This window comes from Cupressus sempervirens, chromosome 3 (assembly GCF_028749045.1).
Source record: "Cupressus sempervirens isolate cs-2001-9-10 chromosome 3, ASM2874904v1, whole genome shotgun sequence".
Taxonomy (NCBI): Eukaryota; Viridiplantae; Streptophyta; class Pinopsida; order Cupressales; family Cupressaceae; genus Cupressus; species Cupressus sempervirens.
The window spans coordinates 389,496,147-389,784,504 of record NC_143120.1 but is presented as its reverse complement, the minus strand read 5'-3'; the positions used below and the strand labels follow the sequence as shown (position 1 = coordinate 389,784,504).

At 35.5% G+C, this 288,358-nt stretch overlaps 1 protein-coding gene across 25 annotated transcripts; it reads left to right on the top strand.

Annotated features, from left to right (window-relative positions):
* The first annotated feature begins 130,143 nt into the window (after positions 1-130,143).
* On the top strand, positions 130,144-260,303 carry CNX2 (cofactor of nitrate reductase and xanthine dehydrogenase 2). Of its 25 annotated transcripts, none has more exons than XR_016362270.1 (10): positions 130,156-131,131; positions 157,484-157,588; positions 179,360-179,995; positions 180,200-180,367; positions 181,171-181,362; positions 197,390-197,461; positions 198,420-198,488; positions 226,332-226,433; positions 235,422-235,493; positions 259,912-260,303. XR_016362270.1 is itself a non-coding variant. In XM_089819957.1 (10 exons), the coding sequence occupies exons 3-9, from the start codon at positions 157,493-157,495 to the stop codon at positions 226,413-226,415; spliced, it is 1,317 nt and encodes a 438-aa protein (XP_089676083.1). In that variant the 5' UTR covers positions 130,156-130,927; positions 131,081-131,131; positions 157,484-157,492; the 3' UTR covers positions 226,416-226,433; positions 235,422-235,642. The 25 variants fall into 25 exon arrangements, 17 of the variants coding, with proteins under 17 accessions (XP_089676095.1, XP_089676097.1, XP_089676099.1 ...); XR_016362269.1 differs by having other exon boundaries at positions 259,878-260,303; XR_016362271.1 differs by lacking the exon at positions 259,912-260,303 and adding an exon at positions 255,916-256,378.
* The last annotated feature ends 28,055 nt before the right edge of the window (positions 260,304-288,358 follow it).

Genomic DNA, 288,358 nt, shown 5'->3' with positions numbered 1-288,358 from the left:
TGTTCGGTTCTATGATAGAAATCCTGACAATAAGAGAATCGTGATAAACTACATTATTCCCAAGATGAGTCAAAAATTATGATGCTTATTATGTTATTTTGTGATCAAGTATAATTAGCTGATAGAATATATAATTGTCCTAGTATGTGTCAGTAGTCAGATAATTTATATCTTGTTGATGAGCACATTGTTGATGCTAACATTATTATATGGATGATTAGTTCCTACCTCACTAAGAGGGAGTGTTGAAGAATAGTTTTAGTCAGATCTGATTATTTAACATCAATAGATATATAGGTCACATATAAATATGTATACATACATCTAGACACACACACACACACACAAATACATGTGATGTTATTAGTGATATTAAATATACATACGATTTGAGCTAAATGAAGATCTCCTTAATAATCCATAGCAATACCTGAATTGGGTCTCATACTTACTATGATAAAATCTCATCAACGAACCCTTGATACTATGCAATCTCATTAATGATGATATCCACCATTGTTTAGATAAATTTCCATCATTTCATATTAGTGTATGCTCAAGGTTTATGATCGAGCTTCCATAATATGTATTACACCTAAGTAAAGGATATTATTCATATGAAGTGTTTCCCTTAGTTTATCAGGCATTAACAATAAACCAATCTTGTTATGGACAGTCATGTCCATGTAGGGACATGACCCTATGTGAAAAATGCCATGTAAAGTCATGTCTCTACGTTGACATGAATCATGACATCTTATTTATATTGATCAAGTTTCTTGAGAAAACATATCAAATGAAGTACATATTACTATCTCTTGCATCTGCGATATAATTGGTCATACTTTAGTTCATCACTATCAACTATTTATAGTAGATCATTCAAGAAATAGTGTGTGTAGATAATTCTAATCATTCCCATACCCATATCACAATATAAGTATTGTGAAGAGCAATAATAACGCGCATATATATCATAGAGATAAACATACGTTTCAGTCCTTCTATCATAAGATGTCATATTCCTTAACATATTTTATTATTTATTTTGTTTGCCTCTGCTATGGGGTAGAAGCAAGAAGTTGGGTATCAATTCCACAAAAGTCCGTGGATTGGTTCATGCTCTTTTAGAAACGGGTACCCATTTTTTAAAAATAGACACTCATATTAGGCTCGGGTGCCCGATCCAAAATTCAAAAAATGGGCACCAATTTTTTTAAAAATTGGTTGCCCATTTTTTATTTAAAAAAAATGGGTACCCATTTTTGAATTTTTTATATTTTATTTGATTTTTTTAAAAAAGCAGGTACCTATTTTTAAAAAGTAAAAAATGCATTTTCAATGTCGATTTTACTTTTTCAAAATGGGCACCCATTTTTTGAATTTCAAATAATGGGTGCCCATTTGTTACAACATGGGGCGGGATTTTTTCCTCCTACCTTAGATTTTGGTTTGGGATAGGCTTGGTGAGACCAAGCCTATGCCTTGACCTCTCAAGATTTGACTAAGGCATTGAACTGATGAATTCATGCCTTGCCATAGCTTTTAGAGGGTCTTTCCTATCAATTCTTTTTAAGAAACAAAAACCCATTAGATTTCTCATTTTTTTGATTTCAAAAATATAGATTTTATGGTGTTATGATTGTATTTACTATTTTTGTATTTCTTTAATCAAAGGTGGTACCTAAATGTAAAATAAGCGAGGTTCACTAAAACTTTAATAACTTTTTTATTTTATATTTTTTCTTAAATTAATTTATATTTCATCAATCTACATAGAATTCTTTTGTAGTTAAAAAAAAAAGAAGTTTTAAAAAAAGTGAAATTTTGATCAAATTATGGTGTCCGTACACAAGAAGTTTTAAAAACTTAGCTTTATAGCTAATAAAAATTAATAATAAAACAATTGTTGAACAACAAATTAAGAAAAAATATTATCATCAATATTTGGTGTGTTAGTTAACTTCCTTTAAAAGGATTTACAAATAAATATTTATTTGTGTCAAATTATGGTGTCCATACACGAGTGTGGTATGGTCCTGAAATAGACATTTTGAAAAAGTGCTTTTTAAAGATCCATACCAAAAAAATCTATCATATGGGTAAACAAATAAATTACATATTCAAAAAGTAGATTCCAAACACTATAATTTTTATTTTAGAAGTTTTTTTTATCTTCAATCTCTAAATGCCTCAAATTTTGACATCAATTGACAATAAATTTCAAAACTAGGAGAAACACTTCCACTTTTTGTCCAAAAGTGAGACCCAACTTCTTGCACTTACCCTATGCTTAGTTTAGTTTCTTGGATTATTATAATATCTAAATTAAATATTTAAGTATCTTTTAAGTAGTCTTTGTTTGTTAGGGGTGTTAATGTCCCTAACATTCAAAGTAATGACTTTCATTGCTCCTTGGGAAAGTATCACCCCTTCCTTGCATGAAACAATTATGTGAGTTTAGCCTGGTTTTATTCTTCCCTAGCTTTGCATCTGAGCTCCATAAATGACTTCCTACCTCTTTTAAAAAAAAAATTATATCTCTTGACAACTCTTGGTATTTCCAACCCTTCCTTTGTAGTTGCCAAGCCAAGTTGGCACCTTGCTAATTCTTTCTATGTAGGGATGGCTTCCCTTGAATCACCTAATGATACTTAATTGAACTTGGTAGGAAAACAGGTAAGAAGATTTTCTTTTTTACATAAATAGAACTTTAATTTAAGGTGATTCACTGATATTATGAAGGTAATGCAGCTTGAAAGGAAAAATTCACAATTGAAACCGTACACAAAAACCTTTTTGCAGAGTGGTTTTACTAACTTTTGGTGCATGTAATGCAAAAAGTTTCAGATGTTTAAAAGAATGAAACTAGATTCACAACTTTTAAACTTACTTGCACACATGTCACAATGCTCAACATAAAAGCCACTTCTCACATGCCTCTTAACCATCAAAATTCAAGTAAAGGACCCTGAATATCACAATGACTTAGAAGCTGAAACTTATAAATGACAAGGACAAGATGAATAAATCCAAAAAGGATCACTATTGCATATTAATCACAAGGAGCAAAGTGCTCAGAACTGCATCATACAATAGGTAATGAGCTACAAACAATACTATCTCTACAAGGAGAAAGAACTAAGTCCAAGGAGGTAGAATCCAAGACTATTTGCAATGAGATAGAATGCAAGAACTAATTGGAAAAATGCCAAGGAAAATGGAATATATAGGCTTGAATGCCAAATCTGCATATTTCCCAAAATTTGGAATCACATCTACCACCTCCACAAAACCTAGGAATGAAAAGGGAAACTGGTACCTACTAAAATCTAAAAATCTGCATAAGTTAACTCAACTTGTTAATCATGTTGTTAGAACCTGACGGCTGGATATCCCACATAATTAGCTAATGACATAAGAAAAGTGTAGATTTCCCCATTAAAACCTTCCTCATTTAATCAAACACCAACCCCTAAATCTTTGCATTAAAATGACATATAAATAAAATGATTTATATGACATCATTTTATTAAATGTTTACAATTATGACTAATGCAAAAAAATAAAAAGAACCCTCCCATCACGTCCACCCCCACCTGCCCCAAGATCAACTAACACTTATTACATTATCCTTGACCTTATAATTCCACGAGGAAACAAAAACCCCTCCTTGCATTAAAAAGCATCAACATTATGATATACCCCCACTTTTTTATCAAGGCATATTTAACACTTAAGAAAAACATCCCCATACCACATTCACATGAGACCCTCACTATATTGAAACCCCCTCAAACATTTTAATGCACTTCACTTTTTCATATTTTAAATGGTATTAAAAATACCACCCCTCTCTAACATTCAATGCATTATCTTTTGCTAAAAAGATTTCCCTCTTTGGCACGACATCAAACTTGGGCAAAAGTCGATGACAACAAATGAAAACATGATTCCCTATCTCGTACCATGAACATTCAATTTTCTAACCTGCAGATGCTTTTGGGAGTTTCATATTGGAAACAACAATCTTCAATGAAGGATTCCTTGTTCTCACTTCTCCATTTGCTCGCTTGTTTTTGCAGAATACACGAGAAATATTTATGGTTGTGAGGGTCGATACGCATTTCTTATACTTATGAACGGCTATGTAACTGCGAGCCTGTACATATGCTTGTTTTGATTCATGCATGTTTTAGATTCAGGATCTCATAGTCGCGGCTCTGTATTTGCCTCTTTATGTGTTGATTCATGTTTGCCTTCATTGTATTTGATACTTTGCTAATGGATGACTTTGTTTGTTTACATCATTTCTTGGATATTCTTAACACTTATGGCCTTAATAATTGCCAGGGCATCGCCCTTCGTTAAAGTATGGTAACATTTTTTGGTATGAGAGGCCGCTATCTATACATGCATGTGATGCCTGAATGAATGAGAGTACTCATTGATTAAATGTTTTCTACTCATGCATTTGGAGGAGCTTACATTTGCTAGAATGGTTATATATGGATAAGAGCGTGCTAGCTACTAATGATCGCAAGCTTATAATGCTGATGCATGTGATGAGTTGGGCTGCTCATGGCCCAATCTGTACTTGACTTTTCCATTCTTGTATGAGTTTTGCTATGGAAACTTACAACCCTTTGCAATGGATTAGGGCACCATTCCTTGTTGCTGCATGTTCAGGTATGGGCCGTGGGCGTGAGAGATTTAATTCTTCTTGTTTTCATTCCATGGCATTGGATGTATTGAGGGGGGTTTGAGTTCTTCCACCTTACAACCTTCATGATGGTATCCTCATGTTTCTTCTTACATGCACAACCCTATTCTGCTTTGATTTCTTGCTGGAATAATAGTGGGGATGTACTTTGTGTTTCAATCTTCATGCCATGCTTGAACTTGGGGGTGTATTTAGTATCATGCATTAATGTAGTTGTTGTCCATGAACCATCTCTTTCATATGCATTTGGAAAAGGGGCTTCTATAGCTCTGTATCTTCCAGTCATGTACTCCGTTTGATTGTATGCTTGTGATTGTGACATGGTTACTGCCCGTAATACATTTCTTCTTCAAATGTATATGAGGGGTTTTCGAATGCACGGTACAACCATGTTTTATATCCAGGCTCTCTCTCTTTTCTATATGAATTTTATGAATCTTTTACATGTATCAATCATCAATCACTTGATGCTTTACATTTACTTGTAACTCCATTGCTATATTTGAATACTTGATATGCTTTTTCATTGTTGGAACTTACTTGTTTTCTTTTCATCATATGGGGCTACATGTATGTGATGGGTTGTTAAATTCTTGGAGGGTAGCAATGCACTTGCTACACCATTATCCAATGTCATTACTTAGCTTGTTGGTCACGCTTTTCTAAATGAAGTGTCATACATGCTCTCTTTTTATATGCTTACATATAAATGCTTATGGCTGCTTGATGTTGATTGATGCATTTTGTATGATGTTTCATTTGTAGATGCATAATATTTAAGACGTTTGAATACTTCATTAATGATCAAAGTTAGGCCCATTGTTATGTTTCAATAGCTAGATTTTCCCATACATTTGCAAGCCATTTGATGACAGAGCACATGTGATTTATGATCATGTACCTATGCATGTGTTTTTCATTTGCTTTTGCAATCTTGGAATGCATGATATTGTATTTGCATAACGTGTATTCAAGATTGCAAGAGATGATTGTAGCTTGTTTATTGATGTATCTTGCATATGTACACGATCATACCTTCTCTGTGATGTGTTCCTCTTGATGCCAAATCTACACTTGCACTTCTCATTGCCATATTCCTGATTGTGTATGTGGACTTATAATTTCCTCTTGTAGCACTTAGCTCATGACAATGTAGCTCCTATCACTTATGAATATCTTGTTTGATGTTGCATTAGCTCTCTACAGTCTAACCCTCTTGGCCTACTATACTTTTGCTTCCAAATTTCTATTATTAGGGTTAACACGACACAAATAACAATTACATGCAAATATATCCAATATCAGAAAATAATAAATCACAGAAAAGTGAACACAAGACACATATTTAACGTGGTTCACCCAATCCCTAGGCTACATCCACCAAACAATGAGTACACTATTTTTATTATCTAGTGATGCAACTCTGGGTATTTGTAAAAAAATAATTATCCTTCTGTGGGTGTCCCAATTCTTCGATGAAGAACTGAAGCCATATCATCTCCTTAGTTGTCTCTTTAGTAGCAACATACATTGCCTTTGTAGTGGATAAAGCATTTACTTTCTGTAATTGAGAAATCCAACTAAATGTTGACCCACCAATAGTAAATACATATCTTGTAGTACTCTGTTTAATATCAAAATCCCTTGCCAAATATGAGTTAACATAGCCTTGAAAATCAGCAGTAGAGCCCCTAAAATGCAAATATTTATTGGATGTCCCTCTCAAATATCTGAGAACCTTTTGACTACATTCCAATGCCTAATTCTAGGATGACTCATATACCTGCTAACAACTCCCACGATATGAGCAATATCTAGCCTAGTACATACCATAGCACACACTAAAGTTTCTACAACTAAAGCATAAGGTACCTTGGACACTTTATCCTCCTCTTTTTGTATCTTTGGACACATCTCCTTAGTCAATTTCAAATGACTAAGTAAAGGTGTGTTGATAACTTTGATACTCTCCATAAAGAAATGTTACAACACTTTCTCAATATAATCACCTTGAGATAATATCAATATTTTGTTCTTCATATCTCTACAAAAATTTCATACCAAGGATTTGTTTTACTACCCCCAAATCCTTCATGGCAAATGAATGTGCTAACCATTATTTCAACCCCTTAATGTGATCCATGTTAGACCTAGCTACAAGCATATCATCAATATATACACATAAAATAATATAGTTATAATCATCTAGCCTCTTAAAATAAACACAATGATCTAAATGATACTTAGTGTAGCGATGCTCATTCATAAAACTATCAAATTTAAGATCCCATTTGCTGCAGTTTTTGTTTCAAGACATATAAACTTTTCTTCAACCTGCACACTAAGCTCTCTTTATCTTTGACCTCAAATCTCTATGGTTGTTCCATATAGATTTATTCATCCAAATTAAATCAAGAAAAGTTATTTTAACATCAAGGTGCTCCAAATCCAAATATTTAGTAGCCACAATACTTAAAATAGTGTGAATAGAAGCCATTTTAACAACATGCGAAAATATCTCATCAAAATCAATTCTCTTTTTCTGTGCAAATCCTTTTACAACTAACCTGACTTGAAATTTTTTCTTATCTCCATCCTCTTCTTTCAATCTATAAACTTATTTATTTTGTAAAGCCCTTTTACTTGCAGGTAACTTACATAAATCTCAAGTTTTATTTTTCAGCAAAGAATCTATTTCTCCTGTCATTGCAAACTTCTATTGAATCTTTGTATCCACCTACACAAGTTCATCATAAAATTCAGGTTCACTAGCATCTATTAATAAAGTAAAATACAAAGATGGAGAAAATCTTTCTAGAGGTCTACTTAGCCTTTTTGATTGTCTAACATTCACTGGGGTGTGTGGTATTTGTTGTTGCAATTGTTGCGGAGCATGAGAGACTGTGTGAACATCATCTTTTAGAGTATCATCCAACACTACATAATCATTTTCTTTCTTGTAGATCTTTATGCAACACTTTCTCATTGAATATGACATCCCTACTTCTTACAATTTTATCATTTTCAAAAGTCCCAAAACCTATAACCAAATTTATCAATGCCATTTTATGCAAATACACATTTCTTTGATTTAGCTTTCATCTTGGTTCTATTTTGAAGATCTATATGTACAAATGCTTCACAACTAAAGGTTCTAAGACAAGAATAATTTACATTCTTACCAGTCTATGCTTCTTTTGGAATACCATAGCCCAAAAAAGTAGAGGAGTCTCTATTAATCAAATATACAATAATATTGACAACCTCCATCCACATGTTTAAGTGTAGCCCAACATGCAACCTCATACTCCTTGTACGCTCCATTATTATCATATTCATGCATTCAACCACTCAATTCTTCCGTGGAGTCCGTGGAATAGTTTTATGTCTACGAATACCATTAGTGAAACAATAATTTTCAAATTATTTGTTGCAATATCCACTACCATTATTAGATCTAAGACATTTTAGCTTTTTATCAGTGTCATTCTCAACCAAGTATTTTCATTTCTTAAAAGCTTGAAATACATCATATTTTTATCCAAGGAAATACACCAATATTTTTTTAATTGCATCATCAGTAAATGTAACATAATAATTAGAGCCAACAAGGGAAGATACCTGAATTGATTCTCATACATCTATATGCACAAGCTCTAATTTCTCATCTTTCTTTTCCTTCCCACTCTTCACAAAACTCACTCTCTTTTGTTTCCATAGATACAACTTTCACATAAATCAATATTGACACATTTCAGACATAAAATTTTCTCTGAATGAAGCAATTTCATACCTTTCTCACTCATGTACTTAAGTCTATTGTACCATAAGGTTGTATCAAAATTTACAACATATGTTTGTTCTTCCCACTCAATTGCAACAACAATTTCTTAACATTCACTTTTCTCTGAAACAATTAAAGTAGAAGGAACAATATGACCTGTACAAAGATATAAGGTGTCTACTTTCACACCTTTTGCTACTACAAGAGAACTTTTTAAAACCTTCCAATTCTTATCATTGAAAGTAACTGTGCAACCCTCATCACCTAGTTGCCTTGTTGAAATTAAATGCCTACTCAGCCTTCGAACATGTCGTACCTCTTTTAGTAGCCAATGATTCTCATTCTATAACTTAATCTTAATTCTTCATTTTTCAACAATTTGACAGGGTTCATTATCCCCTAAATAAACAAGCCCAAAATCCCCTTGGACATAATCAATAAAATAACCTCTATGGGGTGTAGCATGAAATGAAGCCCTTGAATCTAAAACCCACGAATCATCAATATTTTCTAAGGAAAGAAGAAAAACATCCTCTTTGAATTTGTTACTTACAACATTTGCCTTCTTTTTCCTTGTTTTTTGTCTCCTTTATTGCCTGCCTTGCCTTATAATAGTAGGCATTTACAGATATCTCCACCTTAAGTAAAAAGGTCTGCCCCTAGGTGAGGTGCTGTCTCCTCTATCGCTTGTGTCTTTGCTTCTGGAACTCGGTAACCTGTGCATGCAGGGGTATTGTTCTTTCGAGTCCAACAATCTTTTTTCTTGCACCCTAGTTTCCCATAGTACTGACAATCTCTTGATCCTTTGGATTGAGATCTCTTTTCCTTTGATTTTCCTCTTGATTTTCCATGATTTCTGGAATTATTTTCTCTAATTCATTCTGCCTCTATTTTGTGTGTTCAAGCACTTCCTGATATAGATCCACCTAAGGTTTTTATACAAGTTTCCTCACTCTGAATAATACCAATCACATCATTAAATTTTAGTGTGTTAGATCCAGAAACAAAATTACTCACATTCATTACCAAGTCATTCCAAATTTTAGGCAAAGAACACAAAATCAAGAGAGCTCTAATTTCTTCATCAAAATTAATATTTATAGAAGATAAGTGACTAATAACCATATCAAACTTATTTAAATGATCAACAATAGATTCACCTTCTTTCATTTTCATATTAAATAAATTCTTTCATGATAAATACCTTGTTTGAAGCGGAGGGCTTTTCATACAACCTTGCTAGGGTTTGCATCAACTCTTCAGTTGTCTTTTCTTTAGTAATATTAAATGTCACCAATTGCACTAGACATACATAAATACTTTCAAGTGCCTTTGTGTTTAAAATATCCCAACCCTCATTCGTCATAGTTGTCAGTTTCTTGGATTTTCCCTCCAATGACTACCATAAATCATTGTGATAAAGATAGTCCTCCATTTGTAATTTCCATAGTTGAAAGTTCTGTCCATTAACATTTTCAACCTTTAGCTTACTGTTGTCTTCCATTCTTCCACTCAATTGTGAGACCTTCCTACAAATGATAATTGAAACAACCTCACTTTGATACCACTTGTTAGGATTAACAATTACATGCAAATAAAATCAATATAAAAAAAAAAATCGTATAGAAGAGAACAAAAGACATAAAGATTTAACATGGTTCACCCAATCCTTGGGCTATATCCACTAAACAATGAGTCCAATATTTTTATTATTTAGTGATTACAACCTGATTACAATATGTAATCCCTTATAGCTCAATACCAACACAAGAAGCTACAATCGCATCATACATCATAAAATCCCTAACCCTAAGCTATATTATACAAGTTTTTTGTTGGTTACAAAATTAGGGTTGGAATAAGCCAACCAATAGAAAAATATAACTCTCAATGCTATTTACAATAGCAAATTAAGTTCTGGCTTCAGGGGTGTTCCCCTTGACCCCACCCTATATCATGATAGGGAGTGCACATGGGGTCACCTACCCCAAGACCTTGCAAGGGGCGCTGCCCTAGGAACCTGCAAGGGGCATTGCCCCTTGACCCCTAGAGCTTGGGGGTATTGCCCGCAAATTTCAATAGTAAAATCTTCAGGGGGGGATTGCACCAAATGAAGTGGGGAAAAATTAACCTTCAAATATTATTAGGCTCCACATTGCAACAACCATTTGGCCTCCATTATGATTATGGATTGTGATTGCAATAGTGCTACTCCTTGGTGTTAAAGTGATTCCGGTAACTCCTAGTGTTGGAGCTACCAATATCCCTTATAGAACTAAAGTGTAGTACTGATAGAGACCTTGGCACTATCCATAGGTGTTCTTTCCCAGATAATCATCAATCCCAAGGGGAGCTTTAAGGGGCCACCCCTTGGGGTTTTTTTGTATTAAGTATAGAAGGATAAAAAAAGTACAAAAATGAATGGAATCAGTTCAGAGGAGGCCAAGCCTCACCAAAATATGAAAGGAATTACATTTCAACCAAGCAAAAGAGAGAAGAGAAAGAGGGGAAACTAATGGAGAACATCAACATAAGTATCCATCCATGTTGTCCAACCTAGATTTCCTTCCATCCAAACTAGGTTTTTTGATCTTGAATCTGTTTCAGCATATAAATCATCTCAGTAGTGAAGCTTTGAGGTGTTCTCTTGATCTCCTTTCTAATGGATTGAATGGTCTGATTAAAGAGCTTGACATTATCCAAATGTTGTCTCCAAATGTGTCCATCCTTAAGCTCGTTTGCAAAGAAGGTAGCATATCCATCCTTAAGAAGCCTTTTGAACTTGGACTTATTGGTTCTCATCATGATTTGGACCTGTGAAATTTTTTTTAAAATAAGTGAGACTTCGAAAAGACTCAGTGAGCAACCTAGGTTTATTTTGGAACCTTTCTTCATTTCTGCATTTCCAAATTTGCCATAAAATGTTAGCTGAGAGAATATTCCAAAATATGTTAACATCCTTTTTAGCGTTGCAGATAAAACTAGTAGTAATCTCAAAAATAGTAAAGGAAGTAGGAATAGAGATACCAAACATAAGCCAAATTTCTTTAGCAAAAGTGCATTCAAATAAAATATGCCTACCTATTTCAGGGACCTTGCAAATGTTGCAGTAATCAACAGTAGAGAAAGAGTTCCTAATAGGAAGCTTGTTGAGAATAAGCAACCATTTAAAACATTTAATTTTTGGATCAATAGAGCTTTTCCACAGATAATCAAACTTTTTCATCCAAGCATGTTTGTCTAAATCAATATAGAAAATCTTATTAATATGACTTAAGATGTCTTCATTATGATTAATAACTTTGTATATATATTTAGCTTTGATATTAAGAAGAGCAATACCACTAGGCCATTTAATTTTCTGATAACTGTCAGAATCAACATAACATATAGTAGGGATGTTTTTACTAGCTTTAGCAATCATATTATAAGTCCTCTTATGAACATTTGGAAGGTTAAATTTGGCTTTTAACTCCTCCCACTTAATAAGAGAATCTTTCTCAAATATATCAACAAACTGTTTGATACCATTATTAGCCCAAATTTTGGCAGAACAACATTGAGTAAGAGCAAGGGGTTTATTTCCTAGCTTAAGGTTCCACCAAATGGACCTTTCACCATGAAACATATTTTTACCAAAAAAATCCTTATTGGTGATAAGCTGCCTAACATAGTCCCAAGCTTTCCAAATAGACTTAAAAATAGTAGAGCCTTGAACTATGGTAGGGAACTCACCACAAATAAGGTCAGCAAGGGGGAGGTTCTTCCAAAACTTAGCCTTTTTAGGATAACCTCTTCCAATATTATTACGGATCAGAACCTTCCAAGGTTCCTCACCCTCCAAAGCATGAAAGATCCATTTGGAGGCCAAAGCTATGCCACTTAACTTAAGGTCCTTAAGACCTAGACCCCCAAGCAGCTTGTCAGTGTGGCACCAAGTCCAGTTTACGGAGTGAGTTTTCTTATTACCTTTTCCATCAGACCACAAATAATTTCTAATGGCTTTCTGAATTTCAAGAACTTGATAATCATTAAACATCCAGGCAGAGGCATAGTAAATATTATAGGAAGAAAGGATTTTTTGATACACTTGAATTCTGCCTGCAAGAGAAAGGGATCTATTGTGCCATTTGTTAAGCTTGTTGTGGATTTTATCCTTGACCCATCTCCACATTTCTTTTAATGAAGGGTCAACTGAAAAGGGAATAGCAAGGTACTTAAGAATCTTTGAGGGGCCACCCCATTGAAAACCAAATTTCTCAAACCAAATTGGGGGGTGGGTATTCCACCTAAGACAAATAGATTTAGACTGGGATAATCGAGCTCCAGATATTTTGCAAAAGAAGTTGAGTTTTCTAATCATAGCATCAAAGTTTGACTCAGAGGCTTCAAAGAAGATGGCAGTATCATCAGCAAACTGACAGTTAATAAGGTCATTATTATCTGGGAGAGTGATACCTTTAACAATAGGGGAGAGGGTATTGTCTCTAAGAATATAATAAAGAGCCTCAGAGGAGATAACAAATAGGGCTGGAGCTAGGGGACATCCTTGTCTAATCGATCTACCTAGGGGGAAGGGAGCTGATAGGAATCCATTGACATCAACCTGGGCATAAGCATCTTTGAGGAGCATTTTAACAACATTACAAAAAAAGGGGGGAAATTCGAAAGCATCCAACATCATGATAATTAAGTTCCACTCAATTCTGTCATAGGCCTTTTCAAAATCTAAAAGGAACATAGCAACATCTTGATTAGTATAATTAGCCCAGTTAAGAGCTTCCCAACTAGTAATCAAATTTTCTAGAATAAACCTTCCTTTAACAAAGCCAGTTTGAGAGTGGCAAATGAACTTAGGAAGAATCTTCTCTAGCCTACGAGCCATAACCTTGGCAAGAATTTTATAGGAAAGATTTAGCAGGGTTATGGGACGCCAATTTTTAATGAGGGATTTATCCCCTTCTTTGAGGATAAGTTTAATAATGCCAGAATTAATGTTCCTACCCAATGTACCAATATCAATAGCTTCATTGTACAAATCAACAAGAGCATTGCATATCCATTTTCTATTAGCCTTATAGAATTCAGCAGGGAGCCCATCTGGACTAGGGGCCTTATCATTCTTAAAAGAATTAATGGAAAGCTCAATTTCTTCAATAGTTAAGGGTTGCTCAAGGAGAGAGGCATCATTATTCAAGATCCTATTGGGGATAAGGCCTCTACACTAGTCATGAAGAATATTAGCTTCCTGGGAATCCTCAGAAGTGAAAAGATTACCATAAAAGTGGGAAAATTCATTTTTAATGGAGTCCACATCAGTGTTCATCTCATTATTAATTAATAATTGATCAATATTTTACTTAGCATGCTTTTGTTTAATCAGATTAAAGAAAAACTTACTACATCTATCCCCAAACTGGAGCCAGTGGGCTCTAGATCTAATCTTCACCCCCATGGTCTTAAGTTGCTGATGGTTTCGGAGAGCATGTTTAGCATTAGCCAACTGAAGACAGAGATGGGGATCATCAACTTTATTTTGAATATCCATCTCAGCAGAATAGAGATTGCTATTTAACCGAGACTCGGTAGATCTAAAATCTTTGGCTTTCTTTTGACCCACAGTCATGAGTAATTTTTGCCAAGCAGCCACATTCATCTTCCATCTATTGATGTGAGAGAGGGAGGGGTATTGCAAATTATTAATAAGCCTTATTATGGAAATATCAGCAAGGATATCTTCATCTTTCAGAAGATTGGTGTTAAGAAAAAATTTATGGTAATCTTGTTTATTGTGGGCTTGGAAGGAGCCAAGGCTAATAGAGATAGAGATAGGATGATGGTTTGAAAGGGTAGAAGGGAAGATATTCACATTTCTATTATGCTCATTAGGAAGAACAGAGAAGAAGTTACTACTGAGATAAAAATGATCAAGCCTGGAATAGATCCTGGCTTGACCTTTTTGAAAGTTACACCACGTGAACCAGAGGCCTGAGTTAGAGTTTATGTTTCCACTTAAAGGATCAAACAAGGATTTAGAGATCTTGAAGTTATACCAAGCCTTTCTTTCTTGTTCTTTCTAGGAGAAAGGAAGACCTCCCATTTTGTCCTCTTGGTTTTCAATCATATTAAAATCACCTCCAAAGACCCATGGTATATCAGGAAAAAAACTAAGCCAAGACCAGAAAGAAGCTCTTTCAGAATAATCATTAGAAGCATAAATAGCACATATACCAAATTGCCTATTATTGATTTCCAAAATTAACCAAAGAGCTCTATTACAGGGAGAGATGCCATGGCATTTAATCCGAGGACCCCATTTTGGGCTAAGTAATATAACCACACCTCCTCTTCCATGAGGGTGGTTAGTGTGAAATTTCACCGCATCCTTCCAGATAAAATTAAGGTTGGATTCCAAACAGAATCCAGTGGCTTTAACCTCCTGTAACATAATTAAATCTAAATTCTTTATACCACTAATAAAGTTTCTAACAACATATTTCCTGTCAGGACATTCAAGTCCTCTGATATTCCATGTGATGCAATTCATTGAGAAAGATTTTTGGTAATGGGTGCTTCCAACTCCATGTTATCTTCCAAAGATGGAGTGTTAAAGGAATCAACATTACTATAAACTTTATTACTTATACCTTTGTTTTTAGAACCAGGTGGTCTCCCTTTCTTCTTTGAAATGGGGATATCCTCACTTTCCGATAAGAGAGGGGAGATATTTTCCAGCATTGAAAGCTGGTTTTTAGCCCTAGTGGAAGTAGCTGGTATAACTTCCACATAATAATCATCAGAAATTTCTTGGAATCTAATGACAGGGGGTTTCATCATAGAGAGGGAATTTAAAGCTAGAGATTCAGAGGTAGGAGGCTTGATAGACTCCTGCACATGAACAACTCTATTGTCTGTAGAAGGAGGACAACCTGGCTCCTTAGGAGGAGCATTGTTTTTACTCGACTGATTCTTCCTTTTCTTAGTAACAGTTTGAAACCCATCTGTATCCACAATGCAAGTAACAGAAGAAACTTGCAAAGATGGGGATGGCTTAGTGATAGAGGGGGAAGAATGTGAATTAACAACTGGAGGAGGTGATGAGGTGGGATTCATGGTAGTGGAGTCGATGATAATGGGGGCGGAAGGGGTATTCGAGGGAGCATCCATAGTTTTAGGGTTTTGGGGAGGTTTATTCTTAATAAGTGGGCACTCTCTTCTAAGATGCCCCTCTTTTTTGTAGAGGAAACATGCATTTAGTCCTCCCAAAGTTTAAACGGGGCAAGAAATAGTTCTTCATCCATAATGCAAATGGTGACCTCTTTAGGAATATCATTGCCAGGTTTTAGAGCTAGAAGAATTCTGGCGTCTAGGTGAGGAACCAGTCTTGATGAATTATCCATGCGCAGGAATCTGCCTAGGGGTTCCACAAGTTGTGGGATGAATTTCCAAATAAAAGGAGGAATTTTTTTTATAATGACCCATTTGGGGGCCAAAAGAGCAATAATTTCTTCAAGATTAGCTTCAGCACTCCAAGCCAAAGCTCAGAAAGTGGTATTACCCACATTCCAGAACTCTTTTTTAAGAACTGCCAATAGAGAATCAGGGTTTTTGAAAAACAAGACAAATAGACCTCTTTGAATCTAACGGCAAAAAGAGATTTGGTAGCCAAGCTTAAAATTCTAGAAATTATAAAATCATTCGTCTAAAAATTTCCTTGCAGGAACTTTGTCTAATTCAATCGCAGAGAAAAAGATGGTGGTATTTCTTAGACGTTCTTTTTCATTCTTAATCTCAGTCAACATTTCATGGTTAGGAAAAATATGAAACATAGAAGGGTCCCCAAGCTACTTACCGTTCACGAAGACTTCAACATGGGGAGATTTGGTAAAACAAGCACCAGAGCCCACCGTAGGAGCCGAGCCTAAAACTGCCTCAAGGAAGGATTTAGGTTTACTACCGGCGGTTTCATTGCCACTGGTAGCATTGCTACCATTATTATTAGTGTCTTCCAAACTAATTGTGGCATTAAAGGAAAAATTTGGCATAGAAGAAATAAATTCAGAATTAAAACCAGATTCTTTGGGAGAGGAATGTTCACACATTGGGCCATCCTTACTTGACAGTGAATGCTCAACCTTACCTTCCATTTCTGCCACCTTACCATCTCCCCGATCACTGAGAAAGTAGGTGCCACCAGCCAGCTTCTCCGTTTGATCTTGGTCAGACATATAGAGGAGTATTGGGATCCATTCCCTCAAGATTTATCGACATTCGTTTTGAAGGGAAACAATAGGAACTATTAGGAAAATCATACACTCGGCTATGAAACACACACTGCCAAAATTCGCACTAGTTCAGAATGTCGTCTTCCTGAAAAATTCACACCGCAGTTTTTTTCTTTTCTAATCTAGGGCATTATTGCATTGGAAAGCAATATACAACATCTTCTATACCTGCATATGGAAAAAATAAGTTAGATAAAACATTGTACTGCCTCCTTTTGCATCATTCTTTAATTTACTTACACATGTCTTGAGTATAGCCAGATGGGTATTTGATGCTTTAAGGATGAATAAATGTGTGCATGATTGTAAGATCATTTGCAGGATATCAAACATTGCTTAGGTCTTCTGGATTGACCCCCTCCTAGCCTTCTCTTCCTAAAACCCATGTAGAATCAGAGGCAAGCTAGGTGTTGGAAGGATGTGGGAGTCAAAGGAAAAAGATCAACATATGTATGCTCTATTTCAAACAATATCTAGTACCTTGAATCTCTCTTATGTTAATGTATGCATGTCTTTATCTTGAGAGCATTTAGTATGTTGTTGGTTATGCTCACTGCCTATGTGTTTTATTGATTATAATCACATGCACCTTCTAGTATATGTTAGTTTGTGGTGACTGATTAGGGAAGTACTATACATCATTTAGATAATTATGTTTACTTTAAGAGGTTGGACGATGACAGCTATTATTTTATGTTTGTATGTTGATGACATGCTTGTAGCTAGGTCTAACATGGATCACATTAAGGGGTTGAAATGCTAATTAGCACATGCATTTTCTATGAAGGATTTGGGGGAAGCAAAACAAATCCTTAGTATAAAAATTTGTAGAGATATAAAGAACAAGAAATTGACTTTATCTTAGACTGATTATATTGAGAAGGTGTTGTAATGTTTCTCTATGGAGAATGTTAAAGTTGTCAGCACACCTTTACTTGGTCATTTGAAGTTGACTAAGGAGATGTGTCCAAAGACACAAGAAAAGGATGATAAGATGTCCAAGGTACCTTATGCTTTAGTTATAGGAAGCTTTATGTATGCCATGATATGTACTAGGCCAGATATTGCACACACAGTGGGAGTTGTTAGCAGGTATATGAGTCATCAAGGAATTAAGCATTGGAATGTAGTAAAATAGATTCTCGGATATTTGAGAGGAACATCCAGTAAGTGTTTACACTTTGGGGGATCTACTACTAATTTACAGGGATATGTTGACTCATATTGGGTAGGGGATATTGATACCAAGAAGAGTACTATAGGTTATGTATTTACTATTGGTGGGGTAGCAGTGAGCTAGGTTTCTAGGTTATAGAAGGTTAATGCTTTATCCACTACAGATGCAAAGTATGTTGCTGCTATGGAGGTAGCCAAGGAGATGATATGGCTTCAGTTCTTCTTGGAAGAATTAGGACACCCTTAGAGGGATAATTATTTGTTTACAAATAGCCAGAGTGTCATTCATCTTGCGAAGAATTTTGCTCTGCATTTAAAGACAAAACACATTTAGTTGCAGTACCATTTCATTTGGTTAGTTTTGGATGATGAGCAGTTAAAGTTGGACAAGATACATATAGATGAAAATCGAGTAGATATGTTTATATAGGTAGTGACAAGGGAGAAGTTGAACTCCTTTTTAGCTTTGGTTGGTCTTCTAGACTAAACAAAATAAAAGAACAATAGAGTCCAAGGTGGTTTGAAGTGGGAGCCCCATGTGGTAGTATTATTGCTAGAGGATCAATCTCCAAGTGGGAGATTATTCTAGGGTGGAGTCTGATTAGTCCCCAAGTGGGAGATTGTTAGTTTGTGGTGACTAATCAGGGAAGTACTATACATACTTCATAAATTCTTTGGGGTTCGGGGGACATCATCATTTTGGGAGACTTTAATGCATGGACTAGAGACCTACAACCTCTCCTTAATGATTGTAAGTTTGATCCCATGTGTACGCCTACTTCTAATCTAGGTTCTGTGGGTTTGCACTAGCTCTCTGAGGATTGTCAAGGGCCCTTCACTTGGTATGGTTATAATTTGCTACAACTTTGTGAGTCCTCAGACTTAGTGATCCTGAATGAGCTCTCTTGCTTTCTCGGCTCCAAGCTCTTCACTTGTTGGCCCCATGGTGGTGGTGTTAGCATTGTAGACTATGTTCTCTCCACTGCCTCCTACATCCCTTTCATTTGTCACTTTACCATCTCTCACCTTCCTCTAGCCGACCATTCCCTCCTTAGCATCACCCTTCGGGGGTGGGGGGGGGGGGGCTAACACCTTCTCTTCCTTGCTCCTCTACTTCTTCTTGCCCCCTCTTCTAGCGGCCTCCCCCCTCTCCTCCCCCCCCATGCTCCCACTTCATTTTGCTTCATCGATGGTGACGTGAAGCTTTTCATCCACCACCTTAGACGACTTCTCCCCTAGGATCCCTTTTCTAAGTTTGGGGATGTCACCTCTATGTTCTACTCACTTGTGTCCACCTTGTGGGAGTCTACCCTTCTCTCCATTCCCCACTACACCTCCTCACTCACCCCTCACCTCACTTGCAGATCTTGCCTCATGAACTAGTGGTTCAATGAGGACTACAAATCCTTTCACCACATGCTTCACCCTACTCCACCCAGTTCTTCCTCCTCTTCTTCTCAGTTGAGGCTCGACTACTATCGCTTTCTTCACCAAAAGAAATGGAAGTTCATTTTTTTGTAATTTAGATCCCTTTATGCCACACTCTTCCAGTCTCCGAAGCTCTTTTGGCATGTCATGTTTCCTTACCTACCCCCCACCCCACCTCCCTCCACTCTAGACCATCACTCCCTTGCCTCCCACACCTCCACCCTCTATGATATTCCTATCCAACCCCCTCTCCATCTCATCCCCCCCACCTATTGTCACATCTTCTCCTTCTCCCACATTAGAGAGGCAATTAGAGTTATGAACGATAAAAAAACACTGGATGAGGAAGGGTTCCAAGCTAAATTCTTCAAGTTGGGTTTCTTTGTCCTGGGTCCCTTTCTTACAGTGCTCTTTAATTGAGGTTTGTGTTAGCTTCCCCAACTCTTGGTCATGACATATTATCTATCTTATCCATAAGTGTAGGCCATTTTTCAACCCTAGGAAATATAGGACCATCATGTTTGGGCATACCTTCGCCAAACTCTATGCGATTGTGTTGAATGATATCCTATCTAGAGAGCTTGATCAATGACATTTCCAAGCTAGGGTTCAAACTGAGTTTTGTACAGATTTTCAAACCACTGATCATATTTTGACCTTGTAGGCCATCATAGAGGAGGTTTGCCACCACTTGGTGAAAGTTTATTGCTATTTTGTTGACTTTTGCAAAGCCTTCGACTATGTTCCTCGGGCAGCTCTCTTTTAACATCTTAGAGACATTTAGATCTCCAGGATTTTCCTTACAGCTATTATAAGGTTATACAAGTGTGTTGTGGGAAGATTAAAGACTCCACATGGATTCTCCAACCCTATCCAAAGCACTATCGGGGTGAAACAAGACTGTCCTCTCTCCCTCACTCTCTTTGGCATCTACATCAACAAGCTTGAGGCATTTCTCTATGATTTCTCACTCTCTAGTGATGGTTGTTACTTACATCAGGTGTTGATCTCCATTCTCCTATTCACTAATGATGTGATTCTCCTATCATCTTCCCCCAATGGTCTTCAGTGACTACTTGATGGCTTGGCCTCTTTCTGCGACTCATGTAAGCTAGTTGTAAATCTAGGCAAGACTTGAGTCATGGTCTTCAATTGTTTGAAGACCTCAAACCTCCATTTTTACTTTTATGGTACCGAGATCAAGATTTCATCTTCATATACATACTTGGGGGTTAAGTTTTTTGGACCTCAATTTAGCTTGAGACCAGCCATGCAGACTCGAGTCAACAAGGGGCTCAACTCCCTCACTATTCTTGATTGATAATGCATTTGACACCACTTCTAGGAAACTATGACTAAGATGTCGCTTCTTGACTCCTTGGTCAAGTCAATTTGTTTCTATGACTACTGTTTGGGGCCCATCCCTCTTGGAGTTTGACTGGGCCTCTGTTGAGAGAGTCCAAACTCTTTTCCTTCGATGCATTATCATATATCACCGGTCCACACCTCACAACATCATTCTGGTAGAGTTTGGAGCTCACCCTTTTAGATTGGTGACCATCTTTGATTTAGTTTGGCTTCTTCACCAACTTTGGAGCTTCGTTGATTCCCCCAATGGTAGTCACAAATATTCCTACTTGGCTTACTATTCCTCTAAGGAGGTTGCGGGTTTAGACTCTAGTCACATGTCTTGTTGCTAGTATGCCCAGGTCTCTATCCTCTTGGGCTCAATTGGTATTAGTATGGATCATCTTCCCCCCTTTTAGTTTTCTCTAGATGCTCCAACCCACCTTCTTCCACCTCAATGGGAGTTGAATGAGTATGTTAGAATTGACATCTATAGACAATATGCTATTACGACCTAGAGGAATCCCCCTGGTGGGCTCTATCTACATATGGCATTGTATGTTGAGCACTTCCTTGATATCCAAGACAAGATCATCCTACACCCCTGGTACCTCACTTGTTGTTGGAATCACACTCTTTGCATCTCCTTGGGATCTTTTAGAGTGGGATCTCACCAGCTATGTATTCAAACTGATCACCATATCGGTAGGGAGGACAAGATCTATTGGCTTGTCACCTTAGGGAGGTTGAGACTGAGTCTCACTTTATCTTTCATCGCCCCATTTACTATGAGATCTAGGGGAGATTCTACTATTTGTTCAGAGAGTGCTAGTCTCTTCCCTCATTTTTCAGTTAAATTGATCAACACTATCTTACACTCTACCTTCAGGAGACCATGTGGCTTGCACACTCTACAACTCTAACTTTACTTGACACTAACTCCTATGTAGCTCATCACCTCCTTTTTCAGTCCTGTGGTTCTTTCTCGAGGATTGAAGTGATCTCTCTACACTATCTTGATTCACACTAGATCTGTGAGACCCCGCAGAGATCACACTCAACAACATCTCTCTACTACTACTACTACTAATACTTCATGTAGGCCTCAGAGGTGACCTTCCAAAGCACTTGGTTGTTTTAATGTACACCTTTCCATTCTTGACTACTTTCCTATGATGAGTTCTTAGCTATTGCCCTTCCTTCTCTTGGTTCTTTTGTTGTTTTGCTTTCACGCTCTTTCTGTGGACACCGTTTGGTGCTCCCCCTTGCTGACATTTTCCCTTTGTATTTTTTCTAGTCCCTTAGACCCTTGTTGGTATCCTATTGGAAATTAATAAATTTATCTTATCTTATCTTATCTTATCTTCCAACCTATTAACTACCTCAAGGATTGACCATTTCCCTTTTTGTAACTTTTTGTGTAACATTGTAATTTTTGCAAAGTTGCATTTTTGTAATTTATCCACCTTTTTTGCACTTGTCCATATCTTCAACTTATAACTTGTATAAACCTATACCATCTTAATTTGAAAAGAATTTGATTATGACCATTTAGAACCTATTTAATGCAATTTAATGCTAAATCTACATTTAGGATGCATTTGCATATCTCCTTTACACTTTTCTTAAATGGGATCTAGGTAGGACCTAATATGTCATCCTTGGAATTCCTATCCTATAATGCAAAACTTGAGGTGGGATCTATTTACTAAGGTACTCCCCTTTCCATCCTCCTAATCATCTTAACTCCTTTTGCATACCAAAATAGGATTTCCTCAAAATCTGCACATAATTTTTGAGTTTTGTGACTTATTCTGGGATGTTGAGGAAGTCCCAAGAACTATTCCACCTAATTAGCAAGGATGTAGTGTGTTCCTAATCAATCAAAGATGCAATGCATCCCTACTATACCAATTAAGGATGTAGTGCAGTGTTGCTTGTGTCCCATTTTGGGTTCTCCCTTTTGGGCTTGACATTAGGGGTTGACCTAAGCTTTATTTCTTGCCCAACCAGCCAGTGGGAGAAATTTAATCTAGAATTTGTCATGTCCGCTATTTTGTATCCTAATCATTTAAATAAATTATATAACACATAATAATAAATCTTAGTATAGAACAAATATATAAAGAAATAAAGAAAACAAAATAAAAATAAAAGAATAACATACCACTAATATATTATACAATAATGGCATATTATAAAGAAGAATTAATAAAATAAATAATAGTATAATTATAACATAGATAAGATGATGAACATATAAATAATAATATCATCATTAATATAATATTAATAAGAAGTATATTTAATACTTGATCAATATATCACAATCTATAATCAATAAACATAAAAGTGATTATTTATATATAAAATGATGGATTAAAGTGTAGTAATTATTTTCTAATACAAATCATACATATACTAATATAATTACTCATTTTAAATATAAAAAATAAGAAATATATTAATTAACATATATCTTATACTTTTAACAAAAAGACATGTCTAAAAGTCACAATTTTTGGGCTAATATTTAGAGGCAATTACCAAACTAGAAAATGATATAATGGGATTGAATAGAAGAATGGAGAGGAAATATTGACTAAGTCAGGGTCATTACAATTGGTATCAAAGCATGTTCCTGGCAGCCTAAGGGAACTAAAATGAAAAAAAAAAAGAAAAGAAAAAAGCATTCTAATCAATAGTGATAATCAACCGAAAAAGTTAATACTAAATGTAAAGTATATATATCTCTAAAGACTATCACTTGAACCAAGCTCTCACTGATTGGAAGATTTAAGAAGGATTAATCAATCATGTATAGATTCTTGAATTTCATATTTGGTTTATTGAATGGAGTCATTAATGTATAGACACATAAATCACACCTAAAGGAAGACACCTGTATTGTGATTTCATTGTAAAACTACAAGACATAATGATATCTTCCAATATCAAAGATATTTACAATAATACAAATCAATAATAATGCCACCGCTGGTGTAGTTCAAAATCGCACTATCATTATAGAAATATCTATGAAGGTCAAAGAGTATCTAGGGAATTACATTACCTTTAATAAAAAGAAAACAAGAAATGAGCATTGGGGAGAAAAGGTGTGAATAGTATTTTGAAGACATAGCCAAAGAATTTAATAAAAAGAAGATTATAAATGTCGTCTTATCATGCATACAAAAAAATGGAAGACCTATTTTTTAAAAAAAGGCATGTCCAATGGTATACACTTGCATTATATATGATATAAATCAGGCAAAGCAAATCTAAGTCCAACTAAATTACATTACCAAAGTGGATATATCATGTGGAATGAACGAAGAATATATTAGAGAGTGATTACTTGACATACATTACAGTAGGAGAGAAGATACTTTACTATGAACACCAACAGTTCGGGAACAAAATTTAAAATCTAAAAAAATGGTTTAAATAGGAATCAACATCGATGGAATAAAAGAGAAATGAATTTAAGAAACCAAAAAAATTGTGTGGGTGTGTGATCATATTGATGACCAGTATCATTTGAACATGACAAATGGTATTGTACCAAAAAGTTCACATCAAGTATGTGGAGGAAAAAAATTCAATTTTATTAAGAAGGTATCAAAGACAAATACATAATTTTTATTAAGGATATTGAACTCCAATTGATAAGATTGGGAGCAAGCATTGGCGAGTGCAAGTATTTAGGCATCTAATAAGAGGAGATAGCAACACTAAGGATTAGACAGATCGATGTTGATGATATAGAAACAACTAAAGTAATGAAAGTTACGAATTGATCCTATCTATAATTGTGGAGTTTTTATGAGATGAGCAATCCATATTAACAATGGGCAACATGATTACAAGGAAGAAAAGAAACAATGTTAAGAGAGCATTCAAAATAATGACAAACCAATTCAATCTGGATGTAATATTGGCACCATGGAGTACATGGAACCCTACAAAAGCAACATGGAAATAAGCTTGCCCAACTATTGATGTCAGGGACAACAAGATAGAGACTGGGTATTAATTCTTGATGGGTATGTATGTTGTCTACCAATGATGGACCTAAAGAAATGATAATAAAAGAGGGGATTAAGATAAAATATGTAAGGACATCGACTGATATAAGGAATCCTCCATTAATAAACTCTTATCATATATGAAAAAGGAGACCCAAAAATCTAATGGATATGGTAGTAATATGAAGATAATATTATAAGGATAGTTTGAAATCAATTCTCCACAGTCATTCATATACAACAAAAATAATGGAAGGGCCAATAAGAGACTAAAGGAAATTTTGATGAAGGATTTGATTGGGGCAAGTGTCAAGGTCATCCACTATGACTAGGTAGTAACAATAATATTATTATTGTTAAAATGGCAAGCACTTTCAATTAACACTTCCTTTAAAGTCCCATAGTAGATGGGGCCCATGACTAAAAGCATAAGGTTTGTTCGTGACTTAATGAGGTAAGTGTATTTTTCTTATATTTTATGAGATGTTACTTGTTAGTGATTTGTTTGAAATAAATACATCAATTTTACTAATTTTAATTTATATTTATATTTTAGAAATGTATGATGATTTATCAATAAATTTATTAATGATTGGAATAATATATCTGATATATTGCACATCATATATATATATCTCTGTGTGTGTATGTGTGTGGGCAATAATATTGTGTGTGACATATCTAAACTAATCTTTTTTCCTAAGTTGAAAGACAAAACTATAAGCGAAGTGGATATAAATCCCTTCTGGGTCTAAGAAGGGACATTATTCAAAATAGGTGTTTTTAATTCATGATGGATAGGGAGTGTTCATAGGGGGAGGAGTAAATCGGTCGTGTTGGGGCAAGAGAATCCCAATATGGATAAAAATCTGAGGGAGCCCCAAGCCGAGCGTGTCCAAACTCAAGAAGTAGTAATTGTACTATCCACATCAAAATTAAACATGTTCCTAGTGGGTAGGGAGTGTGCATAGGGGGAGGAGTAAATCAGTCATGTTGGGGCAAGAGAATCCCAATATGGATTAAAATCTGTTGGAGCCCCAAGTGAGCGTGTCCAAACTCAAGCAATAGTAAATCTACCATCCACTATGGAATTATACATCCTATTATAGTACTAGTTATAAAAAAATTGTTAAAAATATGCATCTTCAAGAACTTTTGATTTTGAGATAGGAAAAAGGAGCACGACATTTACAATCAAAGTGGTAAAACATTTCCTTACCTTTTATTATTTCAATTTGTAAGCAAGATTCTAACATGTATATTATGTGTCTACATCGTGTCTTCATGCATCATTATGTTTGCTTTGTGTCTTCTTCATGTCTTCACACATTCATGTGTCTACCTCATGTTTGTATTGTGTCTTAATGCATTAATGTGTCTACTTTGTGTCTTCATTCATATGTTCTTTCATTTGTTACTAACATGTGTACTTTGCAAATGTTTAACACATATGTAACAAAAGAGAATGAATTCAAGCTATGAATTGCTTGAGGACAAGCAAATTCAAAAAGGGAGGACTATCATATCCCCTATTTTGTATCCTAATCATTTAAATAAATTAAATAAGACATAATAATAAATCTTACTATAGAAAAAATATATAAAGAAATAAAGAAAACAAAAATAAAACAAAAGAATAACATACCACTAACATATTATACAATAATGACATATTATAAAGAAGAATTAATAAAATAAATAATAGTATAATTATAACATAGATTAGAGGGTGAACATATAAATAATAATATCATCATTCATATAAAATATGATATATTAATATAATATTAATAAGAAGTATATTAAATACTTGATCAATATATCACAATCTATAATCAATAAACATAAAAGTGAATATTTATACATAAAATGATGGACTAAAGTGTAGTAATTATTTTCTAATACAAATCTCACATATACTAATATAATTACTCATTTTAAATATAAAAAATAAGAAACATATTAATTAATATATGTCTTATACTTTTAACAAAAAGACATGTCTAAAAGTCACAATTTTTGGGCTGATATTTAGAGGCAATCATCAAACTAGAAAAAGATATAATGGGATTGAATAGAAGAATGGAGAGAAAATAATGACTAAGTCAGGGTCATTACAAAATCCTTTATAAGAACTCTAAATTGCTTTATTTGGTATATGTTAGGATGATATGTGACCATGCCCAAGCAAGAAAGAGAAAGAAAATGTATGCACATACTTCATGTGGACATCCCAATTTGTCTTAGTACATTTGCTAGGTGAAAGCAAGGGGGATTGGAAACATCCTTCAAAGAAAGAGAGTTCTTCATTTCTCCATTCCACTTTATCATTCAAGCATTAAAGGCTCAATCATGGAGTAGAAAATATAGATTATGAGTATGGCTTAGAGTAATTTATCCTTGGGGGCTTGGCTTGCTTTCTGGATTATCCTCAAATCTATGCATTATAGCTTCATTATCATTCAAGTTCAAAAATCATGCTAGGGTTTGGATCTAGGGATTTAGATATTGGCATTGCACATTCAAAGCTCGTACATGAGCATCACACACATTAAAATTGGTTCAATTACTATATGTACAAGTGGGAAACCACCAAAATGATGGGCTAACTAGGGGAAACCCCTATATAGCCACCCCAAACACCTATTGTTTAGATATCAATAGATTTTGCAAGGTAGAATAAAGTACAATTTTGGATACTCTTTTTGCATAACTTTAGAAGTGTGAAATCATATTCATATTTAGAAATAGTCTATCAGGGTCGTATGTCTTTCCTTCTTAATAAAAATTCTCCTCTACTTAGAAAAGTCAACTTTTCCAGAAGGACAAAAGATTTCAAGGTTTCATATATTTCATGGTTTTAGGCATAGATCCAACTCTGTTCGTCAATGGGAGAAGCACAAAATGCAAAAATTAATGTACAATCATTTAGATCCTTCTTCAAGATAACTACCTTAGTCACTCTTGTTAATTTAGTAATTTTTACTTTACTTTTCATTCTCATTCATAGGATTAAAAGAAATTTACATGAATTTCAAGGACATAGTACATTATTTTACCCCTCTTCATAACCGTTAGATCTTGGTTTGAGTTGGTACTTTTTTATCATTTGGATTTCATTAACCTACTAAGATTTAGTATCCTTGAGGATCGATTGTAAATAATCATTCTCCTTGATCATATCCTCTTGAATTGTGAGGATATGTGATAAATAATAGGGTTCAGTCGCTTGATTCACATTCCCCCTACACATTTTTGGTGAACTCCCCTGCGACAACTCTTCCTTTTATGTTATTAGATTTAATATTAAATTTGGTTTTGGATTAGGTATTTCATGCATTTTAAATTCAATTTCTTATATGTTCTTGTATTATTTATATAATTTTTTAAAAAAATATCATATAAAAAAAGAAAATGAAAAAAATGCATTGGTCATTTACTTTACTTTCAAGATGCTTGATTTCTTCTATGATTACTTTGATGGTAGTTTTGTTGTACATAGTACTTTATATGAGGACTTTTCTTGTAAAGATGATATGTTGGATTAGGTTTTTGATTATCCTATTCCACTTGCTTCCACATCTCTTTCAACAAACCTCTATGATAAGTTATGTGCATGGCTTCCTATATCCACAATAGTTTGTTCCATTGATGCACCTCATGCACACTATGAAAAAACCTTCGATGACTATTAAGGGTTCTCCTACAATTACTATTGAAGGTAAACCTAAAGACCCTTTGAACTATTTTTTAATCTAGATTTTATTTCTCATGCTTATCGCACTTGGAATAATCCCCAACTTATTGTTCCAATTTCTTCTCAACACGTACTTCCTTGAGCGCCTCAATTCATGACTACTTTCTTTAAGGAGTATGACATGGTGGAATAATTGTGAGATACTCCCACTAGTATTTCTCTTTGAGAATTGCTTCAAACTTCACCTACCTACCATGAAGCTTTGTAGAAGGCTATATCAACTCTTCTTGCTCCTCCACCTAACGTAGATACTATTAATTCCTTTTTGGAATGTATGTATATTGTGCCATCCATTCCTCCTATTTTATTCATTGAAGATGATCTTCCTCCTCCTAAAATTTAAAACAAGTATGATTCTCTCATGGCAGTTGTGTCTATTAATAGGAATCCTAGAAATTATACTTTAATTGATAAGGATTTAGGAATGAAGTTTGCAACATGGATATGTTAAAAGCTATGCAATTTGATCTTTCCACTACTCAGCCTAGTCATATTCCTATTAATAGATTTGATAATATTGCTAAACACACTTTGGGTATTATTACATTACTCATTAAAGTTTATCCTATGATCTTGGATACGCCTATGCATTTTATGCTTGGACCATTGAATTATAACCTTCTTTTAGGAAAACCTTGGTTGCATTGTATGCATGTTGTTCCTTCTACTCTTCATTGAAAGATGCATCATGTTCACAATAATATCATGTATACTCTTCATGTTGATGATGCACTTAATCCTTGTTTAAATATGGATAATGCTCAAATTTCTTCTACAGAAGAGCCTAAGACACTTAAAACTTAAGATAAGCCTACAATGAATGAAAATCTTTCTTCTCTTTCTAAAGATGATTGGGATATACTAGATTTTAATTTTGGATCTAGTGGAGGATATAAGGTGTCGAATTTAAATTTTATGAAAAACCAAACTAATCATGAAAATAAAGCATTTACTCTTCTTTCAAGTGAATTGAAAAAAACCTTTTTACCTACTTCTACTAAGGAAATTGTAGAGATTATCAAGCCTGGTTACTACAACATATAGACTTACAAAGCACCTTTAACTCTTAAAAGCATGGTTGAATGTTATGGTCCTAGTTAACTGAAGAAATCTAGATTTAATGGTCAAGGTTACAAAAAATTTGAATAATGTATACAACTTCAATTGGATGGTAGATTTCCTGGACACATATATAGGTTAGGATTTATTCCTTATAAACAACCTTCACTATTCTCTTTGAATGATAACCATATTTATAGTGGACCTTTAAAACTAATTAATTGTGATCTTCTAGATCTTAAAATAAAAATGGAAATGGATCTTTTTTGGATGATGATGCTCTAATGAAATTTCTAGGGGTTTATGATAATATTTCTTCTTTTTATCATAAGAAGTGATGACCACACTTCTTAAATGTTAATGGTTAATTTGGGTAAAACATCTCTTTTGATAACACATATGATGATAATTTACCAATTAAAGATTCCACACAAAGTAATTTTCTTATAATAGACATCATTGATGTTCAAATGGATTTGGATGATTCTAAAAAAGTGATTAAAATTGAAAAATGTTTGACTCAAGAAGAACGTTAACAATTTAGTGCTCTCTTGATCAAATTCAAAGATATTTTTGCATGGGCTTATTTTGATATGTCTGGCATTGATCCTAAAATTGTGAAGCATAATATTGTCCTTGCATCAAGTGCTAAACCTATTAAGAAAATGATTCTTAAAATGAATCCAAGTATTGCTCTTCTAGTTAAAGTGGAGATTGAAAAACTTCTAGATGCTAACTTTGTCCGCTTTATTGATTATTCTACTTGGATATCAAATATTGTTGTTGTTTCTAAGGGAGAAAATAAGGTTAAGATGTGTACTGACTTTTGAGATTTAATAAAGCTTCATTGAAAGATGATTTTTCCTTGCCTAATATTAACATAATAATGGATCTTTCATGGAAGGATTTTCTACTTATAATTAGATATTTATTCCCCTAGAGGATCAATATAAAACAACATTAATTATACTTTGGAGAACCTTTTGTTGGGTCATGATGCCTTTTGGATTAAAGAATGTGGGTGTGACATTTAAACGGGTTATGACTCTTATATTTCATGATTACATACATAAGATGTGTATGATCCTTGAATATTATGATGATGATATTCTTGCTAAATCCATCAAATGTGATGAATAAATTTCTATTCTTAGGAAAACCTTTGAACGGATTTGTAGCTATAATATTTACTTAAATCCCCGCAAGTGTTCCTTTAGGGTAGACAATGAGAAATTATTAGGATTTATTATTTATAATTGAGGTATTGAATTGGACAGTGAAAAGATAGAGTTTGTTGTCAACATGCCTCCATAGAAGAATATATCAAAGCTTTGTAGTTTGCAAGGGAAGATTCAAGCTATCAAAAAATTTATTTCAAACTTAGCTGACAAGAATATTCCATACACTTCCTTGCTTAGAAATGATTCTACTTTCTCTTGGAATGATGAATGTAAGCAATCATTTGAATTGTTTAAGGACTAACTTGCTAATCTTCCTATCTTGAAGCATGCACAACCTAATAAACATTTTTATCCTTATACACTGGCTTCTCCTAAAACTTAAGCATCATTCTTGTTCAAAATGATGATAATAGCAAAGAGCATAATGTCTACTACATTAGGTGTACTTTAATGGACTATGAGACATGATGCATGGAGATAGAGAAGAAATGTCTTTCTTTAGTTTTTGTATGTCATAAACTTAGAAATTATCTCCTTAATGCACAAGTCAATGTCATCATCAAAATTTGATCATTTAAAGAATCTATTTTCTAAAACTAGCCTATCTAGATGTCTTGAAAAATGGGTCATGCTTTTGATAGAGTTTGATTTGAAATTTATCTGTCAAAAAGCAACCAAAGTGCAAGCCTTGACTGACCACTTAGTTAAGGTTCCTTTATCATACACAGTTATTACTCTTATTGATTTTCCTAACATAGAAATACTACTTGTGAGTAAAGATACAAGGGAAATGTACTTTGATGGATCTAGGTGTAATACTAGGGCTAGTGTAGGTGTCATCTTAGTTTCTTCTTGTAAGAAATTGATTCCTCTTTCTTTTAATATTGCTTTCAATGCACAAATAATGTTGTAGAATGAGACTCTTATTGTTGGATTATGAGCAACCTTATCCCTTCAAATCAAGCACTTGGAATTTTTTAGTGATTCATAATTGATTGCACAAAATATAAGGTCTATCAAGCTAAGAATGATCACATGACAAGGAATTGTTGTGGTTTCACAACACAAATCCCATTTCAAAGTAAAAATAGGGACCCCCCCTCTTTTTTTCTTTGAGTTGTAGTAGCCCACTCTTCATAATAGGGCATCTTCAAAGGCACCTTAGAGATTGTGTTTGTTAGAGTCTAGGTTTAGAGAGTCTAACACTCTACCCTCATCCAATTTCAGCAGTCAAAAAAGCACTAGTACATTTGAGACCATTATTGGACGAAATTTTGACCCAATTTTTGACCAAACTTCGACCAAATTTGACCAACCCATTGGTCAGAAATTTTTTGGTTAAAATTTTTACCAACCTACTGGTTGGTCAAAATTTTGACCAATATGTTGGTCAAAAAACCTCCATAGCCATGGTGCAAGTTCTGCTAGGAATTGGTCGAAATTGCAACCAATGAAGGTAGAAAATTTTGACCAATGAAGGTAGAAATTTCGACCAATGAAGAAAGAAATTTTTGACCAATAAAGGTAGAAATTTTGATCAATAAAGGTAGAAATTTTGACCAATGAAGGAAGAAAATTTTGACCAATAAAGGTAGACATTTTGACCAATAAAGGTAGAAATTTTGACCAATGAACGTCAAAAATTTTGACCAATGAAGGTAGAAATTTTGACCAATGAAGGTAGAAACTTCTACCAACACCTGGGTGTAAATTTTTTTTCAGGCATTCTATAAAACAACTCACATGCCTTGTGTATGATATGACATTTTGCATGCATCTTGCACTCTCTCATCCGACTGGTAGACATGCATACAAAGTCAACAATATTAGATTTCCACAATCCATTTGTAATGCAAGTTTGTTTTGGATTTGATTGTGTTTGTTTTTTAGCACCATGGTTTCAGATCACTCTCCGTAATCCATCATTAGCCAGATGAGAGAGTGCAAGATGCATGCAAAATGTCATATCATACGCAAAGCATGTGAATTGTTTCATAGAATGCCTAAAAAAAATGGACAGTAGCTAATCAAACTGTTGTAAACACCAACAGTAACTAATATGCTTCTTCATTAATATGCCCAATACAATAAGTGAACTTGGCAACTATGCACAACAAGTTATATGCTAAAAGGAAATCATCTAGGAGATACAGAATTTGAACAACCATATGTTAAGATTTTACAATTTGTATCACTTGCCTAAGTCTGATTGTTGAGAATAAGTTCGTCATCCTCCCTGCAATATGCTTTGATGGCTTGCACATCCACAAAAGTCCCAACATCTCAAATTTGTAGAATATGAATTGTTTGGTAGCAAATGGACATGATTGACAATAAATCATCATATAAAAAGACTCTAATGTTGTGATCCAGATGAATAAAGTCATTTCAAAAAGTTCGTACATCCATGACTTCCCCATCTGTTAACCTTCAAACAATGCCAAAGTAGGTTAGTACGAATTTTCCTAGATTGCAACAGGAAAATTCAATCATGGTTATTGTGACTGAATAGAGATATATCCTTGGGTAATCATGAAAAGAGAAATATTGATTGGAAGAAATCAGAGAAAAGGCAAATACCATCAATAATAAAAAAGAACTAACCAAAGAAACACCTATCATATCACAGGCTTTATATCACAGACTCAAAAATCATAACAAATGAAGGGTAAAGTCCAACTTTACAGGCAGGCAAGATATGCACCTAACTAAAGACGGGGATTGATAAATATGCTAAAAATATATATCACAAATAGTATTTTAATTGCTATAAGTGATTATAAATCAAATGATGCATTTGTGAAGTGGAATCGAGAATTGTTTAGTCATATTTCGGTTCTCATAAATTATAATCTGACCTAGGTAGTGTTATGGTAGGCAAGTTTTCTAATATTTACCTTGTCAAAGAAAAATAATAAGAGTTTCTACTACACACTTTGGTATTTAAATAAATCTAGAAGTGCACTACATCCATTAACAAGTGGCTTAGCTATAAATATATTGTGTGGCATTGCCTATATTGAGAAAACCACAACAATCAAAGTACACCGGCAAACCATAAGTAAATCAGAAAATTAAGTATTTATATCACAAATAAATTGTTTGGAGAATAGATCATAAATAATTTTGGAAATAGGAGAGAGACATTACAAATTATAAGAATTACTAGTCAAGACTTTATCATTGACAAAATTTATCTATTACTCAGAGAAGTATTTAACAGTGAAACACTACAGAAGACTAGAAACATTTCAATAACTTCACCTGTATAACTACAACTCCCCCAGATAGGTTAGCAATCCTTTCATTCAATTTTTCTTTCTCGTAATCTTGTTCAGAAACCTGGAAATAAAGAAAATATTCAATTGTCAAATACATTCTACAAGCTAGGTTGACAATAGCACAATTCTCTAATGAGTTATTCTTCGCCAATATATTGATATGATAAAAAAAAGACAGAGTGTTAACCATGATGAGATACTAGGTGCAGACAAAGGAGAAATAACATAAAGAATAAAACTAAAGTGCTCTAATTACAAAGCATAAGACCGATAGTCCATGTTAAGGCCCGAAGAACACACACACAAAGACAAGAAGGCATACCTCAATCATGCTCCTAATTTGTTTAACTCTTCTCTCAATAGCCTCCTGAGTCATTCCATCACTAACTATTGTTGTTGAATCTTTTGTCAGCACTATCTTGGCAGCAGTTCCCAAAACCTCATTCCCAACAGTGTCAAGGCCAACCTCACTTCATCTCTAATGACAATGTATGCATTAAAATACATGGTTTAGATTATAGTTGTCTATATTATTGAATAACATACTTATTTTAAATGTTTTAAAACTGGAAGATTATACATATGTGTGTGTGTAATAACAAGTGTTATATTTAGTCTTCAACCCACTAGACAGTCATTAAATAACATCTAATGAATACACTCTAAGTTCATAGCCTCTATATGTAACATAAATCATATATAATTTATTCCTATACAAAAATCTAAGCTTTGGTTGTATAGTATATGTCACATATTTTATTTCTGTCCAAAAATGCAATTTAGATAACAACATAGGTTATTGTTTCATATCCTCTAGGTTGTTGGAAAACAGTAACAATATCTAGGTCTCAATAGGGTGAAAGCTTGATTGTCATTTGTATTATAGCACATAGGGCTATAGTGTACTACCTTAAAATGGCCATGTCTCCTTGCATATCTAAGTAGATAATTAGGTTGCATTATAGGGCCTCTGAAATGGCAGCCAAAATCATTAAAATTAAGGCACAATCTTAAACTATACTTGGTTGTAATCCCCTATCCTATCACAAAACCCACTAATAAGCCTTCGTTGTAAGACCCAACACATTACTATTTGATGTTGAGCTAGAGAGACTGAAGGATTTAAGCTCTAATATGTTTTCATCTAGTCACGATTTTGCCATGATCAAAGCATAGTTTTTATGTTTCTTTTCAATTTTTTAATATAAATGCTTCAGGCCTTCTAAATCTTATTGAACTTTTCATGCACATGTAACTAAGCCTTAAGATACATCTCTAGTTCTTGGATCTCTTTTCCCATTAAGAGCCTTTATACAAACTCAGGATGCTACTTTTAGACTCCCATACAAAAACTTGTAGAATCTTCCCCAAGCAAATCCTTGATGTTCAAATTATAAACATTCAAGTAGAGGGAGGAGGGAGACCTCTAATCTCATTTATAGCAAGGAAATAATGAATTGGGAAGACTGTGGAATGCTAGAGTATTAGAAATAAACACGAGGACTGAAACTCAAATTTGGCATTGACAATCAAGAAAGCAATTTTCATATACCCAATTTATAAGGAAAAAATGTTGTGAAGACAATAAACCACGTTACCATCCTTAACATTGATGGTACCATACAAATATTTTGGTAAGGTACATCAATTGATCTAATTAGTTTATATGATCAAGCTTCACATTTCCAAAATTTGCAATAGCTAGCATTTCACGTAGATTTAAATATTTTGCAAAGGTTACCTCACGAAGACATCAATGATTCCAAAATTTACACAAATTTAGATTTTTTTTAGGGTTACATTACGAAGATGTCAACAATTACAAGTAATATAAAAAAAAGACATCAACAATTCTAAAATTTGCAACAACTAGCAATTCACAAATGTTTCGCTACCTTTCAAAGGATTCATTTATATTTTGATTTAACGTAGTTTTAATTCATTTGCAGTGGTTTTTCATTTTAATCATATTACATTGACTAACTGAATTGTAAGTTTCTTCATTGTTATGTATTCAGGCAATTGTTTTGTATAATCCCTTGGGATGGAAGTGCAATGAAGTGATCAAAATTTTGATAATTTTTTATTCCTAAGGGATTCGCTTCTTTAAATACTAGATTCTAGATCTATGTCGGTTGAGATCATTACATTCACACGTACGTCTTAAAAATGAAATCTGAATAAAATGTGGAAGATTTAGAAGCTTTAGTCTCTAGTGACCATAGATGGATTGGATACCAAAAGGGCTTGTAGCTCAATGGTAGATCATCCCAGCATCAAATTGGTGGTCCTCAGTTTGACTCCTGGCTGGTACACAGAAAATTTTACCCTGGTATCAAAGCCAAGGTAAACTAGACCAAGGCTAGGATAGGAGCCCCAAGCGCTTGTAGTTTGGATGAAAGGGAATGTAGGAAACACTTGAACCATAGATGGACTAGTAAACAAGAGAGCTAGTAGTACAATGATAGAGCAACCCAACAACAAATAGATGGTCCCAAGTTTGATTCCTAGCTAGCCAATGAATTTCTTTATCACTAATCTAGTTGAATTGTCTTTCTTAGCTTTATCCCTAAAACTTGAGTTAACAAAAGTATGACTTTTTTATTTTACTTGAATTGGGTCATTCTTTATTCGATACCAATATTATCCTAAGATTGCAAGTCATATATCCACTCTTAAGAATGTTCTTATTGTTCTAGACTTTTAGTATATCCTAATAAGCCTAAAGGCTGGACAATGCATAGTGCAAAAATTGTACGTTTGAGACAAATCATCACTTTAGAAAGCTTAAATAATAGTTCTTTTGTCCCATAGGCTATCTTTGTTCTTGTGGATATTTAAAAACTTATATTCAATTGTGTAAACTACAAAAGTTCTCAAGTCTCTAAAAGAGCCCTCAAAATACTATAATATTTCTAGACCTTATATTTTGAATTTACTTAGCAGGTTTTTATGTCTACCATCGTCTACCACTTATCTTTGTTACCTATGATTATAAAGTTGCTCAACAATACTTGTTTCATAGCCTAGGTTGGCATGGCAGTGTCTTTGAGGGAACTCCATGTAGGAATTGAAGAGAGAAAGATAGTACAATAATTTTTGTGAACGACACAAACATAGATCAACAAAGGGTTTAAATTGTAAACAATCTTCTCCCTTGAATTACACAAGAAGAATGCCACCCCCAAAACCTTGATTAGTAAGAATGGAAAAGAATAAATATTTTAACCTCCGCTACACTTCCTTAACAAAAATAGGCTAGCATGAAAGAGAAGCATAACCAATGGGCTACAAAATCTAGAACATTAGTAAAGTAGTTCAAATTAGCAACTGTAATCTTATAGAATTGAGAAAGTATTTTACTTCTAAGCTTTAACCACATAATCATCTACAACACAATGGAAAACATACTTCGAAGCTTAAAGCTCCTATGCATAAGGATTTTGTATGAAGCATAATGCCTTAGGTGCTTGAGCTTCTTGCTTTTAATAAAATGCAGATGAGTGATTGTGTTGTGCAAGGAAATTCTAAAAATTAAATGCATCACAAAAGCGTCTAGATGACCCATAAGTTTGGAGTATATTTAAAGCAAGAGTATGTTATAGATTGTACCTAGGTAAATTTGGGTCTATTTTGTAGGTCCTAGCCAAATCCACAAGAGAACTATGTCAGTACCCAGTCTGTGTACAAACTGGTCCTGGATCTAGGCTGTAATATGAGTGAATCGGTAACACAATTTTTAGACTCCATGAAGCCTTGCACACTAGAAATGCATGTTTAAACATTTGTTGATTCAAGTTGTATACAGGAGATGCATGTTTTGTTTCATATATCTATTGGATTTTCTCTTTTCCTGGGAGAATTCTCTGTTTGATGATTCTGCTAATAATGATGACCATGACAATAGCATCTACAAAATTCCTCTTACTGCTTTGTCTTCCATTTCAGTTCTTCTATTTCCAACTTTACTTGATACGAAATTTATAGTTGATATGGTTTGGACACATTTGATCAATCCTAATGAACTAAAAGTGAGAGCTAAGATGATAAGTAAAATATTGCCAACCAAAGTAAAACGTTAGAAACAAAGAATCAAAGATGATGATACATCATGTTGCTTTTAATGGAATATATTAATAGCTGCAATGATCAATAGAAAAGCAACAATCAATTTTTTTTGTATCAATGGCAATTCCATGTTTTGAAATTTTCATTGATATGCTTCAAATGGTAGCAACAGTGTTGCCTTGATATTAAAAGTTGGTATCATGTCTAAGCATGTATTCTTATTTTAGATGTATACACTGCTTTAAACACTAGATATGGGAAATCTTTTCTACACAAAACAAAATGAAGCTTCGCTCAAAAATGAAATCTTTTCTAATTTTGTTGCAGGCATATGAGAGTATGATGGAGATTCCTAGTGTGGGGAAGATGACAATGATTAGCAAGAGTCATGTTCTAGAAGGAGCTTGTTATTGCTTCTTGATTCTACTTATTTGGTTGATGAGTACTACACCTAAAAAGAAAAGGATAAGATATAGGAATAAGGTAGGAGTTTTGAAGTTCAGAGAGCCTACTAGGTAGATGGAAAAGAAGGGTCACACAACAACATTATGCAAGGGTACAAAAGCATGGAGTTCAAGGAACTTGGAAGGCATGGAGTGTCAAGAAGACAAGTATGCAGTAGGGATGAAGTTGAGAGCTTTTCAAGCACATGAAAATGTTTTTCCTAATGTTTATTGAGTAGGTACATAGTTTCCCAGGGATTGGGAAACATTTGAAGTCAGGGAGTTTGGTGCAGGGGCACCCAATGGACACATGAACATACAGCGTACACCAGGAGTCATGAAGGAGATCATGAAGGTACAAGGGCAATCAATGCCTAATGAAGACATGTCAAGTCATTTGATGAAGGATTATGGCTATTGAAGCCATCAAAATGTAAGGAACTTCATAAAGTTGTCAAATTGTAATGTATTGCCAAGAATGGGAAAAATGGCATAAGTGAGGTGTCAAGAGTCAATCCATATAACGTAATGAGTCATTTGAAATCCCAGAACTTCCTAGGATGGGTTATAGGTTGCATAAGAATTTCTAGAAACACAATGTAATGGAAAAAGTTCAATATGCTGTAAAATTGTCAACATTGACGATGTAAGCCAAATATGGCACCCTAGAGGAAATTAAGGATAAAGGTGGAGTCTTTAGGTCACTTAGGTGTCATAAAGCCATTTAGATACAATAATACATGTTGCCAAAGTCTTAAGCCAAGAAAGTGGCTAAGAGAAAACAAACAAATTGTGACTAAAGGAAAAGAGTTACAAAAACTGTTGTTTACTGTCATGTGACAGTTATAAGGGACTTTGGTCGATGGGAGTTAGTTTGTGGATAGTTAGAGGGCAAGAGGTATTTAAAAAGAATGCATTTTGGATGTATGAAATAGTGGTGGTCGAGGAGAAAGTAGTTTGAAAGAAAGAATAAATAAAATCTCTATCATTTATGTTTTATTTTTGACTGTCATAACAGTGCTGTCCATTATTGTTTGTTTCAAAGTATTTACTAGTTTCTTTGCATGAAAATTTTGGTGTTTTGTAAGATTTTAAGGTTGATAGAAGGCTATCAATCATTTATTAAAAGTATCTTTAGCATTGGAGTCAAATATATTGTAAAATTCTTATTGAAACAGTGTTGAACAATTATGTCATAAACACGTGACAACAACATTGCAGTTTTGTAAACAAATGAAGTGAGGCCTCTCCCACTGTCTGTTTAGTATTATAACTTGTGGGGGAGGAGTCCAATTTTTTAATATTAATTTCTACTATGGAATAAGTGCAGGTTTATAAGAAGACAAAGAGAAGAATAAACTCACAGAGCAATGCGACTGATGAACAAATAGTGAAGGTGCATTTACAAGGCACCACATGGTGGATAAGATAAACTGAGGGTTGGAGTAGATGAATATTGATTGGAAACATTTGAGTGATTAAATTTTAAGGTTTTTGAACCATTAGAAAGGTCTTGTAAGTCTAGGAAGGGCCTTTTCTAGGAAGCCCTAGGCTAGAAACCCTTAAAATGAGGGTTTGATGAAAAAGTGTCTAGTAATTCATGGAGGGTCAAAAAAATTGAGGAATCCTACTATGTAAGAGATGCCCTAAGATTGTGTCAAGGTTTGGAGTGTTGGGTATGAGTGCAAAGAGTAGTTTCTTTGGCTACTGATCTGTAAAATCTGAGGCGAACATACTTGGTATAGTTCAGAGGAAGTATAAAGTATTGTTGATTCGAGATTTTTGTTGGGTTGTTTAAAAAGAACATTGTGGTTTTTGAGGATTTAGAATCTAGAGTACAACATTGTAGGCAGAGGTAGAATAGGTGCATTTGAAGTTTTTCTAAAGCATGTATAATGGAGTACTTAATGGTGCATCCATAAATCAAGTATATGTTAAAAATATCAAGTTTAAAAACTCTTATTTTGCAATGAACATTCTCTCAAGTATAACTATGGATCAATTCATATTAAGAGACTTCATACTAATTTATAGCATAAAGGATAGCAAATGATTTGATGTATTAATATTCTCTAATCTATTTTATCATGGCATTCTAATACAACTAGTATTTAAAAAGAAAAAAATGTATGCTAACCTCATCATCTTCATCTCTTCATTTTCTTTCTTTGATCTCTTCTTTTAGTTTCTTTAGTATTCCATTCCATCAGGGTTGTGCCTGTATTTCCAATGAACAATTTTCAACATCATTCACTCAAAATTTCACACATGTGACTCACAATGTCAAGTTACAAAACTAAAACTATAATCAAAATGGGAGGAGCAGAGATTGGAAATCTCTCTAAATGAAGAATCCAATAAGTGGGATGGAGGTATTACATCTCTTTCCAATTTAATTATGCAAACCTTTGAGTGCCGTAAAGACCCATTAATACTATGCCAAGATTTTATGTCAAAGTAGGGTATGGGATGGAATAGGGTGACCCTATTTTGATAGGCTTATTTAACACAGTATTAAAAATATAAAGCCAATGTGTAAACACAAGATTATATAGAGGAGAAAGAACTATTTCAACATATAAAGCACAAAACAATAATAGGTCAAACACAATACGTGGCTTAGATAATAGAAGAAAGAGCTATTTAAACTTATAGAGGACAAAATGATAATAGTTCATACACAATGCCTAAATTATGAAAAGAACTTGTCTAGAGTCATGAGATATACTTGATTGGTCACTATAAGTTTTCACTATCAAAAATTTAACCATGAACCAAGGATATTGAATATCATGTAGAGTATCAATATCAGGGCATTTTTAGTCAAAGTGTTTTTTAAAAAATCTTGTAGTTGCAAATGTGGGGTGATAGCTACCTTATTTCCTATGTAGAAATTACCAATTTATTACCTTGATGTCTATATGTAGGAAAGAATACTAGTGCCCACTTCAAAATCCACTTGTACACATGGAATAATAGGGGAAGAAACTATAGTCTTGGTTTTTATCTAAGCATAGATCACTCCAATTCCTTGGGCATTGTAGACACTAAGTGTTGTAGTAGTGCTTGGCTTTTGTGTTCTAGTTTGGAAGCACAGAACAAATTTACCTTTTGCTAAATTAGCATTAAGAGAGTTTGTTTTGCAAGTCCTGCAAATTTATTACTTCCTATGAGAACCATTACTTCATTCAAGGTGAAAGTTAGCAATAAATGTTAGAAGTCATACCTAGCTTGTGAGGCAAAAACATCCCTAGAAGCAATGCCTTCTACATAAACAAGGTTATATGACTTCCTGATGTGCTTTTTGGTATACAATGCTTGACCCTATTGGACAAAATATGCCTTATAGTAATGCCATCAACCTTTAACTTACTAAATCAATAGAGAAAGAAAAATGGTGTAAAATTAAATTGTGTACAAGTTTTTTGTATCAATCTTTCAAATTAGATTTGATGATTCATCATCGGGATATTATGAATCACAGAGTGGGGTACAAAAATTTTGTACACAATTTAATCCAGAGATAACTTTCTCTATACAATCTAGATTGTGGAAATCTCTTATTATTGATACTAAGTATGAATGATCCAACTATATTAAACATCTTACACAATTTGCTAAATAGAGAAGAATGGGTTTTTAACCTTGAAGGTTCGATTGTTTCCAAGAGTCAATGCAGTAAGGAAACTTCTATCAATTGTGCTTGCTACTACTCTAACTAACTAGGGAGTTGTATTTGTAACTATATCCAAGTAAGGTCCAGACATGCTAACAAGAGTGAGCACTATTTTGAGCTATGATATTGCTCAATTATGGTAGAAAAAATAAACCTTTGTCTATTCACAAAAAATTTTGATTATCTTCTCTTCCACACAAACTTCTAGATGCATTAATGAATTTTCATTATCAGACACTAATGACACACAACTTTGTTAAACAAAATCAGATTGCACACAGCTGTTAAATATTAAGAACTTTCAGTGATGCAAAAATATTTGAAGAAAGTTAGAAGAAAAATCAATATTTCAAAGAATAGAAAATCTAATATGAAATTGGATATTATAGTAGAAAGCAAACAAAATCTCCATAATATTTACCAGTATTTAAAGTTTAAACAGAGCCACAACTACCATGAGTTAGTAACAAAAAATTTGGATACAATTTTTACTGGCATTACTACTTTAGATACATACATAAGATATTTTAGGAGATTCTATGGATCTCAGAGAATAGAAAATTAAATGCTCCACTTTTGATGAAAAAAATGACTTTATATGTTGCACAAGAATTATGTGTTGGATGTTTCTATGGATGGTAAAGTAAATGTTCCATTTTAAATTTCCTTGCAGAAAAAGTTAACTAAAAAAGATTTTATTTTCTTACTATGTAGAGCAATTGATATCAAGGACTTACAGAATAGTCATCCAAGGATTGTGAACCACTTTGTTAATTTGAGCATCTCTGTATCCCCTGCTGTAGGTGGACTTGATCTTTGGCAAGCTTATTTTGACTATATCTTTTATTTTTAACAATACCAATATTTTTAACTTGGCCTAGCCCCATCCTATTAGATGCTTGATCCATGTCACTTTGCCAGTAATGAATAAGAATAGCATGTTTATTAAAGATAAATCACTTGAGCTAGAAATTGTATCCATCTTTATGAATCTAAAATATGACATAGCAAAAAGTGGAATAGTTCTGATGGAGAAATATTATGAATGAGCCAACTTCAGCATCAAATGCCTAAATAACAATCAAAGAATACCTCAAATTCATAATATTTGCAACAATATAGAGACCTTCCTCTTTGTTCACTATCTACATTAGCCATTTGATTAGATGTATTTTGAGAATTAATGGAATGGTTCTGAGACATTGAATATCCTCTCCTCTGCCCACATACAGCCTCAAATTGATAGTTATTGACATCATTAGGTCTAATACAAGACAATGATTGCCCTCTTCTATCACTTGAGTCCACCTTGCTTTTCTCTATGACTCTAGAGGCTTCTTCTAGTACTGTGGATCCTCTAAAAAGGGGATTAACTATCGTATTTCCAAAATCCATTTGGCCATTCATAAAAATGTCTATTGATGAGGAGGATTGAGAATAGTTATTTGAAGCATCATTGCTCCTTGATCTCCTATGGGCTCCATTTTGAGAAGAATCTTATTTTCTTTTGTCTATTGTAGCTGCACTCTTGTCTTGTGACCCAGTCAAAGATCTTTTAGAAGTTGATTTAAATGCTGCCACAATCATCACTAGTTTGAGCACATGCCAACCTAATTGAAAAGAAACAACACATATAATATTAGCTTACACATAAAATTTGGTAATTCCCCAAAAAGGAGAATAACTAGAATAATAAAACAAGTGTAGGTCCATTTATCCAGGGCAGTGGATCTTAAAACAACCACTCCTACAATCCACCACTCAAAAAAGCCTAATTAGAATTTTAGTAAATATCTAAATAATGGGTCTATTTCTTCTATAAATGCAATACTTTAGGTTGGACAAGTAAGATGGAAATTTTATACCAATAGCTTTGTATCAAATTAATTTTAAACTACTCTCTAAAATGTAAAATATGGAGAAGAAAAATCACAAATTTAGCATGGCTCAGTTAGATTAAATCATGATCCTGCACCACCATAACATTATGGTGTCTTAAAGAAAATATAAATAATATTGCTCACATTGATCCTGTAGTTCACTCTCTTTCTTGGAGAAAAGCTCTGACTATCAACTAGAAATTGACCAGCTTGTTGATGTGATGCATGTAGTTTCACTTATGGTGCATAATTCAAAAAGAAAATACTAATGTCAGGAAATGTGTTATTATAAAACTAAAATGTGATGAATGTGTGTAGATGTGAAAACTGTGAGTGAGGTTGTTATTGTGTAAGTTTTGGGTGATTGAATGCAAGATTTATATTTCTCCAGGATTTATATTTTTTTGCCACTATTGATAATCAATTTGTTAAACATTGACATGACTAGAAATACAATTGTTCACAATAGCTAGTTTATGGAGCCTAGTAATTATAATTTATAATTTAAATTGTAATCAATTTATCAGAACTACTCTTCCTTTAAGTGAGGCTTAATTTTGCTTGAGACAATATACTCCTATTTTCCTTATTTGGAATATGTGTGACAGTGAACAATACCAATATGTGTGATAGGGAATGACAATTTGTAATGTTGCCTGCTAGTAGTCAGCATAACAATAAAAAGACAAAGTATAAATTACTTTATATGTTACATAAATAGTTGTTATATAATGCTTATTTCATTATAAACATATATCATATATCTACATATTAAATCATTCTTATAATTGAATATTAGATCATTCGTAAATATAGGATAGGATATCCAGATATATAAATTAAAACATTTAGATATATAATTCAAATATATACTGTACAGACACACACAAGACTAAATAGTAAGTAATTCTTAGTCCCACCAGGAGTAAGATATAGCATTTGGTAAATCAACATTACTCATAGATATGCTACAGAAGTAATCTGTTGTTAGACAATGCTTGCCGACATTGTAAATACTTTGTTTCCTTACTTATCTCTTTGTGTACTCTTCTTCCCATTGATTAGAGTACCAATTCTATTAATATATGTAGTCCTTTGATCAGTACAGTATATATGTAAGTGATATTCTATGGTCTTTTATTGATTTCCTGATATATGTGTTCTGACTTCTAATCCTTTGATAAGTACTCAAGTATATTTTCTAATCCATAGTTCTTCCAAATATATATCTTATATTCCCCTATTCTTCCATCAAATGCCCATATTCCTCCCTTCTTATTCCTATTGTCTATCTTTATTATTATTGATATCTTTTATGAGCCATATGCTTTTAAATGACCTTTTCTTTGAAAATCCATGTCTGTCCATTTAGTAATTGCAGCCTTCACTCAGAATAATTGTTAGTATTCACTTAGCAAAAAATGTCCCTCTATTCACAAATTCATTTCCTGTAAAGAGTGAATAGAGAAAGGAATAGTGGGTGACTGATGAACAAACTAATAGGAAGATATATATTTCACATCCCTCCTATATATCTTTATAGGATTACAAGAATATTATATTAATTAATCAGTTTACTGATTTATATATAAATTTTTTATATAACATGATTTTGGGTTGCACATATTACACACATGTCATTGGTTGTCCAATGGGGAGTGTAGATTATCCAAAACATCCAATGCTATCGTTGTCAACTCCATGACAAATTCCTCTACTTCGGGTCTGTCCTACCAAACTCTAGCCCACTTGAAGCATTCAAACATGGTTGTTAAGCCTTGGAGAACCTTCCATAACATTTTAAATGATGGACACCCATAATTTTTTATTAACAACATTTTGAGCTCCTAGACCTACAACATTTTCTCCTTCACACTCTCCATGCTTTCTTTTTTGCAGATGCAAACAAATTTGTACTGTTCTTGCAACAACAACACCAAATAAATCTCAAATGCTTCAAATGTATGAGGATCACATGGATGCAATGAGTTCTAAGTGGACTATTTTTAATCACAAGAGATGAGCTCTTTTAAACCACTACTCTTGCAATTGTTTCAAGATCGGTACTAATTAAACATCACATGATTTGACATGATGAAAAATACCACCTAGTTGTTAATGAAGGAACTGAGAAGATCTATGATCAATGGTTCAGAAGGCACATAACTTGTTGAAGGTTTTGCAAATGGCATGGAAAGCTAAGAAGGCTTAATCTTGGGCAAAACTTTATGGTCAAGGAAAGCTGGATCATCACGGAATTGAGTAGGCAGACCTTCTAGGAAGTTGCAATACTTCAACCTTGTAAGTGTCACCTCAATGCAATGGGTACTAAAAAAACAATTTAAGTTGACTGAAATGGTTGTTATGAATTCAAATTGTAAGCATCACCTCAATGCATTGGGTATTAAACAAACAATTCAAGTTGATGAGTATGGGTTTTTATGAACCACAACTCATAAAATATGCATTAAGTCCATACCTGTTGTTTACAGTGAGTATGGGTTTTTTCTTAAGAACATACCTATTGTTTATAGTCAGTAAGTTTCTATATCCTCTAAGAAATTTGAAGCAATGAGCCAAAGTCACACGGTTGAAGATGATCGTTGTCCCCTCAAAGTGCCACCATTTGATAAATTGTTGCATTGAAATATGATCTAGAAAGGGCCTTTTCACATAGTATGTTGGCACTATTTGGCAATCATTGATCATGTGGTTATTGCAAAGAGGCTAATGACCAAACATGGAATCATGGAGATAGTGCATGGATGTACAAAGAAAATGCAAGAAACATCAAAGAGATTGTTAACCATTTAATGGCCTTAGTAAAGACAAAGCTTGGCACTTGAAATGCATAGTGCAATGGGATTAGTAAGATATCAATTTTTTTGATAGAATGCCCAAAACAAAGCTTGGAATGTTGATTGATGGACATGCATATAGGAAAGCATGATATGTAATGTTTTATGTCAAAAATGGCTTTGACTCTATTGGCTCAATGCATGAGATACACTTGCAACTTCTCTACACAATTAGCTTGCTATGAAATGTTTTAATCCAGATGGTCAAAACATGTACAAAGAACATGAATTGTTTGACTAAAGGCATTCATGAAATTGGTGTCAATGGGTCTCTATTAAAGGCAAAGAAAGGATACCAATTCATTTTAAAAAGTCCCAAATATCATACTTCCATCACAATTCAATTATGAAATATAACATGCAACACCATGTCTAATTAGATTGCTTCCATAACTCACAAGTTATAACTTTATTCCCTCTAGTTTCATAAAATGATCTGCCCTGAAGAATTCAGTTATTTTGCCAAACACCCAACTGCTCTCATTGCCCATTGCAGGAACAGATTCACATGCCTCTTGTTTTGTTGTTGAAGAAGCATGATTGGTATTGAAGAGTCATTGAGCTTCTTGCATGGTGTACAAATAGATTGAAAAAGATTGCTTATAACATAGTATAATCATGACAACTCCTTTCAAACTTCTAGAAACTCTTTTCTATCTCCTTTCAACCATCAAAAATTTCTTGATGAGGACAATGCTTTTCCCAAGGTGATGGAGATATTAGGACCCTATTATTCTATCCTTCTATATATAAAGAGCTGAAGCACTTGTCACATGCTTAAACTAAAAATTAGTTTACATTACTCCCTTAAAGCCTATATATTTTCCAATTATTGGAGGTTGCCTTCTTGATGTGGTTTGCAATTTCACTAATTTTTAATATATTTAGAAGAAATATCATAGCAATTTAAGCTATGTATGTCAGTATTAGGGTTCAATTTAGGGCTACCCCAAACTCCTGCACTCATGCTGTGAAGGATCTTCACACAGCTACACTCGAGAATTCAAATGCACTAGTTAAATTGTTAAAGATAATGATGGACATCAAGCTGTTGATGTGATAAAAGAAAATACCAAGTGTCTATTTATTTTCCAATTATTGGAGGTAGCCTTCTTGACATGGTCTACAATTTTGTGGATTTTTGCATTTATTCAAAAGAATGTCATAAAAATTTAAGAGATGTATGCTTTTATTAGGGTGTGATTTAGGGTAGCAGCTATGTGGCCACCAAAATAGGTAATTCATATGAATGGACTATAGAAAATGTATATAGAATATTGCGATTTAAGGCTACACACAAATCCTACACTCGCACTGTGAGGGATCTTTAGAGGGCTAAAATTATTAATTTAATAGTAATAATAGTTTAACAAATTAGTTGTTTAAGGTAATGATGTACATTAAGCTGTTGATGTGATAAAAGAAAATGCAAGTGTTGATGTAAAAAAGGTTGCTATCTATTATCCAGGATCCTTCTTTAGAAAACTACTTCTAAGATGTGTTTCTTAGTGCATGTTTTAGGTAGTGTGCAGCTTAAGTGAATAATGTGCAGGTTCCATGTGTAATTTGAAAAATAACATTGGAAAAAACAAAATAAATATGTGCCATTTACCTGTTGAATACTTATCTTGTCGATCTGCACCTGTGCATATGCTCTATCTTTTGCCAAAGCAGTAATGTCACTGTAACATGTGTATGCAAGGTTTTTAGTCAAAAATGCAAAATTTTTCAAAATAAAAATAATAAGAACAAATCATTTAAGTACTCTGCTCCTAACACACTGGCACAACTAACACCACTTTGTCATGCATTTCCAAATCAATCACTAATAATTAAAATATTAATAAGTAAAAAGTGTACTATGCGATAAGTATAAACACTGATGGAATCTCATTTGTAAAAATGATTCCAATGAATGGATACAACTTCACTAGTACAATACTTTTTCAATATAGATTACCTTCTGGAATAGATATCCACTAGTGAAAAAAATTTGTCGACAATTGGGATTGCACTTACTTGAGTTGCAATAGTAGAGAAGTTGTTAGATTTTAGGAAAGCTATCATCATCTAAGAGCATTGCACTTGTATTTGAAAGTTTCATCTAGGATAGCAGAGGCCATAGTCAGACTTTTGCATGAGACCAATCAAAGTTTGCATATTCCAAAGTACTTAGCAACAAATTGTGTCCCTTGATCATGATCCTTCAATAAGGATTTCATCTCCACTTTATTTTCACAAATTCATACTTGAGACTCATTGTTGGATTTTAAATGGATCCAAATAACCTATCTCTATAGCTGATTAAGCCCCAAACTGTTTAATATATTTTTTAGCAAAATTAAGACACCTATAGTGCATGAGAATTATGAACATATGATAGCAACTTGCAAAAAGTTCCATCTGAAAAAACACATACTACAAATAATGCATCATGTCATCACCTACATTAAGATGAATAACATATTCAATGATAATAAACTAGACTCCTGATAGTAAAGAAATTTCAAAAATAAAATTCAAAAAAGATGTATCATGATCAAGAAGAATAAGAAGAAATGAGAATCATAGTAAAGTTATTTGACACAATAAAATAAATCATTGAATGATTGGATCACGTACAAAAAAAGGAAACCTAGCATTGTGAAGCTCAAGCTCCTATTAAAATCTCACAGTAAAATATATAATTACTTAGCCTAAGAATCAATACTCACCAACTTTAGAATATAGATTTTCCAATGCAGTATAGTTCATAGTTTACCTAAATTACATTCATCATTTTGAAATTTTATCATCCCATGAAAATTTCCAGTGCATGGAGCTCTTCAGGAAAGTGATCCAGAACAACACCACAAACCAATGTAATATCCAAAGAAATTGGTGGAACAACTGCAAGCATGGAAGAGTAGCTTAGAGAGTCTAGATAAACAAAGATGATGAAATGGACTTAAACATGCTGCCAAATGTGTGATTGAACTAGGCTAATATGCCAAATTTTGTAATTACTGATGAAAGTTCCTTTCCCCATGCACACAAGAAGGGTGATAGCCAAATGTGAGATGTTAAGTTAGACAACATGCAGTATAAGAAGTCTATGCAGTTCAAAAGAATCCTTCGGTGAATGTTGATTCCAGCTATAATCTAAAGTTTACCATTTTCATTAAAAACCAGTATTCCATGTTTGGCTTGTGGCTCATTGTACAAAAATGGGGTTAGTGATAGAAGATTTCACCATAGATTCTAAGCTACAAATGCTTTTTTTTTTATACTAGTTCAAATTATAACATAGGTAGAATGATTAAGTACTATGGTGGTCAATTAAGGGCTACTTCAGCAAAGACCATTCTGGCTAGAGCTTGATAAGGTAATAAATGAAGCATTGTGTGTGGAAATATAGAAGATTCAGTTGCATATTCAGCTAAAACATGATAACTTGTTATTGGACCGAGGATGAAAGAGATAACTTCAGTGTTAAATCAAGGAAAAGTTGAGTGGGTGAAGAATTTTGTCATCATTGGGGAAAGGAACATAGTTGTAATAGAAGAGGTGCAAGCAGCAATGAATGATGGTTTCCAGAAAATAGCAATACTATATGGTAACAGATAGAAGATTACATGGCTTTATTGAGTCTTGTACATCAACAGAGTATTGGTACAATTAAGGGACCTGCCATTGAAGGTTATCAAATCCATTTAGAAACAAAATAATAGCAACTAAACTACTCAAGAGTCAGCTCATACCATTAATAAAATTAATCAAAGAAACTCACATCATTCATAAGGTAAAGAAATCCTTATTTGCAAATCTATAGAGAATATGCAAGCCCAGATGAAAATTTAATGGTATATCTCATAATTTTTTCATATTCATAAAACCCCAAGAAGAATGCTTAGAATGGTAATCACATTGCATTTTTTTCCAAAAAACCAGAAAGCAAAAATAAAGATGTAACTTACAATAGTAGAACTCTTGATTTGGCATTGAAAATATTAGAGATCTCATTGCATACAGTTCACAACAAGCTCACACCAAGGGTTGCATAGAGATCATAATAAGCATGGCATCCATGACTGGAAAGAACCCAACAAAATATGGTGTCCAATGAGAAAAGCCGGGCGAATTTGTCCTCACGGGAATGAAGTCCCAATTTTTCTCCCACTTGTGCTCACGCAAATTTGAAGTCCCAATTTTTCTCCCGCCTATGCTCATACCTTTAGGATTGCCCACGAATTAATGAAAGTTTTTCTTTTTTACCATTGTGTGAATGAATGAAACTTTTCTCTTTTTTACATGTAAGCCCCGTGTTGGTCGAAATTTTGACCAACACGGGGCTTACATGTAAAAAAAAGAAAATTTTACCTTAACATTCCGACCAACCTAAACTTATTTAGTTGATGGTTGAAAATTGAGGTTAAATGTAGTGGTGGTGCACAACCCAAATCCCATGACTATAAATAGGGCATTCCCCCCTATAATCTTCTCATTTGACTCTATAGAGCTCTTGATTGCACACCATCACACCTTGTTAGGTTCACAGTCTTCATTGTCTCTATTGCTCCCCACACTCATTCAACTAAGGTAAATAACTAGTGCACACTTACGCACCCCTTGCACCTACAAAGATATGCTAGTGCACTTACTCTATAAGTCCCATCTCCTTATCCTCTCACCAAGGTACATTTCCAAGGTTTTCAGTTGTGTATCTACACATGTGTGCAACTACACAACATGCACATATGAATAGTACCATCCCCTCAACTGAAAAAACTGTGCAGTTGCATACCCTTTGCACTTGTGCAGGTGCACATGTGTGTATTTTCTGCTTTTCCATAGTTTTTTGGTTGTTTAATCAGTTTTGTGTTAGTTTTTCAAAGTCATTAAGCATATTTTAGGCTTTGAAGCAACATAATACTGACTCGTGTCTTCTGTGTAGTTAATCATGGCTCCATCATCATCTACACCATTGAGGATTACACCCAAACCAATAATGTTCAAATACCAAGAAGTCACATTTTGTCAACCTTCATTTTGAGATTAAGGACATTGAACTCAAGCATATAGATTGGAATGCCTTCTTGGTGTTATGCAAAAAACCTTATGAGAGGTCAGAAATGATCATGACCCTCATTCGAAGTGGAATTGTCAATGTTGTATCCCACCTATTTTTAGTGTAGTCCTCAAAATTGATCATGACCTTTGCTAACAATTATAGTCCTGATGAAAAGATTGTGAAGAGCATCATCGAAGAGATTATCCTTGATATCCAGTCAATGAACATAGAAAAGTTGTTTCACTTGCCTGTGGTCAATCAATACTATGATATCACATATGAAGGTGTAGATAGATGGTACAGAGAAACCTGGGAACATGTTGATGAAATAGTGTAAAAGAGGTATATGATTACTCAGACCCCACATAATAGGAGACCTAACAAGGTTGATATGACCAAATGATACATGTTCATAAATATTGGCTATTGCATCATGCTTTTGAGTAGAGTAATGAGTTTTCCAATGGCTAGTCATTTGGAGACCTTGATGGTCCACTTCCTTGAGAATATCTAGACAAGGGAAAACATGATAGATTGGGGGACCATCATCAACAACACCCTACATGACCACTTGATCTCGTTCCATAAGGACCCATGCTTCTATATGACTTAATACATGGTTTATTTGTTAGTTTCTCATCCACTAGTGTATCTTGGACTCACAAGAAGAAGAAATTTAAAAGATGTCAATGCTTGGCCACATATAGTGAATGATGTTTTCATAAGGCATCACTGAGTACATGATAGTGAACAATGCTTTCATACTCAAAATAATTCAATTCATAGAAGGAGATTATGTGAAAATATTATCAGTGGAGGTGGTAGCTCAAGTAAAATCAATGGATGGATATTTCATCTATTTCAGTACTTTTACATATATGCAAGTAGCCAAAAGCTTACTTCACCCAAAGAATTTTCCCCAATACCCATATGATAGGCTTGTATTCTTGGATATTGCTTGACATTTGGCCTCAACATATGATAGGGCTAGGAAGAAGCACCAAAAACATGGGTATGACCAAGCATTGGCATCTTTTATATTTCCCCTTCTTGTGAAAGATACCCTTTGGAGGAGTACCCCTATTTTGATAATACAGGGATGTTTCAACACGTAGCAGGAAGGGAGTTTATTTCAGATGTGACCATTGAGGACCATTGATTGAATTGTGTTGATGATTATGATGTAATGATTAAGAATTATTGTAGAATGAATTTTTCATTTGCAAAAAAGGTCTTGAACATTCCAATACGTCTCAAAGTTTGGAACAAAGATACCCTAGATGTTTTGGATCCTCTTTACAATAGGGACAAGATTTTTTAATGACTAATCATGAACACTGAGGTAGATAGAAAATACTATGATGACATCTTACACAAGGCACGACATGTGATCAATCTTACCAAAGAATGGGTTTGTAACCCCTTCTAACTAGACCCTCTACCCAATGTACCTACATCACAAGCACCTACTAGGGTAAAGAATGGAAAGGGGACTAAGGTAACCAAACCTACTTGTGAGGTGAAACCTTCAGTTAGACCTGAAATGATCTACTAGCATGAGAGGGACGTAGCCTACATTGAAAGAGAAGAGAAGGATAGGGGTAAGAGGAAGAAGAAGGCAATTGTAGTAGAACAAGATTCACAACCTCATGAGAAACCAATTGAAGTAGAATATGCCCCTTCAATCTTGATAAGGATAAGGACACTGATAGTGGTTACAAGAGTCAAAAGGAAGAAATTGAAGAAGACTACAATGCCACCTTCTATCACAGATATTACCAGAAGATTTGGAGGAAAAAGAGATATAAGTCATACCCCTAAAGAAGAGGACACGGTCTAGTCAGGAAATTGAGGAGAAAAAGAGGAGAGGTGCCACATAGATACCTTGACTATTAAGGACTAGCCCATCTAGATTGATGATATTATGGATCACGAAAAGGAAGGATGGAATGAGTAAACAATGGGGAGCATATGAGATATGTTTGATCTATCTAATTTTGAGATCACACCTTGAGGAACATAGCTGGAGAAGGAGAAATAAGGGACACATCACACCAAGAGCTTCCAAGAAATGACTGGAATAATATACCTCTTGTCTCGCAAATCCCAATAGGCAGAGCAAGAAATGGTACAAGTGATCCCTCTAATGATGGAAGAGTTGGACCAAGATATGGCAAGGGGAGATATACATACTACTCATACAAAGGAGGGTCCACAAGAATGTGCAAATGGTATGATAGAAGAACAAGCTCCTCCCATGGTGCAACCATTGTCCTCTATCCCTACAATGACATTAATCACATCTACTGGAAACATGCTGAGGCCAGAGAAAATTTGGTGAGTGGGGATAAAGGAAAGGATTTAGCAGTTACCATTTTCCCTTCGACCATCGAAGATATATCTTCTATAGGAACAACTCCGACATGGATAACAAGAGTTGTACAAACCCATTGAAGAAAATACATTTAGATGGAGGAAGAAGGGATGTCAATTTTGACACAAGTAGTGACAACCCCCATGGAGCCGCATAGAATGGCCTTTATCTTGAAGAATAAGCAAGATGATATGGTAGACACAAATTGTTAGTCCTCTACCACATGTCAATCCTAAGACCATCACTCCTCAAGATTTGAGATATAGGAGGCACTGCTGGTCAACTTGGGAACACCAACCAAGGACATCGCTAAAGTCTTGACAACTCTTGGGTTGGAACATGTGTTACAATAGTTGGATAGCGGAGAGTAGGAACTCTAAGTCTTGAGGAAAGAAAACAAAGTTTTGAAAGATTTATAAAGAGAGATAGTAGGTCTTCTTGATCCAGATCATCCAAAGATTGTATTAGCGGCTACCCTCAAAAAATCAGCTCCAGTCCTAGGACCTACTAACTCATTTTTGGATGCATGCCAAAGATGGTGCCCCAATTTTCAAGAGAAAAGGTTGGAGATAATACAAGCTAACATGCACATTCTGCATAGTATATAGAAGAATATGAATAGTCTCACAATAGTGGTCAACTAAGAATTTGGTCTACTAGAAGAAGTATCCACCTAGACAATAGACTTGGAAGTCCTAATAACTATAAAGTCTCAAAAGTATCGAATGTCATTGAATGTATATTTGGGAGAAGAGATAGAAAAGATTGACGATTGGATTGATAATATTCAATCAGGAAATAGGATCATGTTGGGCTATACAAAGACATTCAAGACATGCAGGCCAAGGCCCAAGAATAGATTTTGGAAGCAGACAAGTTGTATAGTGCATCAAGCCTATAGATTTTTCAAGATGACTCTAGGACTCAATTATGTTTATCAGAGATGGTAGAACAAAAATTTTATGCTTTGTTCGAAGAAATATCCTCCAAGGATGATGTGCAAAGAGTATTTATAATTGAAGGGATATTAAAGGAGCTGGATTCCAAGATGGATTTGTAAAGGTTAGCCAAGAGGTTTGGAATTGTCATAGAGAGATAAGAAGCAAATATAAGGCCCTTAGCCTACCAAAACCTCAAGAAATTGCCTCTGTCATCCAAAATTTCAAAGATACACATCCAAACATCAGTTTGGGAGGAGGTCCAAAAGACCTAGATGCTAGAAGTTAAAGGTTCAAGAGTTCAAGAAATCCTTCCAATTTTGATTGTGTCACCCCCAAAGGTTCACATGTGTACATTTTTTCATTTTGAAGTTTTGATGAAGAAGTCAAATTTATTCCTCGAGGTCCATAGGTGTGCAACTTCATAGGTGAGCATATGTGATGATAATGGAAGCCTTGTGGTGGCACTGATAGTTTCAATTTTTGGACACTTTCATGCATCGAAAGTGCATATTGGTAGCAATTTAATTGGTAGAAATTCCTAGAGAAGGTCGAGCTTACATTTTTAGAAGTTTGAGTGACTTCCAGATCATCTTATTACTTCTTTCTTCTTATCTCATTATTTTAGTTCAGTTTTAAGGCCATGTAAAGATCATGCACCAATTAATTGATAACAACAAGTGTGCAGACCTCTTTAGCACCTAGTTAGGAGTCTATTTATACATAATTTTCTAAAGATTAGTGATTTTAGCATGCTTTTTGAAAGAGAAAAGCCCTAGATCCTAAATTTGCATTATGGATGGGGTTTCTTATAAATACATGAATGTAACATGTATTCAAGGCCGATATTTTGATGCAACAAAGTATACTATTGGTGCTCTCATTCTGTGTGTAGAATTATTGTTGGAGTGTGTTTCTTTTTGTGAATTTGCATTGATGAATAGTAGTGGAGCCAATAATTTTATTGTTTTGTGATGCTTGTGTGATTAATTACTTTTGGGTGTTTGTCATCTGTTAAAAAATTCCTCTGTTGTGACAAACTGGATAAAGGATTATACTATTGTGCTTGCATATCATTTTGTCTCGTGTGTGTGCACTTCTCGTGGTTACATGATTTGATAAATAATGAAATAGCATTTATTTTTATTAAAGTTCCCTTTGACAATTGCATCAGTGGAGTTGAGGAAATGTTGATCTTGATTGCATTTGGTTTCTTCTAAATTCTTTTGATAATTTAATTTGCAGATGTGTTTTTGCTTTGACTTATGTCTATAGGAATTTCATTTTCAGCAATTTATTTTAAATTATCCATACTCTATCTCTGTTATTTTCTTTTGAAAACCAGATTAAAATAGGAATTCATATAGTTGCATTGTTAGAAAGTGCATTTATCATAAATCTAGAAAAATACAAAAACGTATTAGTTTGTGTTCGCGTCTTATCTTGTCTTGCGAAATTTACATATCCCAACAAAGGCCTCCTTATGAACATTTAGATTTTTCTTTGGCTAAGCAATTCAATAGGTTGAAAAATAACCATCAAGAACCATGGAGTTGGTTATCAATCATCTTTTCAATAGAGAAATTTGTAAGGATTTTTGTCATTAGCATCGTGCAAAATGAACGCTCAATAGGTATTAGGAACTAGCTCTTGATTTATTGTCTAAATTTTCATCCTATAATATCCATTTGGTACCTAGAAAGGACAATAGACATGTTTATGTTATGGCTAGTGATGCATCTCTATTATGCCTTGAGGATAATAAGAATTTTTAATTCACTATTCACACTCTCCGATAGCCTATTGTTTCTAAGAATGGTTCCTTGGTAGCTCAATGTTTTAATTGACATTTCAATGAGTGGTTTTCTAATATATTTTAGTGTCTAAAGGTTGTAATTTGTTTTTAATCCGCCTCTTGTAATGCTTATATTTGTGTCATAAAATTAGTGCATGATATCATTTTGGCTAACACTCTTTATAAAATGTCTTACAAGTGTCATCTATTAAGATGTCTTGAAAATAGTGAAATCTCGATATTTTAACAAAAAGATCATGTAGGATCCTATGGAGGGAATTTTGGTGGAAAATCATTGGTGAACAAGTTGTTGAGAATGTGATACTATTGACAAACAATGGAACAAGATTCTTTTGCCTTTTTCAAAAGATGTCTATAGTGTTAACAACATGGTAATCTTATTCATGCTCATTGTAATGTTCCCGACCTCCACTGCTAAATGAATCAACTGAATAATTATGTGTATGCCTTGCCAGAAGATGCCGTACGGATGGTGTACAGTGTAGGTGTCAGGAATGGATACTAGGAATCTATATGGAAGGAATTTGGATGGCCCGTATAGTGAAATTACTAGGTTGTATAGTGAGGGAAGTGTTGTGTAGTATGGAGGAGATTGCCAGGCTGTATGGCGAAGAGGAGCAGCTATACGGTGACAAGTAGATGTCGTACGATGAATGAGGAGACATAATTACAACAGTTGTACAGTGGTGTTTGGTGACCATAGGGATTATATAGAGGTCATACAATAGTGAGCCATATAGTGAAGGGCATAAACCGTACAATGCTAGGGATGGTGGAAGGATGGATGTCGTACAGTGAGAGGCAAGTGTTCGTACGGTGACAGGAGAGAGTGAGTACAGAAAGGAAAATGTAGAGGGGTTTGGAAGTGAGATACAATGAGCCAAAAATAGACACGCTTGCATGAATAGCAATAATGTTCTCGCACACAAATAGAGCACCAAAATTGTCAGATCCCAAGTGAAGCTGTACACAACAGAATACAAGTGATCACCTTTGCTAGATATACCAATAAATGCCAGAGCAAGTATAGAAAAACAATCATAGATTGATATAGATATAAATATTTGCAAATAATGATGGCACTCCAATTTTCCAAACTTGAGCTGAGTGATACATAGATGGAATAGGGTGAGGGAGGAATCCCACCGAAACTGCATGAGCCAAATAGGGAAGGTCTTTCACTTCCAAAATGGCGAACAACAGAGAATCCCAATTAAAATTTGCAGTATAAGAGAAATAATCCAAATCCTACCTAAGACTTCCTACAAGCCGTGCATAAATACCCATTGGGAAACCATTTCGAGGGTGTACAAAGTTAGCCGATGGTGACACAAACTTCGAACACAAAACTGAAATGGGTTCGAGATAAAATAAATCAATTGGAACCCCTAAATACAAACATTAATAACTTGGGCCCAAATTAATTAAAATTGGGAACATTAAAAATCCTTGCTGCCCAAAAATTGCTTTCCCTCAAGCAATTTGTAACTCTTAGATCCCAAATCGTGCACTGACGCAGATAGCCATATCTACTAGAAATGCCATGCTTCTTTAGGATCACATGAGCACAATTGAATTCAACTGAGGTTAGTAGACCACCATCAGGATTCTGATGCACCACTCTGATATAAATGTTGTTGTATCCTGAGTCACCGGGATCCCAAGGATGCCAATCATAACATATATCAATGTCATCATGTTCATCAATTTCTTCAGGTATGGTTATACACATAGATGTCAATGTTGGTACAAACCCAACAATTCTAACTGTAGATAAAACCTTAGCAGCACACAAAACCCTAGTTGAAACCTTGACGATGGATAGAACCTTGGTAATGATCAATGTCTCAACGATTGTAGCTGCACTAGCAGACACACAATGATGACATGGATGACCACGATGATGATGACGGGCACAAGCTCAACGATGAACACAAACTTGGTGTTGGTGACCAACACAGACTTGGTGTCGATGACAAGCACAAACTCAACATCAGTGATAGACATAAACTTGACGATTGATACAGACATGAACTCAGCGTCGGTGATGGACAAGACAATGTCAGACACCATAGTGACAAACACGAAAGTGACGAACACCACCTTGATGGACACCAACTTGATAGACATGATGGTGACGAACATAATGGTGATGGACATGACAATGATAAATACAATGGTGATGGACATGGAATTGGCGTCAGTGATGGACACCAACTTGGCAGACATGATGGTGACAAACATGGACCTTAGCAATAGACACCGCTTCTATGATGGACACAACTTTGGCAACTAATAAAGCTTCTTCAAGGGATAGTGTGTTGGTGACAGGCACAACCTCGGGCATAGCATGATCCATCCATGTCTTTACAAGATTGATGCAAGCAACCTCTTCATTTTTTTGGTGTTCTCCCCATGTTGGTGTAGTAGAAAGATTTAATAAATCCTCCTAGAGCGGCCTTGTAATCACATCTTCATTCTCCTCATGTAAAGCATCACCCTTATCATTTTCATCCATTTTTCCCCACTTGTACAAATGAGATATTATTTTTTCTTCATAATGCTTGAAAACATTACTGACCAATCTACATGTGGCTATAGAGGGGATACATTCAAGATTATGAACAACCCATAACATAGATGTGATGGGTTGGGATATTTCATCCATCTCCTCAATGCATGAAATCATAAGGCTCTCCATAGCAACTGAAACCTTAGTATCATGATCTTCCTTGATGGTGACCAAGAAGTGATGAAACATATCATGGACCAAATTTTGCAATTCGAGATCTAAGAGAAGATTACTTACTTTAACATTTGCACAATTCTCCAATATTGTAGATCTCCTACCAAAAGGGTCACTACTGAAGTCATGAAGACTCTAAAAGTTGTCAACTATCAATTAAAATATCTCTCTATCATGGTGTTATCATCATATGGTGCTTCAGGAGCCAAAATTCTCAAGACCTTGCTCAGGAATGTTGCAACTGCCAATCTTTTATCCTTGTCATGGTGTCTCAAAAGCCTAAGTTGAATGAAGGCATCCTTAATCGGCAAGAGGATTCTTCGTATAAATCTTGAAGGTAATTGGTTCACCTGACACAAACATACTTCCAATATATCTAATGGAAGATCAACACCTTCACTAAGCTCTTTGCCAATCCCTTGTAGTGTGTTCAACCACCACTCTCTGTTGCTACTTGGTGCCATAGTGCTATGCCAATCCCAAAATCTCTCAATCATCCCAGCAGGCTAGCAATATCACTAGCTCTGATACCACTATAATGTTCCTAACCTCCACTGGTAAACGAATCAACCGAATAATTGTGTGTTTTCCCTGCCAGAAGATTTCATACAGATGGTGTATGGTGTAGGTGTGAGGAATGGATGCTAGGAATCTGTACGGAAGGAATTTGGATGACCTATATAGTGAAATTACTAGGCTGTATGGTGAGGGAAATATTGTGCAATATGGAGGAGATTTCCAGGCCATACAAGGAAGAGGAGCACGTGTACGATGACAGGTAGATGCCATACGGTGAATGAGGAGACATAATTATAGCAGCCCTATGGTGGTGTTTGGTGACCGTATAGATGATCTAGAGGCGATTCGATAGTGAGCCATACAGTGAAGGGCATAAACTATACAATGCTAGGGATGGTGGAAGGATGGATGTTGTACGGTGAGGGGAAAGTGTCTGTATGGTGATAGGAGGGAGGGAGTATGGCAAGGAAATTTTTAAGGGGTTTGGCAGTGAGATACAATGAGCTGAAAATAGACACACTTGTGTGAATACCAATAATGTTCCCACACATGGATAGTGCACCAAAATTACCGGATCCCAAGTGAAGCCATACACAACGAAATACAAGTGATCGCCTTCACCAAAGATACCAATAAATGCCAGAGCAAGTATAGAATAAAAATCATAGATTGATATAGCTATAAATATTTACAAATAATGATGGCACTCCAATTTTCCATATTTGAACTGAGTGATAAATAGACGGAATAGGGTGAGGGAGGAATCCCACTGAAACTGTGCAAGCCAAATAGGGAAGGTCTTTCACTTCTGAAATGGTGAACAATAGAGAATCCCAATTAGAATTCACAATACAAGAGAAATAATCCAAATCCTACCTAAGACTTCCTACAAGCCATGCATAAATACTTGTCGGGAAACAATTCTGAGGGTGTACAAAGTTAGCCAACAGCGACACAAACTTTGAACACAAAAATAAAATGGGTCCGAGATAAACTAAATCAATCAAAACCTCTAAATACAAACATTAATAACTTAGGCCCAAATTAATTAAAATTGAGAACATTACACTCCTTCTACTATGCTTCACACTAAGGTGACCTCCTATCCATTTAGTGTTTGGGGTTTAGATATGATTAGCATGCTTTCACCTCCTTCCTCACAAGGACACGCATACATCTTGGCATCCACCAATTTCTTTACAAAGGTTGTCCCTCTTTGTTCTACTACAATTGATGTTATTTGTGAATTTATACTTCTCATCTCTTACTTTGTTATTCCTTCCACCATGATTTTTAATGTTGGCACTTCTCTAAAAAATAAGGAAGTTTAGAATTTTATAGAGAAATATTGAATTCATCAACATTTCTCTACACCTTATTATCCTTAATCTAACGGGTAAGTTGAAGCATCTGATAAGGTCATTGAGAAAATACTATATATGCAAAATAGATAATAAACATGAAAAGGATTCACATACTCAATTAACATATGCTTTGTGGGCTTACAAGGCTGGTGTTTGTGCTCCTATAGGAACTTCTCCATTTAATCGTGTTTATGATGCTAATGTTATTATGTCTTTAGAATTAAAGATTCCTTCCCTCTCAAGACCTTTCCATAGGATTATTCGTAAGAAAATTTTTAGGAAATAATGTTTACAAGAATAAGAAATTTTAGATGAAAAATGAATTAATGTATTGGAACATATAAGAGTCTATCATAGTCTCTTCAAAAGCGATATAATAACAAATTGCTTGAATTTTTTTTCCTATGGATGATCTTGTTCTTTATTAAAATTAAAGTAATGTAAATAGTTTACCCAATAAAAAAGGAAAATTCAATCCTGATTGATTAGATCCATTTTTGGTTACTGAAGTCTATGGTTCAAGTTCTTATAGGATTGCTAATATGGATGGTGCTCCTCTTAAGGAACCTATTAATATTATTCATCTTATTCATTATTATGTTTAATCTTTCTTTTCTTCTCTTGTGCTTATGTTTCTCCTAATAGAACATTTTATTGGGTTTTATTAGTGTGTAATGCTTATTTCATTCAAATGTTACTTTAGAAACATTAATACTCTCTTTTCTATTGTTTTTTAATGCAACTAATTAATCATTAATCATAAGAATAGAAATGTTTCTCATAAATGTATATATATAAAATCATCATAAAAAATTCTCATGCATGAAGGCATCATAAAAAATATGCCTTTAGTATGTCATTATATCTCTCTCTCTCTCTTAATCTTAATCTCTCAATGCTCTATCAAGTGATGAATCATAGATCTCTCTGATCTATGGTGTGAGGAAGATGGTCATTGTGATGAAATGTTGCAAGAATGGTTCTTAGATGAGCTGTGCTCATATAAATTCTCTTGTGCCACTTGTAACTTGATCTCCAACTCCACTATGCATCACTCGAATCTATCGTCATTCTCTTATCTCAATCTCAACTCTAGAGTGGTAAAAGAAAAAATATCAGCATGCCTTCCTGGATCTCTCTATCTTCTAACCTCATCCCAATGGGTGGATGGTATCCTTAAAGATATAGTTAGCTACTCCAACAAATCACTCACAAAGCTCCTCCATCCTCTTTCTAACAATGCAATCAAAGCATATTCTATCATTATTATATTCTTCTTTCTCTAGTTTTTAATCTACATTAGTAATTTTCTCATAATATATCACTTGTTTCTCCCTTCAAGTACTCTACATTTCTCTTTGGTGACAAGGTTAGGGACATGGAATGGTACTCACTCCATGTACTTACTGCCTCAATTTTAGGAGTGATGTATCACTCTGCGAGTGTGGCCTCCATGCTCAAAGTGGTCTAGTAGGAATATTAGACACTAGCTCATCATCCAAAACATGGCCTCCTAGGGGCATTTCCTCTTATTTCTCTCCCAATGTCTCCTTTATTGGGGGTTGTGTCTCTCATCTCCTCTCTCCTCTAACATAGGGATCTCCTCATCTATCACCTAATCATCTGAATGATCCTCATCCTTTCCCACTCCCTCATCCTCTTCTTTGTTAGCTCCTCTCTAAGCTTTGTAGAAGGGACCCAGATCACCTATGGGATAGTCTGGTGGGAAGATGGGTCTCACTCCCTTTGTCATCTAGTAGTGGATGTACTCTTCAATGTAACCAAAATACTCATTTTCTGGAATAGGAGCATCCTCTGCCTCCTTTAGGGCTCGTTTGGTTCATGGAAGATGACAGGAATTGGCTTTTTCAAAATCAAGATTTGATTTTTTCAATGTTTGTTTCAAAATTGACAAAATGGAATTAGAATACTAGACTTCTAATTTTGTCTCAAAACTAGGTATTCTGACTTCCTACTAGCAAGTAGGAATTGAAAATCAAAATCTGGCTATGTTTTTTGAGGAGTGTAAAAATAATAGATTGGACTACTTTTTTGAAATTTGTCTACAACTCCAAGCTTATAAATAAAAATGTGTCATCACTCTCATCTTCCAAGTGAAACAAATGGTTCAAGTGAAATCCCAAAAATAGGAATGAAGATTTTCAAAACCTTGATTTGGCTAAATCAAGATTTGTAGAAATCTTGATTTCTACAATTCCATGAACCAAACAAACCCTTATATCATTGGGGATGATCTTGACTACTATAGGCCTACATTTAGCTCCATGTCTCTATATATATCTAGTGGGATGCATATTCCATGGCATTGTAGTTAGAACATGTAGTTGTATGCCAAACTATCTTAGTACTAAATCATTGTAGTACAACATCATAACATGAGTCTATCATCCCTATAGGAATCGCATCCTCTCTAAGTATCTCATCTGATATGTTGTCTTAGCACTAGTAAATTTGGACCTATTTTTCGACGAGCGTTGGTCGATATTTCGACAACCAATGCTCGAAAATTAGCGTCGGTATAATTTCATCAAAATTTTAACATAATCTAGGGCTATCGATATATCGATGGAAAACCCCATCAAAAATGGTCCCAATCTCTGTTAAGGGGCGATGTTAGACCACTAGTAGGAAACGTCGAAAGTTTGACAATTATGAAATTGTTAGTAATGACAGTACTCATCAAAATATTGACATTTAGGAAATTATTACCGACAATCTTTCCATGCTCTTGACAGTAGGTCATGTCAAAATATCGATGATGAGGAGATTGTTATCAATGAGTTTGTCATGCCATCAATGACAGGTATCATCAAAATAGTGAGTAGTATTCATCAAAATTTTGATGACAACCATAGCTTTAAAAAAAAATAATGACAAAATTTGAAAGAAGGATCTCTCCCAAGGCTTCTCTCTGAGAACATTCTTATCAAAGTGCACCATGACCTCTAATTTCTTGGGCCTTCATGACAAAGCATACTTTGGTAGATTCTTCTAGCCTAGCCCTTGTTAAGACTTGTGTGACCATTCCCACAAGGAGAAGACCCTGGAAACTATTGGAGCTGCCAACATCCCCAATACCTTGAAGGCTTCATTCCATGAAGAGAGAGAGATCTAATGGAATTCATGAAGTGGTATACTGAGCTAGAAGTTAAGGGGTTGAATCAAGATACAACACATTTACCACATAAACCAACCTGGGTTGATTTTCATGGTTCATGTTAGTGCATCATTTTGTTTCCTGAATGTAGCTAGATACGTGTAGTTGATAACTGAATAGTTTGATATGTTATTTTTAAATTATACTTGATAAATTATATAAAATGGAACTTCATTTTTAGTAAGCAAGTATCTATTCACCCTGTTATTTTCAAAAAACATGCACATATTGCAAGTTAATTTCTTTTACCAAAGAAAACTAAGATTTCTATGAAAGAGTAAGTGAAACAAACATTCTAAGAAGCAACACATGACTCACCACACACATTCTTTGATATATAGATTAAAGACAAGTTTACGTGCAATGATGGTGCTTTCAACATTTTTATGGGGAGAGTGATCGATCCCTATAATTTTACAAAAGTGGTCCAACCGTGTTGGACAAATCAAAGTTGGAGCATCTCAATCTAATATAATGGCAATAATGCATGTGAAAGACAATAATGACATGATACAAAAATAAGTTATAACTAAAATGTTTTTAATAAGGAAATTAAAACCACTAATGTTTCAATCAAATCATAAATTAAAAAAAGGGATTTTTAGTGTAGTAACAAACCTCAAGTATCAATATTGTCAAACTCAGGCACTCTAGCTTAAGTTTATCGGTTGTGTTGCTTGGTACCCTACAACCAAATACAATGAAATCATGATCAATTAGTGTTATAACAACAACTTTAAGAAGACTAATATCAGTGTGTTACCAATATTGTTGCAATTAGCAGAGATTGATTTTAGTGAGTGAAGGCATGACACATTTCAACAAAGGAAACAAAACATTACTTTTAATAACATCAAAATGTAGAATGTAGCAATAGTCAAAAAAAGGAACTCAACGATAAAATGTAAATAGTGAAGAATCATTTTTTGTAGCCACTTAAACATCCATATGTCATTGGTTTCTCTCCCTCCCATCCAAAATTAGATTCGACCACTCTGAATTGAGAATGTGCATGGAATAACGTTCCATATGCATCGACATTAGGTGGAGCTGAAAAAATGCAACATGTTTACATTAATGACTTGTATAAAAAATACAAGCATGTTACATTTTTTAGCTCCACCTGATGTCCTATGCATATCAATTGAGATTGCATATTGAACTAGGGCCTCCTTCTACATTGCCTCAAACCGAGACAGATGAAACAAATTAATCCAAAATATAGATTTATGGAACAAGTGATATTTAATAATGACCCAAATTGTAAAACCATTAGCAATGATATGTAATAATGACCCAAATTGTAAAACCATTGGCTTGAGTTGCATATATAAGTCATCATGGTCAAACTGATCAAGGGGGTAAGGGTAGATAGAATTTGGTGTTCTTAGGTGTTCGAAACATTTTCAAGTCATATTGCACCTATTATATGATGTCTGAAATGGTTTGGGTGTAATTCGATGCAAAATGCAAAAAGTTTTCAATGTTGCTTGACAATATTGTCAACATCTAAATGCAATCTCCTTAAAAATGCAATTGGGTCTGAGAAGCAACACATGACTCACCACACATTCTTTGATATATTGACTAAAGACAAGATTACATGCAATGATGGTGCTCTCAACATTTTTATGGGGAGTGTGATCGATCCTTGTCATTTTAAAAAAGTGATCTAAAGTAACTATGGTCATTAGAGCTATTCGAATGAAGTTTGAATAAAAAACATGTCAAAATTTTCAAGGTTACCAATATGGGCAAATAGGCCTAACAGGGTGTATCATCTTAAAATGGAAACACTTCCATGTTAAGAGTGTTTAGCCCTCCAAGTAATTTGTCCGGGGTTATGTTAAAGACCTTAGATGGATCTTTGATGGATATGGTTGTTTTCCCCTGTTCTGCTTCTCTCTCTCTCTCTCTCTCTCTCTCTCTCTCTCTCTCTCTATCTATGTTAATTTTCTCTATAAAACTGAGGACTTTGAATTTTTGGGTCAAGGATGACCTTTTAGGTCAAGGTCGACCTCGACCCTAACCTAGGTCATAGATGACCTCAACCCTGACCTAGGGTAGGGTCGACCTCGTCCCTGATCCTAGGTCCAATTTTTAATTTCTATATTTTTGGGATATTGGGCTTCAGAAAGTTCCATTTTCCTGCTTCCAGGTTGGTTTTTTTGAGTTTTAGAATGGTACACTCTGAAATTGTAATTAATTTATGTCCATTTCTAAGGGTTAAAGTTAATTGAGATTTAATGCTCCTATGTTGGCCTTCTCTAGAATTTTGTGCCCTAGATCTCTATATAAGGAAGCCTTCTTCCCTCATTTTGATTATCCACTATCTATGAGCAAAGTTATTATCTACTTTTTATGAAGAACATCTACAATCCATTATCAAGCATCCATTTTTAAGTGAGAAAGCATTTTATCATTCAAGCATCCAAGTTTTCCATTGAAGATCAAGGATTGAAGCATTCAACCCTTTGAAGGGATTTGGTTCAAGCATTCAAGATTCATCATTTAAAATCCTAGATCTATCCATCATGGTGGTGTGATCTTCCTTCAAGATCCTTTGTTCATCTTCAAGATCTATTCATTCTTCTATCAAGGTGGATTCCAAGCATACAATCATGGAGATTTTGATTTACATTTGCTAATGTTATGTTGAAGCTTTCATATCAACATACTTGTTTATATTTCAAATGCAATTGCTATTTATTGAATATCATAGCTTCATTGTTAGATTTATTTCTACTACTTGCTAGCATTCCTTATTTCAATTCCATTATTAGGGTTGATTCCAAACTGGGTTTTGACCAAGGCAAACCCCTCATCCAAACAAAAAAACCATTTTTCTTGTAGATACAGGTGTGGAACTACGAATTAAAGTGCAAATTTGGATACTCTTTTTGTTGAACTTGCGAGATCCATAAACATAATTTTCGTCAGAGCTGTATAGGTCAAGGTCAACTTTTTGCAGCACAATTGTGCCCCTCTATCTAGGTCAAGGTCAACTTACATTCAAAAGCATAAATGTTTTCTAGGTTTTCTCCATCTCGACATTTCAAGTCTAGAACAAGTTGTAGAATTCTCTGAAACTGAACATAGAGATCAGAAATCAACATTTTCCAGATTTTCCCTACTTTGAGGTTAATATTTGTCTTCTATTCATTTCAGACTTCAAATACTTACTTTTCCACAACCAAAGATTATAGGATCTTCTCCTTTCTCCCTATTCTCCATTGTTTGATACATTTGTGCATTGATCACTTCCTTGTGGCTAATCAATTTGGATCATTGCTTTTGGGAATTCCGGTTGAGAATAGGTCCTATTTTCTTTCTATTCACAAGAGCTAATAGATGGGTTCAAGGATATCTTTAGATTTTAGTTGATGTTTGAGTCTAAAGGGGTAATAAGAGGCTATTTGATGTAATGGAATAAGAAATACATGTTAAAGTTGCAAAAATGGTGTAAGTTGTCAAATTCACAACATAAGGGATTAAGAAATAAAAGTAGTCTATTCTATTTATAGGGTAGTTACAAAGGTGGAGGTTGGTTTCAGTAGATTGTATTGGTCTATAAAAGTTGTCAAAGCCAAATGATAAGTGTAATGTTTGAATGAGTTTTGAGCATCAATTAAGGGCAAGTTTCTACATATTTATATGTTTTGACTGATATAACAATGCTTTAAAATGGTTCTTTCATGGTTGATCTGTTAGTACCTAAATCATATTTGTTTGTGGATGAAAGCATGGTGAATGCCCCTGAATGGTATTTTTTTTGTAGAGAAACAATTGTCAAGGGTTCTGGAGTCCTAGTTTGTGGAATTAGGACACATTTGAAGGATGAAGTTGTGATAAGAAGAAAGGGATGACAATCAATAAATTGTTATGTGATCGGTACTTAGGTGTGATAAGAGATTGATGGAAAACCAATATGTGGAGCATGGTGGTTGGAAAAAGTTGTCTGTGATAGGCTATAACCATTAATAGGTCTTAATAGAGTCATTAAGTGATTGGATGATTAATTAAAAGACTTGGTGTTGGTTTAATCAATTTAGTGGTTTAAGAGGATATGTTTGATGTGAGAAGTTGTATGCCACCGAAATAATTAAAGAATCCATCCTTGTACATGGGATAAATGTGTTGAACCACTATGCTTTGCATCATGGTGGTATCAGAGCAAGGGATTAGATCCTTGCAAGATGGTGAAGGTTAAGAGGAAGTATAGGAAAGATAAAGATGGGTTTGATAAAATTAGAAAGAAATATGCTTGAAGCATGCAAAGCATTGAAGGGATCATTGAGTAATGGAAGGAAGAAAAGAGAGCAAGATAAAAAGAGGAAAAAATTATGTGAGAAAAGGAGGTAGAGCGATGCTATTGAGAAAGAAATGGATAGTGAGGCTTGATGACATGGAGAGGAAGACGGGGTTGAAGCAACAAAAGGATGTACAACTTGAAAATGAGCTAGTTCAAGATGTTTAAGTAGTGATGGATGGTGAAGAAGATGAAGAACCTAGTGTTGAAGAGGTTCAAGGTGTTGAAGTAGATGTGGAAGACAAAGGTGCTAGTGAGGAAAATAAGGAAGTAAGTCCTACAAGGCTTAAGTATGATGAGTTAGTGGTGCTTGGGATAATGATGAGTCCTTTGAGTGAGGAGAAGGGTATGGAGGATAATGATGTGACCGTGATGGTGAAAAAAGACTTACAATGCCAAAAGGAATGACATAAGGTAAGTGACAATATGGTAGAAGAAATGATCTCAATAAAAAGGATGCAATGGTGTTGGTGATGGGTCATGAGAAGATCATGGAGGTTATTTATGTTCCAAGAATAGAGATTGAATATGTTGTTGTTACCAAGGCAAAAGAGTGTCTTTGGGTGGCATACTTAGTGAGTTTATAGATGTATGCAATTGGGATGATGAAAATGAAGATATTTGACCAGATGAAGAGAAGTGAGTAGGATGGAGTGTTCACAATACCAAGGAAGAATCTTCCCAAGCTATCTTCCCCCTAAAATTCCTTTGCATGTATACAATCTCACAATAGAATATTATCTTTAGGTAGTGAGATTGGCTATTTTTATATAAAGTTGAGAAAAGTGTGTTAGATGGAGTTTGGTGATGACCAAAGGAGTGCATTAGATACATCTACATTAGCATGGAAGAAATGGTAGTCTCCTATTATTCCATGAAGTTTAATGAGATGAACCCTCACATTGGATGGAAATGATGTTTAAGTTGTTTTGAGTCCTTGCGTAGAAAAGACTTTATCATACCATCTTGACCAGGATAGTGAAAGTCATAATAATATATTGATTCATTAAATGTCAGATATGTATGGTTGAGAAAAAAACATTGTGATTGACCTTGAAGTGCATTGAGGTTATTTATTTGGTTTGATGTGTGCACTGGGAAGGTTTGGTCCTTTCATGTGCCACTATTATGTCACAATCATAGTATGACATTCAAATCAGATTGTGATAGAAATGGTGAAGCTTCCATTGGGAGTTTGTTCATAAATCCTTTGTATTCAACAAATGAGTTTGATCCATCTAATCCTATTAATAAGGTGTTGTGAAGATTTAGTGAAGCTTTATTCAAGTGTCAATTTGGTGAGGCATTTGGGAAGAATTGATGGGACCATTTATTGTTGTTTAGTTTTGATAAGTTTAGTTTAAGCTTCACTTGGTTTCAAGAATCCTTTCATATTCTCTACATAACAAGGTCAACCATGTGAAGGTGGAAGCTCATTTGCCTCTCCCACCTATAATCACTCTAAATTCCCCATTAACAACTAAGTAAATATTACATTCATTCATTTTAGAAGTATATCATTGAATCATTATAATCACATAACATTCATTAACACAACATACAATTAATTAATCCCTCTTCTAGACAAGGAGAAGAAGGGTGGTCTGCATCAGGACTGAGATAGCAAGCATGACCTTTCTAACTTCATCAATGGATTGGCTTTTCTAGATCTGGACCTATTGGGAGGTGACTTCACTTGGTCCAATAAATGCTTAGGCAAGGATTGCATTCAAGTTAGACTGGATAGAGCTCTCATTTCTCCTGATTGGCTGCAGTCCTCCTCTTGCAAGTTAGCTCTTTTGCCTAGAGTTGGGTCTAACCACTCCCCCATCTCTCTCTCAATTGTTCCTTTTGATCCTTGTAGACCTCCTCCCTTCTGTTTTGAGAAAATGTGGACCTCCCACCTTGACCTTTTAGAAAGAATTAAGGTCTGGTGGAGCATAGATGTGGAAGGCACTGTAATGTTCAGGGTGGCTAGAAAAATTAGTAATGTTAAAAGGATGGTAAAAGCTTGGAATAAGCCAGATTTTGATCATTTATTCTCTCTTAAAGAGGATCTCTATGCTAATCTCTCTTCTATCCAATCCTCCATTCAGGAAAATGGGTATGATGCCTTGAATAGGGAAGAAGAGCTGTCCATCCTATCTAATTTACATGACATCATTAGCAAAGAGGAAAAGTTCTGGAGGCAAAGATCTAGAATCAATTGGCTCAAGGAAGGAGACAAGAACACAAAGTTCTTCCATTTATCCACTCTTAAGCATAGAGCTAATAACAAGATTTCTGGCCTGAAGAAAGATCAGGGTGTGCTGACTAAGGAAGAAGATATTTCACTTGAAGCTATTTCTTTTTTCTCCTCCCTACTATCTTGGGATCCTTTACTCTCTAAAGTGGACCAGGATGACATTGTCTCTTGTATCCCTCAGATCCTCCAACCACACCATAATAATCTACTCTGGGCCGTTCCTTCTGATTTTGAAGTTAGAGAAGCTTTTTTTTCTCTTTCAGTAGATAAATCGCCTGGACCTGATGGTATTCCCACCTTCTTTTTCCAAATGTATTGGCCTGTCATTATGAAGGATGTCATAAAGGTGGTTCAGGAGTTCTTTGGAGCCAAAAGTATTCTGAAGGAAATTAACTCTACATTCTTAGTTCTTATTTCCAAAGTGCTAGGAGCTAATACTCTAGACAAGTTTAAACCCATCAATTTATGCAACTCGTTTTATAAGATCATCTCGAAGGTGCTCACTTTGAGGTTCCTTAAGCTTCTCCACTTGATCATTTCTTAGCAACAATCTAGTTTTGTCCCAAGCAGACATATTTTAGATTCGATTATCATGGTGCATGAAGTGATTCACTCTATGGAAGCTAGAAAGAGAGAAGGGATGCTACTCAAACTAGACATGTCCAAAGCTTACGATCAGGTGGATTGATCTTTTTTGGATTTGGTGTTGAAGGCTTTTGGCTTTGATGTCAAATCATGTAAGCTAATCTCCCAACTAGTCACCACCCCCTCTCTAGCTATTTTAGTGAATGGGTCCCCCTCTGATTTCTTCAAACCTACTAGAGGCCTACGTCAGGGGGATCCTCTATCACTTATACTCTTTATTATACTGGCAAAATGCATTGGCAGACTCATGGAGAAGAAAAAGAAAGAAGGGAGGATCAAAGGTTTTAAACCTTCTTCCAAATGCACCCCCTTTACGCATCAAAAATTTGTTGATGATACTATTATGGGTGGAGAGGCCTCGGTCAAGGAGGCCAAGGCTATGAAAGAAACTTTGGACACCTATTCTAGAGGGTCGGGGAAGCTCATCAATTGGGACAAAAGCTCTATTTTCTTTATCAATACTCTAAAGGAAAGATAGAAGAGAATCTCTGGAATCCTGGGATGTCAGGTGGGGAAGCTTCCTTCTACCTACCTTGGTCTCCCCTTGGGAACAACCCCATCTGAATCCTTCTGGAGTGGTATCATGGAAAGGTTCAGTAAGAAGCTGGCTAGTTGGAAAGGAGCCATTCTTAGCCAAGCTGGAAAATGTCAACTAGTTAAATCCATCCTCCAAAACTTGCCGATATATGCTCTGAGCCTTTTTACCATACCAGTGAAATATGTCGAGAGGATGGAGAAAATCCAAAGGGATTTTTTATGGATGGGAATTGAAAGGAATAAAATGTACCCCCTCGTTGCTTGGGACAAAGTTTGCCTCCCTAAGAAGAAAGGAGGTTTGGGAATCAGGAAGCTCACTCACCTCAATAAGGTCCTCCTGGCAAAGCAAATTTGGCACATCTTTAGTAGCATGGGGGAATGGAGAGACACTATGGTAAATAAGTATATAAAAAGGCCCTCTATTTAGTTCACCCTATTCAATGAGGATATCCCAAGAGGCTCTGTTATTTGGAATGGTTTCTTAAAAGCCAGGGACTTGGCTAACTCAAAAGTCTCCTGGAAGCTGGGTAATGGGGAGAACATCTTGTTTTGGTCTGACTGTTGGCTTTCTCAGGGCCCCCTTATGAATATCCCCAGCTATGGATCATGGGCTAATGATTGCATCAACCTTTGTGGGCACAAAGTCAACAATTACAGGACCAAACAAGGATGGAAGGACCTTTCCATTATCTTAGAGGACCTCAAACCAATCATGATCATGCTTAATTCCTTATCCCTTAGCAATAATAAGGATGAATTGGTTTAGAGGGATACTGCCAATGGGCTCTATTCGGTAGCCTCTGGGTACTCTGCTTTATGAAGCTTAAAAGAGTCTCCCCCTTGGTTGAGGGCTTGGTTCTCGGGCCTCACGCTAAAAGTCAACATGTTTTTTTGGTTGGCTCTCCAGGACAAAACTCTCACCTAAGAAAATCTCATCAAAAGAGGTCATATCATGCCTAGCAGATGTGTTTTGTGCAAAGAAGAGTCAGAGATAGGTAACCATATGTTCATTCATTGTTCTTACTCCAGGACAGTTTGGGGCTCCCTCACCCAGGACTCAGGCCACAGCTGGTGCTTTCCTTCCAACCTTCTGGAATTTTTTTGTCAATGGCATGGCATGTTCAATGGGTCTACATTGTCGAAATTTAGCTCCTGGTTCCTACCCCATTTTTGTTGGAACATATGGAAGGAGAGAAACAATAAGATTTTCAGAGATAGGGAGGAGCCGACTTTAGTTGTTGGGAGGAAGATCTTTAGTAACATAAAGGATAATTTTTCTGTGAGGAAGGAAGGAGTTTTTGAGATGGGAGGTAGGAAAAAGGAGAAGGTAAAAGACAGAGTGAGGACAAGACAGGAAACCAAGTGGCTCCTCCCCCTGAAGGCTGGCTCAAAGCCAACTTCGACGGAGCCTCCAAGGGCAACCCTAGATGCTCGGGTAGTGGATGTGTGATAAGGAATGAAAATGGAGATAGTATTGCGGCTTTTTTTCTCCCATTGGGATTCCAAACAAATCATTTTGCGAAAGCCAACATCGCGTGCAATGTAGTAAAACTGGCTTTTGAAATTGGGGTTACCAATTTATGGTTCGAAGGGGACTCAAATAACATTATAAAGTGCATCAATGGCAATTTGTATCCATCATGGATGATTGCAAATCTTATTGATGAGACTAGAGTGACCCTCGCCAAATTTAATAGATTCCACATCACCCATACTTTCTGGGAAGCAAACCTGGTTGTCGACAGGTTTGCAAATATAGGGGTCGGCACAGACCAAAAAATGACTTGGCTTCTCAAAACTTGTTTGCCGATGGACGTTAAAAGTCTGATCGACTTGGATAAAATCCAAGGAAGTATGGAGAAAATCAAGTTTTAATTATGAATATGAAGGTGTTATGAAATAAGGGTACTTTTCATAATAGAAGCATGGGAAATCATAAATGCAGTAATCTATTATTGATTAATTGACATGCTTTGTGGGTTGTTTATCGCAATCGCTTCTGGGGTAACAACAGGGTTATTTTTCTCTATTCTTTGCTCACTCTCAGAGGTCCATTTCTATCACAGAGTGAAGAGCACATGAGTAAAGTGGGTGTGTAGTATACGGAAATGGTAGGTGAGAGATGTAGAAAGGAGCTGGTGGGAGATTTTGAGAAATGGAGAAGTAGGCCGAAAGTGTGGGAAAAGCTTGAAGAGGGTGGGGTTACCAATTCTATCATGAAGCTGCATGGATTCGATCAAGAGGTGACCAAAAGTATGGTGGGGTCCTGGAAGGATGGCAGGGTCAAGGAATGGTATCTACTTTTGGATAATGGAGGAGGAAATTGCGGCTATCACCGAAATCCCTATCGAGGGTTTTAAATTCTTCAGGGATAAGAAGCTCTCGACCAATGCAGTTAGGGACTTTGTGGAGAGAGAAGCAATTGAAGGCGTTGAAAAAGATTGACACCTACTATGTCCCCGACTTCATGAAGAAGTGGTGGAGGTATGTTCTGAAAGCTGTTATCGAGTACATTACTTTGGACCCTAGGTTTGATAGAGCTCGTAACCACCACTTTGTCATTTTGAATCATTTTCGAAATAATGCCAAAATTTTCTTCCCATATTATCTATTAACCTCTATGAGCAAGGTGGTGGACAACTTCAAAAAGAAGCCCATCACAAACTCGGCTCCGCACGAGGGGCTACTGTTGCTTATCCACGAGCACTTCAAGGCTCAGACTATAAGCATCGTCCCCCCTCAAATAGAGAATGTGGATTTTGGTAGTTCTAGTTACTCCTCTGACTCAGATGAAATATAGAGCCTCAGCTTTGAGAAAGGAGGGATCTCTTCTTTGAGGAAAGTAGTGACTTACCATGTTAAAAAATCACCCTCCCCCATAACCCTTAGCAAAAAAATCCCTAGGGATCTCGAGCAAAAGCCTCCTAAGAAGGCTGAGGAGGGAGACATCGATGATGAGGAGGAACCAAAGTTTGAGGAGGTGGTTAAGGAGACGCAGGAGGAAACTAAGGAGGAAAGTGGAAGGAAGAAATGCAAGAGGGAGAGTTTGGAGGAAGTGCGCTCTCAATTTGAGGAGGCGTATGTGCTGCCCCGTTTTCCTGTCCATCTCCATCCTGAGGAGCAAAAAGAGGAGAAAGCTGGGTATGCAGAAGGGGAAGTGCAGACCAATGATAGGAGGAAAGCATGGATCAACTTCAATGTCAAGACTTCCAAGATGGGCATCTTCAGGGAGGTCATGAATCCCCAAATCCTCGTGGAAAATCAAGAAGAACAGCGGCTGGAAGAACTCATTGATCTGGCGATTGTGGCTATTTTGGACAGAGCCAGGGAGATAAGGATGAACCTCTTGAATAATGCTCGTAACAGTATGATTGATAATTTTCATTCAATCAAATGGCTTTTCCACAAGCTCGAGGAGGTCAAAGATCAGGTGAAACATATTGAGGCAACAAGGAAAGGGATGGATGCTAACAGGAGGACGATTTTGGCTAATAGGCTGAGTCTGGTAGAAAAAAGGATACATAACTTGGAAAACTACAATCACAACCTTGCAAATCAAATGTTCTCCTTGCTAAGCTCCATCAACAACAACATCATCTCTCTTATGGGCTGGATCAAAGATAGAGAAATGCACAAAGATGAGGAAGGTAAAGACAGGGATAAAGCTTAAACAGAGGATGACTCTGAAAAGGACAACTCCATTCTTGATCAGGACCAGGGGAATCAAAGGGTGCAATAGATGGAAGCAGAGGAGAATCAACTGGCCTTTGAGGCTGCTCAGATCTAGAGCGAAAGAACGAGGAATAAATCTCGCTTGTTCTTTTGCTTTTCATTGTCTTTTGGCTTTTTGTTTTGGCTTTAGACCATGGCTTTGCTTGTCTTTTTTTCCTGGTCTTTTCTTAGAACTCTTCTTTTTGGTTGGACTTAATGCTTATTATCAACCTTTTATTGTATTAACTATTGGGTTTCAGGTTCCCTGTAAAACCTGTTTATCTAATCAAAAACATACAATTAATTAATAGATATAAACATTCATTAATAATTCATGAACACATCAATCATTATATTAACATAACATTCATTAACAAGTATAAACATTTATCAACAATTCATGAACACATCAATCATTATAATCACATAACAATATTATATAGCATGACATAAAATTCATTAATAAGCACCATTCATAAAAAATTCATCATCTAACAAGGTTTTTAACATTCATTTCTTCTTTTATTTTTTATTTTTATGAAGATAAAGGCTAATAGGCACATCATGACTATCTTTGGCATTCTGCTATGGCTCTTGTGGTTCTAATCTTATGACATGAGGCTTCCTCTTCTTTTTTCAAGGACAAGGTTGATGTGTCCTTGCAAAAAGAAATAAATAGGTTTAATTCTAAACATTTTTTAAAATGTTATAAGTGTTTCGTTAATCTAAAAAACATAACAGGGATTTTTTCTTTACTTGATAGTGCTACATCATCTACTATCACATTTTTTTCAGCCACAACCTCAACGTGCTCAACACTAACATCACACTCTGCATACTAAAAAATTATTACATAAAGGTTACACCAATTGCAATTTTATTAATAATTACATAATTAATTTTTAATAGAAATTGAATATGTATATGTATCATTGTGATGCACATCAAGGCCTTCGTCATGTGTAGGATTTGTGTCTTTGTCATCATGAGTAGGATCTATGACGAGAGTAGAAGGCTACAGTGAAATGTCATGCACATTGTTATCATTCTTTGAAATTAACATCAAATAGATTATTTCTCATGAAGTTCTCAATTTTTGTTATTATTCATTAGGTCTATTTACTTGTGTGTGAACCAGTGCACCAAAATCTTCTACATCTCTTTGGCCACTAGAATCTGTGTGGTGGTGGGCAACCACTACTTTATAGCCTTGCTTGAAGCCAATTTGTTTGTCCTCTTCTGTGGATGCTAGATTAAATTTAACATCCTACATTAATATTGTCAATATTGAAAGTATTGCTTATTTTTAATTTAATATAAACAAAATTGATATGAAATTTCATTTACTGCTACTTGCAAGGTGTGAGTGAATTTTCATAAATCCACTAGAGCCAAGATGGTGTTGACTAACCTTCTCTTTCCTAGCTTGTGTAGCCGTTGATGTGTCTTGTAGCTTGTATATGTAAACTTTGAAATATGTCAGATTACATAAATATAAAGATCACTAATTTGTGCATAATTACATTAATACTACCACATACCCATTTTTTTCGAGTGGTGGGTTAATTCCTTTATCTCTTAGCCTTATTTCTTCTGCATCTTCAATGATTTCATTCCACTCCAGCTCTGGATCTATAGGAGGATGGTCATACCTTGGGTTGAGCTTTAGAGCTCTTTTGTATTGGTATCTCACAATCTTTAGATGTTTCCAAGCTTTTTTGAGAATTTGGACTCTGTTCACAATATTTTGACCAAAGAGCTCCTACATTATTTTTATGAGTTGATCTTTTAATTCAAGGCCTTGCTCATTTCCACCTTTTAACAAAAAAAAAAATCATTAGATAAAAAAATTAGTTTAAGCTATGTACCTTGAATATATTACAACAACTGGATGAATGGAAAAAAGTAGCAACCAATTATATCAAGCTACGTACCTTTTAGATAATGTGGCCCCAAGTATCTTCAATGTTAAATCATAAAAAGTTTCATAAAAAAAGATTGTATCCTGCAAAATCATCACGGGATCATTAGTCAAAAATAAGTTATGAAAAAGTAAACTACAATTACACTCTAAATAATTTCAATTTTAAAATACTTGGAAGCTTAGGCAACTTTAAGGGAATCATATCTTTCTCGTCCATCAACAATGATACCTCCAACGATCTAGTAGAAATAACACGAGTTGCTCTAATAAAGGCTGGTAAATTATCACTAGTACTGGTATTTGTTCTATTAGCATGTGAAGGTGTACCTGTCCCTAGACAAAGCTAATCAATGTCATACTATGATCAAACAAACATGAAAGTACAAATCAAATCATATTTAAGACATAATCTAGCATAAAAAGGATTTACCAGCTCTAGTTGTAGTAGGTGTGGATGTTTGCATGCTCCTTATTTCTAATCCTACAGTCAGAAATCTTGGAGTGCTAGCCAACCTAATGGAAGGAGGTGTATGAACATCATTAGCACCTAAAAAATAATCATATATATACAATGTATTGTCTTTTTAGAATATAGATTGCAAAAACATCACAACAGTAATATAAAACTATCAATAATAATCATGAAGAAAATAATGTCCCTTCTGATAATTGAAAATTAAAATCACATACTTGTAGGAGCTACACTGGTACCCTCGTCAGGTGGAACAACTCGATGAGGTCTCAAAAATTGTTGTAACAAAATATATATATTTTGGTTCATGATCCATAAATTAGTATAAAACATAAAGCTTTATTGAACTATTGTCCCAGCAAAATATTCATTGTTGCTTACTTTTAGACAATGTGCTCTATGACACAATTCATTTCTTGTGGCCTCTTTCTCTTATGTTGGATTTAGATCCATCACAAGCTAACAAATTTGTAGATTGATGCTCTTGAGGCTCTTTTTACACATGCTTATAGGATCACTAGTATATGCGATGTCATCGTCGCATATTATTGTGCCCACCATAACAACTATTTGCTCTTGTGTAATTTGTCATTTTCCCTTTTGCCTAAGCATCAAATTGTGACAAAAACATCAGTAAAAACAATCAAAACAAGTCTAGAACCTTAACGAAAATAACATAATAATATGACATTTTGTAAAATTACAATTGCACAATTTTTTATGCAAAAGGTTTACCTATGTTGGAGAGGGTTGGGAGAAACATCCTTGCCTTTGTCATCTGATGGATCAGTCATGTCACCCTATGACAAAGAATATATATATAAAAACATCAACATAATGAAAGTAATAGTCGACTTAGCAAAAAAACTTATTAAGAAAATGGTATATTTTATATTGGAGTTCTAATCAGATTTAATTAGTTTAAATATTACATACATAGTACTTACAAGTCTCATGCTAGTAACTTTCTTTATATCTATGAGATTCAAATTGTAATCTATTAGCAGCTCTTCCCCTAAACTTATTGATTTTATTGCGCATACAAAAACATGATTTCCCTCATGTGCCTCGAAAATACAATTGGGTCACTTATTAGTTGACCTAGGACCCACACTATTTATAAAACTTGCAATGTTTCGTATTGGTTTTGGCCTTCCACCAATGTACACAGTACGTGTTTTACTTTGATCATTTGCTTTCCATTATAGATAATTTTCTAATAGTGCATACCTACGCATACTTTGATCTTAGTGTCATCCACCTTTTTTATGCAAAATTTACAGCCATTGTAGTACATAGCTTTTTGGTGCTTGACCTATTATTTTTCAAACATATCAAAATTATGCATTCATCTGTGATTTCCTATTAAACAAATGGGTCATGATAGATTTACTTATATGTAACTTTCCACCTCTTAAACTATTTGCTAGATCAATTACCATTGACGTAACATTGGGATTTCCATTACAATGAGCTTCTTTAACCAATAAGGCAACACCTTCCCATGTTAATGAGCAACCATTTTGTTCAGATCGTTCAATCCATACCATTACCCAATCAAGATTGTTTTCAATACACAAATGGAGTGCATCCCACTCACGAGAAACGATATAAAATAAATAGACCAATCAGAAACAACTTGTATTGATGATGAATAAGAATTAATTAACTATAATAACATCTTATAATTATCTCTCACCTTCCTCAATCTACCTTTCCCTATCAAGTACTCCCTTTCAAATCTGTTAATGGAGTTGGAATCCCAAATACGATCTAAATGGAGCTTTGATGCAAACTTGGGAAGATATTTAGTAATATACACCATGGTCTGGTAGAACATATATCCCTCGATCATGGAACCCTCAGGACATGCTTTTTGTTGAACCAAGCCATTCAATAATTTTAAGTGCCTCTCAACTATTCTCATTGACCTTGTTGGTACAAGTCCACACAATTCAATCTCCTCGATTAGATGTATGAGGTAGTGTTCTTGTGCATTGAAAAAGTTGAAGGTAGACACTTTTGCATGTCACACAAAAGCTGAGGAATTTTGGTCTTCCAATTCTTTATGTCTTTTTTATCAATTTTGTTAGATGACAACAACCTAGAAGATATTCATCACACAAAAACATATTAACAAGACTCTACAAAAAATTATACAAAAAAATATTGAAAAAGAAGAGCAAGATGCAAAAATAATATCTATACAACAAATCTAACAAATAACATTTCTAACCTCATGTATTTCCCAAGATCATAAATAACATGTTTGACACTTATGTTATCGAAGTTGTGTGGGAGAGATAGAGGTAGAACATACTGCAATAATTAATAAAATGATCTTTTCAATATATTATAAAATAAAACAATCAAAAGTACATGATGTTTTACAAATTTATTGTAAATAGAGAAGAACATCACTTACCTTGATGAATGTATGCCAATCATGCATTTTCAACCTTGACCCAAAATCACCTTTCTTTGATATAAGACTGCTTATGTTTGTAGCAAATCCTATGGGAAATTTAGTTTTTTTATGGCTTCAAATATGGTATCAGTTTGTTGCTTCATTAATAACCAAGGAATGACACTCATATTAATCCGGTTTCCATTGCTATTTGATTCAAGGAAAAAATTCAATGCATGATTGGATTCATCAATGTCATTACAAATTTTGACCAATTTTTCTTTGTCACACCTTCCATCCAATATTTTCTATAGTGTCTCTGTTATATTCTTACAATATGCATAGCATCAAACAAATGCATGATTGGGAGGTTTTCATAGTACGAAAGCCTACTAAATTATCTAGGATAGCTTTTAAGTCCTTTTGGAAGTTGCTCATCAATGCATCGATGACCTTCACAAACATCAATTACAACATTACTAAAAAAAAAACAATATCCAAATTTTAACAGAAAAAACCTGCATAAGATGGAATGACAATTCATTCTTTTATATTCCAACTTCCACATGTGAGGTGTTATTATTCACGGCTTTGATGTATCTTCTTTCCCATTGAAAATATGTTTTTCGGTAATTTGATACTTATGATTTTTGTGGAGAAAGTGTCTATGCTCGTCAAACACCTACTTTCTTAAACTTTTTGAATGATGAGATTTCATCTTCGACCACAAATTATACATGAAAAATTTCCCTTTGTCTAAAGACCTACAAGATCGTGTATAATTGGACGACATGTGTACTAGAAGATTCATATTTCAATTATCACATACAACTTAAACATACAACAAAAATGTATTAGTCCAGAGGCATCATATATTGTCCATACAAGCATTGCATAGAATTGAAATTGTCTTTCACCAATTGGTCTATAGATGTCGTACATAGTGACCCCATTTCATCACTCCAACAACTCACAATCAAGGACTGAATATACATTCATATCTTTCACTTGGTACTTACCTAGGTGAATGAACATAAACAAAACATAATTATTATGGCCATTTTGATATTGTGTTTATAAATTAATTTAGATGACCATTAAATGGAAAAATACCTAGTCCAATCATTGCCAACATTATGTGCTCCCTCTTTATGGACATCCAAGGAGGAATGTTATTGTTAAAAAAAAAAATTGACTAGACTGAGTAAACAAATCTCATCTCTCCAAAAGGATTGACACTGTCTACTGGCAATGAAAGCTTCAGATTATGAGGTTCTTCTTTAGATACTGGCCACCTATCTTCTATGTCCTTAAATGCAGAATCATACACAAGCATTCACATAATGTCATCTTGGCTTCTATTGTGTGCATGGTAATCCATAAATTGTGTCAAGCTAGTGCACCTAAATAATCATTGTAGACGTGGAATAATGTGAATGTACTAAAGAACCTTGCGAGACACCTTTTGGTTATTTGATATGATAGATATCTAGTAATGTGACAATCAGGGCATTATATTGCAAATTTACGTTGTTTATGATATATAATATGATCATTGAGACATGCATGTATTGTTTGATACTCCATTGCAATATCTTTCATAATGGTCAATAATTCTCATTAAGAGTGAGGCAGAATGTTTGATGGTGGTAAAAAACACTCACCTATCAACATATCAAAAAAAAAATTGTTAATATACAAAACATTAATGGTACACTAGCATAGAAGATGACAAAAATGACACTATACCTTAGCATACATGAGATTGCTACATTGGATATACCATTCATAACCTTGAAGTTTACCAACAACAATACAACAGAGAGAAGTGTTGTTTGGGAGCCTTGGTATAGGGGCTTGTATGCCTTTTCAATTATAGTTATATCAAGGTTCTCTTCATCATCATCATTAAATGTGTGACTATCATTATCTTCATTATCTTCATTAGTTGTGCCAGTAACATCATCTTCGATCTTGTTCTCTGGCACATTATTAGCTACGCCAATACCAACATCTTCAATTATGTTCTCTACCTCAAGATCATCTTCTTCTATGGGGGTATTACCTTCTACTTCGATATTCACATCTCCATGTTCGACCAGTTTGAAACCCATATTCACCAAAGGACAAAAATTCATTCCCCCTTCAATGTGATCATGTTGCCTACAATGTCTCTAAGTTGTTGTGATTAGAATTCTTTGATTCTATAAGCCCTTGTATTTTTTGCTAGGATAATAATATTTTCCATCACCTTTTCTTTTGAATTGAGACCACAATCTAACAATTGTCACCTTATTTTGTTATGGGTTCATATTGTTACTTGTGGACTTTCTTCACAGGAAAATATTCGGGCTATAAAATTATATTAAATATAAACATACAAGCATTAGTAGTATCTTGTATATAATTAAAAATAATAAAATAATAAAATATTACTATCTCTTCAGTAAGGGTGGCATATAAACAAATCAAATGAATTATACAATACATACATACATACATACATACATACATACATACATACATACATACATACATACATACATACATACATACATACATACATACATACATACATACATACATACATACATACATACATACATACATACATACATATATATATATATATATATATATATATATATATATATATATATATATATATATATATATATATATATATATATATATATATATATATAAGAAAAGTGGTGCCTAAAATGCAATTATAATTCATACATTCCCATTATATATCAATAAAATTACATGATCACTTTTTAGCATTGGGCGTAACCAACACAAATCTATGTTTATGGTGATTGATACATTCCCCATGTTTTTGAGCTGCCCAAAAGAAATACATAAATCACATGAAGTTTTCATGAATGCAGTGAAAGATCCATTTGAATTAGTTTGAAGTGAGAGAGAGAAGAAAAGGAAAGGATAAAGTGAGGATTAATGTCTCCCTAGACATCTATGCTTGTATCCCAAAGCTTAAATTTCAAGCCCACAATTTTTCTTTATCTGCCATTTTTGTTGTTTTAATTCTAGCAAGCACTATTCTTCAACATAATTATTGATGCATTCTATGTGATATTTCCAGCATATCAAATAGGAACACTATTACAATTTTCAAATCCTTGAAGTGAAATGAAGAGCAACAAATTATCTTCATTTGTGGACATAACTTTAGTGAATTCACAATGCCAAAATCTGACAAGGAGCTCCATTCTTTATTTTTGAAGGATGTCTATTATTCCACATCGTCCATATCCATGTTTTGAACTTTGTATTCATATTTCAACATTTTTTCAAGTGATTGGCATGCTTATATTTTACCAACATTGCCTTGACTGATGACTTCAAAGCTTCATTTGGTTGAATGATTGTCCTCATGTGTTCTCCATACTTGATGCCAATGATAAGTATTATCAAAGATGTAATGTGTACAATATTGTTATATTATTAAATCACATGAATTGATCATCTACACTGAGAAAATTATGATGAACATGAGCTTCATGTACAATTTTACATTTTTGCATGCAAGTGGCATCCCCAACTTAGGCACCTAGTAAAAGATCTTTTAGTGTTTCGAGTATGCAGTCTTCATTGATTATTGTGTGGGCATTCACAACCATCTTCAAAAAACTCCTTTAATTGCACTATTTTTAATAACATGATACCCATTTTTAACTGAGTAAGGCCCTGAGGGAGAAGGGGTCCATATAAGTTAATCCTAGGAGTCCTTAAAGTGAATAGGTATATGTTGAAGAATCTTTGTAAGTCTAGTTTTCTAATTTTTTGGGGTGGGATTAAATGATAAATCTTTCCATGATTCTTGTGGAAAGCTATTGGTATTGATGATATTAAAGTTCTTCTTTACATTAGTCCCCCATATAGTTGACAAAACCTCCATGGTCTAAACTAGAGAATTTATCATTCTGAGAGGAGGGATATTAATCCAAAAATTGCTCCAAAAATCAACTTTTGCACCATCATAAATTATCTATGTAAGAAAGGTAAGAAAAACCTTTCTCGCATTTCAGCATGAAGTTTCACATATGCTAACCACGAAGGGGATTAGAAATGAATAATATTCTTTCCTGATTATTGTCATCCAAATATTTATTTTTAAGGATTGCAGCTCACCTAGAGTGAGGATGGAAAAACATTTTCATACTAGTTTGGCACCTAAGGCCAAGTTTTTGCACTCAATTTTGTGAACTCCAACACCCCCAATGTCTTAGCCACACAAAATTTTTGCTATGCTAAAAGGTGATTCTTTTCTTAGGATTGTTTGATCCCATTCCAAAGAAAACATTACATTTTTGGTTGAACAGATGCCAAAGCACCCTTAGAAAGTGAAAGGGAAGACATAATATAGCTAGGAATGCTAGCCAAAACTAATTTTATCATAAGGATTATGCCTACAAGCAATAACCAAGTATTTTTCCAAGATGAGGCTCTATTTTGAATTGATTTGAGGATGGGATACCAAAATGATCCATTATTTTTGCTCATGAATAGTAGAATTGCTAGATATGTACTTGGGAAAGTTTCAATCATAAACCTCAAACACTATAAAATGTTTGATTCAATCAGTAAAGGACAGTTCATGAAGAAAATTCTAGATTTATCCACATTTATTTTATGTCTCGAACTAAGGAAGACACAATATATATATATATATATGGGAGAGGTTCATTCTTAAACCCTCAACACTTTGAAATGTCTGATTCAATCAGCAAAGGAAAATTTGTGGGGTCAACCCCCTTGTTAGGTTACTTTAATTATCAAAACAATTATGTAAGTGGAGATCGTATTCTATAAAGTCATGTTAAAAGCAACGACTTGACTGAAGAATATGATCAAGGATTTTGTAGCTAACTTCATGGAATGTCGACTACTAATATGTTAGAGGACAAGTCAAATGAAACAAAGTCTAACTCATAAAAAAATAGTAATTAAGTTTTTTAGAGAAAATAAAGCCAATTATTATCTTTAAGGCCAACTTTGAAGATAACTAATTTATATTGAAGAACATCAATTAGTTATTGGAAAGGCATGTCTTTTATTAGAAATATCTATTCTAAATGTTGTATCGCTTTAGTTGATATGAGGAGACAAAAGGGAGATTAACATTGGAATTTAAAAGGAGATGCATAGATTTATTCTTGTCCACATTTAGATGGCTCTGCATGAGTAGAAGATAGTAAGCCTGGAAGTACATAATCTCAAGATGTAAATCCGGAAAAACTACTTATTTCTTGAAATTGTGTTGTATGCATATTTCTTTGTACTATACAAATACTCCATGTTGACCACCTGGAAAATGTCATTTGTCTTTTGAGATTAGTTGTTGCATCCTTGATTTTCTAAAAATGTCATTTTCAAGGTACAAATTTTAAAGAAAATGTCATTTGTTTGTTGAAATTAAGTTATTTCATCCTCCATTTTCTAAATATATCATTTTCAAGGTACAACTTTTAACAATTCAATGCAATTATTTAAGGCAAAATCAAAGGCACACAATTATATTAAATTCTTGAAGACTACCTCAAAAAATATTGTATAGCTCATCTATATTTGTATATCATGTATATAATTTAAGTGTTAATTTAGTTTCATTTAGATCTCAAGGTACTTCCCTCCTAATTTGAAATAGTGATTTTTTGTACACTATCATGTCTTGTGTTGTCTTGTGAAAGACAAATTAAAACACTTGGTTTAGAAATCATGCAAACATGCCACCAACTGACAATATTAATTAGTAGGTCTTGGTAGTTTTTATAGGTCACATTAATCTACACTAACATGTCAAGGAAACCCTCATGATACTCAAATAATAATAATAAAAAGCATTCTTATGAATGTTAAGTATTGCATTAAGGGATTATTGTATGTATGATTGTGTGCTCAAAATGAGAGAAGAAAATTCTTGTGACAAGAATGAATTGCGATAGCTCAGAAAATCCATGAAAGACAAACAAACACACAAATTTTTTTTTTTGTTTACAGATTGATCTTACACCTAAAGTGCTCTTGCATCACCTTCCTACAACCACAATTTGAGAGCATTCTTAGTAAAACTCTCATCAATAACCAGGATAAGATTTTTATCCAACTAATTTATGTTTGGAAGAGTGGCAATTACCCTCTTATCTCTGAAAGAATGTAACCAACCCTTGATATGATTAGACTGGATGAAAAAGTTTTCCAAAATTATCACACGAAATATTCTTGATTTTGTGGGTAACACAGAAAAAATTTGTGGAACCTAGGGAGCTCCATGTTACAGTGGGTATCTTATCCAAGCTAAATGATTTTCTTGATTTTTTTTCCATTTTACACACTCAAATTATAGGTTTTTAGCCTCTCATGTTCTATCTTGCTCAAAATTACCTTGACGTATTATCTAGACAATTGGCAAGGCTCTTAAACTTTTCATAGAAATTGTTTATCAGCCACGCTCTTCCAGATTCCTTTTAATAAATTGTTAGTAGGCTTATGTTTCCTTCTTCAATGATCATGTTGGGGGATGTATCTCATATTTTTGATACCTAATTTCTATGACATCACAAAGAGGAGGAATCCCACTAGCTCACAAGAATGCTTAGATAAGCCAATTTTTCATATTGATTCTTGCTCCTATTTATCAAATTATAAATAACTTTACTTTGTTGTGAAATAATGTTGTCCACTCCATGATTGACTAGTTGTCTAAATCCTACATGGAAACTAAGAACTCAAGATATATATATAGTTTCATCATCTTGGACAAAAATACAACATCACAAGGATCAGGTATACCTTCATATTTTAAATACATTTACATGAGCATTTTAGGTTTCCCCAAGCATATTATTTTCCACAAAGGTTCCATATTCTATATAAAAAGCATGTTTTATTGATCTGTCACAACATGAATTTCTATCAAAAAAATTGCACAATCATGCATTCTAGAGTAGTTAATATCATGTTTGGATTCCACCCAAGTCCATTGGAGTTGGAGGTAATATTGGTGATCCAATGTTGCAATATTTGGTGTCATGTTATTGCAATAATTATATTAGCGCAATAATAATCAATAAATTTGGGTGTTATTTAAGCCACACACCTATAACATTGTGTATATAAAACCCTTACTTTTCCTTTGGGTTTTCTTCCTTTTCCTGCATTCACAGTAGAGACATGGCTGATAACACAAACAATCAGTACCATGTTAACACAAACAATCAAAATTTGATGGTTTTTATTCACCTTCAATGATGCTAAGCAGTGTTTTCCCCTTCAACCCTCCCGCGCGCCTGCACTTTGCTACGTGAAAATAAAATAAAGCTTCACTTTTCTTTTCTTTTCTTTATATCCCAACAACATCAAATTTTTGACAAAAGCACTTAAGTTTCATTGAAATTTTGATTTTTTCGGGATCATTTAAAAAAAAAGGGAATTTGACAAGCCAAATTGGCCTGCCATCAAAGATTTAGGTCGAAAATAGGACCCAAATGTACTAGTGTAGGCAACTCCACCATATGGAGGAATGGTCTTTATACTATCTTATCTCCTCACATCTAATCAAATCTCACTTTCCAATACAATATGTCTTTGAATTGTCATATCTCTGCTAGGGCATACAACTAAACTCTTAGAAGGCTTTTCTCTAATGCAACTGGAGCTCCTACTAATCTAGTGCATGAAAAGTGCTCAAATAACCACACCTATAAGAGTGTACACACTTTCAATTTGTCTCTTTGATCGATGCTAATTCTTCTAAACTCTAAATACAGAATTGCTAGCATACTCCTTCCCCATGCAATCACTTCTCACTCTATCTCAACTAGTCATACCAAATGAGTAAAGGGTGTCACAAACACCATCCCCTTACTATTTTCAATCATGACACATCTTAATACACAACATATACATCATATAATAAATGGATTATGACCCACTATGATGTGGCAAAGATCGATGTGGTCTACCCTAGATCTCATCTAAGATTTGATGCCCCACACAATACTCCTCTTTTGCATACATCTCCTTTACCTCCCAACTTGCATGTGGCCTTACTTAAATCCCTCTAATATGAAGACAAAGTATCCAATGCACATCCTCTAAGATCGCCTAATCTCTCCAATCAGAAGATGGAATATACAGGTATCATCATGCCACCTCTCTATCAAGGCTAGAACCATGTCTTAGCATAATCTCATGTAAGTTAGTTGACCAACCCAATATAAGCCCACATCTCTTAGTAATGGATGTCATCCTCATCCATACTCTATATGATCTCTCAGATGAGTGCATTACCTATAAAATGGGATGCTCCCAAAGAGACACTAGCTCCCGTAATTCACACTAGATCAACTTTTCCCTAATTAGGGTCAAATTTACTTATCAGGGTCAACTTCCCCAAGCAAGATTGAGTTTCCTAACTAGGCTCAACATTTTCCTAAATTGAGTAACTAGAATCCTAGGTAAAAATCTTACATTCATAAAAAAAGATCAAAATATCATGCATAAAAGGTAAAAAAATATGCAAATCAAGGTGTACTACACTAGTTCATTATATGTCATGACCTCTCCCAAAACCTCCATTTGCATAGGCTCCAACTCCTTCTTTATCATCTTCAAGACTTCTCTTCAAATCTTCCAATCTATAAAGGTAATAAATGAATGGTTAGCATCCCTATTTATAACTTTTGGAGGAAAATTAGAGTTACAATTAGGGTTTCTCCCTTTTATGCATTTAGAATAGGCATTCATTATTTTCATCATAACTTGAGCTACATAACTCTAATTTTCTCACTGTCATAGGTGTTGGAATCATGATTTGGTTACCCTCCCTTTAAATCTATTTTGGTGAAGTTTTGATAACTTCCTTATTAGTTTTAAAAGTACTTTTCATCAATTTATATATCTAATTCATAGGGATAGCTATATGACCTTGTTCCACCTTTCCTAAAAGAGCAAGCCAAAACAAGGGGGCATATGGGCACCCATAAAACTCATATAATCACTCTTAGTAATCTCTAGATGATTTTGGGTTTCTCACTAATATATATTTTAAAGGGTGTGGGTATTAATAATGTCTTATTGAATCTTAACATTGTGGACTTTGTTATATAATTTTTCTTCAAGTAAAACATTTCTTCGCTTTAGCTTGCATATTCATGTAGTGTCATATCCAACTTAATTGGGGGATAAATGTACCATCTTAAATTGGAAGCACTTAAATTTATGACTTTTTAGCACCTATTTAATGTAATTTAATGTTGAATTTGTATTTATGATGCATTTGCATATCTCCCTTACAATTTTCTTAAATGGTATCTAGGTAGGACCTAATATGTCCTCCTTGGTATCCCTATGGTATAACACAAAAATCAGTATAGGATCTATTTTCTTAGGTCCTCACCTTTTTCTCCTTTCGATCATCTTAACTCCTTTTTTGCATCAAAATAGGGTTTCCTCAAAATTTGCAGATGATTTCTAAGTTTTGTGACCTATTCTAGGATTTTGAGGTAGTCTCAGGGGCTACTACAGCTAATTAGCAAGGATGTGGTGCATCCCTTCTCAACCAGAGATATAGTGCATCCTTGTTGGACCAATTAGGGATGTAGTGTGTCCTCGCTTAGGTCCTCCCTTTTAGACCCAACATTGGGGGTTGATATGAGGCTTTATTTCTTGTATGGTCAGTGGTGGGAGAAAGTTAATCTAGAATCCTTTATAATAACCCTCAATCACTTCTCTTGACATATGGTATGATGATATATGAGTACGCCCAAGCAATCACGAAAGCAAACATACACATCCTTCATGTGGACAAGCCATTGTGGACATCCCAATTTTTCTTAGTACATTTGCAAGGTGAAAGCAAGGAGGCTTGAAACATCCTCTAGAGAAAGAGAGTTCTTCATTCATCCATTCCACTCTATCATTCAAGAATTCAAGGTTTAATCGTGGAGTATCAAGTACTAATTATGAGTATGAATTAGAATACTTTATCCTTGGTAGTTTGGTATGCTTTCTAGGTCATCCTCAAATTTATGCATTGAAGTTCAAAAATCATGTTAGGTTTGGATATAGGGATTTAGATCTTACTATTGCACATTCAAAGCTCATACATGAGTATCACACACATCACAATTGATTCAATGACTATCACCGAAGGTGGAAACCACCAAAATGAGGGGTTAATTAAGGCAAACCCCTACATAGCCACCCAAAAATGATATCTTCAAATGCCAACAGATTTTAGAAGACATAATAAAGTACATGTTTGTATACCCTTTTCGTAAAAATTTGAAAGTGTGAAATTAGATTCTTATTTAGACAAAATCTATCAAGGTCATATTTCTTCCCTACTTAGTGAAAAGTTACCTCTACTCAGAAAAATTGACTCTCCCAGAAGGACAACATGTTTACAGTTTTTGTATATTTGACAATATTAGTATTATGTGCAAGAAAACCCACTCCTAGTTTTCATTAGGTATATTAAAAGAGCTTCATTTGTAGGAATACCGTAAAAAATCCAAAGCCCAAACCAAAAACAAATATCCCAATTTGAATTCAATAGCAGTTAATGCAAGGAATAACAAAGTTTTAAATCTGCAAGCTAAATTTATAAATTTACAAAAAAGCTTCATAATTCAAACATATATGAAGCTAAGTTTTTTTTAATGGAAGCAAAGTTTTTAATATGCAAAGAAGCTTCATTTTTCAAATAGGAAACAAGTCTACATCTTTCAATAAAGAGAAATGTATGAAATAATAGTCATGTTAATCTCATAAATCTCTAGATTTTCCTCCAAAATGATAGCCATATCCATGGTAAAAGAACCCAGAAAGAAAAACGAAGAAATCATGTATTAAAAGGGAGGAGATATGTAGCAAACGGAGAATCACATTTTTTGAAGAGAAAACAAGTAAAGCTTCAAGTTCATCAAATAAAGACAATTTGTAGTTGAGGCATAAAGACCCACATATCTCTATAGGTGGCGGCCAAGATAGCAGATAAGCGTAAGTCATAGTAAAAATGACTCTAATACTAGAAAAATGAGCTAGATAAACTCTAGAAGAGGCTGAATCACTTCAACAAAAGGCTCTCAAATGGTGTATAAGAAGCCACAATTTCAACTCAAACTTCAAAAAATATCATCACAATGGCAGCTAATGAAACCCATTAAGGAATTATGAAGAGTATTGAATTAAATGCCAAAAAAAATGTGCTTTGGAAAATGTAGAAGATGTCTCCATAACCAGTGGCTAGGGTTTCATCGCTAAGACTTCCTCTTATCTTCTTCCAATTTGACATTGTCAAATGCCCAAAAAATACCTTTGCTTTGACCTTTTATTTGTTACTCAATTGTATTACAATTTTTGGTTGGTTACGAGATTTATGTGCTTGGAGGGAAATATTTTACCTTCTGTGAATATAGTGATATATGACTCTATTTAAGTTATGTATTTTTATCTTAATAAATATGTTATTATTTGTTGTATTTCAAAATGTCTAATTACTAATACTTGGTGATTCATAAATCAACTAATTAATAGTAAATATTAATACAAAAAATAATAGTCACGAGGAAGATTTGAATTTTGAATTCAAATTAAAGTAATTAGGTCATTTATTGATTAAGTGTTTTAAGGGATGGTGTTCCTTATTTCCAAAGCTTGGGGGTTTGGAGTTGGTTTCAAAATTGTAAGTTTGAGACTTTTAATAAGTTGCTAGTAGTGGCATCTTATAGTAACCATGTGTCCTAGAGGTTGTAATAGACCTTAGCTCTTCCATGATAATTTTTGAGTCATTTTATGAGTGATTTTTGGTGTTTTGGAGTTCTCTTGAAGTTTTCATCAAAGACACTTGGTGGATGAAGAGTTTTAGACGATTGCGACATGTATTTGGAGCTCCTAAAGTCTTTTTCTTAATAGTTTTCTTTGATATCCGACCTGCACTCCCTGAGTTTTAGGGAAGGTTGTTGAGTTTGATTGTTGATATGTAGTTCTCATTTTGAATGAGGAGTTTAGTTTTTGGGAGAGCAGATTTATGCATCTGTGACATATTTTTCCTTGGGATTTCTCTTCATTTTTTGAATTATTCATGTGATGATATATTTTTCTTTTGGCCTTTGAGAATAATACAGTTTCTTGGACACATTGTTGGAGAGATATCTGGTTGGATACTTCATGATTGATGCTACTTCATGTGTTTTGTTCAAAAAACCTTTTGGTAATGTCTCATTTCTACATCTTCCACAATTAATCTATGTTATTCATAGGTCATGAGTTGTGCACTTAGGTGATGTATTTGGATGTGATTAATTTCCTTTTGTAATATCCATTTTGAGCCTCCTCATTGAAATTCTTATATGCAAAACAAAGAGTGTGTCTAGTGTATATTTGTCGATGATGTTCATCATGTGAAGATATATCATTGATCTGCATTGTTTATTTGTTATATCACCTATTTTTTGCATTTTCTTCAAGTTTTCCATTAAAGGTTATTTCTTATTCCTTATTCCATCAAGTTTATAGTTTTCCACTAGGATAGGTGAAATGTCAAGTTAATACCATATAGGAGTCGGCCTAGAACCCAAAGGTTCTATCATTTCGTAGTTTACCCATAGAATCTTGATTGTTCCAATGTTACTCCAAAATTGTTGAAGTTTTAGGACCATGGCATTTGGGTGCAAATTTTGGAGTAAACAGTTATTTTGGTTTTAGATTAGAAGCATCAATAACTCCATCATTTACTATGTTCTTATTTTTCTTCCAAAACTTTGATTTATCATTATAGTTGTTGGGAAGATGCTTTATTTTCTTTATAAAGTTTAATTTCACCCTTTCTTACCATTACATCCTCAATTTAATGGAACTCTCAACGATATTGTCAAACATAGGGGACGTTGTAGTTGAAGACCATAATTCATCTCAAGAATTGAATTATTCGCAAAGATATCCATATTTTCATTATTATGTATAAGTCTAGGATATGCAATTAATATGTCTCCATCTTTGTAAGAATGTGACACAGTATTCTCCATTTCATTGTTTTGTATTGCATAGATCAAGCATTATAACATAATGTTGAATGTTGTAGGAATATCATTGAATGAAATACTTCACTAACTCTTCAAAGGATTTTGTGCAAAGTGCTAACTTCAAAAATTGTTCCATAACATGTCTTCTCAATGTTGTAGGGAAAAGCTTCTTTAAATAGGTTTGTTCATGCATGAACTCCATGTTGAGAGTACACAATTATCTGACATGGTCTTGAGGATCTAAGTTTTCATGTATTTATCATACTTAGGAATCTCAATGCTATATGCAAATGTGGCATATGTAAATCCGTATCAAAATAGAAAGGATATATATTGTCAAATGAATACTTCTAATAAGGTATATCATTTTCTTTCTTAATATCTTTGATCTCTATTGAATAATATTGAATTGTTTTACAAGGAGTGAGAAATATGTTTCAATTTCTTCTTCTCAGAGTTGCTCGACATCATAGCCTTTAGGGAGTTTAACTCCTAGAGAAGTGAGATGTAAGAAATATTTTTCCTTTTTAGCATTTATTATCCTATCCATGATTCATTGGAATCATTTATCTTGTTGACATTTTTGAACTTAATCTTCAGTGATCTCACCCCTCACTAATAGAACTATCATTGGAGTGATTACTTTGATTGCTTTGGTTGTTAGATTGTCTTATTCTTAACATGTTGGGATTGTTTTTATTTCCTTGTTAAAATAAAGGATTAACACACAATGATTCTCCTTGATGTTGATTTCTCTTTGTTCAAACAATGAAATTGTCTCAATACTAATTAATACTCTACTCAATTGGTGATTTATGTAATGATATGATTGTGTGCAAATATTTGTCCAAAAATGGATTATTGATGAAAGGATTGATTGATGTTGATAAATAAAGATTTGGATAGTGGTTTTGATCTTCCTTGATAGAACCCTATACAAGCAAGTGATTTAGATTAATAAAACAAAAAAAAAAGTGCACAAGAATGATTGAGTTAACAAAAGGACCAATTGATCAAATGTGATGACAACAAAGAAATAATATCAAATTCCACATTTTGTGATGATTTAGGTCAAAAGAGTTCCAAGAAGAGTATTAGAATTGATGGCATGAAGAAATAGAAGTTTTTTTGGCCCTTTTTGTGAACATTTGTCTATAACATACTGAACTTTATCATCTTTTAAGTATAGTATTTTGAACTTTTAATGTATAAGGTATGGATTTATGGCATAAGAATGATAATCATAATTATATCTAAAAAGGGTTCATTTTGTGGTAAAAATATTTCTTCATGAATGTTTGATATGGGTAGATCTTCCTACAGCCAAAGAGATTGCAAAAATTGTTAGTTGAATAATTAATATTTTTTCTTTATAAATTAATAAATATAAATAAATGTTTGTGGGAAGTTTTGTGTGCATTAAATGTTGATCGCAAGAATACAAGCCAAGCTGGAGTTAATCAAACACAATTGTGAAGGATTAACACTGAGGCATTGATGGTATTAAAGAGAAACATTATGATACCGTTGTAGCTGGAGACTTGATGGAAAAGTTAGAAGGGACCTGTTTTAATGAATAACAAGAGGGACCTGATAAAGCGGCTGAGCGAGAAAGCAAGCATCAAAGAAATTGGTTAAACATGCAAAGTACGATACCTGGATTCCTGGAAGTTGTTTAAGTTAGATAATAGAGTAGATCTAGCATCTCCTATGCTCTATATTTGTGGGAATTTAAGGAGATAACTAATGTCTTTATGATTACATGCTTGCATAGGTCTTAAACTGTAACTGACTATCCTTCATGAGGAAGTCATAATTGTAGGAGTTTTTTATTTTCCTTCCTTTTAAATAAGATCTCATCTGTATCTACGAGGTTAGGTAGTAAGCAGATTGATAGAAGTGATAGACATCTTGTTGTTTTTCCAAGTTATTGTAATACTGCATATTTGAATGAATACATGACTTTTCTGAGTTTCTATACTTTCTTCTGAGTTGATCTTTCCTTCATTCTTTTGTGGGGGCCCATGTGGAAGGTGGAGTTTACTTTAGTAATTAGGAGTTAGACTTAGTTTCCAAAGTTAAGTTTAGAACTTTGTCTAAGTTAAAGTTTAGAACTGTTGTCCCTGCAGCCACTAGAAACAGAACCAGTCACTATTCCTGTACCAGTAGGTGCATAGATGTATGGTTAAATAATTAGAATTTCCTTCCAAGCATTTGATAGTTATATTTCCTTTGGATAAACTAGATTTCCTTAATGGTTATTTCATTCAAGGTAGTAGTGACTTTTAGCGAAAACTAGAGCATATACTTTGCAGACATCATCTCAAGTTCATGCTCTCGGATTAACATTTAATGAAGATCAACATAGTACTTTGGTACTAAGGGATGCCCAATCTTGTATCTAAAAAGGTGTTATCTTGGCTTGAAATTTTTGGCATCATTTTCGGGGATGGTGTCAGTCTACTATTCACTATTGAGTCACTTACTTAGTTTCATTTTTAGTATTTTGCATGCATAGGAGAAGAGACCACTTTGGAAGATTTCTTCCCAACTTGAATCAGGAAGATCCTTTTTATCCTGACCTTGAAGAAAGAGAAGAAAGAGAAGAAGAAGAAGAACTATTTGAAAATGTATTTGTAGAAGTACTAGATCAAGTGCAATCACCAACCACATATGAAGAATCCTTCCATTTGAATAATCTTTTTGCTAAGCCAGAATATCAAGATAATCCATTAGCTCTAGTCATTTATCAGTCACCACTAGGACATCCATAAATGGCAATAGCTCAACCTACCATTCCCTTTCCAATCCCTACTTAGCAGGGTAACCAAAATCTAAAGAACATACCCTCAGCTACCCTGCCCAAGTTCTATGGCCTTATTACTGAAGATCCAGAAACCTTTCTCTTTGAGTTTGACATTCTTTGTCAAAATTATGACTGCAAAACCAATTCTCATAAATTGAAATTGTTTCCATCAACTCTCAAAGAAGCTGCTTTAAGATGGTTCATGAGTCTAGGTGCCAATGTTGTGACAGATTGGCCAACTATGAGTAACCTGTTCCTTAATAAATATAAGGAATATTGCAAAGGCCATGACTTAAAAGGAGATGACATTTTTAAGATGTCACAAAAGGAGGATGAGACTCTAGAGGACTATGTTGCCCAGTTCATGTTTAACTTGTAGTGCAACACGTAGCATCAGCTGAACGAGGAGTCCCAAAAGCATCTCTTTTTGAAAGGAGTGCATGACAGGAGTATGGAAGCCTTAGACTTAATGGTTGGAGGTGACATTACACAAAGATGTGAGCTAAAATATGAAACATGTGCTTGAATTATTCTAGAGCAACAATAAAAAAAGGACGAGGTTTGAGGGACTTACTCCAAAAAACTCCTAGTGTTGGAGTATCTAACACAAAACTGTCAAACCTCCTATCGGATTTCAAGCAAGACATCATTAATGATGTTGCTACACAACTAAACACCATGTAAGCATGAGGGAAGAAGGAGGATGTTGATATTATGTTAGCAAAATATTGCCCCCATTACAGAGAGAAGAAACACAACTACTGATGCAAGCCTATTGCTAGTTTGGAATCACAGCATGTGCCTACTAAATTCAAGGCAATTGATGAAGACGGGGAAGTCCTCTATGTTAATCAATGAAGGTCATGGGCTCCAAGATCAGGTATTCCTCAAGACCCACTCCATAATTATGGTGGTAATAGTCAATGGAAACAACAGCATGGCAATTATAATAATTGGCAGCAATCTAACCAAGGTTGGCAAGAGCCTAACCAAGGGTGACAACAACCTAACCAAGGTTGGCAGCAACCTTACCAAGGGTGGCAACAACCTAATCAAGGGTGGCAACAACCTCAACAAGGTTGGCAGCAACCCCAGAATTGGCAACAGTAACAACATCAACCAGCCTTGACTTAGCCCCCTCAACAATAAGCCTTAATGCCTCTTTTAGCCAACACAACCCCTCCAAAATAGCCACAGGTACTTGCACAACTTGCACCTAATAGTGCAAAACCTTCAGCCCAACAACAAAACTATTCCATCACCTTGAATGACATTCATCTACGATCTGAAACAATGCTTGCATCACCTTAGGAGCCCATTATAACAGAAGTAGATGATACAAATGTTGAGTTAGTTCAAGAACCTACCACCATTGTCTCTCCTGCAGCCAAGAAAGCACCATTTTTTAGTAGGTTAATAGAGAAAATTTTTCCAAATGGAAATCAAGCTGCACTAGATTTTCTTGAACAACTCAAGCAAATGACGATAAGAATTCCCTTGCTCGATGCAATAAAGGTAGTACCCATATATTCAAAAGCCATCAAAGAAGCTTGTATTAAAAATCCAGGAAGGAAAAAGAAAGATCCAAAGACTATCCATGTCCTTGGCCAACTTTCTGATCTTATGCTTGATAACCTCAAGATGCTTAAGTATGCAAACCCTAGAAGCCTAGTAGTAACCCTTTCCATTCAATGAGTGCAAGTGCAGAATTTCTTAATAGACCTAGGAGCATCCATTAATGTAATGACCAAGGAAGTTGTGTCCAAATTAAATATCATTGGTCTCCGACAAACACCAACAATATTGTAGTTAGCAAATAGTTCTACCATCATTCCTGATGGTATGTTAGAAGATGTGACTGTCACACTACATTCATGGGATTATCTAGTTGATTTTGTAGTACTCTTTCCAAAAACAAGTACTGGGGGATATCCTATCATTCTAGGATGACCATGGTTAGCAACAGTAGATGCTTATATTGCATGTTGATAAGGGAAGATGACTATTTCAGATGGGACGAACACTAAAAACTTAACCTTGTATTCTCATACTCAGCCTTTGTTGTAGGATGACCAAGTTGTTTGGCCAAATATGGGTGACTCTGATATGGACATAGATTCTATTAAACAATTGATGATGATCTCACAGGACTCATTTGTAAGCATTAAATAAGAGGATGATGTCATTTCTTCTATCATATTGAATGAGTATGGAACACAACTTGAGACATCTTCTAAACAGGATTGTGTTTTAGAAAGCATTCTACCTTTACCCTCTGAACTTCATTATTCTAAGTCTGCACAGCTTCTACATTCACTCCTGCCACATGAGATAGACTCACAACCAATTGCTCAGATTTCAATGGCTAAGAAAGTAGTCAAAACAACAATCATCCCAAGGAGAGAATTAAACTTAAGCAAGTCCCTGTCTCAGGTACAACATCACAATATCATGCATATGTTACAAAAGCACCAAGATGCTTTTTCTTGGGAGTATACATATATGAAAGGTTTGGACCCCATACTCTATACTCATAGGATTTATATAATTGTAAATCTATGAGACAACCTCAGTGTAGGATAAATCTAGCATTAAGGGATACTGTCAAAAATGAACTACAAAAGTTACTCAATGTTGGCTTCATATATCCCATTTCAGATAGTCAATGGGTTTCACCATTGGTTATTGTTCCCAAGAAAGGGAGAAAATGGTGAGTCTACATAGATTATAGAGAACTTAACTCAGCTACAAGGAAGGGTCATTTTCCATTGTCTTTTATTGATCAAGTTCTTGACAATCTTGCAGGAAAGAAGTACTTTTCATTCTTGGATGGGTTCAGTGGCTACAATCAAATCCATATAGCACCAAAGGATTAGGACAAGACCACATTCACATGTCCATGGGGAACATTTTCTTATGTTGTCCTACCATTTAGTTTGTGTAATGCACCTACAACTTTCCAAAGAGTTGTTATTAGCATTTTTTCTGACATATCTATAGATTATTTGGAAGTGTATATGGATGACTTCACCACATATGGGTAGACATTTGAAGAAGCCAAGGAGAACTTGGACAAGGTTTTACAAAGATGCAAAGACTAAAACTTGTCTTTAAACAATGAAAAGTTTTTTATAATGACGCAAGAAGGAGTGGTGCTGGGACACTTTATTTCCCCCAAAGGAATTGAAGTAGATCCAGCAAAAATAGAAGTCATACGCACATTGGTTGTACCAGCTACATTGAAATAAGTTAGGAGTTTTCTAGGACATGTAGGGTACTATCAGCATTTTATCAAAAAAATTAGTCAAATTGCAGCACCCCTATATAAATTTCTTCAAAAAGATGCAGAGTTTGTATGGGATCTTGATTGTACAAAGGCTTTCCTATATCTTAAAGAAGTCCTCTCAACAGCACCAGTGCTCAAAGGACCAAATTGGGAGTTACCTTTTCACATACATATTGATGCTTTAGATCATGCCATTGGAGTAGTACTTGGCCAAAAGATAGATTTAGTAGAACATGCAATTTACTAAATCAGCAAGAATCTTCAAGGAGCTGAGTATAGCTACACTGTAACAGAGAAAGAATTGCTTGCTATAATTTATGCTTTGAATAAGTTCAAACATTATATTACAGGGTACCAAATATTTGTACATACAAATCACTCAGCTATCAAATATCTGATGAACAAACCTGCAATCTCTAGATGATTGGCTCAATGGTTGTTACTAATGCAAGAATTTTAAATTACCATTATTGAAAAACTAGGTAAAGAAAATGTTGTACCTAATTTCTTGTCTCGTCTTCAAACACCTAATGATCCTGCAGCCATAGAAGATAGCTTTCTCGGTGAACATCTCTTTCTTTAATCAGCACAAAATCCTTAGTATGTTGACATTTCCAACTACCTAACCACTAGTAAAATGCCCCCACATTTCTCTACAAAAGAAAAATGGTTGTTGGTAGAAAAGAGTTTTAACTTTTCATGGATCTCAGGGTTCATGTTTTATACTGGACCAGATCAGGTGACACGAAGATGTCTTAGAGAGGATGAAACTTATGATGTTCTTCGTGCTTGTCATGATGAACCCTATGGTGGCCACTTTGCTAACAAAAGGACTGTATTGAAGATTTTAAATATAGGTTATTATTGGCCCACACTTTACAAGGATGCAGCTCAATATACCAAAATATGTGACAAATATCAAAGAATGGGTCGACCAACAAAAATAGATGAAATGCCCATGCAACCACAGATAGTAGTAGCACCATTTGATAAATGGGGGAATTGATTTTGTTGGCCCTATTGAACCACCATCAAAAATAAAGAGTTACATCCTAGTTTGCACTAATTATGTTACTAAATGGGCCGAAACAAAACCCATGAAGCATCCTCGTGACAATAATGTTGCAAAGTTTTTGTACGAATGTATCTTTACCATATTCAGTGTTCCAAGAGAATTACAATCAGATCAAGGGCCTTAGTTTACATCTAACTTGATAACTACACTCATGGAGGAGTACAAAATTTGGCATGGAAAATCTTCTCTGTATCATCCATAGGCCAATGGATAGGTTGAAGTGACAAATCGAGAGTTGGAAAATATACTCACTAAAATAGTATCCTTGCATCAGAAAGATTGGGTAGCTCAACTTCCTGAAGCCTTATGGGCATACAGAACAACATGAAAATCCACTACTAGGTTTACACCTTTTGAGCTCCTATATGGGAAGACAATTGTTATGCCCATTGAATTTGAACATAAGACTCTGCAGACAACTTTGGAACTTGATATTGTAGACACCTAAATTTGATTACACCGCTTTGGTAATCTAATTTAGCCATCTCTAAAGGCATCATTAATTAAATTCTTATTTAATTAATCCTTTGCCATCCCTAGCTGATTAATTTAATTAATCATCTATAGTCCTAATTGATAAATCAAATAACCTATTATTTATCAATTAAATCCTATTCTTCTATCTAATTCCAAAAATCCCCATTTATTAAATAAATCTATTTGATAAATAAAATCCTCAAATCCAAAAACTCCTAACTTATCCCTAATCCTCCATTCAGCCTAATCCACCCCATCCACCCATACTAACCAAGCTTAGCCACTAACTCACCCTCCCTCATTAATGCCATCCACTTGCACATCTCTAACATCTCTAATCTAATCCTAAACCCAAGCCTAATCCACCCCCTAATGTTGTCACATTCCCTAAACAAGTTTAAGACATTCCTAAACCAAACCAAAGTCTCCCCTCAAAAAACCCAACCACCAAGTCATGAGTGCTCTTACAAACCATAAAAGACTCTTACAAGCCCACTCATGACTCTTACATCCATCTTCCACACTCTTCCCTCTTCCACACTCATTCCTCTTACATCTATCTTACATACTCAACCCCACTCATCATGCCTTTAACCAACCCTTTACCCTACCCTCTCACACTCATCCTCCTTGTGACAAGTGTCACCTTCCCATTGGTGCTAAACAAGCACAATCCATGTGCTCTCCTTTGAGTGCATCCTAGCCCTCCTTAAGCCTTCATCTCCCCTTGCATCTTATCTCTCCATCCCTCAAGCCCTTAGCCTATAAATTGAATCCCCTCCCAAGGCATTTCAATCACAATCTTTGAGCTAAAGTTATCATGCCCTTTTGAGAGCCAAAATCCATACTCATAACCTTATAATGCCAAATTGAGAGCTCAAAAAGCTACCAATTTTCCATTTACCCATCTCCATTTAAGCCATTTGAGCATTTGAGCATACATCCCCAATCTACACATAGGCACATCTCAAAAACAAGAGAACAATCTCATTGAGAGAGCCTATCCATGGCTCACATTCTCATTTGAGTTTGTCTTCTCTTTGTCTCTCTTATATGTTATGTTAGTTTAATGTGTAAATGCTTTCATTGAATTAGTATTTCTAGCATATTAGATTAGTGTATACAGATATTACCCTTCTTGCAGCACAACAGGATTGCATTTTGCATCTCAATGAGTTGGATGAATGGCAGAAGTTAGCTCTTCATAATACAGAATTAATGTAGCGTCAAAGAAGCAATGGCATGATAGATTCATTAAAGATAGAAAATTCTCGGTTAGTGATTGGGTTCTCTTGTTTGACTCACAATATCAGCATCATCGAGGCAAATTTTAGACTCGATGGCTTGGTCCATATGAAATCATTGCAATTTTTAACAATGGAGCAGTTCAACTGTCAACAATTGATCCAATCAAATTTAAACTCCTGGTTATTGGGCATTGACTGAAGTTATATCATAAACTAGCAACCCGGGAGGAATTTCTTCAACAATTCAATACAACATAAACATCTCTTCCTGTAGCCACTCTGTCTGAGTCTTCCACTCAGACGCCTGTAGCCCCTTGAATTTATTTCAAGCCCTTCGTAATAAAAATTTTGCATTCATGTAAAATTCATTTCTTTTCCACCTCATTCCATCCCATCTTCTTGTCTTTCCATCATCATGCTATCTTATCTTCTTTCTATCATACGATACTACTTGGACCATCCTTCCTATCACGCTTCAGGTCGGTTACACTTGACCCCTTTGCATTTATTTAATTTATTATTTATTTAGAAAAGCATGTTATTTCAATTTTCAGAATTTGCAATCTTTAAGGTCTGGTGGGACCTAGTCTCTGATAGGTTGGGGGGAGGGAAAATCGAAATCATAAATGCAAATCAAGGTAAATCTTAAGTTGGCATGTAGGATGTATGAGGTAGGGTCATCTTAGTAATGAGCTGGTGCTCCTTTGTACTTCTGAAGTGTGTGAAATAATAATAAAAAAGCCAACCATTAAATTATGATTTCACAAGCACATAACCCCTCATTAATATGGCATATGTTTTGGGCATGATCTTTATCCTCATTATGTTTTGGTGATTAAAATGTCGTCATGAAGTATTGAAGGATGTGTGAAGTGCAGAAGGATGTGATGTTTGGAAAGTGTTGAAGTATTTTAAAAGCTTTTGTTTCCTTTTCGAAACGCTATTGTTGAAACTCCTGTAGCCATCTCTGCCCACACTCTCAATCACTTACAGTGAATTTGCCAGTTATAGCATTTTTTTTTGGAAATTTTAAAAAAAAGAAAGCATGGGTGGAGAACCTCAGTGGCATGAACCAGTAGATCACAGAGTCTTATTGGCAAACCCAGCAACATGTAGCTTGTTTCAACAACAGGGTTGGTTGGCTTACTATCTTAGTTTAAAGCGGTTTGATTAGGAAATTGCGCTCCAATTTCATCATACACTAAGGGATGGATATGCAAGTATTAAGGGTATTTAGATAGAGTTATTAGAGGAGGTGGTGGCAGAAGTTTCTCGTTTGCCTACAAATGGAGAATGATGGACAGAGGACATGGATGCACGACAAGCAAAAGAGCAATTCTTAGTACATGGAGATCCTTAGTTGGAGGAAAATAAAAAGCAAGGTACATTATGGTTATCTCTCCCTCTTCAATTTATCCACCCTACTAAATTTATCATAAGATATTTTACCTATGAGGGGAGGTATTCCTATTTGCATGTTGTTCATTTTAAAATTTTGAGTGGTTTGCGGCATGGTGATTATCCTATAAATCTCGCGAGTTTCCTTTATAATATTATTAAAAGGCAAGCTACCTATGTACAGCAAGGCAAAACCCAATCGATATCTCACCATTGCTTAATTAGGGCCATAGTTGAAAGGGAATTGACTAGGTAGCACTTGGGAACACGGGAGGATTTTGTAAAACTGAAGACAATGGGACCCCAAATGGGTGGACCTAAAGGGAAAGGAATGGGGAAAAGAAAGAAAATTTCTGCAGAATCAAGAAAGTAGTATATAAAATGGCTCAAGAAGTTTCGGCTTCTGCGTTCGCACCCAAAACTGCAAAAAGAAAAATTTCGCTTGCAGAAGCCTCAGCCCCTAAAAAGAGAAAATCACACACAATTACTGCAGAGGAAGGTTCAGAAGAAGTATCCCCAGTATCAAAAGAACCTGCACCCAACCTTAACAAAGGGAAATTTGTTGATAAAGGTAAGCAACCAATCTCTACCCCACGACAAGTTACTAGATTGTGTGGGGTGGACTTGAAAAAGGAACCTTCCATTCCACCTATTAATTCAGAAGCTCCAGTACTTACACTTGTGCAGTCTTCAAAGCCTACAACCCATACTCCTGAACATGAAAGTGATCTTGAGAAAATTCTTGCAAAGCCAAATAGTCCTATTAACATTGATAGTGACACAGAGTCCTTGGAGAAAATAGTGTCTAGGTTTGAATAGCCAATGGAGGAAATTGATAACTTACCAGCAAAGGAATATCCATCCATTACACAAGAAATGGTTCAAGAATTTGTTGAAATATTTCAAGTTAAAATGGCTATTGTGCCCTATCTTGCGACCGTTGTGCCTTCAGAAAAAGTTGATAGTCCTATTGCTCATTTACCTCCTCAAGATGATAGCATTGTTTCCCATCAAAGTGATAGCTTTGTTGAACACCACCATTCTTAGGACGACAACACTACTGTTGGTCTAAGTGTCAACCTTTTTATCCACCATCATCCTGAGCACCACCTTGAAGATAATAGACCTATTGTCCATCGGGCATACACCACCAGACATTTCTACCCCATTAACAGCCAGCTTTAGTTTACACCAATAGTTTCAATGGGAAAAAGAAAATTGGGACTTAGAAAGGAAACAATTTCTTAGTACTATCAAGGAACAAGCACAACAAATTGAAGAGAAAGATAGTGAAATTATGGTCCTGTAGCAATGTGTCACGAAGGTGACAGAGGTCATTCTAGAGCTTGTAAATTGTAGGTCACCATCTCCAGTTTATAAATTGTTCCTAAAAGAGCAAATATTAATTTTCAATTGTCTTGAATTACTCAGGGGTTGAACCCTTCTTTGCACACTCCCCAGGAATTTTATGAAACATTCAAATTAGTCCCGATGGCTCTATAGAATCTCCTCTATGAGTTATATGTTCATAATCTTGTTGTTACAGATGATAAGGATTGGAATTCTTTGTTATATGTGGGAGATGTACAGTTTAGAGCAGTTATGTCATGGATGCAAAATGAGATCAGTCAAGAGAATCAGGCCGCTCATTATAGGGAAAAGGAAATGTTTGAACCATTATACATTCGGCCTAAGGTGCAAAACACTCACAGGGTATTCTTCGATTGGCTTTCTATTGACAACAATCAAAGTGCTGCTGCTAAAATTCATCTTGTACGAGAACATACATTTTTGGATTGGGAGTAGCATTGCTCTGCAATTGCCCCTGATGCCATATGAGCCTCCACTCAAAGATGGATCCAATTATCAGGAGATCTAAAAACAAGGGAGTTGCACTCTCCTCAAAATCTAGAGTTGGCCATTAGCAGGATGCCCAGGTATATGATGCTAGGTAGAAGTTAGAAAAGTTATTGGGTTCCTCTTCATTTCCAACCACCAATACTCTTGCATCCTATGCTTGGAAAGTATGATTCATTTGCTAAATATAACATGGTTATTGAAGAATAGAAATGGGAAAGGTTGAAACAGAATCATGGATATTTTAATTACAGAGCTCATGAATCAGGGGAGAAGATCACCAATAATCTTAGGTTGCAGATAAGGATCAGAAACCTATAGATGCTGAAGGGACCAACATCAGGATGGTTGGGGTGAAAAATGATGGCACAAAGAAATAGAAGTCTTTTCGGCCCTTTTTGTGAACATTTGTCTATAACATACCAAACTTTATCATCTTTTAAGTATAGTATTTTGAACTTTTGATGTATAAGGTATGGATATATGGCATAAGAATGATAATTGGAATTATATCTAAAAAGGTTTTATTTTGTGGTAAAAATCTTTCTTCATGAATGTTTGATATGGGTAGATCTTCCTGCAGCTGAAGAGGTTGTAAAAATTGTTAGTTGAATAATTAATGCTTTTTCTTTATAAATTAATAAATATAAATAAATGTTTGTGGGAAGTTTTGTGTGCATTAAATGTTGATTGTAGGAATACAATCCGAGCTGGAGTTAATAAAAAACAACTGTGAAGGATTAACATTGAGGCATTGATGGTATTAAAGAGAAAAATTATGACACTGTTGCAGTTGGAGACTTGGTAGCAAAGTCAGAAGGGACCTGTTTTAATGAATAACAAGAGGGACCTGATAAAGCAGCTGAGTGGGAAAGAAAGCATCAAAGCAATTGGTTAAACATGCAAAGCATGATACTTGGATTCCTGGAAGCTATTTAAGTCAGATAATAGAGTAGATCTAGCATCTCCTATGCTCTATATTTGTGGGAATTTAAGGAGATAACTAATGTCTTTACGATTGCATGCTTGCACAAGTCTTAAATTGTAACTGACTATCCTTCATGAGGAAGTCATAATTGTAGGAGTTTTTTATTTTCCTTCCTTTTAAATAAGACCTCATCTATATCTATGAGGTTAGGTAGTAAGCAGATTGATAGAAGTGATAGACATCTTGTTGTTTTTCCAAGTTATTGTAATACTGCATATTTGAATGAATACATGACTTTTCTGAGTTTCTATACTTTCGTTTGAGTTGATCTTTCCTTCATTCTTCCGTGGGGGCCCATGCGGAAGGTAGAGTTTACTTTAGTAATTAGGAGTTAGACTTAGTTTCCTAAGTTAAGTTTAGAAGTGTTGTCCCTGCAGCCACTGGAAATAGAACCAGTCATTGTTCCTGTAGCAGTAGGTGCATAGATGTATGGTTAAATAATTAGAATTTCCTTCCAAGCATTTGATAGTTATCTTTCCTTTGGATAAACTAGATTTCCTTAATGGTTATTTCATTCAAGGTAGTAGTGACTTTTAGCGAAAACTAGAGCATATACTTTGCAAAAATCATCTAAAGTTCACGCTCTCGGATTGACATTTACTGAAGATCAACATAGTACTTTGGTAGTAAGGGATGCCCAATATTGTATCTAAAAAGGTGTTATATTGGCTTGATAGGAATCAGTGATCAAATCAACAAAGAATTGTCTAGAAGACCCAACTCTCCTCGATTTAAATCACAATAGGTGACCTAATGTAACATTTTGTGACTCAGGATAGACATTGTGTGAATTAGAAATTAGTTGTGACCCAAAATAGAAAAGGTGCAAATCAATGTTGTGAACATGACATGGGCAAGATAAAATGTGAGCTTCTAACAAGGTTTAACCAAACAAGTAGGATGTGACTCTAAATGAACAAGATGTAAGTTTGTGACTTGTATAGGGGTTTATCATTGTTTGAAAGGTTGAATTTTGATTTTTTGAAGTGTTTCCAATATATTTTAAAGTGTGTCAGAATGGTTTAAGGTGAATTTTAATAAGAAAACACATCCAATACATGTAATTAATGAAATTTATGTATACACTAACCCTATAGAAACCTACATAGCTTGAAAACCTTTGCTCACAAACTTAGGCACATCTAAAGAGCTAATCAAAATATGACCATTGAAGTCCACACCATGGGTCAATCAATGTCATATTATCTATGTGAAAACATTCAGGGATACATAATATGGCAAGTGTCTTGAAGAAGTTACTATATTACTTGCAAAAATATTATTCAACTTTCATATTATCTAGGTACCTTGATACACTAATAGCTTGTAGTATGGGGTTTTGTTTGAAAACATCTTATGATTCCAATATAAGGAAACATAGTTGTGCAAGCATAATTAGGACTATAATCCTATGAAACTAGAAAAAAGATACTTTCATCCTCCAAGACTTCAATCTCAAGAAGACTTTTGATTATAATGGGTTGGATATGTTAGTGTAGTTTTTTATTTTTCCTATTTTGATAGGTTTTTCCTACACTTTTAATAATCTCGCTTAGGTTAATAAAGCATGTCTTATTAGGTGAATGGTTGTGAGGTGTCACCTTCCTACATGTGAGCATCCATTAGCTATCTTGGGAAGATACTTTGCTATCTTTAGTCCAATAGATGGTTGCTCCTCATTGGTTGGTGTTGCCACCTCCTCCCTCTTCCTAGCCTATATAAGCATGCTACCTGGCTTGTATTTGTATCTCTTGTTTTTGCATCCTCTTAATGCTATTTTGCTTCTAGCATTTGCATTACTCTCTTGGAGACTAACTCTATGATGCTATTTTGATTTTGTATCATTTGCATTCATAGTTTAGATATTTACTCTTTGCACTAGTTTTCTGGGTTATTAATCTTTTCAGATTCTAACATGGTATCAGAGCTTTTCTATGTGCAAGAGTAGATTTTAGTTTCCTTATTTGAGAGATTTGGGAGGGGCAAATAAACTTTATTGTAGTTTTTTGAAAAACGAAGTATGCTCTTCTCTTGCATCTTTGGATGATCCTGAGAATCAGAAAAGCTTTGACAAAAACAGTTTTTCTCTGGGGTTTCAATCTCAAATCTGACAACCAACTTGCATATTTGGAGTTTTCAATCAGTTTTGCAGGTTCCAGCATGCCATTGATGGACTTAAGAAGCTGATCCAGCATTTGCATGTCATATTTTGGTTGCTGGGGTCGTTTATTTATTTTTGGAGCCATTTTTTACTGTTAAAGGCGTCTGATTTACACTAGGGCAACATCTTCTGTACATCAGCAAGAAAAATGCTTTCTGGGTTTTGTTTGCAGCCCCGAAAAACCATCTGGGTATCTTTTAGATTTTGCATGCAAGCTGTATATTTTTCAAAATCGAGCATGCAAAGCTACAGCCATACCCCTCTCCGTTGGCAGTCGCAGATTTGAATGCAGTTTTCAAATGTCTCGTTCTTGCTCATACGGACTCCGATTTTGATGATTCTTGTTATGAACTTGGCTATTTTTTTGTGCTCTATCCACTAGTGGAGTTTGTTTTTGATTTTTATGCATGAATTCTTCAAAAATTTCAGATTCTCAGCCGTGACTGTGCATAGTTCTCGTTTTGGAAACTTCGGAGGATCATAACTTTCTCATACGACCTCGTATCGAGGTGATTATTTTTTTGAAAGTGCATGATTTTTTGAGTAGATCACATTGGTGCTATTTGTTTCCTTGATTATTGTGCCCAAGTTTCACTTCTAGCATATGCTCTTCATGAAGGTTTGTAATGCATTGAAATCAAGACCACTAAGTAATTCTTTCTAGTGGTAGTTGTAAATGCACTAAAATAAAGTGCCAAATCATATTTCTTTGAGGGGGGGTTCTTTGATTGAGTAAAGAGGGGGGGGCATTGTCGTGGCTGGGTTCTCTTCTTTTTAGCATTTCTTCTGTGCATTTATTCATCATGGATCAAACAAATATGCCCATCCTAACTCCATACAATTAATTTGAGTGGAAATCATGCATGAAAATTCACTTAAAGAAAGCTGGATTAAATAGGATAACTATGGGACTTGAAATTGAACCTACTAAAGATGAAGACAAGCCTAAGTGGTTTAACAAATGTGATGAGGCATATGGAACATTGTGTTTGTCTATTTCTCCTGACTTGCTATTTCACATTGAGTCTTTGGATACACCAAATGAAGTATGGACAAAGCTAGAGACACTATTTGGCACACAAGATTCAATGAGGGGTCATATGTTGGAAAATGAATTAATTAGTTTGAGTCCAGGCAATTTCAACACAATCCAAGATTTATTCACCAAATTGAAATCACTAAGGCTGCAGTTAAAACAATGTGGAATTGAAAAGAAAGATGAACAACTGATTCTTAGTATTCTCTCTAAGCTAAGTTCAGAATATTCTGTGTTTGTTTCTACCTTCTATGCTACTAAGGGTGCACTTGGTACTCAATTCACCATGCCATCTTTAGATGATTTTCCTGTCAATCTCACTCAAGAACAGGACAAGCTAATCCAGATGGGCATTCTTAAGTCCTTTAAGTCACATGCCTTGGCTGCTAACCAAGGCACAAAAGAACAACAAGGACAAAGTAGTAACAACAATAGTAAGGACAAGAAACAAAAGAATAGCGAGGAGAAGAAGGATCAGATGTCAGTTTCTTCAAAAGCAACTATTGATACACCATCTTCCAAGGGTGATAAGCCTAAGAAAGAAAAGGTCAAATGTGCCTATTGTAAAAGACCTGGTCATGATGAACATAAATGTTTGCAGAAACAACTTGTTCACTTGACATACATTCTTGAGAAGAATAATATCAGTGTTCCTAAGTCTATCAAACAAAGTTCTAATGAAGGGTCTAACAAAGAAAAAGAAAACAGCAAGGGGAAAGGAAAGGGCAAGGCTTTTTTTGCAGTTGATTCCTCACCATCCACTTGGGTTCTGGATTCGGGTGCTTCACACCAAATGGCTTCATCTAAGGAAGAACTTGCATCCTTGGAGCCGTGTACTATGCCTTCTATTTCGATGGGTGATAACACTCTTGTTGAGGTGTGTGGGAGAGGGTCTGTTGATGTGGGGGATGGTAGATTCCATGATGTTCCTTATGTACCCTCATTGTCAACTAATCTCCAATCGGTACACCAGATCACTCACACAGGTTTAGGCAAGCAGGTTGAGTTCACTCCTGATTCAGTGGAGATATGTGAGTTGCACAATGATTCTACAGTTGCAGTTGGGAGAGCAGATCATCAGTCACGACTCTATATGTTTTCTCACTTTGTTCCTGATCCTCCTTTGACTGTTTCACTCACTCATTTTAATGATGTGAGCAGATTATGGCATGAGTGGTTTGGCCATCTTAACTTCCACTACTTGCATCAGCTTAACCAGCAAAGCATGGTCACAGGGTTGCCTTCTACTTTGACATTGGAGTCACTTGGAATACATGATAGATCTTATGATGGGTCAGATTCACTTGAGCAGTCTTCTACCTCCACTTTTGATGCAGAGAGTGATTCAGAGGACTCACCTCCTTCCTCTCCTAGTCATCATTTACAGGTTGATGATTCTCCTCTAGATTCTCCATCTTTCGGTCCACTTTGGGCTAGACAGACCTTGCATTTTACAGGTGATTGGGTTGGGGATCCATCAGACACCAAGCAGACTCGTTCACAATTCCAGGATGCTCTACATATCTTCATTGCTACTGCCTCAAATCCACAATCCTTTCATGAGGCTTCTGGTATTTTTGAGTGGGATATAGCTATGCAGGAAGAGTATAGTTCCTTGATGAGGAACCACACTTGGGATCTTGTCCTTTTTCCTAAGGGAAGAAAACTTGTTCGATGCAAGTGGATCTACCGGACAAAATTTGCAAGCTTTGCTGGAGGTGCGGGATGCTACATCTTTTGGGGGGGCCTCTTCCTCTCACTTGGAGTCCTAATCTTCTTTGGGGAGTCTCTTTTCTCTCTCTTTTGGGGGAATTTTATGTACATGGGTACCTCATCAGGCTTGACTTGCCGAGACCCATTTCTACATTCACCTAAGCTTCGCTTATGGGGGGGTGTTAGTGTAGTTTTTTATTTTTCCTATTTTGATAGGTTTTTCCTACACTTTTAATAATCTCGCTTAGGTTAATAAAGCATGTCTTATTAGGTGAATGGTTGTGAGGTGTCACCTTCCTACATGTGAGCATCCATTAGCTATCTTGGGAAGATACTTTGCTATCTTTAGTCCAATAGATGGTTGCTCCTCATTGGTTGGTGTTGCCACCTCCTCCCTCTTCCTAGCCTATATAAGCATGCTACCTGGCTTGTATTTGTATCTCTTGTTTTTGCATCCTCTTAATGCTATTTTGCTTCTAGCATTTGCATTACTCTCTTGGAGACTAACTCTATGATGCTATTTTGATTTTGTATCATTTGCATTCATAGTTTAGATATTTACTCTTTGCACTAGTTTTCTGGGTTATTAATCTTTTCAGATTCTAACAGGATAGTCAACTTTGCTTGTTCCCACTTGGGCCATTCCCATGATATTTATTCCTCAATGGTAGCCCCGCTACTAGGTGAATGTGAAAAAGAGACAAAGAAAGATTAAATTATGGATTACTAATTTTCCTTCTAGGAAAATATAATACTCTCCTACTTTAACATTCCCCCCAATACATCATGGACACATGTTCATTTAATAGATCCATTTCTAATGCTCAATTCAACAAGTTTAGTTTTCTAATTTTCTTGATAGACAAGAGAATACTTCCCTATTGATGAGTTAAACACCAAATGAACCTTCATTAAGTGCCTAAGAAATTGATTAAGTGAAACACATGGTTTGTTTGCATTCCTTTAGACAATATATAAATAATTTATTAATAGTTTTGAGTAAGTTTCTTCAACAAAAATCCTAACTAAAATGATGTTAAGCTGACAAAAAAACTAAATTGTTAGTTTAAAACATCAAATGCCAATAAAAAACATAAAACTAATTATCTATTCCAAAATTCTACCCTGTGCAAATAAAATTACTTACTGAATGTAACTCAATTTCCCATGTGTGACCCAATTTGAACTAAATGCAACTCCTTTCTTGAATGCGAACCCTAATCAATTAAATGCAAATAAATTTGAATTGAAAATAGAATGTGATCCAAAGTAAATATAATGTCACCCTCTTTCTCAAATAAAGCTCACATTTACATACAGAGCATGAAAAACATAGAATTTATGAGAAATTGAGATGGAAATTCAGGGCTATGCCCTACAATGGGTATCAAAAATGTGAGTGTGAAATTGTTATTTGTAAAGTTGCACACAACACATTAATGAGACATTAATTTCAAGTGTTAGGACTCAAAATAAATCAAATAAAGTAAATAACCAATAAATAACATCTCATTGCTTCCTAGTTGTGAGTATTCAATTGATCAGTATAATTTCTCTCACAATACATATTTAATATAATCGAATAGACAATCACAATATGAATGCATCTAAATGAACTTGGTATAATTAGTTTACATTGACAAAATTATACTAAGAACTATGTAGTTGCTATGATAAGAATGCTAAAGTTGTTGGGATAGCATGTACTTGTAAAAAATTAGCATATGAAATGCTTTGATTAGGTGTTGATTTGTAGATTTCCAAATTTGAAAATTGGAGGGAAATGCTTTGAATTTGAATTCAAATTTAATGGTTGAGAACCTTCTAGTGAAACAAATAGTCAAGATTCAAAGTTGTCATCAGCAATCTTGTTCCTTAAAGCTCATTACAGGAAATTAAGTTGTTTGTCCTTTAGTGTTTGAGTTGGTTGATAGGAAAAATAATTAATTTCTACTATTTAAGTGATTTATGTCTCTTTATAACTTAAATAGCTAGGATTGATAATGAATAAATGCCTTTGATAATTGATCATTGATTAGTAATTGGTTGATTATTTATATAATTGGATGGTTTGAGGTCAATTACATAATGAAGATTGATATTCCCTTTATTTGGTACCTTTCATAGGATTTTATCATAAGATTTAGGACTAATTAATTTGACTAAACCAATTTTAGGTGATTACATATGTAAGGGGTAATGATAAATAAAAATTTCATCATCCTATTTATCGCACAATATAATCTCATCACATTGAAGCACTTTTTTCAAGATTGATGTAACAAACACTATTACCTAGGGGCTACCTAGGAAAAATACTACCCCATTAATAATAATTAATGCCCTCTTGGATGACACTTTTACCATTGTGGAAAATTAAAAATCAATCCTGTATTCAAATTAAAAATATTTTGATTTGTTCCCCACTCTTGATCAATAGTTAACTAGTAAGGGTTGTGAGTTACCAAATAGCCTAAACCACAAAGAAATAAAGCTTATTTTTAAAATGGGGTGTTATATGACACCTCCCTTGGATTTTGAACACTCTCCACTCAAGAAAGTTTAATCATTAAATATGATATAAAAAGGGTTCCACTAACACCTCAATCCCTCCAAGTTGTAGTGATTTGTAGTAAGAGATTTTGTAGCTGAGTTTCCCTCCTTATTAACATGGTTGACAAAAAAGGAATCAAATCCCTCCAAGAACTTGTGAACATCACCTAGGACAACTTCAAAAATATTTGATCTTGGATAACCCTTCTTAAACATCAATGATAAGCTTGGAATACTCTTCAATTGCAAGCTCTCTAACTATAATGGAGAATGCAACTTGAGTCCCCTAGGAAGACCCATTCCCTCTACTTGTTTGTTTATATATCTATGCAAAGCACCACTATAGGTTGCAAAAAACTTCCCAAAGTCATTTCTAATCACTCCTCCCATATCAAACCAATCCCAAGATTTATTTGTTGTACCATCACAGCTTAGTTTGGACCACACCATGAATGGGTCAAAATGTCCAAAGGAATCCTAGAAATCTCAATTCTTTGCAATTTCATAATCACAAAGAAAGGGACAAATGTGTGGAAAAGGCCTCTTAGGGACAATTTACTAACAACATCTTTTGGAAAATACGAAATACTACATTCGACAAACATTCCTTTTCATGGAAGATCTTATTGTTTAAAATTGCCTAGTTTAGTTGTGGAGTAATTTTCCATCATAATTGTCTATAGGGAACCTGCCAAGCACTTTCTATTATTTAGGGGTGTATAAAGTGGTCAAGGCCGGCATCAAGGAGCCTTGTTTGACAAGGGACACAAGTGTCGAAGTTCCTGCCTATAGGGAAATGGTTTTGCAATTAGATATATTGAAAATAAAATTTAGTTAGCAATTCAATGCAAACTCAAATTGAGTCAACCTTGTAGTTAGTACATTTTTCATGTTGCCATGTATAAAATGTTAGTGTACCTACTATTTTGATGTCTTTGAATCTAATTTTGATATGCAATACAATTTAAGAGTTGACATCTATTATTTGGTTGAGTTAAAATTTTGCAAAGATTTTAAATTTATAAATAAGAAATATCTATTTATTTGATGTCTTATCAACTTTGGTAGATTACATTAATATTGATATCTACACATTTTGAATTTGATGAAGAAAATAGAACCAATAACATGAAAATTAAAGAGAAATAAGTAAAGATTTATATAAATTTGAGGTATGTCCTTTCATGTTAAAGATATCGTTCATTGAAAAATGAGGTATGTTGTTATAGATGAAAAAAGATTAAAAAATGAGGCATGTCTTTTTAATTATAAATATGATAGCATATATAAATTTAAATTTATTGATGTCTATCAAATCTTCAATTAAGCAAATCTTTAATATAAAATATATTTTCTAAACATAAATAAAATTTTACCAAAGCTTTAAGAAATACAAATTTATATTTTTTGATTTATGAAATATTAATCAAGAATATAATTTGTACTGTTATTATTTAAAATAATTTAAAGAAAATGATTAACTTAAAATTATATGAAAGTTATTTCTTTAGAAACTTTTGAATTCAAGCTAGTTAATTTTAGATAGCAACAATTAAAATAAACTCTTTGCATAACTAGTTTACAAGAAGATTGCTATATATTATTTGACTCCGTTGTAATTTAAGTTCCCCTCTAGCTACATCAAAAAATGAACCAACAAGATTAATTGGATTTGATAAATAAAATAGTTTCCTCAATTATACTTAAGCATAGCAAACGTTGACATAGGTTAAACTTATTAACATTCTAACTATTGGACTTTGTAATTGTTAGAACTAGAACAATAACTGTTCTAACTTTTGTTTTTAAATTTTAATAATTCAAGTATATCTTATTCACATTTTAAATTGTTTATGCTTCTTACCTTTCTAACCTTTACAAATATAGAATTTTGTATACAAGCCCTACTAACACATGCATTATGGGTATGATGTGTGGCATTGTGTAAGAAGCTTCACCTGTCTTGTCATAACTTGTACACTTTGCATTCAAATTGTTACACAGAAAGACTACAAAATTTGCCTAGGTCTTTGAATCAGTGCAACAAATAGTGGCAAAATACTCTAAAATGATAACATTCAATTCAAGCTCTAAAATACTCGGTCAGGGGACATTATAGTTGACCTGTTATTTATTGGTTTCTTGCTCAATGTTGAATATGATGAGCTAGCTACAGTCCTACATGGCTTGTCATTTTGTTAACTACAACCAAGTTAACAGCTTCTGAGAGATTGTATAGAGTGGCACTATATAAAAGATTGTACAACATACATAGACATTCGTAGCCAACACAAAGAATAAGGACCAAGACTCTTCAAGGGGGCCATTTTACTTATGCGGATTCACAACAAAAGAGACAGGTTGGAGAAATCACATAAGACTGACTAGGAGTTTTATGTGGGTCCCTTAGACTTATGACCTAATGGATGTCATTAAAAATATTTCATTCATTCATTCAGAGGCCACAAGTCCACATTTCTTGAAACCTGGAGGCATTTTGTCAAATAGTCTACGTACCCTATTTGTGCTTCCACTTTTCACATGTTACATACATGCAAATGCAAACCTCCTATAAGAAAACAACTATGTAGAAAAGTAGTGTCGTGTGTTGAAAATAGAAACCACGTGAGCAAAGAAAGAGTGGTCTATTTCAACACTGGAGAGAGCACACATAAATGATTTCAGCAATACCATGATGGTGTTTGTTGTCTATGCTTAAGCCCAAATTTGACATATAATTCATGCTACTTTGGATTTTTGCAGCAGGTGGTGCATGCACATTTTGAAAAGAACTTGAAAATGTTAAACTTTTTATTCCCAATTCTTTAGATTGCAGATGTCGCTCATTAAAATTATTTTCTTCATTTATTCATAAGATGCTCTGTTTTGGTACGGGTTGTCTGAGGTTGTTCTCTTAATAACTAACTTATTCTTTCTATTTTAGTGGATAATATTCATGGTGTGCCTCAACTTTAAAGCTAAATTATTTTACCCTATTCTATAATAGGCGAAGAATTTTAATTGCTGAAAATCAACAAGCTAAGAAATAAAATAGCATTGCCTCGTTCAATATATATAATTCATCTTTGCAATTATAAGCCTCTTCATTTTGTTAATGAGTTAGGAGGCGGAAATCACAGGTCATGTTTAATTCTATTTGTTTGGCAAAGTGTTGTAGAAGATGCTGAGAGGATGGATTCCAATCAATAGTTGGAATTGAAGTGAGTGAAGAAAACGACAAAGATAAAACTCAGTTTCTTAGATTGTGTTTGACCCTGGGTTTTGCAAATCAATGTGTGCAGAAATTGTATGAGTACCTTTTGAAACCACAAAAATCTATGTAAAGACACTATCATTACCCCTATGAAGACCGCAACAATTTATGGCAGTAATCTTTTCGGGATCACTTTCTGTCAAGACTAAATTCTACCACAAACACAACACCCTGCCTTATCTACTTTGGTATTAAATTTGTTTGTTTTTTGGTGCATGCTTTCCAAAGAGAAAATATGTTTTACTATGCCACTTCTATTTTAGGGCCTTTAATCAACCCTAGCACACCAATTCAAAGGCACACAAAAATCTTGAATACTTTTATTGGGCTCTGTATGATTATATAGAAACAATTGAAGAGATTTTTAGGGAGATTTTGTACTGGGTTTGTGAAAATTAGATATGTAATTAAAAACAAGTGATTAAAAACAAATAGTAATTTTTTTTCTAATATCAATTCTTTTGAAATTTCTATTATAGTAGTAATGGAAGGAATCAGGCGGATTGGAGGAGTAACAATAGGGGAAATTTCAAAGGAGTGGGAACGGGACAAATTTCAGAGGAAGAAAAGAAAATAATAATAGTAGAAAGGTGGAAGTGCATGGCATGAAATATTCTTTCCTTATTGGAAGGCCCATCATTAGATGAAGGATCAAATGTATGAAGTTGACAAAGTTTTGGCCATTTCTAATCTTAGGGTAGTCCTTGTAGTGGTTTCCACAGTCAACATAGAGTCGTGAATAAGCTGGTATGCTTCACTGCACATGCCAAATCACGAGATTTTAGATTTGAGTAACTACCTAAAATGCACAAATAAGAATAGAAGGACATGAAAAATGCAGGCTACCAAGATGAGTCGATGGAAACTTCATTGTTGGTGTTTGAATTGACATAGCATGCCTTGAATATGAATATATGAATTAGGTGCATCATCTCCTTTCATAAGCTTAGAGGAAAAGAGGAGAACAAAGCCTCAATTTGAAATCTCTTAGAAAACATACCTGCAAAAATCATAATCATTAAAAAAATTACCTCATGTAGCAAGCCTACTAATCTTCATAACCCAACAAACTTAAAAAAAAACCTCACTTCAACTCATGGTTTGTGCGCTCTGTTTCAAAATAGAGGTTGGATAACCTACAAATTCATTACCAAATTCGTAATGAAGACATTGTAGTAGATAAGGCGGTGAAGTAAAATTCGATAAAAGAAAAATCAGAGAACAATCTAGATGAATGCAAAAGGACAAGCCAAGTTGTCACATTTAATCCAAAAGGACAAGAACATTAACTGTAAAAGCACATAAGATTTTTTAATTTTTATCTAATTTTTTCTCTAAAATTTGATTTTCCTCATTGCCTTTATTGGTAGGAGCCAATAGACATTTAAATTAATAGATATTTTGAAATTAATTTTTTAAAAAAATAATAAACTATAGAAAAAAATCTATAAATATGTATTAGTTCTTGAATTTTGTTGGTTCAAAATAATTAATTCTAGAACTAAATGATTCCAATAGTTTTCCTATCGGAGGCAGGAACTAATAAGACCTTTGTCTCATTCAACTCATCGATAGCATTAGTGGACTGGTTAGGGAGTAGACCTTTTGCCTTTTGAATACTAAGGGGTAAGAGGATTGTCCTTTTGTTGATGATCGACCAACTGTGTGGGACGGGGCCATGTTTTGATGCTATAGCTAGAGCTACATTGATTAGAGTTGCCATCTCCTGCATCCCATCATTTAGACAAAGATGCATACTATCCCCCTTATCCCCTATAGATCCTTTCTAATAATAGGGGTAGGGTCGTCCCCATGCCTTTTTGCTCACCATGCAATGAAACCGAGGAGGGTCGATAATACTCAAGCAGGGGTAAGTAGGCATATGCATTTGGGTCCATTTGGTATTCACCGATAGCCTACTATTCTAAGGATGACACCGTCTACCGTGCAACATATATGCACCACTATGCACCACTATTCAAGGAAAATCTAAAAGACTTTTGAATATTTAACACTGGCTATAGGTGCATATAAGTTGCCTCATAGCCATTGGCTTCTAAGGAAAGGAGGGGGAGGGGGACCATCACAAGCAAAAGAAGGAAATCATAAAATCAAAGGAGATCCCTTCCTAATTAAAGGAAACTTGTTGAACATCCATATTCATCACCCATTTGATCTACAAACAAATGTAGTACTATCTACCACAAATTACTTGGAAAGGTGTAGTGTATGAGCAAATAGTTAGTTGACTCTTTGTTCTATTCCTAGAGGACCCAATGGTTTTATAACTAGAACCAATATTTGATGATATTGTTCCCATTAAGAATATTGTGATGCATCACCATAATAAGTTGATCTTAGAGCTTAGTTTCATGTTCAATAAATAGTGGACTTTTCCTAGTTCAATTTTTTATTAGACATGCTATTACACCAATTTTCTTTATGTCTAGAAAGGTTCCAAGCAACCTTATCAATAACGGACTTATTGAGATGAGAGATTCCCAAGGAACATCCAGACCTCGTATAGATTTTTGCCAAAAAATAGAGTCCCATTTAACCAAATCCATAAAATTATGTCCCATTTAACTAAATCCATTTGCTTTTTCTCTTCCATTCCAGCCCAAAGGAAGCTTCTCTGAATTATATCTAGTTTATCAGGCCAATTATTAAAGATTCTAAAGAGTGTAAGGAGGTAAATAGGGTTCCCTTATAGGCACTTGGCATTTTCATATTCTAGCTTTGAGCCCATCTACAAGCTATTGTAGGACCACATGGGTAGGGTAGAAGTAAGGAACACCTCGAGAAGTTTCTTCTCACTTATCATACATATAAATTTTCTCCTAAACTCTTTGCCAACATGATAAATAGGTAAGGGGATAGATGCCCCACCCACCCACCCTACCCCACCCCCTGCCAACCTGATATCTCTCATAGCCCAAAAAACAACCTTTAGGGACAATATTAACTATGACATATAATTGACAATGATTACACATTCCTTCATCAAAATAATCATGTTCTAATCAAAAGAAAATATTTCAAGCACTTTGATGAGGAAATCCCATTTGACTCTATTATAAGAATTATATATGTCCACTATGAGATCCATCATTGGAAACCTGCATTTTTGCATGGAGTGGAAGACTTCACGAGTAACAATAGATGCATCGAGAAATTTTCTCTCAAGGACAAAGCCATTTTGGTTGTGACTAATAAGGTTGTCAAGTAATGGTTTAATCTTATTGATAGAGACTTTAAATAAGGTTTTATAGACCATATTACAAAGGCTTACAGACATAAAATCATGGAGATCAAATAATTCCTAGATTATAGGAATCAAGGAAATGAAAGATAAATTCAATTATTTTAGAAAATTGTATGTTCTAAAGATGTACAGTGATCATAATCATATCAGGATCCACTTTATCTTAGAATTCCTGAAATAAAGCAATAAAAACCATCTAGTTTTTGGGTCTTCAAATAATTTATAGAAAAGGTATTACTCTTCACTTCCTTCATTATGATTCTTCTCGTGAGTTATGCATTGTTAGTGCTAGAAATAACTCCTTAAAGGTAATCCATCAAATTTTCTTCTAAAGTAGTGTTAATAGTATTTATATTGTTGTCGAAGGCCTTACATAATAAATTTGAAGCTAGGAGATCTAGCTTCAAATAATCCATAATAACCCCATAATGTTCATCTCTAAGGCTAAGAATGGTGTTTGTTTGCTTATGGGTAAAGCTAAGTAATGAAAAATGGTTGAGGTTTTGTCCCCTTTTTAACAATTAGACTCTAGACCTTTTGTTTCCAAAATATTTACTCCCTCTGTAGAATGCTTTTCCAGTTAGCCCTCAAGGCTTCCTATACTAAATGTGTAGTTACTAAGGGGCCACTTCTCGCCATTTTCTACTAGATATAAGTCAACTTCATGCTATTTTTTTTTTCCTCAAAGATGTTCCCAAATGTGATAACATTCCATCCCTTTACCTTTCTTATAATATTTAATTTTTTAATAAAAAAAGTATAAGGGTTTCTATCACTTGTGAGTCCTACCACTTTTTCTTACAAGAATGTAAATCACAATGAGTGTTTTGCATGCTTTTGTAGAAAAACGGACTACATCCATTCTGTATCTTATTTTTCTAGTCCAACAAGAGTGAATTATGTTCAAATGCTATTTAAGGAAAAACCATTCTTATGATTAGACTAGAGGAACAAATATAACATAAAATCAATATCAACCAAACTTATCTTGCTAATGTATTTTGATAAGTCCACAATATTATCTATATACTCTTTAAGGTTTCCATCATTTTTGAGGGGCACAGTGGGAAGTTCATGTCACTTGAAAAGATCTAATCAGAGGTGCAAGTTTTAATGTAAGAAATGTAATCTCGTTCCACACCTTTATAATATCAGTGCATGAGTTGGGTGCATAAACATTAACCATGTACCAAACCAAGCCTTTAGAGTTAAACATGGTAACCAAAACAATTTGATTATAAAATATCAAAGCCCCTTTAACACTTTTTGAATACTACATGATAATAATACCACTAGAGGTACTACTGGATTCTATTTATACAAAGTTGTGATCTAATTCACACAAAACCCTCACAAGGGTGCTAAAAGAGGACTCTATCATCTTTACCTCCCAAAGGAGAAAAATATCAATATCATTTTCTAGAATACAATTTGTAAGGGCCAATTATTTTTAGGCACCATTCAAATTTCTTATGTTCTTTGAAAGAAACCTCATTGCTTCATTCTTGTTGCACAATATAGGGTCCTCTACCTACCATTGACAATTTCCTTGTTAGTCTCCACTTGCCTTGTGACACACTGTGACATTGACCAACCTTTTTGTCAGTGTTGATATTCATAATCTTGCTTTTATATTTATTTTTGTGGATCATACATCCATTAATGCCCATCATTGTACTAGTAGACAATCTTTGTAATAAGAATTTCTTGCTCATTAGTGGGGGGCGAGAAATGGTTTATGTGAATTATTGTCATCCTTAGAGGAGACATATGTAATCTTTATTTGGGGAAAGGTATTTCTCCCTCCTCTAAAGCATTGGTCTAGTCTAAAGAACTTGTTAGAATCTTCCCTTGATTAACTTATATTAGAGTAGCCTAATCTAAAGAACTTGCTAGATTCATTTCTTATATTTCTTGAGGATTTGTAGTAGCTCAAGAAGCCCATCTACGAAGGGATATTCATCAATATCATAACCTAACCTCACACCCTCTAACAATGCACTAACCCTTAGAGGGGAGGTAAATATCCCCTTTATGTTTTGCTGCTCCTGTTTAGGGGCCTTGTATTCGAAAATCACATGATGCAATTCTGTTACACCTTTGATAAGAACCTGTGGCATTCTATTATACTAATGCAAGTGTCCACTTCCCCAGTTTAGATTGCAAATTAATAAAATTAGGCAGAGTTTACTAATGACAACATTAACACAAAAACTAATTTGGACTTCACTTTGGTAACATCATTCATTGAAATGTATAGTTATTGAATGTGTTGCTAATCTCATTAAATATTTGTTCCTCACAAAATTTGAGTGGGAGATTTGACATTTGAACCCACATAGGTGTTGTTCAACTTAAATCAACCGAAGGGTTGAAGCCTAATTTCCATTGACAAAGAAAAAGGAGATGTTTTTCATAAGTTTGTGAATTAGATACACATAAGTCACATCCTTTGCTATCATAAATTTAAATAAAAATAAGGCCTCAAACATTGCATTAGCTGCAGCACTTTCTTTAAGCTTCCATCTCTAAGAGACCCACTTTCTAACCATGTCAATGGTTGGTAAAAAAGAGAACCAACCAAACAAATTGTTGTTTGTGGAAGGGATGATGTGATCAACCACAACACGAGGAACTCTGACAACCCTTCCCTCCCATATTTGTGCACCCTTTGATACTACCTCAACATCCACCTCCCATTGATAGACACCCTGTTGGACTTGTTTCCATGACTTAGCTAGATCACTGCTCTAGATCTTTGCTTGATTCCTCTTGACCATAATTGTGTCTAAGACAACACAACCATCCTTGGACAACTTACCATCTTCAATGTCGGTGTCGTGCCTCCCACGGGAGCTAGATCTCAAATAATGGGATTATTGGGCTCCTCTTGCACAAGTTTTACAACTGATGGTGGGCGCTTCATAATGTAAATTTGCTCCCATCATTATTGCCCACTATGAAAATATAGAGCGAGAGGAAACAAACCTATGTTAAATCAGTTTGATCTCTATTGGGATGCAATTTTTGTGTGAGTCTTGATGAGAGTGAGTTCTTAATCAAACAATAATTTTTTTGGCTCTCCATGAGATACAAATCTTTAATTACACTTGTTAAGAAAGATTACAAATGAGATTGAACTCCTTAGTATAGTATTTTTTTCTTCTCCCAAGCACTTTACCCTAATAATACTTGTTAAATTTACTTAAAACAAAAGCTATTACCTCTTTGTTATCTATAAGACACACATTTAAATATATATTTCATTTAGTAGTCCATGATGTTTTGTTCATCCAAGTCTTCTTGTTCAAATTATCACTTGACCATATACTTATTTCTATATATTCAATTCTTCTTAGGTAATCTATAAGATATATCAATTGCTTCAACAAAAAGTGTCCCATTTCACTTGATGAGATATCATAATTAATTCTTTTCACTTTGAAATAGAAATGATATTAATCTAAAAGTCACATCAATAAAGTACAATGGGAAACATCAAAAGACTAAATAAACTTGAATAATTTCACATACCAAAATTTAATATCTACATCTATTATGAAGTGCGTACAATGCTTTCCATTTCCCATAAATCTCTTTTACTTGCCACACATTTAAGTTATTGTACTTGCTGCAGGCTAGGCAAGATACTATTGTATTGACGTGTCCACAATTAATGAACTATTTTGAACGAATGAGAACTAAGTATTTTAAAGTAATTAAATTTTTTCTAAAGTTAAGATTTTTTAAATTAAAATAATATATTAAACAAATAATTTATTAAAGATATGACTGGTTGAATTCTTTTGGTGTTATAGGACTTTTTTTGGGAACTGACAACAAATTTCCATAAGAAAGTACTACTAATAGTTTAAAACTTATAACTATATCATTGAATTCCACTTTTGTTGGAACAAAAATAATAGTTTAAAAGGTATATGTGTGATTATTGTGCATACATTAAAGATTCTCTTCATAGTTTCCGATTTTGAAGGAGCTAAGTTGAGTTGATTTCGACTAGAATCCATGAAACTTTTAGTTTGCATGTTTATTTGAGAAATTTATAAATTGATTTGAATTTTTTAAAATAATAAAACTTAATTAACAAATAATAATCATTTCAATTCTAATTTGAAAACAAGGGCTTTGCAAGAGCTAGAGTCCCTGCCTTTTGGTGAAAAAATAGATGATTGTTTTAGTGATTGATTTGTCAAATTTTGTATTAATCATATATGTGTTTTAAAATATTAATTCGTAAGTATGTAATTAGAACATAATGTACAAATATATAGTGTGGATAAGATCCAAAGCATTTCTTGAAAACAATTTTATGGCAACAAAATTAATACTAGTTATTGTAAATAAATTTATTTTAAGATAGACAATAATAAAATAATTGTATATACTAATTTCAATATATATTCGTAGTTGAAATTTTTGGAGAAATTAATGTTGAATAGAAAAGGCAAGTTATGTTGTGTGCAAAATAATAATAATTATATTTGTCTGTTAAGCAAAATTAATATTTCATTGCAAAATAGAATCCAATAAATAAACAACATTTATTATAATGTTTGAACTTGGAAGAAATCTGAATTTTTTATTTGAAATAAAATCAACAATATTGAAAGGAATATGCAATGTAGGCCATAATATTTTAAGGATATTAGCAACAATATTCTCCATTTGTCAAGAGGGAAAATAGTAAAGAAATGCATTAAAACACCTCCATATGTTTCCTAAAATGAAGAGCAAATTTTTTTTAGTAGTGTATTGGTAAATCCCAAAACAATTAGACAAAAAATAGTTAAGACCATTATTGTTGCTTGTGCTCAGATAAAATAAATAAAATGAGGGACTTTTATATAATATTTTTGAAGGCATTGTTAACATCTAAACATGAGGCTACAAACCTTTAAAAAATTAATATCTACTTGAAAATCATTGTGGAAAGAATAGAAAAAGAAGAAACACCATGAACAATTATTTCAACATAAATGAACAATTTTTTGAAATAAACATAAAAAAGAAATATTAAATGCTTTCAATTAAGGTCATATAGCCAGTTAACTACACTAAAACATACACTATTGCGATGACCTGAAAAATGTAACCAAAACTAACTATTTATCAGCTATAGCCAAGGAAATTCATTATTACTAAACAAATACTATGAGTCAGTGAGAAGACAAGACTAGATAGTACATTACCCATTGCAATAAAATAGTAAGAGTTTGTAAACAAGAAGAAGAAGTTATTGTGCGTGTAAAACAAAAATAACTTACATCACCCATTGTAATAAAATAGTAAGAGTTTGTTAAAAAAGAAAAGTTATTGTGTGTGTAAAACAAAAATAACTTAAAGGGTATGTGACAAATTATTTTAGCAAGTACTATTTATTAAAAAGGAAAATATTTTGAAAGGAATGTTTTGACTATTTCACAAAACAATTATCAAGTTGAATGGGCAATATGATTATTGCGAATTGAATAATGCTGAAAAAAAATCTTTTGAAAAATTATTATGGGTGGTGCTGTATATGTTGAGGAAGATTGATGATAATAATGAAATAAAATGTAACATTGTGTCTGACAAACCAAGTTCTTTGAATCATAGTCTAATATAAATAATATAGCTCAAGATTTATTTATCCGAGTATTCTAAATGTTCCAGAAATCATTGCATAGTACATTGCATGAAATACCAGTATTCTAGCTATTGTAAGGGCCAATTGTTTCCAAACAATGAGGCAAGATTTAGAGAAATCATGATAACAGACTAGGAGGAATATCAAATATAGTTACAAGAGCAGGAGACAATCCTAACAATCCAAAAGCCTCCCCCACCATTAATAATCGAGGCATCAGAGTGATCATAACTGGCAACACTATTGGCATGGCTAGAATCCACAATATTATAGTTCTTCACAACTTTCAAATAAATATGCAAGTCTCATCATTCTTGCTCTCAAAAATTCCTCTTCTCATGCAAAAATGCCACATCATAAGAAGATGCATTTCATAGACAACAATTTGAGCCTTAAAAATATGGATTTTTATAGATGTTTAATACTTATCTCCTTTCGTGTTTAAGTTATTTCTGAAATCCACAAGAAAATGATTGGCACTGTGAAGGTATTTGGTTCTATTGGGGTTACTAAAAAAGATTTACTCAATGTCTTTCATGGAGTCTACAAAGATTTTTCTACATTATGTTAAAACACTTAGATTACACGGCTACAAAAAACTTATTTGTTCAGAGACATGTATCTAACTTTGTCGAAAAAAATCAGTGCCTCTAACATTTTCTATACCTTGATGGAGGGTTTCAAATGAGCTCCGTATCATAATATTGTATGAGAACTGAAAAAATCTTTGCGCCTTTGAAAATATCTTCTGCATTATTTAAATGCTCCCTAGACTGCCAATTTGGCTAACGAGATCATCTACTTTCACATCTTCCAAACTCAAATATTTTCTAAAGAACTCTCAACCTTTGCATCATTTCTTTCAATAACTTCTTCAATTTATTTCTTAATCAGAAGGCCTTTATGATGACTAGGTGGAAAGATGAACTATTCAAACTAGACCTAAGAATAAGGGCTTTCATTTTTAATCAACTTTCCATCACTTCCATTCTCATCTTCATCTTTGCATCCATATTCTTGAAGCATTTTTGTCCTAGGGCATGCAACAAAAGTTGATGTAGCATGTGGAAAAATTTCCTATTCGTGACCATGACTCTTACTCAACTCTTGCTTAATCCATCAGACCTTTTTTCTTACTAAACCATGTTTTGATCTTTTAGAGAAAAGATATTTGAATACACCAATTTGTCCCTCAAAATTTCACATGTAACAATCAATCTAAAAATTTGAAGGCAAAAAAAGATTAATTAAATAGTAGAAAGAAATTATGAAATTTACTATAAGATCGGCCAAACACTAGAATAATCATTGTGGAAAAAAAGCCCTATCTTTAAAAAATATTTCCTTTAAAAAGAGATGCCAAAGAATATGTACCTGGCTAAGGAGGAGAATGGATACGTGGCCAAGGAGGAGCTTCACATTGACTAGTAGCACAAATTGAAAGTTAGTTACTACAAATATAAAAATGCCCAGAACATAGAAAATTACGGAAAGAAGAAGAATGAAGATGTTTGGAGTCTTCCATACAATAACAAAAACTATGTAATATCAATTTCATAATGAGAGTAGACATCCTCTGCTAAACTATAATGTTGAACACCATTTTTATCCAAGGAGTGCATAACATACCACTCTGACTTGGGGTTTTCATTACTTGAAGAATATGAACTCTGTATAACTCTATTTTGATGTGTTCTTCAGAATGGAATCTCTGCAACAAATACAAACCCTTTATAAAAATATATAAGGCTGTTGCAATACAATACAAATCCAATATTGATGTGATATGAACAAAAAAATTTCAAATAATATAAAAGGCAAGAAAGCCATAAGGCAGAATGAGCCATAGAATATAATGGAGAAAATGGAGAAAAACAACTACATTGGTTTTACTTATCTCCAACCCAACCCAAAAGAACACCAAAGCTTCGTGAGTATTCTAGAAAGCAAGTATGAAATATAAATCTAATGTTAAAATAAATTTTTTATCATAGTATATATAATATTTTAATCAGCACAAATCTTATATAGTTAAATTCTATTCATATGTATCATATATACTATTATAAATAAATTATAATATGAAAATATAAATATTTTAATAATAATAATATATAATAGTGTTTCTTAAAATATTATATAATATAAGTATAGATAATATTAAAAAAAATATTTTAGTTGAATGAAAAAAATTAATTCTTAAAAATAGAATATTGAAAGTATAAACATCTAAACTAACTTACAAATAAAAATATTTAACTTCAATCTTGTGCATGTAAGACAAAACTATTCACCAAATCATATCATCAAAAAATATTTAATAAAAACTATGAAGTTAAAAAACTTGCATCTAACTATGCATTTTATAATTAAATTTCAAAATGATAAATTTAAACTCATAAAAACAATAAGTTTTAATCACGAGTTAGGGCATGAAATGCAATGCACAATAATAATGCATATATGGTTGCTCAATAAAATGCATATATGACGGAAGTTTAATGAATATAATGCAACCACTAAGGCCAAATTAAATGCCAAAGCACTTTCCTTTCACATAGCAATAAAAGAATTTCAATAGATTTTTAAAAATGTTTAAACCACTAGCAAAAATAGTAATAACCAATAAAATTAAAAAATAGCATTTAAGTGTGAAATATATATATATACAATTTTTTTGATAGATAAACGGTAGAAGCTTAGGTTATTTATTATTATTATTAAGATTAATTATTATTATGTATTAATCGCAAGTAGATTCGAACCTAAGACCTCCTTGATGAATTTACCAATGCATTGTGGGCTCTTGTTTAGTGAAAAATATATATTTTAATGATAATATTGACAGACATTTAACATTTGATAATGTTTTCAGATTTTTGAAAAAAAATAAATAATATAAATAGGACAAAAACTATAATCTCGTGTAGGAACTAATAATAAAAATAAATTATCTGTGCCAATCTTTCTCATCTTCTTTTAAAACTAAATATAACATTTTTTTTTCAAATCAAACTTGAATATTATCTAATATCTGGAAAAAATTTCTGTGTCCATCTTCTTTATAAACAATAATTTACTTATTAAAAAGCTTGAAGCGAATTCCATCACGATTCTCACTTATTAAAAAAAAAAGATTGAAGCGAATTCCATCACGATTCTCGCAAAGAATGGAAGCCTTCTTTGGCATTGGACGCACATTTCCAGAGATAATTGTGAGAAACAACCGCGGGAGGAATATGGAAGGCGAGGGTAGAACGAAGAAAAGCTGAGATAAGTCAAATCACACTCAGCAAGTTATAGCAATTATAAAAACTCATATGCATTAGGAATCACTGTTGACACCTTATGTTCAACTCACCGAACGACGGAGTCCAATCAGCAAATATAAACATTCCAGTCTGCGATAATAATAACTTGGGCAAGTACAGCATCAACAACGGATAGAGTTCCCAGTCAGCGTTCATTCCTTCTTGAGGGTAGAGAGAACTAGAAAGGAAGGAAGGAGAACGAGTAACCGAACTACGAAATCCTCTAGACGGCATTCACCTTAAAATCTGTGGATTGATATTTTATTCCGTCTCTGGGCATGAGGGAAAACTCCTGGACTGATTATTTTCAACATTAAACAACAATACTTGGACCTACGTGGCAGGACAAGGTATTATTCAAAAAGCACGAACGCGTCTAGAGAAGGCAAACTGTAAGCGTGGCGATTAACATTTGCTGTGAGAAGATATCTATAAAATTTAGGGCCCGTTTAGCGAATTAAGCAGTGAAGGATCATTAACACATCCAATCAGCCAATCAATTTGCACAAAGGAGCCAATTAATATCCAGGGCGGAATAATCAGAAGCAAATAAATATTGGCAGCGGACAAAGGTATAAGAGGCGCCAGAAAAATCTCCATTTCTGCAATTACTGGAGGCAAAGTGTTTCATTTTCACTCATTGTGAATTCAATCTGAAACAAAACCTCATTTCTGAGTGGGGAAGAGGCAAACTGATCCCGTACGGGGGTTACTGTTATGTGCAGTTTCTAACTAGGAAATCCATCTTGAAACAAAATCAGAGCGCACTCTTAAAGGTTTGTGCCTGCAGTTTGTGCAAAAATAATTCGGGCACGCATTCTTATTTCTAACTACTTTGAATTAAAAAATTTAAGCCATTAAATTGATGTTTTTCTAATCTGGGATTAGTATTTATGTCTGAACAGTAACATTTTTTAAAATCTGAGCCAAGATCCCATAGATATGAACTTCTCTTCTCACGTTGTGTAAAATCCTTTTGTTTGCCCTAAAAATAATGTTATTTAATCAGAATAGTAAGGGCTTAGAATTAACTTGGTATGGAAATAAGTATCAAATTCTTTGATAATTAGTGAAGGCGAAAATGAATCCTAGGATCTCTGCGTTTTGTTCAATCTATGCGAACCGGGTGGCCAGAGAAAAAAATGATAGACAATGTTTTATCTTTTGGCGCACAAAATATGCCCTCCCCTTTTACTGCAAATCGATTCCAGATTTGGTTCCTTGGTTTCTGAACCAGCAAAGAAGGAATTTGATGATGAGGGTTGGATTACTATAAAATCTAAATGATCCAGATGACAAAAAGCAATGCTAAATCACCCAAAAAATCGAATTCCTTCCCACCCTTATCCTCAGAACTCACGTAGGTCAAAACTGCCATCCACAAGAAGATTGGGATTGACCCTATCTAGACATTGTTTGGATCCTAATCCTTTCATTCCACTGAAAGATCCAGTTCTGAGATTGCCCTTGCCTAATATCAAATAAGATCCCATAGCCAAACAGGCTAGGAAGGAAATCCCAACAAGCCAAAAAGAAGCGGTCGTCCCTAGTCTAGAGGTGACTAACAGGGAGGAATTCCTCACTCTAGATCTTTGAGGTTATGAAGTGGAATATACCCAGCAACAATGCCAGAAGTACAAATTCTGTGCAAGATGGACAAGAATAGGTACCGAGGTAGAATCTAGTGTGAGATGGTTGAAAGAATCTTATGGTAAGATTTTAGAAGTATCTATCTTGGAAAATAATTTTAGTTATATAGATTGTTGTAGCTCCAGTTTGGAAAAAGATTTTAAAAAAAAAAATGCCTTAGTTTAAAAACAAAGTCTTTTAGAGTCCTTGATTGACAGCCTTTCTTTAACCCAAACAACCTAGGCTCCTTCATGATAGATTGTGTTATTAGTTTGCCTAATCTCCCTATTGAACCACTAACATAATAGACTCTTAAATTGATAGGTAACAAGATAGGGAAATATGTAGGTTTTTTAGAAACTGAATTAAGATTCTCCAATCCAATTATCATAGTCAGTATGGATGCCAACATCTGTAAACCTAAGCCTTTAAAGATCTACATAAGGGAAGATCACTCATGATTGAACTGAGATTCGTGGAAGGATCTTTCATAGAGGACCTTGCATCAACTTCTCCAATCTTAAATTGAAGCTCTTCTTTTCGTTATCCTCCTCCGGACACATAGATTATCCTTAATAACGAAAAGGGAGGCTTTGACATTGTGGAATCCCCTGTAGGGGATGATTTGGAAGAGGGAGAAATAAGAGAAGTTGCTCTCTCACTCCCCTCAGTTATACGGGGAACAATTATCTTTGCAGATTAGGGAGGGGAGGCTTTAGGATTCATGATGAATGCCCCCATTTCAGCCCAGCCGGAGTTATAGATAGCTATAGACAAAATAAGGGCTGAGGAAAGTTACAAGCAAGATCTTGGCGAAAACGTGGGGTTAGAAACCATTAAGATAGTGGTTAGGGAATCCAAAAGGGATAAGCCTTCGGAAGACATAGCAATGATACTTAATAAGGAAGAAAGAGGCTCCAATATTGAAACAAGTCAAAGGAGAGAGGAAAAGGATTACAGAGGAGGGGATAACCTAGATAATGACAGATATCCAAGATGACACGTTATGTCCACCAAGCCCTTCAAATGGAGGAACCTGATAACCAAGCTAGAGTGGAGGAACAGGTTAGGATCATTTCTGAGCATTTATGTGAGTTTGTAGTTAATGAACTAATGAATGAATTTTTGGATGAAATTTGTGATGAGGAAAAAATACTGAGACAAAAGGAATTGTTGATCAAGGAAATTCTGGAAGGTGATGATCCGATGGAGAAAGTGGTAGTGGAACAACTGATAGCAGAACTAGATGATTAGGAACTAAATGATCAGAAACAAATGGGGATAGCCATGAATCAACCAAGTAAGAATAACCTCAATTGTGCAAAAACAAATAAAAGGAGGGGAAGAAAATCCTTGCAAGAATTGAGAATGAAAGATGGATGTGCTCATGGTCAATCCAAATTAACCAATATCTTTAATGCAAGGAAGAGAAAGATCCTTCCCAAGTTGCCATGAATGTCCTAACTTGTAATGTTAGAGGTTTAAACATCCGTAACAAGTAGCGGGTCTTAAAACGCTGCATATCAAAAACAAAATCAGAACTCATTTTATTACAAGAAATGAAGCTAGATAGGAATGATTTAGAGGGTTTAAAAAAGAAGCTAGGATTTAGGGAGATATGGGGATCTCCAACAAGGGGAGCCTCAAGAGGTTCAGTTATCATATGGGACCCGGGGTTTTTGACTATAACATCTTTAGAAGATCATTAAAATTGGAGTTGTGGCTTAGTAAGAAGTTCTCAAATGAAGTTGAGCTTTATGATTTTTAATGTGTATGGCCATAGTCAAATATGGAAAAAACTAGAGTCTGGAAAGAGATTGAAGAAAAATTAACCATTTATAAAGGAGAGATTCAATCATAGGAGGGGATTTCAGTACTATAACTAAGGAATTAGAAAAATGGGCGGAACTTAGAACCTCCCTAAAGCAGTAGTAGACTTAAACGAGTGGATTAACAGAAATGGACTAATAGATATTGCTACTTGTAGAGATAGCTACACTAGGAATAATAGGAGAAAATGATTCAACTTTATTGCAGAGAAACTGGACAGATTTCTTTTAAATGGGCATATGACAGAACTACCCTTTATTCTAGAATTAGAAGTGAAACCCATCTCAAGTTCAGATCACTACCTAGTTGAATTATGCATCATAGAGGATAAAAAGCCAGACAATTGTACTTTCAAATTTGAACAAATGTGGTTTAACGATGAGGGCTTTCTAAAGATGATAGAGAAATGGTGGAACAAAATTGAGTTATTTGGGTCTAAACTTTACCAAGTGGTTAACAAACTAAAAGTTATTAAGCAAAGGCTCAAAGTGTGGAATTCTGAACAGTTTGGGAATATCTTTGAAAACAAGGAAGGATTGGAAGAAGAACTGGAGAATCTAAATAAGGAGGTGATGAAAGACAGAAGTACCTAATGAAGGCAGAAGTACCTAATGAAGGATTATGAAGACATCTTAACTAAAGAGGAATTGCTTTGGAGGCAAAAATCAAGAGAAACATGGCCATATGCAAAAGATAGAAACACAATTCTTTCACAACAGTACAAAACAACGTAGAATAGCTAATAGAGTCACTTCCATTCAAAATAAGGATGGGGTAAAATTGGAGGAACCCGACGATATTGCAAAAGAGGCAGTAAAAGACTTTGAAGAAATCTTCAATAATAATGGTAAATAGAACCTAGGGGTATAAGAAAGCGTCATTAAGAACATTCCAAAGATAATATCCAAAGAACAAAATAAAGCACAGTTGGAAAAATTTACCTTTGAGGAAGTTAGTTTGACTCTTAAGCAAATAAATCCAGATAAATCTCCAGAGTCAGATGGGTTTTTGGCTTGTTTCTCTCAAAAATGTTGGAACTTCATAGGGGTGGAAGTAACACAGGCTTTAGAAGTACAAAATTTGGGAAAACTCCTCAGGGAGGTGAATAATACATTTATCACCTTTATCCCGAAAAAGGAGAAATCAAAGACCTTTAATGATTTTCGTCCTATAGCTCTTTGCAATGCTCTCTATAAAATATTTTATTGCAATGAGAATACAAAAGCTTCCTCGAAATCTGGTTAGCGAGGAACAAATAGGATTTGTACAGGGCAGATTTATCTTTGATGGAGTAATTATTGCCCAAGAGGCCATACATACCGTTCAAAACAACAAAGAGCCTAGTATGTTAATTAAGCTAGATATTAAGAAGGCATGTGATAGAGTGGATTGGGGATTTTTGAGGAAATGCCTCGAAGCTTTTAGGTTCACAAAACAATAGGTGAATTTGATCTTTGAATGCATTTCCTCCCCTAAATTATCAATATTGGTAAATGGATCACCCAAAGGCTTTTTTGGAATAAGCAAGGGACTTAGATAGGGGGATCCAATATCCTGTTTTCTTTTCATCTTAATGGCAGAAACATTAGGAAGATTAATAAATAATGCTAGGTATGAGAAAACTATTCAAGGAATAAGGATTACTAGTGATCTAGATCTGACAACCCCCCAACAGTTTGTTGATGACACTATGTTATATGGACAAACAACCGTAAAGGAGGCAATTTCATATAAAACAATATTAAGTCAATATACCAATGCTTTAGGTCAAGAGATTAACATCAAGAAGTCAGACATCTTCTTTAATACCCATCCTAATCTAGAGCAGCAAATATGCCAAATTTTGAATTTCAAAAGAGGAAATTTACCTTGTATACCTGGGTCTACCTTCAGACAAAAAGGCATGTTCGACAAAATTATGGGACCAAATAACATAAAATATCAAAAGAAAAATGGATTCCTGGAATGGAAAATGGCTCTCTTCTGCAGGTATAGCAACGATGATACAATTTGTCCTTTCAATACAACCTATTTATCAATCATCTTCTATTGATCTCTTGGGAAAAATAGGGAAGAAATCAATAGACTCCTTAGAACTTTCTTTTGGCAGGGAACAAGGGAAAAGAAAAATATTTCCCTATTAGCTTGGGACAAGGTATTTTGACAAAAAGACAAGGGAGGTGTAGGGATCAGGGACATCAAAGTCCAAGGTAAAGCTTTAGGAGCTAAACTAGTATGGAGAATGTTTCGGAATCCACACCTCAAGTGGGCAAAGATCCTAATAAAGAAATATCTGAGCAATTCTGATCCAAACAGCATATTTAAGGAGAAATCACCACCTAGAGGATCGAGAATTTGGAACTTTATGATGGATTGTAGATCCTCCATGCAGGATAGACTAACTTGAAACCCAGGGATGGGGGAAGAAGCTCTCTTTTGGGAAGACTCTTAGGTAGGATATTGTGCTATGGAAAAGGATGACAATTTAGCCCAATCAAAGTTGACAATTGAAGCTAGATGGGGAAAAGGAGTAAAGATTATGTGACTTTTGAGGATGGAGGAAAAGGTTGGAAATGGAAGGATTTTAAGAACATGAACCTCCCACTTAAGGAAGTAGAAGATCTAAAAAGAATCTTGTTGAACAAGAAAGTAACTTCCAATTTTGGTAAGTACAAATTGATGTGGGATGGAAGCAAGAGCGAGGAATACAACTTGAAGGAGGGGTACAAATCACTCAGGTCTCTCCAGATGAGCACAAAGGAATCCCTTCCTACAACATTATGTTGGAATAAAGCTTGTTTGCCTAAGGCAGGATTTTTGCATGGTTAGTTTTAAATAGGAAGGTCCTTACCTCAGAAAGATTTCCTAGATCCAATGAGTGCTAAGTGTTCCATCTATTGTCATGAGAGATGGATTCATGTTGAATCACTACTCATGAAACATGGGTCATCGAGTTTGACTCAAAATCACACAGTTAAATCCTGATATTCACATCACAATTTGACTAGCTGTGGAAATCATCTCCTACTTATCAATTGATGAGCTTAAGGGGCTTTCTAATGTATGGTTCATAAGGCACAACACTTGGTGAAGGTTTTGCAAATGGGGTTGCAAGCTTTGGGTTTAACTGTGGAGGAAACTCCGTAGTTAAGCGCACTCAGGCTGGAGTAGTACTGGGATGGGTGACCTCCCGGGAAGTCCCGGTGCTTCACCCCTGTGTGCATCACCTAGATCCAATGAGTGCTAAGTGTTCCATCTATTGTCATGAGAGATGGATTCATGTTGAATCACTACTCATGAAACATGGGTCATCGAGTTTGACTCAAAATCACACAGTTAAATCCTGATATTCACATCACAATTTGACTAGCTGTGGAAATCATCTCCTACTTATCAAGATTTAAGCAAATGGGATACCAAGGGCCTAATAGATGTCCTTTATACGAAAATGAGGAAGAATCCATTGGCCACCTTTTTTTGTAGTGCCCATATTCTATTCAATGCTAGAAATGGATCTGTTCACAATTGGGGTGGGTATTAGCATTTCCAAGAACTATAATGGATATGCTTCATGCATGGCCCCTTCTTCAAAAGGATAGTATTTATAGCTCTTTATGGATATCTACACCTTCCATGGTCCTATGGGAAATATGTTTTTAAGAATATCATATTGAAATGATCTCTCTATATGCTTGAGAGCATAATGTGTTCAATAACAATCCTCCTTAGTTAAGAGAGTGTTAATGTTGTAGCTTTAGTCAGATTGAATTAACCTAGAGTTAAACTTCTATAGTTATTGGTTAATCATCTATTAGACAAACTCTCATATATATATATATATATATATATTAATGCTAATATTGTATAATTGATGATTAATTTATAAATTACTATCAAGACATGTCTCTTCTACACATATTTATATAGCATTCAAATCTGCATTTGGAACACATAGAAATATGGTAATTTTATTACATTTGCAGTGTAAAGTGCCTTGACAATTTTTGAAGTTTTATCCCTGTTTTTCTGCCTTAGGGATTTTGTCAAACACTTCCCTTGCAGCCTCAGTTTGCTGTTGTTTGTTGTTTTGCTATGAGTTTTGAATGCCAATGATATTGATGAATACAAATGATTGCAAAATAACTAATTAGAAATCAAAGTGATATGCAACTTCTTTTTATTATTTTCCAAATGCAAATACATGAAATTCTAATCTAAAATGCACATCTACAGCCAAGAGGTATTTTCACAAACACTTGGCATGCATGCTATGAATGACTATGCAATGAGACATTTTTACAAACATTTGGCATACAAACTGTATAGCTGAATTAAGTTGATTTTCCTTCAATACTTCAATGTATACAATGACTGAATACTTTGGTAACAAAAAGACATATATTACTTGTCAAATGTATCCATCTACAATTGCCAAATGTAAATACCAAAAGAACTTGGAATAAGTAGCTGAGATGACATGCTTTTTGGCCTTTTTTTTTCGGATTTGCTTTTTTGGACTGCTTTTTCGGATCTGCTTTTTTGGACTGCTTTTTCGGCTTTTCTTTTTCGCTTTGCTTTTTCGGACTGCTTTTTCGGATCTACTTTTTCGGCTTTGCTTTTTCGGATCCGCTGTGAAAACTGAAACCTTTCTCCTTGCCAACTGATGTCAAAAATTAGATGCACGGGCTGAACAAAATCACTGAATATTATCTCCCAATTAATCACAAATGAATTGGCTGAATACCAATTCCTCCACTCTTAACTAGGGTTGATATCTCACAACTGAAATTGGCACCTTAGAGTCTTCAAACCCTCAGGCAAGCATGCAAGCACTAAGGCTCTCAGCACAATAGATGAATATGCAACTCAAGATGTGTAAAATGACCCCCCAAAGGATCCTTATAAAGATTTCACAAGCAACTCCAAGAAGCTTCTAGAGGAACCCAACACTTTATTCTTTTAAGTGACTTTTTGATATTTTATTATGTTAGTCACTTTAATATTAAATCAATTAAATATAAAGTTACTTTTTAATATTTAATTGTTTAGTAACCTTATAAGTAATTAATTTAATATATCTTTTCCCCGTTATTTCTTCCTTTTTAGCCTCTGGGGAAAATAAAGGCCAAAATAAAATAAGTAGCTGGTGCCTGTAAAAAAGGGGACATTATAGTCCTCCCTTCCCGAAATTGCTTGTCCTCAAGAAATTGCAAACTTGGGTGCTATAAAATCTGCTCATTCTCCCATGTGGCGTCCTCTGCAGGCAGATCCTTCCATCTCACCAAGTACTCCTTAATCACTCTGTTCCGCAATTTCCTCTCTCTGACATCAATGAACTCTTCAGGCACCAAAACCAAATGTCCCTCCTCATCAAGTGGTGGAAGATCCATGGAAGAGATAACCTGCTGACCTAATGCCTTCTTGAGGCATGAAACATGAAATACATTATGAATCTTGCTGCTCGCAGGTAGCTCTAACTCATATGCTACCTCTCCAATCCTCCAGGTAATCCTGTATGGACCGTAGAACCTTGGTCTTAGTTTCTCTGCTCCACTCTTTTTAAGAGAGGACTGTCTATAGGGCTGCAATTGTAGATATACCATATCACCAATCTCAAAGCTGCGCTCGACCCTGTGTTTATCAGCATAAGTCTTTTGCTGATTCTGTGCCATTATCAGATTATCCTTGAGTGCCTTCAATAAATCTTGGCTTTCTTGAATCCAATCTTTTGCTTTAAGTGCCCTACTCTCACCAAAAGCCATCTCCACAAATGAAGGTGCATCATACCCGTACAAGGCTCTGAAAGGACTCATTCCAATGGACATATGGTGTGTGTTATTGTAACAATACTCTCCTAAATGCAACCACCTGATCCAAGCCCGTTGTTGTCCTGCCACATAATTACGCAAGTACCCCTCAACCCACTTATTAACAATTTTTGTTTGCCCATCAGTTTTAGAGTGATAACTGGTACTGGGTGTCAACTTAGTACTTGTCAGTCTAAATAGCTCCTGCCAAAAAGCACTCATAAACCTGCTATCCCTGTCATTGACTATGTTCTTAGGTAGCCCATGCAATCCAAAGATCTCCCTGAAAAATAGCTCAGCCACCTGTGAAGCCCTGTACTCTGTCGGAATAGCAAAGAAATGTGCGTATTTTGTGAGCCGGTCTACCACAACAAAGATGCTGTCTCTCCCCTGTACCTTGGGTAGGCCTATGATGAAGTCCATCGAAATGCTCTCCCACTTCCGCTCAAGAATGGGCAAAGGTTGAAGTAACCCAGTTGGATGTGTATGCTCGAACTTATTCTGCTGGTAAGTCACGCACTCCTTCACATGCTTCAACACATCATCCTTGAGGCCTTCCCATGAAAACCTCTCTCTAATTTGTTTATAAGTTTTGAAGTAGCCCTGATGGCTTGCTAGGGGTGTATCATGGCAAGATTGTAGTATTTTATCCTTCAATTTTGATTCTGGTACCAGGTAGATCCTATCCTTGTAGTAAATCACATCATCAACTATCGTGTACCTGTCATCCCGAATCAATCCATCCATCAACTCACAAGCAAATGTATTCTTGGAGTACTCCACCAGTAAGATGGATTTCCAATCTGCCGAAATCTCAGAGAGTGAGCAAGCTGAAGGCCTCCTGGAGAGGGCATTTGCAACAATGTTCTTCTTCCCCTTAACATACTCTATGTCGAAATCATATGCCTGTATCCTGCTAACCCACTTCTGCTGTCTCTCGTTCAAGTCCTTATGCTCTAAGAAGTGTCTGAGACTGTTATGATCTGTCCTCACCACAAATTTACCCCCAACTAGATACTGTCTGAACTTCGCCAAGGCATGCATAATGGCGAGCATCTCCTTATCATAGATGGAGTATAGTCTCTCAGCTCCCCTCAACTTACGACTCTCAAAGGCGATAGGGTGTTGATTTTGCATCAATACTGCACCAATACCTTCCCCTGAAGCATCACACTCTAGAATGAAAGGTTGCGTGAAATCAGCGAGTGCCAACACTAGACAATTGCTCATCACCTCCTTGAGCTTATCAAAAGCTCGCTGCGCCTCTACTGTCCAACAAAATGCACCCTTCTTGGTCAAATCTGTCAAAGGTGCCCCCAACTGTGAGAACCCCTTAACAAAACGCCTGTAGTAACTGCACAGTCCGAAGAAGCCCCGTAGCTCTGTAAGTGACCGTGGTGTGGGCCAATCTAGAATAGCCTGTATTTTCTCTTGGTGCACTTGGACACCCTCTGTACTGATCACGTGTCCCAAATAAAGAATCTCTCTAAGGCCGAACTCACATTTCGAAGCTTTAGCGTACAAGGACTGCTCCTCCCTAATGGTAAGGATCTCATCAAGCTGCTGCAAGTGTTTTTTCCAAGTTTTACTGTATATGAGCAAATCATCAAAGAATACCAAGAGGAACTTATGCAACTGTTTGTTGAAGATATGATTCATACAAGACTGGAATGTGGCAGGTGCGTTAGTTAATCCAAATGGCATCACCAAGAACTCATAGTGCCCATAGTGGCATCGGAAAGCAATCTTGTGCACATCTTGTTCCCTCATTCTAATCTGATGGTAACCCGATCGAGGATCAATCTTTGAAAAATATACTGCCCCATGTAACTCATCCAATAACTCATCGATCCTAGGTATTGGGTACCTGTTCTCGATTGTTTTCTTATTGAGGGCTAGGTAATCTATACACATTCTCATGGTCCCATCTTTCTTCTTCACCAGGACCACTGAAGAAGCGAAAGGGCTGGAGCTAGGACGAATGTGTCCCATATCAAGCAATTCCTTGATTGCTTTCTTGATCTCATCCTTAAATTTCTTAGGATGGCAATAAGGGGTAGTAATCACTAGCTTGGCCCCTTCTTCCAACTCAATAGTATGCTCGAAGCCTCTGTCCGGTGGCCTCCCTGGGGGTATCTCACTAAAAACCTTGTCATGTTTGCCCAATAGCTCCTTGATGTCAATGTGGACTGACTGTCCTGAATTTGTAGATTCCTTAGGAGTGATCACACACTCTGCTGCCCAAACTATGTCATCATGCCTGAAAATACTCTCCATACATCTAGCTAAAACAATATTAGGTGCTTTAGATGCCATACCTCTAAGCACCACTCTACGCCCATCAGCATCTTTGAACTTGAGTTCCATGGTTTGGAAGTTCTGTGAGTACTTCCCTAATGACTGCAACCATTGGACCCCAAGTATGGCATGGATGTCACCCAAGTCAACCACATAGAAATCATCTGTAACTGTATGGTTGCCCATCATAATAGACAACTATGGAATCCACTGAGTACAAGCTATCTTACGCCCATCAGCCACCATCACACTGAATCCCTCAAAATCCTCTAGAGGAATTTGTCGCTTGTTCACCAATGATGCATCAATGAAATTATGAGTAGCTCCATTGTTAATCAATATTGCTATCTGATGACCCTGTAGGACCCCACGAACTTTGAAAGAGTTGAACTTAGGAGCACTGGAGATAGAAGCAATGATCTCATCATGATTTTTCCCATCTGAACCGTTATTGTCTTCTCTTTGAGGTTCCTCTTCCTCAGAATTGCTCTCATCATCTGATATCACCTCAACTAAGTGAGCCTTGCCTTTCCCTAGGCAACGGTGTCCACTAGACCATTTCTCCTTGCAATGATAGCAAATCCCCTTGACACTCCTGTCTATAGGCTTCATCAAAGTTCTCCTTATTACTTTTTTTCTGGAATGGCTTCTTCCCCTTATCCTTATGGGATGTGAAAGGCTTGCTAGGAGCCCTAATGCTAGATGTAGAATATTCCATGTCTCTAGTCTTCATGATAGCATCCTAGAGAGAATCTGGTTTGAAGGCCTTAACCCAACCACAAAGAGGCTCTGTCAATCCCTCAATGAAGAGCATAACCAACCGCTGTTCTGAAATATCTGTCACCATAACTGCCAACCGTTGGAACTCTGTGATGTAAGCATCCACTGAATTAGTCTTCCTGAGTTGTGCTAACTCCCTAAAGTGGAGTTCAGGATCCTTACGATCAAACCTGTCAATGAGCTTCTGGGTGAATTCCAAATATGAAGTAATGTTGGCATGCCCCAAGGTGACAAGTCCATGGTACCACCATTCATGTGCTTCACCTTCCAAATGGAGTGTGGCGTACTGGATAGCCTCTGTTTCCATCATAGGATTGAGCTGCAAATATGTGTCGAGCTTCTGAACCCAAGCTCTAGCTGTACCTTTGTTACTTCCATCAAATGATGGTAAGGTTAGTTTTCCCATCTTACGCTACAAGTCTTGATTTTGCACTCCCCGTTGATTGTTTCTTGGTCTATTTCTCAATTTAAGACCACAAAAGTCTACTAGTGACATGGCAACCTTGAAATCATCACCTAGAGAGTTGTACTCCTTCAAATAATCACCATAACCCTCTTCTCTTACTTGCTGGTCGTGATTTGCAGCACCTTGTTCTCTCAAAAATGTAGGCATAAGAGGCCTAGGAGTAGCTCTACTTGCTGTTCTAGCACTGCTTTGAGTTGTGTCATTGTTTTCTTGACCCCTATTGTGTCCATTTTGCGCATTAGTCCTGCTATGGTTCCTATCATTTCCATTGTTTCTGTTATCTACCAGCTGTCCAAGGATAAGTGATAGTTCTTCTCTTCCTCTTGCCATTTCATCTCTCAACTCCTGTTGCCCTCTTGCAAGAGCATTAAGCATTTGCTAGGTATTGCTTTCTTCCATGATTTCTGAAGACTTAAGCCCTTTCTTACCTTGTTATAGAATTTATCCAAAGGATTTATGAATGGAACATTTGGAAACCCTTCACTCATAACCCGTACAGGATGGCAGGAACTTTAGCTTTGATACCACTGTAAAGTGCCTTGACAATTTTTGAAGTTTTATCCCTATTTTTCTGCCTTAGAAATTTTGTCAAACACTTCCCTTGCAGCCTCAGTTTGCTGATGTTTTTTGTTTTCCTATGATTTTTGAATGCCGATGATATTGATGAATACAAATGATTGCAAAATAACTAATTAGAAATCAAAGTGATATGCAACTTCTTTTTATTATTTTCCAAATGCAAGTAGATGAAATTCTAATGTAAAATGCACACCTACAGCCAAGAGGTATTTTCACAAACACTTGGCATGCATGCTATGAATGACTATGCAATGAGACGTTTTTACAAACATTTGGCATACAAACTGAATAGCTGAATTAAGTTGATTTCCCTTCAATACTTCAATGTTTACAATGATTGAATACTTTGGTAACAAAAAGACATATATTACTTGTCAAATGTATCCATCTACAATTGCCAAATGTAAATACCAAAAGAACCTGGAATAAGTAGCTGAGATGACATGCTTTTTGGCTTTGCTTTTTTCGGATTTGCTTTTTCGGATTGCTTTTTCGGATCTGCTTTTTCGCTTTGCTTTTTCAGATCCACTGCAAAAACTGAAACCTTTCTCCTTGCCAACTGATGTCAAAAATTAGATGCACGGGCTGAACAAAAATCACTGAATATTATCTCCCAATTAATCACAAATGAATTGGCTGAATACCAATTCCTCCACTCCCAACTAGGGTTGATATCTCACAACCGAAATTGGCACCTTAAAGTCTTCAAACCCTCAGGCAAGTATGCAAGCACTAAGGCTCTCAGCACAATAGATGAATATGCAACTCAAGATGTGTAAAATGACCCCACAAAGGCTCCTTATAAAGATTTGACAAGCAACTCCAAGAAGCTTCTAGAGGAATTCAACACTTTATTCTTTTAAGTGACTTTTTGATATTTTATTATGTTAGTCACTTTAATATTAAATCAATTAAATATAAAGTTACTATTTAATATTTTATTGTTTAGTAACCTTATAAGTAATTAATTTAATATATCTTTTCCCCGTTATTTCTTCCTTTTTAGCCTCTGGGGAAAATAAAGGCCAAAATAAAATAAGTAGCTGGTGCCTGTCAAAAAGGGGACATTACATGCAGTGACCCTATCCCTCAACAGTTGGAGGTTCCAAGGGGAATCTACATCATCAGAGCAAAGTGGGGACTCTAGTAGCAGAGGAGGCTACAGAGGTAAGGGACCTAATGGACGAGGAAGGTCTGGAGGATCAGGTAGGGGATCCCACTTCTCAACTATGAAGTGTTACAACTGCAATTAGCTAAGACATCTTGCCTATAGATGCCTTGAGAAGGCTTCTACATCCGACATTTTTTATTGAGTTTTGATCAATGATGGTGAACTTTGAAGAAGATTTGGGAGTCTTTTTCGCAATACCCTTTTTGCCTAGGCCTTAACAAACACAATTTTTCCAAACCTGCTCTATCTTAGAAAACTGTGTCAACTGTATCAACCTTTGAAAACAGAATAACTGACTTTATTGCTCATAATGGTTGGGAATGAGTATTTTCGTGTGGTTCTAATACGTATGACCATATTGAAATTTAAGCCTTATTGTGTATGGTTTATTATTGAATATTGTTTCAGTTCTCCATGGGTTTTGAAATGCATGTCGGACTTAACAGGGGCTGTTAAAAACACCATTAGGGATGTCTTTATACTTCCGATGAAAACTAGTGCCAATAAATATTTGTAATACTACAACATAGAGAATGTTTCATTCAGTAAATTAGCGATTATAGGCTATAGATTAATGAAATTTGGCCTCCATTAAGGGGCTACTGCTAGTTGTATTTCACCCTAGAGGATCCCAAACAAAAATATTTTTAAGGACATGTAGTAGTGGAAGGCAGAGGCTTTGCTGCAACTGCTAGCTTGCATATGAATAAATTTTCTAACAAAAGATTGTCAAATGTGCTTCACATCGACAATTAGCTCACCAAAATGTAACAATAATGAGTAACACCCTACCTCACTTTGATAAGTGAATGGATATATAATTGGGGTAAATTTAATATAAAAAAGCTGTTATGATTTTTTTTAAAGAACCGTGATGATAAAATTCGGCTACATAAAAAAATAATCATAAACTTTTTTCTCATCTTATTAGTAAAATGAACCCTGTGTTAAACTGACTAAAATGGTCATCAATAGGCTATTCGACAATTTATAAATATATGGAATAATACTTGCTGAAAGGTCAATTCGGGATAGTCATTTGAAAATAACTTATAACCACCAAAGAAAAGATGTATAACACAAATGTGCATACCCACATCTCTTTGTTGTTAATTAGTCGTCGACTCAAGTTTTGCATGACCATAGTTTTTTGTTCTATGTAGAGCTTTGGAAAATAGAACTAAAATTAACATTGCTGAAACCTCGTCACTGTAAACACACAAAATGTACTTCTAGAATGAAAGTTGAACACCTTTTGAAGATTAAAGAAATGTCGCAGTGTGTAACACTTCTAAACTAGGGAATATGAATGAGAGAAATAGTGAATTAATCTTTTGAATTTAAATAGTAAAAATTGGAAACATATTCCAATTTACATAAAGCAAACTAACCTGCAGCAAGCCATAATCCAAAGTAACTTATAATCGACAATCGTTTCTATTTCCCAAACAAGAAGGATCGGTGTTTGCTTCGAAGCTCTGTTGGTATCGTACAAGAATTCGGTTTGTTAAACGGTGAAAAAACATAGAGCCAATTTAATATTGAAGGCGAAAGGTGGCTGGTTAATTTAGAATATAATGGAACCTCTAAATTGACTTGACCAATTATCATATTTTCAAAACTTCGGAGCCAAAAGGACGTGTGTTGTAAGGTCAAGTTACTACAATTTACACATTTTAGAGAGAATGGAAATTCAGAGGGTTTAAAGACCGAAAATTACATGAAATTATAAAAAGCTTAGGATTAATTGAGTTTATTGCTAGTAGAAATTATTTTTTAAAGAGCAGGCAATACATTATTTTGAAGTTGGAGTATTTTTTTTTTCAGGTTTGACTTCAATAATAATAAGTGCCATGTAGTGGGTGTACTTGTCATTATTGATTAGTGTTTTGGAATTATTATGAATAATAATTGAAGGTTGTAGATGTTCAATAGTGTTTTGAAACTTTCTATGGTTGTAATAACTAGAACTTGTTTGGCGTTTAATCAATAAATAAATAGATATTAATATTGTTTACAAACTATTAGGGGTCAAGACAAGAAAATATGATTCAAGTTTAAAATGAATAATGATACGTTCCTTTTTCATAATTTAATAGCTTTTTGGATATAGATAAGCTGTTGGAGAACTAGACACCTAACATCTCCATGTGTATGTGTAGTGCAAAGTATTGCAAATTGGATTTTGGTTATACATTTTTTAATGAAAAAAATAAAAATAATAATTTGCTTATTATTATTAGTTGTTATTAATTTGTAGAGCACCAAAACAAAACACTCATATTATATAAATATAAAAAATTAATTTAAAATATTTTCATTAAAAAATATACAACCAAAATCTAATATCATAATTTAAAAATAAAATTTATGAAGTATGAAATAATGTGATTTAAACTCATATTATCTATTTTTTTGATCGGTAAGACTCATATTATCTATTACCTTTTTTTGTCAAAACATATTAGTTTTCTATCTTCATTATAAAAAATAATTTAATGTATTATAATTTCTAGAACACCATAAAACCCTCAGATTAAAATAAATAAATTAAAATTCAACTTAAAAAAATGTTCATTAAAATTGAAGCATCCTGGCATTTCCGAAATGTTAGGATCTGACTGACTGACCCCCTTTTTTCTTGCAACATCTTGGCATTTCCGAAATGTCCGAGGAAAATTTTCAATTTTTGGGGATGTCCCATACCTGTCACCCTATCCTGAAGATGTCCTTGTTCTAGAAACTCTGGGTTTTTGGGCAGGAATGTGTCCCTGTGTAACATATATTAATAGGATTACAATCAGATATAGGTTCCCCATTTCAAAAATAGAAGATCTTATGGATTGTTTAGGAGGTGCACAATACTTCCCTAAGATTGATGTCAAAAGTGGTTACCACTAGATCATAATCAAGTAAGGGGATGAGTGGAAGACAACATTTAAAACCACTGGAGGCCTTTATGAATGGCTTGTCATGCCATTTGGGTTCACTAATGCCCCTCTTATATTTAGGAGGCTTATGAATGAGGTCTTAAAAGACTACATTGGTAAATCTGTAGTAGCATACTTAGATGATATCTTGATTTTTAGCAAAACTAGAGAAGAACACCTAAGGCATTTGAATATTGTGTTGAAGAAGTTATCTGATGGAAAGCTAATTTATTTTTGCTTTGTGGTATCCAAGGGACACTTGAAGATGGACCCCTCTAAAGTGGAGGCAATTCTGAATTGGCCACTTCCCAAGTCTGCAAGTGATGTGAGCAGCTTCCATGGCTTAGCTACTTTCTATAGGAAGTTCATCAAGAACTTGAGTGAGATAGGCTCACCAATCTTAGACACAATAAAAGGAGGAATGAAAACTAAATTTAAGTGGACTGAGGCTTCTTCAGGGGTTTGAAAGGTTGAAGCACAAAGTGGCAGCACAATCAGTATTGGTGTTACCTAGCGTTGACAAGCTATTCGCCACAGAATGTGATGCAAGCAATGTGGCAGTGGGGTGCAGTTCTTAGTCAAGAGGGCAGACCAATAGCCTTCTTTAGTGAAAGGCTTAATAATGCAAAGAGGAGATACTCCTCATATGATTTGGAGCTCTATGCACTGGTACAAGCACCAAGGAAGTGGAGGCTTTATCTTCTACCTATGGAATTTGTAGTCTATACAAACAATCAGGCTCTCATCTTTTTGAATTCGCAATACACGCTCAATCACAGGCATATGAAATGGGTGGAATACCTGTAGGCTTACACATTTACAATTGAACACAAAAAGGCCAAACCAATTAGGTTGTTGATGCAATGAGCAGGAGAGTGTTGACTGTTCAGGAAATTCAATTGAAGAGTATTGGAATAGACAACTTCAAGGACCTGTATAAGGAAGATGAGGACTTTTTTTGCAGCATGTAAGTTATGTGCATCTTTTGAGAACCACTTTCACAATGATTGTTCTGATTATACCTTGCAGAATGGCTTGGTTTTCAACGATAGGAAACTATGTGAGTCTAAAGGATCTATGAGGTAAAATATAATTCAAGAGAAGCATAATGGTAGTTGTGGGGGATATTTTGGTCCTAAGAAAGCATTGGAATTAGTACAGATATTATTACTGGCCTAAAGTATAGATGGATGTCAGGAGGTATGTGGAGAGTTGTACTGTTTGCCAGAGAGCCAATAGGACATCTATTAATGCAGGATTCTGTCAGCCCTTACCCCTTCCCAATAGGCCTTTGGGAATGTGTTAGTATGAATTTTATAGTTGGTTTACCCAAGATAAAGAATGGTTATGACAGTGTGTATGTTGCTGTTGACAGCTTTAGTAAAACAACACATTTCATTCCATGTAAGGTAACTAATGATGCTTCCCAAATTGTAAACTTGTTTTTCAAAGAGGTCATAAGGATCTGTGGATTGCCCATCAGTATAGTCTCAGATAGAGATTCAAAATTTGTTCATCATTTTTGGAATACCTTGTAAAAAAGGCTTGGAACCAATATGTCTTTTGGGTCTGCATACCATCCCCAAATATATGGCCAAACTGAAGTAGTCGACAAAATTCTAGGGAATCTTCTTAGGTGTCTAATGGAAGAATATGGTCAATCATGGGATGAAGTTATCCATCAGGTAGAGTTTCCTTACAATGATACAGTGAATAGAAGCACAAGGAATCTGTCTAGAGAACAGATTCTAATTGCATGTGCTAGTAATTGGGATTCTTGTTGAGGAATTTCTTGATTTTTGTTTGTTGATTCCGCTAAGTTAATTCCCTATGGATGATAATTTGATGAAAACTTCAATGTTACTCCATATTAAGAAGCCCAATTAGAAGATTTTAGAGATGAGAATGCAAGACCATTATCACATACTAGAGCATAATGACATCTAATTCTAGTGAAACATTTTCTTCAAGAAATTTAATTACAACATTAGTTGTGCAAAGTTGTAAGGCTGAGCTTTTGACACCTTGTGCAATAGTCAGTAGTGGTTAAGACGTACCTGTACTGCACAAAGGAAGGTGGATTGATCATACAACTACAAATAAAGTCCAAACCCCACTTAGCAAAGGGTTGTACTTCAATAATGGGTTGCAGGTGTGACATGCTTTTACGTGTTAATATGCATCTTTGAATTGTGTAGGTAGTAGTATCCCACTCTTGAGATTTGGTGAGCTATGACCATACCGCTTCTGAATCTAGTGTGAAAGTGTTCCATGATCTTTCTCGCTTCTTCCCTTTCAACACAAATTCTGGAGCCATGTATTGTTTACTCTTCATTTGTAACACTCACCTCTGCATGGGATTCAAATAAGACAAGCACTTATTATTTAACAGATAATAGATGGTGTCATCATACCACTCGCCTGTGGATACCTAATCCAATAAATAAGTTCGTTGTACTAAACCGAGTCTTGTGTCAATTGTCTCAGTTAGGGCTTGTCCATAGACTAACTTCATTAGCTATTTTTCAATGTCGTACTCTTGGATGGTGATCATCCACTTTCCTTTTCTTTCCCCCAATTCATTCAACATCAATAGTGTCTTTACCGCTACATAAGGGACTATAACATGTACCTTGCTTTTCAAAATGTGGTGCCTGAATTTCTTTATGGCCTTCACCTAAGCATAAGTACCTCAAGCTTTGCATCTTCCAATGATGCACTCAGGAATGCAACTGGATTTTAATCCTTTTAATCTATTCTTTGAGTGAGGATTGCTGCACGTGTGTTCTAAGGAAAGGAGCACAGGAAGAAAGGTCTAGAATAATTGGGATTGACGATTACCGGAGCATTTTCAATGGCTTGCTTAATTTGTTTGAATGCTTTTTTTGCTGGAGGCAACCAATCTACTTTGCACCCTTTTTTCAGCATTTCAATCAATAGCTTGACTATCTTAGCAAATTGAGTTATGAACTTCCTCACAAAGTTGATTTTGCCAAAGAGTGACCTCAGTTCCTTTTGACTTGCAGGAAGACCTATTCTTGAAATAGCTTCAATGCGACTTGGGTCAATTCAAATTCCACATTTTGAAACTGCATGTCCTAAAAGTTTTTCTTCAGTGACAGTGAACATGCATTTATTTGGATTGGCAGGTATCCCATATCTTCTGCATCTTTGAAAGGTCTTTTTTAAGTCACTTACATGATCCTCTCTTCTTTTTCAAAATACTGTAAGATCATCCATTTATACAATGATGCATTTCCCAACTAAATCACAAAAGACAATATCCATGGCCCTCTGGAAAGTAATTCCAACATTGATTAAGCTGAAAGGCATTTGTTTGTTGGCAAATGTCCCCACTTGATTTTGAATGCTGTCTTCAATCTATCTTCTTCTTCCGCCATCACTTCATCTTATCTTGAATACCATCCCTTAACAATTTGCAACACTTCAACCAGTGATAGTAATGGGTAATAATCCTTTTCTGAAGCTTTGTTAAGGTTAGAGAAGTCCACAAATAATCTTATTTTTCCTTCCTTTTTTCTTACCAGAACTAAATTGGTGATCCACGTTGAGTGCCTCACTGAAATAGAAAGATGATCCTTGCTGGAAGCAGCTTCTTTACTTCCTGATATATTGATGGTTCTAGCAACAGATTGATTGAAGTCTTCCTTTGTCGAAAAGTTTTACGTTTGGGCTTGAGTGGGATTGTACGTGTGATGAGAATGTGTCATAATTCTTCAAATCTTCATATCCCCGTGCTATCAGCTCTGGAAATTACCTTAGTTCTTTTAAGGATAACCTCCTTCTCTTCTGGTATTAGACTTTCACAACGAAAACATTCTTAACTTGTTTGTCTATTCCCAAGTTCATTGTTTCACATTTGCTTCCTTCAATTACTTGGTATCTAAGAGCACTTGACCTATCAGGGTTATAAACTCTTTCTAGTTCTGCTATACCTTGGGGAATGGTGTTTGTATTTAAATTCATGATTCCTTCAATGTCAAATTCAACTTCTTTTAATTCTTCCTCACCAAGCACATCTGAATTTGTGAGAAAGTCAAGAATATGCTTATCGTCCTCGAACACTTGGAAATTGTGACATTGTCTGGTTTAGAAGGTATTGACGTCAACTCTATTGTGAATTTCTTTACACAATCCATGGCAAGAGGTTCCAACAGACTAGCCGCTTTTGCTAATGAATTTGCCACTGGTTTCTTAGATTGGTACGCTTGTTTGATATTGAATGCATTTAAACTCTTGACAAGGTCCCACACTCTATTATGGTAATGAGTCAACCTTTTATCATGGCATACATATTGTTTTCTTACCTGCCACACTACTATGTCTGAATCAATGAACATGCAAGATCTTGGCACCTTTTTGGATAGCAAGTGGTAGTCCATGAACTAGTGATTCATATTAAGTGAAATTATTGGTGCACAGAAACTGCAATCTGTGTGCACCCAAGTAGGTTTCTCCAGTTAGACTGATCAGCTTGAGGCCTGCTCCATTTCCTTTCTTTGACTTTGATCCATCAAATCACTGCATCCAGATTTCATCAATTGCTTGCGAATTGGGGGATTGAGTTTGTGATTCTGCAACTTCTTTCTTATACTTTTCTCAGGAACCTTGATTTTGATCTTGTATAATTCTTTCACATTCTGGTTCTAATGCCATCTCCTTTGAAGAGTTCCAGCATTCTCGATTTCTTGAACATTCTCCATCGTTGGTGCTTGTGGAATCATTTTGGTTACATGTTCTATTACAATTTTGCACATTGCACATGAGAATTCAGAGTGGAAGGCATTATGGATTCTGCCCCAATTGGGTAGCAGTAAATTTCGAATGCAAGTTTCTTTACCGAATTCAACTTCTTATTTCATGCTTTTTATAAACTTGAAATTTTCTTACTTTTCTATTTTGTACTGTCTTTCACGAGTTTGTACATACTAATGTTTAATACACTCTATTGATATTCATTTATAAACAAAGGAGGGGAATACTCCTTAAATATAGATTATAGGCAAAGTTTCTAAAATAGAAATGAAAGACCAAAAAGAAACATTCTAAATAAGAATGAACTACAAAAGGAAAGATCTTAACATTACATAATTACTTTAAAACCCTTTTTTAATGGTCATTCTACTTGTTGGTTCCCAAAATCGCAGATTGGAAATCCAAGACCCTGCCACTTTTTCAATAGGATTCCGCAATCAGTTTTGGCCAGTGAACGAGAATCACCTCGATTCCCCTGCACTTCAAGCTCTGCTACACCTAGGCGGGTAGACCTTCTCCTCGAACCTAATCACTTGGTTCGAAGTTTTTCTAAAGCGGATTTAAGCTTTGCGAGTTCTCTAGTTGGCAAGGTCCTTGAACTCGAGTAAAATGAAATTGAATGTTAAGTGTTTGAATTGTATAAGATTTGTTTATAATGAATTTGATGCTTATAGGAAGGAATATATAGATATTCTAACTTCAATAATAGAAAGACCAGTGCTTCTGCTCATCCAGGCAATAGAATCAACTTCAGTGAATTTTTACGTACAACTTTATAAAGTTCTTATGCACTTATACTGTCAACAATTAAATAATCGAGATGCGACAGATCAAATATGTATGCAATCTTAAATTAGTCCAGATTGAACTCTAACTCTTCTGGTAGGGAGACAAATTGGACATAGATACGGAAACAATTCGATATTTCGCTATATCTATGATGATCACATTTAATATGCTAAATGACCTTGTCCATTTATCTGATATTTAAATTATGTATAGAATTTTGAAAAATAATTACAAAAGACGATTCATCTGCAGTTTAATTCTCCATGCCATTTAGAAATAAACAAAGGACTTTTTATTTTATTATTAAAATAAAATAATTGAATTTATATTACAAAGTCATATTAAAATCCTCATCCCTCCGTACAAGTAATATAAAATACTTTTTTCAAAATATGAATGTTCAATGTTGAATGTGTCTTTATCTACTTCTCTTGTAAATGATGGTCTATTTATATCTTGAAAACTAAAGAAGTGTGACCCTTTAAATTAAATGTCATCTCTTTTCAAAAGTAAATCACATTTCCTTTAATAGTAATTATGTCTTAAAATAATCAATAATTACATCCCTTTCCTAAACATTATACTTTGGCTTATGTTTCAAATTGCCATTGATTAACTCCTGAATTCTTTCACAATCCTGAATATCTCGCAATTACCAAAATTTCTTTAAGTCTGTATTCTCCGTTAATTCCTAACTTAACGTGAATGCTATTTTATCACCATATGGTCATGACTGATCGATGGAAACTTGGAAAACTTGTTCTCAAAGATCCTTCCAATACCTTTATTCGCTTTGTGCATATTTGGTGGCGTTGACAAGTTTGACGTGGGTACATGGTGTCTCCATCTGGGTTATGTATTCCTATTAATATCTGTGTATGGTGGAGATGCCACCGTTTGAATCTTCCGTCTTTCCTCTCAATGACGGCAATATACAACTGACAGTCAGAGATCGGTTTTAGTGTATTTCCCCGCACCTGTGGCTTTAAATTGCAATCGATAAGGTGTGAAGACATCATCATCATGCGCTCCATACCTCCACAAGTCCGTTCTGTCTGGAGTATTTGACACCCGAATTCAAACCTTAGCATCGTTATTCATTCTGAACTGCACCCATACGTGATGGTTAATAAGAGTCTCTTAGGTATATATCTTGTATTTTCATTAGTCCCATGATACTTCTTATGAATTTGGAGGTTGACTGGAATCTATATTCTGTATCGTTTCTTCAGACTATGCCATCAAATCTTCCAGCTGTTCCTTTTGTCTTTCATCAGGCATTGGATGAATGATTCTCCAAAAGAGTTCTGCTCACTTGATATATGATATGTGTTTGCCATGATTACATCTTTCTAAAGGGAGCAATATATCCTTGGGTTCCAAATGTTTAGACTTTCGATGTTTTTCCATAGTTGTGTAGAGAGCTGAATGTGTACTTCTGTCTCAGCTTAGGATAGGAGAGTGCTAAACATTTCTGTTTCTGTCCATTTCATTTTCCAGATTATAATCTGCAACCACAACATTGTTCAGAAACTATTTGTATGTCAATCTGTAATTTGGGAAGGTATTGAGAAGTCTTCAAGTCTCCAGGAATTGATAGTGCATATGTGTGAAGCCAAGGAACCCTTTAATTTCCTTGTGTTCTGATTTGTACAGTAGTAATAAAGGATGTAACATTCATGCTCAATAATGATATGACTGTGAATGGAAATATTGATTTTCAACCCAATTATTTGTGCATTGCTTTCTTTTATTTACAGTTCCATATATATATGGCCTATAAAATGCAAACCACTATTATATTCCATATATTTAAAAATGGAAACTCAAAAAATTAGAGTTCCATCACTACTACCTACCCAACAAAAGATTGCCATAATGTGCAAGTCATTTGACCGTGAATACATAGAAGGCTGCTTCCTTCTCTTAAGAACGCTCTCGACATGAGCTTGCTGCTGAGACCCTCCTTGTGATGCAAAACTTCTGGATATGACCAAGTCTATAATATCCAACATGAATTTGGGTAACAAAGCTATCCCTCCCACTATCCAGAGATACGAAAATCAAGATCAATTGCTCAAAAAACTTAGCAGTCCTGGAAGAACACATTTTTGAAAAAAAATGCCGATAGTAACCACTAAACACCTATAATATTGTAAAAAATAGTCAATTTTTTTGCAGAACACATTAGCGAGGTACAACCCAAAGATCATCTGCAATAAACTACGATTTTTGTGAAAAAAATCATACAAACCCCACAAAATACCACATTCTTTGGGAAATTCACGCAAAACCTTACAATGAATGTTGTGGAAAAAAATCAGAAAACCTTTCATGAAAAAATAGTAAACCCTGAATGATTTTTTGTGGAAAAAATCAGAAACCTTTCATGATTTTTTTTGTAGAAAAATATAAATAATCCTCGATTTTTGTGGGCAAAAAACCACTCCATGATTTTTTCTGGAAAAAAAAAAAACCCTCTGCGTTTTTGACTTTCTTTATTTTTGCGGAAAAAAATTAGAAGCCCCTCCATGACATTTTTGTGAAAAAAATCAGAAAGCCCTTCATGATTTTTTTTGAAAAAAATCAGAAAACACTCCATGATTTAGAAAACACAATTTTTTAAAGAATCATGAAAAACACCTAAGAACTGAAAATTTCTTTCACCGCGGCCAAAGCCCTTCATCAAGCAGTAAAAACCTATTAACAAAAAAACTTCACACAATTTTTTAGAAAAAAATGTCAGAAGTATTCATTAAAAAAAAACCCTAAAAAAACTCCTTTAGAAACCCTTGATCTGAGAAATCGTTAACTCAGAAAACCCTTAATCTGAGTTCTTTGAATTTTTTTTGGATTTATAAAGAAGGGTAAAATATCTTGAAGAATTTTTTAGGATCTCACAATTTTTTTTAAAGACTTTTGGAAGTAAATTCCAATTATTGAAACTAAAAATTAACCTATGGGCTTTGAAAACATGAAATGATAATCGATTGATGTTCAAATATAAACAAAGGAGAGGAATACTCCTTAAATAGAGATGACATGCAAAGTTTCTAAAACAGAAACGGAAGTCCAAAAAGAAACATTCTAAATAAGAACTAACTGTAAAGAGGAAAGATTCTAACTAAATGACCATCATAGAAACATTAATAATTACTTTAACAATGTTCTCATAATTTCATATCAAAGGCTTTTCCCTAGAAGTGAAGTCCTAATATTCCACCAGCTTTAACTTATGTAATTGAACTCAAAATCAAGACAAGATAAATGAAGCAAGAAATCAAATAGTATAGTGCTTACCTAGATTTTGATTCAAGAAGATAGGTATGAAGATGTGCATTGGCTATAAGTACATTTATAAGAATGATATGATATGTCAAGTAAAAGGTAGAGTCTATGTCCTTGGATTTGTAAAGGAGAAAGAGATCAAGCTTTATGGTCACAGGGATGAACTGAACTAGTCCAAAGACCTGCAATATCTCACATTCATGTCATAGGACCAGTTGGAAAACAAAATCTTTCCTATGTTGTATTCATCTAGGAGAGGGTAGATAAAGAACCAAGATCCCATGTAAAAGTGAAATTGAAACATTTATTTGATTAATATAGTTATGTTTTCTGTAATAGCTTGCCACCTTAATGAGAAATTGATAACCAAGTTGAAGTGGAACTAAATAGGTTAATATTTTGTAGAAGACTTAGTTAATGCAAGGAAGCAAGAGGTAGGAAAATACTTTTTTAGAGCTCTTAGAGAAAGGATACATGCAACATGTAAATACACCATTATTGTGACTTGCTTTAGTAAATGAATGGGGGTATTAGTAGAATGACAATCTTATTATAGTTGGCAGGGATTGCAATTGCTATGCATTTTCTCTTAGCTTAGCTAATAGACACGAGACTGCTAAAATGAGTAAAGTTGTTGCTAATCTAAGCAAAGTAGTTATTAGGTTTGTTGAATTAATGCACTCTGCATGCCATTGAATATTCACACAGAGGGACTATTTAGTAGATTATGAAATTATTTACCGCTATATTTATACAAATAATTTCTAATTGGATACTATTAACAGGCTATCAAAATGAATGGAGCGAAGCTAGGATATTTAAGATTGTATGCTCGATCTTGGAGGTTGACATTGCCTAAAATTTGCAACTGGCCATTCTACTCAACATCTGTGAGTTAATTGTTGATATCCTTTCCCAATTTCTGAAAACAAATTATCTTTGTTTTTGTATACTCTTCCCCATCCCCTCTCTATATATACATACACATAGGCATGGATATACCACATGCATTATATGTATACCTCCATATTAGATCACATAAGATACATAAAAAAACTACATGCCATGCTTTTTTGATTTGCACATTAACATCATACATAGCAATTATATCTTTAGCAGGTAGTAGCAGGTTCTATATAGTATAAATTAAGATATTATGTGGTTCTTTAATTTGAAAACTAACTAGATAAAGTCCTTTACACACAAGGCACAAATTTAGGTTACATAAAACCATTTTGTTATCTAAATTCTCCTTCGATTATCTTGCAAACAAGTTAATTTCCAAGTTACATTCATGAGTATTTGATATTTTTTAGGCCATCATTATGAATAAAAGCATTGTTGTCAGGTATAATGCTATGTGTTGTCTAAATTGTTGTTAATATTAATTATGTCGTTGGTCATTAGAGTGGCCGAGGGGTAGGTAGTTATGGTCATGATGGTTCACGTCGCACCCCCCAAAGGTTATATGTACACTCGCTCGGATGGAAGAGGGCATCATTAGCATTATCAGTATCATTGGTATCATTGTTGTTCACTTGATGTAAACGTTAACTTATATTAATGGAATACATGGTGGTTCTTTGATGTTGCTTTGCATATACTTATATTTTCTAGAACTCTTGTTCAATATCATGCATTAAACTAGCTTTACCGTGGAGTGAAGGGAGACCACACGAGAAAAAATGTCAAAGTGTAGTGTGGAGTGCCTTCGGGGTAAGTCCGGTCATACACCATTTGATGTCCCATCTCCCTAGGTTGTTGGCATAGACATTCCTCGCACTTTAGAACGGACACGAGGAAATCAATCGGGATAACCAACGACAAGTTCTCTAGGACTACTACCGTTGAAGGGTGGAATGCCAAAGGGAGGAAGAAGAGAGAGATGAAAGCTGTTGTAAGGGAAACATAAAGTAAACCCAAAGAGGGAAATAGGAATAAAGGAGAATACAATGTTATGATTATGTCTATATAGTGACATATATTATATACAAATAATAAATGAATAACAATGTTCTTGTTTAAGTCATGTTTTGTTTCAATTCCATACATGAGAAGAATACATGCCAAACCTATTAAACAAAGATAAAGGTAGAAAAGAATGTATAGACAAGGGTGAGGCTATTCAAAGGACTTTATCACTACAATAATAGGCTGAATGAAGGAGACGGTTGAAGACACTTGCCGAAAGACTACCAAAAGGGTTGGTGGAAGGAAACCAAGTTGGTATCGCTAGAGGTGTAGAAGCCCAAGGAGAACTATACGGTAGGGAAGGATACCGCTTGGAGTATGATAGACAACGCCAAGTAGGTAATGGCGACTTGATAGAGGAGACAACGAGTTGATTAGGGAGTTTAACCCTTCCACCACGTAGTGAGGCAAGGGAAGCCGAAAGGAAGGGGGAAGAAGAGGCCAGGAAAGTTGAGGACACTGGTGCAATGAGGAGTGCTAGAGGGACACCTCACGGTAGTCAACACAACCCGTTAGGATCCAACCCAACCAATTTGGGAGTACAACCAACCGAAGATAGCAAAAATAGAAACATGTCATTGCAAAAGCAAAAACTACCAAAATGTGCTGGTGACAGGAAGGAAGATCCCATAAGGCATTGTCGGACCTACAAAACCATTTGGACAAAAAATTTGCTGGTGATTGGTACTTTGATATGGATAAGGCGAAAAAAAAGGACACAGGATAACCTGAGGAAGGAATTACAAGTTGAATTCCGATTAATTTAGGACGACAACGAAATAGTTGCCAAAATCTATAGTGCAAAAGAAGGAAGCAATAAGAGCATATAATCAAAGGCTTAAAGAGTTTCTTGGGAAGATGGAGAGCTAGCTGACCGATGAATTGAAAAAGAGATGGTTTGTGGAGGGACTAAAGCCTTCCCCGAGGAAGAAAATGATGCTAGTGCTGCCCACGTCGTATGTGCACGCCTATGATAGAGCCATGAACCTCAAGAGTGAAGACAAAACTTTGAAGAAGAAGAGTAAGTTCTGATTGGAGAGTGATGATTCATTCGGAGAGAGCAATAGCGATGACGAGTTGAATAAGAAGGTATAGGCTCTCTAAAGTGATATAGAACAGGTGATGAAGGGATTTAAAGCGATGAAGGGGACTGTAGGACAAAGTGATGAGGGAGAACTATGGTGTATGGAGTGTAAGGAGAATGGGCACATGAAGGTTTCGTAGCCGAGAAAAGCTTTTTTCAACATATGCCAGGTTATGGGTCATTCCACTAAGGAATGTTCATACAACATGAAGACAAGGAGCCAACAAGTGCTCTTTACAGAAGAACAATTGTTTAACTCCAAGGCAACAAACACCACACAACAAATAAACAATAATGCATCATTTGTCAACTTCCGAAATAATTGACATGGAGGGAGATAAAATAATGACAATAGCAACAGGAGCCAAATACAATATGATTCTAAGGGATGAACTATAATCTAGTGTCGGGTGTGCAACCACTGGGGTCACTTTGCTCGAGACTGCTAGAAGGGTGACACACCACAAAAGTTGTGTAGATGGTGCGGCCCTGGAGATAGTAAGGATGCTAATTGTCTGAAACCTGGTGTTAACATTCTCAACATTGAGGAAGAAAAAGTTCTTTCCGTCACTTAGAAACAAGCTAAACATGCCGCGTACCCCGATCCTTGTACTGAGAAGCAGAGGTTATGAGAGGCTAGAGAGGAGATTGAGAAAGCGATGTAGGTATGAAAGGATACACATGACAAGGCAAGCACTTGGCGTTAACCTTCTCAACATTGAGGAAGAAAAAGTTCTTTCCGTCACTTAGAACCAAGCTAAACACGCCACGTACCCTGATCCCTGTACTGAGAAGCAGAGATATGAGAGGCTAGAGAGGAGATTGAGAAAGCGATGAGGTACAAAAGGATACACATGACAAGGCAAGCACTTTGGAGCGGATGAAAGTGAAGAATAATATATTTGCGGCAAATAGTACAAATGGAGGTACTGGTCTTAAATAATATATTCCTTAGGACTGTCAGTTCCCCTTTCCTGTCTTGAACAAAGCATTTTTGCTTGTCCAGATTTGATGTTGGAGCCTTTTGCTCAAGTATCTGCATTACCTTTCCTATTTTGTCGTAGAGATCATCTACTAGCACTTGAATCTGATTGATCAGATTGTCATCTTTATCATATTGGGCTTTTGGTGCGAGTTGCTTGAATATATACCAGGGCTTCGCCAGTGTATTTGTCCTTTCATATCTCTTGCTATTCAGCTTCATCAATTTATGCCTTTTTGTGAGCCTTGCATACTTGTTCAACTCCTTGGTGTTTATCTTACTCACACGCTTGCCCATTCCTTCTACTCTCTCTTTGAGTTCTTGCATTCTTGCAGCTTCGGCTGCATTTGCGTCATAGAGTTCATCCTCATCCTCTGAAGTTGATGACTCTACTAGTTTTGGGGATTCCTATCTCCCTCTGCTCTTCTTTCTTTTTCCAGATTCCTCTAAATGTCTTTTCCTTTTCTCTTTAACCTTTTCAGGTTTCTTGACATTCCTTTGTCCTCTAGATGGTGTCCCAAATGGTATATTCTCAGTTGGAGTCCTTTCTCGTTGAGATGTGGCTTGTCGACTCGCCTTTGCTCATGCTTTGTCTCCTTTACTAGTTCTTCTGACTGTGTTGCTTGACCCGTTTTATCTTCAAGAACTTTCATAGAAGGCAATTGTTGGTCTTGAGTTTCTTCTCTAGTGTCTTTCCCTTCTATAGCTTGTTCTCCTTGTTCATCCTTGTCAACGATCATACCTTGACTTTTTTCTTACTCAGTCGGTTCTGGACTTGTGTCTGTCATGGTGACATCAATAATCTTTGGGTTGGCTTCTCTAGCTTGTGTATCATCTTTTCTCCGCACTTCCACCTCTAGTGGTGCCTTGATGGGTTGATCTTGCTAAACCTCACCACTCTCTTTTCGTTCCATATTTAGATCCTAATTGATCTGAGTCCTTTGTTTTGCAGGTGCAACAGGTTGTTCTATTGTCTTCTTCTTTGCGATCGTTGGATCGGTAGCCTTGGCTACCTTTGGTTTTTGTTTTTGATCTGCCTCTTCTTTAGGCAAGACTCCTCTTGTTCATGTAGTTTGATCCAAAATTTCTTTGCATTGGCAAATGTATATCTCTTCAAACCTATAGTTATTAAAGCTACATTTGCAGGCATATCAAAATCCTTCTCGAACGACTCTACTAGTCCACTTCTATCCTTGTCTTGCATATCTGTTCTAATCTTGGCTAGAGCGTCATCTAGCATATTATTACATTTTAATATGCTTTTAGACCATATTTAACTGATTGTGGTGTATAGTTCGCTTGGAACTAATGCATCAATCTTTGTTGGTGTTCTATTGAATACTCTTAGACTTATCAACACACCATTCATAATCTTATTTTTATCAAGTTTAGTAAGCTTAGGGTATCTCTCCCTCAATGTATTATAATTACCATTAGTTTCAATATCATCAATAATGTTCTTCAAGGTAAGCTTCTTACCTTCCTTCAATGGTTTGAAACTTTCTATTTGTGTCTCTTCTTTTGATTCTTCTTCCTTTGGTGGAATAGGGGGTTTCTTATCTTTCTTTGAAGCTTTCCTCTTGTAGGCCACTACCGTTGGCGGTTTAATGGTAGTAGGGGTCTTCTTGTCGATCGCTTCTTCGTCAAGTTCAGGTTTAGGTGAAGATTCACCTTGAGACCTTATTTGTGGACATTCATCTCCTTTTTCATTCTTTTCTTTCTCAGCCTTCTTCTTGGCCTTGCTTGTGCCCTTCTTCTACTCCTTATCTTGAGTAATTGCCTCTTGTAGCTTTGCTTGCTCCTTTATCTTCTCCTCGGTTATTCCAAATCGTTGTTGTTCCTGATCAACAAGCATTACCAACAACTATTTGATGTGTTCTCTAGTCAAGTTTTCTTCGACTTTATAAGGGAACTTGGTCGACCGATGAGTTCGTGGTTCGACCGCTTGGAGTATGCACTTGTCAGTGCTGGCTAGAAAACATATTTTCCTTTTGTAGTCATAATTAGGTTCAGTAAACTTCTTGAAGAACTTTTCAAGCAAGTCAGGGGCACCGCTCCCTAACCTGTTGTTCATGCTTGATATTTGAGCAATAATTTTGCTCATGGACTTCCATTGGAATGACTGAAATCTAGGAAAATCTACCCTAAAGTAGAAGAATATACATGCAAATATAGCACCATACTTGAATATGTGTGCATTGGTGTCCCTTTTGTTTTTTCTCGCATTCTCCATCACCTGATTATGTAGTCAACCGCTTAGGTTGAGCTTGATTTTCTTCTTTATGATTTGGTGTACTCCATACATTGCTCCACTAGGCACGCTGTTTATCTTGCTTGACTGGTAAAGTCTGTGTAATCGCTCTTGCTGCAAACTACACTTTCTCATCTTTAATATTATCTAGTGAGCACATTTTGCCATCGTGATGGCATCTGGTCAGCTTTGCCACTTCAGTTGGTTTGTGCTTCTTGATTGTCAGTTTAGCTCTAGTTCCATGGAACCCTATAACTCTCCCAATCACATCCTTCGCAATCTTGCAGGGCTTATCAAGCCACATATACTCATCATGCGCTCTTCTTAGCTTGAATCTTACTCATTCCTTCCTGAAGAAATTAGGGATATCCACTGCACGGGCTAGGGTTGTTTCCCTCATGCCTTCATAACCTGATTTCCACTGATAGTTGTGGTAGAACTCTTCATACTTAGATCTTATTTCCTTGTCTCCTAGTTCCACTATCTTTGCTTTCAGATAGTCACTCACGTCTTCGATCAACAACACATTGCTTGGGAGTGAGGATAGAGCTCTCGTCATGTCCTTTTCATCTACGCTTTGCAAGATTGGCTCGTAAACATGTGGTTCTATTTGCTGTCCATCGACCAATTCGATATCATATAGATCATTGTATTGTTCTTGTGCTATTGTAAGATTCAATGCTGAAATGATCTCTCTTCACACAATTTGTTTCACTAGACTGGTTCTAGGGTTACAAAGTGATTAGTAGTTTCTCGCTCAGATTCACACAAAGATTGCTCTTTTGGTAGCTAGGGCTTTGCGAATAAAAGATCTTTGTATCTCAAGATTGCAAAAGTGATAATTGCAAAATGATATATATATATTTATAAATTCGACTGAAATGTAACATTGAGGTCCTAACGTAACCTTACCTCTTACCTACCTATACCATTGTGCAATAAATGTTTTTTGACAGTTCATCCAACGGTCAGTTTTGGAGACAACCTTTCTTCACCTTCTAGGTAACATATGACCACTTTTCAATGCATCACTTGTCGTGACTTATCGGTTTGAATGTGGGCACCAGTGCAACACCATCTTTGTTTGCCTAACCCCTCTTAAGCTTTACTAGCTTAACTTGATTGAGAAGTCTCACAACTTGCCGGTGAGCTTACTACTTCTCCAATCTTTACCCTAGTATCCTCCAACCTTTTCTTGGTCCACACTTTCACAAAGTCCTTGCCGATTTGCTCAATATCAATGGCCTTGTCTTTTCTTTTATTGCCATTGTGTTGTTGTTTGGGTTTACACTTTGATCCAACAATCCTTGACAATATGACTTGTCTTATGACATCTGTAGCATGTCCTTGTATTGTTCCAAGATCCTATGTTGTATGTTGTTCATATGACCTGTCTTCAGCTTGCAATAGAATACCAAATGACCATCATTACCACAGGTGAAGCAAACCTATCTTTCACACTTACTCTCAGCGTGTCTTTCCAACTTTGGAGACAACTGATATGATTGAGCTTTCAATCTACAATCTTTGACACTATGATCATACTTGTTACAATGATAACAAGAACCGTCTTCTCTTGCCTCATTTGTAAGATCTCTGCACTCATGTACACTGTGTCCATACCGGTGACAAATATTGCAGTAGGCTCTATAGGCGTGTTGACTACCAGGTACTACTTGCTTATATCAGCATACATTTGACTTGTGTGCTATTTTACTACAACAAAAACAAGTAGGTTTGTTTGATGACATACTTTTCCTTGTCCTTTTGTTCTTTGTGGAGTTTGAGTCTTCTGCTCTTGAGGACTTACCTTTCTTAGCTGTGCTGATTCCTTCGAATCCTAGACCAACTGTCTCAACGGTCTTTCTCCGATTCCTTAGCTTCTCTTCCAACTTCCTGATGTTTTCATTGGACTTCTTCAGCCTTTCACTTTCTTTTTTGGTATTCTTCAGTTCATCCATTAGTTGACGAACTTGTTTCTCCAGCTATTTTTCTTTTTCATTTAGAATTTCTAGTTGTTCAGTCTTCTCATGATAGTGTTCTTGTAGAACACTATTTTCTTGTGTGATGTATCGATGTTCTACTTCCATTAGTGCTATCTCATCTTCTTTTTCCTTTAGTAGATCTTTAGGTTGTTGCTTCACTTCCTGAGCCATTTTTAGTTCCTCATAGTCTTGATCTCTTGCTAGGATGGCGTTTCCTTTTTCATCCTATGCTTTGCTCATTCTTATTCATGCATGTTTTTGTTCCTTTTTCAAGGTGTTGATCCTTTTGGTTAACTTCTCATTCTCAATCATTAGTTATGAGATTACTTCTTCCAATTCTTCAAAACCGCTTTGCTCTTCAAATTTTTCTATCAGCTCTTGGCTTTCTCCCAACTTCTTCATCAACTTCTTTCTTTTGGGTAAGGATTCTCTTAGCTTGTCTTTTAAATCTTCAATAGTGTCAACAGCTTCATCAAGTTGTTTCTTGTATTTCATGGTTGTCATCTGATCTTCCCTCAAGCTGTGTGGCTTGTGGCTATTGGGGTTTGAGCTCTAATACCAATTGTTAGTCCCAACTGATACTGAGAGGGGGGGTGAATCAGTATTCCCAATTCTACAAATTCTACCGGTTAATGCAGCTAGTTTAAACACACACTCTGTTACTAACTCTTTCACTATCAAGGTAATGATAAAAGTAACGCAGTAAAACCATAGTAACAAGAATCACCATTAAATTGCTTGAATCACTGGTTTGGCGATTCAATTCATGGTTCCTGATTTTTTTGAACTGGACCAGATCAGTGATTACAAAAAATCAGCAAAATCACCTTTGTGAATTGTGAAAAATCGAAAAAGTGAGCATGATGATGAGGCTTGAGCTAGAGCCTTGTTTTTAAATTTTGTTTATAGATACAGATAGACATACGTTTCATGGATCTTTATCTTACATTTATGATTTGATGTCTTATGGATCTTTGTCTTACATACATTCTATGATTTGACTCATTAAGATCCTATGATTTCTATTTACTTTAGCTACAATTTACATTTTACCTATAACATAGTTACTTATGTGATGGATTTATCATTTATGTTTCATGTTTATGTATGTTAGCTTCTATTTGATGATGTTATAGTATGTTTAAGTTATATTCAATAAAGGGTGCATGAAATAAGTTTTAAATTGTTAAAATCTTTAAGTTTCAAGGGTTTTTTAAATTTGTCGATTCATGGCCAATTCAATTCCAATTCATGGCCGTTTCGTGATTCGATTCAGCCTTGCTGATTTTGATTCTCGTTAGTTCGAGTAAAACCATACAAGATTACACAAAGATGCATACATCAATGACACATATTTTTACGTGAAAACCCTCTAGGTGAGAATAAAAACCACAGTAGGAGTAATGTATCCACTAGCCTTTCCTTGCAAGTAAAAGGGCACCCTGTTAAAGGCTTACATCCGATCCTTTTGAGAACTCATCCTGTTAGGAATGCATATAATTTGTTAGGATTATAACAACCTATTAAGGCTACCTCGTGTAACAAATGGATTTTCATATCTAAATTAAAGATGGTTTAAACTAAAACTCCTAGCATTTATATAGATAACCAAATCCTTTTCACATGACATTAATTGCTTTTAACAATTAACAGAAAATAATTGAAATAACTAGATCAACGATTAACTATTCACTACTGTATTCATATTTAGCTGAAATAAATAGATTAACATTTAACTAGCATAATTGTATTCATGATCAATTGTAATAACTAGATTAATGATTAACTATTCATAACTGTATTCATGTTCAGCTGAAATAAAGAGATTAACGATTAACTAGCATAATTGTATACAAGTAAAGTAAATGCTTAACAAGAAAAGAAAGAAGGAAAGAAACATACCAGTATCTTCGAAGGATCTTTAGTTGGTTGTGCAAGCCTAGGCTTTGGTGAGAGAAGCATTGACATAGGCTTAACCTCTCAACCTCGGACCATACTTATCCCCATACATGCTATCAAATTAGAATGAACCTCCCTACCTCGAGATCGGACTTGGGATGTTCTTCAGTCTAGCCACTTGAGCAACTTGGTGTTTTGAGTGTCCGCTCAGTTATGAAATGGACATGCTTGCATAACTGGCGCTATTGATATCAAGTGATCATTAGATGGCAAACATGCCTATAAACTACCTTGGCCAAGTATTTCCAATTGGGTTCACCGACTTGATCACCACTGCTCGACTTGACAATGGGATTCATAATAGAGATGAGCATGTGCTATTAAATATATTTCATTTAAGGTGTTCTTGTCTGATTTCTCTTTTATTTTCTTGCAGATTTATTCCACCTCTTCACCATTTCATGGCTACTGGCCGGTGAGTCCCAGGTGCATTAAAATTATGAGCGCTCTGCTCTTTTACGCCTCTTCATCATATCATGGCTATATTGCCGGTGAATCCCAGGTGTTTTGGAAAGGTTATGAGCAATCTGCTCATAATATCTTTTATCATAATTTGAGACAGCATAAGACTTGTTATTGTTATCAGTTTCTTCATGAAGGTTTTTACACATTTGAGACTCCTTTTAAAGAGATACTACTCAATTTCTTTTAAAGATGATTCTGGATATAATGAGAATAAAAGAAAAAAACTCCATATAATTCTTAGCGAAGAGTCAGCAAATTGCATAATATAATCATAGTCATAGAGGAAAAGACTCCTAAGCTTAGCCGGCTGCAGTAGAATATGTATTCAAAAACATAGAAAGGTAACTCATGACCTGATATGTATTCTTTGGGGAACTTGCAATCTGATTGGCTCCCTCTCGTTTCTTCAACGCTTAATCCTCAGTATCCTGGCAGGAAATACTTGCTTGGTTGAGTTGAAAACCACACAAACTGAACAAGGTTTTAACAAAGGTAAATTGCAGATGTATCAATGGCAGGTTGTAGACGTATCAAAGGTAACTGCAGCCATTTCAATGGCAGATCACAGATGTATCAATGGCAAGATGCAGATGTACAATGCAGGGTCGAATTGGTTAATGAAACAAGGGAAATCTGAAATGTAGCAAGGTAGGAAGAAGTTCGGGCACCAAGGAAAAAGGTGATCCTGTCTCTCCCTCACGTCTTCCATATATGGAGAGCGATCAAGACTCCTTGGCTTCCTTCGGTTACAAAAGATTAAAGCCAATTCAAAATTCCAAGTATTAAATTGATTATAAAAAGAGAGGGAAAGAAAAATAAAATAAAAAATTGAAAAGAAGAGTTGGAAGGATTATAATTTTCAATATTATAATATATACTCATATACGTTCGTGTAAAAATATCAATGGGGTGACATCATTAAATTACATTATTATAATTTATCGATGCCATTTCATTTTTATATTTATATGTATGTATGTAAGTATTTATGATAATAATATAATGAAGATCAATTAAAAATCTCGAGGTATGTTTTATATTTTAAATTAGATTATTTTATGTTGACTTAGATTATTTTATGTTGAATTCGATTATTTTCTTAATAGCTCATGTGGTCCCAAAAATATATCTTGTGATCAAGTCGTTCTGTCCTTTCCAAGGAAGTTTAAGGTCATACCTGTCGATCTTGATGACTGAACTAAGTGGACATACCATTCCGATGTTCCCGTTTAACAATGCTTCCTCCTTCTACATCTTCTCCTGTAATCACCCATGAAAACACTTTCGTCATAATAATAATTCTATAATATTTTCATATAAACATAATAATTGTTATTTTAAATCAAACAACTGCTAATCATCTAATAATAGTTAATGGTTAACAACCATCTTCATTAACAGTTAATACAACATATATAAATAACTACCTATTTCACATGATCATGAAAGAATAATTCGTTAAATCCAACGGTTATGAACAAGTTTAAAATTAGGTCAAAAATTTGGGATGTAACATACCCTTCCCCTTAGATTTTTCATCGTCCCCAATGAATATCACAACAAAACTTTAAACAATACTTAATCAGTTTAATTTAAGAAAAGAAAAGAAATGTTCAGTTTCTAACTCAAGAGAAAAGATGAGTGTATTCTTGGAGAATTTTGTGATAATCTTCCCAAGTGGCATTATCCTCTGCATACTGATCCCACTGAACCTTGCATTGTGTCACCTCTCAATTTCGTAAGCGTAGCTTACGCACCTCAAGTATTCTAAGTGGTTCTATTTCTACCACACCTGGTTCTCACACTGTAATAGTTTCCAATCAATTATTTGATCATGATGGGTAATGTATTTCTTAAGGTATGACACATGGAAGACGTCATGCATCCTGGCAAGGGCTGGTGGTAAAGAAATTCTGTAAGCTTTTGGATTTACAACTTCCAATATATCAAAGGGTCCCACATACTTTGGGGCTAACTTGACATTCTTACCAAACTTGATAGTACTCTTCTGAGGATTTATCCTTAATAGTACATGTTCTCCTACTAAGAATTCTCTAGGTGTTACTTTTGCATCTGCATAGCTTTTCTGTCTGTCATTAGCTTCCTTCAATCTTTGACGAATCTAGATTATTTGTTCTTCCATTTCCTTAAGCATTTTAGGTCCAACAATTATTTTGTCTTCTAAGTGATTCCAACTCACAGGAGTTCTACATTTGCAGCCATATAGAGCCTCAAAGGGAGCTATTTTAATGGTGGACTGATAGGAATTGTTATAAGCAAATTCCACCAAGGTTAAATATGTTTCCCACTGGTATTGTCGATCCATACAATATACTCTCATAAGATCTTTTAATACCTGGTATACTCTTTCTGTCTGACTGTCTATCTCAGGATGATAAGTTGAACTAATGTTTAGTTTAGTACCCAACGCTGAAAATAATGATTGCCAAAATCTGGAAGTTACCCTAGTATCCTTGTCTAAAATAATTTTCTTTGGGATTCCATGCAATCTGAAAATTTCTTTCATGAATTTATGAGCAATTTCTGGTGCTCCATCAATTAGATTCCCTGCTATAAAATGAGCAACTTTTGTCAATCTATTTACTACTACCAAAATGGTATTGTGTCGATTTTGTGTCATAGGTAATCCCTGCACAAAGTCCATGGAAATTATCTGCCATTTCCACTCTGGTACCTCATTAGGGTGCAAAAGGCTTGTTGGGTATTAATGTTTTGCTTTTATGCTCTGGCATTCTAAACAACCTACCACAAATTCTGCTATCTCTCTTTTCATTCCTTTCCAAAAATATAGAGGTTTTATATCAGACAACATTTTAGTTACCTCAGGGTGTCCTAAATATGGAGCTGAATGAGATTCTTCCAAAATCATCCTTCAGAGTTCAGGGTTGTTGGGTACATATATCCTGTTATGATATCTTAGCAATCCATCCTCTTCTAAACTAAATTCCGAATACTTAGAATCGTGTGGGACCCTGATAAGAGCTAGGCTGATTTCTGCATAAAACTCATCATGTTCTAGATGTAAAATCTGGTCTCTTAATCTAAAGTTTATAGTAGCCATTGCAGAAATGTGTCTTCTCCTACTTAGGGCATTTGCCACTTTGTTTTCTTTTCCTTTAATATAACTTATGTCGAATTCATGGTTTGCTAAAAATTCCAACCATCTTCTTTGTCTAGCATTTAGATTTGGTTGTGTGTATTAAGATAATATCTTATACTTTCTATAATAGTCAACTACTTGTCTGTAGTCCGTCTTCAGTCCAGACAGGAATGTTTCCTATCCTGTCTCAAGTTTTGTTTCTAATTCCATCTTCAGTCTACGTTGTTTCTTTTAGAAACAACGTCGTTGTAATTCTTTATAAGGAACACATTTGTTCCTCTGTTAATCAATCAATCATCTGAAAATCCGTTCATTTGCCAACTCTTCTTGAATCTTGTAACATGGTATCAAAGCTATTACTTAAATTTTTTCAAAAAAATTTATAATTTCTTCGTGAAATTATTTGTTTAAATTTTTTCAAAATTATTTCTGTTGAATTTCTCTAAAACCCGCTTAGGGTTTTCGGCCTACAGAAATTCCCAAACTCGGGTCTGCCTGTGTTTGTTCAGCACACTCTAGCCCCATTTGTCCATGCACATCGATCCTTGAAGAAAAATCTGCCATTTTTTATCAAGAAATCTGAAGTTTTTTCAAGCTTTTTTCAGCTAGGGCCGTTTTTTTCCGAAACCCTAATTTTTGGGGTCGAAAAAATATTTTGTTTGCAAATTCTTGGTGGGTTTTTTGAGAACTCAACTGGGCTGTCGTCCGTTTTTTCTGGGTGCCTAGATTTTTGTACCTCGATTTTCGAGCCAACGGATCCAGAAAACGACAAAAGATTCCTTCTGGGTTTTTCAAGCTCTCTTCTGGTTCATTCTCTGATTCTTCTGGGTCTTTCGTATTTTTGCCTCGAAGAACGTGCCTTCACAGATTTTCACAGTTTTTCATTGAAAAACGTGCCATGGCATCTCTGACAAATATTTTGCTCAAGCATAATTCCAAATTCAATAGTCGCAATTATGGAACCTGGAAGCAGCGCATCATCGCAATCTTCGAATATCGAAACACCGATCAACTTGTTCTGGGTGTTACGCAGTGTCCGACTTCTCCAAGTCCTGATCAAGGAAAAGCTGCATTTTTTACCTTCTGAATTTGTTTCTGTTTCTCTGGGTTTGTTGATTTTCTCCTCAAAAATCATTTCAAGTTGTCTATAATACGCAAGGTTGCGTGAGATTCTGGGTTTTACCGTTTTTTCCACAAAAACGAAGTTTTGTAATTGCAACTTATTTTGAGTCATAGCACTCTTCTGGCAAAGCTTCTTGGTTTCAGCATTCTGTAGATCCAGGGAGGGTCTCAGTTATCACAAAATGTTCCGTCATCCGTATGTTGACCATTAAGGGAGGGTATTAAGATAATATCTTATACTTTCTATAATAGTTAACTACTTGTCTGTAGTCCGTCTTCAGTCCAGACAGGAATGTTTCCTATCCTGTCTCAAGTTTTGTTTCTAATTCCGTCTTCAGTCTACGTTGTTTCTTTTAGAAACAACGTCCTTGTAATTCTTTATAAGGAACACATTTGTTCCTCTGTTAATCAATCAATCATCCGGAAATCCGTTCATTTGCCAACTCTTCTTGAATCTTGTAACAGTGTGAAGATATATTTTAGACCGTGATGATTGGATCGAAGTTCAAAACATTTTCCAATCAAATAATGTCTCCACATCTGAAGAGCATGTACAACAACTGCTAGTTCCAGATCATGAGGTGTGTAATTCTATTCATAATTTTTCAATTTCCTAGATTCATATGCAATGACCTGTTCGTCTTGCATTAGCACACCTCCTAAACCTTCTCTTGATGCATTTATTATAACTACAAATTGCTTTTGTGGGTCAGGTACTTTTATTATGGGTGTTGTAGTCAACTTTTCCTTCAAGTATTCAAAGGCTGATTGACATTTTTTTTGTCTAAACAAGTTTCTTTCCTTCTCTCTGAAGTGATGTAATTGGGTAAGCTATCTTGGAGAAGTTCTTGCCAAATTTCCTATAAAATCCTACGAATCCCATAAAACTTCTAACTTCTGTTACGTTTTTAGGTATAGGCCATTCTTTAATTGCTTTAATTTTTGATGGATCTATGGCTATGCCCTGAGCTGATATAATGTGCCCTAAATACTGAATTTCGTTTTGATAGAAAGCGCATTTAGACAATTTTCCATATAATTTATGCTCTCTTAACCTTTGCAAAACTTTTTCCAAATGTTTTTGATGTTCTTCCTCGTTCTTTGAATAGATTAGAATATCGTCTATAAAGACCAACACAAACTTATCCAGACAATCTTGAAATATGCTGTTCATTAAGTTCATAAAAGTTGCTAGGGCATTGGTTAACCCAAATGGCAACATTGTAAATTCGTAATGTCCATACCTAGTTCTGAATGTAGTTTTGTGAATATCTTCGTCCTTGATATGAAGTTGGTGATATTTTGACCTCAAATCAATTTTTGAAAACACTGTCGCGCCCTTTATTTAATCAAAAAGATCATCTATTCTAGGAAGTGGATACCAATTCTTGATGGTAACCTTATTGAGCATTCTGTAATCTATGCATAATCTCATGGTTCCGTCCTTCCTGACAAACAACACTGGGGCTCCCCATGGTGAAACATTGGGCCGGATCAGTTTCTTGTCTAACATGTCTTGTAGTTGTATCCGCAACTCCTTTAATTTTGTGGTAGTCATTTGATATGGTGCCCGAGAAATGGGTTCCGCTCCTGGTATCAAATCTATGGTGAGATCAAAGGCTCGGGAAGGTGGTAGACTAGGGAGTTCTTCTGGAAACACGTCTTGATAATTCTTTAGATAGGTATATTTTTCTTCAAAAGATTCCTTTAACTTTTCTCTGATTTCCCCATTTTAAAAAATGTAGTCATCTCCATATGTGATGTTTTTAGGTTCTCTCATGTCCTCAACCCTGATTGCAAAGATCTCTCAACCTTTTCTTCCATATTTCTTAAGTTGCATGGCAGATATCTGTATTTATTTAATTTCATGTTTAAACCCTATAATAATTGTAGGCCTTCCTTGATCATCTAGAGAATTTACAGTTTTGGCAAGACAATCCACCTTGGCCTTATGTTCACTAAGCCAATTAATGCCTATGATAATGTCGTAAGAGCCAAGAGGGGCTACGTACAAATTCAATTCCATTGAGAAATTTGGAAAATCAACCTGAGCCTCAAATAGACACTGCTCTACCTTAGCCCTTGACTAGTTTGCATATTCGATTGTCCATGGTTTTGCCATAAAACTAGATCTCTTTGGAAATCTACTTATAGTTTAGGTGATAAATAACATTCAAAAGCTCCAGTATCAATTAAAATGGAGACAGGGTTCTCGTAGATCTTACTTGGAGTTTCAATCGGGCTTATTTGTTGTTCTGCTTGCCTATTGTCCAGGGCTGCATGGATCCTTTGCTGATAACCTTGCTGTTGTTATGGAAGAGGTGGTCGTTGCAGCTAATTGGTGTTGGGTTTGATGGGCATTTATTAGCAAAATGATCTCCTCCACAAGTGTAGCATCCTGAAAGTGGTCTCTTCCTTTCATTACTCTTATATTCTCACTTGCACCAAAATTATTTTTTACATCCTTGACTCCGTTTTCTTTTGATTCTGGCTTGCTGTACTTGAAATCCTTAAACTGTCTTTTTTGAGATCTAGAATCAGGACCTTTGTATTCCAGTTTGTTTTCTTTTTATTGTCTTGGATGAAGTCATCTTCTTGATTTTGTATTCTTGCCGAACAACCTTCTCTAGAGCTTCCTCATAGTTCGAAGAGTGAGAACATCAAGTGCTCCTCCTATTCTGTTGTTCAGATCCATAATGAATTTCCTCACCTTCAGTTTTATATCCTGTTGATATGGTGGTACATACTTCAACAGTCGGGTAAATTTCTCCCAGTACTTATGTACAGTCATATCTCCTTGCTTCAAGTTCTGGAAATCTAGAAGTTTCTGATCATAAAAGGTTTGGGGCAGCCAGCGATTTCTAAAAATGGTTACAAACTTTTCCCAAGTAATCTCAGTGGTTTTAATGTTGTGCTCAACTTTGGTGTTTCCCCACTAGGTTGTAGCTTCTTCAGTAAAATGATATATTCCCCAAACCGCTTTTGAGGTTTCAAAAAAGTTCCTAATTTCAAAATACTGTTCCATTTCAATTAACCAAACCTCTGTATCCTCTCCGGACTTAGAACTGAGAAATTTGGGTGGTTTGATTTTGTTAATATCTACTGACAGATCAGCCACTATTTCTTGTTTCTTTTGTTTTTCAGTTTGAATGGGTGAAGAGGTTCTCTAGTTATATCCGGAGACTTCTGTCTCTGTTCTAAAAGGAGGAGATGATTGTGTTTCCTCCTGGTTATGCCCCATTTGGGCTGCCCTCTCATTCATTCTCTTTTCCATGTTATCCAACTTCAGTTGCGTTTCTTGCAAATCTGAAGTAACAAGTCATTGGATGATTGAGTATTTTCATGGATTATGCCATGATCTGCAACATTTTCATTGCTCTTCATTTTATTTTGTTTATTGGTTTTACCTGTTAATTTACAAAATTTGTGTCAATTTATTGAATTTATACATATTCAAGTATTTCCACAACAGAAAGAGTTTGCGAGGAATTAAATAAATTTAATTGATTAACTTAATACTTTGCTGCTGCACTTGTAGCAGCTTATTTACAAAAATCTCCTCTATTGAGGATGTTTACATCAGAATATTTATTCTTGCTTTTCAGCATTTAGTTTTGGCTCAGATTGGTACATATCCCGCACCATCCTGGAATTGTGGAAATGCAAAAGAGAGTTACCCTGTCGAGTGTTCTAGTTTTGAATTTACTTGTTCCTATATGCTGCTTTACTAGCAAGGGTCCACTTGACTCTTTCTTTTTTCATTCGTTGCAATGCCTGGTTCAGAGTTTCATTATCTTTGGGCATGGAGTAGCGAGTATAATTGTATTTAGGCATGTTTTTAATTAAATAGGGGAAGATGGGATGTTGAGCCTTCTTGTAGGGTGTTTTACGTACTTGCATCTTGTACAATTATCTAAGAATTTTTCAGGTTTACATAGAAGGTAGTGTGCCCTAGGTTCAGTGTTGAACCCAACGCTCTAATACCATATGTAACAAACGGATTTTCATATTTAAATTAAAGACGGTTTAAACTAAAACTCCCAACATTTATATAGATAATTGAATCCTTTTCACATGACATTAACTACTTTTAACAATTAACAGAAAATAACTGAAATCACATTCAATTGAAATAACTAGATCAACGAATAACTGTTCATTGTTGTATTCATATTCAATTGAAATAAATAGATTAACAATTAACTAGCATAACTGTATTCATAATCAACTGTAATAACTAGATTAGTGATTAACTATTCATAACTGTAGTCATGTTCAACTGAAATAAAGAGATTAACAAATAAATTAGCATAACTATATACAAGTAAAGTAAATGCTTAACAAGAAAAGAAAGAAGGAAAGGAACATACAAGTATCTTCAGAGGATCTTTAGTTGGTTGTGCAAGCCTCGGCTTTGGTGAGAGGAGAAATATTGACATAGGCCTAACCTCCCAACCTCGGACCATACTTATCCCCACACATTTTATCAAATTAAAATGACCCTCCCTACCTCGGGATCAGGCTTGGGATGTTCTTCAGTCTAGCCACCTGAGCATCCTGGTGTTTTGAGTGTCCGCTCAATTATGAAATGGATATGCTTACATAATTGACACTACTGACATCAAGTGATCATTAGATGACAAACATGCCTATAGCTACCTTGGCCAAGGATTTCCGATTTGGTTCAACGGCCCGATCACCACCGCTCGACTTGACAATAGGATTCATAATAGAGATGAACATGAGCCATTAAATATATTTCATTTAAGGTATTCTTGTTTAATTTCTCTTTTGTTTTCTTGTAAATTTATTCCACCTCTTCACCATTTTATGACTACTGGCCAGTGAGTCTTAGGTGCATTAAAATTATGAGCACTTTGCTCTTTTACACCTCTTCACCATATCATGGCTATATTGCCAGTGAATCCTAGGTGTTTTGGAAAGGTTATGAGCAATCTGCTCTTAATATCTTTTATCATAATTTGAGACAGCATAAGAGTTGTTATTGCTATCAGTAATTTCATGAAGGCTTTTACACATTTGAGACTCACTTGAAAGAGATACTTCTCAACTTCTTTTAAAGATGATTCTAGATATAATGAGGCTAAAAGAAAAAACCTTAATCTAATTCTCAGGGAATAGTCAACAAATTGCATAGTATAATCACAGTCATAGAGGAAAAGACTGCTAAGCTTAGCCGGCTGCAGTAGAATATGCATTCAAAAACATAGAAAGGTAACTCATAACCTGATATGTATTCTCTGGGGAACTTGCAATCTAATCGGCTCCCTCTCATTTCTTCAGCACTTAATCCTCAGTATCCTAGCCGGAAATACTTGCTCGGCTGAGTTGAAAATCACACAAATTGAACAAGGTTTTAACAAAGGTAAATTGCAGATGTATCAATGGCAGATTGCAGACCTATCAAAGGTAATTGCAGACGTTTCAATGGCAGATCGCAGATGTATCAATGGCAAGATGCAGATGTACAATGCGGGGTTGAATTGGTTGATGAGACAAGGGAAATCTGAAACGTAGCAAGGTAGGAAGAAGTTCGGGCACCAAGGAAAAGGTGATCCCGTCTGTCTCTCACGTCTTCCATAAATGGAGAGCAATCAAGACACCTTGGCTTCTTTCGGTTACAAAAGATTAAAGCCGATTCAAAATTCCAAGTATTAAATCGATTATGAAAAGAGAGGGAAAGAAAAATAAAATAAAAAGTTGAAAATAAGAGTCGGAAGGATTATAATTTTCAATATTATAATATATACTCATATATGTTCATGTAACTATATCAATGGGGTGACATCATTAAATTACGTTATTATAATTTATTGGTGCCATTTCATTTTTATATCTATATGTACGTAAGTATTTATTATAATAATATGATGAAGATCAATTAAAAATCTCTTGAGGTATGTTTTATATTTTAAATTAGATTATTTTATGTTAACTTAGATTATTTTCTTAATAGCTCATGCAGTCCCAAAAATGTACCCTATGATCAAGTCGTTGCGTCCTTTCCAAGGAAGTTTAAGGTCATACTTGCCGATCCTGATGACTGAACTAAGTGAACATCCCATTTCGATGATCCCGTTTAGCAATGCTTCCCCCCTCTACATCTTCTCCTGCAATCACCCATGAAAACACTTTCACCATAATAATAATTCCATAATATTTTCATATAAACATAATAATCGTTATTTTAAATCAAGCAACTGCTAATCATCTAATAACAGTTAATGGTTAATGACCATCTTCATTAACAGTTAATACAATGTATATAAATAACTACCTATTTCACATAATCATGAAAGAATAATTCTTAAATCCAACGGTTATGAACAAGTTTAAAATTAGGTAAAAAATTTGGGATGTAACACCTCGGTTGAGGATTTTGATCTCTTTCTAAGAGATACCTTGCTAGAGGATTTGAAAGATTTATTACAAGTCTGCTCTGTCAAAGGGCTTACAATAGTTGCAATGGTAAGAAAGCAGACCAAAGAATTGATCTAAGTGTTTGGCACACCTAGCCTTGTAGATCCTCTTTGATAACTCATCGAAGATCCTCTGATCTAGCTTAACTTGGTGAACTACTCTATTTACTTCCTTCTTTTCGTGCTTGTGCACCGGTTTGCTGTTACGCTTTGTTCACAACTGTTCTGGTCTGCCTCCTTAAATCTCCGCTCAATACAACAACAATAACAATGACAACTTCAAAAATGAAGTCTAGGTGTCCTTAAATCACTCATCTTGTTCATGGGTAAAAACCCTAAAATTATTCCGCTCAAATTATGAATTTGAAATTTGGAATGCATGGTGAGCATAGTCACAAGATACGCATGACTATTTATCCATAGGTGCTGATACATGTAGGCCTGTTTGTTCATCTGTAAGTCTAGTTGTTGACCTGAGTCCTTGCGTTCTTCTATCGCATCCGCCACTTCACTTCTGTGTGCATGTCACGTTGCTTTCAGACCTTTGGTTAAGTCACATCAATGGTGAATAGGCTGCGACCATCGGGTTGTAGGTCTGCCTGCCTACTGTAGGCTTCTCATCTTCTTTTCCCTTGTCGAGACCGGTATGCCAATCTACCAGTGGTTGCACTTTTGCAGCACTTCAGTCTTCTTGTTAACCGGTTGCAAATCAATCACAACACATCAATGACTTACTCAATGCTTAAGTTCACTTCTCTTTTTGACCGGTCAATCATGCTAGTGTAGTTTAGTCCAACACACTTGCCATCACAATATTTGTTATTATATAATATATAGTAGAGATCAAGAATTAAACGTGGGAAAAAGATGCTTACATGCCCCACTGCCTACCATCTTGTTTTAGTACTATGCTCTTTCTTTTTGTTTTCAAGATGTTCAGAACTTTCCTGCAATACTGATGCTTCATGGATGGTCATCTGAATTATAATTTAGAACTAAGGATGTTGATGCATTGTTCAGAATTTGGAAATCTCAAATCATAGCCTGTATTGATCCTCATAGAGTTCTCATCCCACAATTTTTGTTTCTAATCATCTGGGCTGACAGAAAATTTGCATTTATGTATCTCCTTTATCGGCAGATTATGATATTGTAGTTTTGTAATTTTGTAGATTATATGATGGAACTAGGATTTGGTACCAGTATAAACATTTTATAGCAAATTTTAAGACATGTTTCTATCCTTTTCTGAAGGGGTTTTGTTTTTGAACTTTCTATTAGGATGATGTGATGCAGTCATTATGTTCATATCAAGTACCTGCGAATACACTTTCTTGGCATTCTTTTTTCCTATCCCATTTTAGTGGGGGATCAAGCCAAAGGTCATTGGCAACTGCTGCAGAAAATCCATTGCCTGAATCATCTGCTGAAAATGCAATTGTTTCGGATATGCTTGTTGATTCATTTGGAAGGATGCATACATATCTAAGGATCTCCTTGACAGAGCGGTGCAACCTAAGGTGCCAATATTGCATGCCTTCTGAAGGTGTAGAACTTACACCCAAACCAGAGCTTTTATCACAAAATGAAATTATACGTTTGGCAAGTCTTTTTGTGGCTTCAGGTGTAGACAAGATAAGGTTGACAGGTGGAGAACCAACCATTAGGCCTGATATTCAAGATATATGTGTTCGCTTGACTGGCCTAAAAGGTCTGAAGACCCTGGCAATGACAACAAATGGTCTCACTTTAGCAAAAAAGCTTCCAAATCTGAAAGCAGCTGGATTGAACTTGTTGAATATTAGTTTGGATACTCTAGTTCCAGCAAAGTTTGAGTTCTTGACTAGACGCAAAGGGCATGCAAAAGTTTTGGAAGCAATAGATGTGGCCATTGACCTTGGTTATAATCCTGTTAAGGTACTATCCTTCCACTAAAGTTATAACAGCATTTTAGCATATTGTTGGTATTTAATGTAGTAGATATAAAGCAATTAAAATTACAAATAACTAGTTTCCGGTAGCTATAAAATGTTTGTTTTCTGATTTGTGGTTTTGAGTTTTTCAGTTTGTTAGTCAAGTACTGATTGTTTTGTTGTGATCCTTACCATGGTGTGGCAACAGGTCAATTGTGTTGTCATGCGTGGGCTAAATGATGATGAGATTTGTGACTTTGTAGAAATGACAAGGGAAAAGCCCATCAATGTGCGATTTATTGAGTTCATGCCTTTTGATGGCAATGTCTGGAATGTAAAGAAGCTTGTTCCTTATGCTGAAATTATGGACAAAGTGGTAGGTGGAAGTATCGAAGGAATGTCTGTTTTTACCTTAAGCTTCTGAGATTGTAATCTTAACAATGAGTCATGTCTGTAAATCTACGTGATTCTGCTTTTCCTTATTCATTTTAAATTTATCTTTGTTTAACTCTAGTCTTTTTGTTGTGTGGCTGACACCTCTAAAAGTTCTTGCCCTCTTGAGATTCTTCTTGCCTTCCCTTGGACATGTTTTTGCTGCCACCTTTTTCCTCTTTCCTTTTATTTCTCCCTTTAATTACTTTCTGAAATAAGACATCTTTTTTCTGTAGTTTTTAACAATCAGCTCTTAACTTCTGTGTTTCCTTGCAGTTAGCTGAATATTTTTGTTTAGCTTTCTCCCAGGTGATCTTATGGTTTTGTTATACCCCCTCTTGTTTAAAATTTCTTTTGTTTTTCCCTGGCACCTTTTCAACCTTCAAATTTTTGGAGTTGTCTTGTACAACTTTACATCATGTTTGGCACATTATTATCCTTTGCTCTTACCCTGTGTTTTTTATTTTAGGCTCAATTTTTCGGTACTAACTGTTTGGGTGTGTTATCCTCTACCTAATTTTTTGTTTAGTTTCTGCGTCATCGTCTTGGCATCTCATACATTTATATTGTGCCACTCCTGCCATTCGCACATCATTTTAATTATCCCGATAAGGGATCATGTAGTTTGATCTATAATGTTGATAAAATTAAACAGATTTTTTGTAGTAGAAGCTCTCTTGCTCATTTTAATGGATTTTAGCCACATGGTTATCAGAGATTAAATAGGTTTCCTATGAGTCATGACAGGTGCAGCAGTACCAAGGTATCAAACGGCTTAAGGATCATCCATCTGACACGGCGAAGAACTTTAAGATAGAAGGCTTTCAGGGGACTATCTCTTTCATTACATCAATGACACAACATTTCTGTAGTGGATGCAATCGATTGCGCCTTTTGGCAGATGGAAACTTCAAAGTTTGCCTTTTTGGCCCTTCAGAGGTGTAAAACTTTCCTATTAAATATCTTCCTGATTGTTTTGATTTTTGTAGGGTATCTTGCATGTATTGTTTTTCCTTTTCTTTTGCTTATTTGTGGTTATACATTCTGATGGACAGCAATTTTAGCATTATATTTTGTTAGACTTCTATCCATATGAATATTTGATAAGGCACACATTAAATAAAATGAATGATCGAAGAGTTGTAGTCAAAGTGCTTTGTGGTTTGGATGTAAGCACTTTGTGTTATTGTTACAAATGAATCAATAGAATTATGACAAAATGTTGCGTCTGTTGTAACTAAATCATTCGCATATTTTTGGTTCATTTTTATTTCAGGTTTTCAGTCCATATTGTGGAGACTATGGACATTGTTTTCATGTATAGAAAAACAATTTCTAGAAATTGTGAACAATGCTAATTGTAATAGACATGCATTTATATTCTATGTTCTGTGTATATGTGATCTCTAGGATCTTTTCTATTAACATCATCAAGACTAAACCTTGGCAACTGCGGTTTTAGTGTTGTTTCCCTGCTGTCCTTAAGTTGTCCATTTGTGGTTATAATCATAACCCTTTAACATTGACTCACAATTATTATGAAAGTAAATTGAGAAAATTTTAAACCAATGGGCAGCAAAATTAAAATCAAGGTGTAGAGAGACCCAACTTGCAATATGTTATAGTTTTATTCTGCACATAGCAATGGACTATTTCATTCATTGAGAAGCAAAGGACACACAGACCATCAAAAGAAGTGGAGGATGGTTAAGGACTGAAATAGTGGAGCGATCAAAGGTAGCTCTGCTGCAACTATTAGCGAGGAGATTTATTCACTTGTTCCTGGATATTTGTTTTAGGCCTGCAGCATAGATAGCAAAAATCCTGTTATTCACTTGTTTGTGAATATTTATCAAAGGTCATTGAGTTCATCTTTACATCTCATGTATTGAGTATTCTGTGAATTGCTTCCCGTTCAATTAATGGAGTAAAATCTTTTCCAGAACAATTGAGAGTATGTGTTGCATAGGGATTGTAAAGAAGGTTGCATTTGATTGCCATTAGTAGTGTACATTGTCACAAGGTAAAATGTCGGCTATCCATTAGAACATGTTAAATTGTCGAGGGGAAATTTGTAGAACACAGATTTACTACTAAAAAGGAGGGTGAATTAGTAGTAAATAGAACTTAAACAATTATTCAGTTAAGTCTTTTAATAAATTTTTCTTATTGCTTGTTCAAGTTAAAGTACCAAATTGAAGATAAAACAGAAGCACCACAAGAAAGGAGGCGCTGCACAAAAATATGACATGGAAACCAAAGAAGGGAGAAAACCAGGGTGAGCAACTATGATCTACGGTCCTAATCCAGCCTCACAATAAAGCATTATAATGTTTAAGGGCTCCAACCCTATGGAACCACTGAATTGCTGTCTTAGAGAATTACCTTCCATACATATGAGCACATGTTCAGTTCTTCTTAAGCACCCACTACAAACAAAATTACAACAAACTGAGTATTAACACAGATCATTCAAGAATGATAGATATAATGCATGTGACGCCTTTCTACAAAATAGAATGAATTGAGACTTTAACTCAATAAAATAGTTCTGATTATGTCTCTATGAATTGTCTTCAGACTGAATTTGGGATGAGAAAACTTTGAATATCACTTTTGGAATTCAAACTGAAAAAAGTCAATCACAATTATTTTGTAAATAGACTGAAGAATGATCTGCACATTTATCTTGAAGAATCCCTGTTATGTAATTTCAAGATAAACTGAAAGAACCTCTGCAATCACGAATTAATAATCTGAATACAATAATGCAACTGCTTGAAGACTTTATGTTTGTAAATGTTAGACTTTGAGTGAGAGATATCAAAAATGAATTATTGAAATATATACCTGAACCTTTTCACTGTAGCTGTTGTCTTACCAGGTTAGCTGAATACATTTTTTCTTCTTCAATTATTCTCCACATCAACGTAGTTTTCCTTCTTCGTGGAAATCTTTTCAGCATCTGCTCTTCATCGGGATTTTATACAAATAACATTTAATTGCTGTTTGATGCACTCTAACTACAAAAAACTCAAACCAATTTTCTGTTCCACATCACATCAATATATTCCTCTATTAAAGATTAATATTATTTTCTCCTTTGTGACAGATTGATATTATTTTCTTTCATTCAATTCATATATTGTCCCACAGCATTCTGAACAAATGGAGATATATTTATAACGGCAAAAATATATAATTGGTACAACTAATCTTCCACTGGTCTTCCTCATGGCAGAACAAACAAATTAGTTTCTATCGGTATCCTATGTTAGCCCCAACTGATAATGCTATTAATGTATGTGAAAGAGTCATATCATTTGTTATGTTGTCATTGATGTCAAGCCTTGGTGAGACATTATGCTTATTCAATAGAGTGCTATATCATTTTATTGATGAAGAGGACTTGAAGAAAGTATAATGATAATGTAAGTGATGATAAGTGTATGGTATTCAATGGGCACTTGAATGAGCTAGACACTGACAAGATAATGTTGGTTTGATTGTTTTACATGATTTGATTAAGTGTTGACACCATGTATAAGCAAAGACAGTTTGGTCGGTGAATGAAGAACCACAATATTAATTGAGTTACTACATTTGTCACCGAGCACTTGATAAAGAAGTGAAAGAAGTACAGTGTTAACCAACCAGTTATAGTGTTAATTGAGTCTAGTGTTGACCGAGCAAGATGTAATGTTAACCGAGCATGGAAGGGAAGAACAATTTAGAAATTTTTTAATTTGAGGCCAACATTTGATGAAAATAAAGATTGTTTGAGAAGTTTTGTGGATAAGGACAAAGTTAGATATGAGATGATTGATTGGAGAAATTCACATAAGATATGATGAAGGAGATTTTATGTTTTGAATTGGAGCACAAAGTTCAAGTTGAAAGTGTGTTATCCGAGTGTCCGGATTCAATGAATCAGAGTTGGATGAAGATCGACAATTGTGATTAAGTGGCAAAACTTGGAAGATTCTAGAAGAGTGGCAAAAATTTTCTATTTAAGGGATGAACAAAATCTTCATTATTGCTCATCAAGTTGAAGGAGATTGATAGCCAGAGGATAACTGAGCAGAACTGCATTGTGAAGATCAAGCAAGAGAAGTGTTAAGTTGATGTCATAGTGAGTGGAACAGCCATAAGGGATTAGAGAGAGAAAAAGGATAAAAAGAGAAAAGAGATTGAGCGACACAAAGATCTAAACAAGTAAGGTAGTGCTAAAACCTAACAGAGCATTTCACTGTTACTCTCTAACCATTGTAGCAAAAAATCTCTTAACCAAGTGGACCTAACAAGTCTTATTTGTATATCCATTGTATGGTGGCATTCTGTTGAATGTTTTATAAGTCCTTTAGATAAGATAAGATAAGATAATAATATTAATGTCCAACAAAAGACCACAAACGGTCTATGGGACTGAGAGTTTACAACAAGACAACAGACAATAGCAGGAGCACCAAGCAGTGTCCTAGAAAAGCGAGCAACAAGAAACAAGAAGAGGAAAAGAGAGGTGCAGAGAAAGCCCAAGACAAAGGCTAGGAGTAGGGTATTTCTTAGTGGTGAATATTTGTAATTGTGCGAATTTTAGAAATTTTTTGCTAGTAATTTTGGCTAATAATTTAAAATTTAATGCAACCTAAATCACCACGTTTTTATTAAATTTAGTTCTAGAATATTTAAAATCACTCAATAATTTGTTTTATTAAAAAATTTAAACTCAAAGATTTGCCACAATATTTGATACATGATTAGATTTAATTCACCTAAATATTATATATTGTCGAAGAAATTAAAATTAATTCACCAATAATTATCATAATTATTAGTTACTTTAGGGATATATTACCAATATTTAGTTTTCATTATTGATTTAAAATATAATGTAATTATTATCATAATTTCCATGAGATAAAACAAGTTCAATTTTGATTTGTAATATTCCATGATGATTAGCAAACTTCCTCTTATTATTGAGATTCGTCAATATTTTCTTCTCAAAAATTATGATTCCAAAATAATCGCCAATGTAAATAATATCTAAAATTAAAAAATTGAGATATTCGCCAATAAAAATAATTTGGTTTTTCAAAATAATGAAATATTCGCCAATAATTTATATCTTTTTTTGGAGGGGGGTTTCTTAAAGTTTACCATGGCTAGGAGTCCTTCATAGGCGAAAATAAATTAGTCACAGAAGGATAAGATTGTGGATAGACAGAAGCCCTGATTTGTCTCTGTGAACTCCTGGAGGATTGTCGTTGATGTAAGAAACTGCTGCGATCTTTGACAGACCTAGAATGACTGGTAGAACTGGATGGCCTTTTCACACCCTGTAAAGGAGATAAGGGTGAGAAAAAGGGAGTAATGAGCTGATCAGGTGTATGTTGGTAAGGAAGTAGTGACTGTAAAGTACTATTGCGGAGTAGGGTGGCCTCTTGAAGATAAAGCGCGAGACACCGCTGATCACTATAACTAAAAAAAGATGAAAGAGAGGAACAATCCCAGAACAGACAATAAAATCTCCCTCAGATCTCATAAAAGATAGGGCAATAGAAAATAAAGCGAGTCTCTGTCTCGACCTCTGCTAAATAACGCAACTTATATATTCGTTCTCCGTATCAATATGATGGTCGGTCTGAGCCCAAAAACAGTGAGAACCAACTCTGAAGGAGATAAGGTCCAGATGATCTTTGATGAAAATTCTCTACCAAGGTCACATTAATAATGTGTTTGTAACCATTAACAATGTTGGCTCCTATCAAAGCTCACTTTAGAAGAGTGAAATTTTTCAGTTGCCGGTTTTGAGGTGGTTTTTCCCTTAACAGGGTTTTCACGTTAAGTGCTTGTCTACAAATTGTGTGGATTCTTATTGTGTTGCATGTATTTCATGTTTATTGTTTATTCCTGTAACTTTATATAAGCTGAAAGCATACTCCGATACTCGGTATATGAAGTTGACAGTTTGATGCAAAGTGTATATGAGATTATGTTATGATGTTAGATCTGATTACGGAGCTAATGATCTGAAAGTATAAAGAGTTTAAGTTGGTTATCTAACAACTGGTATCATAGCTCTGTGCTTGAAAGAGAAAGTTTGAAGGGACTTAAGCTGAAGATTTGAAGATGTATAAGAGAGAGGTACCAAAGCTGAACAAGTAGAACTTTTCTTCATGGCAAAGCAGGATGAGGTTGCACCTATTAGGAATTGGAAGCAATGTATTATATTATCTGGACAACTACCACGCACCTCCAAACCTTCCTATGACAGTTGAGGAGATTAACAAGAAGAAAGAACACAACACCTTGCTGATTGAGATTGCTTCTTCACAAAATGATGCAGAATTCGATGATGTTCAAGACTATGCTCTGCTAAAGAGATGTGGAGAAGCCGATAGTTGTGCATGGTGGAGATTAGAATGTATTGAGCGCTAAAGCTGAAAGCCTATGAGGAAAGTATGATGACATGAGGATGAAAGAAGGAGAAAATATTGTTCAATACAGTAATCAAATCAAGAAAGTTTTGAGTGCCATCAAAGCTGCTAGAGGAGTCATTAGTGATGAAGAAATTTAAAGTATTTTGAATCTTATTGCCTATTAATGCTATTAGAGTATCCGCTATTCAGGAATTCAAAGCTATGGCTGGTAATGTTCTTACTCTTGATGCCTTGGTCGGTAGATTGACTGCATTGAGTTAAGTACCTTTGATAACAGTGTACCTAAGATTGAGAATGCTTTTAAGACATCACTATTGGAAGTTCAAAGAAAGAGAAGTGTAGCAAGGATGCAAGTGATGCAGATTCAGATGACAAGGAGATGGATGAGCTTGAAGCATTGCTGGTTAGGAGGCTACCGAGAGCTAAAGAAATTGCCTCTGATATGTTTTAATGCAATGAAGTTGGTCATATTGCTACTAGATGTCCTAACAAGAACAAGAGTGAAAAGAATGACAAGGAGAACAAGTATAGAAAGAACAAGGATTACAAAGACTACAAAGTCAAAGTAAAGAAGTCATGCTATATTGCTGAGGAAGAGCACTTTGTGTCAGATTCTAATGATGGGAATGAAGGTGAGGAAGTGGTATATGTTGCCGTTAAAGAAGACTCAAATGAGGAAAGGTATGGAGAAGAAAAAGTCATTGTTTCTCATGTTAGCAAAAATGATACATGGATTATTGATAGTGGATGTTCATATCACATGACTGGTGATATAGATAAGTTTGGTAAGTTAGAGGAATATGATGGTGGATTTGTAAAAGTTGGAAATAATGTTTCATGTTGCGTGAAAGGTAGAGTTTTATTGATGTTGAATGATAAGATGTGATGATGTGTTCTGGGTTCAAGGTCTAAAGTATAACTTGTTGAGTGTTGCACAGTTGGATAACACAGGTCACCGATTGGAGTTTCATAACAGAAAGATAAATATCTATGATGCTGATGGATACTTGATTGGAACTGGAGGATAGAGAAGAGGTAACTTATTTTATCTAGATCCTACTATAAGTACATGCCTATTTGCCAAAGCTGAAGATGTATGGTTATGCCATAAGAGACTTTGTCATGTAAACATTGAGAATATGGTCAAAGTGAGTAGAAAGAAGAAAGTGAGAGGCTTAGTGAACCTGCATAAATCTGATAATGCTATGTGTAAGCAATGTCAACTTGGTAAGATGACTAATTCTAGTTTTTTAAGTAAGTCACATTCATCTAATGATATTGTGGAGTTGGTTCATACTGATTTATGTGGACCTATGAAAGTTGAGAGCTACTATGGTAATAGAAATTTGTTGGTTAACAATTTGCCCCCCTCTTAGATTTTATAAACTGACTCTTTGATAGCCAATGTTTAGAGAGACAAAAGGATGTTTACCAACAGATGGGTCCGTATATGTATTCTATCACTGCCGTTTGAATTACTAGGTACAACTCCCTTATGATTTGTAATGATATGCAATAAATGTATTTATATGAGATCATAAGTTTTGACATTATAAGCTCTTAACCTGAGAGCAGTAAAAGATAACCAAATAGTATGTAGACACAAACAATTCAGGCAAAATATATTGGAATAACCTATCACACCCAATGGAATGACTGTAGTAGATTATCTTGAGATTTTTGACTCTTACTTCTATTCTAAATGAAGATTAACCATCTAAATGCAGAAGAGGAACGAAAGAAGAAATACATATGAAGACAAGTGGAATTGTTTTCAACTATAAACCTTTAATGAAATAGAATCCAACAAGTAACTCATAGATTCATACACATTTATCTTTTACTTCCCAATGAAACTATCTAACATGTTATGAAACCAACAAGAGAGGAAACAAAACCATATATGAAGAAAGTAAATGAAATCACCTTCACTATAATTACCAAAATGAAATGGAATCCATATGATTATCACAAAATCACATATGATTGTCTTTTAACTCTTAATGTAGAACTAATCTATGCATGGGCAACAAAACATGACAAGCAAATAGGGTAAATGGAATTATAGACCAATTCACCATCAAGTTTGCCGATCTTTGTATTGTCAAAAGAAATTACATTTATAGTTTTCTGTCATCCCTCAGTTCTGGTAGAGAAACAGTCATAAAATAGATACATGAAAAATATCTAATCTTCAACATGGTATAGGCACGTGACATCATTCCTGATGATGTCCTGATCCCATGGCACCTCTAAGAACACTTGGAAACCGTTCATCTTCATGCGGCTTCAGAAAAACCCTGTTAAACTCTTCATTTCCTTCATATTTTGTTGTTAGCACCTAATCCATATAATTTGTATCTCAACGGTCACAGGGATTATGAATTTTGGTCATCGATCTTAAACCAAAGATCACGATTAAAACCTAACCATTTTCCTCTATGACTTTCTCTACGGGTCCACCTGGGTACACGTGTCAAATTGTCGTTATGTCGCTAAGATTATTTTCCTTGCATCTTTTGTAAGTGACATAACGACAAGCATTGATCTTTTAAGATCTAACGGTTGCGAAAAAATCTCTTGTTTGGTTTGCAGTGTGGGTCCACCTTCCAACTGTGTACATTGTGGCAGTATTTCATTGCTTGGAGAATCTGACGACTGTAGAAAGTGATGGGCCCATCGAGACACGTGTTGCATTTTTGTTATGTCACATAGATTAAAGCATCCCCATCTTTCCGTAACGACAAAGTGATAGCTGTAGATCTGTCTTGAGATCAACGATCCTCGTTGTGTTTCTTAATTACTGCACATGACTGAAAAGAGGTCCCACCTGTTCCACGTGTCACGCTATCGTTATGTCGCTTTGGTTATTTTTCGCGCAACACTTTATAGCGACATAATGACAAGCATGGATTTTTTAAGATCTAACAGTTGAGGAGATTCATCATTGAATACTTATAATTCCATCGTTAAAACATCATCCGTTGATCTGGTCTTCATTCGACGATCTGGATTTAGTCTCTAAGCCATTTGACTTGTGAACTTCGCAACGTAGATGTGTAGATTAAATATAAGCCTTCAATTTCGTTGTAATGAGGGTCGTATCACCTTTGACTAGGTTCTTCCACCATTTTTGATGATTTATTTGCTTCTCTTGCATTCGATCTTGATCATTTGCAATATCTTCCATGAAAAACTATTACACAACATGAATCCTTGTCTTCAACATGATTAGGAACAAAGAAAGATGAATCAACAGAATATTCAGACCCTTTTCTCATCAGGTAAGCGGATAACAATCCCTCCAAAACCTAATCACCTAGCCATTGGACTGGTGCATTGCTCATATGATTTCCCGTATCAAGTTACCTCAAAGGAATGATGAGAAGAAAACCCATCCTATGGGCAATCTAAACACAAACTCAAGACATTGACATTAACATGACTCAAACCTAAGGCAAAAAGAGATGAATTGAAACTTGGGCAACAATATTTTATTCCATTTCTTGATGATTATTCTAGAATGATGACTGTAATGTTTATGAAGTTCAAATCTTATGCATTTGATATGTTCAAGTGAAATAAAGCTAGTGTTGAAAAGGAAACTGGTAAACAATTGAAATGTTTGAGATTTGGTAGAGGTGGTGAGTTGTCTACACTGAAGACACCACAATAGAATGGAATTGGAGAGAAAAGGAACAAACCTATTGTTGATTGTGCTAGAACACTGTTGATTGAAAAAGGAGTTGCTCAAATGTTCTGGAGAGAAGCTATAAACATTGCTGTTTACACTCTTAACCGAGTTCAATTGAAGAAAGGAACAAACAAGACACCATATGAACTCTGGTATGCTCATACACTGAATATAAGTTATTTCAAATGTTTTGGAAGTAGGTGTTATATACGTAAAGATACAAGAAATTGGAAGTTTGATTCAAAAGGTGATGAAGCTATTTTCCTAGGTCACTCTACTAGGAGTAAGGCTTACAAATGTTTATATAAATTGACTGATACAATGATTGAAAGTGCAAATGTTGGAATTGATTAGTTTGCAGATAAGAATGATGAGGAGAGCAAGAAAGAATTTGAGGAGTACAACAAATTTGTGTATGTTCATGATGATGCACCTAATATTGTACCCCAACACCTAATTAAGTCATTGCAGTGGTACACCGAGAAACAACAAAGAGCTACCGAGCAACAACCTGCATTACTCGAGCCACAAAAAGAACAACCCGAGTAAAATGTTGAGCCCCAACTGAGTAATGATAATGTTGGAGTATGTGTGAAGGAATCATTCACAAGATCAAATCATTGGAGACAAGAGTGCTAGAGTTATGGCAAGAAGTAAGTTGAAGAACAATACATTATTGATTGCTGAATTTGAGCCTAGAATTGTAAGATGCACTTGAGAATGATGATTTGATCAATGCTATGGATGAGGAGATAGATTGGATTGAGAAGAACAATACATGGACACTGGTATTGAGACCCCAAGACAAGATGTGATTGAAATCAAGTGGATATTCAGAAACAAATTGAATGAGAAAGGAGAAGTTGTGAGGAACAAGGCCAGACTAGTTTGTAAAGATTATGCCCAAGAAGAAGGAATTGACTAGTTTGTAAAGGTTTGTTGCTAGATTAGAAGGAGTCAAAACTCTATTGGCCTATGAAACTTACATGAGATTTAAAATCTATCAAATGGATGTTAAGGTTGCATTTCGGAATGGAATGCTAGAGGAAGAAGTCTTTATTGAACAACCTGAAGATTGTGGAGACAAATCGGAAGCATCTGGTGTGTAAACTAAACAAAGCCTTGTATGGATTGAAGCAAGCATCGAGAGCATGGTATGAAAGGTTGCATTCATATTTAATCGGAATTGGATTTGTTAGGACAAGTGATAACAATAACCTGCATTTGAAAAGTGAAGTTGAATAAGGTTCTAATTGCTGAAATATTTGTTCATGATATAATATTTGGTGGTAATGATTTGTTATGCAAGTCATTTGCTCAACAAATAAGTAAAGAATTTGAGATGTCTATATTTGGTGAGATTAAGTTCTTCATTGGTTTACAAGTTCATGAAACAAAAGGTGGAATATATGTGACTCAATCTAAGTACATTAAGGAGATATTGAAAACATTTGGTATGGATGTGTCAAGGCTAGTTGGCACCCCTATGGTCATTGGATGCAAACTCTCTAAGGAAGACAACATTGTTGAAGTGAATGAGACATAGTACAGATCAATGATTGGAAAGTTGCAATAGGTTGTCCACAACAAACTTGATATTTCACATGTAGTTGGTATAGTTACAAGATTCTCAAGCAATCCTAAGGAGACACATATGATTGTAGTAAAGAGGATGTTTAGATATCTAAAAGGAACAAAAGACTATTGAGTCATGGACTATGCTATAAGAAAGAAGGTGATTTTGAGCTAAGAGTTTATACTGATGTTGATTGGGCAAGAAATGTTGATGACAGAAGGAGCACTAGTGGTGGAGCTTTCTATTTAGGAGAAAGGCTAGTTATATGGTTATGCAAGAAACAAAGTTGTATAACATAGTCCATTGCTGAAGTTGAGTATGTTGCTGCTGCTATTAATTGTTCAAATATTGAATGGATCAAGCAACTATTGGAAGATATGGAAGAGGAAGTCACCGAACCTGTTACTATCTATTGTGACAATCAAAGTGCTATTAACATATCAAAAACCAAGCACATATCTATCAAGTATCACTAGTTGAGGAAACAAGCTCAAGAAAAACATGTTAGATTGGAGTATGTAAAGTCTAAGGTGCAAATTGCAGATATATTCACAAAGCCATTGCCTAAGGATTCTTTTGAGTATCTAGGAGGTAAGTTAGGTGTCCTTTCACTATCCAAGATTCTCTAGGTGATGATGCATGTTACATCAATTCATGGATGATCAGAATATCTTAGTGGAGTTGATGCAAGAGTTCACTCTTTAGGAACAATCTTGAAGTTGCGAAAGTGATTGTAATGAAGTGGATGTAATCAGTACATGCAAGATACAAGATATAACTACAAGGTTTTATAAGTTTCTCATTCAAGCTTTTAGTTATCTTTGGCATTGTTGTCAAATGGGGAGTGAAGTACTATATGAGAGATGATATCCTAAGGAGAGAATGTGTGGAAGAGAAAAACAATAAAGGAGAATGTAAAAGAGAAGCAAAAAAAGGAGCAAATGCATGAGTATATGTGAAAGGGGGAGTTCTACATTATGCTTAAATGAATGGAGAAGTATATCCTAAGTGGGAGCATATGATTTTGTAGACTGAGATGAGAGCTTGACGCAAAACAAAAAACTAGATAAAGAGTAGAGATCGTGAAGTTGTAGAGAACTATCGAACCCAAGAAACGAGAGCTGAAGATGTTTTGGTATTTGATGAGGTTTACTATTTCATAATGTAATGTAATAATGTCTTATGTGTTGCCACCAATGCCAAAGGAGCAGATTCTTAGCCCCAACTAATAATGTTGTTAATGTATGTCAAAGAGTCATATTAGTTTTTATGTTGTCATTGATGTCAAGCCTTAGTGGTGAAACATTATGCTAATTCAGTAGAGTGCCATATTATTTAATTGATGAAGAGAATTTGAAGAAAGTATAATGATAATGCAAGTGATGATAAGTGTATGGTATTCAATAGGCACTTGAATGAGTTAGAATTTGACAATATAATGTTGGTTTGATTGTTTTACATGATTTAATTAAGTGTTGAGATCATGTATAAGTAGGATAGTTTGGCCGGTGAATGAAGAACCGCAATATTAATTGAGCTGCTATAGTTGTCACTGAGCACTTGATAAAGAAGTGAAAGAAGTACAGTGTTAACTGAGCAGTTACAGTGTTAACCGAGTCTAGTATTGACCAAGCAAGATGTAATGTTAACTGAGTATGGAAAGGAAGAACAATTTAGAAAAGATTTAATCTGAGGCCGACATTTGATGAAAATAAAGATTGTTTTAGAAGTTTCGAGGATAAGGACAGAGTTAGTTATGAGATGAACAACTAGAGAAATTCAAAGAATATTTGATGAAGGAGATTTTATGCTTTGAATTGGAACACAGTGTTCAAGGTGAAAGCGTGTTACTCAAGTGTCTAGATTCAATGAATCAGAGTTGGATGAAGATCGAGGATTGTGATTAAGTGACAAAACTTGGAAGATTCTAGAAGAGCGGCAAAAGTTTTCTATTTAAGGGATGACCACAATGTTCATTGTTGCTGATCAAGTTAAAGAAGGAGATTGATAGTCAGAGGATAACCAAGCATAACTACATTGTGAAGATCAAGCAAGAGAAGTGCTAAGTTGATGTGATAGTGAGTGAATCAGCCAAAAGGGATCAAAGAGAAGAAAGAAGATAAACAAAGGAAGGAGATTGAGCGACACAAAGATCTGATCGAGCAAGGTAGTGCTAAAACCTAGCAGATCATTTCATTGTTACTCTCTAACCATTGTAGCAGAAAATATTTTAACTGAGTGGACCCAACAAGTCTTATTTGTAAATCTATTGTATGGTGGCATTCTGTTGAATGTTTTATAAGTCCTTTAGGGCAGACCACTCTATAGATTTCAAGAGTGATAAGTTCTAGATCTTTAGTGAAAATCCTCTAACAAGGTCACATTAATAATGTGTTTGTAACCTTTAACAAGGTTGGCTCCTAATAGGGCTCACTTCAGAAGAGTGAAATTTTTGGGTTTCTGGTTCCTAGGTGGTTTCTCCCTTAATAGGGTTTCCACATTAAATACTTGTCTCAAAATTGTGTGGATGCTTATTGTGTTGCATGTTTATTTTATGTTTACTGTTTATTGCTTGAACTCATTATAAGCAGAAAGTTTACTTTGATACTTGGTATATGAAGTTGATAGTTTAATGCAAAGTGTATATCAGATTAACTTATGATGTTAGGTTTGTTTACCAAGCTAATGATCTGAAAGCATAAAGAGCTTAAGTTGGTGAAAAGTTTTTACAAGGCTTGTAGGATAACTGATTATAACTGATTCAACCCCCCCAATCATCTAACAATCTCGTTCTTTCTAGGTTGTTGCAAATAGTGGAAGAAACCTTTTATTTATACAATAATAATTGTATTTTCAAATATACAAGGACCTGATAAACACCAACGAAGCTTCACAAATAGTTGAACAATGTTTATATTATTATAACAACTTGTTGATGCCATTTGTCGAAACTTTGACTAGCTCAATAAGTATAGATACACCTGAGAAACCTCTTATTGATAAGATTATGAACTCTTTAACTTCTGCTACATAGTTAAGACTGTTGTTGGTTTGTATAGAAGGTTTCACTAATTTTATGTCACTTGTCAGTTGTTTGAGCTCGACAACGAAATTAACAAGGTGTTAAGAATACAACCACTGTCAACTTATTAATATTAGAACAACACATATCTAACCCGATAGCTGCATGGAAAAACTGATGCTGTTCACCATATTATAAGAGTGTTTTATAGACCAATTCACCAACTTTGAAGCATTCTTCTATCATCAATACATTACAATGAAGACATAATTATATGCTTAAGATATAATCACTTTGACAGATAGATTCGATTCATACCTTGTGATACCACAAGTTTAAACTTTTAAGTCAAAGACTTTGTTTTAACAACTTTATTGTATTTAAGAAATAAAATAAAATAAAAAACTTCATTGAATTTTACTTATCGTACAATCTTGAATGTCGCCGTAAGTTTGAGAGATTTTATTTAATCTTTACTGTAGTTGCACGAATCTTGTCGTCAAAAAACAATGATTCTTCAATATAATCACGTCATAGAAATACTTTTTGACATCATTGACACATTTAATGGCTAACAAAATGTACATGATCAGTTGAGTTTATAGCTATGGATGGGCTTGTTTGTGCATAGCAGGAAAGCTTCTTGGCTGCCCTTTCATCTTACAAGCAGATTGAGTATTGGAATTGTGCTACAAGATTTCCGATCTTGCTAGAATGGCAAATTAAACATGCATTGTTCTTGGAAGTTTGTGGGGTTAGTGACAATCCTCAAATTTAAGAGAAGATGATGAACACACATTTTGAAAGGCGTTGAATCTTGATTAAGAATTTTGACTAAAAAATAATAATTTTTGAAATGTTGATCTAACGGTGAAGAAATTTAGATGCAATTTTGTAATGCCATTGGATTTTGTATGGCTTTTCTTCCATTATTTAGATTTTCGACAAAGTGTTTTAGTGATGTTTATTGATTCATTTTTAATGCTTTTGTTTTGGCATGAGTTTGTTCTGTGCATGTGGATGTCTCGTCATTTTGTTACCATTTATAATTTGTATGTGATTTGTGGATTGAAAATATTTCATCAGGATTGGTCAGGTTTAATCTTCGGCTTCCTACTATTGGATTTTTAGTTTCTTGAAAGTTAACTATTTCAGTGTTTAAAGTATTTGCAGAGGTCTTCAGATGATGGCTTTAGCTATTGATTATCATTCTATTATACTTTTACTTTGTGTAGGCCTTATATTATTGCTCTATTGCTCAATTCTCTTTTGTTTGTCTTCTTAGTTGAGCAGCTACAATTGATTTCTTCTTACATCTAGAAAAATTTCTTCAATACCTTAGTTACCATGGTACGCCCATATCCCCTTCGGACCATGCTTGGGTACGAGCTAGTACCTAGTCCCGGTACAATTCTCAACCTGGTTTGGTTAGGGTTCAAATTCTTGGAGCCAAGTTTGAACTTGTTGCCATGATGGACGAAGCTGGGCGAACTGGTCTAGTCCAGACCAAACCAAGGTTGAACTTGGGCGAACAAGTCCCCGTAGATGGCCAATAAGTGATTTTTTAAAGCAAATTTTATAAAGCTTTCACATCCTTAATCGTAAAAACTGTAAGTGAAAGGCTTATGTTGGCTCATAATTATCATTTGTGGTGTGTATGTAGGTTATTTTGAATCGAATGAAACCAAATGCAATGGAAAATTAATTCACTCTTCTAACATCCTTAAACACATGCAAAACATTACATGAAGGTACAGTTTGTACGAAAGCAAGGAATCAGAGTGCATTGTGTGAAAAACACAATGATAAGAGGCCTAACCAGCTATCTCTTCCTTCTCCAACTTGTGCATTCAAGTTTGGACTACATATTTATGCATTCACAAGCATTTTCCCATAACCAAAAAATAAAAAATGCAACTGTAACATGACAACATTGACAATAATGCAATTTGTAATCCATTAGTTGAACTTGAAACAATGATACTTGAACTTGCTGTTATGATTTAATTTTAATGTTTTGAATCTTTGATGTTGAACTTGAAATATATAATGGTTTGATCACAATTCGTGATGCTATGATTACAAGTTTTAAAGTTTATGGTGTTTTTGTTGTTTAAGTCATGATTTTATGATACTTTGTGACATTATAATTTTAACTCATGCTTCTAGGCTTAATAAATATGTATGTATATTTTAATAATTTTTACATGTTTTTGTATGAACAAACCCAGACCCCTTTCCAAAAATTTTCCGAACCGGCAAATAAGTTCTTCAAACTCAAGCTTCAAATCGAACTCGAACTGGTAACTTAATTCAATACATTACTTCCCTTTCTCCTTTAACAAACATAAGCTATACCTTTTTTATTTAATTAAGAGTGAAAGGTAGTCCTATAATGTCCAACTAGTAGCAAGGACCAAACAACAAGGGGCAAACAGAAAATAGACAGCAAACTGCAGCAAGGCATCAGGCTCACTACCTAAGCAGCCAAAGACAAAAAGCAAAGGGCGTACAACCCGTGGACAACAAAAGACAAGCCATATCAAGGCTGCTTGAAATCATCACATTCCAAGGAGCAGCAAACCCTGCAAACAGATCCTTAAAGTGAATTTATTTTTTGGCTGGTATTCATGATATAGTGGCCTCCGTTGAAATTTGAATGCAAGTAAAAATCATTATTTATCTCTCCATAAATGAAGCTCAAATCTTCATCTTAAACTTTTTTTTATGAACCATACATTTTTCTTAACATCTAGTGATGTTATGCATTAGGTTTTTATGTTGTAGCAATTTGACTTGGCTCTAATACCAGTTTTGGAAGAACATTGTAGATGAAACAAACAATAACACCAATCAAGAGTTGGGAGTGACTAATATTTTGACACATCATACAGTCATTCATATGCTTGGTACTTGTTCTAACTCTTCATAACACAAATTAATTCTTTCTGTAACACAGACTAACTCTGCTAATGACGAGTTAATTTAATGCAGTACTTATCATATTATGATCTCTTATTAGCACGACCTACAATAGTAGGGTGTAAATATTCTAATGCAATCATATCGAGAATGCTTTAAACAAATCTCTGGCCTTTTACTTGAAATTTACATCAAAGGATTCTTTTGAAATAGAAATTTCAAAATTGACTGTTTAGAAGTTCTAGGTTGACTTAACAAATCCATATAATTGGTTATTTCTGTTTTTTCTTTTTCACTTATTAGTTGCAGATTTGAACAGATTTGTGATTATTGTGGCAGGTAAGTCTTAGGGATGCACTACGTCAAGGATTGGATGATGAAGGATTGCAAGGAATAATAAATGCAGCGGTATGGTTGGACTATGAATACTTTGTGCACCACCTTAGCTTATTATGTTAGAAAATTGGAACTCTGGTATGTTTCAGACATGACATTTATTGCTGTTTTTGCCAGTAGTAAATTCTTTTTACTTCTTTTAAATATCAACTCAATTTCATCCATAAAATTTAAATGCACAATAAATCAAATTGCATTTAGTTGTAACATTTGCAATCATTTTTAAAAGATTGTAAAGGTTCATGTTGTCCATTGAAATTTGGATACTTGCATACCATGGCAAAATACAAGACCTCATGCTGAAATATTACTCAGGTCAGTAACCAAAATGCAATGGGTAGGATCATTATAGATTTTGTTTGACCTAAGTTGCTAGTTTGGGTACAGGATTGGGTATTGGTATTGCCTGTATGTCCATTTTTCCCTTTTGGTTTGGTATTGTTGGGACATCAGATGTGCTAGTATAGGAAAATGGAAAAATTAACTTCGCTAAATCTCAAAGTAGAGTCAGATAATCCAAACAAGATATTAGATATTTGGCTCATGATTGATGGCCTACTAGACACTCAAGATCAGATTTTGGCACAAAAGATTCGAACTACAATAATGTTTGGGCGGATGGCTTGGACTACAGGATGAGAGGCTCTAGGATTCATAGCAGGGAGGCGACATTGACAGACAAGTTGAAAAGTAATGAACTGCATTCCTTGTACAACTATCAGGCAACAATTCAGCTAGCATACAAGTAGATTAAGATGGCAGTAGAGTATAAACATGGATTGAACTGCACACCTTGTACAACTATCATGCAACAATTCAGCTAGCACACAAGTAGATCAAGATGGAAGGAGAATCTAAACTATTCTGGGTACGTTGATGTTCCAGTCACCATTGTTATGGTGGGTCATTCTACTTTGGAAAGGAATGGTTCTTTTTGATGACAGAGCACAAGATATTAGATGGGACATACTAGAAAATAAGATAGAAGTCTATTGGAATTAGTAACATCAGCATAACAATTTTACATTTCTGATCGATTTCAGATAGCCTTGATGCACAACCAGAGATTGTCCCATGCTTGAGGGAAAGCAAGAATTTATTGGGGGAGTGACGAGTTCCTAATTTTTCCTTAAATGCCACCCTGTCTTTTATTTCCTACAATTTTCCAAGAATATATGACTTTTATGTTAAAATTTGTATAACTCATAATAGATATGAAGTACTAAACATAATTCTGAGTTTTGATAAAAATTTGCTCGTGTACATGGTTATTGACTAAAATGTGATGAAATAGTATGATAAATTACGATCGATAGTTATTTTTGTGGAAATGGTGACATACTTTGCAAATAAAGGGAGAGAAGATGCATAATTGCCATAGGTAGCACGAGAGTCCTTCCAGTTGAAAATCTACAACAAATTGAGATATTAAAAGGAACAAACACTTGGTAGTCCAAAAAAGTGGGTTTGCAACAACATGCTAAGAGAGTTGGTCTAGCCACAGCAAAGCGAGATTGAGTAGCTGCATTGGACTTGTATGCTAACAAATGTCTACTGGAGTAAAGACTCTTATGGTGAAATTAATTTCAGAGCCTTTCTGTTGCATGATTTCACTATCTTTCCACACATGGCTCCATGACCGGGTTTTCTATTTAATATTAGAATACTCGTGTCAAGATTTTATTCCTGAATCCTCAAGTTCTTTGTTTCTGAAAGAATTACTCTCTCCTTGCTTAACATGGATAAGTGTAGTGTTAAGTTTGAGTTAATTAATATTAGTCAACTTATATGTATTGCAAAACCGATGGAATGTAAGTGACCAAGTATTTTGTATTTTTCTCATTTCAAGTCAGCAATCAAAAATCAGAAAATTTGATATCTATCATAACTATTTATGTGAAATGATTTACATGAAGTATTGACGATTGGTAATTTTATGTAAGCGAGTTCATATACCCCAAGCAAGGGGCTACTTGAGGTACACTGCCACTCAGTGTTTAGTTGCTCACATGTATGTATCTAATTGTTTGTTAAAGATAGTAATTCATATAGCAATTTCTGATCAACACTAGTTGTAGAACTTTAAGCTGAACTTATGATTTATGCATAGCCATAATTTGTCAGTTACGTAATGGCAGTAATCTTTAAAGACTTTCTAGACTTCTCAATTCATGATTTGTTTAATTTAGAAAGCATCTTAGGAATCCCAAAAATCTCTTTGTGTACATATAGGATAAGCTTCATCTCAAGTGTATGTCCCTTGTCAAGAATTTAATGTAACCTGCAACAACTGATGGTTATTTAATAAGTGAGACTCTTGTCCATTAAGTAGAAGTGCATGACCTAACTGCCCCCTTTTTATTAGTTGTATAGGGAAGCACCTTGTTTGTTGTAGGGCTCATGTGTGAGATATTTTTGAGCATTTTTCATTCCCTTCTTTTTGTTGTGGGGGCTGTAATTTATATTGCCTAGTTCTATTCAACTTCACAAATCTTGCATGTTTATAGTTGACATATCCATTTTGAAGTTGCATGAATTTCAAAGTGCTCTCAACACAAGATGAGCTTCAACATATTGTTTAGGAATTGCGATAAAAGGTCCAAACTTATGTAATGTCCCCTATTCTGATACCTTATGAAATCGAGCCAGTTAACTTGCAAAATCAATTCCAAAAGACTTCCTTCCTCAAGAGTCTCAATTAACACTGAATAAGGATCTATGATACCACATATAAATTTTTAGATTAGGAAATTGATAAGATATATAAGACAATATAACTGCTATCTCTAATTTGGCAATTGAATATATACAAGGTGATTAGGTCTATATATAATGCTAAGATTGTCTTGATAACATGTATAATCTGTAAATAACAATATATGGATTGGATATTCTGTAGATATATAGAAATCTCCGCTCTTCCTAATATGCTGATGTGAGTTATGCAATTAACCTTGTTTTGATGACAGCAATGATACTACAAAGTGCTATATCTGATATTGATCTCTCAACTCATGCAAGCACTTTGCAATTACTACTTACAGGCTTATAGCAATATAAGCTGTGTCTGATATTTTGATACGATTCTGCAATTACAAATATGCTGCTATGTCTAATGTGTGAATATGAATTTGCAACTCAGTGGATATTGCTTATAGCAGTGAGTTTTTGTCTCTAATCTGGATTTATATATACTTGCAACAACAATCTTTCTGATGCTGTTCCTTAATTGTATACAATTGTTTGATGCCCAAGGTGAATGCTTGATTGAGCAGATCCAAATATGGATACAAATAAGGGAAAAGGTTTATGAATTTCACTATTTAAAATGCTATTGATTTCCCCTTTGGTCTCTTGCAAGAGAGAATGGTTGCATCCTTTCCATGAACATGACTCTTCCCAGTCAGATTGCATCCCCTTATAGCATAAGAAAATCATTACTATTCATGCTTAATGACTATTTGTTAGCTTAAACGAATTGCTTTATCTTAATTATTCATATTGTATATTTTATCGTCTGTCATAATTGCTGTCATTAATATTTTATTCAAGTTGCTGCCACTGAATTAATTTCCTCTTTAAGCGCTGCCTTCCCTTAGGGACTATGGTCGCTATTTAAACCCTTCAATATTAAGTTTGCATTGTCTCCAATTGTTATCTTATCAATAGTTTGTGACTAATCATTTGATTATTCAATTCTTTCCTTAAATTGATAGTCTTTGGTTTGTATCTCTTAATTGCTGTTGACAAATCATTAATGATCTCATTTATTTGAATTGTTTTGCTCTTCACTATTGCCCCATATTGTTTCTGTCCAACCCACCAATGTACATTACTATTTGTGTGCAAGGAAAAGGAGGTCCTAAAGAGAATGCAATAACTAGTAAACACAATCAAACCACAAATTCAAAGCAACATATGAGATTAGACAAAAGAAGGCTGAAAACAAGAAGAAATGCAATCAAAGTAGCAAAACAATAGCCTTCTTGATGTAATGATATGCCAAGGGTGAATGGTTGTATGTGTGCTCATGGATTCAACAACATAAAGGCATGAATTTGCTCCATAGTTGCTCAAGATTGTAAAGGATATGGTAAATGCTTAAGATGATGATGCCAAGATGAAAAGTGCACAATTTGAAAGTTGCATCATGAGAATGGAATGCAAGAGTTTTGGTTAAGGAATTGGAATGGAAGGCTAGGATGGAGTGGGAGATGATCAAGGGTGGCTAATGGATAGGGTTCTCACACGCTATGGGAGGTTGACAAGTGTCAACCTTAGAGTGGATGACAGAACATTGGGGGTTGAGAGGAAGATTTGCCATAAAATATTTCTTGTCTCAACACCCCAAAAGGACATTTGGGGGACTGGAAAAGAATTTAATAATCTTGGGAGGGGACAGTCATATAAGAACCCATCTGGGTCCTTTCCAATTTTGGTTGGGCATTTAAGGTTGAGGTGGACAAGGTTTGACCTTGTTGCGTAATCCCTGTGTTTAGGAATGTGCACATGCTCAGGGAGGAGATCAGGCTTAAGGAAAAAGTGATTAGAGGGCAAGTGGAAAAGTTAGGAGGATGTGATGGGAGAGAAAATGAGTGGACACATTTCCAATTCCTTTTTGTTTCATGTGGTAGAAGTGAGGATCAATTAAGTAAATGATTCCATTTACTTAATCAAATGAGGGATTAACATGCAAGTGAGCTTGGTAGGTATGTGCAAGTTGACGGGGTTTTTAGGAAATTTGAATTAATTTAAATTCAAAAAAGAGGAAGTTGGGAAAAAGAAATTAGTCTAATAAGAGTGGAGGTATATTTAATTAAATAAGATTAAGGACTATAGACAAATTAAATGAATTAATTTACCTAGGACTATAGAAGACATGGGACATTAATCAAAGAATTAAATTATTTAATTAATATTTGACTATATGGTAAGGGGGTTTATGATGATTAACTTGATCAAATATTAATGATTAGATTTATGTGTCTACATTTTTCCTTTCTTTGAGATGGTGTTACATGGTAGCATCATTTCAAAGAAAATTAAGACAACTATGAAGAAAATTAATGGATTATAAAAGATGCCATAGTCATTCAATAAAGTGACTAGGAGGAAAGACGATGTAGATGAGGATAAGATTGCTCCGCGAGAGGAAATGTAGGTTCAATAGAGCACAAGTGTGCTCTCAAAATGGATGAGGTGATGCATGCAAGAAGGATGAATGATAACAGTAATGCAAGAATGGAAGTGGTAAGAGATAGACTAAAAATCTATATATTGTGAGACTTAATGATATGATGATGCAGTGAAAAAGATAAATGAAAGGGAAGATGAATGAAAGAAAAGTTGTTGGGGAGATAATGCCAAATGATCAGGGGATAGAACGAGAGGATGGATGGATTAGCAACATTCATGAAAGATGGATGAGGGGACATATAGTGAGCATTTATTTTGATTTAGTAAATGATAATAGTAAATACACTCAAGAATGAGGAACCAAGGTAACTTTGCATTACATGCATAGGATTGACACAACGAACAAAAAAACTAGTCTAACATCTCTCAAAGCCATAGTGGACTTTGGTGGATATGATGCTAGAAGAATTAGAAGCAAGCAATATGTGCCAATGTAACATATGATTGCATGGATCACATGTGGAACCAAAAAGTGACACATCCACACACATGCACACAAGAAAAAAGAAGCAAGAGCATCTTGCTAGTTTTACCAATCACAACACGTGAAATAAAGGCTTGCGGCAACCATATGGAGGTAAAACAAAGAAGTTCAAGATAAAAGATAAACAAAGATCCAACAAAACCCAAGAAATAACAAGTATCTCATGTACCTTTTGCGATAGGGAGGATAATGGATGATGATTGACTTGATTGGTCTAACTTGAGGAAGGATACATCTTGCAAAGTCTGATGATGAAAGCTATTCTAGGATTCCCATGACAGGAGACAAGAGAGTTACTCAAACCTTCAAGGGACTAGGGGATGATTGTTGAAGTATTGGCTAAAGATAGGGATACATTTTTGATGACACATTTTTGACTCACACAAGGAATGTGACGTAAGGACACATGTCAAATGAGCCTAGGTGGAAACACGATTGGCACTATGTATAAGACGATTTAAAATATTTTAAAATTACACAAGGGGTTGGGAGTGTGGATAATGATGCAAAGACAAACATGAAGTTGCCCTTGTCAAGTTGAGATGCCAAGTTGGATTGATGATGAATGGAGTGATGTTGATGTGGGAATAGTAAATCCAACAAAACAAGGATTGGGAAGGAGACATCCCAATGATGATTGGATTGTGATCAAGGCTTGTAGTAAGCTTGGGAATAAGATAAGCGATGTGATTGGATGGGATGATTGTATTTGATTTTGTATATTTAGAAGAGATGGATAGGATGGTGGATAGCATGAACCATTGGAGTTGGTGGGATGGATGGTATTGGGTTATATGGAGGTAGCCCGGTGCTATTGTATGAAGGTAGCCTAGAGCTCTTGCTAGATGCCAATGGCAAAGGATGTAATGGGTGATCGAGTGAAATGATAGGAAGGATTGAGAGACGAAGGAGATAATGAGGGATTTATATGAAGAGATGGAGGAAGATAAATATTGGAAGATGAACTTTCGGGGATAAAGGGAAGGAGATAGACAATGACGAAGGTTTAACACTCTTGGAGGCTTGTATTTAATAAGAGCATCTTATGCATTTGGAACTAAGCACCATTCGATAGACTTAAGTTATTGACAATACCAATCATTATCATTTTTAATAGCATATGCATTTGGAACTAAGCATCATTCAATCGTCTTTAATTATTGACAATTATTTTTATATCTCATTGAATTATAAAGGATTACACTTAGTGTCTCCGTTTATAGAAAAAGGGACATTACATAGTCAAGACTTTCGATACTGGCTTTCTTGGTATTAAAAACAGTTCCTCTATTAGTTTCAGTAAATGATAAGCTTTGTCTTCATGAGGTATGCTCCACGAACCATCAATCAATACCAAGATATCAATCCTCTTACTTGGAGTATTAAGGTTCCCATCAAGCAATTGTTCCCTTGAAAGGATATTTCAGTGAGATGTTGAACTCGCAATATTCATTTTTTGGACCTCATGGGAATAGAGTATGTTCCAAAGAAAATTGAATTGCTCAATATATTGATTGGCAGGTTCCTTTTGTGTGAGTTCTGTGAAGCTTAGATCACCTTAGATGGGGACATCACAATTCACACGACAACTTTGCCCAAGATACCAAGGGCCATGCCTCGAGCAACTCAAATGGATCCATGCCTTGGACGAACCTAGACGGACTTGTGCCTTGGATGCTTCTAGGTTAGATCTGTGCACAAGGTAAACCTAGTCTAGACCTATGGCCTAGATAGAACATAAGCTAAGCACATGCCAAGACCAAGAATCTAACTTAGTGGTGAGGGTCTAAAACGCCTAGTTATTTGGCATATAACCATTTATAATAGATGAGTGTCCCATAGTGTTTCTTACCACAAGTCATAATGTAATGTCCCCATTTTTGCCAATATCAGAGTTTGAGAGATTAGCCTATTATTGTGATCCTCCTAGGCTGATTATTATGGATAGAGGGTCTTCTGAGGCAGTGGCTTGGCTTGGGAAGGTCTTATCTTCTTCACAATTCAGTAAGTTACAAGTTGGTCTTCGTTTGGCTCATATTGGACTTCACTTGGGCTTCATTTTGTGTACTACTAATTGTGGTAAGTTGGGTGTTGATTGAGATGAACCCTTTCTATTTTTGGAAAGTGCATTTGGTCACATGGAGAAATAATAGGTGTGACTCCTATCTTAGACGACATATTTAAATGATGAGTATTTTGGGAGATATAATATTTTTAGTGGTCAAAATTTTTTAAATCATTAAATGATTTATTATAAAGTTATAATTTAACTTTATAATATCACTTAAGTTGAGGGTTGAGTCATCATTGCAAGGGACCATTTATTTCATTAATATTATGCCTAAGCCAAGTATTAAATGTTGTCAAAAGAGTTAAGTTGGAAAGTTTCAAGAGTTGAGTTCTTTTGGGAAACTTTCACAATTTCAGAAGTTAAGTTCTTTTGGAAACTTTTGTCAACAAAGGCATTATAAATATGAGCTCATTTTATTGGGAAAAACATGCTTGGATATTATATTTTCTTTTGATGCCTTTGTGGCTTTTTCTGAGGTTTTGAAGTTTGTGCCCTTGCTGAAGTATAAGGGTTTGTTCCGAGGATTTTTTATCACTGCTGAAGTATAGTGGAAGATTGTTTGAAATTGGTAGTGCAAATTGCTGTTGAAGTATAGCAATTTGATTTGTCTTCTCAAGTGTATTAACTGTACAAGAGAAGTTGATATTTGTGAGTGAATTGGTTTGATTCGTAAGGGTTTGGAGATAGAAATTATAAGTTGCAAACCTATGTTTTCCTTTGTAGTTTGATGTTTTCTTTATTGGGGTAACGTCTATTATATGCAAACTGTGATCTGCCTTAAGTTGGAGGGAGCATATTGTTATAAGTTATTCCTCATACAAATCTGCTGCAATTTGATATCTACAACAGTCACCTACAGGTTCTTCATTTAATTGCAAATTTCATGAGAGTTGTAGTTATGAGTTTCAGTCATTAGATTGCATGCCAAGTGTTTGTATAAATGTCTTTTGGCTGTAGATGCACATTTCACAGGCTGAAATCATATGTATGTATTTGAATGGTCAAAAAAGATTGCATTTGTACTTCAGCTTCTTTGTTTGGACATCTAATAACCATTTGCATGCATCTAAACTAAATCTAAACCATTACAAGCAAGCGGAAGTAATCTAAAGATAAAAGACAGCAAGATAGAGATTTCATACAAAGTGTTTGACGAAATGTCAAACCATTAATCTTGTGAAACTTGATGTTTAACTAAGCTATCACCTGTTGAGGGTTATTATAGTGGTACTAGAGCAGTTTCTTGCCATCCTATGGGGTATGGAATTTATTTTATTTTCAGATTTGTTGTTGTATGCAGAGTGACCAGCACTCTAGTCTTTTTCAACTATGGACAGATACAGGAGGCCTAGTAGTTCCAGGAGCTGGTAGAGTAGTAAGGAAGATAGCAGGAAATGAAATGCCTTGAGGGAGAGTATGGAAAAACTTAAGCTTCATTAGTAGAGGTTGGCAGAGAGCTTGTCAAGTCCTGAGACGGTTGAGTGAGCCGCAAGGTACTTGCTTTCTGCCTTTAGAAGATCGGCGAGAAGGAGGCTTGAGTTTTCCTCGACAAGTGTCCATGATGCAGATGGACCTATATTTAGTACGACACCTGATAGTCCTATCCACAGTGTTGTTGATGGACTTATTTCATAGGGACATGTGGTTGTATTAGTAGCAGAGTATAGCAACATTGAGCTTTAACAGGTTGAGGCTCCAAGAGCTGTTGCTGCAGTTAGTGTAGAGACAATAGATGTAGTTGTTACTACTGATACTTCACACTCTCTCGAGGATGGGATTATTATTGGAGATTTGTATGTGAGCTATCATAGTGTTGCTCTAATGCAGGAGGTAACTACTTCCTCATGTGGGACCAAGGCATGCACGAAGTCACCTAGTTGTGATGTTGGTGATCTGGACGTTATAGCGGAGTCAGTAGATGGTGGTTCATGCTCCAACATTATTGATGTACAACCTGATGTTGAGTCATGTGTGCAGAGTCAAGTGTCAGAAGTTGAGGCTTTATTAGGAGACGTGGATGCAAATAGTATGGACACATTTGATGATGCTATGAGTTGCATCGGGTATGATATCCCTTGCCAGGTATCAACTGATGACTCCGAGGGGGTTTTGGATTGGTCCCAGGATCAGTGTTCACATGATGTATCTTTTGAGGTGGAAGCTGAGACATGCAGTGATATTGATATTGCGAGAGCTTCCATTTCTTTAAATAAGGAGTTGATTGAGCTATATAGTAGTTGTATCTTGGATGCAGAGTTGTGCGAGGTCGATAGCACACATGCAGTGAGTGATCTTGTGGTGGGTAGTTCTGATTTGGTTTCCTATCACAGTGTAGTTAGTGAAACAAAGAGATGGCATAGGAGGTAGGGGTTACAGAGGCATCATGTGACCAGTCAGTTGAAGGTGAGTGAAAGTGACATCTCTTCAGCTTTTGAGCATTATGATGCAATTCGTCAGATGCTGGCTACATCTGGTTGGGGTGCTCCTATGTTTGATGAGCACGTTGATAGTACTCTTTCTCTAGCAGAGGTTCATGCGCTTCGAGAGGCTGTCAGGATCTTGAAGCATAACTATTCGTAGCTGGTTGCTGACAGGGATTACCTTCTGGAGTGTGGTAGCACCTGTTATGAGACATTGTTAGAGAAAGAGGAGATGGTTGAGCTCACCCAAGAGCTTGAGGTGATTGTGGACTCTCTTCAGTGTACTCAATTGGTTCTTCAAGAGTCACATTCACGATTGGATGAGGTGACTGTGGAGTTGGAGCATGTTCGGACCACACCAGCCCCAGATCTAGTTCAGTTGCATATTGTGGTTGGTGGTGAGTTTGCTTTTATGGTTGGGGATGATGGACGTGGTAATGTGGCCGACACATTCGTCCAGCATATGGGTGGAGTAGGTACAGAGGACGTGAGAGCATCAGTGGAGACGAGCTCTCATGGTGATTTGCTTCCTTTTGCCAGAAGCGAATCTATTTCTTCATTTTATACAATTGGTACCATTGGACAATTAGTAGTGCCACATTTGCAAAGGGATCAGTTGTGGGTTGCAAGGGAGTAGATTGATGCTTCCACATATAATTTCTACTGTACATAGTCTTTCATGGAGTATCTTTTGGAGAGTTTGGATGTGCAAGAGGACTCATATAGAGTGTCCGAGGGTACTCTCATCCGAGGCTCTCGTGCAAAGTAGAGGTTGGTGGGAAAGATTGTAGAGACTGTCTACTATGCTTCTCCGTAGGAATTTTGAGGTTGGGTTTGTTGAGAGGATTGCCCAGGATCCTACTTGGTTGGTAGTTCGGAGTCAAAGATTGGAGCTATCTTCTGATTTCCAGTTTGATGATGATGAGCCCTTGACAGAGATTGGGAGATTTTATCGGAATTACACTGTGAGGAGTGCTCATCACTTTTCTTTTGACCCACAGGAAAAGGATTTGGTTTCACGTCGATGTGGGTTGGCTCCAGTTTCATATCATTCGCTATGGGATGGCTTAGCACCATCTTTTGCAGATGGGATTGATAGCTGTAAATTAGACCCCTTGTAATATCTACACACCTAGGACAATTTGGCAGAGGTTGGAGTTGGTGGTAGTGTTTCAAGTACCTATGGTTGTTACCATCTACATAGTGCAGTTGGGTGTGAGTGTCAGTTTGAGGGGACTCAGGTGTGGCTAGAGTTGGTATTTCAGTTGGGTTGAGTTCTAATGTGTTGTTGCCTTCCTCAGCGCCTATAGTCAGTTTTCAGATGATTCTGATGTTGATGTCAATTATTTGGGTACTGGTGCTACGAGACTTGCTTGTACATAGTAGGGATAGTACACAATTCTACCCTTGGGATCCAGGTGGTCTAAGGTGTTCATTTTGCTTCAAGCAATCTTAGGGAGGGAGGATTGTAATGTCCCCATTTTTGCCAGTATTAGAGTTTGAGAGATTAGCCTATTATTGTGATCCTCGTAAGCTAATTATTGTGGATAGAGGGTCTTTTGAGGTAGTGGCTTAGCTTGGGAGGGTCTTATCTTCTCCACAATTTAGTAAGTTACAAGTTGATCTTCGTTTGGCTCAGATCGGACTTCATTTGGGCTTCATTTTGTGTACTTACTAATTGGTAAGTTGGGTGTTGATTGAGATGGATCCTTTCTATTTTTGGGAAGTGCATTTGGTCACATGGAGAAATAATAGGTGTGACTTCTATTTCAGACGACATATTTAAATGATGAGTATTTTGGGAGTTATAATATTCTTAGTGGCCAAATTATTATTAATTCATTAAATGATTTATTATAAAGTTATAATTTGAGTTTATAATATCATGGAAGTTGAGGGTTGAGTCATCATTGGAAGGGGCCATTTATTTCATTAATATTATGCCTAAGCCAAGTATTAGATGTTGCCAAAAGAGTTAAGTTGGAAAGTTTCAATAGTTGAGTTCTTTTGGGAAACTTTCACAATTTCAGAAGTTGAGTTCTTTTGGAAACTTTTGTCAACAAAGACATTACAAATATGAACTTATTTCACTAGGAAAAGCACGCTTGGATATTATATTTTCTTTTGATGCCTTTGTGGCTTTTTTTGAGGTTTTGATATTTGTGCCCTTGCTGAAGTATAAGGGTTTGTTCTGAGGATTTGTTATCCACTGCTTAAGTATAGTGGAAGATTGTTTGAAATTGGTAGTGCAAATTGCTGCTGAAGTGTAGTGGAAGATTGTCCAAAATTGGTAGTGCAAATTGCTGTTGAAGTATAGCAATTTGATTTGTCTACTCAACTGTATTAACTGTGCAAGAGAAACTAATATTTGTGAGTGAATTCGTCTGATTCGTAAGGGTTTGGAGATGGAAATTGTAAGTTGCAGACCTACGTTTTCCTTTGGAGTTTGATGTTTTCTTTATTGGGGTAGCGTCTATTATATGATAACTGCGATCTGCCTTAAGTTGGAGGGAGTATACTGTTGTACATTGTTCCTCATACAAATCTGCTGCAGTTTGATATCTACAGCAGTCCCCTACAGGTTCTTTATTTAATTGCAAATTTCATGAGAGTTGTAGTTATGTGTTTCAGTCATTAGATTGCATGCCAATTTTTTGTATAAATGTCTATTGGCTGTAGATGCACATTTCACAGGCTGATTGCATTTGTACTTCTTGTTTGGACATTTAATAACCATTTGCATGCATCAAAACTAAATTTGAACTATTACAAGCAAGCGGAAGTAATCTAAAGATAAAAGACAGCAAGATAGAGATTTCATGCAAAGTGTTTGACAAAATGTCAAACCATTAATCTTGTGAAGGAAAATTGATGTTTAATTAAGCTATCACCTGTTGAGGGTTATTACACATAATTACTCCGAGATTCGTGTCAACCTTGTATGCATCAACTAGATACTTTTCAATTTGTATAATGAATGCCACTGATTTTTTTTCTTTTTTTGGGTGATGATGCTTGCAATTTTAACTGGTAGAAAGGAATAAAAATTAGAGTTTGCTGATTGGTTTTGTCTTCAGTTTTAATGCATTTCTTTTTAAGATCATTTGCATAGTTAAGTTTGATAAAGTAAGTTTGCATTATTTAAAAAACAACACAATATATACAATATTGCATTTATTATTAATCTGAAAATGAAATGATATGAACATGTGCAAACTTGGAAAGCAATTCACTGCAGTTTAATTCCAACTCACTTTAACTTTGTTTTGGTTCAAACAATGCATTCACCAAATGACCCAACAATCCCTATAGCCCGCCAAATAGATTACTAATCTTTGTACAAACTCAGATCTATATTTTGGAGTTTCGTGCCCCTTTTAAAGGTTCCAAGTGATGAAAATCAACTCAGAAGCTTGTTACAGCAATCTGGGTGCTAAATCAGTGTAGTGTGATTGGCATTAACAAATTCAAAGATTCCAATGTAGCCTCTCTAACTGCTGGAAACCTTTAATATGATCACATGGCATCCATACAGACAAGAAGCAAGTATTTTGCCATCCATCAAGGAAGATTTAACTCTGGAATCTCCCACATTGTAATAACCCTGATCAGTTATAACATAGATAGACTCGAACTTTTCTCACTAAACAGTGTTTGACATTTCATCGAACATTTGGCAAGCATACTCTGATAACAATTTGTGCTATTGTCTATCTAGGTAAATCACTCTAGTTTTGAACTAATCAACAGTTTATGTAATGTCCAGATAGAAATCAATTACATTTAATTCCAATTCCTTGCACAAATCTGCTAGCCAATATATGGTACCAGTTTAGTGATGAACAACAATCTACTTTTTCTACCATTCAGTGTTTGCTCAAAATGCATTACAAATGACATTTCATTTATTGAAAACAAAGAAAATGAAACCTGGAAATGATATGCACAATTCACCCAGCAGGTGCTACCCACTTCCAGCATGCTTCCTCATTCACTGATGACTTCTTTGTCAATCACAATATGTAAAACTTCCTTGTATGCTGTCTTGCAACCCAATCTCAGCTTCCAGAACTACAGCGTCAGAAAATGATGATCAATGTGGACCCTCAGACTTGTAATGCTGGCCCTGCAATTCTCACCCAGCCTCTTATTTCCCTAACGCAGGATGTCTACAAGATAGCTGATCCTCTGAACTGAATCACAGGCTTATTCTGTTGAGTGCAGGCCCTCAAATCTAAAATGCAGACCACTAGGAATTGATTGTAGGCCTGTAACAACTCCAAACGCTGCTTTAGAATGGAACGACAACCTCTAGAAAAAGCAGAACAAACTCCAACAGGATCGCAGGGTTGGTAATTTAATTAAATTGAATGCTCAGCAAAGGATAAAGAGTAACAATAATTCCAGATTTGCTACAAACAATAGACTTCTCATTTTGCAATTGAATTTCGAAGCCACTCCCAGCACAAATAGATTCAAACCTGCTTAACTTCAGAATTCCATCCACCACAACTTTCAGCACCGAATAGCAAAGAGCGTACACAATTCCATAATTCTCAGCGACAAAGATATCTCCCAGCCACAAGCAAATACAGTAAGGAGATTCAATCAATATCCAGAATATAATGAATCACTTTACCTCAGCAGTGATTCGAAAACACTTCTTAGCTTAAAAATCCTTATACCTCTACAAGGGCATATAAATCAATAATCTCAGACAATCTCACCAAATCATCAAAAGAAAATAGTAATAGGATGCCTTTTCCTTCACAATGAGTTGTTATTTATAATCCCCGGAAGGCATTTGTTTCCCAAACGAAACTTCACTTAAGAAGCTTCACTAACACATCACTTAATAACATATAATAATAAAGTGCCTTAGTAATAATATTAACTCTAATAATTAATTAATAAATATGAGCTCACACAATAAATAGCCTCATTCAATGCAGGTGATGACCGACTCCCAGCGCCACTATCTGCACTACAAAATATGGCAACTGCCCAAATTAGATTGACTAAAAATAGTAAGTCCACCATTGAGACCCCTAAATTACCCTGTTAGCTCACGAGGGTTGCTATAATGAACTGATTTGATCATCTGTAGAAGCTCGCCGAAAATGGGGAGATTACAGTCCTCCCTCCTCGAGATTGCTTTTCCTCAAGCAATCAAGCATCACACTTCCTTCACCAGTATCCCATAAGAAGCATGTGACATCCCTGTCATAATTGAACCAACAACATGCCAGTAATAACATCAGCACCAATAACTTGACCTGTAAAATAGTACCCAACACATGTGCCGATGATGTAGAAGTTAGGACATCACTAGAAGACAAGTCCATAGGAGATCTCAACAAAATCTCCTTCATTGTACCTACCCAATTATCCTGCAAACAATCCAACTTAGGCACAAACCAACTCTGCACCCAATGCAAATCCTAAACATGTGAGTCAAATACAAGACTCTAAATCCTCATTACAGTATAAACTTCATTGTTACTATGACCCTCCCCTTCCACATCCTTAGGCTGTTGTGATGACTCTCCTGCAATAATATTAGTATAAACCCATATGCCATGGTTCGCTACTCCCTTCAGCCTCAATGGACAAGCATGACCTTTAGACAAAGGCCCTTTCCACCAATAGCAAAGCACAGTATAAACTTTATTGCCACGATGACCCCCCTTCCTCATCCTCAGGCTGTTGTGATGACTCTCCCTCAATAATATTAGTATAAACCCACATGCCATAGTTCGTTGCTCCCTTTGGCCTCAATGGACAAGCATGACCTTTAGACAAAGGCCCTTTGCACCAATAGCAAAGCTGTCTCCTTAGGTCCTCTTTGGATGTATCATCAAAATTCCTTGCTGACTTCCCCCTGTCCTCAACAACTAGCAGGTACTCCTCATCAATGGGCAGAGGAACAAAAGATTTTGAAGCAACCTTGCTTCGAGAAGATGACTCTAAGTCCCGTGCCTTCGTCATCACCTCTTGTAAAGAAGATGGGTCCAATGACTTCATCCATCTATAGAGTGGCTCAACCAATCCCCCAATAAATAACATCACACGTTTGCACTCTGATATATCGTAAACCATAACTAACGGTCTGTGAAACTCATGCTATATCTGTCCAAACCTCCAGATTGCTATAGTTGATCCAACTCACAGAAGTACACCTCTAAATCCTTCCTATCAAATCTCTTGATCAATCGATCCACAAACGCTTGATAGGAAGTGATCTGATCATGCCTGAAAGAAACTAACCCATGGTACCACTTGTCATGGGCAGCTCCATTTAGATGTAATACTATACACCTGATGGCGTTGTTTACCGTACTGGTAAAGAATTCAACACATACAAACAATGGAACAGAATAGCAAAATTATATTCGCATATGCCAGAACATACATTATGCTTCATAAGATTAGTAATAGAAGATGATTCATGCTTTACAATGATCCCAGACGGGATATAAATACTACCGCCGAACCTTCCCGAAGGAATTGTCGGCCACAACATTACATCCGCTACAAACTATTTACCCGTTGGCTACAAAATACAAAACACCGACGACAGTCAATCCGTCGGCTACAGAAACACCACCGAAACCATCCAGTCGGCTGACACCATCCCCCCCAAAAAAATAGTCGTCTCTTGACGACTAACAAAATATCTGAGACAAATTAACAAACAAAATTCATTAACGAACTAACTACAACAAGAAAAATTTGCTTCTGCCACACAACTTTTACATTCATCCCGTTGCATTTGTAGTCTCTACTAACACAATACTGTCTCCTCAAGCTGACCTTGATAGCCACCCGTGATGCTTTCTCTGTCCAACTCCTCGGTACCCCGAGCCAAGTGTCGCTGCACTGCCTCCAATTGGATGATCAGCTCCTCCCGAGCTCTCTATGCATCCACCAAGACAGCCTCACAGCCAACACCTGCTCCCACTACCTCTGGTACACAACACTCTATGCCTATATCCGCAACTGATCAGACTTCTCACAACTAACATCCGCAACAACTGGGGGTTGCCCCCGATGGGATGGTTTCGAACTTCCGGCATAGTTGATCACAAAAGCACCTCAGGATGTTGTTTCAACTTAGGATCAGCTATGATTTCCTTGTTTAGTAGGAAACAATCTTCAGTTGCACAAAGCTCCACAAAAGTAGAATATGTTGCAGCATCCATGGGAACTCAAGAAGCTGCATGGCTGAGGGAACTTCTTGTAGGATTATTTGGAAAATCCTTGCCCGCCACTATCATTCACCAAGATAACCAAAGTTGTATGAAACATTTTGTAAATCCATAATTTCATGATAGATCAAAGCATATTGAGATACCCTACCATTATGTTAGAGACATGGTGGGGAGAAATGCCATCTAGTTCCGATATATTAGCACAAAAGAGAAAACAACAAACATTCTCGCCAAGCCACTCTCCAAAACAAAGGTAGAATACTTGAGAGGTAAACTTGGTAGGATAGAAGTGTAATTTTATTTGAGATTGAGTCTCAACAATACAATATTGTAATGTACTCTAAAGATGTTTTATGAGAAAACCCTTTTATTGTCATTCATGACTTTATGGGCCCCTGTGAGCATCATTAAAGGTGGACAACCTTCCAATGATGAACTCTTGTATTTCTGATTGTTATTGTGAGGTGACGACTTTGCAATAACTAAATCTTATTATCATGATGGATATCATGTAACTTGATATCCGTGGACATGTCATGATAATTAATATCTCTTCAGTAATACTAATTGAGTAGTGGATATCCTGAAAAATGATATTAATGGATGACGACATAAGTCATTTTACTGAAATATTTCATGTTGGATATTATGTATCGGTGGATATGCCATGAGAAGATATATTTATGGTAGGCATCATGATACCTGTGCACATAGTATGATAGATATTACGAGTATGGTGAATGTCATGAAACGTGATATTTGTGGACATGCCTTTACTCCCAATGTCATCATAAGGTAATATCATTTATGGTGGATATCATTTTTGGACTTTGAATTTAAACTGTTTATTAAAATGCTCCAATAGTGGTGATTTGCAAAAAAATTAGTAGCAAAAGGGCTGGTCATTCATGTGCTGAACTTTACAAAACTCATTAGAGACAAAGTCCTTGCTAGCTGGTGGAACACTTTATATCAGAAAACAAAGTAAAGACAATGGAAAAGCTGAAAAACAATGTGTTCTCAAAAGAATTCAATGACATATTTAATGGTGAATAGTTAAGATACTTGCATAAAGAAATAGAGACAGGGAATCGACTCTATAATCGGATTACAGTTGGAGTCCATGAATACCTAGATGGTGTTCTCATATTTGTCCAAAGTAGATCAGGCAGATTATGTTAATGTTTGTGGCCTTTAAGGCAAAGATCAACAATAAATAATTAAATATGCAAATGTAAGCCAAGAGTGGCTACATATTTAACGGCAATATAATAATAATAATATGAAATATATTATTTTATTATATTATAATTCAATTAAGTGGGAAAGCTTAATTGGCCCCATTTGAAGTGTCATGTCTTTTGGAAGTCGCACCTATTCATCTCTTATATATATTATATGTGTTGGGTGGTGAATAATGAACACACCAAAACATAATATGCAAGTAATTATTCACCATTCTCTGCCCTAAAATCTGAAAACTTAACAGATTGGTGACTTCGTAATTGGGCCTTGGAGTCTTCAATGGTTGTTTTGGTTCAATAAAAGTTTATGGAACATCTACAAAAAGATGTTAGGCTTGCAATTGTTTCATGTCTCAGTGAGATCACATGGATAACAACTCCTATAGCACCTTATAATGATGATGTGATGAAGAAAGTTTTGCAGCTGATTATGAAAAGCTTTCAAGGGTTATATGACGACAAAAGCCCTGTCTTTGTTAAGAGGGTTAAGATCTTAGAAATTATGTGAGAGGTTAGGTAATTTACCATTATGATTGACCTTGGTAATGATTTGATTCTTCAAATATTTCAATGCTTCTTGGCTGAAATCAGGAAGCATCATCCAGACATGTAAGGGCTCGCATGCACACCATGATATCCTTAATCCTTGATGAAAATGATGAAATATGCAAGCAAATTTAATTAAATTTGTTAAATATTTGGAGGAAGGACCAAGCTGTACCCCCTATTCCTTATGAGTTCTCAAGAAGATTGGTTGAACATAAAATTGAATGGTTCAAGGAGCATATGACTGAAAACAAGCTGAGATCAATGGGCTTATAGGTTGCAAGATTTCCAGAAATGAGCAAAAACAAAATGAGAAGACAGCAGATTTTGCATGCTAGCAAAATTGGACATTTAATCATGTTTGTGGGGATTGTAATGAGGAGAAGGAAGTCAAAGAAACTCAGACCAGCAATGAAGGTGGTAGGAATTTCACAGATTTTCCCCAACAAATTAACATAACTATTGGTGCGAAATGGATTCAAATATTGTTCGCAGTATGGTTTCTACAAATCTCTACATCGGTGACTTTGAGGTTGTAATTGGCACACACTCTATTGAGGATAGTCTCACTCTATGTGAGAGCAAGTTGGTATCTCAAGATGTTTCCAAAAAAGTTTATAAAACTTCATATCATGAGAAATTGTTTGAAAATGATGAGTAGCATCAGCCTTGACTTTGCATGCAGATCAATCAAACAGGGGTTTGGAGGCCTATGATGGCATTGATAACACTTGTGAAGGGGATGATTTATAGGTCCTTTATAGCAGCAACTCACTAATGCACGATGGTGATCTGGATGTCCAGTCAGAAAATGCATTTCAAAATGACAATAATGAGAGGCATGCTTTGAAGTATCAGCTTAAAGTTATTGAAGATATGGTTGTTGCAGCTTTAGTGAGTTATGATGATACTCACAAAACCAATGAGGATCTCTACAGGGAAGCTTAGATGGAAAGGAGGCAAATGGGAATGGAAGGTGATTCTTTTATTGCTGACTTGCAGGTGGTTAGAGTAGCCCTTGAAGCTATTCTGATTATATGTGTTTTCTATCACACAAGGATCATATTTTGAAGGTTGCTGAAGTACATGCTGATAAATTGGAGCAAAAGGAGGGTGATGTTAATGGGCTCATTAAAGATCTTAAGGATACAAGAGAAATATTAGAGCATACACAAATTACTCTTTTGGAAGTAGAAAATCATATTGTTGCCACTACTCAATACAGGGAACAGGATGACAAAGGATGGTCCGAGTTTTTCCAGGAAGTAATTAAGGAACATAATAGCATACAACAGACTTATGACTTGGATAGCTGCCCCAATTGAGTAGGTAACAAATCTTTGAATTAATCATAACCTCATTATGAGTTGGATAACTTTCAATTGGTTGACAACTCCTTACTTGAGGTGGATGTGGATTGGACCTTTGATAATCCACTCTTCAAGCTAGATGGGGAAGAATTTTCAGATTCTAGTGGTGAGAATGAAAGTGAATGCGTGTTTTGGGGCCTAGATACAATTTCTAGCAATTAGGGATGGTCACAGAATTGGAGTGGTAGACTAGTTTCTAGGATTAGTACTGCTGCCCAATTGATCAGCCTACACATGAGTTCAGATTTGGAGCCACAGGTGTGCAGGAAAAATTCATTGGTTCATCAGATGAGTGGTTTTGGGTTGAGGATGGTTTGTAGATATGTTTTATTTAGAGACATGAGTTATTCAGCTGCTTCCTTACCTGTGATTTCTATGTATTCAGTGGCATTTCAGGTTGTCTATCGTTGTGCTAGTTCTTTCCTAGTGTGGGTGTTGACTTCAAAGTACTTGTATACTTTAGTGCAACTTGTTGCAGGGCATTTCTTGGGCAAAATTCAATTATTCTTCATGTTGTTTTGGGATAATTTAAGCCATTATTTTCTCTTCTTAACTTTAGTTTGTGCACTTGCTCTGAGTTGGGTGTGATGGAATGCTCATTTTTCTTACACTAGCAATTAGAGACAAACGGTTGATGACAAGTTTACAATAGATGACTGTATGAGTATTACTTGGATCATGATTGACATGATGTCTTATGAGGTGGTCTCTTCCGAGCTCCCATGGCAAAACACATCCTGGCTTTGGTCTCATGCCCTTTAGAGTTTTCAGACCTATGAGAGTTGTCATGCATTACATTAGCAACTTAGGTTGGGCTGATATGTTTTATTTTAAGCCCATAGTAGGTGTTAACTACTTCCATGGGAGATCGCTTGTAGTTGGGGAGTTATTCCATTATGGTAGCTTTTTGGGATACTCCAGCCTCTTCATATTTGACAACCATGATTACATGATAAGCTGGGCACTTGGTATTGACTTGCCCCGTACATTACTTCAGCATGGGTTTCGTGAGTGGCCTCACAATTCTAGAAATGTTTTTTTAATCAGAGTTGAGAAGTTGTATGGTAGAGCAACACTCTTGAGGTTTATTTGGGATCTAGGTATTTGAATTCAACATGCAATTGCAAATTGCATGAGGGCAAGCAATCTCTTGAAAGGGAGGACTATAATGTCCCCTTTTTCCAGCTTTTTCATCATGATCAATTGTTAGCCCTATTTGGCTTGGTCTTGTGGACTAACCATTGACATTTCAAGGATTCAAGAGAGAATTAGCCTTGGCAGTTTCAATATCAGGCCAATGAGAGTTGATTTAGCAGGGTTTTTGAATACTTACTATTTATATTAAGTTAACAGGTTCCATATATTTGAGTTTTCAAAGTTGGACTTGGAGCGTATTGCCGACATCTTTTTGTTGAGTTATCACACATGGTTTAGTGAGTCTGATTGGTTATTTTTTTAAAAGCTTGAAGATCAAATAGTTTTAATAAAGTGACTTTTAAATTAAATTGCATATTAATAAGTCACTTTATTATTGTAAGGTCATATTATTCTCTTAAGTGGAAAAAGGACAATTTAAAAAATGAGAACTAAAGTTGAAGAGACAAGTAGAAGAATGTGACGAGTCGGGAAGCTATCAACTTTCATTCACAGAACTTGAGGACAGAGACCTTCAAGCTTCTTGAAGGATTGGATGCAAACCCAATTCATCATTTGTGTAGGCACTAGAAGCACAGGTCCACCACAAACTACCTTTGCTGAAGAAGCTCAATTTTGTTGGCGAATCACAATACAATTGACTAAAAATGGAAATCACTACTCACGAGCGCAATCATTTATTTTCTTTTGATAGATAATGGGTAAGGCTGTTTAAAAAAAAAAAGAAATTTACATTCTTAGTTCGATGTGGGCACTAGGAGGAAAGAATTGAAAAAAGAAAACTTCCGATATTGCCCAAAATTTATAAAAGTTCAAAAATGCAAAATACATTTACATCAGATACCATACTGATGCAGGAGCATCTTTGGTTCTTGGGAATATTGCATTGACCAAAAATATTTACTTTATTTCTATTCTAGTTTGTTGTTCGTGGGACAACCCTTGCTGTTCATGTTTGTTCCTTCTGCGAAGTTGGTTCCTTAATGTGGACCTATCATGGATTGTTGCCCTTTGTTTGTAGAAATTAATTTCATCTTGCGGGAAAGTTATCCTTCATCTTTGCTCGAGGCTTGCTTTATGTTGGCATAAACGTACAAAACTTGGCTTCAGCGAGGTTCATATGATTATGTGACATCCTATGGCTTTAGAGAGATCTTCTTGGATCATGTGTGGACCTATCCTTATGTTCGCAAGCATTAGTTTGCTTAGTTGTGTGGTTGGTGATTTCCCTTTTGGGATAAGACCTATATTTTGTAATAAATTGTACTTGTCAGCCAATTTTTGGTCCTGATTGCTAAATATTTTTGATCTAGGATATAAGCTAAAAGTTAAAATTTAGGAGGTTAAGAAATGTAAAATACAAATGAGCACCAGTGGTGGAGGATTTTTCTTGTGAGGAAGATTCGTTTCTTGGCTAAGAAAGAAACAATATCGTATCTCATAGAGTACATCAAAAATAGAGTATGTAATCAGACTATTTGGATGAAGCAAATGTTAAGAGATATTGGGATTGAGTTTACAAAGCCTGTTATCATACAAGTACAACGAGTATGTCAAAGAATCCAATGTTACATTCAAAGACAAAGCATATATCTATTATCACTTTTTGAGAGAGAAAGTTGCAAAGAAAGAGACCAGATTGGAGTATGTTAGCACAAAGGAGCAGATAGTAGACATATTTACAAAACCTTTGGCTATGGACACATTTGGGTACTTAAGAGGTATGCTTACGGTTATGCCCCAACCTACTTTTAAGCAGTTCATGCAGAGATTGCATTAGTCTAGTGGTAATAGAGCACTATTTCTTTATCTGGACTGGATTTTTTATGCTTCTCCTATGGGGGAGTATCTATATTTGAGCCAAGTCATGAAGGATTCTTGGTACTAGTATTTAACAATGTCTTTGGACACTTGAGCTTATTAAAGATCATACTGAGAGAATTGACATAATGATGCCTTTGTCATTGATGTCAATGGGCGACAGATAGTACATGAAAAACATCCTATGGAAGATTATCCTTTGAGGGAGAGATGAGTACATTATACTTGATACATCCCATGAAAAAGATCATTTTATGGGGAGAGATGTGTGTGAGGGAGAGATTCATGATGATTGATGAAGAGGATTTAAAAAGATGCTGATGTATGGGGGAATAACACCTTCCTTGTGCATGTTGGTTATTGTATGATGGCATTCATGGGTAGCATGAATGGGGGAGCAGAGACATAAGAGATATATTTGGTTTTCATGGAACTTGGATGTTTTTCATCTATGTTGCCATCAATGCCAAAGGGGGAGATCTGATGGTATTCCTATTGGGGGGTGTCCTAGCAATGTTTAAGACGTGATCCAGTGGTTATATGTTGCATTCATGAGAGAGTTTGTCATTGCTGTCAACATACTTGTTATTCCGTGAAAATTGGCAGAGAAGTAGACAGAGTTTGGCTTTGCGCGGCTCGAGGACTGAGGATAAGTTTATGCGCACTTGAGGAGATGTTCTACAGTGTGTCTAGATGCTACAACTATGTGCGCATACATAAATATGAAGAGTGTATAGAGTTATGAAGGATTTGGTAAAGACAACATTTAGATAGTGTTTCTGGAAAGTGGGTATTGATATTCGGATTTTGTCTCCTAACAGAGATGGAATTTGGTTGAGTGAGTTAAGGAAAAGGTAGAAGACATGTTGAAGATGCTTTGGTTAAGTGAGCATAATTTGATGGTCAACAAGTGAAGAAGACTGCAAGCCGACAAATTACTTGTAATTATGAAAAGGTGTAATATTGTAATGTAACGTGTAATGTAATATCTTAAGATTTTCCTATATTATTATTGTATATTGGGAAAGCCTCAAGGCCGACTCAATAATTTGTTTTAGGACTTGGTATAAAGGGAAAATGTTTTCCTTGGTTGTAATCATTAGTGAGATCATATTGTAATATACGAGCTTGAATGCAATTGCCTTTTGGATCAGAGTAGAGATTGGTGTAGTTGAGGCACGGTGAGCTTACACGGAACTGTATTTGGCAAGATAAGCTATTGTTGGACAATTGTTAACTAACATTTGTATTATTCAGGGAGGATAGTACAGAAGTTGTTTGGACAATGGGTTATTCTATCTTCCCTTCAACTCCTAACAAGGTTGGCACAATTCCTAACAAGTATTCTATGTCTCTTAATTAGGACTCATATGTGTAGATTGTATTTAATTGACTCCTAATAGGGTCCATCCTTTCACAAGGAACTCTTATATTAGTGCATCATCTTTTGGGCATCATTCCCACTAGGGGTTTTCCTTTGATCAAGGGTTTCCCTAGTTAACAAATCTGGTGTTATTGTGTACAGTTATCTTTCTATGGTTGTTGCATCTACTTCTTACATGTTTCAGAATCAATAAAGATGTTGAGAGTTGTTTTAATTGGATAACTTATTCACCCCCTCCCTCAGTTATCTTGGTGGACTTTACTTTCTAACACCCTTTAAGTATCCCCACACAATCTCAACTGAGAAAGGCCCTCCCTGCCCAGATTAGGCATGGGACACCCCTGTCTTGCCACTGAGCATCTTGGTGTTAGGGTGTTGGCTAGGCTGCCAGCTAGGCTATGGAGTCCTTCCGATCAACCCATCTATCCAAATTTTAGCAACCCTGACCTCTAGTGATCACAGCAACAAGCATGCAACTAAACCTACCCCACAATTTGACAACAAGAATAGTACCATTTGATCACCATGAGCTGACTCAATCTACAATATTGTTTAAGTTCATTAATTGTTTATTTTATTTCTGATTAGTTTGCCTTTTCTTGCAGCTATAACTCATTGTTCGTTTACTATCAGCCCCACACTCTTCATCTCGACCTTGCTGATCATCCTTGATGAACCTCAGTATGGTTGTTTATATCCTTGAACAAATACTATTTATCACACTCAATTACTTATTGCCCAGCTTGGGCTTATGACAAATATTTACACAATGATCTCATGTTATTTATTATCAGTTTCCTTAACCCACTGAGAGTGCTTCCTCTTATCTTAGAGGCATATTGAAGATGCCCTTGAATAAGTATTGCACGGGGTTAGAGATCCTTCCTATTCTGATTTAAGTTTTGAAAGAACAATCGTAACAATATGCAATAGTTAACTTTGATCCTTATGCATGCTTTATGCAAACAAGGCACTCAATTTGGAGCTAGTCCATCTGGTTCTATCTAATATCAATGTTGATTTCAGAATTCCAAACTAGAATTTCCAGAGCCTTTTAATATAACAAAATGGCAAGAAAAACTTAGAATGCACGACTTGATAGAGGTATTATCACCCTCAAGTGCTAATTAAAACTAGATTCCTTGGTATGGCTCCTTGCCTGTAGGTTCTAGCAACACTGTTACAAATGAATCATGGTCAAGGAGCAAGCTGATTATGTAAGAAATCTCATGTGCAGGCCCACGACACTGTAGGTGCAATCTCAAAAAAAGGCCATTGAGATATGAATGCTAATAACATTGAGAAACACAACACTGAATGTGCAATTTGCAGCAAAGCTTATGTAGTATGAAAATGCTATTGCAATTATGGTGCACGACACTGCATGTACAAATTCGTAACAAAGTAATATGAAATGCTATTGCAGATATGGAGCATAGAACTATGAATGAAGCCTACAAATGGAAAATGAAATTGCCAAAAATCTAGCATATGTGAATGCCCCCACTGATATATAATGAATTGCATAAAAAAGATTGGCTTCTTGCTCTTCGTGGGCATGCTCGATTATGAGCAAGATAGAGAAGATGGCAACATCATGAGTTATGCTCAAGAGCCTAAAAAACAGTTGATAATACATATGACAACACAAATGGTATAAAGGCCCGATGAAAATTATAAAAGACAAATATGACCATTGGAAAATATAAAGGCCGATGACATGAAATAATATTAAAAACATTGCCAAAGTTGGAAATAGTAATTAAAATATCAGCATAAGATGAAAATAATATTTTTACTCCATATGTTTATCATAATAATACTTTATTAGTATATATAACAATTATTCTTTGTTTGATTTATGCTTATAAATTTCTTTTAATTATATATATACACACACACACACACACACCTTGCTTGCCTAGTCCGGTTTTCCCTTGACCAAGATGGTTTAGGACCCATACTTGTTAGCTGAATGGTAGTTGGTGCCCTCATGCCCTTTCCTCTTCTAGCAATGCTTCCCCCCTTCATCGCATTCTTGTGAAAAACGTTTATCAAGGTAATCACATATATCCAAGTTGTTTAATCAAAATCGAATAATCATATTAGCTAAACTACTTGCCCTTGGTATAACATCATAACGAAACCATTATTCCAAGTTCCCATGAAATTATAACGAATAACCAACACTTCCATTTCACATAAACCATAACAATCAACTTAACCAATCAACTCAACTTTGCATGAGGTTCCTAACAGCTATAAGGAATATTTCATAATCAAGCAAAAATAGGGATGTGACAAATATATAAGTAGATATGTTGTGATCTATGTTAATGTTGATTGCATACAAAGTACTTCTTTTACGTGAATATATTTGATTTGGTCTGTGTTTTCTGCACCATCGTAATTAGCAGGGATATGCTATTTCATTCAATCAATATTTGCATAAAAATGTTGTTGACAGACATGAAATGTATTATTTTTTTCATTACTTGTTTCTCAAATATCGCCAATGAGAAATTTGTTTGCTTTCTTCCTTTAGAAATTCAAAGTAGGTATATAAATATAAATAGAGTTGAGGTTCATTTTGGATGATTGTAAGGTACGTGGTATATTCTTACTTGAAATTAAATGTCTCAATAAAGCACATACCTTGTTGGAAAGTTTTGGTCATGTTGTAATTGGTTTCACATCTTTGCTATAATGACTTTTGCAATGCATTTTATTGTTTCCATTTCGAATGAAGTTTTCTTCTACACATATTTAACAATATTATTATTGTTAGATACTTTAGATCAGTGTTGACTAGAATAGCAGATTTGATTTGATGGACATGACATTAATTCTTATAACAAATTCATTCAAGGAATCTATTCAATTATGAATTTTCTTTACAAGGTTACCAACATGTAGCTAATATTATTACTTGGTTGACATCTAAAATGGACAGGTAAAAAAGAAAAAAGCTGCTCATGCTGGCATGCTTGATTTAGCGAAAACACCAAACAGACCAATGATTCACATAGGTGGCTGAGTTATGGCATTTTAACAGGTATTGGTATGATATTTATACTTATTTTTTAAAGATAAAATCTCAGAGTTAAATTACAGATATAGGTACACGAAAACTAGGAGTTCACTGATTTATACCGAGTCTTGACACACATCTGGAAAATTGACTAAGAAATACTGGTGCCATATCTAGTGCTGATTTTAATTTGTAGTATACCTCTTTTAGGGTATCTTGGAGTAGAACAAACTTCCGTTTATCTTTTTAGAGCATTAACTTCTATTACAAATGTTTGAATTTGTCCATCTTTCATTCAAATTGAAGTGTCTACTTCCCTAGTGAAACATGCATAAGTAGTACTTTTTTCTAAAGTTGCACAGGTTTCTAGACTCTAGACCTGAAAGAAACCTCAAGAAAAATTGAAGTCACCTATAGCATAGAGCTCAATGGGACCACAGAAAGAAGTGCTTTAATATGCATATTAGAAATTGAAGAAAAGCATGATTCCTGTCAGCATTCTTCTGTTACCTGTCAAATTTATGGCAAAGATTAATTTATAGTCCTCTTTAATGTTAAAACTCTAAAAGTCTAAATGCTTTGCAAATTACTCATATATCACTCTTTGATGACTGCAGCGTTGTCAGTAATTGCTTTAATATCAGACGAAACTGTTGTGAACACCTTGCTAAGAATGCTTTGAAGTTGATTTTGTTGATAGTGCTTTGAAAGTCTGCAATTATTTTCGTATTGTTGACAAAAAATTTTCCTTTTCACAAGTAACATGTTCATATTGGGAGTGCGAATCACAAATGCATAGATACTAGATTCTTTAAGTTTAACAGGGACATAGGGGTATACATTTGGCCAAAGTTGTCCCTATAGAGCATCACATGCCTTTACATTCAACAAGTCTTGATTATTTGTGGGCTCCTTGTGATCCATTCAAATTGACCAATAGAGCAATAATCTTTTGATGATTTAGGATATTAAACAAATTGTTTGGCCTGTGAAGTGATGTGTCTGTGTATGGAATAACATTCTTTTATTTATTTTTCTGTTTTAAAATGTTTTTGTCTTTGTACTATGAAGTTTGCTCCTTTGTATTGCCTTATATCTTTTGAAAACTTAATGGTTGACCTTCTTGCATGAGATGAGCACTAATATATGCCTTGCATATTTTGGTATTTTTAGAAGTTTCTCATTTTGTTGTACATTGCATGCTTCACTATGGCATTGCAATTTTTGACTTCAACGGTTGTATGTGTCCCTTTATTAGGTACGTGCTGGTCAATGGAGTGACAATTTTTAACAAATTTTAATGGTCTTTTACTTCATAGAGGCACACTCCTATTTATTGATTAACATTTTCATTTTTTGAGATTTCATGCATCCCTTCAGAGAGGTGTGCATCTTCTAAAAGGGAAACAAAATTTCATCGCTTTGTGCATTTTCAGTTTCTTGCCTTTGAGCTTTGATCTTTGCCTTGTTCGATGTGTTGGAAAGCTCCTTCTAATAGCCTTGGAAAGACACTAGAGATAAAAAAAATGACATTGCTGACTATGACACGGATTCAACATAAAACATGGAGAATTTTAAGAATATTAGTTAAAAGGATGACTTAAACTATAAATTATTTGTATGTTAACAAGTTACAATAGTGCTATTGGTATTCATTTTGAACTTCCTTTATAGGATTACTAACTCCTTGGTTGTACCTTGAGATCTCCACTCAAGCATCTAGATGATGTTAAAGCCGTGCTTTCGACATGTTATACTAGATTTTTTTTGTTTTATGTTCAATTTCAAGTTAATTTTCATAGTATGATCACCGATAAATATTCATTGTTGCTTATTTTTAATGAATTCAGTAAATTTCATTTTCGAATGATCTTTATTTAAGAGATGGGGCATGGTTTTAGCAAGTTTTCCTCAATTTTGCACGTAGCAGTAATTTTAAGTAGGATTCTTCCTATGTATAAAAGTTTTAAACAATTGTCTAACGTCTATATCAAGTATGTTATTAGTTTTTTTATCAATTTTTGTTGAGAGCAAACAATTTTGGGGAAGGGCGGAATGTGAGGTCCCCTTTTAGGAATTAGAATTAATAATAAATAATAATAAAAATAAAATATAAAGAATCAATAATAATAACAAATTTAAATATAGTAGAATCTAAAATGGATTAAATAATAATTTAATTAAAAAGAAAAATTAAAAAAACCAACCAAACATATAAAGAAAAATAAATTAGTTGTTGGTTTATTTTACTTTTCTTTATATAGGAAAACTCTCAGGAGCAGGATGTTACACCTTCTATCCCCAACACTATTTCTATGCATCTCTAATTTATCCCCATACGTCCCTAGGAAAAATAAACCTACAACTATTTTATGCCCTCCATTCACCCCACCCCCCCTCCCCATTGCCACTTAATTACTCCCTCTAGCATTTATGAGGTTGTCAAATCTTTGAGATGTAGCAGAGCGGTTGACGAGGAAGGGTTCCAGGTGGAACTCCTCAAGCTTGGTATTTTGGTTGGGGGCTCCTACCTTCCCATGCTCTTTAATAAAGTTGTGTGCACCAGTTTTTCGGACCATTGGTCGAGATGATTTATCTAATTCATAAATTTGGGTGAGTTTCAGACCTCGATAACTACAGGACCATCATGATCAAGCATACCTTTGCCAAACTCCATGCCACTGCTTTGAGTGTCATTCTTACCGGTGTACTTGATAGGGGACATTGTAGGGCGAGAGAGGTCAGGTAGGTTTGGGCCAGACTTTCAGATCATGGACAATATCTTGATGTTGTGGACTATCATTGAGGAGACTTGCCACCGTTTAGCGAAAATCTATTGCTAGTTTGTGAATTTTCATAAGGCATTTGATTTTATCCTCCGGGTGCTACTTTTAAGAGACTTAGAAACTTTGGGGTTTCAAAGACTACTAATGACGATCATAAGGCTCTACAAGACTGTTGTGGGCAGATTGAGGACTTTCGAGGGCTTTTCGTTCCCTATCCAGAAAACTATTGGGGTGAAGGAGGGATGCCCTCTCTCCCCTACTTTGTTTGGCACTTATATTGATTAGCTTGAGGCTTTCCTCCAGGATTCCTCGCTCCCCAGTGACAGTTGCTACTTACACCAAGTCATGATCTCTATTTTCCTCTCTGTCGATTATGTGATTCTTCTAGCATCTTCTCTTGAGGGGCTTCATAGGCTTCTTGATAGGCTGACCTCTTTTTGTGACCAACGTCAACTTGTTGTTAACATGAGTAAGACTCGGGATATGGCCTTCAACTATCTAAAAACTTCACACCTCCATTTTTGTTTATAGGGCCAAGTGATAGAGATCGTTTCTTTGTACACTTACCTCAGGGCAAAGTTCTCTTGCCCCCGTTTCAGCTTGAGACCCATTGTTCGGCCTAGGATTAATAAAGGGCTAGGCTACCTTGCCATGTTAGAGAGACAATGCTTTAGACACCTTTTTTAGGACACTTCCTCCAAATTGTCCCTCTTGGACTCTTTGGTTAGACCCATAGTCTTATACGGTTTAGTGGTTTGGGGCGCCTCCTTCTTGGATTGTGACTAGTCCTTGGTTGAGTTGGTTTAGATGCTTTTCCTTAGGCGTATCATCAAATGTCACTATTCCACTCCTTGGAGTGTTATTTTGGCGGAGTTTGGGGCTCACCCCTTCAGACTTGTGGTCATCTTTGATCTGGTTTGGTTTCTTCATTGTCTCCGGGGCTTTGTGGATTCAACTTGTGGCCGACACATATATTCCTACTTGGCTTACTACTCTTCAGTCATTGTTGCTGGTTTTGATCCATCCACTAGGGCTTGCTGTTGGTATGCTCAAGCCGCTTATCTACTGGGTTCGATTAGGATCGAGATTGATCATCTCCCTCGCTATCAGTTTTCTCTAGATGCTCCCACTCATCTACTCCCCTCTTGTCAGGAATTGAACAGGCATGTGAGACTAGATATTTACAAAAAGTACATTAGGACGACTTGGATCAACCCTCTGCAAGGGTTGTGTTCGTGGATGGTCTTTTATGCTGAGCATTTCTTAGATATCCGGGATGGGATTATCGTGCATCCTGTATATTTTTCTCGATGTTGGTGCCATGCCCTTCATATTTCTCTTGGTTCCAACTTCCTTGAAAGTTGGATCCCACTAGCTTAAATACTAGACTGACCATCACGTTGATAGAGAGGACCATATTTGCCATTTATGTACCTTGGCAAAGACGGAAACAAAGATTCACTTCCTCTTTCGTTGTCTCATCTACTATGAGATCAGAGGGAGGTTTTACTGTCTTTTCCAAGATTGCAAGTCCTTATCGACTTTTTTCAATTACATTAACCAACATTGCCTGGTGCTTTATCTTCAGGAGGCCACTCAACTTTAAGACTATACTTTGCAACTATTTTTTTCCTCAGCACTAGGCTTTGGATTAGTGTATCACCGACTTTTATGTGCCCATGTCTCCTGCTAGGGGCATGAAACAACAATTCTGCACTCCTACTCCCAGTCACATTAGATCAGTGAGACCCTGTTCAGGACTCACCGGACAACGACACTCCTCATCTAACAGTATTCAGAGGCATTCCAAGACCCTTACTTGCCCTGTTCCTTATCCTTTGGTGATAGGCTTCTTCCAGCCAAGGAAGGACCCCTAGTAATTTTCCTTGGTGTCTTTCTTTGCTTCTTTGTTGCTTTATTGATTTGTTCTTTCGTGGGCACCATTTGGTGTCCCTGCTGTGGGTGGTTTCCCTTGTTTGTAACTTTCAGTCCCTTAGACACTTGTTGGTCTCTTGTTGGACATTAATAAATTTATCTTATCTTATCTCCTAGCCTCTTGCCACTCTAGTTTTAGTAGGCTAATGTTGCAAATTCTTCATCTGAAACACTACATTTAATGGAGGATCATGAAAATGTGATATGAAGCATTCATTAAAAACTATGCACATAGTTTAAGCTATAAGTTTTGAATTATATAGATAGATAGATAGATAGGTTGTTTATTTAAGCTAAAAAGCACTCTATACTCATGTTTTTGATGTATACTTGTGTAAGCGATCAAAGTGGCTTCTATATGATTACTTTATTGAGTTTCTAAATTTTATTTGTTGAAGGGTGTTTTGTACAAATATGAACTCTTTAGAAATCTCTATTTTTGATGTTTTTATCAATGTGTCAAGTCTTCTGAATTCTTGGCCAAGTTTGAGTGGTAGGTCCAAGTCTGCATAAAAATCAGTGTGGCAAGTTTCAGTGACTCTGAGTCCTATAGCATTGCTGTAATTAATGAGACTGGACTTGGCAGTATGTTTTTGGAATTGCATTTGGAGAATCCACTGAGATTAATAGAATGTTGGTAATGTATTTATTGTACTATTTAGTCCAATTGACCTACTTTGGTTATTTACAGGTGTTTGTAGGGAGTAATTGGACATAGGGGCCTGATGGAAATATTGTTATTGATGTCAAAGGAAAGTAAAGAGAAAGCATTGTTCAGAAGGGTCTTTGATATAACTGAGAAAGTTGTGTTCATATAGTTCAATTATGGTCAACTTTATTTGTGAAGTATCTGACTACATGATTTGTGAAGTATCCGACTACATGAGGAGATAGATGCACCATTATAAGCAGTGACTAAGTTTATAAGAGACAACTATGGAGAAGTTTGATTATATTATGGACAACAGCATTGAGGACATGATAACAAAGAGTAATATGCATTAATTTGGATACTAGCACAAGGATATCTGCTTTGGAACTAATATAATTAAAAGTACTGAATACGTATGGCTTGATATTTATGAATGATACATATCTAAAGTCAGAAGACAAGTCTTAAAAAGTCATCAAATGAATGAATATATTAATAATCAATCTATTCCACGAAGCTATGAAAATAAGTTGAGATGAAGTGGCAGAAAAGATAAGTCAAAATTGCCATGATAATAAAATGATCATTTCAGCTATGTGATAATTGATAAACAATATTGTGGGTTTCCAAAAAGGCAATGGTAGCAACGATGGTATACATTGAACTGTTTTTCAAAGACAACCATGACTTACAATACAAGAAAGTGGGAGTCCAGAGATGACAATAGAGAAGTGATTATTCCCCATATGAGGAATAGGAGGCATGTGTGCATCGCATAATAAAAGACCAATAGTGTTTGAATCAAATTTCTGAGTGCATAAAAACAGAAGAAGGGTTCAAACAGTGACAAAAAGGAACTATCAGATCAACATTACGGTTGGAAGAGATGGACAGGAGTAGAATAGAATCGAAGGAGCATTTAGTGATCAGAAGGATGGAAAGACTCGCAAGCATGAGACAAGAGATTCCAGTGCTGTTTATACTTCCTAGACGAAATGGATTATACAAACAAAGAAAGCCATATTAGCAGCGATATATGGCATATGTTATTGAGTGATAACAAAAGAACTTACAACTTGTACAATATTCACAAAATTAAACATAAAAATGAAAAGCAGATTAAAGAATTGTGATGTTGCTATTAGGGTTCAACTATGTAAAATATCTCCTACTTACCAAATTAAAGAATGTTAAGCACTAAATAATGGAATACATAAACCAAAAATAAAGGAAACTCGTGAGAGGACCCTGATTGCAAGAGGTTGTAGATGCTTAATTGGTTGATCATAGGGGTACAATCATGTGATAGATCCCATGTCGTTTTGGTTATTGCAAATGTACGAAGTTTTTCTCTCGAGGCAAATAAGCAAAATTCTATCCTAACTATTTTGTACATATCATCTTGAAAGAATCTTTGAAAAGCTTTGTAGCACCCATTAGTAACTTATTCATCTGCGTGTGCTGTTTCTTTATCTGATATAGCAAGTATTTCCTACAGTACCTCTAAGACAAGGCATATGAGACGAGGTGCAATGGAGTGGTCATCTTTTTGCAAGGATGATGAATGATTGTTTCGACCTTATTGCATAAGATTTCACATTGTGTCAGTCATTCTCATGTGTTTTTTATGGAAATTTTTACCTTCTGCCATTATCTCCATGCCATCATACACATCTTCGAACAAGGTCTGTCTATAACAACAAATCGGAGCATAGTCATGATAGAATTGGTCTAATCCAATACAAATTGCACAAAAGCCCATCATCATCCAAGACTGATGCCTTGACCTTTGAGCCCTCTAAATGTGAAGCTTTTCGTACACCTGAATTGTTGGAAATAACCATTTGTTTCAATGCCATTTGCAACTCGATAAGTCATGTCATAACAATAGCATGAGATGCAAATCGAGTCTCAACAACCTAAGCAAGTTAATAACAATATGTCAATAAATATTGAGCAAAGTTATATACATTTTTAATAATTCAACATGACATAAAATTTATTTAAATTAAATAAATAATTTGAATTTAGTAATACAATTTACCTTCAACAACTCCAATTTGGAAAATGATCTGAATATTGATTGTGACAGTTGATGGTTCATTACAAACATCTGTATGTCCTTCCCCTCTTGGTATATTTGTTTCACCCAATCTATTTGAGTGCCAATTTGTTGCATGACCAATTTGAGGGAGTGTATGGTGCATGGTGTCAAAAAAATATGGTCATACAAACCCTCAACCAAAGCACCTGCACCCCTACAATTTTTGGTGTTGTTTGTAACCACGTGGACCACATTCTCAATACCTACTATTTGTATGGCTTCATTGAGAATTTTGGAAAGGAACTGTGCATCTTTTACTTCTCATTTACAATCAACTTCCCTTAAAAATTAAAAACATTGCTCCTTTTGGGGATATTGCAATCACATTAATCAATGGTTGTTTCTTGTATCATTCCATCCATAAAAAAACAATAGAAATACCTGAAGCTTTCCAAGAATTTCTAACAAGTTGGTGAGATCTCTCTATAGAAGTCCTCTCATTTTGTGATAGGGTGGTGCACACCTTTTCATACTTGGGACTTGTGTAATCAACTAGTGCTTTATTGATGGCTGCCACCATCCCCTTTCAATATGGTGATGGCTTGATCAACCAGCTCTCCTTCCTCCATTTTAAATGTTGTGTTCAATAGACCTCTTTTGTAGACAGAAATTTCTACTTTTTCTTCCTCTTTTGGTGTAGGTACTTGCTAGAATAGATGTTTGGAGGATACAACTAGTTCAGTGGGTAATTGCATTTTTTTTCTTTTCGGATGGAGGTTGATAAGAAGTTTGTTTTGATCTTCTAGCCAATTTATCAGCCTATTCTTGTTCTTTTATAAATTTTGTTATTTGTGCATTAGACATCCCTTTCCTATCTTTGTTTTTGCACATTCCTATTCCTTTATCGGAAGGGCCCATAAAATGAAGTTTAACTCCAGAATATGAACTATTGAATAGTTTACTGTCACATACATTATACTCCAAATATATGATCCACCTCTTGAACCTGCTATATTCTTGTGGTATGTCTGTATAAAGGAGATCCTACATCAATTTTGAATCTATTGGCTCCTTTTCTCTACCTGAACTTTGACTACCACTAGTGGTCATTCTTGCACAATACAATCTGATTTCTTCTTGTTATAAGAAATTTAGTAAATTTAAATTAGAAAAAAACTATGAACGTCAAGTATACAAGTGCAAAAATAAATATACAAAAATCTTAAAATAGATAGCTAAACTTTTTTCTTTATTTCTTTAAAAATAAAAAATAAAAGAACTTGAAAAATTTCTTCCTGAACTTGAATATCAAAGAGTTAGAAGTTGAATCAAAGAAATAAAAACCTTGATGGGCTTGCCTTCTCATATAATCCACTTGTGGTTCCCAAGTGCTTGTCCATATACATCAGGTACTAAATAATGCAAAATGTTTTGTACTATTTTCAGTTTTACTCACACAATTATGAGATTTTTAATACAAATTTGAATTGATTCAGCTGTTGTTATTTCTCTAGTATAGTTGAACCTTACTTCCTGGCATTTTTGTTTGCAACTACCTAGTGGCTCTTAAATTTTGTATGTCTCATATGTTTTAGGGATCATCACTTCATGGTGTAAGTTATAGCCACCTATTACTGCACGGGAACAATTATTTTGGTACCTCCAAGGTAAATGTTGAATGGACATTTAGTTGTTTTCATTGTTTGGATTGCTAGTATGAATGGTGTATGATAAAGAGGATGGACTCTTCAAATTAGGCTGCAACTAAATGTATTATTATATAGTTGAAAGAAAGTAATTTCTATTGTTTTGGAAACATGTGATTTATAATGTCATTATCTCCTTTCCAATGTTTTATTGCACCTCTAGAGGTCATTGCATTTCCCGTTGCATGTTAGCAAACATTGTAATGATAAGTTATTTCATTTTATTAAATATACATTACAATGAGCATCATAATAGTATATGAGACGTCATAAAAAAACATTAAGTACATAGAAGCATAAACCTTTTCGAAAATAAATCGGCAAACCAAAGGAGTAGGATTTTTTGAAAAATTCAAGAAAAAATGGGGGAAAAAACAGATTTACAAAAAAAAAAAATTGAAGAAAAATAGTGAAAAACTATTTTTTTTAATATTAAAAGGCATTTCCACAACATAGATAAATTAAGAGCAAATAAAATATAGATTTCAACCTTTCAGTTGTAGGAAATAGATTTTTATTGTTTATATTCGTATTGTTGCTTACATTGCACAAAACATACCACAATAGCATAGATGGAGACTTATGCCAAAATGCCAATTACAATATAGAATCTGACGTACAAAATCAACCTATAAACTAAGTACAGAGTTCCAAACAATCAAATGTAGCCAATGACATGCTAGGAGACATCACCCTTATGATGCATCTCCTTGGAAATCGCCCACACTAACTCCTGTGACATATGAGTTGGAAGGCTGGCTTCTTCCATGAGTTATGAATCATCAGGCTCAATAACATAATCATCAACATCATAATCAGAAGGTGCAACATTCCACTAGGAATCTGGATCAATCTCATCAAGGTCAATGAAGGAGTCTTCCTCAATAGTTCCTGTTTTTGTCCATGTACACCAAGTCATTCATCTGTTTTTGTCTTGATAATTACATTTCTCGAAATGTTTGTGTTAAAAAATGCTCGAATTATGTTTACAAGTGGTTGCCTAAGTGTGAGATTAAATATTGCCAAGTCTATGAAGTACCTAAAATCAAAATGAATAGTAAAAAATAGATTTTTTTGTTTATATTCATATTGATGATACATAGGAAAATATCCACTAACTTTTTCAGAAGGTTGTTGCCAAATATTTGTCTTAAGTCTAAGATCAAATATTGGCCAAGTCTATGAATTAATTGAGATCAAAATTTATCTGACATTGATCTTGCTACTGTTAGGAATTTATCTAGAGCAGAAATTTATTTAAAGTAGAGACCATTTTTATGTTTTCAAAGAATTTCATTGTGATTGAGGCAATGAGTTTTGTAGGGGCAGTTCAATATTAGACAAAGCTTATCAAGTGATATTTCACAATTGTAATGCTTTTTATTCCATAATGACAATCGGTAAGTCCTTTATATGGAGTAGAATTCAACAAAAAGACATTTGTTTAGTTGGAATTAAAGGATTAGCAAGCCACCAGTTCTGATAACTACTATTTCAAGTGCAGATTAATGTTAATGATGAAATTAAAATATTAATTATAATTTAAAAATCCTAAGTTACCGGTTCGGGTTTGGTTCCAAGTTTGAAGTTCAAGAACTGGTTCACAAATTCGTCAAAATTTAGAAAGGGGTTTGGGTTCGTTAGTAGAAAACATATAAAAATTATAAAAAAAAAATATATATATATATATTTATGAAGTATGAGTTAGAATTAGAATGTAGCATAGTAGTATAAACACATTTAAATAACAGAAACACCATAAAACCGGTTCGGGTTTGGTTCCAAGTTTGAAGTTCAAGAACTGGTTCACAAATTTGTCAAAATTTTGAAAAGGGGTTTGGGTTCGTTAGTAGAAAACATATAAAAACTATAAAAAATATGTGTATATATACAGATTTATGAAGTATGAGTTAGAATTAGAATGTAGCATAGTAGCATAAACACATTTAAATAACAAAAACACCATAAACTTGTAATCATAGTGATCTTACCATCATATAGTCATAGTGCTCATACCATAAATTTAAGCGTAACTGAATTAAAAGTCTCTTGTCTTAATAAGGGAGAGTTTGTGGATGAATTAAGCTATAATATCCTCAAAAAGAGAATAGATAAACCACACTATTTTCCTTAATCTTTCAAATGAATGTAGTTAAATCTGAGTTCTCTCTTTGATAGACTTGCTTCAAACTTACAAATATCATAAAAAAATAGCATATAACAAAGATAACATATTTTAAGTTTAACAGATGGTTTGCTTTCAGTTCCAGCCGAGAGCAAATGACAAAGAAAAGGATTCTAGAGTTTACTCAACGAAATAAACATGCATGCATTACAATCAATAGGGTAAGATCGGTAACCAGCATTGGAAATAACTGATGTTGGATGCCTGAGAGTATTTGTAACTTGTAAGCATTCATTTATTCTTCAGTTGTGAATGCTTGAATCTTTAACACAGCTTTCAAATAAGAGAAATTTAATTCTGTTTTGCTAAAAAAATACTTTTTTGCTGTCCACGGGGCTCAAAAAGCCTGTGGTTCGAACTTGGTAAAAATCATATATATATCTGAATATATTAATTGTATATTAACAATACATACGCATTATAAATTTCACATCTTTTTTATCAATAATATTTCTCTTGTGACTGGAGCTATGAACTAGTGAGGCCACAAATTTGGGTAACCTCGTCCCCGAATTCAGCACCCAAGAGCTGCGAGCACAAAAGCCCAACAGGGACACTAAGCTCAAGGGGCATAACCAACACACCCAATGTGGGTCTAACACAAGGTTTGCGAGCATTGCTAGCCGAACGACGATCTTGAGAGCTGGCCATCGTTATCTCCATCTCCATTGACTTGAACACCATGATCTCTCTATTATTTCTCCATATATGTGCACCTATCCACCATCACACACGACAACTAAGGCGAAGCCAATCAACATTAACATTATTTTTGGGCCAAGTGGGGATTTGAACCTTGGTTGCACCATTAACAATGCAACCACAACAGCACAAGGTGATCCCCATAAATGTTACATTATTTATAATAATTTATTATACAACTATTTTTTTTGCTTGGTAAATATTGCTTTGTATATAGTTTGAAAGAAATTACATAAAATAAGAGTATTGTCTACAATACCATCCTCCCCCCACCGATACATAACATTTTGAGATTGGCCCTCTAACCCTCTTGCACTTGGCATTCATGGTAATTCTCCATTACATACATAGCGATTTAATTGCCCATATACATGCAAAATACAAAAAGGTATGCACCCATTTCAACTTCTCAAAACAATAGAAGGGTGATTCAAAATGTACAATAATCGAACACAACAAAACCTATCAGCAAATAATTGATGAGAGTCACCACCCAAAAGCCACGTGCGTCATCCTTGTTGTTTTGTTATTTCTCTCCACTACATCTGCCCCTTGGCTTTGCTTTGCTCTTCCCTATCCTCGACCTTGTTTGTGAGCTCCTCTATTGGCAATTCCACAGCCTCGATCTCATCTATGTTCTCTACATGTTCTCTTCCATACTTGCTCCTCATTTCCTTGCATATTTACCTCTACAACATCAATGCCCCTTTAGTAGTTTGCAAGTTGGAATTTGAGTCTACTCTTATTAAATTCCTCCTTCCCAGGCCCGAGTAGAGAACCAACTCCCAGTTAGTTGTGTAGTCACTCGGGATTTTCTACATCTTCCTTTGCTCCACCTTCCTCTCCTCTCTGTTTATTCGCGCCTTCCTCAGTATGGAGGTATAAACATGTCCCAGATTTCCTGGGACTTGTGCTCAATCCCCCACATTTGTGCTAAAACCTCACCCTTGAATTTAGTATATAACTATTAATAGTCAATAAAAATTCAAAATTTGAAAACTCTATAATAAAATTAGTTCGTTGCTTCCCTATTAAAGGGCCATCTATAATAGCACATAATAGTTATAACTTTATAATTATTGTATAATATTAGTTATATATTTGATTACACCATAATCCATGGGGCAAGGTGTGTAGAGAGCTTGGGTCACGTTGAAATTGCAATTTAGAGAAAATTCATTAATTGCCTTAACATTATCTCATGTGCCCCCACAATTTAGGATGCTGGAGACCCTTTAAACTTTGGTTGTTGATTGCCATTTCTCCTCTTGCTCCTTCATTTAGGGCTTTTAAGAGGTCAGAAAGAAAACCAAAGGGATAAAATAACAAATTGTTTCCACATGATGCAGGAGCATCCTGGACTTGTTGGCAATCCTACATGATTGGAGGGATTTTGGCTTGGAGTTGTGGACTTAGGCAAAGAAGGAAGTGTAACTCGGTCATTGAAGGGAGCTCAGCGTACACTGTGCTGCTCGACATTCACTAGGAGCTCGACGTACATTGGGAGCTTGACATACACTATGGTGCTCAACATGCATTGGGAACTCGACAATGCTTGGGAATTTATTGATGCTCGGCTTGGTCTTTCTGACGCTCAATTTAGTCTTGGTTCTTGTTGGTGTCGAGTTGTCTGTGAGCCAACTTTAGGTGTTTAATTTGTGTTGTAGCTGACTTGTGGCTCAACATATATTTAATGTAAAGGATTAATTTAATTTGTAATGAATTGGGCTGACTTGTGGCTTAGTTAGGTATAAGTAGGGGGTTTTGTGGAGTCTTTAGGCATGATCATCCATCTTGGAGAAGAGGATGAAGGGTAGATGCGAACTTTGAAGAGTTAGAAGTTGTGGCTTAAGAACCAAAGAATAGCTTGGTGGACTTGAGGTACAAGTGTGGTTTCTTCTTGGTGTTCTTATCCAGTTATGAATCTGGACTAGCTAGAATTGAGATTGTAAGTTGGATCTTGTGGGATCTTGCAGAACTAATATTGTAATTGCCATTTGTATATTGCATGTAAACAATTATATCTATGAATAAAGAGTTGTGATTTGGTATCAGATCTTGCATTTGTGTTGCATTGTTGTTGTGTTTCCGCTGTGTGGTTATTTGTTGGGGGCTAGGACATCTCCATTAGGGATTCTCCTACCTTGTACTACATCAAATGGTAAGAAAGGTGTTGTGAATGATTTTACAGTACAAGACAGTCAACCCAAGCAAGGAGAGAGTTTGCTAGCTTGGTGAGTACTGGTTGGTCAGAAGACATTGGATTCTTGTCAGGGACTAGTTTGTTCAAGACTTGTTGTGAGTCTGGTGGTAAAGTCTGCAGGGTGATTGTGGATGGTGGTAGTACTAATAACCTTGTTGATGAGGAGATGGTTCAAAAACTTGGTTTGAAGAGAGTGAGACACCCTTATTCTTATAGGATTGGCCGGTTGCAAGGTTAGCCTGCTTTGGAGGTGAGGGAGCAATGCCTTGTTGATTTCCAGATTGGGTAGTATAAGGATCAAGTGTTGTGTGATATTGTGGACATGAACAGTTGTCATGTGTTCCTTGGTAGACCTTGGTAGTATGATTGCAGGGTTGTGCATGATTGTGTCAAGAATGTGTTTACTCTTGAGAATGGTGGCAGGAAGTATTCCCTGATACCTTTGCAGAATGAAGAGCTTGGTAGGAGGAACTTAAGTATTGGCAGCCGAGTTGAGTTGAAGGATTTTGAAAGGGTTGGAGACCTGCATGGAAAGCGGACCTGTAACACACTTAGAATGGATATGAAAAAGCAGAAGAACAAGGGAAAGAGTGTACAAGTTGAAGACTTAGATGATATGTATGTGAAGAAATAGTTTGGGATTTATGTGCTAAATCCTAGAAGATGTTCTTCCAGCTACTGAGAACATCTTTTCGAACCTGGGGTGTCTGATGTAGGAGCTTCCTGAGTTGGTAGGCAATCTTGCATGATTGGAGGGATTTTGGCTTGGAGTTGTGGACTTGGTCAAAGAAGGAAGTGTAACTTGGTTATTGAAGGGAGCTCAAAAGATACTGGGAGCTCGGCGTACACTATGGAGCTCAGCATTCACTAGGTGCTTGGCGTACACTGGGAGCTCGACGTGCACTAGGAGCTTGGCAATGCTTGGGAATTTACTGATGCTTGACTTGGTCTTTCTGATGCTCGATTTGGTCTTGGTTCTTGTTGGTGCCAAGTTGTTTGTGAGCCAACTTTGGGTATTTAATTTGTGTTGTAGCTGACTTATGGCTCAACATATATTTAATGTAAGGGATTAATTTAATTTGTAATGAACTGGGCCGACTTCTGGCTTAGTTGGGTATAAGTAGGGGGTTTTGTGGAGTCTTTAGGCATGATCATCCAACTTGGAGAAGAGGATGAAGGGTAGATGCGAACTTTGAAGAGTTAGAAGTTGCGGCTTAAGAACCAAAGAATAGCTTGGTGGACCTGAGGTACAAGTGTGGATTCTTCTTGGTGTTCTTATCCAGTTATGAATCTGGACTAGCAAGGGATTGAGATTTTAAGTTGGATCTTGTGGAATCTTGCAAAACTGATATTGTAATTGTTGTTCGTATTTGGCCCTAACCCGGAAGGCCTTACAACCGGGCATATTGCATGTAAACAGTTATATCTATGAATAAAGAGTTGTGATTTGGTATCAGATATTGTATTGTTGTGTTTTCACTATGTGGTTATTTGCTGGGGGCTAGGACATCTCCATTGGGGATTCTCCTGCCTTGTATTGCATCACCACACCAATTCCACATTGAATTTCTTTCATCATGGATCAACCCTATTTTTGAGTGATTCATCAATTTTGTGAGCTTTTGCTAGGGTTTTATAGGTTTTTGCACTGATGTTTTACGCTTTTTTGCCATTTTTTAGGAATTTTAATGTGCTTTAAATGCAAAAAGGTGATTGAAAATTGTTTGAATGTTTGGTCAACAACTTTTTTATGAAGTGGGATTCTTTAGGGAATAAATTGGTTCGCTCTAGGATTTAGGATTTTTTGCTTCTATGATTTCTTTTTTTGATCAATAAATGACCTTTGGCCTTAACAGTTTGTGAGAAAATTATGAATTTACAAGTAAAATATTTTTCCATTACACCTAGTGAATGGTATAGTTCTTTCCCAAATACAACCAGCTTGAATTCTCACTTCACAAACTTCCTTCTGTCAAGTTTTGAAGAAAATCATTTCTTAAGGTTCCTAAAACCTGCATAAAATTTTCTTCTTGCAAACATGGAGTTAAAAGTAACGCGATATAATATCATCATTGACAATAATTAAATGATTTCAATCAAGACATGTATCATAAAAATCAAAGCTGAAATTTTTGAATTAACCATACTTAGACTACTCAGTAAAGTCTAAGGATCATAACAAGTTTAGATAAATTGAAAACCATCGATATTAAGCCGATTGAAATGCTCCGTATTTAATATCATTCAATGTTAATCTACCAATTTTAATGAGTATTCTTGGGGTTCATGATTAAACCATTTAGGGATTCGAAAATAGAATAATTACTAAGCCATCTTTACTCCTAATTTAACCCTATATGATAGTCTAATAATAACAAGCCTGAGTTCGCTTAAAGTTCCATTTTATGCCCATAAGTAATGTTGCTAGTATTGTATTTATCAATGTTACGAGACTCGGTCTCGCCTCTGACTTGGAAAGTCAAAATCCGACTCGGCCACGGACTTGGCGACCGGAGTCGGCAAGGACTCGAAAAATTGAAAAACTCATGAAATTCAAATATTTTAAAGAATTTTACAATTGTTTCATGCATTTTTTAGTCAATTAACATCAAATACACAATAATTGAGATAAATAGAAGCTACTTAATACACATACACAACATACACAATTTTGCATAGATCACATAAGTATAAAAGCGAATTTTTGAAGGAAAAAAAACTAAATAACATAATATAAAGTTATAAACTATAAAGTAATAAACATAGTGTCACTCCAGTATCAAAGACTCAAATGTCTACAATATTCATGGATTACAAAATCCATGGTATCAAATTCAAATGTTCAAAACATATATCAAAATAACAACTAGAGCCATCCTCTATGTCCTCCTACGAGTACGCCTAAGATAAATCATAGAAGACTCTAGAGCCATCCTCTCTGCCTGTCTCTAAGGCTGACCCTCAACCTCCTCATCCTCATCATCATCATCCTCCTCACGCACAGAACCCTCGTCATCAGCCTGGGATCCATCACTCCTAGCCTCAAGGTCCTCCACTCTGTCTCCTCGTGCTCTAGCCTTCTCAACTGCCATCGCTATTGCCTCACCCTCTCAATCCATCTGATCTACCCACTCCACATCTTCATCACTGAAGACAGGATCATCCACCTCTGTGTTCCACTCTACATGAGGATCAACATTCTCTAATACAATTGGTGTTGTATCGGTGCCAAGGATCTGTCTATGGCGAAAGCGAAGGTTGTAGTGAACAAAGACAAGATCATTTAATTTTTGCACTACTAACCTATTGCGCTTCTTTGAGTGTATGTGCTCAAAAAGACTCCAATTACGTTCACATCCTGATGCACTAGATGGCTGGCTCAAGATGCGAATCGCAATCCTCTGTAAATTTGACACCTTTGTGCCAAACATCTCCCACCATGCATCTAAAACAAGAACTTTTTGAATCATATCAATCACTTTGAATTTATCAAATTAAGATGGTAATAGAATTACTATTAGAAATTAGGATATAGAATCAAAGATTTTTAGTGTTTACCAGGCATCAATGCTGTCCTATTTTTCTTACACAACTCTCGTGCAAATAAGTCCCCTTGAGCTTTCTTAAATAGCTCAATCTCATAGACTATATCTGTGCTAACTGCTGAATCAGGTAACATTCTCTCTACAACATCGTAGAGGCCACTCCACACCTCATCATCAGCCTTGAAATGTGGGCTGAATTGGTAAGCTGGATTAAGGAAGTAGGCCGCTGCATGTATAGACCTGTGAAGTAGATTGTGCCATCGTCTATCAATGACATCCCATATAGGCCCATACCTATCTCAATTCCCTGCAAAAAAAGAGTGAATGGCCTCCTTCACCCTATCCATGCCCTCATAAATGTAGCCCATTGAGGGCTTCTCTCCATCAGCAGTTCGTAGGAGAACAATAAGCGGCTTTATAAACTGCAATCATTATGAAAGTTGGAAAAGAAATAATCAGCTTTAAGTTTTTTCTTTAAAAAATGAACAATAATTTATAACTAAATTTCATAAACAAAATAAAGTTGAAATGAGGACAAAAAGGAAAATTACCGTCACAATATCAACAATTGGTGTCCAAAAAGAAGGCTCGTCAAAAATATGATCAGCTGCAGCAATCCTTGCAGTGGTCTTTGCATATGATGATGCAAGCCACTCCTTACTGACAAACATGCGTCTCAAACCTTCCTTTGAATCAAGCAAGGATTTCAATGTGAGGAAGTTGATTGCAAATCTAGTGACTGCTGGACGAGACAACTCCCTTTGCTCATTTTGTTTCCTCATGAGGTTGAAGACCCATGTATGATTATATATGAATTTGCATACACTCTTTCCTCGCTCTATAACTGTTTTTATCCAAGGGAGTTTACCAAGATCTTCTAACATGAGGTCAATGCAGTGAGCAGCACAAGGAGTTCAAAATAGGTGAGGGTGTCTCTCCATAAGAAGCTTTCGTGCAACAACATAATTTGCTGCATTATCAGTAACTATTTGCACCACATTCTCCTCACCCACATCTTTTATCACTTCATCCATTATCCCACAAAGATATTCAGCATTCTTTGTTTTTCCTGAGGCATCAATGGATTTCAAAAAAACCATGGCAACTGAAGAAAAAGAAACAAATTAGTATAATGATTAATGATGAATCATAAATCATAAATTCAAAATTTATAAACTTAATCACTTTAAGTACAAGTTCTACTTCTAAATTTTTAATGTCTAAGACTCTAAGTACAATTACAGTTTACCTGATGAAGAAATAAGAAAGTTGAGGAGTGTTCTACTCCTTCTATCAGTCCAACCATCAGTCATGATGGTGCAACCTTTTTCCTTCCACACCTCACGCTGCTCCGTGATTTCAACTTGTACATCAGCCACCCTTTGGTTCAAAATAGGGCCTCCTAGCTCTTCAGCACTAGGGGCTTTGAACCCTGGACCACAAACAGCAACAGCATCGATTCCAATTTGCCAATAAGGGGACCTAAAACAAATAGAATAAAATTAAAAATTAAAAAAATTAGTATATTATAAATAAATTTGAAAACAAAATACAAATTAAAATAAACAAAATAAACATATTATTGAAAGCTGAAACTTGTAACTTTGAAAGCAAGAGAAGACTTAAATTTAAATTTACATAAATAATTACCTTGCTGCATTGAATGAAATGTTGTTGTAGATGAAGAAGTCCCCAAGTGCCAATTTTGCATAATCATGTTTATCTTTGTTCCAACCCATGCCCTCAAGCAATGGTTGTGAACTTGGAGCCATGCGTGGAGCAAACATAGAATCAAGTGTCGATTTTTGCTTACGAATTCGAGGCCCAATGCTCACACTCGTAGAAGTAGTGGTATCCGTAGGTGGAGTAGAGGATAATGGAGAGCGAAAACTAGAAGACCCCTGTTGGGCTCCGGCTAGTTGTGTCATTTCTTCATGTTGCTTCTTTTTCAATTCTTTTTGCTCCATTTTTTCCTCTAGAAGAGTTTGTATGTCTCGCATAACATTTTGGGGTACATCTTTGCATTTTTTAGCATCACATCTAGGTATATGTGCTAGGTGATACTTCAATCTATTTATTCCTCCCCCATTATATACCACACCACAATGCCAACATGTAACAACTCCTTTTTTGTGCCTCGGGATGGCATGTTTCCAAGCCCTATCTTTTACTATTGCACTTGGGTCTGCATTAGGGTTAAATGGAGGCCTATTTCCACTTCCCTCACCTTGTTGTTGAGACATTATATCAAATTTCAATAAGTTTTTGTTCGCTGCCAGCCTGCTGCAATATGAATGTAAACAAAATGAGAAGTAAAAAAATAGTAGACTAGTAGTAGAGAGTAGAGACCAAACAAATTTAAACAAAATGAGAAGTAAAAATACTAAAAAAATACGAATGTAAAAGTTTAAAACATAGTACAAAACAACACAAAGAAATGCAACAACTTGTAGCTTACCTCTTCAAATTTGCACAAGCAATGGAAATGCAAGTTTGTAGAAACCTCCTCCAAATGTTCCCTTAAGCTCCTCTCAATGCTTTAATGCAAGCTAGAAAGATGCACAAACCATTAGCAATTAATATGGGAGAGCAAACCGATTTGTTGATTTCTCTCTCAAAACCCCAATATTCTTCTCTAACTCTTTCCTCTCTCTTGTGAGCACAAGCAAATGGTGGAATGACCTTTTTAGGTCAATAACATGTTATACAAACCAAAAAAGTCCTATTAAACAAAGCATTTTTATGTTTTTTTGGTCTTTTCCATCTCACCCGCCGACGAGAGTCTTGGTATCGGGACTCGCTGAGTCTGGCGAGTCCATGGACTCGCCGAGTCCGACTGGACTCTGCCAAGACTCGGCAGAGTCCGAATCCAGAGGCAGTCTGCCTCGGACTCTGACTCGGTGATTCCTGTTACTCTGGTATTTATCAGCCCCCTCATTAACCAATTCATTTGCCCTTTTATTACCTTCCCTATAAATGTGATTTAAAGTAATTTTATTGAAGAATTTGCATAAGAAAAGAGCTTTGGATAGTAACGAGTCAAGCCTCTAGTTTGGTGTTGATTCAATTCTTAATGGATAAATAATAATGGTTCTTTGATTTCTAATTTGCTAATTCCCAATCCTTTGTATAGTTCCAGTTCCTCAACCAAGGCCATGAGTTCAGCCCAGCTATTTGTCCCTATACCAATTGGCTTAGCAATTGCCGCAATCTCTTCAGCCCACTTATTATCAATATAGCCACCAATTTCGGCATTACTAGGATTGCCTCTAGATGCGCCATCAAAGTTTAACTTAAAGTCTTAAACTATCCATGCAAAGGAGGCTACCATAAACACTCCTTTATCTTATGCAAGGAAGACTTTGCCCCTGGGCCAATATAGGGTGATAACTTGAGACCCAATCATTTTCCAGGTTGCTTATCATCCCAATAAGTTATTACCTTATCCCCAACAGATATACGTGATGCAGTTATTGGTTGTCTTTGTGATGGAAGATTCTATTTTATTTAAGAGTTGTTTGACCTCCAACTTCTTTTCTTGGAAGATTCTTCTGTTACATTCTTTCCATAATTCCCACAAAATAATTGAGGGAACAATTATTCATAATCCTGAATAGATGCTAGTCATTTTTAGGAAGGGCTAGCTCTAGAGAAATTATATAAAGGAGTTGGGTAAGGCAGATGACCATTCCAACTAAGAGCTGAGCCATTTCCAACATTGGTATGCATACGGACATTGGAGAAAGATATGATCTGTACTTTCCTCTCCATTTTCATAGAGAGGGCATCTACTTGGTCCTTAAAAGCCCATCCTTCTAATATTTTTTGCTGTTAAAACTTTTTTATTAAAAGCCCATCCTGTCATATTGGCATCTGTGTGTGTGTTGTTTTCACCATAGTTGGACGGCAATTCACTTCATCATTTGGACTGTTTTATTTGGGTGATCAATGCCCTATCAGGATGTGACTATTTAGTGCCACAACCAGATGTCTTTTCATCTTGCAACCTAAACACCAACCTTGGCGTTATTACTATTGTTGTGTTTGCAATTTGGAGCTTGTGCCTGCTTGTCTAGAGGCCATTTTTTTACCACAAGCCTGTGTCTAACTTCACGTAACTGTACAGTGTCTTTGCATGGGAACAGAGAAGTATTGTTTACCGTACTGGTAAAGAAATCAATGCATGCAGACAATGCAACAGAATAGCTGAATTATATTCGCATATGCCAGACATACATTATGCTTCATAATATTCGTAATAGTAGATGATTGATGATTTACAATGATCCCAGACGGGATATAAATACTATTTGCCGAACCTTCCCGAAGGAGTCCGTCGGCCACAACCATTATGTCCGCTACAAACTATTTACCCGTCGGCTACAAAATACAAAACACCGACGACAATTATTTCGTCGGCTACAGAAACACCGTCGGGACCATCCAGTCGGCTGACACCATCCCCCCCCAAAAAGAAAAGTAGTCTCCGGACGACAATTACAAAATATCTGAGGCAAATTAACAAACAAAATACATTATCAGAGTGACTACAACAAGAAAAATCTGCTTCTGTCCCATCACTTCCACATTCATCCCGTTGCATTTGTAGTCTCTACTAACACAATACTGTCTCCTCAAGCTGACCTTGATAGCCACCCGTGTTGCTTTCTCTGTCCAACTCCTCGGTACCCCGAGCCAAGTGTCGCGGCACTGCCTCCAACTAGATGATCGGCTCCTCTCGAGCTCTCTACGCATCCACCAAGACAGCCTCACAGCCAACACCTGCTCCCACTGCCTTTGGTACACAACACTCTATGCCTATATCTGCAACTGATCAGACTTCTCACAACTAACATCCGCAACGACTAGGGGTCCAGGGGGCAACGCCGCGCTCCCAAGACCAAATTAGCACTTCAAAACCCACACAAAATTGCATAGAACACACCATTTTTGTCATTTTCTGCCGATTTTACACTCTTTCTGGCAACCACGGATGCGTCCCCTTTCCTTTGGCATCATTTGTAACTCATTTTGAACAATTTGAATCTGTCGTCTTTTTTTTTTTTTTTTTTACTACAGAGGTAACAGTCATGCACAGAAGTATTTCATTCGACAGAGCAAAGATGACCAGGAACATTTTTATAGGACTCTCTATCACCAATATCACTCCACAAAATTTATATACTTGCCTGTCCACAAATTACAACCCGAGTGTATTTACAGCAAGATCGGACACCTCACAATCTCCTCGCTCATCTACAAAGTAAGCTTTGCAGGAAATCATCCAAACCGATCGGTCGGCAAAACAAGCCCGAACACCTACTGGGCATCCCGAAAACTCGCATCTTTACACTTCTCAATTTCCTGTGAAGTATATTCAATGCTTTCTCCGGTTCTGTCACAAGCTTGCGTCTAGCGCTTGAAACTCTTTCCGACTAAACTCCCTGCGAATGGTGGACTGGTGGCTGCGACTTCCAAAAGAATGACGCGGGTTCTGATTTTATTTTAGCCGCCTTCCAAACTGCTTCCGAGGACAAGACAGGCCGGAGGAGGGAGTTGACAGCACTAGGCGGTTTAGTTTTCCTTTCTTGCAGGGAGCAAAAGATGAAAAAGGAAACAAAACTGGTTTGATAGAAGTCTGCGGCCGATGACTTGGAGGCTTTGTTTCCCGCGGGACGCTTTCCGGCGGAGAAGTTAGAGATTTAAAGCCCGCGGACAAGCTACCCACGAGACTTTTTTATTTAGTCTGTCCGCAGGGCCTTTGCCTGTCACACCCGCAGACAGACTGCTGCCCACAGGGCTTTTCATTTACCCACGGACAGACTGTCCGTAGGGCCTTTTCCTGTCACACCCGCGGACAGACTGCTGCCCGCGAGGCTTTTTTCATTTAATCTATCTGCGGGGCGTTTGCTTTCTTCTTCTTCTTCTTTTTTTCTTTTTTTTTTCTCTTCAAAAAATATACAAAGCACCTCAAATTTGCCTTTGACCGTCGCCATTCGGCAACGATGAGGGAGTCCCCTTCTGCGACAACGACAGAGTCTTCCTAGCACCATATATTTTGAATTTGGATCCATTGACTGTCGGAGGTACCTTCTGCCCGTCCAAAGTTGATAATTTGATCGCTCCATTGTCGCCGACCTTCCGAATCTGATATGGTCCAACCCATCTGGCCTTAAACTTTTCCACTTTGATTTCATTCCGACCGTCGTACGCCTTACGTCAATTCTGTGCCACCTTCATCGCCCACTGTGCTTGCGGTCATCGCGCAACTAGATTATTTCCTTGCTGTTGGTGCCCTTCCACTAATTTTATGCTGCGGTGTAACCTTTTCTTTCCGCGCGGTCCATTCACCATGTACCGGACAGTGGGATCTTTCGTTTTTCTGTGTTCAGACTGTATGTTCTTCCCCTCAGCTTCAGCCATGGCAGCTTTTCCTTCTTCCACTTCCCTGCATTCCTCCAGACATTCATTTTCCTGTGTTTTGTCACGTTCGTCGACCGTTAACATATTGCAACTCGAAAACAATTCGTAGTCTTCTATCTGCCAGTGGAACAGGCCATTCACCGAGTCCAGGTCGTCGTCATTCGATCCTCCATCAAGTCTCAATACTCCTTCGTCTGGTTCCATTCTCCTCTTTCCTTCGTCGTCACTTTCGCCGTCACTTTCTGAATTTGACGATGCTGCCTCCTCACCGACCATTTGTGTATGCAGGTCAATTGTGAATCTTTTGCCTCCGTGCTCCATTGATAGGGTATTTCGTTTCCAATCATGTTTTACTTTTGCTTGCACCAACCAATCCCATCCCAGAATAGCATCATATCCTTTTCTTTTTAATGGAATGACCACGAAGTCCAATAAAAATGGTTGCGTTCCAATAGTTACCGATTGCGCCTTCAAGATTCCTAATGGTTTGATTCCGTGTTGGTCTGCCATGAGCAACTGGAATGTAGGTGGCCACAATGTTGGCTTTCCCAACTTCTTCCAAGTATCCTCTGGTAACACATTCACGCCAGATCCTCCGTCGACAATTGTGTCTGTCAGAACCTTTCCCAAAATCCCCATCTTGACAACCGTCGGATGCCTTCCTGTTGTGAGTGCCAGAAGCATTGGGTCGGTTGTCGTCGTTGGACTACTGTCCCTTCCTGTGTCCTTTGTTGCTTGCTGAAATGGTGTATGATTCAAAATGGTCTTCCATAATTGGGGCATTGTGAGGAGGTCACTTATCTTGACCAGTATCTCCATTTGTAAGATCTGTTGTACAATGTTTTGTTCGGCGAAGTTCCTTGCTAAGGTGCCGGTGATGTCCTTCAACCGAGATGTCTCCGCCGACGATGCCTTTGCAATTTCTGCCTGCGCTTCTCCCAATTTTCTTTTTTCCTCCGCTTGCCTCCGTGTAATTGCCAGAACCTCCACTTCATCCGTGCCGACATTGATCAAGTTTACTCCAGACTTTGGACACTTGGAATCTTCGTGATCGCTGAGTCCGCACCATCTGCATAATAATTTCGGTGTGTTTGCCGCTGTACAATCCCGCGCAAAATGACCCCACAAATTACATGCTCGGCATTGAATGATTGGCCGTCCGTTTGCATCATACTGAGTTCGACTTCGGCTCCCATTATTATTGTTATTGTTTGCATTGTTGTTATTTTGCCCTCTGCTATTATTCCTGTACCCTCCGGATGTGGCACCATCAATGTTTGCATTTCCGTTACTGCCCGACGAGGAAGCCTGCTACGTAAGAAGCACCTGCGGAGATCCTCTTGTCTTCATGTTAAAGGGACAATCCTTTGTCGAATGGCCCATGATGTGACAAATGTCACAAAATTGGTTCTTTGGACACGATCCTTTAGTATGACCGTTGGTCTTACACTCCGTGCACCACAGTTCACTACCTTTTGGCTCCTTCTGCATGTTTTTAAACTCCTTCATCATGTGAACCATATCCTTCTGTAGGGCACAAACCTTCTTGCTGCTGCCTTCGTCGTCGCTGCTATCATCTCCGGCAAGCTCGTCGTCATCAGAATCAGAGGAGCTAGTTTTCTTCTTCTTTGTCTTCTGTTCACTTTCAAGGTCCAGTGCTTTGTTATACGCATCCACATATGATGATGGTGGGACAATTTTCATTTTCCTCCGCAATTTCGATTGTAGGCCGTCCACGAACCATCTTTTCTGCAATTCGTCTGTCGGCTTGCTTTCCATTTTGTTTATTAAGTCTTTTAATCTCCTGGCATAGACGCGGACAGTTTCGTGCTTCCCCTGTTTGGTATTGAAAATCTCCGCTACGATTTCATTATCATCCCGCAAGAGTTTAAATTCCGCCAGGAACTCCTTTTTAATGTTATCCCAGCTATTCAGTTTTTGTGGATCCGTATCCGAAAACCAATCAATCGCCACACCCCGTAGGCTTGCCAGAAATTTCCTGACCCATTCGTTGGCATCTGTGATTCCATTTGCCTGCCAGATCGTCTCACATGTCTTACAATGTCGGATGGGGTCGGCTGTACCATCGCCCTCAAACTTCGGCAGCTTTTCTTTGGGTCCCGCCATCACAACACTGGAGGTCTGCACTGTCACACCGAAGGTCTGCACTCCTGCACCGGCGGTCTGCACTCCCACACCGGAGGTCTGCACTCCCACACTGGCAGACTGTTCTCCCACACCGGAGGTGTCGACAGCTGCGAACTTTGGTGAAGAAGAAGGATCTTCTGAAGTTGTTTCCTACGGAAGTCTATCCTGGACGAAGAGGTCACTCCACGCTCGTGCTCCCTCGGCACTATGAGCCGTGCGAGTTGATGCTCTTCTGTCTGAATTTTCTTCCCTTGATGAATAGAAATTCAAGAACTCCTCCCGTGCTTCTTCCACCAATTCCACCCGCTGTCGAGTCTCCTTCAATAATTGTTCCGCACTCCTGTTTCCGTCGGCAAGCTTCTGGAATCTCCTTCAGTGGTCTGCCTGCTGTGCTAGAATTAAATGTTCTTGTGCAGTACGGATTTCATCTTTTCCCTTTGCCTTATTTCGATCCTTGTTAAGTTGATTTGGCATTAATTTTCATTCCTCCCACTTTCCAGATTCATAAGGCAACGGCGCCAAATGTTGTAGTATAGTGGTGAGTATTCCCGCCTGTCACGCGGGTGACCCGGGTTCGATGCCCAACAATGGTGCCAAATGTTTACCGTACTGGTAAATAAATCAACGCATGCAGACAATGCAACAGAATAGCTGAATTATATTCGCATATGCCAAACATACATTATGCTTTATAATATCCGTAATAGTAGATGATTGATGATTTACAATGATCCCAGACGGGATATAAATACTATCCGCCGAATCTTCCCGAAGGAGTCCGTCGACCACAACCATTATGTCTGCTACAAACTATTTACCCGTCGGCTACAAAATACAAAACACCGACGACAATTATTCCGTCGGCTACAGAAACACCGCCAGGACCATCTAGTCGGCTGACAAGTATCTCATGCTGCAAATCAAGCACAACCTTCAAGATTACCAGGTTCTTTATTAATAATTGTAATTCTTAGTATTGTTGATGCTATAGCTTGGTGAATCAATAATTGCAAGAATAATCAGAAATTAGTAAATTAGCCTTACATCAAACATTTCAGCTTCTTCTGATATTTAATTGTAATTTCACTATGTGAAGCAATAATTTTGCAAATCTCTAATTGCAAGTTAAATCAGAATTTGGTAGCTTGCATTAATAGCTATGAATTATTTACTTGCATATTTTAATATTTAAGTTTCATATTGCAAAGAACAGAGGAGTTGCAAATCTATAAAATTCTCAAAATACACATTTCTTCACCATTATGGGTGTGAGCCAGTTGGGTTCATTACAGTGGTATCAGAATAGTTTTCTGCTAGCTTGCAGAGAATTGGGTTTCAACATGGCTCAAAGATTTATTCTGGGTGGACATTACACCCGTAGAGGGCGCACTTCTTTACTCGGTCATGGAGAACTAGAGATTTAGTTTGGTGGCAGTGACAAGGGTGTTGATGGTTCAGGACATATGGGGTATAGAGATGGTGGAACTGGTTTTGAGATTGATAGGTAGGCCAAAGAGAGTTTAAAAAATTTGGCAGCTAGATAGCATTATGTTGTCAATGTGCCCCAGTAACTTTTTGACACACTACAGTGTATTGCACTCTCTAGAGGATGGAGTAGGGGGAAGGGTACTTGAGATGATTTTGTCAGTTTGCACAGGTCTCGAGTTGATGACAAGTCCAAACTAGGATTAGAGTAAAGGACCAGGTCAAGATTGATCAAAGGATCAGCAAGACTGGTTATATTGGTGCACATGATAGGCCACAATGGCCTTCTTTTCTAAGACTTGAGGCATATGCGGTCAGTTGAGAGAGGCCGCACCTTTTGTGGATGATGTGGTGGCACAGTTTGCTAAGTGAGATGCTTTTCCGCAGTCCATCAAGCTGAACCTTAATTTAGATTTCTTATACAAAAGCGAGAGCATACTAGGGGTAGGCCTACACCTAAGTGACAGAGGCCTAGGTAGTCAGATTTGTGAGAGGCATCCATTAAGATGACCTTAGCCCACTTTGATGGCGGTGGCAAGGTGACAACTGGATCTTGGGTTCATAAGCTTTGGCATTGAGTCCCATGACTAAGGAGTGCGCTTTTAGAGTTGTCATGTTACATCTGGACGGAGTTGCCCATGATCGGGGGTAGCATGTTTTGGTCTCCTTATATCATGATCAGAATGTTTCCTATCAGGAGTCTGTGGATAGATTGATAGAGTTGTTAGATAGGAAGGATCCTGAGGTCTATTTCCTAGAGTTAGCTCAGTTGAGACAGATTGTTGGCATTGAGGCTTTCATTAGTGAGTTTTAGAGGCTTTTAGTGATGGTATATGATATCTTTGAGCAGAGGAGAGTTATGCTATTTATGGAGGGATTGTTGGAGCCACTTTGAGGGCGGGTTAAGTGCTTGGACCCACCTACTTTGCAAGAGGCAATGAGAAAAGCTAGAGATCTTGAGTCATCCACCTCTCAAGGCAAGTTTTCTTTGAAGTCTTCTACCTCTCCACCTATAAATGAGGAGCACGCACTGGTTACTGATGAAAAAGGGAAGTCAGTTGGGAAGAATGATGAGGCATCACAGGAGGATTCGAGGAGGTGACAAATTTTCTTTTGGTTCAAAGGACCTTATGGTAAAGGACACACTTGTGTGTTGAGGCCTAAAGGAGCGACAAACTGTACTATGTGGATATACTATCACTGACATTTGCACCAAAAGTAGGTGCATAATTATTCCGATAGAGATATATACGATTTGACATCCCATTTAGTCATTATGAAACATTAAATCAGGTTAACATTAAGATTTGTATTTATTTATTTACCTTTTTCTATTGTATAAATGTGTGTTAACAAGTAAATGAGGGTGATTACAAATGCCACAATGCTTTGGAAAATAGTGATTTAGACATTTAGAAGAGTGTTCTCTCAAAACATTGCTAAATTCTCTTTTTTCATACAAGTCTATGTAAAGCCCGTTCAATCAATTATCTCCCCTAAATTGCTTTGTCAAAGTCTTTAGATTCAAATTAGTTTACATACCTAGCAGTCAACAAAGATTTTTCTTTTAGATCAAGCCTTGCATCTGTTCAACATAATATTTAAACCAATTTATTTTTTAGATCATGTTTTTGGGACCCTCTTTAGGATCTAATGACTTGCATATATTGGAATTTCTTTGTCTTTAATCAGAAATGAAGACCTCTGCATCCCGCTCATAGATAGATGGCCCCATCCCCATCTATAGAGATCAGATCTGCCCGAATTGTCGGTAAAGACTGGACTGAAATATAGAAGTCGAAGCAAACTTCCTTAGCTAGCTTCGAGTGATCAATATCATTGAAAGAGAACTTGTGGAAAGGGAAACAATGCATGAGTTCTAGATAAACAAGGTTGCCTCTTTTTTAATGCTCAATAGTCTTGTATAGACTTATAAAATTAAATAATTGAATTTGGGGCTAATGCCTGCATATTGGCTGAGTGAAAACATTGTTTTAAGGCTATCAAACACCCCTTTTATAGTCCACTTTGATCAGAGTTTTAGAATTTAGATAGGATTTCATAATTCTTTCTGATGGAAATTCTCTCCAGACCGACCTCCAGAATGTACATTTCCGGTGTTAACAACTTAAGATTAAGTATTTGATTTTCCCCACATTCTTTGCCTTTTCAGTGGTAATATCCCCTCCTCTGCTTGCTCAGGCTATTGTCCTCCCCTGTCTCTGTTTTTTCTAAATTATTTAACTTTTCTAAGTTGCTTTGACCTCATCCACTGTCTCTTTCTCCAACTTCTGTTATTGGATGGGTGTCACTTGTGACCATTCCAATCAAACCATAATCGCCCTCAATCTCCAAAACAGTCATCTTTGGATCCTTCGCACAATGTTTCCCTATATTTCACCCAAATTCCTCTAATCATATAAGAGGCCCAATTCCATCCTCTGCTTTTGCCTCTTGTTCTACCTTGTCTTTTCTATCTCTCGACCACAACAATCTCACCAGCCCACTTCCCTCATGTCTCTCCAACTGCATTGTGCTCCAAATCCTTGACCTCTTCGTTATTAGCTTTGTGAACTTCATACCTTCCAGCCTTTCAAAGTTGTCCAAGCTAAAGAAGCTCATCTTCTAGTATAACAATTTACAGGCCCAATTCCTGAATCTCTGTCGCTGTACCAATCTGGTATTGTTGGATTTATGTTGTAACTACTTAATCAACAAAACCATGCTGAAACTACTCGATCTCCTCACTAGGCGGCAAAATTTATGCCTAAGCGGTAATAGTCTCATGGGTCTGATACCAACAACAATCAACGCCAATCTGACACAGCTCAAGCTATTGGTTGGGTGGGACTCAATTATATTAGCGGTCCAATTCCTTTATATCTCGTCCAAATGCCCTTCCTCCAACAGATGTAGGTGGGAGGAAGTCCATATGAAGGGGTCATTCCTTCTCTAGGGAGCATTTTAACTCTCACCCTTTTAGCCATGTAAAAAATTTTTGTCACTGGACATTCCTCAGTCACTAGCCCAACTTTCACGCCTCACCACATTGAGCGTCACAGGTAATCACCTCACAGTATCTCTTTCGCCTGAGCTAGGGAATCTTACTAATCTTCAACTTGGACGACTATGTAAAAATTCATTGAGCGGAAGTATTCTGATCAAGTTAGGCCGACTAAAATCCCTTCAACAATTTGAGGTGTGAGACAATAATTTCAGCAGAAGGATTCCAACAGAGTTGAGCAATTGTTCGACGCTAGGGCTTCTGAGACTGCAAGGCAATCATCTAAGCGGGTCCATACCTCTGCAGTTGGGTTGCCTACGCTTTTGAAATTCGTGTACTTTTTCACTCAACCTCTATTACCTTAACTATCTCCAATTCATTTTGTTGCAGCTCCACTTTCTTGGTAGTTCATTGATCGGCCTTTGCAACCTCTAAAATTTTCTTCACCTTCGTTGAATTTTCCATCACCAACACACGTTTTTGCTTGGATTTTCCAATTATCTGGTTGGAATCTACAATTACCTCTTTTTCCTGCTCTCCTTCTACACACTTCAATTATTGGCTTGTTAGCCACTATGAGAACACTTCTGCTCGTCGTCAAGTTCATTGACATCTACCATCTCCGTTGCTAATTTCCCGACACTTTCCGCACTGACCGCTAATTTAGAAGCATTTTCTTGCAATTTTTCTTGACTGACACCATTTTCTCTTGTGGATAATGACCACTGCTTTTCCCAGTACTGCCATTTCTTTTTTTTGGCATTTGGCCTTTGTTCGGAAATAAGTTTTCCATAGGAGACATCAACTTGCTGCTGGAAGTCTCAAGTGCAATAGCCTTTTGGCTAATGAGATTGAGGCTGAATCCTCAGAACAGTTTATTGGCTTAGATCGTGATGATCAGGATGTCAGTGAGGTATATGCAGTGAGGAGTGCATATTGCTTCGTAGTTGATTCCCATGTGCAGGATATTTATCAGGTGCAGAGTTTGTTTGTGCCTAAGTTTGATGTTTGTCAAGATGGTTTAGTTGGCACAGAGGAAGGGAGGAAATCGAAACTTCCTATTGAGTTGCTTCCTTGTGACGTTCCAATCTCTACATTATCAGCATTGATGTTGAGTACAGCTCTACTGATTATGTTATTTACTCTAAGGGTGTGGTATTTATGGAGATTATTCAGTGATGATAGGGACATCACATGCATTTTTCTATGGGATCTTGGTAGAGGTCAGAGTTGGATGTGTTACCAAATTGCTTGAGGACAAGCAATTGTGGGGAGGGAGGACTATAATGTCTCCATTTTTAGCAAGTCCCTGTAGCTAGGCTAAGTCGGTTCATTGTAACGACCCTTATGAACTGGCAGTATGTTTGGAGGGTCTTTGTGGCAGGATTGCTATTTTTAGTAAGTCTATTTTGAGGTGGTTTCTATTTTAAGCAGTGCAATGGAGGCATTGGCCGTTTATCTTCATCAACAGCGGGATTGAGCATATTCATGGAGTTAAAATTTAATAAGTTATTAATGAGGCATTTAATTATGGACTTATCTTATTTCATGTTATAATTTGATGGTGTAAATGAGAAACCTCTTAAGTAAGAAGTGTGGTGAAGAAGCTAGTTTGCACAGGTGAGTTATAAATATGACTCCATTGAGAAGAATTAATCATGTGTTGTCTACCATTTTTGATAATTGCTTGCGAGGGTTTTGAGTTGTGGCTTTTTCTCTTGAGGACTGATTTGTCTTGGTCTGAGATCAAATCTGAGAGTGTATTCAATTCAGTGCTGAAGTATGCTGAATTTAGTTTTCTTATACAGTCTGATTTGGGCGTCCTCCTACTCTGTAATCACTGTTTCTTGGAGGCGAATTTGTGCTGAGGTTTAGTGATAATTTATACTTGCAATTGAGCTTGGCTTTGCACTTGGTGTGCAAAATTCTGGTATTTCTGGGTGCGCTTGATTTCTGCTATAAGGCATTTCATTTCTCCGCAAAGAAAACGCCACAAATCCTGTCATACAGGCATCTATGTGTGTGTCGTTTTTACCATACCTGGGCAACAATTTACTTCTGTATTTGGACTGTTTTCTTTGGGCTATCAACGCCCTATTGGACTGTGACTGTTTAGTTCCATAACCAGGCTTCTTTTCATCTTGCAACTTAAATGCCAACCTTGGCGTTATTACTGCTGCTGTGTCTGCAATTTGGAGTCTGTGACTGCTTGTCTAGAGGCAGTGTTTTTTAATACAGATCTGTGTCTGACTTCAGGCAACCGTACACAGTCTTTGGTGTGGGAATAGAAAAGCATCTCATACTGCAAACCAAGCATTACCTTCAAGATTACCGAGTTCTTTATTAATAATTGTAGTTTTCAGTATTGTTGAAGCTATTTAGCTTGGTGAATCAATAATTGCAAGAATAATCAGAAATTTAGTAAATTGACCTTACATCAAATATTTCAACTTCTTCTGATATTTAATTGTAATTTCACTGTGTGAAGCAATAATTTTGCAAATCTCTAATTGCACGTTCAATCAGAATTTGGTAGCTGACATTACTAGCTGTGAGTTATTTACTTGCATATTTCAGTATTTGAGTTTGACATTGTAAAGAACATAGGAGGTGGAAATCTATAAAATTCCTGAAATACATATTTCATCAGCATTGTTAGTGTGAGACAGTTGGGTTCATTACAGCTATCAATGACAACATACAAGTTGGAATGGACTGTCGCTTGGCAACATACTCCCCCTTTGGCATTGATGGGAACACTTAGTGAAAAATGGCAAGTGTCTAAACAAAATTTTTAAGTCCGCCAATGTAATGTCCCCTTCTCTATTGCCTTACAATATTGGTATGATGAATTTGACTTAGCTTACTTTTTATTTCTGATCTCACACTTGGATTAGGCCGTGGAGATTATACTTGATATGTGTTACCATTTTGGTACAGTCGACAATATATTTGGGAACTTTGCAAAACAAATTTATGTATTTGTTATAGTTCAATGGTTATTTCTATGCTGAATCTTATTTTCGGCATACATCAATATGTATATCATCATTATATATAGTTGCTTCCTTGGGGATATTATTAAACCATTCACTAATGATTACTATCTTTGGGAGGACCCATCATAATTATTGTAATACTGTATTATAATCTGATCACTGAATTCATCTTTTTAATACCCTTTGACAATGAATCTGTTGATGTATAAATTCTATATCATGACTGAGTTTCTATGACTGTCCATAAACATAAGAATATGAACAATGGAATACTTATATGGTGCTACGTATTGGTGTGATTGTGGAATTCCCCTTCATTGTTGACTGGCCTCTCCAAACTGTAATCTATGACTCTGTGTGATAATACACCCATTGCCTATCTCACTGTTGCTTATTTTCTGAACAGAATATAACCAAGGACATACAGTATTTGTTGAAGGTTCCAGTTACTTTATTTGCTAATGATTTAATGTTTGATTCTCCAAGTGTTTGCAAGTTATGATTTATACATCGGGTCCCTGTTCTGGGTTTGCATACTGGAGTGCTAAGTCAGAGATAGTGAATATGCTAGGCTCAGACTTGTCTATCTTGGACGGCTTGACTGTTATGCTGGCACTAACCTTTTATTCCTTCCGAAGAGTGTATTTCCTGCTGGTGGCTATATGCTATCTCCGCTAGATGTTTGGAGCTTCCAATAGATGATGATAATGTTGCCGTATTTCTTCTTTCCAATTCGGATGATCCTATTAGTCGGATACCTCTGTCTAATCCTCCTCATGCTAGGTGACTAGATATAAGAACTGATCTATAATTTGGTGTCGTTGCCTTTGGTTAAAGGATATCTGCTGTTAAAACTCTAGGCACCTAACGCTTTTTCCAATTTTCTATTCTTGCTCCGTCCGGAATGGTTCTCTGGTCGATTTTGTAGATAAAGACTTACCCAGCCTTGTTCTCCACTAACGATGTTGATCCTCGTGCTTATACTATCAGTCTGTGTATCTTTTGTCATTGGAGAAGATTGATCTAAGATGGAGGTACAGATGTTGGTCTGTTCATTATCTGCCGATACCTTATCCTGCCCGATGGTTATTCCTTTTGTTACTCTGATCGATTCTTCTGGATGTCTCTGTCTCTATCCAGATACCTTCCCTTTTTCCCTTTGTGTGTCAATCCTTTATATATCTATTTTCCTTGAATAGACGTGACTCTTCTTTGTCTATCATTAATAATTTGATTATTAATTTCCATATTTTGCTAATGTTAATATAACATATTACATTATAATAATATAATATATATTATTATATTATTAATGACTAGTGAAATATTATATATTATTATATTATTAATGACTCATTAAATAATATATATATTTTTTAAATTTTTTTAATGTCCATTATCTAATACTATTTCATATCTTATCATTGTTTTATTATTCTTTATTGTCACTGATATTATTCTGACTTATGCTTATGTAAAAGCAAACCAGTAAAGTTCTCCTTCTTAGCTATTATTTCAAAAAATAGTGTTTAAGGGAGCATGTTGTCTCATCTGTGTCATTTGGGCAGAATTTTATTTGCTTGGTTGACAGCAATTTTGGGATTAAGTCCATTGAAGTTGTTTTTTGATGTCTCTAAGATATACAAAAGACTGTTCTGATGTTTTAATCTCAAAGTCATGCAAAGACTATCCATTTTAATATGAGAACAATTTCCGCTCCAACAGGAGTGTGTTTTCGTATAATACGAGTGGCAGTGGAATGGCTGGGCCACTTTGTAATTCAGTTATCCTTATGCAACCCAAACATTAAGTTATTAAATGCAACCATTAATCATGAAAGAATGTGGTGATTAGCTTAGATAAAACATGGCAGTTGCTTTGAGAAAAGATAACAATTCATCTCATTACAACATGTAAAATGGTCTTCCACTGTTTCTTTTTTTAAAAAAATACTGAGCTCTTCATAGTTGTTTTGCTATTTGCTTTACATATTTAAAGTGTAAATGTTGCCAATTTGGGATTAAGGTCCACATGAGTATCGGATTTGATGTCTGCTAGTGCCTTCATAGTTTTTAGAGAGTAACCTTTAAAATGCCATAAGACCATAAGTAGCTTTTGTTTGGTGACATTTTAGACTATCATTCAAGACCAATAGTAGGAAAGTTACAGAAACATATCTTTACAACCAATTTTTCTTTTTGTCTTTTTCAAAAGTCTATTTACCATGATATGATATGATATGATAGATTTTAATGACGTCCACGAGACTAAAGTAGTCTATGGGACCCATGCAATCGCCCTCCCGAGTCAGGAGCCAAACTAGTCAGTTGCAAAGTTTTGGTTAACTTGTCTCTTCTTCTCTGAATTTTGATAATCAACTCCGCTGTTCTCTTCACTTGATCTTCCTCAAATAAATAGTTGAAGTCCTTGTTCTGCAGAATTTTTGTATAATCAGATCTGATGTCGTTGTAAGCCAAGCATTCCATGACAAAGTGTTGCTCTGTCTCCACTGTTCCCATATTGCAAAATAAACATGTTCTGTCTGCCCACTCTTCCTTTGGAACTTGCCATCTACCAGTTTCACATCGCAGCTGATGTGAACTAGTTCTAATTTGTGCCATCAACATTTTTGCTTTCCAGTTAATAGGTGCCCTTATATAGGCCTTTTCATCATGACTAGAAGTGGGATTAAATTCTTTAATGTAATAAGATTTTTTCCTCCCTATGTGTCTTGTCCACAGAATATTGCGAAATTTTTCATTGACAAACTTTTTTATTTCTTTAATGTTATCCGGGCAAGCTTGGATGTTGATATCCCATTTTTGCATCCATTTGTCATTTTGTTTCATCCATGTGCTTTTCCGCCTCACAAGTTTTTCCTCTATTACCAACTTGGGCCAACGATGTGTTTCTAGACCTTGAGTTTTCTTTAAATAGCTTAGCATTCGGGTCAATGCGACGGCTTCTAATGGAAAGGAACCCACCTCCGCTAAAAGGATTTCATACGGAACTGTGGTCTTGACTTTAAGATTGCATGTGATAAAGTGTTTTTGAATTCTTTCTACTTGCCGCCATTTCTGTTTGGACATACTACCGCCCCACACTTCACATCCGTATAGAATAACCGGAGTGACCAGCAAACCAAACAGAGTTTTCATGGTCGTCCAATCCCATAATTCTGCGTTCCTGCACTTGTTTTGTAAAGAGTATAACGCCTTCCAGCCCCCTTGGATTCTTTTCGATCTACAAGTATCCCAGTTGAGTTTGTTATGAAAATCGATGCCCAAGTATTTGTACTCTTCCACAATCTCAAGGGGGCTATTTTCAAACAGAAACTTGTCTTGTATGCCCCTATTCTTCTTTAGTGAGAAGATCATAATTTTGGTTTTGCTAGTGTTAACTTGCATTCCTACATCATGGCAAAAAAATTCTAGTGCTTTCAAGTGCTCTTTCAAACCTTTAGCTGTTCTAGCAAGAATTATGAGATCATCTGCATATAAGAGCAATCTTATCACGAAGTGGGCCAGCTGCACCCCCTCACCATTGGTCTTGTTTATCCACTCTTCTAACTTGTCAATATAAAGCTCGAATAGTGTGGGAGAAAGCGGACACCCTTGCTTAACCCCGATGTTGCTATCAAAATCTTCTGATAACCCTTCTGTCGTTCTGATTTTAGCTTTGACCTGCTCATATAATCTGTAAACCATTGACGTAAGTTCTTTAGGGACATCCAGCTCTACCATTCTATCCCATAGTTTATTACGTGGCACTGTGTCGAAAGCTTTTTTAAAGTCCACGGAACAACAAAAAGCCTCGTTCCCCGGAGTGTCCCAAACTTTCTCTATCAAATGCCTGAGAGTGATGCCGTGATCTATAGTAGAGTGTTTTGGTCTAAAGCCTGCTTGCCCTTTTGCACGTTTGCCTTCTGTTTCAGCCCAGTTGCTGATTTTTTGTTCTACCAAACTACCAAATAACTTGCCAAATAGTGGATTGATCATGATGGTTCGGTAATTAGAAGGATTGTTTATATCTCCACTTTTGTGGAGTGGGATCACCACACTTGTAGTCCATTTTACAGGGAAACCCTCTCTATTGACACTGTTGAAAATCTTAGTGATGTGTGGTGTGAGGATTTCAGCACCCCATTTTAAGTATTCCGCTTGTAGCCCATCTATATCTTGCGCTTTACCAACAGCTAACCTTTTGATGCCTTGAATAATATCATTTTCACTAAATAACTCCCCTGTAGTCTCTGTTTCCATGATACTGTGCTCTCTTAGATCACATTCGTAGAGAGTCTTGGCATATTCCAGCCATTTGGTTCCTGTTATGTTATTCACTATCTGAGTTTTTCTCTGCTGAAGCTCTTTCCAAAATTTTTTGGGGTTGTTTTTACCAAGATTAATCAACTCTATTCTTCTCTTGTTCACATACTCTTCTTTCTTCTTTTTAATCAGTTGATTATACTCTTTTCTACTTTCTTTGTTCATGTTCTTTTTCCAATTCCTTTTTGCCATTTTGCACTCTTCATCAAACCAAGGATTGGCCGGAAAAGTGTTCTTGGCTTCTTTTGTGGCCCTAGATCTTTTACACTCCTCCAATGCTTTAATGATAGTAAGAACAAGATTATCCTTGTCCATGAAATGTTGTTTTTCAGACTCTAGATGGTTTCCCGGAACCCTAGACAGCCGCAAAAGAGAGTCTTGAAAAGTATCATGGTTTTCTTGTGTCATTAAAACTTTGCCAGTCGGAATCATCTTCCTCTTCTGTAAAAGTTTTGGGACAATATGTTGATCTTTGAAGTGAGTAGTCACCCTTATCAAGATGGGGTTATGATCAGATTTTAACTCCATGGGGCAATCTTCTATGTCAAAGTTAATTATCTTTGCGACATAGTCTTGCGAGCATATAACATAATCAACAACACTTTGTCCATTGTGTCTTTTGCATGTGATGCCTCCTGATTTAGGCCACTTTTCCATACCATTGCATATAACCATGTTGTATAGGCAGCATAAGCCTAGTAATTCAGCACCAAAATGATTAATCTTTCCCATGCTATCCTGTGAAGATCTTTCCCATTTTTGTGTCCCTTCTTCTTCGAGCCAAACTGGATCCCTGCTTTCATTGTAACTCTCCTTAAGATTGAGAGTTTGGTTGTTTGCTGTTCTAGCATTGAAATCCCCTATTAACATTATTTCCCCTAAAGAGCTAAAGGCTGTTATGTCTTTTTTTAGCGCAACAAACGGATCTTCTCGATCCAACCTATGTTTTTTATATATTTTTGAGCCTTTTGGAGCGAAGTAACATATAGCCACCCTTGTAAAAATTTGATTCTCTGTTATTTTTATCCAAATATACTGCTTGTTTACATCTTCTTTCTCTAAGTTTACAAATCTGCTCCAAGTTTCTTTTATTAGAACGGTGATGCCTCCATGCCCCTTACCATTATTTATCTTTTCATTCCACAGTGATACCTTCTTATATCCTTCAAAATCTGGAACTCTACATCCATCATGCTCATGAGTCTCGGTAAGCATAATGATGTCATTATCTTTAGCTATCGGCCCTAACCCAGGTCCTCTTCTCCAAGGATAACCTCTACAGTTCCAGCTAACTATAGTTAAATGTTCCTGGGTGGGCCCGAGTTCCTATTTATTGCGTGTGATTTTGTCGCTGATTTGGGCTTTGCCATCTTGTAACCACGCCCACTTGCCTTTTCCTCTTGCTGTTTTCACTTTTTCCCATTCCTTCCTCCTTTCTTCTTGCTGAGTTACGGTGAGATCATCATCAAGATATATGCGTGTGCCTCTAAGAAACTTCCTCTTGCTGAAAATGTTATTTTTATCTCCTATATTCTTCATTGTCACTCTAACATGTCTATCTTTGCCTCCTCTAATCCATTTTCCGATTCTTTGAGCTTGTATGGTTGTTCCATGCCAATCTAATTGGTCTTTAAAGAAGTCTTTAACTAAATCCGTTGTTTTCTCCTGTTCTCCATAGTCTCGTAGCCCTTTGACAACAATATTTGTTGCTTTCTCATTTCTTTCTTTTTCCTCTCTAATCTGTCTCCGAACTTGTTTTTCTATGTTGTCAATAGGAGTGTTTGCTGGCCCCTTTACTATGTTGGCCCATGATCTAACTTCTTCAATCTGTTCTCTAAGTTGATTCTCTTTTATTTCCATATTGGCCATGGCATCTTGTATATTTTTCATTTGCGAGTTTTTGTCTGCTTCTGTAGCCTCTCCTTCTCCCATAGTACTTGCTGCTGTCCTCTTTTCCCCTACTTCTTTCTTCAACAATATTAATTCATACTCTCCTTTTTCCATATTAAATTGCAATTTTTGAATTTGTTCTCTAAGTGACTTGACCTCCGCTGCCAGCTTCCAGTTATCTTCAGTAACTCTTTTCATTGTGATACTTTCTATTTGGTTCCTCTCCTCAAGTGCCCACACCCTTTCCTTCATAGCTACTAAATCATTCACAAAAATGTCTGGATACCACGTCATAGGTGTCCTTGTGGGGCTGTAATTATTCGGTAGCCCATCCTCCACCATGTCTATCACTTGAGAATTATCTGGCTTCCCTTTACCGTTAATATCTCTGATATTATCAAACTGCTCAATTGTTTTAGAGATTTCAGTCGGCCTCAGACTTTGTTCTCCCTCCCTTGTGCTGTTTGGGGTTTGTGGAATCGGTTTCGGAAGTAAAGCTGCTAACTTCCCTCTTTTTGCATTTTTAAACTTTCGTATCTTTCTCCGCCTAATTATTCTTTTATATTGTTTGGCATTCACATAGATGTAGTTGCCTCCTGTGAGTGGTCCGCTGGTTTGTGATAAGCTCAAAGTGTTTGTGGGTAAATTACCATTTGTCCCTCCAAGATTGAATGAACTCGTGTGTCCGGCTGAGGGTTCTGGAATAATGAGGAAGCTCCCTTGATTCCACTTGATGATGCTGCTGTGCATTAAACTATCTCCGTATGTCAGGACCAAGCCATTATGAAGTTATCTTTGACATTTGGCCTTTTCTCACCTGAAAATACGGGGATGCAGATTTCGTAACAAAAAATATAATTTAAAAGTATGAAATAATAAAGAAAGTCTTGTCAAGATATTGTTAAGCCCATGTTATCATTCTATCAGATGGGACACCGTAGATTACCCCTGACAGAAGGCTAACTCATCAGCTATTTCCCTATCAATGAGTTTAGCTAGTGTAATTAATGTTCTGTATATAATAGAATTTAATAAGAAATATTGAAAATAAGCTAACAGATAAGTAAAATATATAAATCAAATGAATTAAATATTATTATAATACCACTCTAAATAATATTATACTATATATCATTGAAATATATTACATTTCATTAAATAATATAATACATATGCATACATTCAAATATAAATATATTAAATATATATCAAACCTTTCAAAATAAATCAAACCTGTATAGTTATATTAAATTAAACGAACATAAACATAACAAAATGACTTCATGAGGAATGATGACCATTTATCTCATGCATATATAAGATAGATCATTCAATCATTAGAGGGTGTTAGCCGATTGGATGGTTCCGGCGGTATTTTGTATTCTGTAACCGACGGTCCGGCGGTGTTTCTGTATTCTGTAGCCGACGGTCCAGCGGTATTTCTGTATTCTGTAGCCGACGTCGTCGGTAAATAGTTTGTAGCGGATAGAATAATTGTGGCCGATGGACTCCTTCGAGAAGGTTCGGCGGTAGTATTTATATCCCGTCTGGGATCATTGTAAAGCATCATTCATCTACTATTGCAAATATTATTCTGTTATTCATGTTCATTATCTGTATGCGTTGATTTCTTTACCTGTACGGTAAACATTTGGCGTCGTTGCCGGGGAACGAACCCGGGTCACCCGCGTGACAGGCGGGAATAAAATCATTTCCGCCAGAATTTATAACAGTCTGAGATGGTAAGGGAAAAGACCGCAGGTATAAAACTTGTCTTTCTCCGCCGATAACAAGGGAAGGTCCGTGGGTAGTCTTCGCCGGTAAAAAGAAAGGCCGTGGGTAAAAAACATTCCCGCCAAACTCCATTCCCTCCTCCAGCCAGACTTCTGCGGGGAAACAGAGACATAAAGAAGAGTGCTTGTTCTGCCAGAAGGAGAAGAATTTCTGTGTGCAGAGGGATTTGTGGTGGATTGTAGAGAAAGCAGTAAAAAAAAAAAAAAAAAAAAAATATGACAACAGAATCAAGTTGTTCAGAATGAGCGACAGATGATGCCAAAGGGAAGAGGACGCATCCGTGGTTGCCAGAAAGAGTGCAGAATCGGCAGATAATGACAGAAATGGTGTGTTCCGTGCATTTTTGTGTGGGTTTCGAAGTGTTAATTTGGTCTTGGCGGCGAGGGGCGCTGCCCCTCAACCCCCCCCTGTGCACTCGGAGTGCTGCCCCAGGACCCCGCGGGGGCGCTGCCCCTCTACCCCGCCGGGGGCATTGCCCCCTGGACCCCCAATCGTTGCGAATATCAATCGTGGGAGTCTAACCAGTTGAGAAGAGTTGAAGTTGCTGCAAGCATGGACTTTCTGTGTACCAGAGGCAGTGGGAGCAGGTGTTGGTTGTGAGGCTGTCTTGGTGGATGCGTAGAGAGCTCGGGAGGAGCTAATCATCCAGTTGGAAGCAATGCAGCGACACTTGGCTCAGGGTACCGTGGAATTGAAAACAGAGAAAGCAGCACAGGTGGCGATCAAGGTCATCTTGAAGAGACAGTATTGTGTTAGCAGAGGCTATAGATGTAACGGGATGAATGTGGAAGTGATGTGATAGAAGCAAATTTTTCTTGTTGTAGTCACTCTGATGATATATTTTGTTTGTTAATTTGTCTCAAATATGTTGTAATTTTCGTCCGGAGACGACTTTTCTTTTTGGGGGGGATGGTGTTAGCCGACTGGATGGTTCCGGCGGTATTTTGTATTCTATAGCCGACGATCCGGTGGTGTTTCTGTATTCTGTAGCCGATGTCGTCGGTAAATAGTTTGTAGCGGATAGAATAATTGTGGCCGACGGACTCCTTCGGGAAGGTTCGGCGGTAGTATTTATATCCCGTTTGGGATGATTGTAAAGCATCATTCATCTACTATTGCGAATATTATTCTGCTATTCATGTTCATTATCTGATTGCGTTGATCTCTTTACCTGTACGGTAAACAGAGGGGAAGGATTATGGTGCGTCTTTCAGAGGATCATAAAGATGTAGACAATAATATCATTAAGGTTGGTACATAATAGAATAAGATACTATGTACATATCCAAAGCCACAACCTAATCAGCCAATGGAGATAGCGGTGATCTATACTAGAGAGTCGTTAGAGAAATTATACGACAGTATGCGATTCCATCTAAAACTAGTAGATTAAAAGTTGGGAGATAGCAATAATGAAAATTTCAGACGACATCATTATAATCGTATTGGCAGTCCATGACAAAGAACATACCGAAAGACGAGAGTTTTGAGAGGAATGGACGCCTGAAAAGAGTCGCACTCCTATGTATCATGCTCCTCCAGTATAAAGCAAAGGGATATAAAAAAATTCAAATTATATGCATAGAAGATACAGACAAAATGTCTTACTGCGAATCAGAACAACATGAACTATTCTAGTCAGCAAGGCAAAATATAGGCAGCGACTTTAACGTGGGGAATAGACCAATGAAGATGGAAACATGATAAGAGTTGTAAAATGTTTGGAAACAATATCAGTTTTTGTTCGGAAACAAGAAATAGAGGATATAGTGGATTAGGAGATAAAATTGGAGAAAAGAAATAGAGGTATATAAAGAAGGGGAAAATATAATATACAAGGTCATATGTAAATAAAGGAATAGATATATAAGGAAGTTATGAATATCATCAATGGTTAAATTTGATGGAGATCAATACAGTGATTGTGATTAGTTTCAAAAAAAAAAAAAAAATCGAATAATGATTTGAGGTAAATCAATCCATCGTAGCTAAGCTAAGAAAGAATAGACATCATAAATGAATTATATGGATTTAGGGAATCTATTGAGACGCATGCAATTTTATTTTGTCAAGAACCAAAAATCTCAATACGGGAAGAGGGGACATTACAGCTAGTAAGTATGCTTATTCGAACCCTAGTTGATCATTGTCAAACTTCCAAAATATTCAAACCCTAGTTGATCATTGTCGAACTCCCAGAATATTCAAATACATATGCCCAAATCGCATCAAATATTTCAGCAATGGTAAAAACATATTTCGCCTCCAATGACTTCCAAAAATCAATACAAATCAAGTCAACTTGGCTGCCAACTTCAAAATGCAAAAACCATCAACATGGGATTTGAATTTGTAGCGTCGACAATCATGAAATTATTTCAAACCATAAACTCTTATCAAACCTTCTTGAAAATTGTGCCAAAAGAATGCCATAGTTGTGCCATGCTCAATCAAAAGTGCAACTTAACTTTAATTCTTGTCAAGCCCTTCAAAAGATTTATAGTTGAATCCTCCCACAATCTAATAATGAGCACAATGGTGAATCTCGATGAATCTACACCAAAGATGGATTTGAGTTTTGTTCAAACCACCAAGAAGCTCCGACAATTTTCATCCTCAAATTTCTTCATTGAATGTCAAGCTCTCAAACTTATTCGAGAGAAAGTGAAATAAATATTGTATTTCAAATGATTTCCTCAATTCTCCTTTTATAATCCTCTCGTAAGCTTCCAACAATCTTCTATAAATTTCTCACTTTTAATATTTTAATATTCAACTTGTATAGAGAACATAGTAATAAAATGACCTTTCATATATAACATCATTATTATAAAGTCACTTTAATACAACTGTACCTCCATATGTGGCATCTCATTCAACATAGGAAAATAGACTATAGGAGGGCTCTTAATCATGTGTAGCCTTATTCAAAATTGTAGTAGTCCAAAAACACTACTAACAATTGGACTCACCATCATGTGGTGATGTCCCCTAAGAATTTTTCTTAGATAGTCTAAGTCATGTTAAATGGTTGAGTCACTTCAGTAGGGCCTTTGGATTAATTTTCTTTAAGTGTTCAAGATGTAAAGACAATGGAGATCTTTTATCTATGCATTGTTAGTTAGTAGTGTGTCTTAGAGCATTCTTAGTTGTTTTTGTTTAGGTAGGTGGCAGGAGTAGGCCAAAAACACTACTAGCATAAGATTTTACTAGGTTGAGAAGTATTAAAAAAGGTCCTTGTTAAGTGCCTCATGCCAAATCTTAATGAAAATTTAATTTCTAACCAAATAGATAAATTGAGATGTGATGCCTAAACTATTAAAGTCTAGAAATTTGAGTTTGTAAATTTGGAAATTAAGTTTTCTTATAGAGAAAATTAGAGATTTGTTTTCTTTGTCATACTAAAGTGAGTCACTTTGACATAGTAAATCTATACCTGAGATGAACATTATATAATCATAAGATAGAAGCAACAAATAATGACACAAATTAGCAACACAAGAAGATCATTTGGCAACATAAGGTTTACATTGAGAAACTATTGTGAGAATAAACTCATCACTTAGATGAGAGGCTATGTGCTATTTTCAATAATAAGATTATAATACATTCACTTTCATCACTTGTGTGTCCATTTCTTTTGCTGGAAATACACTTTACCCTATGCTCTCTGCACTCAAGCAAACACTCACAATTGTAGAGTTACACATAAATAAATATTACGTTAAATAATCAATATTAGTAAACATCAAAGATTGAGTGATTCAATGCCCCTTACAATTGTAGAGTTACACTAAAATAAACATTACATTAAATAATCAATATTAGTAATTATCAAAGGTTGATATTCAATGCTCAAGATTCTCCCACTTGTCAAACACCTTTCAAGAGCCAAAAGAAGTCAACAATAAATATTACATTAAATAATCAATTATAGTTGATTTCAAATTTAGGGACACTTCAATTCCCAAAATTCTTCCACTTGTCAAACACCTTTCATGAGCCAAAATAATACATGATTTCAACATCAAGAGGCAACATAATTATTCATGAAACCACTTGAATCTCCACTATGTTCTAATACCCCAATTTGATAACACCAATAGTGAACATGATAACATCGACAAGCAAGAAACTTCTCATAATATGTTACCCTTGAAAAATAAGGAACATGTTTAAGTGATATGTATTTAAATTGTTATTACTAATTACACCAATGAACACAAGAAAATGAAATTTTGGATGGTAACAAATGACTATAAATCTTTGCATAGTAATTGAAATAGCAATCAGAAGTTAACAAATCCACACTATGAACATAACTTAAACTAAGGTAAACCAACCTTGGGTATAACTTCACTCTATCAATTGCCTAATCTTGCAAAGAAATTTGTATATCCATCACCTTTAATCATACATCCTATTTATGCAATGTTACAAAATAATGCACAAGTGATCATAGATATGGTCAACTAACAAATTTTGCCCTAGCATGAAACTAGTTTGTGGAACAAATAACCATCTCTAATGCCATCTGTAGGAACAAATAACCCACTATGTTGCACTAATCTTAAGATCCCCAACAATGAAACAGACAAACATATTATAACATTAGTAACTTGGAATTTGAAAGGATAAATTAACGATGAACCAACATATCTATGGACCCTCTTTATACAATAATTTGAAATTGGAAAATAAGAGATATTTTTAGCAAATGCTCTAAAAACACTTCTCATAAAGGATTAGATAGATAGTCATATTGCTCATATTATTAGTTATTTGAAACAATGATATACAAACCACAACTTTTTGCAATATGAAAATGTAAAAACTTTTGGTAAATGAGTTGTTAGAGAAACCAATATTGTGTACACGAGTAGCTCATCAAACCTTAATGTAGAGACACAATCTATTGGGATTTTTAAGATACCTTTCTAAACCTTTCGTCCATTTGTAAGATACATATATTGTGTACATGAGTTTCTTGTCAAGCCTTGTTTTCAAGAATCATTTTGTAGGGGAAATTTTCCCTAATTATGGAGGTGTTAGTGCAAAAGTAGATAACACCTTACTAATTTCTATTTACCTAGTTCCTAGTAGACCTATTTACACCAACTTTGTTGGACCTATCAATCAAGTTGGCATGATGACTAGAGAAAGGTGATGGCTAAGAGGTCGAAGACTTGAAGTTAGAATGGCCACTAATAGAGTCTTATACCAATCCAAACAAGTAAAAGCTATGATGAGTCACAAGCACAAAGGTGTAACCAAATTTTATAGGTGGAAAGCAAGCATGCCAAGTCATAATTGATTTTGAGGGTGAGTTTTCTTAGATTCAAGAATGCTCATGCATTACTTGGTAGCGTTCTTGGGCATTTTGGGGATGGTTATCCCACTTGATTTAGTGTCTCTCCCATTTGATTTCTATAAGTCATCCTGGTGGATGCAACATTGATGTTCTTGCTTTTTTACTGATCTTGTTGGGACCCGTGAGTGGTCTACACCCTTGGGGTGATTTGATCATGGTATTGTATCAACAAGTTGATTATGCTTATGCCTGGCTTATGAGATTTTGATGTATCAAAAGGTTTCATTAAGTATTGTGCTGGTGAATACTTGGATCTTTATGGTATGAAGATGTTATTCTATGACTACCTTAAGGTTTTTGAACAATGGTTGCAGTGTGTGCTATTTGGTTTGTTGCAACTAACTTCGCTCTTGTAGTAGTGTTGATTCATGTGTTTGACCATGTTGACTTATGATATTTTGACCATATTTGTATGATGGTGCCTGTGATGTTATTTGGTGTATTTTATGTTGAGATTTCATGATGTTTCTTCAGGATGGTTATCTGAAATCATGTGTTATATTGTTTATTTTATATCGTTGAGTATTTTATTATTATTTCTATTATTAAATGCTTAGAACAACTGGAAATGAGTCATCCATACCGGCTTTATGAATTTACATGCTACAAATATTTATCTTATTTCTTTAAGTTAATTTGTGCAAATGGATTAATTAATGGTTATTTAATATTTCTTTAAATGAAATTAATTATTTTTATTACATGATTGTGCACAATTGTTGCTTCTGCTATTATGTATTGTACATCAACACTTGATTATGCTCGTTTATTATGCATGACTTATATCCCCAATAGTGGTACATGAAGTTAGTGATCAAACTTTCATGTTGAGCTAATATCGTCCCTGTATGAGCGATGTATTCTTGTATTGATTATTTTAACCCTGGGTAATTGACCAACCTGGATTCATTATGCATGTGTCTACAACTATGAGCATGATTGTACATTTAGGAATTTGCAGTGGTTATGGAAATAATTAATTAAATGTTGAGGGAATGGGTTAGATGGATTTTATTTAATTGATTTAATTAATTTTATTGCCAGCTAATTTTTTGTAGTTGAATTCCAAGAAATTGGATTTATCTAATTTAATTTGGGAAAAAGGGGCTAGTTAGTTATAAAGTCATTTTAATAACCTAATTTATAAGTCACTTTGCGAAAGTGCTTATATTGGCAAAAAATGAACTTTATTGTTCACTTTAACTTTTTTATTTCATTCTTTGAGGAGAAAATTGCAAAAACCCCCTCTTCATGGCATTTTCTTCTTTTGCTCATTGGGAGAGATTGGCTTGGCAAATTGTCATTAGGTCAGACTCATTGGATTTGTAACGAGGAGGTCTTGCTATGGTGAGTGTTTCAACGCATTCAATAGACTTGTTATTGTATGGCTTCATTTTCCATTTTAACCCTTTTGATTGCAAGGTAGGACCTTCTCCTTTTTATGGTTTTACTTCATTTTAGCTCCTATTTCTGATTGCTATTAGATAGGAGGATGAGAACTAGTGTTCCCCTCCATTTTCCTAATTTGATTTGACCTAGTTGGGTGGGTGTGAGCATTTTACCTTTCTAGCATGTGGGTTTGTAAGTTTTCCAATTGTCATGCTGTTGGATTTCCATGAAGTGTTTGGATCCAAGATTTTATTTGGGAGGTGTGATGTTGGGTGGATTTAGATCAATAGTTTTTATTTTTGTTGATTTATTTGATGTTTGATTTTTAGGTGTTTTTGGCATCGTCTAATTTTGTGTGTCATTTGGTTTTCGCCTATTTCTCTATTTGGCTTACTTAGAGATTTGATCATATAGCCCTTGCCCCATGATTAGGATCATGGTATCATAATGGTTATAGGAAATTCGAAGGTATTTTATTTCCTTATCTGAAGTTGTGAATTCATATTAATTTTTATGGACTTGTGTCTTTTGCTAGATTGTGAATCTAAGCCTATTTTGTAATGTCCCCTTTCTAGCATTCATAGCATGATGTTGTCGTTAGCCTATTTCCCCACAGTCCCATAGGCTAACTAGGACATTAAAGGGGCTTAGAGGCCATTTGGCCTAGACAGTTTCAGTTGCAGGTCTTTCTGAGGGGTTCTGAGGCAACTTTGGGCATACTTACTATTTATAGTAAGTCATCTTGGACATGGCCGGACATTCAGTCACAGTGGTATGTCGATGGTAATTGTTTAAAATCGACAGGAAGACTTATTTATCATTGATAAGATTTGTTATGCATTGATAAAGCCATTTTATAAAGTTAAATTTAAATATTTAACTTTATTAATGCATAGACTATAGTTTGTGGGAAATATTTAAATTAAAAGAGTTCCCTTTATTTTTATAACACATTGGAGACATAAGGTACATAAAGGGAGTTATGTTTTATCCCACATTGAGAAAACGAAGGATTGAGCTCTTGTGAGAACACTATAAAAGAAATGGAAGAGTTTTTTTTTTGTATGCTTGGATGAAGATTGATGTTATGTTGCTGGATATCTGATTATCGGGCTTGGAGGACGGAATCCCTCTTTGCTAGCATTCTCTTCGCTGTTGGAAGACACAGTCGGGAGGATCAAGGGTGTTTTCACTTCAGGAAATACACTGGGTTTCATTTGGGGCGTTTGCATAAAGAAATTTACAAGGGTTTGAGGTGCAAATCTGAAGTTAGTTATTGCTATAGTGCCGCATGAACAGTATTTTGCTACAGTCGGCATGAACAGTATTTTGCTACAGTACGGCGTGAATAGTGTCGGTATCAAGTTTACTTGTTTTTCCGGTTGATTAGAAGTTTGGAGGGCTGGCCGACTACATCTGCAAAATACTACAGCAACTAATTCCAAGTTTCTTCTGTCAAATTTTGATATTTTGCATAATAATTGTTGAATACAAGTCTAAATAGTTGTTGCAGCCTTTAAGGTAGTTGTAAATGCACATCTACATTTAAAAATCACCCTTTATTAGCATATTGAAAGAGTTTCCAGATTTTTCATATACTATTGAATGTGTGCCAAGTGTTTGTGAAAATGTTATGATGTGTATTATGCATTTTAATGTCACTTCATAATTGTTCGTAAATCTACTCATTGGAAAGCAATTTATTGAGGAAATCAGCTTTATGAGTTTGCATACAAAGTGTTTGATAATATTCCTTAAGTTAAATTTCTGCAAGTCAAAGTTCAAATCAGGGGAGGATATTACATATTTTGCAAATTTTATTAGACCCTTGGTCTTGTGACCATATTCTAGAGTTGGGATTTCAGTTTTGTTATTATCTAAGAAGTTTGAATTTTGGCCTTTTTATTCTTGACTCATTTTCTATGTCGTCTATATTAGGATGGGGCTTTGACAGTGTCTTCTTCGATTGTTCTTCGATTGTGGGAATGGATCATATTCCATGTTCCCTTGCATGTTATGCTTTTATGTCATGGAAATTAGTATTTGTGTTGAATCCATACTCTCGCATTTAGGTCGGTTGAGTGACTTCATGATACTTGGTGATTTATGGCATTATTAGAATTCATGTCGAATCTACACTCGAAGATAGAGGCCAATTGAGTGAGTATTAGACTTGTATCATTTATTGCATTTCTCATATCCAACCCTTGCATTAGTATTATGTGATTACATTCATGAAGTTGGTTGTGCCCACACATGAGCACGTGCACATGCATATGTCGAGATCTTACGAGACTCGAAGTCTCAAATATAGGTCAGTTAAGTGATTGTTCATTTGGGGGATGGTTTGGAAACTTTAATTTCCTTTAGACACTCATTATGTGATGAACATGGGTATGTAGGGTAGACGTGTGGAGTGCCTTTTCTTGTGTACCCCAGCCCAAAAGTGGCCAACTAGGTAACATGAAGAGGTTCTAATTAGTGAAAACCAAATTAAATAATGGGCTAATAAAACTTAATGATAAGATAAGTGAACACCTATATGCTCTCCAAGCATCTCGAGGGATTCAGTGTGAGGGTGTAGTGTTGGGCCTCCTATATGAGCGTGTTACCACACTAAGTATTGTGCCTCCTGTGGAAGCGTATTACCAAACCAGGTATTGGAGCTCCCAGGGGGAGCATGTTACCATACCACATATAGCTTGGGCTTCCTTATGCGAAGTGACCTACACTCCACTAAAGTCCCTACATAGTTGTCCTTAGTGGGTCTAACCAATGACTTGTTGTCCTACATTATCTTCATGATCATATAGAAGTTGGTATGATACTTTGTTGGTGTGTGTTTTAGCCATGGGTGATTGTCTTATGTCATTGTAGTCAAGTTATAATCTCCACCAGCACGACATGAGTGGGTCTATGGGTTCCACATGGTTGGGAGATGTAGCTACCTATACCACTACTGGGGACCGGCGTATAAAGACAATATGCTTCTAGTCTTAAGCCGAAACTTGATGTTCACTTGGTGCTTTAGTGTATCTGCAATATGTTTCCTTGTGATTTATGTTTTATGTTGGATGCATTGGAATCATGCTTTAGATGATGCTTAGTATGTTTGCTTGTTGCATTCCTTATCATGATGTTAGATATTATTTCTTAGTTCATGTTACCTACTACTGCTATGGTTTAAAGATGCTATTGATAGATTATCGTGATGGATGTTTCATGTTTCATTGATTTTTTATGGTTTTCGGTAAAGTAGAACTCATAAGGTGACACCAATGATCTTGTTAGCGAAATTGAGATTTCATGCTTGTGGGTATGGTTAGGATCCTCAAAGTCTCGTGATGCCATTAAGGTTGGGAGGAAATGGGCAAGGTTTGATTTAGTTTGGTTGCATATTATGCTTGTACTTTCTCTTCATTGTGATGTTGGTTATGTACATGCTTTATTATGATGATGTTGATTAGATAGGTAGATGTTATTGTGATCCACATGTTAGCATGTTAGGGTTTTTAGATTCCTTTTTGTCTCTTGAGCATTTGTTCCTCAACTTTGGTGGTTCCAGTGCTCCTTGGTGTGGAGGTTCTAACCCTTTTCATCTCCTAAGTTAGCCTTTCGGTTCTATTCTTTTTTTTAATCCTAGACAACCTTAGGGTAACAAAAGTAGATGATACTAGTAAAGTATCATCCTATAGTACTGACAAATATCGTCTCCCAATACTGAGAAATATTGTCCCACAACGTTATGAAATATCGTCTGGAGGAGAAATATTGTTTGGCTATTGTGAGAAATGACATTTGTAATTCCTTTGAAGACGTGTATGTCCAAATAATGGGTACTTCTTGACTTGTTCGGTGAATCACAGTAGGTTATTTGGATACCCTTTTTGGAAGTCTTTCTCCCTAGACTTTTACAATTCACCTATAGGATGTGTATCGCTCAAATGTCAGTTTTGGATATCCTCTTAAAATTGTTAATGGTAAATTGAACTTGTATGGATTAATCACTTAGGAACTTTGGATTTGAGCTTTAAAACAAACATCAATTGTAATGTTAGATTATATCTTGGGATGAACTTGGTATGAATAATTCTTGTAGATGGAAATGAATGTGTTAGTAAGTAATGAACGCTTGTGGATCTTTGGCGGTTTGGTTAGTTGTCTTCCATTGCGATCTCTTATATGTTGTAGTTGCATGTATCTATGCTTTATCTTTAAAAAAAAAAATAGTCTTTGTTTATCCTTGTTTCCAAGCATCTTTAGGTGGGGCGGGCATTACACAACTAGACATAACCAATATTCACACACACATTTTTGGTGCCCACTAAGGGGCTAAAAAATTCACCTTTTAAGCTCCATTTTGCATCCATAATCATCTTTTTAATTCAATTTCCATACATTATGGTGAATTGTCATCTAGTCCCTTATCTGGACTCATACAAGTATCTACAGGTTGAGAATTGTCATTCTATCATTAATCCCCTATCATACGAGTAATTGAGTTTTGTGATTTTTTCATACACAACTTGATTCTTATTTGTACGAGTATCAATTTCATTTTCTAATAACAATACTTTATCATGCGTGATTTGACACTAGTTTTCTTCTATTTTTTCACAAACAGAAAGCATTTTCCAGAGGTTATTTTAATATGAAATTTGGATTATGAATGAGGATGACTTTGGTTTGATTTTCTATTTTGTATTGATTTTGAGAAGCTTAACATGTGTTTGCAAGATGATTGATGAAGACATGCATACTAAGATTATTGGTGTAGTGTGTGCAAGTTGCTTAGATATTATGAGAAAACATTTTGTCTTCTTTCATGCTTTCATTTCTAGGAACTTAAAAAAATTATGGATCATATTTTGTTTATTATGAGGGGATTATTCTCTTGGACTTCTTATTCCAGTTAGAAACCCAAAAGAAGTGATTTGAGTGTGTGAAATTAGGGGAGTTCACAAATTACTAGATATGTCTTGCATGTTTAAGAAAAGTCTTAAAGATAGGAGAGTATTCACTTGGCCTTTTTGGTCCAGTTAGAAATCCTTATCCTTGAAAGGTTTTCTAAGTCTTTTGAGTCTCTTTAGAGGGCCCATCACTGAGTAAAAAAGTTTTGTGGGAATGATCCAAGTGGAAACAAGAAAACCTGGCTAATCTGATCCACTATAATCAATAATCACCCTTTGAGACTAAATCCTCAGGTGGCATTTATTTTCTTTTATCACACACTGGTAAATGTGTGGGGCCTTCGAGTTGTAATCTCAGTTGCAAGACCACTGTCATCCTTGTAGTGGTAGGACACTTTGGTGAAATATGATGAAATACACTAATATTTGTGTGGGAAAAAGTACTCTTAATCTTATTTATGAGACCACCTTATATTTGAATGATTATAGAGGTGTGAAAATCCATTTCTTGCACGACCATGTGAGGCAGTTGCAAACATAACACTTGGAAAGAAATATTGAATAGAAGCTTCTCAAAACACCTCTGAAAGTCTCATAATCTATGTGCAAGAAGGATCCAATGGATTACCCAAATCCTCCAAAGATTTTTTATCCTCGCCATTTGTAGTCCATGGTACACAAACATGCATGGGTTTTCTTTGAATGTGAGGTTCACTCATCCCCCAACATGTCAGTATTCATGAGATACTTAGCATGAGCAAAGGTTTTGAGACTATGCCAAATTATCCTTAGGTAGATATGTGATTGAAGTATCTTTGCTATTGTATACTTGTGGAAACTATCAAGAACATTTATGGTTATGTTTTATCAATCCTTGAGTCAAAATCCCCATAATTTTGTTGCATGAGATTTCTTTGTCTCTTATGGAATTTCTTGTGACTCCTATTTTTTACACCTCTTGTTAAACCTCCGTCATAAATATTTGAGAATCCAATTTGCAAGTTTATGCTTATTAGAGCCCGAGTTTCTACATTGGGAGCTCTAGGTATATTGGAACACCACTAGTTGTTAACTAGTTGAACTAAAACGAAATTCAAACTTTTATATGTATCTATTTCAAACTTGAACACTCGAACTAGTTAAACTGAAATGGAACTTAAAATAGTGTTACATATCTTTTGCAACTTGAATACTTGAAAACTTCAAACTTGATTTCTTGAAACATTTATGTTCTTGACTTTCGATTTATGTCTATACATTATAACTTATATATTTTCCTATGGATTTAGAGATGTTGATCTTTTGCTTGGAGTGTTTTAGGGGATTTATTTCAGTATTTGTTAAAAGATGAATGTTGAATCAATATGGCTTTCGGTTTATTATTAAACCAGAATCATATTGCTCTGAGTGATTGAAAGTGTATACATAGTTAACTTAATTGTATTAGTTTCTTAAATGAGCTTTTAGTTTGATAGTGCTCTTTGACTTTTAGTTACCCTAGTCAGTGTAGTAGGCTTCCAAGAGTAAGCCTAAGTTTAAGGGGAATGGATGTAATGCCTATCTCTAGTTTAGTTTTATCTTTCTTGTAGCCTTCCAGGAGTAAGCCTAAGTTTAGGGGGAGTGGATGTAATGCCTACCCCTACTTAAATTTGTTGATTGTATTGTCAAATTCTTTTAGGCCAATTTTTAGATTGTGTTTTATGATTATCAGTACTTGGTTATCGGGTTTGATTATATGTGATTTCATACTTAGTTGATTTATGTGTTGAGTTACTTTAGTACTAGTTATTTCAGCTAGTTCATGACTGTTTCAATGATGATATTTATGTTCATTTAGTGACTTTCAATTATGTTAGTTAGATGAATGATTTTTATGCAGTTTTTATGGATACTTACCCCCATACTTACATGTGTATGGTGTGCATGTATGTTTTCTTTATGTTTGACATTTTTTATGTGGTTAAGGAAAGGAGTCGTAGTCACCTGCTAGTCAGGATCTACATGATGTACCACTTACTGCCATTGCCTATTTAGTTTAGAACACATGTGTTTGTACATACATGGATATTATGCAAATTGTAGGTACTAGGTATCTACTTCTTTGAATTGTCAGGTTGAGCGTACCCTATCGCAATATCTCAATGGTAAGAGAGGGGGGATAAATTATTGAATCCAAATCCTAACCTTAAAACCAATTGTCCTAAAAATTAGGACAAGTATCTTAGATGACTACCTTTCCAAATTTGTCATATGATGTAAATTCGTGATAATAATCCTTGAGTTTGATCTTGTATGTGGTATTTTATGATGGGTTTTCATATATCGTCTTGTAGGTCTTCGGTGATTTTTCTATTAATTAAGTCAAATTAAAAGATTAATTAATGATTTAATTTAATGGAAAATTATTAGGATAATTTAAATATTTAATTAATTGAAAATTTATTAAATAAAAATAATTAAATTTAAAGAGAAAACTTATAGTTCTAATTTGAGAGTGTAATAACATTTATTTAATTTAATAATAATATATTTAGGAGATCATTTATAATTAAATGCTAAATATTATTACTTAAGTTAATAAATATTTTTTCAAAAAATGCTTCAAAAATTAATTAAAGAGAAAAAGAGAAATTAATTTATTAATGGTATTTTAAATTGCAAAAAGTGTGCATGAATATTCAAAAAGTAAATAAAGAGTTAAAAGATTGTGATTGATGAGTTCCTGTGCATGATCGCACAATCAGTACCCCAAATTTAGGGGAGAACTCCATATTAGAGATTGAGACTTCATTTCATAGGGACTTGGATTTTTGGAGAAGGGATTTTCAAAGAGAAGATTTTGAGAGAAAAGAGAATTCTCTCACAATCTTCGAGCGGTTGTGTATTAGCATTAGATTCAGGTAGAGTCTTGTGTTTTATTCGCACAATGAATTATGTTTGTCAAAATTCTTGTCTTCGTCGTGTTTGTTGAATTGTTTTTCCAAATTTTGTTTGTAATGAATCTTTCAATCTTTCATTTTGAATTTTATTTGTATGTGAGGATTGAAATTTAGGAAACCCTCATTCTATAAATTGAATAGTCATTATTTAATCAGAGTTAGTTTTGAAAAGAAATCAAAATTTAGAATGAAAATTTGGCTAGTTTATCTGGATTTCCCTATCAGATTAAATTCACATTATTTATTCAAAATAAATTATATAATAAAATGTTACTGGGGGTTGATTTACTTATTATTAAACAAAAATTATTTTTAAAAAATTATATATAATAAATATTAAAAAAATTAAATGGGAGCAGGGCCACCACACCCCCACATCCCATTCCACCCTCTGCCACAACAACAAAAGGCTGCCAGTGACTTTTAAGGGGTCGCACGACAGACCTGCTGCCATGATCGGAGAGGACTGCTACGACAGTACTCTGCTGTCACGATGGTATAGCTGCCACGGTAGCCAAAAGCTCATGGGCTTTTTTAAAAAGAAGTTAAAGTTGTTTTTTTTTTTGTAAATTAAATTAATAAAGTTGTATTAAAATATTAAATTTTAATCAATGTTAGTTTATAAATATTAATTATTAAAGAACTATATTAATAGTTATGATTAATTAATTAATTAATTAATAATTAATAATTTAGCAAATTTGATTATTCTATGATAATTATTATAGAGATAATTAGTGGAATTTGATTAAATTTGAATTAATGATAAATATCAATTAATAATGCTTAAATATATTTATTATTATTATTTAATAATTTGATTATTAATAGAATTTTGAGTATTTTATTTAATGATAGATAATTATTAATTTATTAATTTAATAGATAATTATTTTTGAGTTATTGTGGCAATGACATCTTTATATTCCCTAAGTAATTGGAGCATATCTTTTCTTTCTTGAGCGTCGCACACTTTCCGAACTCCCACCATTTTGGGATCTTCATTGGTACCTAGATAGATTATATGAATCACATTCTTTGATCCCCTTTTCTTTGACCATTCTCTTGTTAAGTGTTGATTCATCATGATCAAAAATGCACTCCAACTCAACCATTCCCTTAGGAATAGTGTTGATTTTTAAATTGAGAATCCCATCTTCATCTTCAAGTTCATCATCCTCAGGTTTGTCATCCGAAGTGTCACAAATCTCTTGCCCTTTAAAGTGTCCATTACACATGATAAATTTGAGTATATATTGATCGTCTTGAAAGACTTGGAAGTTCGTAATATTGTCTGGGATAGACAGGGAAACAACCAATTCTACTGAAAATCTTTTCAATTTTGTTCTCTCAACCAATTATAATGCACTAGCTAAAATGGCGAGGGCATCTACTACCATATTTGTCCTTCTTGGAATGGACTTTATGTTCAAAGCTTCAAAGTCACCCATTAGATCCCACACTCTTTTCCTATAAGCAAGCAACCTTCTATCATTGCAAGAGTATATTGATTTCACTTGTCTTATCACCAACTAGGAATTTCCCTTGATTATGAGAGTTGTGACTCCTTTCTCCAGTGTGAAAAGAAATCCTTGGATCAACACTTCATACTTTGCAACATTATTAGTACATCTAAATTGTAATCGATATGCTGCGTAGAAAGACTTATTGTTTGGGTTGATTAACTCAATACCTATGCCAACTTCCAATTTACATTTGGAGCCATTAAAGTGGAGTGTCCAGATCGGATCTTCTTTGGGTTTCCTAGATTTATGCTTGTTCATCTGTAGCTTTTCCTTTACTTCAGCCTAAAAGGATTGTTTCTTGGGGATCCACTATAATCTCTTGCAAGGTGGATGATGATTTTTCATTTTTACTCCTTGATATGGGAGTGTATGTTTCTCTTGTTTATCCTAGATTTCCCCAATTAATTATATATTTTCATCCACTTTGGGTTTAGGATAAATGACTACTGAAGTACAACCTTGACCTTTTATGTATCATCTCCTTCTTTAGGCCTTGATCATTCCTGGTGGAGGAGAAGGCAGACCTCCACCATCTGAATAAGTATCATTGTATGACGCATTGAGATCTTCAATTTCCTCTCCAACTTTTTTCATAGATTCAGATATGTGTAGAACTTTGATTTTTTGTGGGTATCTCTTTTGGAATGTGGCCATTCGTTATTTCTCCTGCATTAATACTTTAGCAATTTCTTCTTGGTAATGTGAATCTTGAACTCTTAATGACTAACCTTATGTAATTTGCAAAATCTTGGAAGAAGCAAAATACTAGGGTCAACCTCTTCTCCTAAACATTGTAATTCGGCCACCATGTTTCCAATGCACTGTGTTACAATCTCCTACTTTGGGATTGGAATCATGGATCTTCCATCTTGATCATCTAATATTTTAGTTGAAGTTGTATCAAAAGTAATCACTTTGTAAGAGACTAAATCAAACTATATGAATGCCACCTCATTTGGTGCATTGTATTATGTAATCATCATTTTTAATTTTGGCTTTGCATCAATCTTTATCTTATTATTCAACCCTTTCCAAGGTAACCACAGTTGAGTAAAATTCGTTGAAAACCATCCTCTCAAACATTCCATCCACTCTTTGCTTAATGGCAATCCGTATGTTTTAGAAATCTCAACCACATGTATATCAATGTTGTCTTGAATTAAGTGGTCAACTGTCAATTGTATCCAAACATCTTTCAACACACCAATGACCTTTACTTTTGTTTTATCCAATTGTATCACTATTTGATTAGAGGGTTGAGGAGTGACTCCCAACCTTTGTGTCATCAAAACTGGAATAAAATTACAAGAAGCTCCTAAATCAATTAAGAAATTATGGAGATACTTCCCATATATTCTGATGCTAAGAAAAAATAGAGGCACCTCAACCTTGTCTTTAAACATAGTTGGCATGGCCTCTAAAGAATGACCTGTTGAGATACTATCTTTTGAGGAACAATATTTGTATTATGGGGTGCCTTTGTATAATCAAGAGTTTTCATCAGTGCTTCTTGTTAATGAGGACAATTTTGCAACATGTCGAACATGGACATGTTGGCCTTTGTTCATTTCAAATCTTCCACTGCACTATACTTTTCAGTAGGCTAGGCAGGATTTTTCAAGATTGTAGGCACATTTCCTTGATTCTGATTTTGATGTCCTCCATACAAGGGTCCGATAAGTACTAGCTTGTTAGTTACTCTCAGGTTTGGAGGATTTGGTTGTAATGTAGGAGGAATACCATCAATCATGGGTTCCTTTTGACTTCACAAGTTGTAGGTATTTTGATTATCATTGCGAACGAATAACATTTCTTCAGGTTGAGTATCTAGTTCTTGATTGAATGGAAAAGAGAATTCTTTGTTGGCTGGTTGTTCCATTCCCGTGTTCTATGAAGAATCATAGGATTCTAGCATCATACCATTAAATTGCATGGGGGACTCATTATTATTTCCCATTGGATTTTGATTTACTTGTTGATTTCCATTGTAATATGTGTCATCATCATTTGGTACATTATTATTATCATATTGATTGATGTCCACATACTGGGCATTATTGTTGTTATTATCTACAAGAATACTTCCACTGTTCAAACAAGTATTCCATGTCAATTCTATTTTTGGAATCCATTGTTGTGATCAGGAGGATTAGAACTATTTCCTCCATTGTTGATTCTTGGATTGTTGTTTCCTGCATTGTTGTTTGCACTGAAACTCCTATTGTAGTTTTGACCATAATTGTTGTTTTTGTTGTAGGGACCAGGATTTGTCCTCTGAAAGTTTTAATTCTATCCTTGTGACAACCTCAACTAGATCAATTCATTAGTGATTTGAGACATAGTCTTCTTCATTTGGCAAAGCTCGCATGCAGTGTTATTCTCTATTTCAGCAGATGTTGCTGCCTTTTGCTCAAAGAAGGTAGCTTTTGGATGTTCATATCTTGGGTATGTTAAAGCTAAGGCTTGTGGAGTGGGTACCTATTGTAATGGAGTTGGATTCATTGGTATGAACTAGCTAGGCATTAGTGGTGCTCCAATAGGATATGTCAGTATTATAGCAATAGCTTGTGCTGGGGGCATTAATCCTCCTCCATTAGGATTGACTTGCTTTGTGAAAGTAATCACTTTCAAGAAGACTATTTCCAATGTGTTGATATCTGTCATAGGAAGTCTTCTTAGAAAAATAGCTATGAGATGGTCCATAGAATTTAGATAAATATGAATAGTGGCTTCAATTGGTATAGTGTATGGTGTATCTAGCTTGTGGTAGGCCATATGAAAGTGATGATTGAAGTGTGAAACCATTTTGGTTGGGTCTCTTTTGATTGATATGAATTGGTGATATATCATAGTTGGGTTGATGAAAGTTTCGTAGTCTCTGATGCATCCTGGTGGTAAGTTGACATACCAATTAAAGGAAATTTCTCCCAATGAGTATGAGAATAAATGAAGAACCACATTCTCATTATAAATATATTTTCTGTTGAAAATTTCCTTGAATACCTTGATGTGATCTTCAATTTTTCTTGTCTATCCATAGATGAACCTTGGGCAAAACTTCTTAGGATTCTTCAGAAGATCGTTGAGTGCTCCTGTGAAGTTGATTGGTGAATCTACAACATTTGTGAAAAAGGCCATTGGTGAAGAATTTGGTGGCACAACTATTGTTTAATGTAGAAGTGGAACTAAACAAGATGATAAAATGTTGAATGGAAGTGGTAGAATTTGGGGGAATCCTTTTTCGCTATGAGGTTTGCAGAAGTGACTAAGTTTGAGGAACTCGTGTGTACCAAGGGAAGATCTTAAAGCTCGCTAAAATGGAGATGATGCATCAAGATCTTCTAGTTTGCATCAATTCTAGAAAAAGGGCACCTATAGAGAAGCACACTTTCTCAAAAAATATGGCACACCTTGGAACCTTGTGCACCTTGGAATAGTGACAGTTCAGAAAATTTTTTAAACTTGTAAAAAATGCAACATTTTGAAATCACTAGTTGTTTTCTTCTATTCTGAATGGTTGGAGCCCTCCTTCTAGCGTCACTTCTATTGAGCTATTGTTTTGCACGATGCTTAATGGGAAGAATCATTTCGAACTCCTCCCTTTAAAATTTAATCTAGGATCAACTCCAAGGTTTCGAGTGATCTTGCGACCTACTAAAATTTGCTCAATACAAGATAAATGTGAGTGCTCATGAGGAGGCTTTTGCTAGTTTAACCAATTTCAAATAAGATGTTGAATCAGCTTGATATTTCAAAAGAGTAACCACACAAAAAGAAATATATATATTTTTTATTTTTTATTTTTCAAATGAATGCAATCTAACAATGCAACTATATGAATTCTTAAGTTAACCAAGTGTTTCTAAAAGAAAATAACAAAGATAGGGTAACAAGAGGTTAAATTAAATGGCTTGAAAATTAAATCATTAACAGACATAAACCATGGAAACAACAACTCTATGAGTTACGCCTTTGAAAAGATTAGTAG

Coding starts and splice junctions, on each gene's coding strand:
- CNX2 (XM_089819958.1), top strand. CDS start 157,493: ATGAATGGAGCGAAGCTAGGATATTTAAGATTGTATGCTCGATCTTGG. Junction 179,996..180,199: donor TTGGTTATAATCCTGTTAAG/GTACTATCCTTC, acceptor GTGTGGCAACAG/GTCAATTGTGTTGTCATGCG. Junction 198,489..226,331: donor AAGGAATAATAAATGCAGCG/GTATGGTTGGAC, acceptor TAAAATGGACAG/GTAAAAAAGAAAAAAGCTGC.